General features: G+C 43.8%; 4 protein-coding genes across 12 annotated transcripts; 1 reads left to right on the forward strand and 3 right to left on the reverse strand.

The window, feature by feature from the left end:
* Positions 1-1,103: 1,103 nt before the first annotated feature.
* On the reverse strand, positions 1,104-18,959 carry THUMPD3 (THUMP domain 3 tRNA guanosine methyltransferase). Of its 5 annotated transcripts, none has more exons than XM_078610554.1 (12): positions 18,917-18,959; positions 16,326-16,401; positions 16,051-16,191; positions 14,859-14,936; positions 13,962-14,214; positions 13,080-13,357; positions 12,811-12,941; positions 12,106-12,175; positions 11,144-11,253; positions 9,699-9,803; positions 7,857-7,980; positions 1,104-7,312 (listed from the first exon to the last, which is right to left on the reverse strand). In XM_078610554.1, the coding sequence occupies exons 2-12, from the start codon at positions 16,386-16,388 to the stop codon at positions 7,076-7,078; spliced, it is 1,590 nt and encodes a 529-aa protein (XP_078466680.1). In that variant the 5' UTR covers positions 16,389-16,401; positions 18,917-18,959; the 3' UTR covers positions 1,104-7,075. The 5 variants fall into 5 exon arrangements, with proteins under 5 accessions (XP_078466680.1, XP_078466681.1, XP_078466679.1 ...); XM_078610555.1 differs by having other exon boundaries at positions 18,887-18,953; XM_078610553.1 differs by lacking the exon at positions 18,917-18,959 and adding an exon at positions 18,016-18,622.
* Positions 18,960-19,147: 188 nt separating this feature from the next.
* On the forward strand, positions 19,148-29,986 carry KICS2 (KICSTOR subunit 2). Of its 4 annotated transcripts, none has more exons than XM_078610558.1 (6): positions 19,148-20,056; positions 22,181-22,219; positions 23,993-24,302; positions 25,823-26,096; positions 27,216-27,419; positions 28,366-29,986. In XM_078610558.1, exons 1-6 carry the CDS (start codon positions 19,828-19,830, stop codon positions 28,777-28,779), a joined length of 1,470 nt encoding a protein of 489 aa, XP_078466684.1. In that variant the 5' UTR covers positions 19,148-19,827; the 3' UTR covers positions 28,780-29,986. The 4 variants fall into 4 exon arrangements, with proteins under 4 accessions (XP_078466684.1, XP_078466686.1, XP_078466685.1 ...); XM_078610560.1 differs by having other exon boundaries at positions 28,413-29,986; XM_078610559.1 differs by lacking the exon at positions 22,181-22,219.
* A 1,460-nt stretch (positions 29,987-31,446) lies between these two features.
* Positions 31,447-115,293, reverse strand: LOC144730046 (SLIT-ROBO Rho GTPase-activating protein 1-like). 2 transcript variants are annotated; one of them, XM_078610551.1, is made up of 22 exons: positions 115,115-115,293; positions 88,173-88,368; positions 82,245-82,407; positions 74,641-74,703; positions 70,213-70,407; positions 67,487-67,615; positions 63,823-64,044; positions 61,508-61,609; positions 59,859-60,059; positions 57,386-57,470; positions 57,193-57,220; positions 56,606-56,708; positions 53,143-53,203; positions 51,641-51,718; positions 46,983-47,117; positions 44,075-44,180; positions 42,230-42,454; positions 41,281-41,360; positions 38,776-38,956; positions 38,446-38,583; positions 36,568-37,000; positions 31,447-36,112 (listed from the first exon to the last, which is right to left on the reverse strand). In XM_078610551.1, the coding sequence occupies exons 1-22, from the start codon at positions 115,179-115,181 to the stop codon at positions 35,720-35,722; spliced, it is 3,384 nt and encodes a 1,127-aa protein (XP_078466677.1). In that variant the 5' UTR covers positions 115,182-115,293; the 3' UTR covers positions 31,447-35,719. The 2 variants fall into 2 exon arrangements, with proteins under 2 accessions (XP_078466677.1, XP_078466676.1); XM_078610550.1 differs by lacking the exons at positions 31,447-36,112; positions 36,568-37,000; positions 56,606-56,708 and adding an exon at positions 56,211-56,241 and having other exon boundaries at positions 38,413-38,583.
* Positions 115,294-122,634: 7,341 nt separating this feature from the next.
* Positions 122,635-159,567, reverse strand: LOC144730049 (ribitol-5-phosphate xylosyltransferase 1-like). The gene is made up of 7 exons (XM_078610563.1): positions 159,415-159,567; positions 154,213-154,485; positions 147,952-148,054; positions 142,114-142,207; positions 139,641-139,864; positions 131,906-132,076; positions 122,635-125,146 (listed from the first exon to the last, which is right to left on the reverse strand). Exons 1-7 carry the CDS (start codon positions 159,548-159,550, stop codon positions 124,711-124,713), a joined length of 1,437 nt encoding a protein of 478 aa, XP_078466689.1. The 5' UTR covers positions 159,551-159,567; the 3' UTR covers positions 122,635-124,710.
* Positions 159,568-220,068: the final 60,501 nt, after the last annotated feature.

A 220,068-nucleotide genomic window follows, 5' to 3' on the forward strand; every position in this document is an offset into this window, starting at 1 on the left:
CCATATACAAATGTGCTCCACTGAAATGCCACACCTAAGGGGCGCCGCGGTGGTGAGATGTTTAAATACCTCGCCCAGTATACACGAGGTCGTGGGTTCCATCCCGGGACCCTGACGTCTGTATATTTGGAGTTTGCGTGTTCTCCCCATGGTTGTGTGGGATTTGTCTCCGGATCCTCCAGTTTTTACCTTCATATTTAGAAACATGCGTTTAGAGTATTTGACAGCTATAAATTTGCACATGGTAAGTCACTCCCGTTGAGATATCATTTGTGGCCTGGTCGTTTCTTAAAAGGAGCGACACAGCTCAGTGTGCCTTAACTTGTAAAATAAAAGTCTAGTTTATAGTTTTCTTGCTGTTCTGACTTACATTGGAGTTTGGCCGTGTGTGTAGATATGGATCGTGTACTATGGATTACACGTGTGACACCACGCTCACATTTTTTTTAACTCCCTAAGATTGGCGAACATGTTAAGGGTCAGACCATCGTGGGGTGAGGAGGACTGACATTTGGGAAGCCCTGATACAGAGGGCACCGGACATGAAATGACCTCATCACAGAAGATGCATTTGACACAGGCTCATTGTCACATCTTCTTGTGCCGATCACTACCGTTGCACAGATTCCTGTGGTCAAATCATCCGCTTGAACCCAATAATTGTAATATTCACACACACACACACACCTGTCCCTGCAGGCGGCCTAGAGCGTGGTCCAGGTTAGACACGTGAAGGAACTTGCAAATCGCTGCACAATATTCACACGATTCAGCACTGTGACAAGTCATTGCTGGATCCTCCTGTAATCAACCATTTTTGGTAGCAGTCAATTGTGGTGTCACTCCTGTGCCCCAGTAATCCCAGGGTGCAATAATTCACCCCAGCCCCCCAGAAAATTGATGAAACGTCACAATTTAGAGTTGCAATTAAATTTAAAAAAATCGATAACAAAAAATGTGCTTAATGTACCGGCCTCTAGTCTCTATCGAAGTCATGTAAACCCACGACATACAAAACATGAGAATTGGAAGAAAAAAACATTGATAACAATCACGCACAATTCGATGAGCGATGTCAAGAATGTACTGTTGGTCACTCCGTGCACCGTTAACACCACTGCAATGGGCAATAGTTTATTCGCCGTCTCCACACATACCAAAAAATAGTCTCACCACAAAACCAGGCCGAGGGAACACAACAAAGCATGAATTGTGCAACCATGGCGGGTTTGAAATCGACCCGATCATCCATCCACTCAACTACCATTTCGGGACCCGTGGCTACGATTGAAGAGCCACGATATGGACCGCAACGTTGAGAGATGCAGGCCACTTTGGACCGTTTTGAACCAGCAATGACCGCATCAAGGAACACCTCATTCAGCTTCAAGAGGACTCACGCATTCCAGGATGTAACTCTAAGAGGGCCGCATGGCTGGGTTCATCAGCCTACTTGCTACACTGCCATCTCGTGACCACAGACCACCTGGCTTGGGAGTTTCACACAAATGTTCAACTGTGATCCACCCACCGACGTCTTTGAAAGTGCTCCGTTACAAATGTGAACCTCGCAATGAATGCAGCCAAGTAGTCTCAACAGAATCATTGTCAACATCGGCAGCAGCTCGAACATTAACAGAAGCAGCAACAGAATCATCATCAACAGCAACGGGATCATCATCATAGTAAGTAGCAACAACAGGATCATCACCATCAACAGCAACACCACAATCTTCATCAGTAGCAGCAGGATCATGATGCGTTTAACTTTTTTCGCGCCGTACGTAGCCAACCGTGCTCATCGTTAACAGGAACAGGCGCATCATCATCGGCAGTAGCAGCAATGGGATCAAGGTCACAAGGATGCTCATCATTATAATCAACAGCAACGTGATCCACAACGTTGTCATCAACAGTGGTGGCGCACAATGGCTTCAACAAAACTTCAACCACAAACTTCGGCCATCTACGAATCACTCAACTCACCCACGCACCGACCCACGCGCTCACCCACGTGCTCTCTCACCTACGCAGGCACTCACTCACTCACCGTCGCTGTCAAAGCCTCCGACGCACGACACGCTCCTCCTCAAGCCGTGCATCCCACCAGGATGGAGGCGCTGAGCTGCCGAGGGATATTTCACAGCGATAAGCGCTGAGAAATGACGGAGGGAGTAAATCCAGGAGTTCCAGACGCACACCCAACCACACCTGGCATCCAAGAGTTAGAGCCCACCCCTACATTGTTGGCTCCATGCATAGCACCTACCCTCCCTTACAAAGACAACATTGCCCCATGTAGCCTTTAACAGGCTATTGGGGACACGTGCTTTTAGCGAGTACCTCTGAAGGCCAAAACGTCACATGTCTCTCTAGCGTTGCTGTTTTAAGACACCGCACCAGGTACACATTTGAGGCTGAGTCGACCTCGGGGAGACCCAAATATTCGCCACCGATGCAGGTCGAGAGATGGAATTGAACTCTCGTTCGCTGGGTTCGCAGCGCAGTGTGCTCACCACTGCACCACCGCTCCCACCCCCAGTTATCACTACACACACGAGGCATTTGAATGCACGCTGAGCTTAACTGCACGCTGATAAAACATCACCGGTATTAGTTACGCAGAAATAAATGTAACTGCAGGTACACGGCAAAAGCAAGTACAGTCGTTATAAATTCAAACCGTACACGACTAAAGTTTATGGCTGCACAGCAAGCTGGCACGGTGACGGAAACTACCTCGCCTGGTAAATGGGATCCCGACCCTGACGCCTGCATCATTGGAGTTTGCGTGTCTCTCTCTCTCCGTGGTCAAGTGAGGACTACTGCGATCGGTGAAGACGGTTGCTTGATTGTGGCTGACTGCTGAACAGAACGCCACCATTCTCAACGATTTGTAGCCAACATCATTTTCACCACAACCTTCCCTCGGTATTCTTCAGTCCATCTAGCCGCAGTTTAGGACACGGTTTCCCAAACTCCAGTTCTTGCGACCCACCATGCAACGACTTTCCACGTTGATAAATCTTGTCTCCCCATTCAAATCAAGTCCCTCCACCGCTGCACGCGCCCTATGATTGTTAATCACGTCCCACCTGACGCGCTTAGCAATTAACGCGGTCTGCGTTCACGGCTGATAAAGGTTAATATTGATAGCTCAGTGCGCGCCTGGGCGCACGTGTTCCTCGTGACGCAGATCGGGTTCATTGTTTAGCGCGTCACGTGAAACGTATTTAACAATCATCCGGCGCGTGTAGCGTGGAAGGACTTAATTTGAACGGAGAGTAAATTGGTAAACGCGGAAAGGTGTCGCGTGGAGGGTCGCGAGGCCTGGAGTTTGGGAGACCCTGGTACTGTTTCGGCTTTTCAGACCCGTGTGTATCATCAGCATTAAGTAGGATCATTGGAGCAGTGGAAACCGATTACATCATGCTTGATCCATACCATATTGTGGCGTGTTCCTAGCACGGCACGCAAATGCTCCACTCCATGTTCCGTCAAGCATGATCCATGCCACGTTGTGGTGAGCTCTTTGCAATTATAGAATCGTTGTTTAAAAACATTGCGGTGAATAGAGGCAGCTTCTAGGAGCTACAGGGGTTTACATGAGTCCATTACAAACATCAACAAAGATATTATTCTCAGAAGCCAGATATGATATTATGAGCATACGTATACATTTTAATGCATGATCCGGATGCATATTTAGAGCCCAGGTGTTGTTTATGTAAGTCTCATGGAGCATAGAATTAGCATCGCTGCAGCACATTACATACAACAATGTGAAAGTGGTTACACGGAAAATAAATTCGGGGGGCAGCTCCGATCGATGCAAACCAAAAAACTAAAAAATTAACCCGTAAAAACAAAGTTTTTCACTATAAATCCTTTATATGCGTGGCGGCTAGAGTCCTCTCGTCCTCTGGCTTGAGATGGCTGCCACCTATGGGTCAGATGAATGCCTGCCACCATTAAGCAATTGGTAATTAAATATAATTCATTTTTTCCTAAAAAGTGTAAAATTTTGGAAAAAAATGTTCACGAAAATACATTGTCACGCACAACGAGTCTGTGTGCAAAATGTCAGGTCGATTGGATCACGGGAAGTGGGTTAAAAAACGACCGAAAGATTTGCACGGTCGTAAGCGCGCAAGCAAGCAAGTGAACTTAATATAAAGGATTTAAAAACAAGATACGTGCAAAAGTCCGCAGAACAATATTTTACTCTTCATCTGAAATGTAGCAGATAAACAATTATAACGTGATGGCAAAACGTACACTGGCAAAGCAGTGAAATCATGTAGTATGTGTTAAGCAACTTTATATATCTGTGAACGATAAAAAAAAATCCAACATGAAATGTTAAACTCTTACGTTGTCTGTTGAACAGAAAAGTAAACAAGAGATATAGAGGCTGGTCCAGATATTTTGTGACCCCCATTTAATTCTCTAAAACGTTATATTTTTTTCAAAGATTTTATTTAAAACAGAAATTATTATGCAAAGGGAAAAATGTTAAGGGTCAATAAATTGGAGGTCACAAGACATCTGCACCACCCTGTACACTGTCCTCGTAACGCCACCAAACTAATGTGCAGGGAAATGTATTCAGGACTACCACAGTCTCGTATTGACCACACAGTGCACTGCGGCTCTTGAGGTATTGAGCGATTCTTTTTTTCTTTTAGCAAATTCAAGAAAACAAATTGTTGCCAAGTCCTGTTTCAGAGTGTGACTTTCATTTTTTCAATTTCTTTTCAATGCTCAGCTCCACACCACCTACCGTAATAACCCCGCTGTGCCTCGCACCCACCGTTAAATGCTGGGCACGGCATGTCTGCCCCCCATGTTATTTTGAGGACCACTGTATCCATACTAAGTGTTGCTCGCAAGCAAAAAAACACCCGCAAGCATAAAATACAATAAAAACGAGTTTTCAATATGATTTTGAAACTTACAAAACTCTAAACCGAACATTAACTTACTTTTTTTTTTTAAATATCAGCGCAACAAATATAATTCTTCGCTGTCCCACGTCTCCGGGACAAACAGGTTGCATTCAACAAAGTCGCTGTATTATTGCATCCGCTTCATGTTGTTGGGAACAAGAGCTGAGAGCGGGGTACTGCTCATCAAAGACACACTACCCATGCGTTCCGCAGTCACGCACACCGCGATCAATACCGATGTCCTGCCATTGTGCGATAGGCCCACGAGCATCTCAATCACCGGGATTCTCTCTTCTCTGCCGTTTTACTCATTACCGAGCAGTCGCGAGCCCGGTTGAAAAAGCTCCTCTCCTGCGTGATTTTGGCTTTGCACCAGAGCGTTGGTGCATGCCGTGTTCCCGGCTACATTCGCAGTGCTATCCAAGTCAAGCAGCCTCCCTCTGCTCTTCTTCTCTTCCCTACCGCTTGTCCAAGAGTTAAACGTCTCTACAAGGTTTCCCCCATTACACTCAGCCACGTGGACTTCCAAGTAGGAAACATGAATCCAGTGAAACGCATACAGGAGGTCGTGGGTTCGATTCTGACCCTGACGCCCGTATATTTGGAGTTTGTATGTTCTCCCCGTGGACGCGTGGATTTTTCTCCAGGCCCTCCGGTTTTTCCATCCACATTTAGAAACATGCATTTAGAGTATTTGGCTGCTATAAATTTACATATTTGTGGCCAAGTTGATTCTGAAAAAGAGCTACATAGCTCAGTGAGCCGTACCTCGTAAAATAAATAACGTATGCCTTGTTATTAACGGAAATCTGAATGCATACCCTTGAAAAACTAATTAATGAGTCTAATGTGAGACATTTTAGGTAGATGTTTTGTGTTTCCCAATATTTTTTTCAATGAACGGCACTTATTCCAGAAAAAAAATAAATGGGAAACCCAGTGTACGTTTGTTAGTCTACAAAAAGAAATATTGAAACCATTGTATAAAAAAAGCAGCAAGTGTTTCCCCGTTGGACAATTTCTCCGAACGAGTACACGGCGATCTGCTCTCCAGATTTGCAATATTAATTCTGCAAGTGCAGCCGCATTGTTACAGGTTCTCGTGCACTTTTGGATAGTTAGTATCGTCAGTATTCGCAAAACAATATAACAGATGTTAAAGTAACCCTGATGGAAAAAAACTGGCATCGTTCTATCCACCGGCTCTATTCTAATTTCTGTTTAAAGCAAAATGTTAATCTCAAGTTTCCAAATGTTAACAAGATAATACGAAACGTCATACAAACTGGAGATACATTTTCGTGGTAATGGAAAAAAGCCACAGAATGCATGCCCAAATTACAAAAAAGTATCACTTCATCAATACATTTGCATTGCAAAGGATCAATTATAAATTGGCAAATCGTGGCAAAATATGGTACAAAAACACAGCCATGCTACATCCAGGCTAAGTTGTCAGCAGACAGGAGCGCAGCAAAATGTTTCTTTGCTCTACGAGATCTGATCTATGCTGTGGGCCTTCACCAACGTGCAGTGACCAGCGTGGTGCAGTATGGTCAAATAACTTGCACGACCCACACAGTGTTTGTAGCCCCTAATGGAGCAAAAAGTGCTGTACATGCGTGCGTGCATGAGATGTATCTCTACACACATTCTGTTTGTAATTCCAGTACCACGAAAGTCGAATTCCTGAACAAAACAAATAAGGCATTTCAGACACGACTGCTTAGTATTATTCACGCCTGTGCTGTATAGCTCTTCAATATGTTTTCGGGTCGTGCCGCGTGTTGTTTGGTACGATGTCCGACGTTGCGCTCCACGCGCCGGTAGCTTTTTCAGGAAGCTTTCCTTCCGGAAGCTCTGGGGCATCGTGCCCAACGACAAGTGGTACAACTCCGAAAACGCATCGGAGCGGCTAAGGCATTTCAGACATTGTAAACAGCTTGCAGAAATCATCTTGGTTCTTTCGGTAAAGTCACGTAGAAGGGAAATAATAAAATAATAAAACATAATAAAATCATTTACCGAAAGAACCAAGATGATGAATCCCTGCAGTCACGAAAGCTTTAAATCGAAAGCTTGGGGGGAGGGGGGGGACGACGACGACTGTCCACACAAATAAATAATCAAGCGTCGCCTCCCGTGGCCCCGATCCCCGCACCGTCGTCACGAGCGCCGGCTCTGTCGCTGGCGGCGGTGGCGGCGCGCTCGGCGTACGGGGCGGCACGCTCGCGGTGCCCTGGGCTGGGGCCGTCGTACGGGGCGGCCGTGCGTCTCAGCAGGAAGACTCCGGCGTGCAGGCCGCCCACATTCACCCACACCGTGTTCGCCTTCCGCCACAGGTGACCCATCTGCATCAGCACCTGTGGGACACCGGGGGGGGGGGGGGGGCGAGGGAGTTGTTCGCAGCAGTGAGAACGAGTGCTTTCTTAGACATATTCTTCGGCTGTGTGTCCGGTCCAGTACGAGGTTAGAGCTTCGTTAATGAGAAACGAGACATGAGAAACGAGACTTTAAAAAGAGGGGGAGGGAGGTGAGCAGACTGTTTTCTGTACCAAGAACCGAATAGGACTCACAACGTCAAGATTCCACGCGACGTCATTACGTCTCTTCCCGTGATACTGGCGTGGCCTGCCAGGCACATGCAAATTTTATTTCGTGGCCCACTCGAAAATTAAGTTGAACAACTCTGCTTTAAGAGTAAAGAAGAACTTTTATTATCCGGGTAAAAAGCAAGAACTTACAGACTTGATAGTCCACCACATCACTTCAAATGGGCGCCCGATGTGAATACATGTGCACATTTGACTCTGAAAAGAGCATTGGTTGGTCAGCAAAGATGGTTCACCATCCCCTTGGAAGTGTCTGTCACAGGGCATGATTTGGGTGGCGGCCCAGGCAGGTTACCTTGGACATGCACTTCTTGTCTTGCGTGAGGAGGGCGGCGCGCCCCGTGCCAGGCCTGCACACGCGAGCCAGCTCCAGTAAGCACGCCGGGTACAGGTCCCAGTTCCTCCGGCGCGATCCCATCCTACAAGCCAGGCACAGGGAGGGCGATTGTGAATTTCGCGGTGATAAAAGTACGCGATTTATTTTCATTTTGTCCAATAATAGCTACGAAAGAGTCTCAAGAAGGATTTTTTATTGGAATGTTTTGGATGGTTCCATTTCCGACAGAGTCATTCAGACTCTGTCTTGTCGACAGACCTGCTCTACACCTGAGGACGGCTGCTTGCGTTGTGGCCGAAACGTCGTGAGAATTATTATATTATGTTTTATTTCTATTATTTTATTATATCCATTCTACATGACTTTACCGAAAGAACCAAGAAGAAGGTTCCATTTAAGTTTTTTTTTATGGTCTGGAAAAAAGCAAGAGTACCCTGAGAAAATCCACGCACGCAAGGTGATAACAAACATCTGTGCATGTGGGATTACAAGCAGTTTCTACTGCGCTGTCTCCATAGCCACATTGCTGAAAGCGTGGGAGTTTCAAGTGTGCGAGTCATGCGCCAAACCCTTGCCTTCACAGCGCTGGATTAAAGGCACGGGTACCACCACATCTGGCTACAACTAAGTTGCTCCTGGTGGCTGATGAATGGCTAAGTGAGGTAACAGTCAAATTGGCCATCCTGAGCCAGCACATGTGAGATAAATGAGCCATTTTTTATACGAAAGTAAAACAACATAATTGAGTGAAACAATTTCTATATTAATAACAATGCCCTTTATTTACTTGAGCCTATTTATCAGACTTGATGAGCAATTGGATTGTGCCAGCAAACTGGATTATCCAAAGGAAAGATAACCTTCACACGAGGAGATGTTACGGTATTCAAAGGTGGATTAAACCGATTGCACCATAGCCATTGCCTGGCTACTTCGACAGCCATGAGCGCAATGAGCCTACACCACGTGGTGTGCCCTGGCGGTCTCCCATCTAAACAGTTACCAGTCTCATCGCTGCTTACCTTCAGAGATCTGACAAGACTGGGTGCTTTCAATGCGATTTGGTCATTTATATTAGACTAAAACCTTTTGCATAATATAAAAAATCTATATTTATCGAAACATTTACATTTTTAATCTACCGCAAGGTGGTAGTTAATGTCTTTATTTAAACATTTTTTGGTTAAAATAAACGGTTTATTTTCAGTGAAACGGTTTATTTTCACGTGAAACAAAGTGACCACCATCTTCATGATGAATTCGCGTAAAACCTCATCCTAAACGAGACTGCTCAAGCGCAGCGAACGAGGCCACCCAAGCGCACTCGCAAGCATGCAAAAAAACAAATCAACCAGAGTGTGCGTGTAAATCTCAAAATCAGAATATTTACACTGCTTATTTTTATTATTTATTTTTTACCTACGTGACTTTACCAAAATATGCCAGCCAAACTCTTAAGTCTTTTCGGTAAAGTCACGTAGAGAGTCTTCAATAGCTCTCTTCACACGCTACAGTAATTTTACTGGAGCAGTTACACCTGATGACGGAGGCTTGTGTTGCTTCCGAAACGTCGTGATTTAATTTAGTTATTTTCATTTTTTATTATTTTATTATTATTTACCTACGTGACTTTACCGAAAAAACCTAAGAGTATGAATCCTTGCAGTCACGAAAGCTTCAAATCTAGAAGCTACAAAGCTATTTTTCGCAGCTGTTCAGTCGGGACGGGTCAGAACGTTACAACAGCGACAACTCACTGAGGCCCCGTGGCCACTCGATCCCAACCCCTCCCCCTCGTACCTCTTTCCGAACGGCATGTCGGTGACACAAGCGTCCATGGAGGCCGTTTTGAGCGGCAGGCGGCACACGTCCCACTGCACGATGTCGACGGGAAGGCTTCTTCCCCTGAAAGGCACGTGATTTAAATGGTCGTTGCAATGTATAACACGCGTAGAAACATGGGCACTGATGGGATGACCTTGCGTCCAACCATAACCTCTCTCAGCTGACGCTCGCTCTACCTGCAAAGGAACGTCAACCAAGGCACTTGGGTCATCCCATCCCCCCCCCTCTTTCCCTTCCCCATCTTCCCTTGTATGTTAGTTATCTTCTCCCTTACCTTCCCCCCCCATAGAAAGTTTTACTTCTCGGCTAGAGGCTCCCCACCTGGGTAGGGCAGAGAGCCCAATCCCACCCCTCTTCACCAAGCCCGGCCGCGTCGATCTCGGGGCTGTGCACCATGCTTGTGGTGATTTGAAAAATAAATAAAACTACTTCTAGATTTGAAGCTTTTGTGACTGCAAGGATTCATATTCTTAGGTTTTTTTCGGTAAAGTCACGTAGGTAAATTTTTTTAATCTAAATAAATAATAAATAATTAAAAATCACGTCGTTTCGGAGGCAACACAAGCTTCCGTCTTCAGGTGGAACCGTCACAGCACGATTGCTGTTTTGATACAGCTATCGTGCTGTGACGGTTCGACTTGAAGACGGAAGCTTGTGTTGCCTCCGAAACGTCGTGATTTTTATTTTATTTTAATTTTACTTTTATTAATTTTAATTTTTTACCTACATGGTCACTTTACCGAAAAAACCTAAGAAAATAAAACTACCCCACTTGGGGTGCGTGCCTCGCCTCCCCTTGGTGGACCCTGCCCACCAGGTTATCCGTGCTAGTGCAGACGACCCGGAGCGTCACGTTCATCCTGCTCGACCAGGTGAGAGCTCGAGAGACGAGGACAGACGAATTTGAGTGACCGGAGAACCTTGTGGGTGGAGCAGCAGAGGGGCTGATGGGTCAGCCACAGGCCTGAGTGGCTGCACCAAACCGAACGTGACCGCCGGGACTCGGGGATAGGGAGGGCCTTTGCCCCGGGGCACATTGTAGCATTCCCAAAGTGCTGTAGTTGACCTTCCCCTAGAATGCAGGTAGCAAACCTGATCTTAATATCCGGCGGGAAATTTTCAATAGTGACCTCCGATTAGCATGGTTGGCTACGTACGGTGTGAAAGAAGTTCAACAGACATACAAATGCAAAGGATTGTACTGAAAAAATGCGGGGTGTTCTAGGAAACGCTGCTGTGGCCAATCAGGAGGCTGAGCCTGATCTCTGACGTCGACTCCATTCGTTCCCATTTTCCCCCCACACACGGTGAAAGCACATCCATTAACCACACGGCCATTGGCACCAAAACTCTTTGGACTGGCCAAGGCGGCGGTATTCTCCGCAGAGAAGTGAACGCACCCGCTGTTCCGCTTGCTGTTGAGGTGGTTGACGTTGTTGACGGAGCGGTTGGTGGCCATCGGAAAGCTGTCGCCGCCGATGTGGAAACTCCGGGGCCACTCCATGCCACACTGCGGCGTCACGCGCGTACACTCTCCTCGGTGACTCGCTCGCGGCCACCAACGTGAACATCATTACACAATACGGCGTGGGTTTATAGCGTGTCAAAGTGTTTGCACGCTGTATGTCGAGTGTGGACGGCACGGGCACTGGCGAAAGGAATTAAACCTCCCCCGCCACACCCACTCCATCCAACGTCCGCCCCCCCTCTCTTCGTAGCCCAGGGTCTGGGCCGCACTTGTCTGTGAACCCCGGTGCAGTTGCACTGCCTGGACACTCGATAGCTATGGCACTGGCACTAGGAGAAGGGCGATGACGTGGAGGGCAGTAAACGGGAGAAGGCGGGAGTGTAGGTAGGGAATAGAGGGGAAGGTGTTATTAGAGAAGTGACGAGTCAAAGGGAGAAGAGGACAAGGAAGGTTCTAAACCAGGGGAGGGAGTCGGAAAGATAGCACGACTCGGGGAGCTACTTCCAGACAGCAGGGCGGCACGAGAGGGGCGATCTATCACAATAGGGAAGTTGGCAGAGGGTTTTACAAAGAGGAGTCTATAAAAAACTTGAGAGAGATGAAGTGGGCGAGGTGTGTGTGTGTGTGTTGAACTTCTTTCAAACCGTACAAAGCCAAATGTGCTAATTGGAGGTGCAGAGAAGGACAACAATAGAATCCAAGACCTTGAAAATGCAAAGGGTGACCGTTGTAACTGCCCCAAGATTACATTGCGAGTCAAAGAGGAATCGGAGGATAGGAGTGATGCGATCTCGCTTGCGGGCACGAGTGGTGTTGTGTGTCACTGCACTGAATGGTTATTAAGGGGACAGATTCCAAGTCGTTGCTACGCTCGGTGATGGCGTGCGATCGTACCTCCACAGGTATGGCTCCTGTGCCGCACATCGGATCAATGATTATATCACCAGGCTGCGGGCTGCAAAGTCTGTAAAATAGCAAACGCATCAGGTAACAAGAACATTCGTTTATTCTACTGTAATAAACGACTTCCACGACACGTTGAGTCTTGCGTCCTTTCTTTATTAGTTATGACTGCTCGGCTCCGCACTCTCTTTAGATGGCCACCCTCTCTCTCTCTGTGACTTTAGCGAAAGACCCAAAGAATATTAATTCCTGCAGTCACGAAAGCTTTAAGTCAAGCAGAAAAACTGTTTCCTAAATATATTCTCAAGTTATGAAATGAAAACAAAAACTGCATTGGAACTCTTTCAGCTAGCAGAGAATGAATCAGTAAGATGGCATCACAAAACTACTTCTGATGTCACTTCAATAGGCCTCCAGATACGGGGAGGGTACAGCTTTCACATACCCTGCAAAGAGTGGCTGTTGCATGTCCACCAAAATCAAATTTAAGTCGATTTCCAAATTTAATTCCAAGTGTGCTACTGGCATCACCACATGAGATGAAGAATCTCTTTGGAACTCTGGTAATGTAGATCTTTGCCCCGTGTTAGAAAGTGGTTAGGGGGTGGGGGGTGGAGGTGCTCTGGCTCCGCGGTCAACACAGATTTACCAGCGATTTCATGAGACGCGGGACTAGGCTCGTGGTGTGTGCATTGCCTGAGCATGCCGTAGGCCAGGGTCGAGCGCAGGGTGGTGGGACCGAAGTGCGTGATGTTTCTCCGATGGAGGCTCTCCTCCGTGAGGGCGATGCCCACGCACATCTCCTGGTCGTGGATGTTCACCAGCACCTGCAGCCAACGGCCGGGTTCATCGACCAAACGGCTCACCGAGGGGTGCTCACAAACAACTGTGACTATACCACACATGGCAAACACATGGAGATGCAAAAAGATGAATTTCCGGAGAGGTGTTTAGATTCCACTTGCCTCCACGTCAAAGTTCTTCATGTCCGCCTTCCAGCCGAAGTGATCCTGCACGGCTCCACCAAACTCACGTGCCGCCTCCATGGAGGTGAAGCTGTGTCCGTCGCCCGCGCGATTGCAGGTCACGCGAAATCGCAACGTCCTCCCGCCATCCCCTCCCGGAAGCTCCTCCGGCTCCTCCGTTGCCGCAACATCTTCTCCTGAGGCAGGGCTCTCGGTGTCTCCGGCCTCCACGACGTCCTCCTCCTCTTTTGCGGTCGTGGCTGATGCTGCTGCTGCATCTAAGATGGGACGGTGAATAAGAGGGACGTTCAGCGACTAGAGCAAGAGTTCAACAAATTGCAAAAGCAGTGAAGTTACATCATGGGACCTCCTTTGCCAGTACCAAAATATACTAATAGGGGTTTTCCCCTTTTTTCTTTCTGGCAACAAAAACTGACACCTTTTGCAAGGAATCATGCTTACATTAACCACAATACTCGCAGTCAAATGCAAACAAAAAACAATACTCTGATAATTTATGCATTGTCCTTGAAACTGATTGGTCCACACCAGAGACAGCTTTCTTTAGAGCCTAGTCTCATATGGTGTTCGACCAGATGACGCCTAGTTTAGCAGTGAAGTTGTGATGGAATGAGGTGTATTTAACGGCAGCACGGCCAGTGGTCGAGACTAAAGATGGAGTAGCAGTCAAAGAAGAGAACACACCCGAGAGGAAGTCCTCGAATCGCATGACCATGAGAGATGGCATGGGGATTACTTTCCAAGCTATATAAGACACAGCGTTAAAACCGAAGGTCTACACGACAATTAAAATCGTTTCCACAAAACATCCACTCCAAATCACACTTAAGAGAGTGGATTAAATCGACAATGCCACTGCACCTTGCTCATCAAGGCCAGTGGCGTCTGAGTCGTCGTGAACTTTGAGATGATGGACGCCATCTTCCACGCTGCCCGTCGCCCCTGGTGCTGCGTTGCCCTTTGCAACGCTGCCCCGCTGCTGCCCTTGCGGTTGCCCACGTTGTTGTCCACGCGTCTTCTTGCGCTTGATGTTGTTGTTTTGCCTCCAGAGGCCCAGGGGGATGTCCCATGACAGCTTGCTCGGGAGCGCGGTAAAGTCTGCCAAGGCCTCCTCCTGCAGTGCGTGGAGACTTTTTACGAGCCCACAGAAACATCCAAGCCCCTGCAGCGCAGGCCCTCGTGATACTACAGGTGGCTTTCCGCTGACTATTTGCCGAGCTGAACCAGAATTAAACTACGAAACTCTGGCCTCACAAGAATCTGAATCCTAATCTGGCTCATGGCCTAGCTGGGCCAGGGACTGGAATAATCATAATTGCAATTTTAAAATTATTAACATCAGTGGCATAGCTCGGGTTGCGCAGTGGAAAAAAGAGCTTTACAGCTCATCAGATTCCTCCAGCATAAATAAACATTGTGATTCTGGAAATAACTTGGTGCATGCTGAGCTGCACCAGACTGGCTCAGAACAACGCCGTTACGGCTGAATTGTAGAGTGGAAAAGAGGCACTCGATTCGGATTCATACAAATACACACGGACACAAAATCCTCAATATAGCTTGCAAAGACTGTGGGAAAAAGGCTGCCATTAGCTGCTGAAATAAAAGCCTAAGATAACAAAATATCTGCACGTAAATAAAAATATAATAACACGCACACATGTATGTATGTTGGACTTCTTTCGCATCGTACGTAGCCAACCATGCTAATCGGAGGTGCGGATACACGTGACACGATTAATTAATTTTAGACCTTACCTTGTTCTCTTTAAACTGGTAGCCCTGGAACTCTTCCACCACCACGAAGAGATTGTCAACTGAGCGCAGTTGATGCACCTGCAAAGCAATCACAGGACAACTCATTAAATTCGCAGTCTGTACGCTCAACTACTTCGATAAGAACTTGCAACACTCCATAGGATTTTGCAGCATTACAGGCCTATTGCAGTGAATTATAGTGTAATATTTAGATTTGGACACGAAATATATTTAAATAAAATCATTTACAGCTCTTTTTGAATTAAATTCTGCGTGAAGGCCTCCCTACGTCATCCCGGTTATGGGCAGAAATACGATTTTCGACGTACGATTTGAGGGTCTTTAAAGATTTGGTAATCATTGATAAAACCATGAAGTTGTGTTTTACTTCGTCATAGTATGTCAAACGATTAGGAATAAATGGTCATATTTACCATGATGTTGGACGTACTTAAATGGACTTATTCATCCACGCTGGGGTGGTGATGGTGATTTCAGTTTCGTGTTTGTGCCATACCATCGAATGACTTAATCAATAACATATATTTTATAAACCTATAATTATCATCAATATGAACACCGTTTTGGAGTAAACACGTTCCGACAGTATGCCCACCATGGACATTCAGTAAAGACATCAGCTGGTGTGCAGGAGATAGATGTATCGTTGTATTACCAGACCATGGCGATGGCTTGAGAAGACCTTCATCAAGTAGTGGATAGTTCCCGGCTAATGACGGCAATATATTATTAGGACGATTTGAAAACTTTGGACCCAAGCTTTGCCCAATGCAAGGTCTTTAAGATCGGCCGATGGATGTTGTGGTACTCCTTACTTGTGACCCCCTAGTCGCGGAGCTCCCAAACGTTGGAGATCAGACTCTTGGACAGTGTTGACATCTTTCCATCCCGACTAAAGACACATCTTTAAATCGGTCATTATGTTGAATTACTTTTGCACCGTACGTGGCCAACCGTGCTAATTGGAGGTGCGGTTTTTGTTCCTCTCCGGCTCTTATACCGCCACCTGGTTCCTTCTTTATCATCTCTGTTCGCTCCATGCACGGCACCTAGAGACATTATTGTGAACGGCGCCTATACAAGTGCAAACTTATTACAATAATTATTCATTTGTGGGACTGCTCGGTGGTGACGGTCCATCCCCCCCAGGCCTGACTGGCGTGCACTCTACCTCTCGCAGCTCGGAGCTGGGCACCACGAACGTGATCCGCCCACGGTCCTTGCTGACCAGCGCCTCCACGCCGATCTTCTCGCTCACCTCGTCGGCGGCCGTCCCCTCGAACCCAGTGGGCACTGTAGCGCCGATGGTTACCTGCAGACGGCAAGAAGGAAAGGAGAGATATATAGCGGACCTCTAGCCTCCACGCCAACGCAGTCGCCTGCCTGCAAATGCAGACTACGTACACGGGACTCTGACCATCGAATAAAACGGAGAAAAGCGAGTACCTGCACAGCATCTACTGCAGGAACTTCTCCACTGGTTTCACCGCTTGACTGTTCGCCGTCCATTTTATCCTTTTCCCTGAGAAGGAAGATTACAACAATTAGCAGTGTTGAGGCAATGCTCATTAGATAGTCCACAGCACTTCAGCGTTGCTTACGTGGCAAATGGTAGACCAGAAAAACGAATCTCTCTTTATTTTGCAGATACACAGCTAAGGCTGTGCGTCCTGGGCTGGCTGACGTGTGATTGCACCATCGTTAATGAGGCAAAAGCCGTTAAACGTGGCTTTGAGGCACGCAGTCATGGCAATACATCTTTTATTAACTCACCGCGCTTCGGCAGCACTCAAGGTAACTTTAAAGTATTTTTTATCTCATTCAGCAAGCCTCAAATCTGGTGATGGTCAGTCTGGGTCATGTAGCCTTGGTGATATCAACCAAGAGCTATCGTTGTTTTTGGATTGTCCCTTCCTTTAGGCAGGAATTAAGTTGTTTTGTGAAATAATTTAATTGCCACGTCATTTAAACAAAGCTTAATTACAAAAAAACCTCATAAAAAACAATGAAAAAATGCAACACAATATTTCATTGCATTTTTGGACAGCAATGTGGACCAGGTGTAGAAATCATTACAACGCATCAGTCAGAGGTGTGGACTCGAGTCATGTGACTTGGACTCGAGTCAGACTCGAGTCATGAATTTGATGACTTGCGACTCGACTTGGACTTGCATAACAATGACTTTGTCCCACCTATGAGATGTGGACTCGAGTCATGTGACTTGGACTCGAGTCAGACTCGAGTCATGAATTTGATGACTTGCGACTCGACTTGGACTTGCATAACAATGACTTTGTCCCACCTATGAGATGTGGACTCGAGTCATGTGACTTGGACTCGAGTCAGACTCGAGTCATGAATTTGATGACTTGCGACTCGACTTGGACTTGCATAACAATGACTTTGTCCCACCTCTGGCATCAGTTAATGAAGACACATGAAGAAACAATACACAATTAAGGACAATGAGACCCTTTGTATTCATGTGAAAGCTAAATACTGCGTGGCCATAGCGTGCACTCTAAACAGTTAAATGTTCTAAACGTGGCTGATAAAAATGGAACTCATCTTCACGGAAGCACATTGACCAAAAGGTTCGACCATATCAACACGTTTTATTTTTCTACGTATAGGTGTGGATTTTTGTCAGAAAAATGTAACGTTTTTTTTCATAACGTTACAATGAAATATATTTACAAGCCTATAACCAAATACTGTAGCCCGGAATGCAGTTGATCTCATCTGACATCGGAAGCTAACCCAGTGCGGTGCCTGCCTATCGCTTAGATGTGTGATCAGGTTGTGACTCAAGACACAGCCGTCAACCCCTTATCAGTGTCGTTACCTTATCACAGACCAATTCAGAGACCTTATCGATCACTCCGTTCCATTACAAATCTCAACGTTCATCCCACAAAGTCCCATCGCAAGGGAGAAACGCAAATAGCCAATAATAAATTGGCCGGTTTTGAAACGGCCGTACGCCGTATGGACCTGCAGACTCAATTTCCCTGTACAAGAAACGTGGAGTGAACCGGACGGGTTGACAGATTTGACTCACGCTGACATCGCGGGGCAGTGGAGCAAAATTGATCGTTGTACTGTACCGAGCACTGACTTCTATGCTGCTTACTCCCTCATCAACCAGCGTGTGGTCAAACGTATACGGTGTAGCCAGCACCACGCCCCACCGTCTTTGTATCCCCCGCTGCTGATGTTATTTATACACCAGCGGGAACTCTACGAATCCACCCGCGGCAGCTGGGAGGCAGAACGAGGCCCCCAGTTCGCAGGGAAGTGCTCGCGATCGTCTGTGCCGGCAATGACTACAAATGTGTAACGTGATGAGGGGATGGCGCATTCAAGTTCAAGTTCATTTATTAGGTATAGCCCTGTGAGCCATTCGGCTCTTGAATCGGGTGCAACCGCAACAAACAAAAAACATGAACAAGAAAACATCTTAAAGTGAATATGTGACTAAGTGCAAACAGAAAATCCAAGAAAAGACAGCAAAATTTTGCAGAAAAAAAAATCACCGTACACCAACGCTGTGTGCAAAAATCCCAGCGGGATGCAAGTCAAACAACAACAACCATAACACGAGGAGGAATTTGTGGGTTGGAGCTTTTTGAAGTCCTAAAGAGGCAAACTCTCACCAGCACCACCACCACCAAACTCACGACCACCAGCACCACCACCAAACTCACCACCACCAAACTCACCACTACCAACAGCACCAACACCACCAAACTCACCACCAAACTCAGCACCACCACCACCAAACTCACCACCACCAAACTCACCACCACCACCAAACTCACCACCAGCACCACCACCAACAGCACCACCACCGCCACCAAACTCACGACCACCACCAACAGCACCACCACCAGCACCACCACCACCAGCACCACCACCAAACTCACCACCACCAGCACCACCACCATCAGCACCACCACCAAACTCACCACCAGCACCACCAAACTCACCACCACCAAACTCACCACCACCAGCAGCACCACCACCAAACTCACCACCACCGAACTCACGACCAGCACCAGCACGACCACGTGTGTGGTAACCCCTCACCCCCAACCTCTCACCCCGAGTTTGCAACATTTCACATTACCATCGCGCAAAACACACAGCCCACGTACAATCGATTACAAATAACAACAATAACAACAACCGCATGTTTGAATATAAAATTGTTGTGGTTTTATTTGTTGTTTATGAACACATTTTTGTTTATCAATATCGGAGGTCAAAGGTCGCCGCGTCACGCGCAATGCGCGTGTCGACCGGGCCGGGCGCCTTCCAACTTTTGTTTAATTTGCGAAATTAAAATTAAACAATTCACAGGCAAAATTAGATTGCCGATCGTGCGAGCTTGTCCGTATTCACCACCGATGCATGTGTTGCAGCTCAAAAATCCCGTGAATGTTATGAACTCATACTCCGCAGCGCAGGCCTCGGTTGGAGCATCGGTGCTCTCCTAGAATGCGTGCCGAGATCGGAGCGACTTTGCCCGCGGGGGAGAGACCGCCGACGTGGGGTAGGGGTCGGAGTCTGAAACCGGTTTCCGAAGTTGAGGGTTTAGAATCGGGGGGTAGAGAGATCGGATTAAAGTTGGGGTCAGAGTAAGGGTCAGGGTTAGGGTTAGAACCAGGGTTAGGGTTGATAGAGCGGCTGGGGGTATCGGCTTTAGACCGGGGACCCGGTTCAGCCAGGGCCGGAGCTCCTCTGTACACGAATCGGGTCAGGGTTGTGATTGGATTCCTAAGTAGAATCATTTCGTGGCAGGGCTTGGGTCGGCTGGGTGAGTTGAGTGAGGATCACGGGTCGAGTTCTGAACCAATAGACGCGTGAAAGGACGGTGGAGGGGGTGGGTCTTGTGCTTATAAGAATCCGTGGCCACGAAACCTGCAAGTAGGAACGCGTCGTCATGGAGGACACGTCGAACGGGCCGGAGATGCAGGTGCTGCAGGCGTTTTTCTCTCACGTCGGAGGCTTCGCGTGCGACCGTGCCAAGGACTACATCGAGAGGGAGAAGGAAAGCAGCAGCAGAGGTGGTGGCGGTGGTGTGGCGTGGGCGTCCCTGCTGTCGGCCCTGGCGCATCTTGCGGCAACCGAGAGGGCCTACCACTCCATGACCTTTCTGGGTCAGAAGCCAGGTGCAGCAGCAGCAGGAGTAGTAATACTTTAAGATCGAAACGCGAGGATGATTTCTCCACAAGACTGGGTGTCGCTTGATGAGGCTGGTTGTTGTAATTACCGGCGAAAACGTAAATGTTGTTGTGGGTTTACTCTCCAACACACCGAATTGGCTGGCATGAATTCTAGATTTGAAGCTTTCGTGACTGCAATGATTCATACTTTTAGGTTTTTTTTCGGTAAAGTCACGTAGGTAAAATAATAATAATGATGAAGTAATAATAAATGAAAATAACTTAACTAAATTAAATCACGTTTCGGAAGCAACACAAGCCTCCGTCATCAGGTGTAACTGCTCCAGTAAATATACTGTAGCGTGTGAAGAGAGCTATTCAAGACTCTCTACGTGACTTTACCGAAAAAACCTAAGAGTTTGGCTGGCATATTTTGTTTACGTGACAAACCTTGCCAATTGCCAAATAATCTGGTGCATAATTGCATGTAACAGAGCTCCCAGCCTATCCGGACCACAATCTCAGAAGGACCGAATGTGTGGGCATCATGTCGATTAAACAACCAACACAAAGAGATCAGCTGTTTGGATAATGCTGAGAGCTGTGTGCGGTGTTAATTCTATTTGTTTCCAGCCTGCATTAACGTTTCTGTTATGATGGGTTTTCTTGTCAATTACATATTTGAAGTACTGTACTTTAGTGGCAGTATCAGTAATGGTAGGGCCAGGATAAGTAGCTAATAAAATATTTAAAAATACTTTTAAAAAACACGCTTTAATGAAATGTATTCTACTCGTAATGGCAAAACTCCACGACTCCAGGAAGTGGCCCCGCAGCTTGCCATAGCGTGAGGGACCGTGGTGATTTACAGGCAACGTGAGTTGAGCGTGGACAATTAGATTGTTTAAAAAATATATATTTTTAATGATGGAATATAGTATTGTCATCAGTATGACATACCTATACCAAGTTTGTAGTCGATACGACATTGTGAAGACGGTTGAAATTGAGTTACAAGATTTGAGGATACGACAACAGACAGTGAGTTAAATAAAAGCGTGTAAAATGTTTAAAAATATATATATTTTTTTTTATATGATAGAATATAGTATTGTCATCAATATGACATAAGTATACCAAGTTTGCAGTCGATAGCACATTGGGAAGTGGGTAAAATTTGAGTTACAATCTTTTTTAAGGATACGACAACAGACGGAGTGAGTTAAATAAAAGCGTGTAAATAAATAAATAAGCAGTAGCGGTGACGGCATTATCAGTAGTTTAGTTTCCCTGACCTTTAATATGGGCGAAATGCATGGCTGTGCACGTGTGTTAAAAGCGTTTTAGGTGTTTGCTGTGTTGAATGCTGACCTTGCAATCTCTTCTGAAATATTTCAGGCGTTACACTTTATGGGATGTGCTTTGGCAGTTAAAACCTGCTTCAGTTATTCATCAACAGTAAAATGTTTATATTGGCCAACATAAGGAGATACTGCATTTGCTCAAATCAGATTTCAATGATAAGTCACGCCTGCTTTCGCATCTTAATCATTGTTAACGTGATTGAAAACTTGCATGCCCACTTTTTACTTTTTACTATTATAATACATGGTTTAAACTGCAAGGAGATGCGTCCTTAATCAAGTAGAAACAGAATAATGACTGAGTATTATTTTACTGATCAAATGAACTGGAATGCGGCCGATCTCACCAGAGCTAAGCTGGGTTGAGCCTGTGTCAAAGACTTGGATGGGCAACAATCACGCCCAAAACAGATGGCTGCAGGGCTACCCTGTGTGCTGTGGAGAAGCAAGAAATGCAGCAAAATCCATTGCTGCGATGTGCTATGGATATTCATTTACATTTGTAAGGCACATTTCGTCCGTAGATCCCATGTCTGCTCCCCGCCTTCAGCCCGCAACGACCAGCGCGGTGAAGTATGATCAAATAGTCCCCCACGACCCACGAGGTTGTGGGTGAGACCCTCATTCAGCAGTCGATTGACAAAAGGTCTGCAATTGTAATTCACTTTATAACTTAACAACCAGACTAATTGGTTAATATTCTACTCCGTAGTGGTAGTATCCCTGTTAATACCCTGTGTGTGATGACTTGTGTGACGGTGTGTAGAGGGAGATGTCCCTTTTTTGCTTCTTCGCTGGTTTGAAGGTTAGTGATCAATTCCGAAAACAAACGAATATCGGTATCTGTAAAATACCGATACTGTGATTCAAACTGACCTACTGCTTATGCTGGTGTCAACTTTCGGTGTTCGTTGCCGGAGTTTGAATTAAACTCCACCCTGGCCGAGCGGAATGAGCCAGCCACAACTTTCTTCTTTCCTTCTAGAGTTGCTGCTGAAATATTGAGCGTATTTGGATGAATATCTCATTCTCTGTTTATTATTCACTTGAGCTTCGTAAGAGTCAGGCTGGCTCTTTTTGCGACGGTCTAATTCATCCTGGGGTGCACTCAACGGGAAGAGCGCTCTGTCGTGGGCGCTACAAGGTGGAATTTAGCTTCTATTGAACGGTGCGTTAGGGATGCTGAGAGCATTGCTACGACGAGTGATGTCATGCACATGCTATGGCCACAATGAGTGCGCGCACATTGTCTTCTGCAAATTCTCCAGCGCAGGAAGGTACGGTGCCTCCGAATGGCTGATTTTTGACCCTCCTGCCTAACGATCAGAAGGGCAGGGAATCAGACATTTAGCTCCTGCTGCAATGTGCTCTGGGCTAACGGATCGTTCAATAGAAAAGCGCTTTGGAGCGATCTGCCCATTGATCGCACCCCTTTTTTTACTAATGAATTGCTATTAATAGCTTGCAATGGGTTGGACATAAGCAAATTCAATTTCTTCACTCCAGCAATGTAAACAACAATGCCTAAATGTTTTATACAAAACCACCATGGTATTAGTGATCATATTTTTAATATGGCTCATTTTGAAGCATTTAATATACTATATATTTTAATTAAAAACGATATCACGGAGAATTATATTACATCACCATCAGTTCAATATAAACAAAATAACACTTGGCATCACAAATGCACCATTGGGACTAAAGGTGGAGCCAGCTTTATTATATTATTGATCGGAGCAATAGCAAACTTAAGTATAGTTTCGAATTTTTGCTTATTACATGAAAGAGATTGGTTTAGGCAGTTTGGTCAGATAATCTCAGTGATAATAGGATAAAACACTTTAAAATAACTAGGTTTTGAAAGCACAACTAAAATCAAGGTGGAGGCTTTTGTGGTAATGCGACAATTCCTACTTAAATTGCAGAAACGACTATTTAAAATTATTTGATACTCTTACAAAATTCAAGACATCTTAGATAATGCTAATATAGCCCCTTTCCTCTTTTCAGCTTCAGTCGCAAAGCTCTTCAGAGCTATCATTTTGGGTGGCTTTTCTAGCGGTGAGCAACACAATGCTGCAACTTTTCAGCCTACATTTCAAACAATTATTATAGGTGCATTATTGTTTTCAAACAAAAGCATGAGCTACTAATCATGTGATGGTACATAGCCTTGGGAACTGGAAATATTATAATCTTTGCATTTAACTTACTGTGTAGCGTTGTGTTCATATGCCTGCCATCTGCATGAAGGATAATTAAACACCACTTGTATAAAAAAAAAAACTAAAAATGAAGACACCGATACAATTGTAAAAATTGTTTAATTTTGCTTTCCCAATGTCCTCATCAGTAATATTTGAATTAATCCATGTCGAAGACTACCTTTACCTTCAGCCACGCATTGTGATTTCCAGCGTTCCACAACTAAACCTCTTGCATTACCCCTAACATCTCGAGCCTTGTCCATCGAATCTGATCAGGCCTGCGCAAAGAAGCCGGCGGTGGTGTTTAATTAATCCCGGTTAGCACCAACCTTCTCGATGCCGGTGCCGCCTACCGCTATGTACAGGCGGACAATCTTTCTTCTCGCGCAAGGACACACTGCGCAGCATGTACGGCTCCTTGTGTTCCGAGCTGCGCCGCGTCACGGGCTCGGGCGCGCAGGCGGCTGCCGGCAGTGGCAGCGGCGGTGGCAATGCGGCCGTGCACTCGGAGGATATCCTGGGTCACCTGGCCGAGCAGCTGGGCCACCTGGTGCAATCGAGGCAGGAGATGGCCGACCTCTATGAGAAGCTGCACGGTCTGAGCCTGGGACGCCACGCTACGCCCGGCGAGCTGCTAGCCTCGCTTGGAGCCGTCACGCAGAAATTCTCCTCCAGGTGTCGTGGTCACTTTACACCCCCCCCCCCCCCGCGCTCATGTTATGTTTAATCGCAGTTGTCGAATGAAGACTCAAAATGGTAGTTGGCCAGCAGTAAAACGGCACTGTTGAAGGTGTAATGCATGGGAGTTAATATACCATACGTGTCTTGAATTGAACAAAGTCAGAAGAGTTTATGGAAAAAAGACGTTAGGAGAGAATTCCACATGTTGCAGTGCAAGGATTGAGGTCGCAAGAGAAGGGTTTTGGATACATGTCAGTATCATGGTGGTTGAACACGGTATGAATGAGATGGAACAGTCTGTTCAGGGGGTGTCCAGGAAAAACACTTGCCAACCTAAACAACCTCATTGTTCAGATAATTGTATTTTCTGCCCACTCGCAAGAAAAGATTACTTTGGATTTTGTTGACAGTTGTCAGATGAGCTGGATGGCAGGCATTTGTGGGGAGATAGATACAAAAAGTCTAGACGGAAAAGTGTTCCAAAGAAGAAAGTATGGATTATAGAAATACTTCCCATTTCAAAGAATGGAAATTACGTTTTTATGACATGAGCACATACTCTGTTGGGCAAAAGTCACATCACCATACAGCATACACTTTTGAATCGTAATGTTCTTTGAGGATGTCGCTAAAAAGTTGTGAATTAGTTATTGTCAGAGGAACAGCCTATGGTATGTTCAGGCATAGTTTGTGTTTATATTATGCGTGTTGAATACAAGTGCTACGGAGACACAGGTAGCCAGTGCTGCTCCTGGGCATACTACTTTGCTGTGTGCCATGCTGGTCCTAACCCCTTCCTGTTCGGAGACGTCTGCAAGTTGCAGGGTGTGTACCGTTCACCGCTCAATCTCGGAACACGCAAGCAGTTAGCGGAATTGTTGATGTAGAGAGGCGTAGCGCTGTTGTTTTTATAGACATTGTACTCATCCCTATTCCTGGTGACGACCGCTTGTGTTGGGATCGAAAAATCGTGGTTTTTGTTTTTATTTATATATATATTTGTATTATATTTAAATTGCTGAAAGAACCAAGAATAAGTCTACATTATAGACTGCCAGTATGCTCACTCAGGTTTAGAACCAGGCTACAGTCTACATCATAGACTGCCAGTATGCTCACCAGCTTAAGAACCAGGCTACAGTCTACATTATAGACTGCCAGTACACTCACTCTGATTAAGAACCAGGCAAAAGTCTACATTAGTATTTTTTTTATGTTTATAATTTTTTTCACTTAATTTATTAGTATTTTTCTATCTACGTGACTCTACCGAAAGAACCAAAGAATATGAATTCCTGTAGTCACGAAAGTTTTAAGTCAAAATGTAACTTTTTTCTTAGTTTTTTTTTACGTATACGTACCATTGACGTACACGTTTCCGATGACGTTCACGTACATCATTGGAACGGGAAAGGTTTAAGGCGGCGCCGACGCTCAGCGGCGAGTGGCGCCCGTAGTTGTTTGTTTCCTCCAAAAGTGACCTAACTGCCATCGGCCGTTGACTGCGCGCTCAGGGTTCACCACCCGGTGCTCAGCGCCTTGAGCAGCAGCTTCCAGCACGAGACGGAGGCGCTGGGTCACCTGCTGCGTGCCCAGCGCGACGTCTCCTCGTGGCTCTTCCTGCCGGCGCTGCTGGAGCTGCACGCGGCTCACGCCAAGCTGGCGGCGTGGGCGTCCCGCGGCTCGGAGCGAGCGCGCGATGGTGCCGCGGCGCCGCCGCAGCGCAAGCCGCTGTTCGGCGGCACTGCCCAGCGCGTTGCTCCCACGCCACACCTGCACCAGTGGATGGTGCGTGTTCTCTCGGGGTGGCCTCGTAAGAGTGTGTTGTTCTTGGTTACGTACGTATATATTTGTTAAGTGATTCGTTTACCTTGCACTCCCATCGTGTTTTCGTATTATTTGTTGTGACGTTCTGACATGCCCCCACTGGACATGTGTAAAAAAGAGCTTTGTAGATTATCAGATTCCTCCAGTATAATTATTCTGATTCTGATGTATGTTGTACTTCTTTCGCACCGTGCGTAGCCAACCGTGCTAAGTGGAGGTGCGGGGGAAGGACAACAAATTAAATTAGAAAGCCTCGCTGCATTGGGAGATTTGGCTATTTTCCTTCGTCATCGTTATTTTCAGCCATGATCAATTTGTTTCTGGATGAAGGTCTCCCCAAGATGCCACCATATCTCAAAGTCCCGTGATATACCAATACATCCAGCACCTGCACGCGAGCTGATTTTTATCGCTGCATCTCCACAGTGGAAGTTCTCTGGGGCACGTTCCCTCCTCTGGATTCCACTCTTACGGTAGTCTGGACCACTGGCCATAATCCCTTGTCTTGTGCTTTGTCCTGTCAATGCTCACAAATCATGCATGTCTGGGTATTATGAAAAAAGTCATACAAATGTCCGCTATGCTTCCTACTGCAAACACCCACTTGCTGCCCAGCATGTTAGGAGTAGAAAGCAATTATATTCGTGTGATCCAGTAACCACCCTTCAAGAAGGGCAGGTTTCGGCATCTTGTCAATACTTGCAAACAGCACTTGCCCTGCAGGTCCACCCAGACTAAAGCGGGCAATATCTGGTTGTGCTGGTGAATGCTCACAGGTCAGGGAGTTGGAGTCGAGGGATGGTGGCTCAGATTTGTTTTTAAATTTACAAACCTGCTAGATGACAAGGTCTCGAGGAGACGGTACGAGCATCAAGTGAATTTGTGAACCCATTTAAGCGTTACGCCCGCTCCTCATATGCTGATATAAATTATCCAGTGGTTTATAATTAGTCGGATAAGCCAAACACACCTTGGGACCCTTTTTGTTAAATAAGCGTCTTGAGACTCGGTGAAATGATCGTGGAAAAAAACATTTATGCCAGCGTATACGTTCTATATATTTTTTTCACCGCCGCACAGGTGAAGTACAAGACGTTCCTGCTGGCGAAGTTCAGTTTCTACTTCCACGAAGCGCTGAGTCGGCAAGCGGGCGGCGAGATGAAGTCGCTCACGGCGAAAACAAGCCCCGACTTCTTTGGCAAAGTGTCGAGCTTCATCAAGAAGACGGATGCTGCCAACGTGTCTCTCATCTTTGACACGCGCGGCCTGGAGGACAGCTTCAAGGTGATTGTGGTTTCACGATCGTCGTTTCACGACCATGATTTGTGTCAAAGGGGGCGACAATTCTCAGCTCTCTAGTTGTCGTTGAGTTCGTGGTGGGAGTAGCACCAATTTGTAGCCCATCTATTGAACAACTACTGCCTAGTTACCGCCAATTGGAGCCCATCAGATGACTCCTTATTTACATTTTTTATCCAAGAAGGATTATGAGTTCACGCTGGCTGAATTATTTTACGAGTGATCTCAATATCAGGGGCCTTGCTGTTCTGCCCAACCTAAATCAGCTGTCACGTATGAATCAGGTATTGTAAATGTGAGGAGCACAGCAAGAAAAAACTATTGGCTATAGCGTCGTACTTGGTACTGGCAAATGGACTGTTGTGATAAAAGTTAGTTTCAGACAGGCTTATAGCTGTCTTAGGGTAGAGTGTTGGTGCAGTGTTTAAGTGCTCTGTGCTCTGAACCTAGCAACCCGAGTTCTATTTCCACAGTGAACACAAGTGGTCAGTGATAGTACAACTGGTCCTATGCCCTTTCTTCACCAACCTCCATTATCCATCTTGGTGAAGTATGGTCAACTAACTCCCAAGACGACTTGGGTGAGAAACCATCCAACAAATAGCTGTACATTAATAGTTTTAAGCATCTGCCAAACTTACCTATCAACGTATGAGTGTTGTGCATGGTGCACATTCTCCCATGCATAAAAAAGCATGCAATGGCAGAGGTCACAATCAGGTACCCGATACCCGTACCCTACCCGATACCCGGCTACCCGTACCCGGCCGGGTACGGGTAGCCGTTTGCGACCCCGGTGCGGCCGGGTACGGGTAAGGAATCAAAACCCGTTTGCGACCTCTGTGCAATGGTACAAATATCCCAAAACTAGTAATCCTGTAAGAAAAACAAACGAGACAAAGCTTCTCTGTGTAAACATTCACCCGTGCAGACTTGCTACGTCGTCACCTTACCTGCCCGACTCCACGTGCTGCGCAGGGTCACGGCTACCACTACCCCGGGTCGTACCCGGAGGGGCTCAAGGTTCCGGCCGAGGGCTTCGTGCCGGTGCTGTCGCTGCCCAGCGAGCGCACGGCCATGCACTGGTCGGCGCTGTCCATGGTGCTGGCCGAGCGCTCCTCCGAGCTGGCGTGCGCGGAGCGCGTGGTGCACGCCTACGACGAGAAGGCGCAGAGCACCTACTACCTGGCGCGTCCCGAGCCGCGCTTCACCATCGCCGTCGTCTACGAGAGCCGCCGGAGCGAGAAGGACTCCGGCGTACACGCGTTCCTGCTTGAGACCGCCGCCGCGCTCAAGCAGAGCAAGCCCTTCGCCAGCCTCAAGCCGGGCTCCAAGGCGTAGGTAGTCCAGGCGTGGAGGAGAGGTGGCCCCCACGCCCACCACCTCCCACCCCGACGCTGACCTTTTAACAGAGCTCCAGTTCTTCTTTCGTATTGCCAATGTAGATGCAGAGCAACGCCTACAATTTCACGTTCAGGTGGTCAAGCCAGACAGCCGCGTCAGGACTGACCGACCTCCTCGCCAGCCTCAAGCTGCAGTAGAAGGTGTAGGCCGGCTGTGACTGAACCCTCTTTGACAGGAGCTCGACTCATCTAAGTGGCCGAGCCAGATTCAAAGTCATGATCTGGCCGTGGATTTGGGGAAAGGTGGCCCTTGCACTGGAAAAGGTGGGCCTGCCCCGACCTAAGTTGGTTGACCGAGACCAACGTTGATAGCCAAGCAGGGTGAAGACTGAGTGGTCGGTGCCTTCAAGGGAAGCTCCCTTGGAAGACTGTGTTCATGTAAGGGTTCATATCATCATTATCATTCTTCTCAGCCATGGTTTAACCGCTACTGTATGAAGACCTCCCCACGTCAGTGCCATGCGAGATAGTTCTGTAATGTTCCAATCCAGCTCACTGCCATACATCGATGAAGTTGTTCGAGTAACCGGACTTGCACGGGTGCCCTTATAAAGTAAGTCACAGCTTGGTAGTGCCCACTTGAAGAAGCTTGCACAAATAGAAACTTACCGAAAACAATGTGAATGTGCCACAGAGGGATGAAGCGTGCAATGAAAAGTGCCATACAACTGTAAATTGATGTGGTTTATGGTCTCCACGTGGCGATCTGCAAAGTTATTGTTGGGTGTGCGTTGAACTTCTCTCGCACCATAGCCAACCGTGTTAATCGAAGGTGCGCGGAAGGACAAGATAAGACAACCAAAGTAAGAGCCAATGTCAGTCTTGAGCTCGGACCAATCTGGCAACTCCATGCCTTGTGCCATTCTAATCAGACCAGCTGATTTGATTACTTCCGAGAGGAAAGCAGAGCATGCTGTCCAGCCTTAAGGGAAATCACATGGCGAACCAACTATAGCAAAGTGTGCGTGCATGCAAGGTGCTTGTGTTTAGTCGGATGCAATTTGATTTAGCAGCCCCAAATATTGTTGGCTATTAAAGCAAACCCGGGATTTGTAAAGACCGTCAAAGACGTTCAAACGTACGTGTGAAAGCTATAAAAGCTACATGCAAAAAGTGGTGCTTAATAAAATATCGGTGGCGTTTCTTGCACTCTAGAATGCACTCTCATTCATGTCTATGCAGTTCATTTTAAGGTGCACGCAAGTATTGTACGTGGTCAACCCATTTTGGATAATGTAGATATTACGTAACAATGGATTTTGTTAGGATTTGGTAGTACCTACAGATTTTGCCAACAAGTATATTCAACCAAGCCAAGTATATTCAACCAGTTTGCTCAGGATGGCCAATCATTCCCTTCTATCCCTATTGCAGTGGACAGTTCAACTGAGCTAATGTAGCAAGACAAACAATGCTTATACACACATATACAGACCTTCCCTTGTATCTACCTGAATGCTTTAAGGCAAGCAGTAGTCGAACAGAACCAGCCTATCCACTAAGGTTAGGTGCCCAGCATGCTGGACTATCGGTGTGTGCAGAGGAAACTTCCCCACACATTTTCATGCTGTTGAGATGGAGAGGTGGTAAGTATCTGTGGGTGCTGCCAAGGTCGTACAAAAATATTTTTTCGTGGAAGAATTACATTATTTTATGGCCTGGTAGCAACCAGCGGGTTGCCAGAAATTTGGGAAAACAGCAGAAAGTACCATCCTGCTGAAGGCTACGTCTGCAGCAGCCAAGCATTTTATCGATGCTTCAGTGCCAGATTAAGGTGTGCGATGTTACCCAGACAGCCATCTCGTGGCTGGTGCTTGGGGGGGGGGGGGGGGGAGGTTGGGACAGGGTGTCAGGACCCTTCTCTCCATTTCGGAGCAGGCTGATGCTCTAGCCATTCTCTTCTGGTCAGTCAAATGTCTGGGGGCAAGACCCAGAATATTCTGGCTACAACGAGGAATATTGTGAACTTCCCAAGGCTTGAGGCACCACATGTTGGTATGAGATCCAATGCTTTGCATAAGGGCAGGCCCATCCAATTGTGAAGATGAAGAAAGGAAGCTCACAATTAGAATTTTTTTTGGCTCAAGCCAGGCTCTGCACTACTGTGCAGATAAAAAGTGAGTTTGATTGTAGGCACTGAATGACGATGGGTGGTCTTGTAAAAGAGTTTTCTCATTGCATTGTTGCACACTTTGAATTGTATGCTGAAATACAAATATTGAAGTTTGAAACCGATATGTATTAACTGCATTAATTACAGGTAAAGGGTGATGCCCTGCAATGTATCGCTCGCAGAGATGGCCTCTGCACTAGCGCCCCTCTAGAGGGTGTTTTGGCCTACTTTGCCATGCTGGCCCGGCATCTTGGAAGCTGAGAGCACCCACACTTTATCCCACCACGCACAACCTGCCGATCAAGTGGCGTGACCAGTATACGCCTGGGTGGACGGAGCGGGGCGTGGGTGATTACAAACCTTACCCATCGTTTCAACTTGCCATGCCGGGTAGATTAAACCATAAATCTTTGGATCAATTCCAGTGTGCTGTCGATTACACCCACAGCAGCATCCAACTCGCTTCATACGAAATGCAAATTGAAAACAAAGCAAGTAGTATTGCATTATTTTATTTACACTGTTGCCATACGATGCAAAGGTGTGTGTTGGTGATGTTTGCACTCAGTGTATGTATCAGACAGTGCATAAACACAGTTTCTAACCCACCCATGCAGAAATAATTACACATAGCAAGCCAATTTGGCTAGCTATATCGCACGTCTAATTAGGGAATGCTGGTCACTCTGCTAATCGTCACCCGTCTCGATTTACCAAACCTCAACCACAGCACTTGCAACACCAACACAGCATCCATTATTAACAATGGAAAGGACATTTCTGCTACTGTGATTGACTGCTATCATTAATAATGAACAGACATCTCCATGAATAAAGAAAACAGAACAAAAAACCCCCAGGTTAAATGGCTAGCTGCAAAAAATCATTAGAACGTAACACTCAACACAGATTTGTGACATCTTAAGCACTGCACGTACTCTTGATGACCAACAAAGAAAATAATACTTTACAGAAACCATCTGAAGTCATGCCTTTTCACCGTAGCCAAAGGTAAACAAAGTGTAACTAAACATATATACAGGTTATACCTTATATTCAACCACATACGCTTTTACAAAGCGCATGGCTAAGAATCGTGGGGTGTTTGGGTACATCATATTGGTTTACAAAACAGTGCCCTTTGTCAGACGTTGGCGTATGTTCCAGCTACAGATGTTGATCATGTTCAACTCTTCACACACTCGAGCACCACAACAGGTATTTCGGGCGGGGGGGGGGGGGTGCATTTTCAGCCGTGAAAGTGGAAAGGGCATGGTAGAGGCATACATGACGAAAATCCTACAATGAAATCGGCTGCCTGTGGAAATGGTACATTTAACATGCCATAATGTCTGTACACACTGGCAATGCGGGGCAATCATTTTGTATGCAAGCTTGGATGCAAACGTTTTTACACCCTGCAATGCATGTTTTTTCAATGACCCCTCTGCTTCAGCCCGAGACATCGGTAATGATATTTCAATTGCAAGGAACACGTGGGCTTCCACTTGACCAAGTCTAGTTCACGCAGGTGCCATACACACAGCCACATTGCAGGCCCCTCCCCACAGCGAACAACACCTGCAGACAAGACGAGGGCTTAATATTTAACCAAGAATTCCTACAGTAGGATCGTGTTGCACCGAAACTGTTGGCTACATTGATACAATAGTAACACACCAAATGCCCGAAGTATATGCACTTAATACATCGTGATGCAAACGGAATATCTATGGGTACACCTCCATTAAATTGCTTCAGTTACGATATATGGTACATTTAGAATTATTTAACATTCGACATTCTTAAGAATCTTCGAATCATTTGCCTTACAAAGGGTAAGCAAAACCGGTGTACATTTCTATGGTCCCTCTGTTTTTCTTGTTCCTCTTGGCACGAACAATCGACTATTTCTGGTCCCATTGTGCCAACATTTAGCATCGACAGTCTCAGTGCTCAAAGGCGAGTGGTGTCGGAAGAGCAACTTCCGCCGCAGAGGTTCATAAATACCCCCCCCCACACACACTCCACCCCCTGTCGCGAAAATTAATTTTACATCTCTGTGCATAGGATGAAACATCTGTGGCTCACCGCTTGTCCCAGCGAGCCACGGACCCACGGGGGCAATGCCCTGGTGCTTTCGCTGACTACGGCTCCCGCACTCTGTTGGCGACACGCATTGCGGTGGGAATGGCTTGAAGCTTGAGCTCCAGTAATAATGATACTCTTTAAGACTTCAACACGCACAACCGCATTTGCGGGCACGCCGTGTGTCCATTGTTTTGTACGTCAAAATGATGGAGAAGCAGGTGAAACGCATTCGCCAAAACCCCCCCACAAATATAGATTACGATAATTTATTATGTGGAGCTTTGGTAGAAAGTACTAGCATTAACTACGTAAATAGTGAGGGTTTTAAAGTCAACAAGTTGGGCTCAACGGTGGAGATAGCACTGGACTTGATACTGCAGTAAACAATCAGTAGTTTAACCTATCCATCATTTCATGTCAACGTTAGAATAGGCAGTGCGGTACGTTAGTACGATTCGAAAATGTACACCATCACGCTATAATTCCATAGCCTCGCTGCATAAAGTGTAAGGTGTAGGCACGTGCGATGGAATCTTACAGCGTTTGATAGAGGCCAGTAGTCAATAATAGCATAGGGTAACGAAACAAGTTGGCAATGTGTCGGCTTTCCAAATGCTCTCGCACAAAAGCACATTTGTAACTTACAGAAAGTTTGAAATTAACGATTCAATACAAACGTACAGAGTTTGCACCCTCCATATTCTGATAAACAATACAAACATGCAAGAAAAAATTAACAAATTATATTCAAAACAAAATAGCATTTCTGTGGCTGAACACAACCGCTGTGTCCTAATGGTACTAAAACTGGTAAATCGCTCAGTTTAAACAACGTTTCAACAAAGTGTGCGATACACTATACAGTACAAACGCCATTAACTTCAACAGACAGGCTCAGGCTGTGATGTTTCTACATGGCTGTGACGTATCAGTGAGCCTAGTGGTGTTTTCCGTGGTCAACCGATGCAATTGCAAGCCGAGCCACTCGCCCAACTGGAATTGCTCGAGGTTACAGCTCTTGTCAGGAAAACGCAGACATCTGATATTGCAGTCCAGCTGCAGGTCCGCCCCACACCTTCCGACGGCACGCTTGGCTATATGCAGACGAACAACCACGTCAATCTTTAGCTTGGTCAAACGTGCCAAAGCAAGGACCTTCTGAAATCCAAGTCTTGAGAATGTACTGACTAAATAAAGAACTATTATTATAATGAACATTTGTTTTTGATGTGGCAACCTCCATAATGAAAATGTCTTTAAATAATAAAATAACTGGTATTTACCCCCCCCCCACAACCCAATCACCTTAATAATTGACAATGCTTATTTCTACCACGAAATGTGTTTATTAAATGTTAATTAAATACAAAAAACTGGTTATAATCGAACAAGAGTACTGTCGCACAAGGCAGGTTTAAACGGAGTGGATTATTAAGTGCATTTAATTTTTCCACAACAATATTGTCGGTACATTTGTCTCGATTCTCGAAATGTAAACGTGCAGGATGTGAATGGTTTTCTTTTAAGATTGTTTTCAAGATGGTAGGTTAAGTGGAGAAGCCTTCACCTGGATATTATTATTTATTCTTAAGTCAGGTGTTTGATACTATTTACTGCTATACATAAACATTAAGAGAATGAACATTTAAATACATCTATGATGGTCACAATAACGTTTTTCATAAGTGACGATAGGATAATTCTAGCAAACAATGCAATGTCTTTTATAGGTAAATATTCCGTTCTGTAAACATTTAAAATGTCTAAGAAATACTGCATTACGAGTATTTTAAGCTCCACATACAAGCCAGGTAGACGGAAAACCAACAAGCACAAGTGTGAAAAGGTAGACAAAAGCTTTAAAGAGCAACCCAATCTCTCTGTGGACGACAAGGGTCATATCCATCAAGTGCTTAACAACTTGTCGGTTCTTATCGCAAGAGAATAGGAAATTCCCGTGTGATTTTGCAAAGCTATTAAACGAAAGCACACAACTTCACTAAGGATCTTGCAAAACAAAAACTCGGACTCTGGAAAACAGCTCACAATGTGTGTCCGTCTTTTGTCGCGAGTCTCTCAATGTGTGATCTATTAGGGCCACATTACGTGGAGCGAGATTGCAAGCTGAAGCGGGGTCCATACGTGCGCAATCCACATGTGACAACGTGTGGCTCAATGCAGACCCTTTAGCAGAATTGGCAACCAGATGCAACCATGTAGTACGGGTATTTTGGCAATGTTATGCATGAATAATATTGTGCTCATTTAATCCTCGAATGTACATCCAAATTGGTGGATTGTAATTTTATGTTCCAGTGGGATATTTCACTCAAAACTAAATAGAATATTCGTAATATTATAGTTCACCTTGATTTAGTATAATATGGTCCCATGGGTGCGGTTTTTAAGGACTGACTGAAAGGAATACACTGGGATTTACGACTACGGAAAAGGCAGGAGGAGGCGTTGACAATGACAGGAAACGGAGGACGCATCAAGTGAAGCCGTACAGGAAGGAACAATGTGCTTTTCACCGGTGGTGAGCGGCACCTATATCAACAACACGGCACGTTGTTACAATAGTACATGATGCGCCGACAACTCCATGGCTATCCGCCGGCGGCGGCTGCACGTACCGATGCACCGATTAGAGGCGGGCATGAGACAATCGGCGCGCCTCACATAGTGCACGACTTGTCAGGCGTGCCAGGCGCTGCTGGCCTTGGCTGCCCTGCAGCCCCGCCTCCCTGCCTCGGCCTTGCTCCCAGCTGCTGCTGCTGTTGCTGCTGTTGAGACTTCAACTGCGAGCTCAGTTTTGCTTCCAGGAGCGGGCGGAAGGTGGTCATGATCTCGCTGGCGCTGCTAGCGCTGCGGCGTACGGATGGCCCCGGCGGGGCTGCGGGAACGCCGAGGCGGTGCGAGGGGCTGCCAGGGATGGGTGCCGCGGGACCTGACGGTGGTTTAAGAGTATCCAGCGTGTCCAGTACCACATCTGGCGTGTGCCGTGCCGAGCTCTGCCTCTGCAGCTCACGGAGGTCGCTGAGCGCCGAGTTCACAGAGTCGTCCATCTCCTGCGGCACAGGAAACGGAAAGCAAACATTGTGGGGGGTGCGGTTAACACCCGATAACGCTGTGCCACCAATGACTGAAGCTTAATCCACGTCACATCAAGTTCTACTTAAGAACTGCCTTTCACCAGGTAAACTAAGGATCGAGTGATATTGGCTTCTCAAGTTTTGGAAAACAAATTCAATAAATAGTAAATGTAGGAAATTATAGTTGCAAGTTTAATAATGGCGACAATTTATAAAGGTCAGAAATAATACACTAAACACACTGCGTTACATTTCCTAGCATTTCGCTCAATTCCCCCAATGTATAACTGTTACCCAAACTGGTCAAATAATCAGGACGGGTCAGTCAACAGCACGTGTTGGTCACCTGGGCAATGGACCTGGGCAGGTGTTGCGAGTTTCTACTGTAGTCACCGCCGACTGAGCAACAGCACGCTGCCGGCATATCTCACCTCGGCGTGAGTGATCTTGGGCTCGTCGAGGCTGCTGTGTCGACTCGATGACGTTGAACTTCGCCCTGTGGGGCTTTCGGGCGGCGCGGCCAATCTCTGCGGGAATCCGCCACCCACAACGCCACTGCCGCCGCCGCCGCCACCACCACCGCTACCCGTGCTGCCCAACCTCCTCCGCTCCGGGCTGCCTTGCGCCTGCGTGGCCGCCGCCACAGCCGCCCGCACGCTGCCCACCCTCGGCTGCTGCAGGTGGTGCTGGTGGTGGGGCAGGTGCGAGGGGTGGTGGTGAGGGCTCGCCGCGGAGGAGGGCGGCCGTGACGGGATGGCGTCCGTGGACGGAGGGGGAGGGCCACGCACGGGGCTGCGGCCGTCGCTGCTACGCCGGGCCGGGTCGCGCATGTTCAGCGCCGCGCCCTCCGCGCGCAACCGATGCCTGCAGAAAGTAGCGTACGGAAGGTAAAGGTGCAGCCCTGTAATTTCTTGACCGCGCTACTGCTGGAAGAAGGGCCTCTACTAGAGGCAGCCCTAGAGAGACTGCTCTCGGAAGGTATTTGGGTCTACTCTTAGACAGTGGCCAGACATGTTGGAAAACCTGGGGAATACCCACATTTTAACCCACCACCTGCAACCTGCCGATTGCCTGTGGTGAACCCACTTTTCACTGAATGTAGCATCTCTATAATTGTTGTAAAGCGGCTGGATCAAGGTGCTATACAACTCTAGATAACATAAGATACTGCCAGGTGGACATAAGTGGGAGGGATTTAAGAGAATTGCACCATTCCACCATTGGAACCTCATTTGCCAGTAGCAAAATATGATAATTAGGTTTTTACCCTTTTATCTTTGTTGCCAGATAAAAGGGTAATTTTAGTTTATCATTTTGCTACTGGCAAATGAGGTTCCAATGGTGTAAATGCTTACCCCGAGCTCTCATACTCTGATGGTGCATTGTCTTTGAGTTGTGCGCCTTTTGGCGTCATCTGGTTCAACACCATGTGAGACTAGGCTCTAAGGAAAGCTGTCTCGGGTGTGGACCAATCAACTTCAAGGACAGTGCAAACATTATCAGAGTTATGTTTTTTGTTTGCATTATGACTGCAGGTATTGTGGTCTATGCAAACATGACTCCTTGTAAAAAAAGGAGTCGGTTTTGTTGCCAGATAAAAGGGTAAAAAATTATAATTGCACCATTGTTTGATCTCCCACAAATTCTAGATTGCTAAATAAAAGTGCTAACCATTACATCACAGCAGCACCATGAAGCCACATTAAGAGTACTTACTGGTAATAGGCAACTGATGCTGGGGCTCTGGTGTATGTTGAGTATCTGGTGTTCATGCTTATTTGTGTTGCACATAGTGATTAAGATGTGCAGATGTATGTGCCTGTGTGTTGTGCGGACCTGTGTGATGTGTGCCGGGAGTGTGTTGTATGTGGCTGTTTATCGATGTTGTGCATACTGAGTGTGTACTGTGCACATGTGTGTGGGGAGCGGTAGTGTAGCGGTTAGCACATTGCACTACGAGCCCAGCAACCCGAGATCGTTTCCTGCTCACGGCCAACACCAGTGACGATTACCTGAACCGGTCCTGGGCCTCCCCTAGGTGGACTCGGCCTCAAATGAGTACCTGGTGCGATGTGTAAACATCGCCACTCGGGAGACAAAAGCAGCCGGACGTAGTGCTGGCCGCCCACCCCCTCGTGTGCCACGCCGGTCTTCATGGGTGCTCACTAACAGCAATTTCCCCAAGAGTTTGTTCAAACTATAGGTGGGATCTTTGTCTTCATACAGATGTGTGTGTGCTGAGAGTAAGTGTATGGTATGAGTAAGTGTATATGCTGTGCTAGTGTCGTGCCACGTCCTTTAGCACTCGCCGTTCAAACTGTGGCTCATGCAGCTGCTCGGTGGGGGAGTGAACGTCGTGCTTGGAGGACGTCTTCTCATCCAGGAGTGGGCCGCTGCTCGCCTCGCTGTCTCCCTTCTGGCTCAAGCTGTCGGACAGCGTGTCTTCACTGTGGCCAACGCGGACGAGACCACCACAGCGTTAAAACAACAGCAGCTGACAATCGTGATTTTCGTTCACGTGTGCAATATCTTATTGATTTTAGAGCAACGCGCAGGAGGGATGGGGACATTGAAATGGTTGGGCGACTTTGTCCGTGGTCGTGTTTTGCGAGCGCGCGTGCGGCACGCATCCGACTCACGTGTCCTGCACCACGATGTACTGGTGCGGGATGAGGCCGTCCACACCGTTGTGCCGCCCCTCCCACCAGTCTTCGGACGCGCGCTGGTACAGGAGCAGCGACGAGCCCTTCTTGAAGCTGAGCTCGCGCGCCGATCGCCCCACATAGTCAAACTTGGCAATAGCCTCGATCGGCTCAGACTCTGCGGGGTCGAGAAGGGCAGAGTGGGAGGTCAGCGCGGTACATACGACGCAGTTTACACAACAATCAATCATTATTATTTGTTAGTGCCTGTGAAGAAATCACATACAATGTGCCCGATCTCATTAGATCTCAGAAGCTAAGCTGGGTTGAGTGTAGAAAGTGCTTGGATGGGTAACCAAAATGACCGTATATAGATAGTCACAGGGCTTGCATAGCGAGGTTGTGGGCAGAAGATGGATGTACGGCAAAATCCATTACTGTTCTGCACTTTTATCAGTCCTACATTGATGCTCTCTGCCTCAATCAACCACACAATTTACAAGCAGCAATTTGAGCGTACAGCTCACACACAAGTTTGGTTTGTTGGTCCAAATCTCAGTTGGGGGTTGACACCAACCTTTCATATCTGAGGTTAATACATTGACTAGCGGGAAATATATTTAAAAACTTCTCAAAACTTAAAAACATAACATGTACATACACAAATACTAAGCTACTGTCCATTTGTCCGTCAACAAAATTATAAGTCAATAAAGTTATAGGAACTGGGGGGTAAATAGTTCATCGAAAAGGTTTCCGAAAATTGTCGACCCCCTCCCCGCCAAAAAATATTTTTACCCCCGCGCAGACATATATACCTACACAATCTACAAACAATAGAGTGAGTAGTATCTAGTGACTCTATAGTAGTATCTGTCTCTACGGTAATAACTACTGACTCTGCAGCAGTATCTAATGACTATAGTAGTACCTACTGAATCTATAGTGGTATCTATTGACTCAATAGTAGTATCTACTGACTATAGTAGTAACTACTAACTCCATAGTAGTATCTGCTGACTCTACTTTTAAAACTGTGTACAGTATGGAACCGCTCACTTGTGCAATATATTATATTAATTATCCCCCCCCCAGCCACGCATTTGTGCGGGATACACGGTCTAAGCGGAGGGTGGGGGGGAGGGATGCGTGACGTCAGCATGCACACTGCGTAACGCTGCCGCATGCGGGTGACATGACAGATGTCACCGCTCACTTGTCGTGCAAAATATATGCATTATTGCATCCCCCTCCTCCCCCCAAAATACTAAAGTCTATTTTAAAACTGTTTGCATTGTGTACAGTCTGGAAACTACCCACATGCCAAATTTAAAGTTTGTTGCATGTCGGGAAGTATGCTAAACATTTCGAACAGACAGACATTCACAAATTTCCCTTAAATATCTATAGAACTACCGTTTAGTGGGCAATCAGCAGCGGTTGCCCTATGTGTGGACTATCCAAACATGAAAAGTGGGGGTAGTGGGCAGGACGTGTTCAGCAATCACTCGCCACTGATTTGCAGGAAATCGAACTTTGGAAGTCAGGTTCAAAGTGCAGTGCGCGCAAAGCAATGGGCTACCGCTCCATCCATATATAACCACGTGTAAAATGTATTACAACATAATCCCCATGAGCAAAACACTCGCATGTATATGCGACATTCAATGCAGCCAGCTTAAAATTCAGTGTAATTAATAAGTTCCATATGCTGCCACCGACATAATTTAATTATTACAATGCCCTATTCAGCTGTTTTTCAATCACGTATGTTTTGGCATTCCAGAAATAAAACAATTAACAACAGCGTCGTTTATTGGCCTCCCGGCACATTCCCAGAAGCCAGGCGGACAGGCTCATGCAGCAGGAGAGAGCCGAGGGCAGTCACAACACACACCCGGAGACGGCCAGGAATGTGAATTGCCTCCAGACACTGGGGAAAAGGCAGCGAAATTAAACGGGTTGAGGAAGTAGAACATTAAGACTAAAGTTATGGGCAATCAACGTTGTGTCAAAAATTGCCCTGTGCCACAGCCAATTGAATACCAGCAGTACAGAATTTGCGCGAGACAATAAACGGGTGACTGTGAAAGATGTAGGAGGCTCACACACGCACACGCAGGAAGGTAGGTTGCGTGCGTGCGTCTGCGTGAGCGAGCGCATGCCGTGCGAAGTTAAGCAGGCGAGCGTTCTGCACACACGCCTCGTTTTTAATACCAGTTTGTGCGTGTTCTTGCGGGTTATAAATCTACAACGCACAACACTGCAGATTTATAACCCCGAAGCTTACCGTCACAAGCGCCTCGTTTGATTTTGGCACCAATCATTTATATTTAATTTATATATTTTATGTGAGACTCCTTTCATCGCCACAATTTTTTTAATGCAGGAAAGAAAAATAAATCCTCAAGAGTCCAATTTTAGTAAAAAGGTACGCTTGAGGAATGAAGCGGCGTGGTTTTTTTTTGCCGAGCTAAGTGTCCCCACGTGAGAAGTTTTTACCATCATCGCTGGAGCGAGGCTCTGTGCCAGTGTCAACGTCCACCTCCTCCGGCAGCGTGGAGCCACAGGGCAGCCCATCACTGGCACATGCACACAAGGACAACCGTTATACACATAGGTAGAGCTAGCAAGCACCCTGGTATGGCCGGAGCAGGCTTGGTTTGAGAAAGGCTGCGCTCCCCCCCCCCCCTGGTGTTACAAAGCAACTGCAAAAATCAGGATTTTGTTCCAATTTAAAATGTTGTGGTCAAATTTCGATTTAAAGCTTTCGTGACTGCAGGGATTCATCTTCTTGGTTCTTTCGGTAAAGTCACGTAGAATAGAAATAATAAAATAATAAAAATAAAAAATAAAATATTATATTATTTCCATTCTACGTGACTTTACCGAAAGAACCAAGAAAATGTTGTGGTCTTTAGCTCGATTCATGATGTGAGCTGGGAGTGGGGGGCTTTCCTGCGCGGTGGAGTAGGCGGGGTAAACGCAGCAGGTGCGACCAGCGTCAGAAAGAGCGAGGCCACTCTGTGTACGCTGGGGCGAGTGATTGAGTGAGCCTAGCTTTGTAGCAGGAGGCAGGGCTCACACAGATGGAGGGGATGCCAGCTAGCCACGTGTCTGGTTAAGCCTCCCAGAAATTTGGCAGCTTTACTATTTAAGCCGCCGCAGTACGTGGGCAGGCGGCATTGAGCAGCGGCACACAAATTCAGCCGTCGGTTTTCTTACCCCGTTCCGGCAAACTGAACGCTATTTGCAACAGCCAATTTTCTCACGTTAAAGTGTTTCCCCCCCCCCTCCCCCAATATTTCACGTTGTACATTTGAAATACAATTGACATATAATGTATAACATACATACAACTAAAAGAGCCCCGAAAAGTTTTTACCGAAAAAACCTAAGAGTATAAAAGAGCCCCAAGCAAAGAGGCTTCACACATTGCCGGCTCACCCACCAGTAATCTTCGCCCGTCATGCACTTCTCGTAGATGGGACCCGGGAGGTCGCGCTGCCCGGGGAAGATGAACTCGTGCTGCTGGATGACGCTCTTCATGACCTCGTTGACGTGCGTCTGAGACGACACCAAGTCTTGGTCGTCGGGGGCTTGCATGAGCGTGGGGCCAAAGCACACGGCCAGGTTGTAGGGATCCATCATGTTCTCGTCGCTGTAGTGGGAGAGGCTGTGGACCGCAGTGGGGGTGGGGGAAGGATAAGTGGAGGGGACTTAGCGATTCCATTAAGGCCTACAAGGTTTGCATCATGCACATCGCTGACTCGTTCAATTCAACTAACGCACGGCTGTGTGTGTGCGGTTGCTTGTGAGAATGTTATGCTGAATTTACACAGTGGGCCAAGCTTATAATGTTACTCTGTTGCATTGCTCACATGCTGTGCAACGATATCTGTTACACAGAATAAGTGTATTGCTTATATTTGGAGACAGGTGCATACTTTTGAGCCATTACAGCCAATCATACCCCACAGCTAAAATTATTAATTCACCACAGGTTAGGGAGGAAACCAGAGTACCAATGTAGTGATATGGAATAAGTCACTACGACATGTAGCGCTGGCAGCTGGCAAAAAGCTCAGCTGCCATGCCAACCCTGTCCGCCAGAGGTGAGGGCGTAGACGGGAGGAAGGGATGTGGGGAGAAGGGGACGGAGGGGGTACGGGAGAAGCCCGGGAACCTTCTAGGGGGTTCTAGAAGGGGGGCGGAGGAGCCAAGGAGGTGCGAGGCTGCGCTGGGGGGGTATAAGGGGGACCCCGGGGAGGACCTCGGGGCCGTGGTTGGAGTAGACCCCTGAAGCCCGTCAAGTCCCGTCAAGTCTTCGTCATCGGCAAGATCGTCTTTCCCTAGTCTCAGCGTTGTGGGTCAGGCAGCCGTTGCTGTCCTGAACTTACTGTAAGTATTCTCAGTGCCGGCAAAGGCTATCAATAAACAGAGTGCCTCCTAATATAGTGTCTCTCCAGTCTGTCACTACACCTGCATAAAAGAACATATTAAGATATGGAGATAACTCTTAAAAGGTCTGCACAGATAAGTGACAAACCTACTTGATATGATGTCGCCTAGAGGCACCACAACCTCACCGTCCTCGAGGCGACTACCTCGCACACAATCTCCACGCGATCCACACAAACACGACCTACAAAGAGTGACGGATAACTGGCACGCACTACTGTGCATCATTGCTTTCTCAACAGGGTGAAGAATGGGCCGGATGGCTCAGGAATTCACTGAGAATCTGAGATCGAATCCTGGCAGAGGCATGTCATTTAATCACGTTCTCAAGTGTAGCGAGTTGATGGTCTCAGCCGAATTACCAATGACTACACGAAGGTCCTCCATCACATTAAATTTGGCTCTCTTAGCTTTTCATTTCACGTGCATGATTCCAGCTGTGAGACTTACAGCTCCGAATGTAAATTTCTTGTCTCATGACGCGATGCCGATTTTACAAATAAAATGCAACTTTGGAAAAAATTACGGGGAAAATAGAAAAAAACAGGCAGGTGTGTGTGTGTGTACACAACAACGAGCGGAGCGCCGGGTGGCTAAAACACAGCAAGCTGGCACAATCGGTGGCACAGGTGGTGCATCTGCCAGTCATCCCAGTCAACCCATGGCACCTGGGGGTCTGTCCCAGGACCTCCTGCTAGCGGGCGTTCGACACTTGACGTGGCCTTAAAGTTGCGCAGAGCCTGGCACAAGCTCTGTGATGACGTCCCCGCCATTTCGTGGCGAATGGCGGTCGTTGTTGTTGTTGTGCGTGCAGTCGCAGAGCTGCTCTACTCACTGGTTGAGAAATGCGAAGAGGTATCTCATGACCACGACGACGGGAGGCGGCAGGGTCTGAATGACTTTGCGGATCCCGGCAGCTCGCTCCGACGAGCTTTCGATTTCTGCAGTCGGCAAAGCGACAACGCAATCGTCAAATTACACTGTGAAACGTGCAGCTTGGCGGAATGAGCGCTGCATCACAAGTACAATGCTGATTTATACAGCGGTTGCATACCACCGCATCTCAACACGCTGTCCAAAAACGGTTGGGCATTTTCATTTTAGAGAGAAAACAGGGGTATGTTCAACTTCTTTCGCACCGTACGTAGCCAACCATGCTAATCGGAGGTGTTGGGGGGGGGGGTCAGTTATAGGGACAGGAAAAATGGAAGGGTTTGAGCCTGGACTTGAACAGCGCAGGGAGATAGCGATGTTGGGGACAGGGGAAGGCAGTTGCAGAAAATGGGGACAGAAGCAGAATGACAAATAACTGACACACATGCCACACAAACTGGTATTGAAATTTACCTGATGCCACTGATTCAGAGTGACCTTGAACGATTTCTCTGCCTATGAGACTTCCAAAGTAAGCTATGAACATCACTGGGTAACTGTGGGAAGTCAAGCCACTAACACACATGCCAAGTGTTTCGGGAATGTCTTCTGGTTTGCATAATTATGTTAAGTTACCAAGTGATATGTATTATAAAATGCAATGGAAAAACGTTGCAGGTCACTTGTTACACACTGGAATGAGTTTGCTGTTTTTCTACACCCATTTAAATGCAGGTCTCCATAAAAAAGAGACATCTGGTGTCAATTGGCCCTTAATTGGTCACAAAAAAGGTCATCTATCACTATCCCATAACAAAAACTACGGTAAACAATTAAATAAAACTGATAAAATGATGCATTATTTCAAGGAAATAACACAAACCAGAGGAGGTTTCACTATGTGTTCCAAGTTAACGTTGTTGTTGTATGCAATGTTAGGATATAAGAGAACAAACAATCCTGTAAACAGATTTGAGAATTAAAACAAACTGGCAGTGCTTCCAAATGGCTGTCACACTGCATTACCATTGCTATTAGAAGCCAGCTTACAATGGTTAAAACTACGGCACTCTTTTGCATAAGCCAGTCAGCATCGCTTAAGGGCCAATTAATTTGCCCCCGGCAATAGAATTAATAAACTTTACAATGGAGGACCATCAATCGAGAGCGACACAGGGCTGTATGATAAGTTGGCGACGATATGTGCAGGGTGGATTTGGGTGAGGAATTGCCAACAGGGACAGAATGACACAGAGATAAGGGGGGCTTCCCTTCAACTCCACAGGGCCCATTTGCAACACCAGCCCAGCAATTTAATTCAACCCCGAATAACAGTTATAAATTGTTCATCACCGACTCTCAAGGCAAATTTCAGGAGGGTCCTGATTGGAATGTTTGGCCAATTCTGCTTTGAGCATTTAATCTAAATTGCCTGGAGAGAAAACACGTCCACAGATTGGGACAACACTCAATCTTGTCATATATGATGCAACAAACTAACTTGACGTCACGCCTCTTGCAGGCACCTCACTGCCCTGCAGGTGCCTATCTCGCACACGTAACCTAATCGCCATTCACCAACGCTGCCTCCCGGTTGCTGGATTAGGGGTGTGCACAATTGTTCTCCACGCTGCATCGTTCACTAATTCCCCCAATCAAATAATCCAGAATGCACCGGATCTCATCATATCCTAGAAGCTAAGCAGGTTTCAGCCTGGCTAAAGCTTGGAAAGGCGACCACAGTACATGTTATATGCCGCGAAGCTACGTTGTGGACAGTAGAGGGCAGTACAGCAAGATCCATAATTGTAATGTATTTCGACACTCCCATGTCTATATCTGACTGCCTTCACTAACAGGCATTGGTAATTGTGGCCAAGTATGGTGATATAACCTCCACAACCCCGCAAAACACAGACAGGCCCTCATCCAGCAGTGGATTGACAAAAATGGCTGTACACATGTACACACAGCTAAAATAGAATCGAAAAAAACCCAGCGCTGCTTCTTTATGATTGATGTAATGTACAAAACTACAGATTTATCCCAATAATAATAATCAGTGGTAAAAGCAGGTGAGTGTTTAAAAACCAAAAATAACCATCATTCAGATACTCTTTGGTTCTTTCGGTAAAGTCACGGAGGTATAAAATAAAATAATTTATTTTGAAATAAAAGAATTTATTATCAAATAAAATAATTTCTTTTAAAATAAAATAATTTATTTATGGATCCCTGCAGTCACGAAAACTTCAAATCTACATCATTCAGATGTCAGTCCTTGTGCTAGGTAATATGGATATGCCAAGCTCAGGCTCATAAAACCTCTTGTCCTTTGTGTCATTTGCCATTTATCGTTCCGTTGCACATATTACCACTATCACAACCTTACTCTAACCTTGCTGTGTTAATGGCTTCGTGTGAGAGTTATTGACTTTCTGGTGGCGTCTGCGGGAAGCAGATTGACCGATTGCAATGATGTTATGGGATTGCATGAGACGTCCATGCTCATTACGGTCTCCTGCTAAAAACAAAGCAAATTCCACCCAAAATAATTCAAGGCCACTGCTACTCTTTAGACAGATACAAAATCATATTTTTAAAGATGCTAAAAAAACTTGTGGGCCTTGTGTGCAGCCAACTTGCAGGTTTGGCGATTTTCTGTGCGGGTGACTTACTGTCCGGTTTGACGGGTTGACGGTGATTAATGCGACTCGCAGAGGCGGTTGACTCACTGTGCGGGCGACTCGCAAGAGTAGGGCGACGGGCGTGTGCGATTCGTGCGATTAACTCCGTGTGGACGAGTCACATACGTGGCCGAGTCATGGGTGGTTCATCGCGTGGGTGCGTTAATTGCCAGGGTCACGTACGGACGCAGGAGATGAGGTCGTGGAACTTCTCCTTCGGGAAAAGCGGCGTCTTCATGCCGCGGAAGTAGAGCTTGAGCACCCCGGCAACGGAGTTGATGTCGCGACTGCTCTGCTCATCCTCCAATGGATCGTCTCCTGCAAAGGCAACAGAATACGGCTCGCGGAGCTACGTACGCCGAGCCTCGGGTTCCCACCCAGCCCCTTCCCCACCCTCCCCACCCAGCCCCTCCCTCCCCACCCTCCCACTTTTGGATGCACGACGGACGGACAGAATAATCCCTGTGGGCTGGTGTAAGGAGGTTACTACCAGTATCACGTATCCCTTTGGTCCCCTTCTGGCCCCCGCCCTTATCCTATGCAGGTCACGTGCCCTATTGGGTTCACCTAGACCAGGGGTCGGCAACCTGCGGCTCCGGAGCCGCATGCGGCTCTTTTGAACCTTGACCGCGGCTCCGGGGCGGATGCTAGCGAGGGGAGGAGGCGCACTGTGACACCTGCTCTGGCGTTGCCGCTGCTGACAGGTCGCCGCTCCGCTCCACACTGCCCGCCCGGTGACAGGCAATAACGTTGCCGTTGCTTTGTCACATGTTTGGAAGAAGTAAAAACCTTCCTGGGCAGCAAAGAGCTCACCTTTGCTGAGCTGGAACAGCCAGAGTGGCTGGAAAAATTACATTTTATGGTAGACATGACAGCACATCTAAACACGCTAAATACAACCCTTCAGGGGAAAGGAGGCACAGCCCTGCACATGCTGGAGGAGGTTTTGGCATTCGAGCGCAAGTTGACAGTGTTTGTCAAAGATTTACAGAGAGGTACACTGTCTCACTTTCCCTCTTTGAGAGAGTTCAAACAAAGTCATGATACGATAAATTTGGAATATTTCAAGTCTGCAATCACCACAATGCAAAGTTCGTTTGGGAAACGATTCTGTGAGTTCAGAGGAAAAAACGACATTATCCTTCCCTGTCACTCCCCTGGCGATCGATCCATCCCTATTGAATATGACTGCATTTGCAGGTGTAAGTCAACCTGATCTTGAGATGGAACTGGCCGATATAGCCGACAAAGATATATGGGTGTCCAAGTTCAAATGCTTGACCGCTACTCTTGAGGATGTTGCCCGTCAGAAGGCCATTCTGGCTCAGAATCATAAATGGAGTGATATTGAAAACCTTCCCAAACAGGACAAACTTGTATTCGAAACATGGAATGCCATCCCCAACACTTATATAAACATGAAAAAGTATGCATTTGGAGTCCTGTCGATCTTCGGCTCCACATATGTATGTGAGCAGGTCTTCTCCAACATGAACTATATTAAAAACAAACATCGATCACGCCTCACAGATGACAGCTTGCAAGCCTGTGTGAAAATGAAGGTGACGTCTTACAGCCCTGATGTGCAGACACTGTGCACTGAGGTTCAGGAGCAAAAATCCCATTAACCAGGTAATTTAGCTATTAATTTGCAAAAATATATTTTACATTGTTAAGTGAAAAAGTCCTTTTTTTATTCAGATTGACAGCTGACTGCACGATCCTGTATATAGCAATAAGGTAAGAAACAATATATGCAGTGTTATATTTGTTTTAAATGTTGCAATGGTTTTGCGGCTCCCAGTTTATTTTTTCCTTCGGAAACGGGTCCAAGTGGCTCTTTATGTCTTAAAGGTTGCAGACCCCTGACCTAGACTGTCACGTGTGCCATACTTACTCTGGTGACAGAGAGAGGCTCTAAGACGCACAGTTACACTCTTCTCTCAGTAGCTGGCGCAACGCCATAGGGACTCAATATACGTTGCTAGAAAGGCACTGACTGCCAATAATTACGAAACTGTGAACCGGAATGCATTTATCATAACTAGAGCTAGGGCAATTGCTCATGTTAATTGACTCCAAGTAGACATTCAACTGTGGGAATTGAGGTATATGAGTAATTAATGTGTCACATCATGAGAGTGTCACGTGGGGCATACATAATTTTTTCCCATCTCTAATAATCGCCATCATCAAGTAGCAACAACAGAATAATAATCCTTGGGTTATGACCAAATCACAATGAATGTGCCCCATGACCAGATATGGGAAGTGAAGCAGAGTTCAGCCTGGTTAAGTACTTTGGAAGGAACACCAGGTTTTGTAGGGTTAAGCTGCAAAGTGGCCAAGAAATCTGTGTGAAGCTTTGAGTGTTACTCAATATTTATGCATGTATGCTGAACTTCTTTCGCACTGTATGTAGCCAACCGTGTGTGGTAAGCTTATTCTGAGCACTCAAGTTCTCCCACACATGTCTAGCACTCACGGATGAAATGGCCAAACATCCCAATCCTAGACTCTCCTAAAAAAAACATCTTGAGACTCAGTGAGGCTTTCTTGGAGAGAGGGAGAACACCAGCTTTTCCCCGACCACTTATAAATGTATGGATAACTTCTTTCGAACCGTACATAGTCAAACCGTGCTAATCGGAGGTGCGGGGGAAGGACAAACTAAACACAAAAAGCAATTCTAAAGAGATTATTTTTCAATCTAGATTTTTTTTTTAATGAGGGCACTACTATTCTCCAATCATCAAACTAAGTAACCGAACGAAGCTTCTCTCTTGGCTTGTGCAGCCACGGAGCCATTCACTTGACCTCATTTGTAACACTTTACCATCTGACCGCAAATCGTTGACTGTATGAGCGTCAGCATTTTCTGCCCTCGACTGTCCCCAGCAGCACTCTCCCCGGCCCTCCCCGCCACCCCGCGGCGGTGTGGGAGGGAGAGTCGATGGAGACAAGGACCTGGAGTGAACTCAATTTTCTCTGGACCAGTGATTCGATAGATGTGGGCTTATTTGTGACCTCGCGTTTTATGGATTTGCAAGATTGATAGACGACTACTCACATATTGTAATTTTTTTTAGAGTAACATTCACTTTTAAATTTACCACCACCATAAATCGGAATCTCTGCAATGCGGATCTCTTTTTTCCCCCCCTCTCTCTCGCTCACCCTTTTCTCTTCAAAAGCTTCAGTATATTTAACATTTGCTAACGATCGTTATTTTTGTGCACGGTAACAGCACAGGAGCCACACAAACACCACCCGTGCTGATTAAACAGGACTGTCTGACTTAAGACACCCAAGGCATGACGCTTCGTTGATTTTGTGCCAATATTTTAACACTCTGAAGGTTGTAGTGCTGAATAAGTGCTCGCGTTTATGCGATGCCGACACATTTTAACAGGTTACTGTCAACACTATCTTTATAACATTCGACCAAAATGCTAATTGTGATGGAAGTAGTACAACACAAACTGCATAATGAATTAATGATTACTTGGAATTAGTGCATGAAAAAGGCATTAGTCAATGCTGGCTGCATGCCCTTATAAACAGGACGAACCTATCAAAATAGATATTGTTTTATACACCACAGCAACGTGTCAAAGTCACATTTCCAGGATTATGTTCAACCAGAAATATTCCAAGCATTGTCTTGCAGCAGGTTGGCCCAAAGACATCCTCTCCAGTGCATAAAAGGGCTTTTTAAAATCCTTTATATTAAGTTCGCTTGCTTGCTTGCGTGCTTGCTTGCTTACGACCGTGCAAATCTTTCAGTCGTTTTTTAACACACTTCCCGTGATCCAATCGAGCTGACATTTTCCCCACAGACTTGTTGTGCGTGACAATTCATTTTCGTGAAAATATTACACTGTTTAGGGAATTTTTTTAAAATATTTAATTACCAATTGCTTAATGCTGGCAGACAATCATCTGACCCATAGGTGGCAGCCATCTCAAGCCAGAGGACGAGAGGACTCTAGCCGCCACGCATATAAAGGATTTAGAGTGAAAAACTTTGGTTTTACGGGTTAATTTTTTTAATGATAAACTATTCTGACAGCTACAGGCTTAGTGCAGCCTGGAAGCGTATTATCAAATAAATACAATTACAATTCTTTATAAGGGAAACAAATAACAATGAATAACAATTGAATGATTACCAATCTATATAATTACAATAACCTCCCCCTCCTTGCCTCGAATCACTGCACCAGATTGAATTGAATTAAATGAGACGTCACCCTGAGGCTGCTCTATTTAAGACCGGAAGCAACAGGAGAGCTTCACCATTCTTGCCCGATGAAGCTGATTGTAATTATCAGCGAAACGTAAAACGCGATCTGACCCAAAAACCTATATTATGTATTGAATTCAACTCTAAACTATTTTTATTTTACCAGGTAAGGCCCACTGAGCGATGTAGCTCTTTTTTTTGGAAGCGACCTGGCCACAAATGATAGCTCCTCAAAGTAGCTTATTACCACGTGGTAATGTATTGCAAACAAATACTCTGAACGCATGTTGATTCCAAATTTGGAGGGGAAAAAATAATCTATTTGTTTCCACATCTGTATAACCTCGTACAAGTAAAAGTCTATTATCCCATCAATAGTGTGGTTTGCTGCTGGCTGGTGAGTGGGTTGGGCCTGTGCTCAGCAACTGTGATTTAATAAAAGCTGTCGCTTAATGATTTTAGCCAGCAACAGGTGAAATCCAAAATAAAGTGCATTTATCCATTTTGCAACTATTAATGCTTAGTTACAAATGTTCTGACAAAAGCATTCACAATGGATACTCGAAGTCATTTAGGATAAAATTCACGTCTTTACCGCTTTCAAATGATGCCTTTATCTCGTTCACTTCCACTTGAGAGCCGGGTACTCTGAATATCCCTTGATGCTGTAATCCTATAGGGACAAGAAGCAGAGTTAAGTGCCAAAGTGCAACTGACATGAAGCACGCAATACAACTCTTTTCTTTGAGGATGTAATGACGCATCGATTAACATTGAATTTTAAGGCGAAGAAACGTGAATTGAATAGTGTGTGCATGTAAGAATCAATGTTTTACGATTTGTATATCCTGTAATGGGTTCATGTCACCCCTGCAGCCGCTAGAGGTGCTATGATTGACCGCAAAACAAACAGAATCAATGATCGGATCAAATCCTGACCCTGAAAAAGCGATAAGTCATCAAACTGCTGGGGGGAGAGGGCAATCATTTCACCCTTAATATGCACCTCCTACACATTCCACAAAAACAAAGATCTCCCGTTTTGCCTTAACATACTTTCGTGGCAAGTACTATTTGCGCACACCTATGAAAGCCGACACTACACACAAAGGGGTGGGTGGCCCTAGTGGTGATATTTACACCGCACCAGGTACTCATTTGAGGTTGAGTCGACCTAGGGGGAGGCCCGGGATCGGTTCAGATATGTCTCAGATGTTGGCAGTGGCCCCTATACAACTACACAATGCAAAAACAAGTAAACTCTGCACACAAACACTTAGACCACACAGACGCAAGGTGAATCGCCAGGGGAATAGAGATTTAAATGTGTTACACCCCTTCTGTGTAACGTCTCTCTTGTTGCAAAAAGGCCATACCATCTACCCACTACTTAATTTTGTACACTATTGCAGGACTGCATTGTATGCGATTCAAGGTTTTCTTTAAGAGATCGTCCCTGTAATGAGGCACACCTGCAGCACTTTTTTTCCTTAGACAACACTGATGATGAGACACAAGGTAGTCGAAATGGACGTACTTTTTACGTGTTAAAAACAAATGGTGCTGAAAAGCATTGGATTGGAACCTTCAGAACGACTGACCTATAACCCAATTTATCAGTGATTTTAAATATTATAAATTATTCAGATTTCACCAAGCGAACGCGTAATAAATGTTTGTCTCCCATGCTCTGGAATGTCGAATTGTCCTTTTTTACGCCTTAAGGTCAAAGTATATTTTATTGTGGAGTAATGCCTAACAAAATTATTTTTTAAACAACTTTTGTCTCATAATTCTTGGTACTGCAGCATTAACATATTTAAAGAATGATTGTAACAAACAAAAAAACACTCAATGCAGCTTGCCATGTGCGCACTCGTACGAAAGACTACTGCGCTGTGCGTTTTCACGCTAAACGTCTGGACAATCCAGCTCACGCTCGCACCTCCGATGCAGGAAGCAGCTGCGATTGGGGGGGGGGGGTCATTTGGCAATTCACCTCTGGTAGGTTCACCTCTGCTAGGTTCACGCGCCATGATTGAATGTGCGGTGGGAGGCTGTGGTGCACGGTTTGTTGGCGATTTGAGGCCGTCATACCGTAAAGGTTAATGAAGCGGATGCAGCTTTCCACAACGATGGGGATCGCCTGGCCTGAATCCTGTAACACAGCAGGCGAGCGCGCATCCGTGCTTGCACCATTACGTCAGTTTGTGTTTAATTGGTAAATACTATTTCGATTTAAAGCTTTCGTGACTGCAGGGATTCATCTTCTTGGTTCTTTCGGTAAAGTCACGTAGAATGGAAATAATAAAATAATAAAACATAATAAAATAATTCTCACGACGTTTCGGCCACAACGCAAGCAGCCGTCCTCAGGTGAAGAAACAGGTCTGTCGAGTAGACAGGACGGCTGCTTGCGTTGTGGCCGAAACGTCGTGAGAATTATTTTATTATGTTTTTATTTGTATTATTGTATTATTTCCATTCTACGTGACTTTACCGAAAGAACCAAGAAGATGGTAAATACTACTCGATAGAGGGTGGTGGGGCAGGGGAAGTATTGGTGCTGTGGTTAGCGTGTTGCGCTGACCCTGGCGCCCAGAGTTTCGATTATTGGCCACAGCTAAAATCAGTGGCAAGTGGATAAAAAAGTGGTCCATGGCCTTCACTTCACCAACCTGCACTGATCAGCATGGTGAAGTATGGTAAAAACAAATATCCATAAACCACATTACACAGAAAAGGGCCTTAATTCATCAGTGTATTGATGAAGGGCTATAAAGTATATTAACTACTGTTATAAAAAAAATGCTACATTATCACACGTGCAAATTGATTACATATTAAATACAAATACATTTTTTTACATTAGCTCCAAGCAAATTTTGACGTTATTAAATGTATGAATAAAAAATTATACTCCCAGAATAATTAGTTATAGCATTTTTGGTGATGTATTCATATACAGAAATTAAAATCAATGCGCTACCTTTAAATCAACGATAACGTTAAATCAAGGTTAAAAGTTTGAAACAAGCCAAAAAGCATAGCAAATAAGCGCACGCGCACACAACAATTGAACAAAGAAAGCACAGACTCAAAGGCAAAACGTCTTCGCTAAATCTCGTGGCTGTCGCTGCAGATTCAACACGGCCGTTGAGACCACAGCAGCAAGCCGGCTCTCTTAAGCGCTGGCAGCTCTCCCATGCACAAGGGAAGTGTCTTATCTGCTGCCCAAGGGCGTGGTGAAACACAGGATGGATTGCAGAAGTCCCCTCTCCATTTGAGTGAGCGTAGTGTGTCCCCCTTACACGCTATCATCCCGGCTGCGGGGGAGGGGGGGGAGATGGTTCCTCATTGCAGCCAAATGATAAACACACGTAGGAATACAAAAACATGTGCAGCTGAAATGGCCGACGCTCATCAGGACTTACATGACCACTTGATGGCATTGTTCAAATATTCAGTCATTTTAATTGTAATTCATATATACAGCATGTCCGTAGAGGTATCATCCATTACCAAAGAATTATAATTCAACTAAGAATGCTCCCGATGTGGTCAAGATGTCAAAATTTAAGTGGGTTTGAGCCTGGATAGTGCTTGGAAGGGTGATCCACCATGCACACCAGGATGTACAGGCAGATGCAGCGTTCTGCTACAGAGGCCAGTGGAGCAACATCCACTTTTGAGCTGCAATTATATGCTTCCATGCTATGCTCCCCATCTTCACCCCAACTGACCAGCTTGTTGAAGTATGGTAAAATAAACCCCAAGATCCACAGAGTGGGGAGGGGCCTTAATCCAATAGTATATTGACAAATGCAGTTTGAGCTGGGTATATAAAATTATATGGTAGAATGCAGATTCCATATGAGTCTCATTCTTCAAAAAATATACATGTCGACCATGGCATTTGCGACGCACACCTTAATGAGGTACGAGAGAGTGCCAGGTTCTTTTTTCTTTTAATTTAGATTTATTTTTTCTATCTACGTGACTTTACCGAAAAAACCAAAAATATAGAGGAATCCAATGAGCTATGAAAGCTCTTTTCAACAGATGTCAGTAGGGGCGGGTCCGCAAGTTCCAACAACAAAATAATACATGTGATTTCATTTTTCTGTTATGTCTTGTTGAAGATCATTCAAGCTTTGTTTTTGGCACTTCATCTATCACATAGCCTTAACATTCATGCAGTTAAAAATTCTGCCCAATTATCATGCTTTAATAATGGATGATATTCGTGGATATCCTGTATAGAAGGTACGATAGTTTTCCACTTTAAATTGTTGGCCATGGGGCAAATTTGCTACACTTGTGCCACATCTATTATTTAGAGATTGGTTGCGTGAGTCAACGGTTACATGGAGGTTGTGTCCATGCATCTCTGCAACCTTATAGAATGAGTACCTTGCATGGCCAGAATGGAAAATGACTGTTGTTGACCATGGCATGTTGTTAAAAGCAAACGGAACACCCACTTTGTTGTCTGGGAGAGCTGTGTAGGTTTAATGGACCGTTATCACGAGCAACCGTTCACCTTCAAATGAAGCCATGGTGGATGGATTTCTAAAAATATTTGCTTTAAATACTGGGGAAGGTCCAGCCTCATTGGGCTTGTGGACACTACCAAATTGGGCACAAAAGACACATTTCTAAAGTAGAGCTGTAAACCATTACAGGGGATTTCTGAAGCTACATTTTAGATTTAATTCACATATAAAAGTATTACATTTTGCAAACAGAAACAGTCACTGTGGCAAAATTATGGAATCTGTTGACAACAATAAAATCATTGCTTTGGAGTTATTTCCAGATAAAAGTTTACTCTTAGATAAAAAAAAGTGCTAGATCAATTAGGCTACTAGGCCTTCAGAGGATTAGAGTGGAGCATTTGTGGGAGCAACGGGGGATATGCGGACCCCATGGGAAACAGAGTAGCGAGCGCAGGAAGCGACAGATGGGCTGAGTCGTCTGGCAATTATTGAATTTGCATATACAGTAATGGACCTTGAAAAAAAAGCATTTAACAAGTCTGCTCGACAAAACAAACTGCCACCATGGCCTCGATTTGGTGTGGGTGATGGTCGCTGCGGTACGGATGCACACAGAGCGTCGCAAAAAACTCCGTGCAGATAGGGGACTGCGCGGGGCGATGGTACCTGTTGCCTGGAGCGAAAACTCCGCTTCCCGCTGCAAGCCACAGGGTTAGAGCAAGACGGCAAAGCGGGACGGAGGGGGGTGGGGGAATAAAATAGACGAAATAAAAATCACGCAAGAGCTTTGTGGAGCGGGCGGCGGCGGCAGCGCGCGACCAAAGCCCCAAACGACAAGCGGCCACCAGTGCAGAGGAACTGCGAATGCTCGTGAAGCGGCAACAGATCTCGTGAGAGGTTCGCAAGGAGAGTCGAGCAGCTCCATCATCAGCAGCAGCACAACAGCGTTCATGCAGCAGCGAGTGCAGCCCAGCCGCTAGGGTTTTTTTTTATTAAGGCATATTTTTTGCACTCGGCGCCAGAAAGGAAGCATGGCGTGACCAGCACTGTCTCGGCAGTACCTGTATGTACGTTTCCAAATCACCGTTAAACAGTTTTACGTTAAACACTGAGCGCGGCCTAGGCTTCCTGAATTTCTGCACTGTGTTGGAGGCAGAAGTTGGCCTGAAAAGGTGGACAAAGGTTCAACTGTGTTTAAAAAAATTGATTAAATACATGGTGTATATATGCACACAGAATGGATGATCTGCAAGTTGAGAAAAAAATACAAGGAACTTAAATGTATAACTATAGCAAACAAAGTAGCTGAGAAATGACAAAATCCACATTTTAAAACAATCTAAGAACTATATGCAAACTATCTCATCTTTAAAATGCTTTGACTGCACAAAATACAAGATAGCCTACTTTTAGATAACATAAACTAGAGTCTATCCTTACTTATGGATTAACTTGTTCCGACTTAAAAACACAACAAACATTACACCAACTGAACATATATTGCATTAATTCCAGTCAGTAGTACATATTTAAAAGCAAAAGCACTGACAAATATTTTAAACATTATTATTTTACCAAAATGAACATGAACTGAAATTTATATGAACCAATACTCAAAAGCTGAAACTGTAAACAAACGCCACCTTACCCAGTGTTCATACATTCTGCCTTCTCACCTACAACACACACAGACACACAGGACACACAAATAGAATCACAATCTGAGCACAAGCAATAGTTAACTGCTTTACATTGAGCCCTGGGTAAAAAAAAAACGAACAACGTTCTACACTGCAAGTTCACTGCTGTCTTTAATATTATTTTTGATAGCGTAAGCTCACTTTCATCCAGTCCTTTCTGCAGTAGGTCATGCTTCGTTTGCAGCTTGTTGATGAGGCTGCTCCTGTCCATGTACTCTTTGAATTTCTAGTGGCACAGAAGAAACGAGCGTTAACGACGCTCTGGCCGTCAACAAACATGCATTTTGATTTCAAGGCCATGTGGCTCCATCACTTAGCAGTCTTAAAAATACGTGCACCGTGTGAAACCAGACCAAGCGAACACAATGAAAACAGCTATGCTCAAGTGCACTTTCAATAACCATAAGAGTTGTGTAAAAGCAAGCATTAATAATGCAAGAGAACGATGAGACAGCTGAGGCTGTCCTTTGCCGGGTGTCTAACATTTAACACAGCTATAAGAGACCATTATCGTTACAATGATGTTTAAGTAATTAAGACAGAACTTAATGCTAAAAGGGTTGGTTGACTTGCTAACAATTGAGGGCCAATTCTGCAGCGGCAATTCAGCTGCTGTAAAGTAAAGCAGCTATCAGCAACAATGTAATTATGCTTGGTTAAGTGGCCAGTAATCTGTGTTATGCTCTGGACTGAAGATAATACATTTCACAATCACTTAGGGAAACTTGAGTAAAACCAAACAGTGATGATCAGTGACGATGTATAGATGTCCTTAAGATGCCAGGGTGGTACAAAGGTCAGAGCACGAAGCTGGGTTTGACTATACATTTCAGCCACCTGCAAATGAACTTGGTTTTCAAGTGTACCACGAATGACTGCACATATAAAAAGCTATCAAATTAAATCTAGAATTGAAGTTTTGATGACTGCAGAGATCCTTATCAAATTAAGTTTGGTTCTGCACTTATTGACAAAATTCCAGCAGTGGGAATGAAAAATATTAGTTTCATAAATGTTACTCTCTCTACTATTTATCAATATACAGAAAGTCTCTCATGGTCATATCTGTGATATTATGTTCCATGAGCCATTCTAACAAAGGGTTGCAATTATCTGAGAGATCCAAATAGATGCTTTATATCGAGCAGCCCAACACTAAACGATATAACATGTTATTTTACACCTACTTTTGATGATGGTGAATGTAATAAAAGATATATATCCAGCCTTTTTTACATGTAAAAAACTGTTAATTAGGTTATTTAGCCTCTCATTACCATATTTTCCTCGGGGCATTTCATCAATTAAACCTTTAGGAAGAAATGACACAGGGAAGACGTTGGAAAAAAATACACGTGCAACGATGGTGACAGATGATGGAGCTACTGCCCGCACAATTCGCTATCCCAGGAATTCTGGGTCAAAGGTTAGACAGGTTGTGAAGTGCACAGACTACAGTTGCAGCCACGTGTGGCACAATGGCTTCGAGCGGAAATGCAATCACAATAAGGGGGTAAAGCTTCACATATACAGCAGCGAAATATGGCTGATGATATTAAATGAAACAAGCGTTGGACGGTGACATTGTATCAAGGTAGCACATTGCATTTGCTGTGTCTTAACCACATCACTCACTTTTATAGGTCAAAAACATAAAGGTGTAGCCCTGGAATTGCTCACTCATGCCACTGCTGGCCTAAGGGCCTCCACTAAATGGAGCTGTAGAGCCTCTCTCTAGAGGGTATTTTGGCCTATTCTTCTACGCTGGCCAGACATCTTGGAAGGCAGGGGATTACCCACAGTTTTACCCCACCCCACACGACCTGCCGATCTATGAAGAGAAACGATCACTCTCTTTAACAAAGGTCCATGAATGCACTGAAAGGCAGAAGGAGTAAATCTTGGAAAAGAGAATAAAACTCAAATTAGAGACATCATTTAACGTGGGAAAAATGGTATTGCTAGAACCAAAGAAGGATGAGACTGGTGATGCAATGTCAGCTCAAGGAAGTAACATGCCCGGACAGGGAAATCACCATGGAGATGGATCAATGAGGTCAGCTTGTGTGCAGGAGTGAGATGGATTGTGGCATGGAGGGATCTTGAGGGGAGGCGATGTCGTAGGTAGGCTTCCATTCAGCAGCGAAATATGGCCGATGCTACTCTTTGGTTCTTTCGGTAAAGCCACGTAGGTATAAAATAAATTAAATCACGACGTTTCGGGCGCAACACAAGCGTCCGTCATCAGGTGGGACAACCACAGCAAGAAACAAATGCTGAAGTGGGCAAAATATTTTTTGTATTTAATTTTATACCTACGTGAATTTACCGAAAGAACCGAAGAGTATGGATCCCTGCGGTCACGAAAACTTCTAATCTAGATGGCTGATGATATTAAATTAAACAAGAGTTGGACGGCGACATTGTCTCAAGGTAGCACATTCGCCACTTGTTGCAGAGGTTCACGGTTCGAATCCAGCAGCCGCCCCGATTAACAATGCAAGTGTATTACCATGTTACGACACTGTGGAAGTTGTAATTTGTATCATTATCATTACTTTTAATCATCATGCTTCACTTTTGGCCATTAACTACGCCTGCCCCTATCGCTCACAGAGAAGTAGAAGGACTCCGTCTCCTGCTGGTTGGCGCGACGCTTGGCCACGTTGTACTTGCACATGTAGGCCTCGGAGGGCGCGGGGGCGCGCAGCGACTCTGTCGACTGGCCGTGCTTGAAGGCCTCCGATACGTCGTAGTCCTCGGCCGTGAGCATGTCCATCAAGGCCTGCAGCGTGGCCTCCTGCGTCTTCTTGATCTGAGCCGATTCACACGCACAACGAGACCCAATCAATAACAAAAACAGGCACATTCTTTAGATCCAGGCAGTGGTGATCACGCCTTTTCTGGGACTTCCGGCTATAAGCGCAGCTATAGGAGGTGGCAGATTTTCTAAATCGTTGGAGTTAGCACCACTGTTGGACTTGGCACCACTGAAATGTTGGGTTACAATCCAAGGAGCACCATACGATTAGCGACAGTTTTTAAGTGTGGTGAGTTAATGGTCTCACAATGAGTCCAACAACAAAAAAACACACACACCACATACATTTTCAATCTGCATTTAATTTTGATAAATTCCAGCTATGAAGAATAAAAAAAGATGCATTTAAATGTCATTTGACAGACATTACTCTCATATAGCAAAGTGGGTGGGAAAATTGTGCCTCCAACTCTGTGGACCATGTTGTCACAAAGGGATCTCAGAGGTAGCTCTGTGAGATCTGCTTCCGTGGGCAACACTCCTCTGGAGGAATCTGAATGGATAGCAGAATCAGGATAAAATTGGAGAAAAATATATTCATTAAACCATAGGTGGGGATCGTAGATGATGCTCTATGCCACGAGTGCCGATGTACACGTGGAATACAATGACTTGGATGTGGGGTTGATGGATCACACAGAGATGCAGCCTGTGTAAAACACACAGATCTGCAGGTGAACAATGTGAAAGTAGGAAGCAGTACAAAAAGCAGGTTGCGGATCTGCTTGTGTGGTGGAGTATACGTGTTTCCTTCTTCATGTGTCCACGTACATTTTAAAACTGGCCAAATCTACCAGTCTGAAAAACTATTAGTGAAACGCTTTTTAAGACGAGCGGTCCAATTTTTTTCTCTGCAGAGCAAACAAAATTTGGACTCAAGAAGTAAAACTATATTTTTTTACTGTAGGAAACGTAATTCGTAGGGAGGGAATTCTGCTTGTGTGAGATGAACCGACAAATCATCAAAGCGTCTCGCACACAAATTAACGAGACACGCCCCCCCCCCCCCGCGTCTTAAAGTTGAGATAGACCAGGGGACGCAGACGCTTGCAGTGCTGTTCCACGTTCCACAAAGACAAAGATTTTCCGTATAGCCATAACAGACTGTAGGGGCAAGTACTGTTAGTGAGCACCTATGAAGAACGGCACCGGCACCGGTACACGAGGGGGATGGGTGGCCAGCACCATGCCCGACCGCCTTTGTCTCCCCAGTGGCGATGTTTACACACCACACCAGGAACTCATTTGAGGCCGAGTCGGCCTAGGGGAGGCCCAGGACCGGTTTAAATAATCGTCACTGGTGTTGGCCGTGAGCGGGAGTTGAACTCGGGTCACTGGGTTCGTAGCGCAGTGCGCTAACCGCTACACCACCACTCCTCACACACACACAGACACACACGTGAGAACTTGACTAAGCGCAGCTCTCCCAGATAAACGCTCACCTCCTCCTTCTCGATCTGGAGCGTCGCCAGGCGGCACTTGAGCTGCTGACACCGCTGCAGGAGCTCAAACTGCAGAGGCGACTGAGCGCAGATCTGACTCGTCTGCACAACGTAACACACACATTCATATATTCACATTATTTTTATTTGTATTATTATTAATAATAAGAGCCTACGATCAAATTACCTGCCCAATCCTGTCAGATCTCGGAAGCTAAGCAGAGGTTTGAGCCTACAGTGTGCACAGCAGGGCTGTGTGGTGGAGCTGTGTGGTAGGTAGTCGAGGGAAAATGCAGCAAAAACTCATTGCCGTACTGTATTGTTTCCACATCTATGTTACCTGCTTTCACCAATCTGCATTCATTGATATGCGTGGCATGGAAAGGTCACGCAACTCCCATGACCCAAAAAAGTGTAATGACAAAAAAATGCCGTACATGTACATTGTGACGTGCAAGAGCTAAAGGTTGAATAGGCTGTACCGTGTGATACACACAACTACAAATAGTAATTCTTGACTTTACCGGAAAAAACCTAAGACTACAAATAGTAGTTTATTAAATCAATACTCTAACAAGTGTTTTTCTCTGTAAATAAAACAAACCTATGAAGCTATGGGCCTGGAGGTGGCCAGGCGATTCATACATCAGAGCACAGAGAGCTGGCAACGCTGAGACCTGGGTACAGTATCAAGACGCACAGAGATGTTCTTGGATAAATACATGACGAGTTTTTATTGCAAGGAAGCATTCATAGCAAAGGTTACGAGTTTATTGCGTCCTTGCACATCGTGTGTAATGTTTTAACTTGAATATGCCTTGTGACCAAAAAAATTATCAGGCAATGAACACATTTTGTTGTGTGTAAGCGATAGTGCAGCGGTTACAAACCCAGAGACCTGGGTTCCATTCCTGCTCACGGCCAACACCAGTGCCTATTATCTCTACCAGTCCTGGGCCTCTGCTAGGTCAACTCAGCCTCAAATGAGTACCTGGTGTGGTATAAACATCGCTACTAGGGAGACAAAGGCGGTCGGGCGTGGTGCTGGCCACCCACCCTGTCATGTGCCGTGCCGGCCTTCATAGGTGCTCGCGAACAGTACTTGCCCCAAAAGTCTGTTACAGCTATATGGGGAAGCTGTCTTATATGTGTAAAACACCAGTTAAATAACTGCTAGATGGAACAGAGTAAGGAGTTTAAAACAAAAATTCACATTGCCAAGATTGCAGATTGAATGTTGAGGGTATGCGGAGGAGTGAACTTGGAGGGAAATCGAGCAGGACTGGTACCAATTGTCCAATAAAATGTTATTTTACGAATTTGGTTTTACATCAAAAACGAGATTGCTTCACACTGTCTGAACCCCAGCCGATCACACAATTAGCACCATATGTGGATTGTCTTGGGTTCTGAAGCTCGGGGCGAGAACACGGCGATAATAGCGGCAACGGCCGTGATGAGTGCGACAATAAAGATAAGAATGAAAACGAAGAATAAACCATAAAACGTTGTATATGGTTGAAGGCTTGCCGAATCAGCGAGTATCATTGGCAAATGAGACCCTGAGAAACAACTACAAGGTACAAGTCCACGGTGAACCAAATGATAATATACATGGATATCTGCGTGCACGTGCGATGCATGTACAGGCACAACCCTCCTGTCAATCCACTGGTAGAGGGCTGCCCCACGCCGCGTGGGTCATGGGGGTTATTTGACCGTACTTAACCATTCTGGTCTGCGTCGGTTTGTGAAGGCGGGCAGCACTGATGTGGGAGCACAGACGTACAGTACAACAACACTTTTTTTTTCGATTTAAAGCTTTCATGACTGTAGGGATTCATATTCTTGGTTCTTTCGGTAAAGTCACGTAGAAGGGAAATAATAAAATAAAACAATACAAATTCTCACGAAGTTTCGATAGCAACACAAGCAAATCATCATCAGGTGTGAAAACTACAGCAAGAAAATTTTAGCTAAAATTAGCTACAGCAAGAAATTTTTAGGTAAAATTAGCTACAGCAAGAAAATTTTAGCTAAAATTAGCAAAAAAATTCTTGCTGTAGTTTTCACACTTCATGATGATTGCTTGTGTTGCAATCGAAACGTGGTGAGAATTTCTATGTCTGATTTTTATCATTTCATTATTTCCCTTCTACGTGACTTTACCGAAAGAACCAAGAATGACAACAACACTACTGAACAAATCACAACGCAACAATGCGAGCAGAAACAAATAAAGAAATCAAATAAAACTAAACACCCCCTCCCCGCCCCCGAAACGATACGATGCCGGCGATTTCCGCTGGCCTCACCTCGTCCCCCATGTGTGGCTGGAAGTCGAAACGCAGCGGGCGGCAGAAGAGGGTGTCGTAGCTCTCCATGAGGCGAGCCTTGTCGCTGCGCGGATCGAGGGCCTCTACCGCGCGCTCCACGGCGCCCAGGCCCACGTGTCGCGATGCCTCCAGGCCCAGCTCGGCCGAAACGTACGTCTTGAGGGCGCGGGCGAGGCACGCGTGGTAGCCCAGGTCACAGCACTGCAAAGACAAAGAACCCCCACCGGTGTAGCCTTAGCAGACTGTTGGGGCAAGTGCTGTTAGCGATTATTACCGATGAAGGCTGGCACGGCACACGAGGGGGTGGGTGGCTAGTACCACGCCCGGCCGTCTTTGTCTCCTCAGTAGCGATGCTTACACACTGCATCAAGTAGTCATTTGAGGCTGAGTCGCATAGGACTGGTTCAGAGTCGTCACTGAAGTTGGCCGTGGGCTGGAATCAAACTCTGGTCGCCGGGTTCATAGCGCAGCGCGCTAACCGCTACACCACTGATCCACACAGCACCGCACACTCACACAGGGAGCGCATCAGTCACGCTCGCGCACACTCACACACACCCAGGGGTAATTTCCCACAGAATATTTTTTAGGTCACCAGTAGAGCGAGAAGTGACAGGTGAATAGTAGCCCACAGCGAGAGGTATCCTATATTTGGTGTGTCAGGTCAGGAAATATGTTCAGGGTCATTAATCTGGACAGACCTGGCTGAAAATAAGCCCTGAACCCACAAACCCACCAAGCAACCCAACCAGTGACCCAGCTGCACCCCACAACCCTGCCACCCAGCCACACAAGGTCACAGCCAAATTCTTCCCAATGACATCTCTGTGGTGGTCAGAATGCAGCCTAGCAAACCACCTTACTCATTCACAACATTTTGACCTGCAGTCTTGCTGTGCAAGGACTCTCCTGATCCGTTTAAGCACTGGACAAGATCATCAGTGGCGAGTGACATCAGAACTGGTCTTGAACCACTCCACGACAATTCAAGTTTTAAAAGAGTTTCTAGTGGTGTGTGTAACCATAGGCAAAGGAGTCACATTTACACATAGATTGTAAATGTCGTGGATTGGCTTTCCAACACACCGGTGTGCTGTACTAGTAACGAATTGGCAACGTTCTGTTTACGTGACAAACCTTACTAATTGGCTGTGTCGGGTGGCGGCGGGTTTAACAACATTAATATGAACGTGATCGAACCCAAAAATATTAATATTATGGAGACACAAAGGCATGGTGCTGGCTATCCCACTTCTCTGTAGACAGTGTGGGCGTTAATTGATAGTCATTAACAGCAGTCGTATCGACCGTCCATGCGGGCGACGTGTAAAACCTTTGTACATGCGCAAACAGAACTGGGAGATTGGTTGCAAGGTCCAAGGAAATGTGTTCAGCATGCGCAGTGCCAATCTTCTTCGTGCTAAATCTCCTATTTTTGGTTCTCGGAAGGCCACGCTCACCGAGAAGGGTTAAACCCTTTCGCCTCCAGCCTAATTCCCTGGCTGTCTGCTCTAAGAAATACCCTTAATTATGAGTAGAGCAGACAGGCAACGGTCCCCGTCTGAAAGCTACTGTGCGCAATCATCAGCTCAAATGAATCGACATGCACTGTGGCCCCTGATAAAAAAAAAACTACCAGTTAAAAATAGAAGAATATTTTTCTTTCCCCAAGGAATATCTCAACAGTGTTATTTTTTCAAGGAGCCAATAGGTTACTAATTGCTATACTCAGGGAAATATCATGTCTGCCCATCCATCCAAGGATACTTCTGTTTTCATGAAAATTACAAAACCAATCATTATACAGCTTACCAAACAGCTTATTAATACTAGTGACCAGATATCTACATGTTTTTGTATGACTGGTCATAATTTAAATTCTGCATAGGAGAATGATTGGCATGTGTGCATGATTGTGAGCTTGTGTGGGTAATGTGTACATTAATTTGCATGTGCGTGTTTCTGTGCGCGTATTTTTCCAAAGTCGAACCCCCGAGCATAATGGGGCTCCCTTAATCAACTTGCTTGCGAGCTTGTTAATTTTTCTTGTCACACAGAGGGTCATGGTGGGTGGTACATTGGTTAGCGTACTACACTATAAAATCGGTAACATATATTGAAATCCCGACCATGGCTAACATCGGTTTAGAGTCATATCTAAACTGAACCAGGTCACCCAGTGGTGAGTGATATCTCAACTGTTCTTGAGTCACCCACTTCACCAACCCACACTGAGCAGCACAACAACAACAACCTCCATTTGCCGATAAGTGGCGGTGACATCACCATAGCACATGTGCCAGGCTGTGCACTTTAAGGCCATGTGATGTGTCGAACGCCCGCTGGCAGGTCACGGGACAGACCCAGGTGCCATGGGTTGACTGACTGAGATGACAGGCAGATGAACCACCTACTGTGCCAACTTGCTGTATTTTAGCAGCCTGGTGCTCCGCTCATTGTTGAGCAGCACGGTGAAGTATGGCCAAACGACCCCGTTGACCGACACCGTGTGGGGAGGCCTTCATCCTGCAGCTGACAGGTAATGGGCTGTAAATGTATTTAATTTAATTTGGCAGGCAGAGGTAATAATGTTCCAATGAAAAGGATATACTAGTTCTTACTAAATTGTAGGGGATATTATTGAATAAAGTACAAGTTGGTTGAGGTTTTCATCGCACTCACAGCACAAGCCAAGTTGCATGTTCAATAATCAAGTAATACAAAGCCTCAAGAGCTTTGGAAAGAGGCTATTTCTGGCAATGATGTGCCAATATCATTAGTCATCAACAGTTGTCAGTATCTATTCACCGTTGTATCAAGCTTTCCCCGGGGATGAAAGAAAATGCCTTAGATTTTGTACAACGAATACAACTGTAAAAAGAGTTCTTAACAAAGGATAAATTAGCCTAATGCTCAACCTAGATATGTATTTAATTATTTCCATACTCTTTAAAAGCTCCAATCTGTTCAACAAATGTGAGCCTTGCTGAAGCTTGTATATCACATTAGTAAGAAATTAAATAACAACTTGATGGTAGGACATCGTTAAAATGAATCACAGAGGCATCCCACTACCCACACAGACAGTGCGGACGTGCAACAGAAAATATGAAGCCTTGTTCAATTAGGAAATTCATTGTAGCGTCAACTAACTAATTTCTCCAAGGAACATTCTCTGGGTAAACAGACTGCATCATTAGCAATGAACAGAACACGACTTACTCAAAGAATGTTGAGACTATGTAAATAATATGGCGTGCACAGACAAAACTTTCTGAACTTAAGACCCTTGGCTTTGTAGCACAAATCTATGCAATATGTGTGCATCGAGCTAAGTGAGGGAAGAGACTCACAAAAGCAGCACTTGAATCAGGAACACAGGCCAAGGACACATTGTATCGGCCTTTCTTTTTAATCACTCAAGCCACGAGTAACAAGATTGCCATGAGCCGCATGAAGCTTCAGTGGATGGTACACCGTCAGAGACGTTGATGCAACCAACAAAAAAACCAAGGCTGGCAGCGTGAATATTCCCGACAAAGAAGAGCGCTTGCCAATCATTTAACTACGCATCGCAGACAAAGACAACGAGGCATTCAACGATAGGCCTTCCAGAGCCAGGACTTGGTCCAGCACCACTCACGTCGATTAGGTCGGAGAGGTCGTACACGTAGTACTTGTGCAGAGCCGAGTTGGTGGCCTCCAGGTGGAGGAGGTACTCGTTCCGTGCCTTGGTGGCCTTCAGCTTACACTCGGCGTACTTCTGCTGACGCTGGAAAAGGACAGAAGACACGTGGAGTGAGATGTTAATCCCCCCCCCCGCCGCTACCCCACACCACGGCTCAACCAGATGCAAATTGTAGCGTTGAAAACTACAGCGGTGCAAACCCTTCGTTTTAAAAAGTGGCCCATAGAAAGTGAATGTCAGATAACTTTTTGAGATCCCTCCAAGTGACCTCCTATCCACATACTTTAGGCCTCTGCACTTTCCTACACACCCTGCCGTCAAAAGAGTAATGATCATCGCATGGCAGTCAAACCGATATTTTGCCTTCTCAAGACATATTTGGAATTTATATAAATCAAGCGCAGAGCCAAATTCAACGTGATATTTTGTGCAGTCATTGACGGCTGTGCTAAGGCCATAAACGCATTACACTTGAGAACCCGTGCTTGATTTGACCCGAGGAACTCAGCAGTTGCCTGCTCAGTGCCCTGACCTCCAGAGCCACTGCTCTGCAAGAGTTCCGAATGGATTCTTCTTCACCTGAGGACATGCCACTGAGAGCAGTATCAGGATAAAATTGGGGTTAAAGGGAAGAAGAAATATATAATGGGGGAAAAAGTAAATGACCATTAGCCATAATATGATATACTTTGATTAAACATGTGTTGTTTTGCTCACAATACATGCATCAAAGTTCGTGTTAGAATCCATAATTTTGGTTTCATGAAAATATGCATTGAATTTGGTTGGGGATTATGGAGTGACTTTGAATAGGGTATATACAAGTGAAACACTGTATTTGAAAATAACTTCCTGCCAGGTCATTAAACAATTTCAATCGACTTCCTGCCTGTTTATGACGAACTGTAAACACAACTCATGCCTGTTTATTATGTATTACCAAATCTTAAAAAACGTACACATGTTACATATCCACAGAATATATTTTCTGTGTAAAAGATAAATTGAAGACACAAACAGGGTAATCTTTTCAAAAAATTAAGACATGTTAAATGAGCCTTTACATTGAACTTTGGGTTTCCCAATAACATCTGGTAACCCAGAAGCATATGTTCAACAAGCCTGAGACCCAGAGGGTCAAAACTGGTACAGAGTTCGCTTGCTTAAACAAATTCTGCTCAATAATATTCATCCGGAAAGTCCAAGCGTGATCGATTAAAACACATGTTTAGTTCTATGTGGAGATATAGGACAGTTTTGCTTATAAATGCTTTTACCCATAGCGCTTCATAACACTTATTAATACTGGTCAACAATTGCCTAGACATCGCATTTGGACAAAATATGACATTTTCTACTAATAAAGTATGTAGATAAATACAATACTCTGGCTCAAGCTGGCTACTAAGCATGACCTCAAACAGCCAGCCAGCCAACCACCCACATGGCTACACACTGAGCACTGCAATCAGTAGGTTGGTCAATTACTGCATGGTGGAAATTAGACGTTAAGGTAGGCACAGCCATAAAAAAGTGGAAGCAACTCAGACCCTATAAACACACAAACACCTATCGTTTACATCAACTTCTCACAAACCTCAGGGTTGTGGTGCCCTATAAACGTGCTGGGAAAATGATTATCACCATGTGAAATGCCTCGGCTCCATATGTTATCAGTAAAGTCAGGAACAGCTTGGCACTATTTTCTCCCAAGCCAGGAAATGCCATAATGACGTCACTTGTGACCACACCATCGTGTGAAGTCTCCTTTCAATGCAAAAATGTGTATTGTTGTGTTGATAAGATTATCCAGACATCACAACAAGCCATGATTAACTGCAGTTATGCATGGCTGGGTAGTTGGATAAATGGATGGCTGGGTGACGAGTCAATTATGTGTTTGGTGATGGATGATTAAGTGGTAAAATGGCTATATGACTGAGTGACAAGGCAACTAAGTGACAGGGTGACTGATTAACTGGACTGGCTGATGAAATAGAATGGATGCTGAGTGGCTGAGTGGCTTGATAGCTAGGTGGCTGGATTGAATACTAGTAGGGTAGTTGGGCGACTGTGTTGATTGGATAATGGGTAGTCGGGTAGCTGTCTGTATGTATGGCAGAGTAGCTGTGTAGATGGGATGCTGGGTAGGTGGGGCAATGTATAGGCTTATGCACAAGCATTGATAACAATGCTCAGATACCATGGCAAGTCACAATTAAGAGTAGTTATACATGACTGGTTTGGTGTATTGGGTGGCTGTGTGCCTGGGAGGCTAGTTGATTGAGTGACCAGTGTGCTGGGTGGGACATTGTTTGTGTAGCTGGGTGGCTGAGTGGAATGGATGCTGGCTGGCTGGTGCCTGGGAAAAGAAGCAAAATGGAATACTGGGTGGCTCCGTGGCTGAGTGCCTCAGTATTTGGATGGCTGGGTGGCTGCTAATCGCCTTTGTGCCTGGGTATGTGGGTGACTGATTGACTATGTGGAAAACTGGTAGGCTAATTGGGCAGCTGTGTTGACTAGATGCTGGGCAGCTGGATAGCTGTCTGTATGGGCAGCCAGGTAGCTGTCTGTATGGGCAGCTAGGTAGCTGTCTGTCTGGATGGCAGAGTATCTGTGCGGACAAGATTCTTGGCTGGGTAAGTGGGAGCATGTGCAGGTTCGAGCATGAAGCGAGGCACCTTCTCCTTGAGCTTCTCAATCTTGCGCACGGAGCTGCGCCGTGCCCCACGCTCATCGGGCCGTGCCAGCCCCAGGCCGACGGCTCCGGTGTCGCCCGTCTTCCCCATCTGCTTCTCTTCCTGGCGCTCAGCCTCGCGAAGCTTCCCCGCCGCGCTCATGCTCTCCGTGTTGTACATGTGGTACGTCTTCATTGCCTGCACGAGCCAAGTCGAAACCTTGTTAATTCATCACCGCTGGGACGCTAGGCCAGCCGGTCACATTTTACGATTGGCACTTATTCATTAAACCAGGCGAGGGCCCATCGACACAGCACTGCTGTGGGAAAATATTATTTTTTTCATCCTACTTGCACGAAAGTGTGCATGACACAGTGAGTAATAACGATTGTTGAATAACTAGGCCAGAGCCCCAATGAGATGAAATTACTCTTTAACAAGACACGCATTAGAAAGGAGCAATGTTACATCCTGAAAAATGTATGTTATGTAGTCTGTATTTAGATTTTATGTTATATACTATCTATTTTTCATATTGAGGGTGGAGCCACAGTGCAGTGATGAGAGCACTGTGCTTTGCACCCAGCCACAGCTCGCATCAGTGGAACCAGTCCCCTATCTCCCCCCTTCCCCCCACACCTTCACCACCCCACACTAACCAGTATGGTGAGGTAAAGTACAACTACTCCCATGACCAGATGCAGTGTGGAACGGTATAGATCAAGCAGTATCTTCACAAAGGGATGTTTTTAAATTATCATTATCACAGCATGTACCTCACCTACAGGAGAAGTCTGCTTGAACAATTCATACTTCTTCATTTTATTTCCTTATTTTAAGTGGCATGGCCCTACCATGCAATATAAACAGGCCAAAAACTATTCGGGCACAATAAAAAGTGTTGCAAGATAGACCTACATATAATCAGCAATCAGCAATCATCATCAGCCAAGATCATTCAACTGCTGGTTGCAGGCCTCCCTCACACGCTATAATAATTAATTCTTGTACCTGCATACAAGTTTGTGTTCTTTCTCCAATATTCTTTGGGTCTTTCGGTAAAGTCATGTATATAGGTTTAAAGAAAATAACAAAAAAAAACTCAAGACGTTTCGATCGCAACACAAGCGGTCATCACCTGATGACGACCCGCTTGTGTTGAACCTGTCTACGTGACTTTACCGAAAGACCCAAAGAATATGAATTCCTGCAGTAACGAAAGCTTTAAGTCAAGATTTTCTTTCGCCAACTCCACGATAGATGTACCCTCTGGCATTTTCCCTCCTTTAGCTGCCATTGGTCATCATCCCTTCTAGTGACATTTCCTGCCCAAGCTTACTTACTATTTGAATAGCCAAGAAAAGGTTTTTAACTCGTGTCTGTCCCAAATCCATGTGTTGCTCTCTCCATGCATACTGGTGCATTTTCAGCGTTCTATTCCCCATTTCCTTTGTTCATTGTCCATGTTACCAATCCATATGTCATAACATGTAATATTACACTGATTAACATCTTTCTTATTTCGGCAAATAACTCGATTTCAAATCATGAAGTCTTCATTTATAATTAACAATCATCCTCTTACTTTAAATCTGATCAAAGGCCATCTGTTTAAAAGAAAGACCTGGCTTTAAATGACAGGTTATACATGCAGGCATGGAATGACAAACTCAAACATGAACCTCTCGTACCCACTTCCACCTCAAAGTGAAGTCACATGCAAGCATTCAGTCGTGGCTTTTGGCACATGACTCTGCCTGCAGCTTTGTGTTTGAATCAGATTAGACGGCACATATAAACAGGACAGAAGTTTGTTAAGCTGGCAACGCCCTATCCCTCCACCGTGCCCGACTTAACTGCAGTTTAAGTGGAGCTTTGTGAGCCGAAACTCACAAACGTGAAAGGAATTTCTAAACTCAACGATGATCTTTATTTATTTTATTTGTATGTTTTCCAAAAATTAAATTTTCGAGTGTACTATACTGATAGTACAATCGAAAAATAACTCTCAGAGCGGTGCATTACTCTGCACAGATCAACAACCTCTGAGATTCCTTCAAATGACTCCTGTTTGACACAATCAAGGTTGACGCTTTCCCATCCATTCTACCACTGATATGAATGTTCGTCACATGACAGCAAACCCCAACATATTTAATAGTCATAGATAGAATTTATCCAAATTGAGCACAAAGCCTCATTTAACATTATGGATTTCCAATGTTGTCATTGGTGACTGGGCTGAGATGCAATTCTGTCAAAAAAATTTGCAAGTTTAGCTTTAGCATCCACAACATGCACATTAGTTGAAGCCAACCAGTGATTTAAATAGCGGAAAGGTGAATAACATTGTCAGGTTTTCTGGCCGCATACAGGGACACGATCGGCGCATGTCTACGTGTGCGAGACTAAGAGGCTGCCCCGTCATTCCGACAGTCACGTAGCTGCGCGTTCCGTGGAAAACTAGTACTACACACACAACACTCTGTACCTTGCGGGACCAATCATACAACCCAGAGGGGACTCCACACTCCGCTTAGGCTGGCGTGCCAACAAATCGCCCCAGGCTGGCGTGACCACCATTCAGAAAAATTAGGGCAAAGGTGCATTTGCTTTTTTTTGTGTGTGTTTCGTTTGTTGTCCTTCCCAATGAGCACGGTCGGAAATACATCGAGCTCTATGGTGTAGAGTTTTGATGAGGGAATTCTTCTGGGATGGATGGTGGTGTTTCCATCCTACCTTCCGATGTTAGTAATTATTTTCGACTCTCTGGTTTTACATGAACAGGTTAAATGTCTCACTAACGTAGCCACCGTTGCTCGTTTTCTTCAATGTGGCGGTGGCTCTGCGATCTTACATTGACATGCTAATCTCTCACAAGACAATGGCCACCTCCGCAGCTTCGTCGTCGTGGAGGTAGCTCTCCGATCTTACATTGACATGCTAATCTCTCACTTTAACATCACTAGCCCCACCCACTTCATTTATGACCCTTGGGCTACACACATTTAAAACCTTTAAAACATCCTGCCTCAGCAACTTCCCCGCTATATTTTTTATCCTGATGACGATTGCTTGTGTTGCGATCGAAAAGTGGTAGTTTTTGTTATTTTTTGATATTTTCTTTGAACCTATCTACGTGACTTTACCCAAAGACCCAAGAAAATGATTCCTGCAGTCACGAAAGCTTTAAGTCTAAATTTGTAAGAGTATTTCAAAGTGAATTTTTTTTACAACATTTATCGTGAATACTCATAACTTCAAGGTAATGTTGCATCTTATCCCCTGGAAATACATTTGACTAACATTGAGTTAAAATTGGCAGGGTAATTTACTCCAAAACACTATCTGGAGTACTGTATATAGTACATGCACATTATTTAACCACCGTTGTTATTTGCCAATCCATGTTTTCTGGGGTCAAACTCGGCCTCAAAGAAAACATTTGAAGATCCCTTCAATCTTGAATTTAATAACAAGTTGTAATAAGGCTGCTTTGTGTTTGCTTTTCTCAGAGGAGCTAAATATATAGACATGCAAATGGAATTTCTGTACATCACTCGCTAGAATTTCCTCAAAAAGGTCCCAGGTGCAGCCGCTACTATAGTAAATATCACAGGTGGAAAGCACAATGTGGCTTCTGGAATTGGCATCGAGCCAACCACATTTTCTCGTACAAGTGACATATCTTTATTTGCTTTTGCGGAACAGCCAACTTAAGTCAGTTTTTTGGAATGCAGTGAAGTCACTTCCCATTTTAAAGGATTAATTTGATAGACAAGGGATATCTTCCCAGAATTTTCCCAAGGGCATCGAGGTGCTATACCCTGGCGTGCCAGAAGGCGGCAGAGCAAAATGTGGACTAATATTTTTTCACTTTTGTATGAAATTAAAATCAAACTCTTTATTCAGACCAGAAGAATCCAATGAGATTTGAAGTTCTTTTTCACAGACGTCCAATTGGGGGAAAATCAGAAAGTATGGGATAGAGTGTTTCCCCCTTGCACCTGTGAGTTTTCGCTGGATGCTCCGGTTTCCTCCCACATGCAGACATTAACTGGTTGAAAATATCTTAATATATAGAGGATAGTGGCGCTTGGGCAATCGTTAGTGTTGGCTCAACGCCTGGCTGCCTTTCCCTATCATGTGATTCCTCCCGCCTCTGGAGCCGTTCCCTTTCGTCGAGAGTGAATGAAAGCAGTGCGGTCTGTTACAAGTTAAATTTATAATTATTGTTGTTTATCTTGGTACACTCAACCACAAAACAAATGCCCGATTCTCTCCTGTAGGACCCCTTGCCCATGAATGCAGAGCTTTCCAAAGCACCGCAAAACTCGAGACAGAAGCAGCAATGAAGGGGTTAACCTCACCGCCGCTGATAAATGGTGTGTTGGCAGGTGTCGTGGCGCAGTGCGTTGGAGGAACATTTACCGTGCTGACATCTGTGAACACTTTCAGGACCTCTTCTTGCACTTGCTGGCCAATCTCCCGGCTCTTTTGCACAAAATACACACGGGCACGTGCACACACACGCACGCACGCAAACAAGCATTAGTGCATGCTGGCTATTTGTCACTCAGAGATTTGCATGATAGGAATATCTCGATTCCGTGCCAGAGACTTCAACAATGGTGATAAATATAGGAGTGAAAGTGTCATCTATTTCAGATTTGACTTCCTATAAATGTTATCTTCATAACACAACATGCAATGCAAACAAAATTAAGCTAATTTAGATTTATATAATTGAACAGAAACAAAATATGTGCACATGCACATTCTACAGCCCTTTGTTAATCCACTGCTGGATGAGGGCCCTCCCCACACCACGCAAGTCACGGGGCTTATTTAACCATACTGCACCATGATGGTCATTGTGGATTGAAGGTGGCGAGCATAGATGTTAGCACATAGCAGTACAGAACAATGAACATTTCCGCACTGCCCTCTGCTCCTCGCCACGTAGCTCCACAGGATATAAAAACTTGCCGGTCACCATCCACTATTCATGTTGAACTATGCTTAGCTTCTAAGATCTGACAAGAACGGGCAACTTTGAGGTGATGTAGTCATTGGAGATTAATAATGGTAGAGTATGTAGTAAGGTGAATATAATTGGTCAAGCTGATTTAATTAAAATACAATTTTTTGCCATTTACAACCATAAGGTTGTTCACAACAAAGTATTGCTGCATGCATGTGTCAGTGTGTCAGCGTGCACACATTTAAAATATAAACACACTGCAGAGCGAAAAGTGCATTCCAACATGACGAATAGTAATTACGCCTTTGCTTAAAAAACCACGTAAAACTTTAGATTATAGCTTGTGAGGAATAATTAACTGCACTGTAAAAATAAATAAGCATGCGTGAAAAAGAAAACAAATAACGGGTTACAATCCCATAATTGGAACGCTAAAATTTAGATTCTTCACGGATTGATTGCGATACTCAGAGATTTTTCCAATCGTGCGAATTGAGCCCTGTGCAATGATTATGACAGTAATGAACATGATAATGACCTTTTAAGCAGCACAGCCTATTGGCTCTAAACCAGCTAACATTTACAATTACACCGTAATGGATATACTTAAAACGTACTTGACTTTCAAATCAGCATGCATCGCTGTATTCTAGCCTGCATCGCCGTAATAACCGTAGCCAACTTGATAGCGTGTTACGATCATTACTGAAGAAGAGTGTGAATATGAGCTTGCAATGCAGATGTTGTTGGCCTTTGAAACCTGAAAACAAAAGTGTAACCAACCAGATTATTCCAGAAAGAAGTTTTTGCAGCTGTGAGCCACACTCTCACCAGGTGCGTGCAATGTAGTGGAATTGTTCAATCCCAAATATTTTTCTTAAGTGCCTCGACATTACAAAGTTTGCTTAGTGTTTTCTAAGGTTTCTGATTACTGTAATATTGAGTGTGCTCACCAGCTGCTGTTTAATAATACACGTGCCATTAGTGCCTGCTCCATTAACAAGAGCCTCCTGCCAGTGCAATAATTGCTTTGTCAACATACAGCTGTGCCACTTGCAGCCTTCAGTGGTGCATTCCTAGCGTTGCGTTGGGTCACACCGAGCCTCTCAGCAATGCTATGCTTCCCCCTCCAGAATGTGATGTATGCATTCCTGGCATTAATAAAGAAAGGCGGGTTAGTCGTAACAGCATTTTTATTATTATTATTAACAAAAAAATGAGGCCCATTGTTGACATGCACGAGTCTGCATATTTGTTTTTCGATGCCCAGCCCATCACTCAATGGTTAAAGCTATGTCTGCCCTGTGTGTGGTGAGTGTAGTGTAGAGGAGCACCTAAATCTTGTGCATGCACACAACAGGGCCAAATAGGCCAGAAAACAAATTACCCTGAATGTGTCCAATTTAACCCAGTTCTCAGAAGGCAAGCAGCCTTGAGCCTGGTTAACACTGTTATTGCATGAGAAATGGACTGGAAATACCAAATACTGTCATATTGGCTTAAGGTAACCAGATGATGGCAGTAGAGCAATGGATCCTTGAATCTGTGTGGAGCTTTGAGTGCGATTCAAGTGTATGCATGACATTTCGCCAGGTAATCAGGTTTAGCACTCCCATTGTGAAACCATGAATGTAGTTGGCCAATGTAGCAATGCAGGACCTTTATATATAAAAAAAAAACCTCAAGAATCAATGAGGCTTAAGACACCATGATATTCCCTAAAGATTGTCACTCATCGGAGCACGCTTGGCTACGTACAGTTCGAAAGAAGTCCAACATATATACATGTTCAACATAGGAAAACAACAAGGCATGCAAAGAACCCCCATTAAGCCAGAAATGCGTGACAAAGCAATGCTGAGCCTTCACAACACGTGGTGCAGATGCTACTCCATTCCCTTCAGTGATATTTGTCTAAATTGCTTGATCGTTCCAAAGCTCAATTGCAGCCAACACGTAAGATGAACTGCTCACTCACCTAAGGCTCAGAAACGGTGTAGTCTCTCTTGCATTTGCTTTCTGCGTTGGGGCGATCGCGTTTTCAACTCCATGAACGCTGGCTTAATGGTGAGCAAACTGGCCCATGATATTACCCGGCCATCTACAACGTTATCCAAATTAGAAGGGACAGCTACACAATGGCAGCATCAACCGCACGAGTTCTTAGTAAAAAAAAAACAGCAGCCCCATATAAGCCCCTGTACTTCTGACCCAATGACAAATTGTTGAGAAGCAGAGCGGCGGTGCCCTGGGCGGAGACGGAGAGATATACATGCTGAAAGGCCCGGCATGAAGCTCTCACGTTCATAATGCTAGGGCATCACAATGGACAAGGATGATATGTGATAAGCTTGAAGGTCATTTCCGCTTTATCAAATAACCCACAAAGACAACCCCCGAGTGAAAAGGATGGTGAGAATCAGCGGTCACAAAAGCAACGACACTTTAGAACTCAATAAATTACGTGAAATCTCCCCAAAAATTGTATCCTAATTCGTGCTTCATTGGTGTCGTATCACGGGACGAAAGTATGCGTTCAGATCTCTCAATGGGCAGCAAAGCCCTCCGTGTCACAGAAAGGCATTTGGAAAGCAGATATCACAAATACACCTCTTGATATCCCTTCGAATGAGCTTGGTTACTCCACACAGTAGTGGGCACCATTTTGTCACCCACTCTGCCACACATGATATTCAAACGAAAATTTAATTCTCAAACCCTGGGATTTAGGTTAATCTCAGTAATGCCAGTTTAGTACTCAGGCCTCTACAAACCACTCGGTCACCTCGTACACCTCAATACTTAATCGGTGAAGCTAGCATTTTACACCAACGTGCTTGTAATTGCATATTCTTTCCTTGATGGCAGAACAAGAATGCTTCACCTAAAAAAATTATTTTCGTAAAATAAATCTGCTGTTTGCAAGATGTTTCTCCCATCCTCGAAAGCAGATAGAAATCTGGATGCTAACGGTTTCGCTACAGATTTGAAGCTTTCGTGACTGCAAGGAATCATATTCTTAGGTTTTTTCGGTAAAGTCACGTATGAGCCCCCCCCCTCTCCTCCCCCCTTCAACTTGCTTATAAGGGATTACATCTTGAATCATTGCCTCACTTGATGCAGCTAATTCGGCTGTGACGGTCCCACCTGATGACGGAGACTTGTGTTGCCTCCGAAACGTCGTGATTTTTGTTTTATTTTATTTTATTTTCATTAATTTTGATGTTTTACCTACGTGACTTTACCGAAAAAACCTAAGAATAGGTTTCGCTACATTTTACACAGTGCAGGTGGCTCACAGCCTCACGCATTAACGCCGCCTCCTCAGTGGCAAAACATTCTCAGGTGCACCTGACGACAATCTCTAATTGATCACTAATGACTGCAAAAAAAACCTCAGAATTAAACAGCCAGTTATAAAACAATTAGCAATGCCAATCATTCAATTACCCAGGAAAGCCTCACTGAATCTTAAAGATGGCTCTTTCGGGAAGGACTTGGCACCAGGGTGTTTGGCCATTTCCATTGATGAGTGTTTGGCTTTATGTGCTAAGAGACAGGAATAGTCGAAGAAAACCCACACATAAGGAGGTGACACGCAACACTGCCATCTCCTCGTCACCTCGCCGCCCCAGACTTACAACACCCGGTAAACCCTGGTTGGTCATCCCATTTTGTAACCAACCTGGCTAAAACACGCTTTAGTTTATGAGATGTGTCTAGAATGTGTACCTTTATGGTGATTTAGTTGCAGCGATAGACATTGCATGCACTAGCAGCGGACCTCACTCATCCCCTCTGGGGGAAGCATGCAAATACATATACGCTGCTCCTGGTACAATTAAGCAGTTGGTATAATTGTTAGGATTAAAGGGTAGAGCACATATGTAAAATGCCAGAACAATTGATACAGTCCTTAGCCTGTCCCGAGCTGTAGAATTGTATTCTACTGTGATGATCAGAACTGAACGTAACACAGCTGCTCACAAGCCGAATTAATGATTATCATGGCAATTAATTAACTCAGCATCTTAATAGAAAAGATTTGTTTTTGGCAGCAAAGAAATCATTTAAATACCAGGATTTGTTTATTTCGCATAGCAGCAAAATACAATTTGTATTTATAAATGTGAAATTGCAATTTCATTTGTATTTATATAGCTTGCAAGTAAAAATGTAAGCTATTATACTGTATAAATGTAGTGACCACCATCGCATACATTCATATGGGGTGCAGTGAGGGAGTATTTGCCTATAATTCAGCTTGACACTATTTTAAAATGTGCGACTTGGGCGAGCCGCGTTTAGGTTTTGCGTTCGATTGGCTTAATGTTGAGATGCTATAGATGTGGATTTTGATTAACCTAGAATTGTTATTACATTTCCATTAGACTTGACGTAAATTGGAGCACAAATGCCATTCACAGTACGTGACTAGGGCGATCAGGAAATGGAATACGAAAAAGCAAAAAGGGCATAATAACATCGGTTTTGTTTATAATTTTTTTTTATATTTAAACTGCTATGGAAAGCAACCAGATAAGAGCACTTAACCCAAGCTGGGATTTTTCTTATTTTGTTTGGATAAAATGAAAGGGATAACACACCCTAAGTGGAGAGGTCATAAGAATTGTTTACAGTCGCCTTAAATGTTGGACGACGCACACTACAAACAAAAGTCAAGTTTTCATAGCGAAAAGGTCAAGAGGAAAGGATGCACCCTTCAATGCAAGATGGGATGCAGCTGTATTTCAATGCTTTACTCAAAATTCTTACAACGTTTCACAGCACCAAGGCGGCTCAGCCGTTCCGTGTCTTGGCATCCAAAAAAAGCAAAGGTAACGATGGCGGCTACCTCACAATATGTCGCGTTCAAACGCTGCCTCGTATTTACCCTTAGCTGTGCAGATGTCCTGGCCATGCATGCATGCCAACTCTGTGAACGCGCCCAGGCAGAAAATGTTTCCAGATTCGTATGCAGCCAAAAACCCCCCAAGCAAAACAAAGCCCGAGTAGCATTCTGCTTCTGACAGCACATCGTGTGGTCCCTATCGTAATTATTTTCCCCTTGTGGACTTGGTTTGCATTATTTCCATCTTCCAGAGAGCAGAACTCAACAAAAAAGGCACCTTCACCAAAATGCATGAACTTGAAGTCCTGTTGCAAACATGAAGGTAGAACTCATTATTCGTGTATTATTGTCATCATTGCTGTCGCTGCCAAATAATTATTGGATGTTAACAACGTTGCAGGACAGGGCAACCTTAAACAGTACTCCTGGGTCAAAATGTCCCAAAGCATCAGATCGCAATCTATCAAGCCTCTGACCCATTTCGCTGGGCTATAATAAAGGTGAAAAGTAGATGTGTGTGTGTGTGTGCGGATGACCGATCTTATTGTTCTGGTCACAATCACTGAAAAGAATAAATCAGGAGTACAATTTTTACTCAAAAGTGAGCTCACAAAAGGTAAAGTAGTTTGCCCTTGGGGAGAGCTGGAGGCAGTAGAAGCCTAGCCAGGTTCACTTCGTGCTTTTCTATCCGCATGGCGTGACCCAAAATTATCTGGGACATCAGCGAGTGACATTGTTCCCATTGGCCTTCCTAAAAATTACGTACAGTAGCAGTATATAATTTTTTGCTAAATCCCTGTGAGCATGACTGGAGTAGCCAGCTGCGTCCATAAGATTTGTTTTAATGAAAAACACCTAGGGAATAAAGATAATGGAATAGTAAATTTAGGAAAAGAATGAAGCCCTCTGAAGTGTTCATAAAATTAGTGGTATGGACAAGAGGGTGTCGTCTCAGTCTGCGAGAATGCAAACTTGGCAGATGCACATTACTGCAGCGAGCCATCAGCTACGTGGAACATATTTAAGAATGCAACGACAAAGCAAAGAACATCAATCCTATTCTTGGTTCTTTCGGTAAAGTCACGTAGAAAGGAAATAATAAAATAATATTTATATTCATATTTATATTGATATTATTTCACTTCTACGTGACTTTACCGAAAGAACCAAGAATATGAATCCCTGCAGTCACGAAAGCTTTAAATCGACATCAATCCTATTGCAAGACGCAAATGCTTGAAAAAATAAGGACACTTGGCATGTATAATTAGTATCTCATGCTTAGAATAAGAAAACTCATGTTATTTTATTAGCCCTTGTAACGAGAAAAATAAACAGTTTAATGCAAACAGTTTGACAAAACAATTCATGCAAATCCACGTTAAGTTATTTCTCAAAACATTGCAAATAAAAATGAACCTTGGCAGCATAGTTAATGTTTTTAAAACAGGTGTTGGTCACAGCGTTTGTATCAATCTGACCCACGTTTTTTCATGTCTAAAGTGATACGGTTGAGGCAATGCTTGAACAATGAATGGAATTCTAAGGACAAATGGACTAAATGCAATGGGAAATACAATTGTGCTCATAGAAAAATAGGACAAATAAAAGGGAGGACCAATAACCGAGTGGTGCATGATCACCTGATAAATTTAACCAGAGAAGATTATACTTTTCCTAAATTTTGCCACATCAGGAGATAAGTCTCAATTCGGACCTCTTTCAGAGCAGAAACAGCACCCTCCAAGTTAGATAGCAGCCTAAAAAAGGTGATATCACAAAACTTCTTCTGTGATCTCGTGACCTTTTTACCAACACTAGTGGGCAGTTTCCTACTTACCTTACTGCCAAAGTGCATGTTCACCACATGGCAGTCAAACCAATATTTTTGCTTAATTCTCAGAGCTGAAATTTTAACAAATTACGAAGGCAGGCTGAGACCATTATCTCTTCATGTATGTATGTATGTTGAACTTTGGCACTCTGCGTAGCCAACCGTGCTAATCGGAGGTGCGGACGAAGGACAACAAACTAAACAGAAACAGTAGTTCACACTTGAGAAGCCATTTTAATCACAGGCTGCCGAATCCCAGAATAAAAACCCAGGATCAGTGGTGCCAGCTCAGTCATCTGACCCCTGACCCACCCAGCCACTCGGCAGGAACTTTAGCAGCTGGAATTATGGGATGAGCACAGTACCTTCTTGAGCAGCCGCGTGGAATCTTCCCCTATCTGGCTGAAGCGCAGGACCAGGTTGTTGAGGTAGATGTCGCTGATGGCCGAGTGGTCTCGGCTCTCACGCCGCGTCTGGTTCAGCAGCAGGTACCAGCAGTTGACGGGTGACAGCACGCTCTGCTCGCGCCTGTCCAGCACAAATACAAAAGTGTTACGGCGTAAAGTACACACACTCAGTGCTCGCCGCTCCAAGGGATGTACATGTATAGACAGCCCTTTGTCAATCCCCTGCAGGATGGGGGCCATCGGGAGTTTAATTGACCATACTTCACCACGCTGGTCAAAATGGGTTGGTGGAGGGCGGGGGAGGCGTAGATGTGGGTGGAATTCTGGATGTTGCTCTACACATTTTTATTTCTGTGTTGTATAGATTCATATTAAGCCCATTCTAATTTGTAATTTATTTTCTGTAAAGTTGGCTAAATGGTGAAAGGCGGGAAAATGTACCATTTGCAGACTTTAATAAAGGACAATGTACACCACTCACGATGAGCATAACAATTTACACCAAATTAAAATCAACATGATAATCTGTACTGGCGATTCATTTTCATAGAAAATTGCCAGCCAAGGCATGGAGAGAAAAAGGCAATGTGACAGTATTTTCATGGTCCACGTGGATTTTGAAATTAAACTCCACAGATGACTCCTTTGTGTGTCTGGTTTGCAAGATATGAAATAATTATAGTATATAGACAAATAAACTTTAACATGCACACTGGACCTATCTGCTTTCAGCTGTGAAATGCTGCATTTAACATAAGTTAAAGCCGCTGCTAGACCAGACATTACTAACAATCACAGTAATATTAAACTTCAATATTACTTGCTATTAAGCATATTATGCTTTCACCATTAAATGAGAAAGGAAAAAAAAATGCAGCAGTACATAATAGTGAGTAATGACGGGTCTAGTGTTTAGAAATTCACGATTAAAGAGAAATGCTTTGGAGAGCTGTTTTTACGCAGTAGGAGTCAACGCTCATCATAGCGAGGTGAAGCGACGCTCCTGTGGTTTGTCAATTATATTGTCAGCTTGGGAGTAATTCACAATTGACCATGGGCACACAGTTTAATTCCCAAAGTTCCGCCTTTGCTGCAAACCAGGCTGTGATATGTGGAATCCAAGCAAGACAGCAAAGGCACCACATAACTCCCCCCAGCACGTGCCCAACATTGCTTTCGCGGTGTTAATGCAAATGTCAAATGCACTTCTTATTAAAACCATATTAGGAGAATTGGCTAAATTATAATAGTGCTCTGTACGTAGTAAGTTGAGTCAGATGTGTTAGCTTCATAGGTGAGCATGGTTGGCTATACACGGTGTGCGAAATAAGTTCAACATACATACATAGTTAGCATGTCGCACTATGAACCTGGAGACCTGAGTTTGATTCCCAGCCATGGCTAACATCAGAGTGTGATTTACACCGGTTTTGGCCTCATCCTTCAACAACACGCTTTGACCAGCATGGTGAAGTATGGTCAAACAACTCCTATGACCAACGCAGTGAAACCTTAATCCTACGATGGATTGATGTGATGTAAATATAGTAGCCATTTCGCAATAGGTCGTTCCATCGATTTAAATTAAATCCTCTGCTTAAAATATAGGGGAATGAAGGGAGTGTACAGTCAATAATATTTTTGTTGTGATTAATGTTACATCCTGGATAAAGGAGCAGACAAAACTGTACAAACTCTTAGGTTTTTTCGGTAAAGTCACGTAAGTAAAAACAATTAATAGAAATAATAGAAATTAAATTATTTCTATTATTTTTGTTTTTATTATTTACTTTTACCTACGTGACTTTACCGAAAAAACCTAAGAGTATGAATCCTTGCAGTCACGAAAGCTTCAAATCTAAAACTGTACAAACACCGTGAATAGAAACAGGTAAAATAAACGGGACAGTAAAAATGTAACAATATCTACTCAATTAATGAATCGGATGTTCATCTAATTCACAACAATTTCCTCAACTGCTAGAGGATTAAATATTCAAAGCCATTGTATCGCATTACTTGTTCTTATACTTTTATATTAGAATGTATTATACAGCTGAAAAATCAACTACAATTACATCCAAATAACCTGAGCACAACTTCAAGTACAGTGATTGCATCAATTCATTAAATGTTTTTTTCTTACATGTGCCCGGCGGCCCAGGATGGCCCTATTAAGTGTTTCAGGATCAGAAGTACAGATCCTGCGAGGGCTCTTTCCCTCTCCAGACTTCTTTGCGGCTGGAAGGAAGTGATCTTAAAAAAAAAAACACTTAACCCAGGTTTAGGTTACATTGTGCTTATTACACCAAGTGAAAATCTCCTATTCATCCGTAGAGTTCCGCTAAGTGAGGAGCACCATTGACTGTGCATCCTGTTTCCACATTGACCCCTTAACGTCACGACCAGCTCCGAATGTAATCGGTGGTAAACGTGTGCAGCTCCGTGACGTCTGAAGAGAGATGCACTCTCTCTCAGCTATGAAAGTTACGCGAGCGAGCTCTTAAGATCGTTCACCGAGTATCCTTGGGCACTGCGTCGGTACAGTCGAATTGCCAAGAGCACCTGGGCCGAGTCGGCGAGCCTAGCTTAGTTAATGAACCGCGCTGGAACCCTTCTCAATGAGTCATGGGAAGGCAGCAAGATAGAAATGTATGCACATAAAGCCAACAACAGAAAGGTAAAACAATATCGTTCAATAATACTGTATAATAGGTGGTGCCTCGTGTTATCTAAGCCCATGCATGCCCTAATGTATACGATGTTAGTCCAGAGGGCATGTTACACTTGGCTCAACATGCCATGCAACAAACACCTGGCTCACGCATATTCCAGGTTCTCATTTGCCCCAACTTGCATTCTCCAGAGATCCCTCCAACATCAGACCAAGGGCCTCTTAATGTATGCAGTTTGCCAAGAGTGCTTGATGACATTGCTGTAGGTTTTATAATCTTAAGGACTTGCGAACATGAGCGGATGGAGCTCATGATGGTGTTTAGAATATGGTTCCGCAGGCCCTTTTCAAAACAAAGTTGTTTGTACCATTGGAACCTCATTTGCCAGAAGAAAAAATATGATAATTGTTTTTTTACCCTTTTATCTGGCAACAAAACTGACACTTTTTTTTACAAGGAGTCATGTTTTGCATAGACCACAATACCTGCAGTCATAATGCAAAAAAAAACATAACTCTGATAATGTATGCACTGTCCTTGAAGTTGATTGGTCCACACCCGAGCCTTTTGGCATAATCTGGTCCAACACCATGTGAGACTAGGCTCTAAGGAAAGCTGTCTCGGGTGTGGACCAATCAACTTCAAGGACAGTGCAAACATTATCAGAGTTATGTTTTTTGTTTGCATTATGACTGCAGGTATTGTGGTCTATGCAAACATGACTGCTTGTAAAAAAAAAGGTGTCAGTTTTGTTGCCAGATAAAAGGGTAAAAAAAACAATTATCAAAGTTGTTTGTGTGCGATGTAAGGCAGAGGGCATTGTTGCACAATCTTGTACTCAGGAGTGTATTTTCTTCTGCATTTATAACTGGGGTGAAGCACCCAGGGCCCTACCTCACTGTACTTAATATAATTCGATGTAAAGCAGTAAGATCGATTGATGATCCAGCACTCCTAATTCACTCCAATCACTCACTCACTGCTGCGCAGTAGCCTCCTTATCGCTACTAAAATGGTAACTGTTTCCACAACATTCACTCATTGATTCCTCATTGATTCCTGACTGTTTCTTCTCATTCATTCAGTGTTCAACCACCATACATACGGTAGGTCACAACGCTTCTCTCTTTGCCTTTTCCCATATTCTGCTCGATTTAAGGAATTCCTTCCCATTGTCAACTTTTCCCGAGATTGTATAACCTTGCTCAATTTAATATGTATTCACTCGTAAACCCTCAAGAGTGCCGCTTGTTGCTGGCCACTTGGCATTTTAGGCCTCTGGGCTTGTGTTCAGTAACCGTGGTTTAAAGAAAACTGTTAAATTTGGTAACATGTGTGGCACATTCTTGACACAAAGCAGGTTTAGATATGCACTTAAATAAAGGTCAAAGATTTAAAAGAAAATGGTATCTTATTTATTTAGATGCAATAGTATACATTTACATTACATACATTTACATGAACATTTACATTCATGAAAATGATGGAATATTCAATTTCAAATAAAGACTGGCCCAACAGAATTCATGCACCGTGAACAAATAGTGCACGGAACAAACATCCTACACATGTACACAAACATACCCAGAGATACAATTTTACAAGACGGCAAGACAACTTCAAAAATGAAGACGATACGCGTTTTCAAAATCCTTAAAGGGAGAGATAATATCAACAGAAAAAAGCTTTTGACGCTACAACTCACAAGGAAATCTCAGGAGGGGGGCCCATCCACAATAATTAAAGCCAGAAACCGGCAAAAATTTTGAGCACTATTTATTTTCACTAAGGGCAGGCAGCGCATGGAACCGGTAACCACAATGCAAGCGCTGTGAAGTAACACACGTGGAAAACTTAACTCAAGAGTTCCATGATTTAAATTATGGCTTTAGGCAACTTACTACAGTGTCTCACTGTAACTATAAAAAATCTTTCTGAGCCCACATAATTACGCACTGTATGTTGTTTTTTTATGCCAAAGGCTGTAAATTGTAATACTCATTGCACAACAAGGAAAATGTTTACATTTCCTGTAATGCAGTACCATAAAGGGCTGTCAATCCGGTTTCCAATGGCAGTGAAAATAGTTCTGCGTTGATAGCTTTTTAAAAAAAGTTTAAAATGGCGATAGTAAGGCACACGTGTATTTTGTTTTTTTCAAAAAGAAATACGATTTGTTATTCTAAAGAACACCAACTTAATGACCAATGGAAGAAATTCATTTGGCTGCAGTAACGACACTCCATGTTCTTTGCTTAACCGGTTTAACCGGGCAGCTCTTATAGTAAACAATGCGCTTCTTCGGCACAACCAGTTCTGCTAAGCAATGTCATGGAGGATCTTCACCGAGTACCGGAGCAAGCAGAGTGACTTTCTGATGCCGTGCCAAAGAACAAGCGCGGGGGAAGGGGGATCTAAATGAGGGCTGAGTGCTTGGCAGCAGGGAACTCGGGCCAAGCGGTGTGGTTGTCAATGTCACACCAGGGTAGCTCTACAAATGCAAGCCCTGCTCCCATGATTATAATTTCTCAGTCTGGCCATGGCCTTGCACTAGAGAGATAGATTGAATATTTAGCTAAAATACTTGGCTAAACGGTGCATAAGCTATAATATATACTCTAAGTCCCACCTGATGACGGACGCTTGTGTTGCGCCCGAAACGTCGTGATTTATTATTTGATTTCTATTAGGAAAAAGGGCATTTTATTATTTATTTATTGCTTTTACCTACGTGACTTTACCGAAAAAACCTAAGAGTATGGATCCTTGCAGTCACGAAAGCTTCAAATCTAGATATAATATACACACGGAATATATTTTGGGTGGAATGTTTAGCATGATGATTAGTGTACTGCACAATGAATCCAGGGCCCCGAGATCAAACTCAGGTCGCCGGATTTCCAACTCTCTACAGACCACTGCGCCACCTTGGTCCAAAGGTGCCAAATTTGAAAAATTACTCTCAAATGACTCAACTGGGTAAAGCCACATAACAACATCGTCTCCGACTGGTAAACCACTGCAGATGATACTCGCCTACGAAACACAGCCCATTTGCAACACCCTTTTGCTCTAAAAAAGGTGTGAATGCCAAGTGTGCTAACGACCTGATTATTTCACTTTGTCTAGCAGCTTAGCAACGAGTGCGATGACACGAGTAGTCACGGAGGTCACGAGGCGAGGGCACTGGGGGACGGGGTGGAGGCTTCACCTGAGTTGGGGATGATCGCGAGCGGCGCGGGCGCGGCCAAGGAAGCGTTCGGCCAGGCGGTCCAGGCCCCGCGCGTACTCCAACTCCAGCTCCGAGCGGCGGCGGAAGAAGTCCTGGAAGTCCTGCAGCAGCTGCTGCCGCAGCTCTGTCTGCTGCTCCAGGCACTTGAGCTGCTCGACCAGCTGCAGGCGGATCTCTGTAAGCCACAATCAAAGGCTCTGCGTCATGCACCAATGAATAACCATCTTCTACATACACAGCGCCTTCTTCTGGATAACATTGGTCCAAAGATGACATTGTCTATGTTGATTAATTTCATTTTGATGACGAGATCTATGACATAACTTCTTCTACTAGGTGATGGAGTGGTGGTGGTGCAGTGGTTAGCATACTGTACTAAGAATGTGGCAACCCGAGTTAGATTCCTGGCCATCTTTTGCCAGTGATATCTGAACTAGTGCTAACCCATCTCCCCCCCCCACCCAACTGCCAACTCTTCCCCTTCACCAAGCCACACTGACCCGAATGGCTAAGTATGGTTAAACAACCCCCATGATCCAACACTGCATAGGGGACACGTATATCTAATGAGAACATTGAAAAAAGGGCTGTACATTTACTTGTTATTACTCGCAAAAATCACTAAGGCATTGCATCATCTGTAAAACGTTGCTGCACTACACTGAACAGCCTCCACAGTATTCGTAGAGGGCTCTTGCCTCTTGCATTCGGCAACCCAGCAGCATTTGTATTTATAAAGGACGCATCCCTGCAGATGAGACTCGGGGAAGTAAAAACTAGTTGATTTTGTTTTGCCTAACTTAAAACAACACTGCTGGAAAAGAATGGAGAAAAAAAACGCATTGGTCGTTTAACACGAGCGTTATTTCATTTCGGGAGAAACACATTATTGCACGTTTATAATTATTTTATTGTCCACAACCTTCCAAAGGCGAGACACAATGGCGCAGTCGTAATTATTTTTAATTGAATCCTCCAAGACACTGTACAGTATAATGAAAAAGTTAGAGCTTGCATTTTTAAAATATCAATTTCTTCCAACTTTTGTTAATTATCAGACAGTGGCATCTCATGAAAGCACTCCCATTTGCTGCATGCAAATGACACTTTTTCAATAGTGCTTGAAAAATTGCTTTTGAAGCAATGTATTATTTTTCCAAATAAATCAAAGCAAGTGCTTACAGAGCACCTCACACTGTCAACTGTTAGAGGGTAATGACAATAGTCTGACATCGGCTGTAAATTATTAGAAGCCTTGCAGCGAACAGAGTTGGCAAGGAAATAACATGGCGAAATTCCTGTAATCCGTGGCGATGTGGGGGATGATGCTAGTGGCAGATACAATTATCTGCTGAAGTAACATCTGTTATCCATGCAGATCTTCATCAGTAGCCATGATCTATCCACTGTTGAATTAAGGCTTTCCCAAATCGCCTCCATGCTTCATGGTCTCGCAATGCAACACTCCATCTATCTCCGGCAAACGAGTTAAACGCTCCACACCCTTTGTACAAGTCCTTGAGGGGACATTCCACAGCGACCAGGCATTAACTCCCTGACCTGGTATGCAGGAGGCCGTGGGTTCGTTCGCGAGCCTAACGCCTGTATATTTGGAGTTTGTGTGTTCTCCCCGTGGTCGTGTGGATTTTTCTCCGGGTACTCTGGTTTTCCCCTCGACATTTAGAAACATGCGTTTAGAGTATTTGGCTGCTATGAATGTCCACCTAAGCGACTTCGTTGAGCTATCATTTGTTGCCAGGTCACGTCCGAAAAAGGGCTAGATAACTCAGTGGGCTTCACCTGGTTAAATAAAAAGTCCCCTACTTTGGTGCCACTGTCATTAATCTCGAACACCGGCCATCATTCCTTTCAGCGACATATGTTGCTCAAGCCATTTAAATTGTCTCAACGGTCATAATGCTGTTTTTATAACTCGCGTATGTTCTCCAATCCTGTATCTCAGTGTAGTTCCAAGCTGGCACCTATCTATACGTCTTTGTTCATTTATAAGCTTTTGTTCTATATCCCCTTGTCAGTGTCCATATTATGTCAAAGCAGTTATGTCAAAGCAGGTGCAAAAGCTCAGATAATGGGATGACTTGAGTAGTTTCGGGAGACCACTTGCAGGCGATTCCCATCTGTGTATAGTCGCAAATAACAGGATTTTTTTCAATCTCCCGGTGCCTAAGCGAAGCTTGGGATAAGCACTGATTACCGCGTGTAAAATGCCTACGGAATAAATGTACCCGATCTCATCAGGTCTCAGAAGCTAAACAGGTTTGAGCGTGGATAGTGAGTGAATGGGTGACCACCGTGCAACGAAAACGTTGTGATAGGCTGCAGAGATATGTGGCGGACAGGGCAGTACAACAAGATCGACAGCTGCACTGCTCTTCTCTGCTCCCCGCATTGACCAGCGGGGTGATATATGGTCAAATAACTCCTCCCCACGACCCGTATGGTGTGGGGAAGCCTTCATCTAGCAGTGAAGTGACAAAAAGGGCTGTACATGCACATGTTTTGGTTTGCATATTACTGCATGCAAGGGGAAATCAAAGTTCCCGGGGGGAAAAAACACATATGGAAAAAGCCACACAAGCTGCACAAATTGGTCAATAACTTCATACACCATCTGCTGTATACAAAAACTGCATTGGACCGTGTACAATACTTTCTAAAATACCTAAACGTGCACAACAATAACAGCGCTGTCACACGGTGGACAAACCACATGATTAAAGAGCAAATATCGCATCGGCTGCTCCTGCAAGTGCACTACAGGAGCCTTCGTTTTCATTACGGAGTGGGGATCAAGGCTACTCATTAATCAGAGGAAAAGACCAATTAGGTCACGGTTAGCACATAATTGGATCTCATTCTGTCACATAGTCGTAGATAATATCACGTGGTCGTGCTGGTCAGAGAACAAGCTTTGCACTCAAGAATCCAACAATTCAAATATTTAGATTTAATATAAATGCAACTTGAATGTACTGTATTCATAATGCATGTGCAAATCCTTTTCTGTCCATGGGCTCTGTATCATTAAGGACGCTCAGCATGCCATGACACATACCAAGTACAGCATGCATTTGCTGTGCATTTACCAGCCAAATCTGCCGTGAATTAATCATCAGCTGTACTAAGTAAGTCCGGCTCTCAGAGCAAGACATTTCTAAATTAGATGGAGCCATGGAAACACAAATTATTCACGCTTCCTTAGAGCGCGTATGGAATAAAGCCAGACCTTTGGACGCAGGATGGGTTTGGATAAAGGAATTTCTTTTTTCAACAATGACGAAACCAGGGTGTTATGGAAACACTTTACTCTGCTACTTTTTCAAGTTCAGAAGGGAAAAAAACCACTAAGACTGGGCAAGAACAACACTAGCAATGCCACCGTTAACAAGTTACAAAACTAGTATGTTAAAACTAGTCCTAATCTTAAAAGGTCATTGAAATACAAGGCCTCAACCATGTACTCGGCAACAGGAGGTGTTAAAACTCACCCCGGTCATTCATAGATTGGTACAATTCAAGGTTGAAATTTGATTACAGGATCAATCCTTTTTTTTCATCATGTGAGACGGGACTCCACTCTCCCCACTTTTAGAGTTAAATAATAAATTAAGTTCTCAAGATGTGGCCCCGGCACATGAACGGTGCTTATTTGTGTGCAGCGAGCGTGCTGTAAGACAACGTAGAACATTGCAGTGGCTGTAGCGGTCTATAGTGGTTGTAGTGCTGACGTGAACCCATTACTTACAATATATACGCATTGAAAAGCATCGATTCCTACAACGCATGATTTGATGCACGCTTTTTGAGCTTACAGAATCGATATTAACCCTGTGAATTAATGCAAAATTACTCCCTTACTAAGCAGGTTATCACGCTGCTCATCTCACAGGAGAAGCAGTGTTGAGCTTGGATGGCGCTTGGATAGGTGACCAATATGCACTCTACGTGCAGAAATACGTGGAAGGCAGTGCAGGGAAATCCATTGTTGTACTTAAATGTGCGCTCCCACGTCTATGCTCCCTGCCTTCACCAACCCGCATTGATTGACCAGCGAGGCGACATATGGTCAAACTATTCCCACGACTAACAAAGCATTGGGAGGCCTTCATCCGGCAATGAAATGAGAAAAGTCTTTTACGTGTTCACACAATGAGATTGAACACATAACTCAAGGGCTGCTCCCCTATCAGCTGCTAGATGTAAGCAACCCGTTGGCCGGGTGCGCCACCACCGTTAACACGCACCACACACACTTTAATTCGCAAATCGCCAAGCATGTAATTAAAATAATCCTATTACTATAGTTGGCCAAAGAAACCTCCACAATTCAAGGGGCCATGGCTTAAAATAGCGAACCAGCGGTTTCATCTATACAGTTATGTCAACACGGCGTTTTTTTTTACAGGGCCGGCAAGGACCGTAGTTCACATTTCAACAGCATGGATGGCCAGCTTCAACGTTTGCCCATGGGCACCTGCCAAGCTCTATAAACATTTGTACAAAAAGCCCCTTCAATTAAAGCGGCGCAGCACAGCGAAACGAATGTCTGCGGGAACAATGTGTTTGCTGTATACTGTGTTGGTCAATGTTCTTGTTAGGTACTCCAGGCTGAATGTATGAAAATATCAAATTACGTGGCCCTTTGCCAGCACGGAATGCCAATAGCTACAGTCTTATTTGGCAAACAAAATCAAGGGACATTTCCTCTTCGCTTTGGCTTCTTGGTGAAAGAGCTCTCTGTTTTAGCGTATGGTGCTCGGTTACAGAACTCGGTGTATTCAGCAGATAGATAAAGGGGATGTCGCGTGAAGCACTTGGAGACGTTTCTTCAAGCTGCAAATTATGTTAAGGGCGGCGATTGAATTGCATAAACCAGGCACTGTAATGCACAAACTTCCATCTTAATACAAACCCCCCTTAACCTACCACTCTCTCAAGCCCCTCGTCTAGTGTGTATCATCTTAAGAATGTACAGTATAGTGAAGGTTGGAGCACCGAAGTTAATTGCTCATGCCACTCCGTGAAAGGGCTCCATGAGAGGTAGCTCTAGACAACCCCTACAGGGATTTTTCACATACTCTTCCAAAAATATACAGCATCGGTACACACTCATTCACAAATCAAAGTTGTAATATAACTCAAGACGTAGATGCTCATAATCTGGATATCTTTGAAAAAGAGCTTTATAGCTCATCGGATTTCTCCAGTATAAATAAATATTCTGATAACGAATAATAAATCATAGGCATTTGTCGGTCCACTGCAAGGTGAAGGCATCCCCACATTCCGTGCCAGACATGGGGGTTTGTTCATCATACTTCTCCACGCTGGTCACTGGTAGGATGGTGAAGCAGAGGGGAACAAAGACATGTTCATATATCACTCGCCACGTGACGAGAGCTGTGGCCACGCAGAGCAGTGCCCTAAACCACGATTGCCTCTGTGTGAATATATTACGTAAGAGAGAGCAGGTTTGCTTATTAGCCTTTTACGAGTCCAAACTGGTTGTTCAAGTTGGCTACCTGACCCTTGAAAGTAAAAGTGCAGTAAACGTATATGACTGCACGGTGTGAGACAAAGCATAAGGCAAGCGAGCCAGTCCATAACATTACGTGGTGTGTAGATGTAGTCAAACGCTTATTTACTATTTACATTAAACCCACTCCGATTTGTTATCCTCTCTCGATCCATTTAACAATTTTCAGTCGTGCAATGATTTTTAACACGTACAAACAAAACAATTCACATTCTCTGCAAGAGTGAGTACCAGCGGGCATCATTTTCGATCATCACCATCATCAGCCATTGCTGAATGAAAGCCTCCCCAATCCGCATCGATCTCCTGAGGTCGAGCGGTACGCACAACAATCCACCACCTCGCTCAGGAACACGAGCCGATATCATCTCCTCCGTCCCTCCGCGGCGGTACGCTCCTTACAAAATACACATTGCAGTTTTCATAACGTTATTTCCTCAGGTATAAATACTACTTATTTATTTCCCACTTTAAACATGTGTGGTGGTCATGATTGACACACGTGCCACAACCAGGGGGAGGGGTAGAACCGGTCGGGCCAACGGCGGTTGGAACCCCTCTGAGGGGAGGGGGCTGGGGGAAGCTACGATCCCCCAGAGCCCCGCCCCTCAGGGAGGAAGAGAGCGCGAGGCAGTCCGTCTCAAGCCGAATCAAGAAGCCGCCTGAAGAAGAAGACCCTGGACCCCAAGCCGCCGACGTCCTTCTAAGGGCCGGGGCTCAGTGCGGTGCCAGTGGTCGTGGGGTTAGGACCCTGCGGTTCCCTCGTCCTGATGCCCTTGTGAGGGCCAGGTCCGGACGGGCCAGAGGTCAGGGACCCACTGGGCCAGTGGTGGGTCAGCCTCCCCTAGGTTTAGCTAGCCGGAGGGCTGAAGTAAGGAGAGTTGTAGGTACGATAGCCCAGAGGCTGTACCTCCCCAGGTTGTGGGTGAAAGGGGCCGTTACCCCTTTGTGTAAGGGATTAGTGTAACTGTTTGGTGAAATAAAGCATGTTGCCTCTACGAAGACTCCGTCTCCCTCCAAGAACATTACACATGCACTGGGAACCCGTGCTGCGATGATGCCACGGCTGCACTACAGGCGTGCGGGGTTAACTGCTATTCCTTACAGATAAGACCCGAGCAGTAAATGGCCAAGGTGTGCGAGGCGAATAAGACGCGTCGTCATAAATAGCATGCATTTGAAAAAAGGACCGGCTGTCAATGACGCAGAGAATTTAAATGTGATGAGAAGGTACAGTGTGCGGCAGGATCAGCAGCAGCCCACTCTCGGGGTTGAATGCCTTTCTTGGGCCCCGGGTGGAAAAAGTTACTTTTAAAAAATGTATAATCAGCACAGCACAGCACATGGTTTGCTAAGATAAGGGGTACAGAAAGCACTCGCAGATATCAAGGTGTCATTTCCACGGCATATTGTACAACGTTGCAGATAAAAAACCGGAAAGACACGCATTATATACATCTGCCTACTCTGATTCAGGCACATGACCGACTGTGTTATCTGTTCAATATTAAAGCAAAATATGCATTATGCATTTGCTTGTAGAGTACAGACCTTTGTCAATCCACGGCTGGATGAGGACATTCCCACGCCATGCATGTCGGGGGGTAATTTGACCATAAGGTGGTCAACTACGAGATTATGAAGGCAGGGAGCACAGACATGGGGTACAATAATGGAATTTGCTGCACTACCCTCCGTTGCTCACCCCGTAAGCTCCATTTATTTGTATCCACGCATAAATTCAACGCATTCATCATCAAGATGACGTAACCATGAGGTGTAAAAATATCTCGCCCTTGCAATTCAATGAATTGTCACGATTCATGGTTGCAATTCGATGCATTAATAGGTATTTTCTTTAGTACTGCAGTGAATACAAACATGCTCTCGTGGTAGGAGGGATCACACATTAAATGCAACATACAAATTGATAAAAAATCGACTAACACGCAACTTTATACATTTATTATGAGCTTATGAATGTTATGTTCATCGACAAATTCCTTGTCAAGGCATCATCTATGCACTGCTAAATTAAGGCATCCCCAAGCCATCGTCTCTTCTGACTACGTGTTGCAACGATCCGCCTGGCACCTGCACACAAGGTAGATTCACCACTCCATCTCGACGGTGGACGCCCCCCCCCACAGGCGCTTTTCCCTCCTTTGACTGCGATTCCGTTGCGAGTTTCGACCACCAGCCACCATCATCCCGATTACATCACAACACGCCTCAATAACGACAGCCCTTGAGGTTGTTGACGTGTTTGTACTGAACTAACCTCCCCATAGAGGTTAGTCAGTTTAACACGTAGGCTTTCGAGACCAAAATTATTTATAAGCATTCATGAACCCCCCCCCCCCTTTGGGTTTGGCACCTGAAGGGCTCACAAGTGACGACATCACATTTATCCCTCTATTTAAGAACGAAAATGGAGGATTTCTCCACAAATCTGGCTGTCGCCTGATGTTGCTAGATGTATTTACTGGCGAAACGTCGTACTCAAATTGTAAATGTTGTGGATTTACTCTGCAACACACCGGTGTGCTGTACTAGTAACGAATTGGATTGTTCTGTTTACGTGACAAACCTTCCTAATTGGCTGTCTGGTGGCGGCGGGTTTAATGACACGTTATTATTTACGCGATCTCACCCAAAAAAACCTCTATTATGAACGAACCTGCTTGTCAATTACACACTGTTAATGCAGGCGTATTGAAAGTGATTTACACTTTGTGGGGGTGTATCTTTTGTTCTATGATCACAAATGGCTCCCAAGCTCTGACCAGTTGCTTTATAGATTCCTGCACTGTACTTCAAGCCATAACCACTGCACATGTAGCTGGGTGTGGCTCAAGGCCGACAGCACACGCGGTGTAGCGGGGAACGCGCGCTCCTCGCCGTGTCGAGCGGCATGGGCCTGGGGAAGAACCAATGGTGCCACAGCCCCGTGCTGTGCACAGTTATGTGGGTGGCGGCAGTGTGCGGCGTGTAGACCATTCAATCATCATCATCGGCCATGGTCTATCCACTGCATGACGAAGATCTCCGCAAGCCATCGCCAACACTCCGCGGTCTTGCAAAGCGACAAACCGTCTGGCTGCTGCTGCACGCTGAACAGATTTCATTCCTCCGTTCCAATGTGGACACGGTCCTGGGCGTGTTCCCTCCTTTTGCTGTGGCCTCCTTCATTCGCTTTAAACATCAGCCATCATCCTTTCCAGCAATATGTTCCGGCCAAGCCCACTTCTCTCAATGGTCAATATGATGTCTATAACATACATAGGTTCTCTTTAATCCATGTGACATGGATCCATGTGACGTGGATTTAAAAAAACATGCCATTCAATGGCAAGGACATTTTGTACACATTTCATAAGTAGATCCTGTGAAGATGGACAGACTGCGTATATGGGAAAAAAAAATCAGTGTCCATGATCAATTCAACTTTGGGGTCGATTCATCTTAGCCGACAGTTCAGAACCAATATCAGAAATTCCACACAGCCATGCTGAAAAGCCAGTATCTCCAGACAGTCAGTGTAGAAATATATACCTTATAAATTGTGTGTAGAGACAGAAAGGGAGAATAAAAACAATAAATATTGCCGAAAATCTAACTTACTCAACAAAAGACACTTCTGCTCCATCTCAATTCATAACAGAAAAATTAAATCTCTTAGGCGTTTTCTTAGAATGAGGTGCACGCACATCTGCGTCAAGCCCTGGTGGATGGGGAGGATTTATGGATTTCTGTGCACAAACCAGACACAGATGTTGGAAGTAACTGATAAAGCATTGTGCAAAGATATATTTTTTTCCTGAAGTTCTGCCAGCCTAAAGAACAAACTCTAAAATATAAACACATGTGCCAACGACCCACATACATAGAGTTGGATACAGCGTGGCACGAAAAAGATACCTCCAAAGGAAACAAAAACTATTACGTTCCACCAGTGCAGTTTAGTGCTTTGTTATATATTTTTTACTGTAATATTTATTACACTTGTTTACCACGGAAAAGCCAATGACTCTTTTTTCAGGAGGTTCCTGCCAGGATTTTACAGGAGGGAACAATGCTTTCCATGTAATATATGTGGGTATTTTTTTTCAAATTTGGGAAATTTGGATCATGATGCTGGCACACAATGGCCTACTCTTGCGAATGACATCACAGCACCACAGACCATCCAGTGTGAAGCAGTATTATTATAATAGCCATGAATAAACCACAATTACTGATCAGGGTGGTCGATAAAATTCGAGCAAGGAACCTCATGCGGCATGCAATGAACACACCTAGGCCATGTGACACCCCCCTTAAAGGAGCATGGGGCAATGCTGATCTTCTGTGTATAGCTGTGAATCATTACCTGAGTTCCACTATCCTATGGTGGGGGCAAGTCAATCGACAAGACAATTACTGTTGACATCCCACAAAGTGGTAGTCATTTTGACCTCTGAGATAGAATGGCAGGTCAACCTCAACCGATTATTGAACTCGCAACAATATATTGTGAGATGCTCACTAACCACTGGTCATTATGACTGTAACAATATTTTTTGACAAAATATATGACATGTAAATGTAAAATATATTACATATGTTAAAACGTGGACTGTCGTGGATACAAATAGACTGTACTGTTAAGGAATAGACCAGGTATCAGTTGACAAAAAGCATATTGTTAAAGTCTGTTGAAAGAAAAGGATTAAGGGCGTTGGCCAGACTTTGCGCTGCGTGTGCTTTATGCTGCAATGTGTGCATTAAGATAGCTGCCGCTGTGGGCTATTAACTGTTTTCCAGCAGGCAAGCAGGCCCAATAAACACCAGTGTACTGAAGCAGAGGTTCATCTTGAGCGTAAGACACATGCATTAAGGTTCCTGTTTAATACCATTGTCAACGTCACAGTCAGTCAATTTTAGATCATGTGCACACATGCGCTCTTTGAGGGAACAGTAGTCAATTCCCCTCCCTTGTGTCGAAATCACAAGGGAATTTTAGCAGCTGTTACTTTACGTCCAGCAACGATGCAATTGTACCAATCGTAGTTGCTTGCACTGCTCCCTTATGCAATGCTGGGGTGGTATGTTGACTGTAACGTAGAGCGGAAGCTGCATTTGCACCCTGTCCACAAGGTCTTTTTGTTGGGAGGCCAAAAATAACCAGTGTTGACATTTCAGCCGATAGGCTTTCAATAGCCTTCAATAGCCAACATCTACACAATCCGCAGCATTTCATTGCTTGGCGTGTTTTAAATTCCCTTTTATTCCTGTTAACCGCCGAAAACGCTGATGAAAACTGCACCACACAAGAGCCAAATGTTACTGTAAAGCACCAGTGCATCATGCCATTGTTATTGTCCAAAGCAATATCTTGACTCAATAAAGAAGCCAACATCAACAATAAAATAAAAATCTGCAGACGTACAAAATTAAATATACTCCGGATAAAGGGGAACAAAAACCGTGCCACGCACATACGAGAGAATGTATGATTACACGCACTATTTTCATAGACGTCTGGCTTGTTCACCGTGCATCAGTTGACGTTTCATTGTGATTCAAGGGTCAAAATTGTCCCCGAACAGAGGGTGGGAGTAGTGGTGGAGGTAGGGGAGGTGGTGGGGGAGACGGGGACACGAGAGCAAGCGGAATGCTAAGAGCAAAATGCTTGCCAGGGACTGTCTGCTCGTATTAGAAGCTTGGGGTTGACGAGTGGCAGGCAAGATAAATTATATATCAAGAGTGGCCCGATAGAGGAATCGTGGGGGGGGGTGTGTGCCCCAGCAGGAAAAAGATTTCACTTGGCAGGATTTGTATTGCTAACCTTTGCAGCACTGGGATGCGGCACAAACGAAAATCTATTTTAAAAAGTAGACGTTGATAAATTAAAGGCATTGCAGGTACTAAACTGAAGTTACGTCTTAAATTATGTTAAATAATAAAAATGCTTAAATCATTATTTATGCCTTCAGGCAGATTACACGAGATTGTAATTGCTCGACAAAAATCTTAACCTTTTGAAACAATTTTGCTCTATTATTTTAAAAAATCCCTCCTGATTTTCACTTTTAAACAACAATCCTAACTTAAACCTCTTATAATTTACACAGGCTCAAAATAAGAAGAGCTTCTTACTGTAGAAACTTGGGAGGAAAGCTGCGGAGAATAATGCCTTTGCCTTCTCACAATTAACTTTGATTGGCGGCACCCAGCAGTACGAGGTTGTTCAGCTCAAATTCACACAGGCAAACAGATAAATTTTTTTCAAGAAAGGATAACGACACTTTTGATTTAAAGCTTTCGTGACTGCAGGGATTCATATTCTTGGTTCTTTCGGTAAAGTCACGTAGAAGGGAAACAATAAAATAATAAAAATATAAAACAATAAAAATGCTCACGACGTTTCGACTGCAACACAAGCAATCATCATCAGGTGAGAAATATACACCTGATGATGATTGCTTGTGTTGAAATCCACACCTGATGATGATTGCTTGTGTTGCAGTCGAAAAGTCGTGAGAATTTTATTGTTTTATATTTTTATTATTTGATTGTTTGCCTTCTACGTGACTTTACCGAAAGAACCAAGAATATGATAACGCCACTGTTCAGCATGCCACTCACTTCATTTGCTGGGAAACCCATGTGCCCTGGCTACTAAAAGTCTTTACCCAAAGCACATTATCTTCCAGATTAATTTGGCAGGAACACTGGAACATAATGGCTAGCTCTTTATGCCAACAAAGGTGACAAAGGCCGCATTCCTGACATACCCAATGAAACACGAACCTTACAGACACGTTCACATTCAGGGAATTACGCTCATGCTCTACAGTTTCGTGTGGATTCTCTAATCCCCATATGCGCACATTGTGACGGTTAACTTTACCGCTTAGATGAAATGTTGCTTCATCACTAACAAGTATAACCAGTAAAAACAAAGTTTTTCACTATAAATCCTTTATATGCGTGGCGGCTAGAGTCCTCTCGTCCTCTGGCTTGAGATGGCTGCCACCTATGGGTCAGATGATTGCATTGCACCATTAAGCAATTGGTAATTAAATATAATATTTTTGTCCTAAAAAGTGTAAAATTTTGGAAAAAACCTTTCACGAACATTAATTGTCACGCACAACGAGTCTGTGTGGAAAATGTCAGCTCGATTGGATCACGGGAAGTGGGTTAAAAAACGACCGAAAGATTTGCACGGTCGTAAGCAAGCAAGCGAACTTAATATAAAGGATTTAAAAATGAAACGCGGTAAGAAGCTGTCGTCCTCCATGTTCTGTAACATTGCATCACAAAATACTACACGCTTTCCTTTGTCACCTGCACGAAGAGCCTGTACCATTTGCAACTGGTATGGCCTCATGATTAAACGTCGCCTTAACACACGCCAGGCAGTCTTATGAGGGATCGCAAGTTCTCGGTTGGCACGAGTGGACTTGCGTGGTCGCCCTGTGCTCTTCCCCTTACATAAACAGCCTGTTTCCTCAAATTGTCGATACCAACAACGAATGCTCTTTGACATTGGCGGATCAATGCCAAAACGCTGTTGAAACGCACGCTGCACCGCAATTACGGATTCAGTCTTGCTGAACTGCAGAACGCAAAATGCCTTGTGTTGCGGGGTCGCCATCTTGCGAATGACTGAAGCTAGGGGCTGTTTGTGCGCTGGGAGAGGCATCTAGCGGTAATCATTTGAAACTCTATGCCCCGACCTTTCAAGTGGTAAGAGTTTCATTCATGGGCAGTTCGTGGTTGCAGAGATATAGTGATTTCAAATCAGGTCCATCTTTTTGAAACACCCTGTATAAAAAAAAAGATAAACTTTTTATTTCACCAGATAAGGCCTACTAAACTACATAGCTATTTTTCATTCGCGACCTGGCCACAAACTATAGTTCAACAAAGTGGCTTATCAGGTGCAAATTTATAGCAGCCAAATACTCTAAACGTATGTTTCTAAATGTCCACGTGGCCACGGGGAGAAAATGCTCCAAAAATACAGGCGTTAGGGTCAGGATCGCACCCAAACCTCCTGTATACCAGGAGAAGCAGTTAACATCTCGTCACCGTTGCACTCCATGACCCACATAGCATGGGGAGACCCTTATCCAGCATTGGATTGACCAAAGGGCTGCTTGCACATGTACACAAGTGAATGTCTCCTCATTCATGATCTTTTCCACTGTTCAAATGACACTATCGTTACGTAACCCCCTACCTATCTTTTTAGTTGCCTTTTTCCACAACATGGGTCTCTCCCCCACTCCTATACAGCATCTTCAGATGGAATTGCATTCATAATTAATATTAATTACTATTGTTTTGGACTATATTTGTGTATTCCGTATCTTCCGAGATCATCTCATCAGCAGTCCTCATAAGCTAAGCGGTCTTGAGCCTGGTGAGTGCTCGACCGGGTGAGTCACCATGAGTGTCACAGGCTGTTGCAGAGCTATGCTGCAGGCAGCACAAGAAAAGTGCAGCAGCCTCAATCGTTGAACTGTATGTCTATGGATCCACGTGTCTTCAAAACCAGTATTTACCAACGTGAAGTAAAGAAAAAACCTCCATGACCCACGTGGCATGGAGAGACCCTTACAAAAGGGCTGCACATGTCCAAAAATTTGTCATCTCCATATATATAAGAGGCAAAGTTGTGATTATGTGTGTCTGTTCAAAATGTTTAGCGTACTTCCCGACATGCAACAAACTTGAAATTTGCCATGTGGGTACTTTCCAGACTGTACACCATACAAAAATTATTAAAATACACTTTTTGGGGGGGGGGGGGGGCGGAGCCCAATAATGCATATATTTTTTTCACGGCAAGTGAGCTGTGACGTCAAATCTGGCATGTGACCCACGCATGTGGAAGTGTAACGCATTGTAGTGTAGCGGTTAGCGCGCTACGCTACGAACCCAGCGACCAGAGTTCGATTCCCGCTCACGGCCACCACCGGTGACGATTATTTGAACCAGTCTCAAACGAGTAACTGTTGTGGTGTGAACATCGCCACTGGGGAGACAAAGGCGGCCGGGTGTGGTGAATCCCAAGTCCCGGGCGAAGCCGGGTAGTACAGCTAGTACATTTATAAACCACAAAGCCATTATATAATGCACCTGCTACACCACATCATAGAATGTTTGTTTCTTTGGAGAAGCAGCCACTTGAAAGCTATCAAACTCCCTGCGGGAGCGGACCAATGAGCTTAGTGGTCATTGCTGCTACCCTCATCCACTCTCTCAAACTCCCCACCTACAGGACCGACGTTCCCAGGGTGTTAATTTCCCATACTGTGAACAATAGCAGCTGACTTTGCGCTTGAATGTGCCAGGCATGAGGCATGAGATAACATTAATGTGCCTTCCTTCACACTGCATTCTCCATCACGCTTATCTACACACGTCAGTGGTATTCCACTACAAAACATTACATGTAGGGAAACCCACTGAATATTTAATCATGTTGATTATTAAACTTATGATACATGCACAAAATGGTATGCGTAAGAATGTACTTGATTTTATTCGTACGTGTTGTAGTGGGGGTGGAAGGTGCCGCAGTGGTAAAAATACTGGCCTATAAACCCACCCATCAACATAAGTTTGCATCTGAGCCATGGCTAACAACGGGCCGGGAATTGCTCATCTTTAAGATGTAAAGAAGAGTCCTGTGGATAGCGGGATTGACAAAGAAACAACAGCAGTTGGTGAATAAATGACCCAGTCATGGGCACTTCCCCTTCGCTCAACTGCGCTGATAAGCATGGTGACTGACGTGGCATAGGAAGGAATTATTTTAACAGTGAAGAAACAAAGGATTACCAAACTATTCTTTTCATTGGTGCATTGTCTGTTAAAACATGGATGTGTGTGTGTCCATCTGTACGTCTTGCTGAATGTTGATGGCTCTCACCGGATTAAGTCAGTGATGTCAGTTAAATATATTTAAAAAAGACGATCAATTTTAAATTATTGTAATGTTCTGACCTGCCCCTACTGGACATTTGTAAAAAAAAAACAGCGTTATATCTTATCAGATTCCTCCAGTATAAATACATATTCTGATTCTGGACTTCAAACAAAGAAACAGACAAAGACAATGGAAGAAAGGCTAAAGGGTGCACAAAAGAGCATGGAGAGAGATACATGCTTGAAATTACAGCGCTGGTTTCCATACATTTATGCAGGTTTGGATTGTACGATTTCTTGTATATGTGGCTGGCTAACCTATTTCTACCCAATGATCACTAAATGCGGTTTGAATCCACTCATATGCGGTCGAACATGGGGTAACATTGCGTGTACTGTATCCGCGACTCGGCAGGCAGCCGTCTTGTGCGGAGCATTGTGGGTTTTGACGACTGTGCAGTCGATGCTACGCGATTTCGCTTTGTGCCCCCCTTTATTTTTGGAATGCACCTACCGCATAAAGCAAGGCAAACCTATAGTGGGACAGAAAAAAAGAACACGGCTTATCATGAGAATATTAAAAAAATCCAATTTTTTATAATTATTAACGTCTAATAAGCCAACATGGAGCAGTCAATACACATACTGCCCGTGGGTCAATACGCATGCTGAATGGGATGGAAGCTTCGTCTTAAGCACTTGATTAGCCTGGCTGTACCACCACGGTGGGCCCCACACCGCTATCTGTAGGAGACAGCGCTGTCAATCTACATCAGCCTGAAAATTGACATCTAAAGCCCCGACCGGCTGATGTACCGATCACGGAGGTGTGTAGCCTAGCAACAACGGTGGTGTGCGGCAGGCATAGCTGTGTGTGCCGGGCGGCTCAGCCGGTTCAACACACGCTGGAGATAAAAAAAGAAAAACAGGAGCCGTCTCCTGGTGCGCAGTGAGAATCTATGGGATAAAGCATGCATAGTTTTCTTTTCCAAGTGGGGGTTCAACGGCATTTACATTTCAAAAAAAGATAGAAAATGAGTGAAAATCCTGTTCAATAAATATTCTGAGTGTTGCGTCCCTTTTGTCAATACGCTACTGGATCCCGCGTGCAGCAATAGCCACACACAAACCCCACCTATTGCTTCCCATAATTGTGCCTGCGCACAAGCTATGGTGAACATGCTTTACAGAATTAAGGCATTACACACATCTTCTTGGTTCTTTCGGTAAAGTCACGTAGAAGGGAAATAATAAAATAATAAAAATAAAACATAATAAAATACAATTCTCACGACGTTTCAGCCACAACGCAAGCAGCCGTCCTCAGGTGAAGAATAGCGCTTAGCTTAGACAGGGTCTTTCCGATAGCCCTTCTACGTGACTTTACCGAAAGAACCAAGAAGATGAATCCCTGCAGTCACGAAAGCTTTAAATCGAAATTTAGCATTACACACACTTGCAGTTTATATTTATGAGAATGCACGTGCAATTCCATAGTCAGTCCACTGCTGGAAGGCAGATCCTCCCCATGCCATGCAAGTCACGGGGGTCTTTTGAGCATGCTGATGAGGAGTGCAGATTGGTAATGGTGGGGATCAAACACGTGGGAGCATAGACGTACAGTACAATCATTTATTTTGCTCAACTACTCTCTGCTACCTACCAGGTAGCCCCACTGCTCTATGGAAGGCAACCTGTGTTGTGCATGGTGGTTACTTATCCAAGCATTGTACAGGCTCGCAACTGCTTAGCTTCTGGGGTCTGACGAGTTCAGGTGCATTCTGGATAATCGGGTCATTTCAAATGAATACCAGCACGTGACCAATTGCATTTCATTACACATTACTCATCACAAACTTATGCCATTGATCCAAACCTATGGATGTGCACGAAACCTCGTGTTACACGTGGTCAACAGCTGTGGCATGGCGATACACCTTTGGACGTACATTCCAACCCTGCTTTTTGTTAAGCCATGCTGCTGTCTGCCTCGCGACACTTAATACATGCAACCTTTAAATTTCGATTATTTTATTACTTCCCTTCTACGTGACTTTACCGAAAGAACCAAGAAGATGAACCTTTAAATTTTAAAGAAGCGGCACTTAACGGCAGCGGAACTACAAGCTCAGCACTGCCTTAATGCCATGAGTTCTAAGCCGATTATTTAGCACTGTGAAATAATGACTCACATCTAACCCCTCGTGTTAACTCTCTCGTTGCTAAACAACCTTGGAAATGTATGCATTTTGATTGCAACATATCATATCCATACACCCAGCTATTCATAATTATCAGCCATAAACTATCCACTGCTGCATGGAGGCCTCCCCCCTCCAAGCCGTCGCCATCTCTCATGGTCACGTGATTCGCCAATTAATTTAGCACCTGCACTTGAACTAATTTCAACACGCCATTCTCCATGCTGGATATCCTCCTGGGCTCGTTCGCTCCTTTGGCTGCCATTGTGGCATTAATCTCAATCACCGGCCACCATCCCTTCCAATCATGTGTCCTGCCCAAGCCGAGTTGCTTTCATAAGCAGGCAAGATGATGTCTCTAACTTGTATATATCCTCTAATCCATGTATTCCTACTTCTGTCAGTGAAATATCCAAGTATACATCTCTCCATGTTTATTTGTGCATTCTCGACCTTCTATTCAATTTTTACAATATCAGCATGCTACTGAAATATAAATGGCATAGATGCTATAAAAGCAATTATCATGCACCTTAATACAATTATTATTGCACTTGGTAACCTAAAAATGTCTCCCCAAATCTCAAACATTTTTGGGAGGTCCTGTCAAGGTTTTGCAGTAGGTGCAATGCTGTTACGTGTAATAACAATTGAATAATCTGCAGGTAATCTGAGCATTGGGACATTTTGCCAACATTGGTTAAACCGCATGTTTTGTGATGTGCAAGAATCAACTTAACTGATGTATTAGAGGCATTGTTACATGCCCAATATTCTGGCATTTTGAACAAGTATTTATTGCATTGTATTAACACATACATGTGTGAATAAACAGCACTATTTGCAGCCAATTTCTAAGTGCCATGTATTTAACCCTTCTGGTGAATATCACCTTTTCTAAGATGCAACCTCAGTCAGTTATCTTGAATGTATTATTGTGAAATGAGTCCCAAAAAACGAAACCTTAGACTGTGCCAAATGTAAGAAACCACCATTACTCCTGGCCTCAGTCAAATATGATTTAACAAAGGTTTAGAAGCTAGAGAGAACATCAAAGGGCCTGGTGCGTATATCCTGAAACCTAAGGCTACACAACACGCATGTTTCTCCTACGACGCAGACAAATGGCGCTATTCATGGTGTGCATCACAAACCAGGCTCATCGCTATGTTCCCCCGAATGGACAAAAACCCCATAGTCCTCGTGATCAATTTAATTTGCCTTCCGTCATGAGCCACCAACCCCATGTTGCAGCTTTGTTTATATAATGAAAGAAATACTGAAAATGAACCTCCACAAGGAGATTAACTATGCCAGTGAAAAATACAAGCCAGTTAATGTTCAAGAAGAGCTCTTCAAGGTGACAAAAGCCTCAATAATAATTATTGACCAGAAAAATCATTCATAAAATTTCTTTATCAACCATTACAATAAAAAATAGACAATGTATATTGAAAGCTCTAAATTTATTTAATCGTTTCAAGCAAGTTAACTATAAATTAAACTTTTATTTCACTAGGTAAGGCCCACTGATGAGATATGTTGCGTTTTCAGAAGTGACCTGGCCACAAATGATAGCTCCACGAAGTGGCTTATCATGTGCAAATTTATTGCAGCCAAATACTCGAAAGGCATGTTTCTAAACATGTGTCTAAAACATTTAGTGATACTAAATACATCAGCTCGAAGTACGCTGAAACCACCTCCATGACTGAAAATTGTGGCAAGATCTTTTAAAAGAACCAATAAGTATTTTGGTGGGCAGTGTTGTTTTTACTTAATGTTTTTTTCATACATTTATCTTAAAGTAAATCTTGCTTATCTGCAATGTATTCAGATTCATGTTTCTCAGTAGCATCTGTTTACTCTACAAAACACTTCTACAAAGTCTCATCAGCAAGGTGAAGTCTGTAAAACCAATGCCACTGGGTGTCACGTCATCAGGGGCAGATATCCCACAAATGAATTTTGCCCAAAGATGAAAAAAAAATTGTTCTCTAGGTTCATTTTTCAAAACATTTTTTCCCCCAGCACATTTAGCCCGGTGTATGGCCAAATCACCCAGGCCTCTTACCAAAGCATTCAATCTTATCAGATTTCAGAAGCCAAGCGGGCTTGAGTGTCAATATTGCCTGAACGGGTGACCCCACCATACACACAATAGGCTGCTGAGGGGTTATGTGTTGTGGGAAACAAGAGGGCAGCGTAGCAAAAGTGATGCTGTACTGTACTACACTCTCACATCTATGCTCCCCACCTTGGCCTCCCCACCTTGTTGGGAGGCTAACATCCAGCAGTGCCTTGACAAAAAAGGGGCTGCAGATACATTCTTAAACAATTAAACTGCAAGCATGTAACACCTCAACCCAGTACAATACGAACTTTGAGCACGGCTTATGTGCAGGCAATGCAATTCTGGGAAGCGGTCTGTGGCTCTTGCCACACACATGGCACTGCGGAAACAACACAGCCCGCTGTATTTCACCACGTGGGCTGGCATAAAGCGCACGGCTGCCTGCTGTTCGGAAGTAGTCGCGTGGATGCCACAGTCAGTAATGCTGGAAGTTCTGGCGGCAGGAGACCGGCCAAATTTGTGCACAGTGTGTCACTTGACTCATACTGTACATATAACTTACATGATTTACTAACAAAATTCGAATACACAAAGAGGGCTTTTGGTCTCGAGACAGCATGTTTGTTCCAAGGTTTTTTTTTGTAGCCCATGGCTAGCATCTAAATAGTTCCCAAGAACTGCTAAAAAAAACTAATGGTAATTGGATTTGCGTGTCAATTCAATGGAGGTGTACAGCTCTTTTGTCAACTCGCAGCTGTATAAGGACCTCACGACAACGTGCAGGTCGTGGGGGTTATTTGACCACAATTTTCCAATTTGATTGGTGTGTATTAGCTAAGTCGAGGAGCATAAATATTGGGGGCAAAGTACGGTACAACAATGTAATTTGTTGCACTGCCCTCTGCTGACAATGTAGCTACGCAGCAGATTACAACACTTATTGTATGGATGGTGGTTTCCCATTCAAACAGTGCCGGCTCATTCGTGGTTTTCTTCCAAAATCTGACGAAATCGGGTGCATTATGGGTGATTTGGTCACAGAAAACCATTCCAAATAAGCATATATCATATGTTTTTTTTTAAAATGACCATATCGACTTATCTATTCACCACTAAATCAGTAATGTTACAGAAATGTTTAAGCACATGCTGTTTTTCTACAAAATTAATGTTTGCTAATAATTAGTGAGGATTGATGATGTGGCATGGGAAAATGTATTTATTTTAAATGGTTGTACGAGTACAGCTGCGATAGTACGTTTTTGAGACTTCATTATTTTTGGGCATCCTATGGCTGCTGTGTCACATGGGACAGGCGTGTCCCATCATTGAAGCTGGAAACACATTTTTTCAGCACTCTGCACAGAGTTTAAAGTGCACCAGTTCTCAGAGCACAGAAAGGTCACCGCAACGATTATTTTTCCAACCGCCAACAGTAAACGTGGCACCCATAAATGGCCATTCTTCAAATTGGCACACTGAATTCAGGCTCCTGACCCACAGGTGTTGCGGACATTTTCCATTTATTAACTTCGGAAGGATGCTGTTAGCTGGAAACACTGACCAGAGCACGCGTCCTGGTGAATTAGAACAGCAGCATCCTCTTGTCCAAATCAGCAACTGCTGGTTCATATTTTGGCGTCACAAAGGGTGCATTTAGACATGGATTTAAGTATTGTTGTATATAACTTTTGGGGTAATTTCTTGCCGTGTTTACACAGGAGCAAATCATAGGTTGAGTGTTGATGGGAAAGACCAACTGCTTGCACTTATTTCATCAGTTCCCTAGCAGTGATGCACTACACTGTACTAGTAGAATGCTATTTTTTATAATGCATACACAAGTCATATTTGACTTACATAAACATTCAGAAAATTAGAGCATAGTTCTTGGTTCTTTCGGTAAAGTCACGTAGAAGGGAAATAATAAAATAAAATAAATATAAAACAAGAAAAAAAATCCTTACGACGTTTTGACTGCAACACAAGCAATCATTATCAGGTGTGAAATTCACAGCAAGAATTAATTTTTTTCAAATTTTCTTGCTGTGTATTTTACACCTGATGACGATTGCTTGTGTTGCAGTCGAAACGTCGTGAGAATTTTTATTGTTTTATATTTATATTATTTTATTATTTCCCTTCTACGTGACTTTACCTAAAGAACCAAGAATATGAATCCCTGCAGTCACGAAAGCTTTAAATCAAAATTTTGAGCATACTTCTTAAGGAAAAATAACATTTTATTTCCATTCAAAAGTGATACTTATTCTGCAGTACGTTGCCACAATATGTATAGCAATGTGCACAAAAATGTAAAATATGTACGGGCCCCACGGTGATGAGATGCTAACTCCCTTGCCTGGTATGCAGGAGGTCGTGGGTTCAATCCCAACCCTGATGCTTGTATATTTGGAGTTTGTATGTTCTCCCTGTGGTCATGTTGCTTATTATATCAGGGTCCTTCGGTTTTTCCCTCCATATTTAAAAAAATGCGTTTAGAGTATTTGGCTACTATAAATTTCCACATAAGCTAGGTCATTGAGTGATCATTTATGCCCAGGTCGCATCTGAAAAAGAGCTATATAGCTCAGGCGGTCTTACCTGGTAAAATAAAAATAGCATAGTTTTTTTCACAGTCGTCAAATAAAATGCAGGCCTTGGGGATGTGATTGTATTTGTTCAGAATATCACATCTCACAAAGTTTTCCAGGGACTTTAAGAAACATTGGAAACATACATAATTATAAATGCGTATGCATAACTGTAGCGCATCAGAAATTTCTGCAAAACAGCAAACAGTGTGAGCGCTGTACACCAATTAATAGAAAGAACTATTCAGGAAGAAATTACGATGGTATTTCTGAAAATGTTTTCGATTGCAGACCTTACTTTCCATGAAAAGGTCCTTTATATTTACTTAAATCTTGGAAATTAAAACAAGGCCTTCAGTTGTTAGGCACTTATTTTTCTAAATGTCTGCCAAATTGGTATCTAAATGAAAATAAAAACCTCAAATTAGGGTGTGCCTTTCTAACAACAACAAAACAAATCCAACATGCCAAATAAACAACCGACCAGCATCCGTTAATTTATCATCTTGCTGTATATAATGTTCGGTGCCTTTCAAGTCACCACTTCTGCATGCACTGGAACTCCACACTGAATGTCCCCCAGTGGATGTTCTAAAGACCTGGGCTGCATTTTCTGAAATTCTGACGGTTACTCGCCAACTTGAGGGCATGCACGGAAACAACAGCATATAGGTAGGACCCCACCACTTTGCCAAATCAGTTTGTTCGTCCAGTCTAAGAGCTGACCACACGTCTGGGCACAGAGTCTGTGGGTGACCAACTGTGGTATACGAAGTGCTGAGGTGCAATGACATTGTAAACCAAAACTGAGCTTAAGTGGAAAATATCGTACAATATTACAGGAAGGAATAAGAAACTGCTGAGTTCCCAATAGTTCTTTGCACAAACTTGCGGAAAAAAACATTACCAGGTTTTATTTTCCACTCAATTTTTTCACGCCCAAAACTTTAGTGATAGTGTTGATATGGTATCTGTTATGCGCTTTTCCAAACAACCGATTATCCAAACCAAGAGGGCATATCTCCTGACAAACTTACATAAAATTAAGGGTCAAACGTAAGTCAATACTGCAATTACCAGCAGCAGTGAGTAAATACATCATTCTGAGCTGGCCCGGAGTTAGATGGCTCTCCTTTATCAGTGTCAAAGCAACCTTTTCATGCCAAGATGCAGCCTATTAGGCAGTAACTACGATGCCCACACACACAATCACAAGCCACTCCGTGCCACATCTCAGAAGCACCTCCTCACCTATACAACTCGTTCTTCATCTTTACCACTAAGGTCTTAATTGATTAGATACATAAACATATTGTCATAGGTATTACTGTAGGTTATGACTACGGTATTAACAATCTGATGAATTGTGTTTGAAATATGGTTAGAGGGCAGTTGAGGTCGTCAATAAGTGTCATGGTAGCCATGTGGTTATTACACTGTACTACAAACCCTGATATTTGATTCCAGGCCACGACTAACATCAGTTATGAGTGATATGTAAATTGGTTCTGGACATCACCATAACTTCACCAACCACCTGTGATGAGTGTGGTGAAGTATGGTCACAGTATGCCCATGACGACGATGCATCAGGTCTCCATCCATGAAGACAAATCGCTGTAACTTCAATAAACAATTCCTAATTCTTTGAGTTACAAGATGAATGACATTTTTGACAATTCCTGTATTGCAAAGTATTATGCACATATTTCAAAATTGAAATGTCACGTGAAGTAATGCTACATATCTTATATGCAACAATGCATATGCAAAACAGTATAAATGCAGTAGAAGCATTTCCCTATAAATATTCCACTTGTAATTAAAGGCATTCCACCATTTTCTGTATCACTGTAAGTGGAGTGCAAGCTTGGAATTACATTGAGAGACAGAAAGAAGAACACGTGGATTAGAGAACACAAGCAAATCGGAAACATCATATTGGCAATTAAAAAAGTATACGTTTAGGCTGGACACGCCGCCAAAAAGAATGACGATTAAACTAACGTTGAAGTTTCAGCCAAAGGGTGGAACGCACCCAAAAGGATATCAATCACAGGAGGTGGAGAGATTAAATCAGTTCATGTGGAAACAACTCGATGGACTGTCATCAACCCATACGGTTTACCCGTATTCTTGTACAGCGAAATTGAGTTCGGGTCTATACGGCGTACAGCCGTTTCAATACGGGCAACATTTTGTCAATTTGTTTGTGTTGAGATTTACAAGGGCACGGAGTGACCAATAAGGTCTGAATTGGTCTGTAATAAAGGAGGCACTGATAAGGGGTTGACAGATATGCAAGACTGAGAGATGGCAACGGTTCAGCAGTGGATAGAACATGTCTGATGATGATGATGGGGAATGCATTGAACAAATGTCTGTTTATAGCGTATGCTCTCCACTATACTGGATTGAACTGCGAATTTTGAAACACGAGCTTAAAACACTGAAATCTACAGATGCTCCCTCTTACTTATTTGCTTAACTCCTCTTCTTAAAGAATAATAAACCCGGCTGTGTGTTTTTTTTTGTAAACGTCCGTCAGCAAGCAATGGCACGCATAGTGGGTCCCATTCATACCAGATCTGCATTATGGCAGACAACACTCTGCACCCATACATTAGCATTCCGCACACAATTGCTTTAACAAACCAAATGTTTCTACGCATGAGGGATAAATGCGTGGCATGTTGATCGCCAGCACAACGCCAAAATCAAAATGTATTAATCTCCGTACCTTGCACGCACCAAAATTCAATTAGCAACATAAATGTGTAAATTAAAGTCTTTTGTTTGGTAAGAGAGAATCTTCACATTTTCTGCAGTTTTATGAGGATATTCGGCCACATCTTGCGTTTAAAGCCCTCTTAGGAGGTTACAAATACAGTGAACACTTGCCCATTGTTAAGTGACCAGGTAAATGCAATAAAGGTTCCATTTAAATCCCACGCATTGTCAATGGCCTCTACCAAGGACATAAATGCTTTCAAATGTTGACCCAATGAATGGATTACGACACATTTTATAGATTTCTAAAACACAAAAGACCGCGGATACAAACGGTCTATATAGGTAAAGTGAGTGTACATTTAACCCTGTTATGTGTTTAATAACTGTTACTTAAGCAGGAAAGCACTCTTTCGACGTGACCTAATAGCCCTTATCAAAGGATGCAAAAGGCATTCACTAGACTACCGGGGGACCACACACACAGGCATTATATTGCATGGAAACATAAACAGTATATCCATGCAAATACATACTTACAACAGATCGCGGTTGAAGGCAGTGCGCACAGACATGTAAGTTGAGTACAACAATGGATTTGTGTTGGAGTATCCATCTCCCCTGCTGTCTTCACTACTTTGTCCAAAAGTGTGGCCACGTCGTAAGCGTTTCAACACTGTAGATGCTTTGTGGATATGAACTAATATTGAGCTTAGACTAAACCGTAGCATCTTCCCTAACCCCATCTCTGTCAAGTTTCACTTCACATATTGAATCATTTATTGGAAAATCATGGCTGTAAACGCTTCGTGAGATCATATGGTATGACACACGCTTTAGAGCAACCACTCTAAATGTATGGATTCCTTGACTTGTAAATACGAAGCTGGTTTAGCTCGAGGGTTAATGTTATAGAGCTGTGACCTTGTGCAATCTGTGAAAAGTAAAAACTTTAAAGTTTAGCTTTTGCAGTTTGGTCTTGCAGATACTATCTACGTCATGGACAGATCACAGATACCGTGGTTAACACTTATTATACACTTATTATACATAAAACCTTGATATTTACGATTGTGTTATACATTTTTTATCTTAAGAGATATCTCAAACTTTAATATGTAGTTAAAACTTGATTTAAAGCTTTCGTGACTGCAGGGATTCATATTTTTGTTTTTTTTGGTAAAGTCACATAGAAGCGAAATAATACAATAATATTAATGAAACAATTTTTATTGTTTTTATTGCTTTATATTACTATTATTTTATTATTTCCCTTCTACGGGACTTTACCGAAATAACCAATAATATGTAGTTAAAACTTATTTGTTAACATCTGGTCGTCATGCCTTACCTAACGTCTCTATCTTGCTTAAAGCGACATCCTATCAATGAGGTCTCACATGCTAATAAAGTTCACGATTTACACACACAAAGATCCCTGTATAACCTTGACAGACTGTAGGGGAAAGTGTTGTTAGCGAGCACCTATTAAGGCCGGCAGGGCACACGAACGGCAGCGTGGGCAGCACCACGCCCGGCCGCGTTTGTCTCCCCACGTGGCGATGGTTTACACACCGTACCACGTACTCATTTAACGCTGAGTCGACCTAGTGTGAGGCCCAGGACCGGTTCAGATAATCGTCACTGGGACTGGTATTGGTGGCCGTGAGCAGGAATCGAACCCGTGTCGCCGGGTTCGTAACACATTACACTAACCACTACTACACATTACACACAGATGCACAAACAGTTAAGAGCACAAAACATTGCAACGTGGATATCAAAGCTTAACAACAAACGTGCGTGTATGGAGTCCGAACTGTGTGTGGGTGGGTTACCTTTGACTTGCATCTCAAAGTCTGCCATGATGTCCTTTTCCTTCTTAAATTTCGGCGCCGAAGTCATCGTTGCTGTGTGGGTGGTGGTGGTGATGGTGGTGGTGTGGGCCCTATCTTGGCTTCTCCTCCTATTCAACGAAACTTCTCCGGGCACCTTTCGCGAAACGTCGCCCTTCTTTCTCCTATTCTTCTACATGTAAGATTGTACGTGTGTGTGTTGTGTGGCTTCCCAAGTGTGCTATTGAAGTGTCCTCCACAGACTTTTTGCCGAGCTCGTTCGCGATCCCTTTTTGTGTGTTGCAAAGTCTGCCCTGCTTGCTAAGCCTGCCTGCCGCCCCCTTTCGTCCCGGGGAAACGGAGTAAGAAATAAAGAAATAACTCAAAATCAAATAAACACAAAAGGAAGGAGGGGGAGGAGGGTGACGAGGAGGAGCTTTCAATGTGGAGGTTCCCAGCCCCCCCTAGAGCTCGAACAGGGATTACTCAGGAATCGAGTCCTTGAACCAAGCGACGATGATGACGATGCTGTTGATGATGATCGTGGACATTATTACGTGATTAATGTGCCTCCATCGAGAACGTGTCTCTCCTTTAATGTGGTTCTTATGTGCCCTGTGTAGTTGCCGTCGACTGTAGTATATTTATATTCGTGGTGGCTGCGTGTTTATTGTGGGCTAGTGGTGGTTCTAAGCGTGGATCGTATCGTGTCTCGTGTGTATCTAGCACATACGTATTGGCATCATTGTCTGTGTATTATATATAGCCAGTGTATGTAAACGAGTCCGTATAGCTTGAATAATGTAGTTACTATAGATTGTATGTAGTTACTACAGACTGTTAGTGCGTGAATAAACGAGTGCGCAATTGTCTGTGTACTACCACTATATTCTGTGTATACTGCAGTCTATTTATATTATAGAGTATAGAGCACTATAGTATCTAGGTGTAATGTGAACGACGTATTGTATCTCTGGCAATGCTTATATCATGTGGGTTAGGTCTGCTATAGTATGAATACAGGATGTGTGTATACTGTAGTGTCGTGTAGGTTCTCTACACTATTGTGAGTATTGTAGCTTATAATGTACTTGTATATGTGGACTATCGGGTGTGTAGAATATATATTATGGGTGTAGAATGTTCGTGTTGTGTTTGGAAGTTGTATAGCATGCGTGTGTAATGTGGATGCTGAAATGTGTAGAAGTAATTAGCATGTGCGTATTCTGTGTAATGTTTGCTGTGTACGTGAATACCAGCGTTTAATTGTGAACAGTGTGTATAATGCCCTGCAGTGTACTTTATTAAATGTCCTAGAGTCCACGTGTAATGGGTGTGCTATGTGCGCAAGCTATTTTTCAGTATGCGTGCACGTGTGTATATTTGTATATTATAGTAGTGGGTATAGCGTGTATAGCATGTACTATAGTAGTGGGTATAGTGAGTGTGTTGTATGTTGTATTACAGTGCAGACATGTGTTGTATGTTGTACTACAGTGTAGACGTGTTGTACTACAGTGTAGACGTGTGTTGTACTATAGTGTAGACGTGTGTTGTATGTTCTACTACAGTGTAGACGTGTGTTCTACTACAGTGTAGACGTGTTGTATGTTCTACTACAGTGTAGACGTGTGTTGTATGTTCTACTACAGTGTAGACGTGTTGTATGTTCTACTACAGTGTAGACGTATGTTCTACTACAATGTAGACGTGTGTTGTATGTTCTACTACAGTGTTGACGTGTGTTCTAATACAGTGTAGACATGCGTTGTATGTTGTACTACAGTGTAGACATGCGTGTATCGTGGGTGACTGTGGAGGCCGCCTTTTCTGCGCTCAACCCCGGACCCCGCATCTCGTCCCACCTCCTCCTCCCCCTCCTCCTCTACCGCCGCCGCCGAGGGCTCTCGCTTATCCCGCTGCCTGTGCCGCCTCGCAGGGAGACGACGACGAAGCGGAGGATGGAAGAAGGAAGAGGAGAGACGAGTGAGAGATGAGAGAGAGAGATGAGTGAGAGGAGAAAGATGAGTGAGAGGAGAGAAACACAGAGGACAGAGGAGGCGGCTGCTGAGCCGCAGAGGAGCTCCCGTCAGTGTCGCCAGGCGGACATCGCAGCCCTGCCCCGCGTGGCATGCCGGGACACGGGGCCGTTGGGGGGGTTGTGGGGGCGGTGGGGGGGGCGGTGGGGGGGGGAGTGGGGGGGCGGTGGGGGGGGGGGGGGCGGTGGGGGGGGGGGGAGTGGGGGGGGCGGTGGGGGGGGGAGTGGGGGGGAGTGGGGGGGGGTGTTGGGGAGGGTTGAGGGGGGTGGGGGGTGTTGGGGGTTTGGGGGGGTGAGGGGGGTGTTGGGGGGGGGGGTTGGGGGGTGATGGGGGGGGGAGGTTGGGGGGAGTGGGGGGTTGTTGGGGGAGGTTGAGGGGGGTTGGGGGGTGGTGGGGGTTGGGGGGGGTGATTGAACGACTGAAATTAAAGTGAATGAAATTAATTAATAACGACTCGAATGAATGGAAGTGATGAATGGTGCTATTATTTGCGATAGAATTAGCGTTGTTGACTAGAGGAGGGTTTGGGGAGGGGGGTATGACTGCGAAGGATGTAGATGAAAGAGAATGAGTTGGTGAGGGAATGAGTTGATGTGAGGGAATGAGTTGGTGTGAGGGAATTGATGAGGGAATGAGTTGATGAGAGGGAATGGATGAGGGAATGAGTTGGTGTGAGGGAATGAGTTGGTGTGAGGGAATGAGTGGATGAGAGGGAATGAGTTGATGAGAGGGAATGAGTTGAGGGAATGGATGAGGGAATGAGTTGGTGTGAGGGAATGAGTTGATGAGAGGGAATTGATGAGGGAATTCTGAATGGATGAAAGGTGTTTGAAGGAGGCATTCGCGAGGGAATTAATTAGAAGGAATTAACGGACGAGGGAATGAATGCGTATGAGAAAATGCATTGACGGGGGATTTACACAACGTGAATTAATGATTGAGGGAATGATTAATTGTTATAAAGGAATGTATGGCAGGGACTTTATACGGATTTAATAATACATGGGGTAATTACAAAAATAACGAAACGAATGAATTGCGAATGAGATCATTAATTAGGGCACTGATGAATGGGGGAACTCATGGATGTGAGAATGTATAAACAACACAAACTAGAGGAAATGAATTATTCAAATGAAATGAGGGAATCAAGGAAATGTAAACATCAAATGGAGAGATCAGCTAATCAGGGGATGAGTGGCTGTAAGGAAAGTAAAGAGAGATGGAATTTGGTGGCAATGTATGAGATTAAAACGTGAGGGATTTAATTGGTGCAGCATTGCATTGAAAGTGATGAATACGGTGATTGTGGGGATGCGGGTGACGTCATCACGCAGACGTGCGCGGTGACGTCACAGCGCAATTACCCGCCCCTTCCGGGCGCCAGCCAGCCAGCAAAACGTTTTTAAAAATAGTTTTCTAATCAAGTATGAGAACCATCGACTGTCTAGCTATATTTTTTTCACCTGAGGACGATTGCTTGTGTTGCGATCGAAACGTGATTTTTTTAAAATTATTTTTCTATCTACGTGACTTTACCGAAAGACTTTCTCAAAGGAAGTTGTTGCAGGGTCAACACTCAACACAGGATGCTGTATAAACATTCGTAACAAATTATGGAAAGAAATACGGTGGCACAACCCAGTCAACATGGAACGTTGGGCCCAACTTTGGTCCAACGGTTCCAACCACATGCCAATATTGGCCCTAAGTTTACTGAAAGGGCTGTTACAGGGTCAACACTCAACCCACAGTGAATTTACATATACTGTCCAGTTATTTTTTTCCCCTCCACGAAAAAGCTTACCTTTTAGGTGACCCAACGATTTAAAAGAAATCTCGCGTACATCGGCATCGTTTTTGGCACGAAAAACACATTAAAAGCCACAACATCAATGTGTCGATATTTATTGGTGGGCTCGACATCGATATCAGAAGCATTTATATACCGAAAAGAAACATTGCCCATTCATTCCTTAGATGCGTAATCATCGCTACAGGAGGCAGTGGATGTGGGTGGGGAATTTATGAATTCTCAAGATGTGGGCAGAGGCATTACGGGATATGTTACAACGGCGATGATAAATTGGATTATGATTATTGATATTTAGATATGAGATTTAGATGTGACGATTATGATATGAACTGGAAATTATAAACGGTGATAAGTTCATGGTCTAGTACTTGCTATTATTATATACTGTATTACACAATTTATTCTATATATAACGAATTGCATCAAATATACCTACATGCACATACAGTTTTGATTTGCATAATCCATAACAATACGAGGTTAGAGCCACATTTTTGTATAAATGCCCATGGCAATCAGGATTATTTATAAACACATGTTTGCTTCCTGGAAACAAAGTCCATTATTGGACCGCACATCTCGGCTCCCCTCCACAAACCCGCACTGACCAGCGTGGTGAAGTATGGTTAATTAACCTCCACGATCTGCATGGCACGGGTAGGCCCTCATCCAGCAGTGTAAAATCAAAACCCCTTTCTCCTCGGCTCACGTAATATACACACATTGTGCCTCTCATACCCATTTCCGTGCGCGTGTATTGTTTGCAATAGATCACACACATAAAAAATTACTGTATTTAACAGAGTCCAGTAATTTCAAGAAACCAAGAGGGCCGTCACCAGACCACCACAAGCACGTGTTGCCGGGGCCAACATTGCGGCTCTGGCCTGCCTTAGAGATCCGCCCTAAGGGGATTCCACAGCGTGGAAGGCTTCCCAACCCTGCCACAAGGTCAAGCCGGCAGCGCCTTGATCTTCCTCTAACCTTACAGCAGCAACAGCAGGGCCACTCATGAGAGTTGGCTCAGGGAAAGAAAACAAATCGGTGGCGATTGGTGCTGAAGCCCTAAACCGAATTCCATTTGGATGGTACGATCGCAGCTAGGCCATTTTGCATTGAAACACCATCATCTACATTTACAAGCTAATAAAATGTTGCATGTTGAATGTATGTTGAACTTATTTGGCACCGTACGTAGCCAATCGTGCTAATCGGAGGTGCGAAATGTTGCACCGTGCAGTGCTTTATCAGTGACATTTTTGAAAGCATGGTTGGCTATGTATGGTGCGAGAGAAGTTCAATGTACGTGGGGGTTGGCTGACCATGTCTCATCAGTCTGCTCAATGCAGGTTTGTGAAAGGGATCCACAGTACTGGTTCACGTTGACACTGGCCCAGAATCGAACTCGGGTCGCGAGGTTAATCCTGCTATGCACTAACCGCTCAATTTAAAAATTGTATGCGGGGGAAAAAAGTCATTTCAGGTATTTCATGCAACCAATCTATAGGCTTAATTTCAGCCAGGTCTGTTTTAGCCAGTAACCCAGACAATATTTACCCACATCTGCATACCACATCCAGTATACCTCTCGTAGTTATTAGTCACACACCTACCCAGTTGACGAGCGACCTGGAACATATCTAGTAAGAATGTCCTGGGTATAAGTCAAGATACAGTATGTGGAATTAAGGGAATTTAAGATCCTAAAAGTCCTCAACCTTTACACAAATGATAACATTAGTTTTTTAAAAATTTGACAGCCCATGTAAATTTTTTGGAAGAAAAATGGCCTTAAAGTAATTTTATTGACTAAATATTTCACTCTCGAGATGATTAAATTGTAATCAATAACTGACATTCATCAACCATAACCAACCCACTCCTGGAAGCCCTCTCCACACCTCTCATGGTCCAGAAATTAAATACTTGACACGGCGAATTGAAGAGCAGTTCCAGTATGTATTTGTGTTTTACGAATTGGTAAACACATTTGAATATACAGTATGCTTCTGATATGATGCACTGGATTGTGCTAGAGATAGAGAGATCTAAATGAACATAATACGTAATTCAGCTGTTAGGACTGTGCTAAATTCTACAATTAAAATATGCAGCCGTTTTTCTCCCCCTCTGAAATTAGGTCACATTCAACTCACTATATCAATGAAATGGGACGCGAACGAAAAAACGAACTAGAATTATCCGTCACATTCGTAAGGACTTGATAGCTATGTGACAAAGCCATTGAGATTATGGGGTGTTTTGGGTATCCCATGGGAGGCTTTTTCTGATAAAAAAAGGGAATTTCTACATTTCAAATTGGAAATAAAAGCCTGCGCCAGGGTATCGAATGGGGCAGATTGACATCCCCGCAGAGAGATCAAAGTCCTTCAGTATTTTTTATCCTTCCAGTTGTATTATATATTCTACTGTACATTGCTTTTCAAAGGCAGACTGAACGCGAGCGCTAAATGGGGGCTGCTGTAGAAATGACAGGTGGGGAAAACAGGGGGATTTGCCTTCACAGGAATTTGGGGAGACGCGTTGGATTTAAATGCAAAGGCGGCTCAGCCTTGGGATGAAAACCATCTTGCAGAAATATGCAGAAAAAAATTCCATTCGGAAATGTAGGTGCGACTATCATCATGCTCCAGGCCACCGACAAAATGTGTAACGGATGTGCAATGTCGCCGCCTTCGTGTGCACAATAAAACTGGAATGATTATACAGATTTCAGTATGGTGCAATGATTCACATAGCAGAAACAATAAACTCGGCCCTTTTTCTACAACTACATTACATAAACATAAGCTATAAATCACAACTCTTAGAACACAAATTACTCATGCTGACATGTTAATGTCATGTCATTGGCTCACAGCATAAACATTCCATGGGCTAATACATTGGCTTTTCAGGTGGTGTCAATCTTAATAAAAAAAATGCAGATTTTCACAGGCCTGTTTATATTATCTAAATGTTGATCAATTAGAGGCTTCTGTTTAAATGAGATGTGAAGCACAAAGGAACAACCATCTCCCGCCCTCTCCCTTTGTAGTTGACTCGAATTTCACCGCCGCTTTTCAGAGCAGCTTCAACTCTCATCGCAGACGATATTGAAGGCATCGTTGAAATAAAAAGTAGCTCTTACAAAGTAATTGATCGTTAAAGTAGCGACGTAACTTGCTGACGAAAGTAATAATACAAATTCCTCATGCTGTTTTTATATATTCTAATGGAAATGGCAACAGCAATGTAGTTTCAATCACTCGGCCTAGGAAAGTAGTTTACAAAAGTACATTTAATAAAAGAGAAATAGCCATCTGTATAGGCTTCTACAATACAAATCACTCAAGTTGTATGTAAACTTAGAGAAAACGCTTTCAAACCAGCGATGTCCAAACGAGTGATGTAACACGTAAAATTGGGGAATTATAATTATCAGTGCGCCACATCACTTGACGCTCTAATCTTTGTGAATGCTGAACATTCATATGAATGTTTACATTCATACAGTGAAATGTGGAACGTATTGAGCGTGTGATGATAATAGTCTATGTAGTACAAGTCTCAAGATATTTGAAAGATCCTCTTGGGATGTAGTGCAAGGACAAGTAGAGGACGTGGAACGTACACTCGATTCACAGAACACGACTCAATACACCGTATATCAGAACACAGGATATCTTTATACGTATCGGTAAAACAATACTTGCAGCATCAGTAGTAAGAAAAGGGCTGACAGACCTTCATGACACAAATATTCCATTAACGTTGTTACAGCCACGCGCACTTTGGTAAAAACAAAAAACAGACAGATTTATGCATTATCCACTGTAACGTAATCTTATAAAGCTTATATTTCATAAACTCCAAAATATACCGTATTATACAACTCAATTGCCAACTATTGATTGTCTTAATGAAATCCAAATTGAATCAGTCTTACAACTACCCATTTAATTTGAGGCTTGGCAGCAGTTTGCTATGTCAAAGCAATTTTAATGTAGCAATCATTTCAACAAGTTCTCAATTAAGCAATTGCAGTATAAAAAACTGCTGTTCACTCCTCCAGAATTTTTAAGTAGCACGAACTTACAGATTTAACACGCAACATGAATGAATTATTCTTGCAATTTCTATTGCAATTATAATATATATTATCATAATTTGGCTAAACATTTCCCAACATTCTCGTAAATGTTTCTACTCATGAAAAAGTACCATTTATAATGTTTCTATTTGATATATCTACTTTCAGTAGGCAAACAATTACACGAAACATTTCCGACTTAATTTAATAAAAATGTATTTGAATTTGTAATGGAGACAAGACAATACGTTAAGATTAGTTCAATAATAGCTGCCCTTTATCACAGATATTTGAAAACTGCAATCCATGGTTACGAGGAAAATGGTAACTTTTAATTGCTATTGAATTTAAAACACTTGATGGCAACAGATCCAACCTTTCACTTTCAGAATTCACATCTCACAAACCAACATCGCACCGATCTTCACAAAAGGTTCATCAGGCATTCCATGAAGAAAACAGCTTCACAAATATCTTCAAGTAGACAGGAACCATGTTCAGTAGTAGACAATTAACAATCACACAGTGGTTCGTGTTTAACAGTTGGTGTCTTCACTCTTAAGTCCAATAGTCCACGCACGTAGCTATATAAACCAAGTTAATCAAGTAAAATCTGAAGCTTTTAACATTTTTCTTAAATATATGATTTAAAATGTTCCCCACCAACTAAGTTACTAACTATAAACAACCCGAAATGGTGATGCTCGTCTGTGCTCAACTACTTTGAAGGGGCAAGGGGTTGTGGATCACACCTGTTTGTGAAACTAACTAGCTGGGCACTCCTCAAACAATCTTGAGTACTGTACCATGAATCAAACTCAAAATAATTGTTTAGTCTTTCTATTGATATGCTTATGATCCGTTTGTTGCATAGTCCATTCCATTAAACCCAATTGATTATAAAATCGGCATTTGCTGATATAAGAAAGCACATGATTTAACAAACCATTTAAATAATGAACTTCATTCAGAGCGGGGTGTCTCGAAAGCGCTCATTTGTTGAATTGAATCCATATAAAGCAATCATTCTAATGTGTTATATAACTTCAACATCACATGCAATTTCGTTCTACTTTCTCCACTGTCAACGAATCTAGTCTGAAGACAGATTATCGCAACTTCAATACGGCTGTGTGGTGTGGTTGGCATGGGCCCCGGTGCGAGGAATGCTATCAGGTCTTTGTTCAATTCCCTCCCCTCCGGCTCTTTGTAGCATGATGCTTGTTTGGCCCCTGATGGCACATGAGCTACGGTGCAGTTGCACCGCCTACACAGTTGATAGCTAAGCCACGAGGTGCGCGCGTGTGTGTGTGTGGGCAACTCCACTTTGGGGATACAAGGTTGACCATGCAAAGCATGAGCTTTAGACAACCGCACCTATACACACATTGTACTTCAACAATTTGGTTTTGGCAGATCAATTAGAGGTTGTATATAATAATTCCAAACACAGCATTACACACACAAATTCTATTTCTACTTCACAAAAAAACTTGACTCCAAAAATATTCTCTGCTATGTATTGTTACACTTCCATTTTAAAAATGTAAAAAATTTATATTCAATTTTTCAATAACTATTTGCTTTCTCTTAAGCGCTTTAAAACCGCACACAACCCACCCTGCACCCCCACAAAGTGCAGAACCAAATGTCACGACATCCTGTCACCAAAGTAGGACTTGCGGACTGCGCCGACAAAGGAGTCCCGCATCTCCGCCCGGAAGCTCTCGTACCAACGTACGAGCCGCGCTCGCCTCTCCGCTTTGTCCCGTGCGCTCATGGCGGCCTCTCGCCTCAGCACGCCCGGCAGCTCGCTCCAGTTCCGTACAAAGACGAACGGCGCGCCGGCAGCCTTGAGCAGGCGGAGAGGCGCCGCGTGCCGCGTCCACCTCCCGCCGTTCGCCGTGGAGTTTCCGCAATGGCCCGGGGTGAGGACGTCCTCAACAACGGGCACGGAGCCCAGCGCGCTCGCCTCGTAGATGCGGTAGCACTCCGTGTTGACGCCGACGGGGCAAAGTGTAAGGTCGCTCTGCCGCAGCGCATCCATGTAGCGCCCGCGGCTCTCGGAAGTCTCCATCGGCTGCCACCTGTGGGAATAGGCACGCGCACACGATTGCGTGCATTTGTCAACTAATGTTTTTTGGTGTGTTTTAGCACAAGCATGTGTGGTTAATGCAGACTTGATACCTTGCAATTTGGTGTTTCAAAATCTTAACATGTGTTTTATCTATTCTTACTATCTCACCCGTAGACACATGCACGATATTCGTTGGTTTGTTCTATTAGCTAAAACCAGGAATGCCGCCGTAGTGTCATGGTTAACACACTGGACTTGCAATTCATAGGTCGGCAGGTTGAGTTCTGTGGAGTAAATTGTTGTTGTGGTTACTCCCACCTCCTCCAAATCGTCTGACCAGTGTAGATGAGTAGGCCAAATATCCTCAAGAAACTCTATAGAGGTCCCTCTAGTGCAGGGGTCGGCAACCTACGGCTCCGGAGCCGCATGCGGCTCTTTACGGGCTGCTTCTTGACAATATGTACGTATGTACAGTATGTACTCAGATGCATTGCGGCTCTTGAAATACTGAATTTTGTACCGAATTGGAAAGAAATGGCTCTTCTTGTTATTTTGGTTGCCGACCCCTGCTCTAGTGGAATCCTTTGTGCCAGCGGTGATGTTATTATAAAGCCATTGCAGGACCTTTGACCTTTACTATTCTAAGCAATGTTAATAAATTAATGGCTTGAGTTCTCAGGCTATGGTGTCGATTATGGGGTTTGTTCGACTATACTTCACCATTTTGATTTAAAGCTTTCGTGACTGCAGGGATTCATATTCTTGGTTCTTTCGGTAAAGTCACGTAGAAGGGAAATAATAAAATAATACAAATATAAAACAATAAAAATTCTCACGACGTTTCGAATGCAACACAAGCAATCATCTTCAGGTGTGGAGTCCACAGAAAGGAAATTATTATTTTATTATTTCCTTTCTACGTGACTTTACCGAAAGAACCAAGAATATACTTCACCATATTTGTCAGTGCAGGCTGGTGAAGAGGGGGTGGTGGGGGGGGGGTCCTAGGACCAGCCGGAATATCACTCAGCCCTGGAGTTAGCTGCAGCCAGGAATTGCACCCGGATCGCCGGGTTTATTCTACAGTATACTAACCAGTGCCACCAGTCTATGATGTGATAAATCGCACGGTCATAAATGTGTGCTTTCCCATTGCTGGTGGTCCTCAAAGTCTATGAGGAGCAACAGGATCATCACTTGCCTTCAACCAAATATCCCCAAATTCACAGAATTCAGCAGATCTTAGAAGCTAGGCAGATTTTAAGCCTGGTTGTTATTGGATGGACGACCACCAGGGCTTTCTTGCCTGGTGTCAGAGGTATTGGGTTGCAAGTTGGACAGGAGATGCCAGAAAGTCATGAAAGGATTTGGGAAAACATTCCATTTGCAAATAAATGATATATTTACTACCTTTCTCCAGTTTGGAAAACATGCATATGCTCAGTCACCCACATTGTGATGCTTCACATTTATCCAAATTGTGACCATGAGCCACCTCAGTGACTTTCCAGAGCCAGCTACTCATCATTGTGCATTATACCGGAAGTATCTTAATCAAAATATGGCCATTACCGCTTGTAAACAAAGACAACTGCATCTTGTAGAAATCTAAAGTTATTAATAATGACCCACATATTTAATCACGGCATATTTACAAATGTGTAGCCACATGGAAGCTGCTTTTTTTTTTCATCAAGACAATTCATATAACAGAGTGTTGTCAGAAAATGTGGAATTCATTATCAATGTTGTCTTGAAATAGAACTCTTCCCTTTGCAGTTCATGTGTTATTTTAAGTCCCCGAAGGACCTTGCAACCCAGAAAAACAAATGTGAACTCGATTTCAAACAAGCCACGGGGCTACTGAAAAAAGCCCAATATGGAACCTTTAAATGACCTGCTTGAAGGCTACCCCAAAGACCTCCACAACCTCGTTAGAAGCATCACAGCTCACTCACACGACAGCAGACACTCACACACTGGTTGGGTGCCCACAGGCTGACAGACCGACGCGCTCGAACGTAAAAAGCACATCGCGGCATGCGCACTCACGCGCACGGGGGCACCAAAAGGCGCACACACACGAGCGAGCGGGACAGTCGATGTTAACTGCCGCTACCTTGTCATCAATAACGGTAACGTTCAATAGCCAATGTGTGACCACCAGTTTATGATCATTAATCACAGGCAATGTCACTTTTGTTTGCGTGTGTGTCCACATAAAAATGGATTGATACATATTATACTGTATATCCTAATGTACTTTTTCATACATCCATTCATTGATCTAAAGTCTTTTGCCAAGATGGGCATGTTAAATTAAATATTTTGTTCATACTGAAGCATACACTCAAGACTATCATGCTAATGATGGCCAGTAGTTATGATGCGATTAAATGGAAATAATTCACAATATATTTTTAAAAAACTCATAACACACAATTATCGTTTAACATAAACCAATATCTTGTTTGAGACTTTAAATCATAGTTACAAATAATACCCGAACTGGGTACCCAAGGAAAACAGCTTCAATTTATACCTTGGCTGGTAAATCAACATGGTTTTCACGTGGCTGAGACTTTTAAATGATGAAATGTGAGAATTGCTGCCAAGGAAATTGGCAGCAGCTGAACCACAAATTGGTAACCAAATATGAACGGCATGTGACATTGGTTGGAGAAGCACGCTTCCTTAGACTGTTCACGATTTCTCGGACACCAGTAAGAGAAACTGGCTACGCTCCGAGTTTACATTCCAGTCTGCGGCTTCGTGTGATGGCGACGTTAACCTATGGGAAGGGGGCCGCCGTATCATCCTGTGGCCTCACACTGGACATTTGCTCGTAACTATCGAGTAGGCAGGCATTGCAACAGCACTGGGTGTAAGAGCCATACGACAAAAAGTGAATGTATTATTTCTGTGTATACATTTGATGTACATCTGTCATACATTTGTTGACAGACTGGTTATAGTTGATTTGGAATATTCCAACAGTTTAGAAACCCCACTTTGGTTAGACGCTCTTCCGGTTTTGCGGTATAAATGGGAAGCTATGAGAAGTGCCGAGCGGGGAGCGAGTGGATACAGTCTTTTACCGTGCGACAGGGTGATGCAGTACGTGAACAGGCGAAGATATAACTTTAGAAAACGCTCGTTTTTGTGCAACTAAGAAATAAAGAAACACTTTGAGTTAAGACACCTCAAACACGCGTCAGACTTATTGCGCCCACAAGTTAAGGCGTAGCTTATTTTCTGGTACAAAAAAGCTGCGCCTACAGTGGGGACTAGGTGCTGGGCAAAGAAGAGGGGGGGAAATTGGTGGAGGGGAGGGGGAACTATGCCAACCACACTACACTACTTCTCTTACAACGGAATACAGTTAAACAAAAAAATTACTATAAACTATTTTTCTTTTACCAGATCAGGTCCACTGAGATATATAGCTCTTTTTCATAAGCAACCTAGCCACAAATGATGGCTCAACAAAGTGGATAATCACGTGGAACTTTTTCGTGGTCAAATACTCTAAGCGCATGATTCTAATTCTGGAGGAAATTACAGAGGACCCCGTAGAAAAATTCACGTGACCGCGGGGTGAACATGCAAACTCCAAATATACAGGTGTCAGGGTCGGGATCAAACCCATGACCTCAAGTATACCATGCGAGGTATTTAACATCACACCACCGTGGTGGCTCCAAGTTAGGTGAAGCAGGCAACCTGAACCCACAGTCATGTGGCCAGTATGGTAAGATAACATTACATTGTGTATCGTTTTTGTTTGGCTACAAGCATGCTCAACAATCGTAAAAAAAAAACTGAAAGCTAGTCATGCATATGTAGGGGGCTTTGTGAATTGCAGATAAGTGGCAGGTGGGTCCTTTCAACTGATGCAGCTGCAAGAGTCATCAAAGTCCACGAGTTGAGACATCCACTTTAAAACCGTCTGCTTCCTCAGGCCTGCCAAACACTATCACGACGTGTCACAGAGCAACACACGATGCTGCCTACCACTGTTAATTAGGCATATAACGATTAATCGATTTCAATAGACTACCACGCTCACAATACGATTATCAATTCTGCAGGTACAAATACATTATTTTTAGATTTGTATGCTGTGTATGTTCGGCCCTTTCTGCCAATCTACCTGGCTGGGTGAAGGACTCCCCACGCCATAGAGGTCACGGGGGTTAGTCGATCAAACTTCACAATGCTGGCCTGTGTGGGCTGATGAAGGTGAAAAGTATATATATTATAGTACAACAATGTATTGCTGAATTTCCCTGTCGCGTTTACCATGTAGCCACAACCTTTTTTGTGCACGGTGGTCACCCATCAATGCACCAGTCAGGCTCAAACCTGCTTATCTTCCGAAATCTGACGAGATCGGGCACATTCTCTGCGATTTGGTCGTTGGGGCTCATACGCCGTATCTAACCTATAAATTGGGATTGCTTCATGGAAACATGATGGCTGCCATAGATTATGCATGCTAGGCCCTGAATTGTGACAATTCATAAAATTATTGAGGGGGGAATGAAGGGAATCATTACACATCTCGTTTTAGGATTTAATAAAATAAAATGCGCTATTTATTTATTCTACGTCCTATAAATTCCCGTCAGGTACATGGATTCTTAGTACATATCCCCAGTATTATAATTTGAAATTTAATTCACATTCAGCAAAGGCTATTTTCTACCAAAGCTTGTTTTTCCTCTGTAGTCAAATAATTTTTGGTGCCATCGTAAATGTACTTGCAGGAATTTAAAGCACAATATTCATTCTTGATTAATTTCCAAAGCACTGTGGTTTAAATGCTTGCCAGGAACGTGAATTAATCTATGGGAATTAACGATGACTGCGAGGGGGTTCATGAGGCATTCCAGGTTCTTCAGGCATTCCTTTACCTACTTGACAAATTGGGAAGAATTCACTTTCATTGCATTGCTCTTAATGAATGGCAAGAGGCAGTTGGTGTTGTTGTCTAAAGCTGCAAAAAAAAGTTCCCAAAAGATAAACAAAGGAGGCTTTTTCAGCCCCAATAGGACCATGGAGGCATGTCCACAAAGGAGACGAGACTGTCAAAGCGTGGTACCAAGCGATGGTGAAACTGAACAACGAATGTTCCATTTGCCAATGCAAAGCCGCTGTTTTTACAGGCAGCACAGGTGTTGGAAAATTAAGCGTGAAGCATGCCACATCATATCTTTGCAAGCGTCCCCTAAATCCTCCCTCCTGGCAGCCGACCACTCGGGCGATTGTGGATTGTTGCAAAATGGACCAGATGGCCACGCACTTTCCACGTGTGGAATATTTTTTGGTTTGCCGAGATATGATGGAAGAAGCAACTGGAAGTTTAGATCAGTAAAAGGTTTTGTGGGATTGTGCCCCATAAACAAATGAGAAATTGGGCCTAAAACTGTTCACCACATGCAGACATTGCTATTATGTTGCTATCATCCTTAATTAAAGACATGAAAACCATGGTCGCATTGAAATGTTGTTTAGGCGAGTATGATATATTAATACTATTCATGATTTTGCTGATCAACAAATAAAGTCAGTGGCAATTTATTAAATATATATGATTAAAAGTGCAAGCAATATTCACAACTTCTAGCATGTGCAATTAAGTACACACAACATGGAGTGTATGAAAATACAATCCCCAAAAAATATCTAAAATTATTTCAGATATGCAAAAACTATTTGCTTTTCTGCTGTTAAACGTTTTAATTAGCATTATTTTTTCAAGACCATTATGAGACCATTTACCAAGCATTTCCATAATTTGTATGGTAAATGGTGTGCTCCTGTACTTGCAAACCTATCTGGACAAGAGAAGCATGTTCGTGCTAGAATTGCCATGGAAGCATCCATGAAAGAGTTGGAGTTGTCCCTTGGAAGGAAAGCAATAAAATGCATTCACTTCAAATTTGAATCAACAACTTTGAGAACAAATGTAAATTTCATCCACTTGCCAAGTGGCAATGAAAGAAAATTTAAAAGCAAATACAAAATCCAGAATGAAATTTTTCAAAATGTTCCTCGAACTGACTGAAAGGCTAACATACTCTGCAACAGGAATAATATCTGCCTCGGGTCTGCGTTGACATTTTACGGACAAATATGTACTTTTTTTACTGATCATGGAGGGAATGTCAACTTGGAAACCAAGTCAACCTTAAATCAGAAACACACTGCTCAAAGTAATCTAATTTCTTCATCTGTTCGTTTTCAAAAGGCATTTCTGTCTGAATGACTCGTCAAACAAATCACATGCGATGCTATCCAAACGAAGTTACTATGAGACTGTCATGTGGATGATGGGATAACCGTGCTGCCTAAAATAAATAGAAAATCTAACATGTTTAGCACTAGCAATGTAAAAACAAGATCAAACTCACACCTTCCTCCGAAGAGTATGTGAGGTTGGTCTTCACACCCAAAGGTGAATTGCATCTGTAGTCACACTGGAAAGGTGCTATCCAATGGATCCTTTCTACCATGCAAGAATTCCATACCAATACTGCATTATAAAACGCCTGACAATTGGAATAAAATTGGGAAAACTGCCAACAATTCAAAGAGTGGACAATAATGACAATGAGGGTGCATGATGCAAGCATGTATACTGAACTTCTTTCACACCGCACTCAGCTAACCGTGCTAATCGGAGGTACTGGGGGAAGGATGTCGCTGTCCACGCACCGAGGGATTGTGTGTCCGTGCGTGCGTGTGTCCCCACGTCGGCACTCACTGCTCGCGTTCCACAACGAGGCAGGAGTCCCCGAAGCCCGACTCGTGAAGTGCGCGCAGCATGGCCACGCGGGATGAGCCCGGGTACACGGTGCCCAGGAAATTGCAGGTGTAGCGACGCGGCTCATCCAGGGATACCTCGGACGGCTTCACGACGGGGAAGCCTCTGTACCTGCAGGGGACCAGCGATTAGCAGTTTTTAGGAATGGCGCGCACTTACGCTTGCTCCGTGGTGTCATGAATTGTTACGATGCAGTCACAATTCTAGTTTTGAAACCGTTTAAAGCCACAACATTTTCGGTAGGCTCAGCCAAGGTACATGGGGTGAGAGCTGGCAGATCCAGGCCCATCCTGGATTAGCCCAACCTACTTTTACAACACTTTCCCCACCCTCACAATGAATGTCCTTGCTTGTAGTTGCATTGGCCCCAAGCTGACTGCTCATAGACACTGCCCTCTCATTTGACAATCCTGCAGACTACTTTATCCTGGCCAAAGCAGGGCATTTGGTAGCTCTAATAATGTTGTGCATTTTGAATCAACAGCTGTACGAATTTTTTAAGTTATCAAATAGAAATCAAAATAAAATCTTGCAGACACCATGCAATGCATGTGTCATCGGTGAAAGTACATACTTTAATAGACATAAATAGTTTGCTACATATCTATTACATGTATGATGTAATTCTAACAAAGTTAGGCATGTTAGGTGCTGGCTCATTTGGTGAACATGCTCATGTATTTCAAATATATATGATTACAATTTGCTCATGGAATTTCAGCATGAATCCGCCATAATCGTTTCAGCAAATTACTGTGCGCGTTGCGCAGTGATATTTCCGGGAGGAGTTATACAATGTATTCTTATTAGCAAAGATGTTCTGCAATTAAAAAGGAGGCACAGTGTCTATGCACTCTACATAGCTGAGCATCATACACTAAAAATCATACCGAAATGCTCCCTTACAGTCCTGAAGCAGCAACAGTGCTATTATTGACTGGGTGGAGACACACGCTTCAATGGCTTTAAGTGAAGCCTGGCCCTTGGAGATAGCTCGTGCCGTCTCTCCTATGGGCACAGAAAGCATTTCAAACAAACTAAAGATAGAAAAATCGTGGGGCGGTGTTATTCCAAAATTAGAATCTAAAGTGCCACTCCGAAAGCAAAGTTGTACGTTTAAGTTCATTTCAGATCTCCGTCTGCAACGAAAAGATTTACGCACTGGTGTAGAATTCCATTTGACGCTTTGCTGCTCCTGTGCGTGTTTACCTTGAGACTAAAAATCAATGGGCAACTGTAAAAATCTACCCACCCGCCCTGTCTGTTTAAAGGCAAATACTGTGATCAGCAGGGATAAATAACCGCATTGGTGGTTAAGTAATCAATAGCAGAGTGCATCCAGCAGGCCTCATTGGCTCCTATTGCTGTATATAGGCTATTTTAGTTCTGTATTCTGCTCAGTCCGGCATGGCCACGAAACTGGGTTAAATTTGATCTCAAATGAAATGTTTACAAAATAGCCCTGTTTTGTCAACAAAATTTCATTAAAAATTACAATGAATAAATATAATAAATAGTTGTTTATGTATGTATATTTTGTATGGGATTTGAATATACAATGTAATGTAAACTATACTATTTCAGAACAAAACTAGTTCACAGGAGGGGGGTGATGTTGCAATGCGCAATCCCAGAACAATTTTCAGCATTGGGACATTTGGACAATACGAGTTACATAGTACGATTTTTTTTCTTTAGCTCTGAGAAAAACCCGACAACCCGAAGGAAGCCCCATACACAACAGCGGGAGAACATACGGCAAGTCCTCGCTTAACACGTGGGCGCCATGGGATGACTGCAAGTTAATTTTATCGTGCAAATTGTTACTCCCTGCAATGTACTTCCCTCGCTTAACGTGTTTTCGTTTAACGCTTCACTTGTCAGGAATGCATCTACCACGTTAAAATTAGGTATTTCTGTACAAACTGGGGAACCGAACCCAAGCACTTCTTACTGTGATGCGCAAGTGTCACCACTGCTGCCGACAGCCAAATTAAATGACATGCAACACGTCAGATCCAGTTCACATGGCCACCCTGGAAGTGGGATAAGGCAAGGAAATGGTGAGTGCAAAGCTGCAGTGCATATGCATCAAGAAAATCCACTCGAGGCACATGTATGTATGCTAATACAGGTAGGAACAACAGGTTCCACACTGCCCACCAGGGATTATTTGTCTGTCTGTCGTGCATAGCCACGCCCTCGATTTGTATTTCATAGAGGGCTTCGGGCGGGCTCAGCACCACGTGACGCGCCGCCCCACGCAGCTTGCGCCGCGTGACACGGATCGCACGAATGCACTGTCCAACCAAGTTCCTACCTGCCCACTCCGAAGGAACGTGTTATCGGAGGTGCGGTGGATGGAGAACAAACTAAACATACGGCATCAACAGTCGCGGAATTTTGTGGCTTTAAGAGTCATTGGAGAAAGCAGCGTTCAAATTGGAATCCAAAAGTGCTTATAATCTGCCACTGGAATCTCAATTGCAAAAAACGAAGCATATTGTTGGAAATGATAATTAACCACCTGCAGATTTTTGCCCTATATGTGGGTATCTGGAGTCTTTATATCCGACTGGGCAATAACTGCCATGAGCAGTTAAAGAAGCTTCCAGGGTGGCTTTAAACGTCCACACAAAAAGAGATGCGCACAATCATCCACTAGGCTCATAGTCTCAAAGCAATGTAAAATGTAATTTACTTTTTATGGTGGTTGTATCTCCGACCGCATCGCGAACGTGTTGGTGCATTCATGAATTCAGTAGCTCAAATCTTTGGCTCATTACAGTGCAATGCGTACCACCAGGAATTTACATTTCAACATAATGTCAAAATTTACATCTTCCATTCATTAGGAAGTAATTAGTCACTTGGCTCTACAATAAAATTATAATTCAATATAATTATTCAATTGTAATTTTAGGTATGGCATTGAGGTTTTTTTTTCAGTACATGGAATTAGACGCAGCATCTGTACGTATAACTCAGGTGCAAGATAGATTCAGAATTGCAATGCACAACTCGGCATCATGACTCAAGATTGCTATAGTACAGTTCTTCAAGGCACCATTTCAATCTTGGGAAACGTCAACCTTGTTGACTGTCTAGCTGTGGTTCACATGCAGCAATTAAAGTGCAATTTCTCCTCACTACCTGACACCCAGGCCAGCAAGCAGGGTGTTTACATTGGGCTCAGCACCTTACACATTGCTAAACAATTGGCTCGTAATGATGCATCAGCCCATGGGGTATAAATGTTTATTTCAATCACAGAACTTACCTCGAATTGTGTGAGAAGAGAAAATTATTTGTGACTTGTAAAATATAAAAATCTGGTTGCAAAAATATTCTTGCTTTGAATCATTGCCTCGAATATTAGACAATTCCTGTATCACTGGAAAATGAATCGTCGTATCTCAGGAAACAAGATACGTACATGCACACTGTACGTCAATATCTCGGCATTTATGTGTTCCGACCACCGTTTTCATACCTCAGGGGGATATTGCAATGTGGAAGGGGCATTTCCTCCTCAATCCAAAAAAATGCGCGTGTAAAAATCACCTCAATGAAGCAAAATTAATCCCTTCAACATATTAGATCACCCCAAACGAATGAAAGACAACCATTACTGCTACATGGCAAAAGCACGCACACATTCCTTAAACCAAGACCGAAATTTTGGACACCAGATGATCATTATTTTTAAACAGTACAGTATAAATACAATATCACCAGCGAGCACTTTTGAGGCTTGCTTGTTACACTGCAGTTTTGGAGAAATTCCAGCGACAGAATGCATTAATTTCGAAAACTTGATACAGTACTGACATTTTAAGGCAATTTACGGCCTTCCATCTGCTCATCTCAAGAAACTCGTGCTCATCTAAGGCATAACGATCAGGAGGAACCCATCTCTCCTTCCTTGGTCGTGCCACAATCCCGTGTGGCTGATGATGGCGAAATAACTTTTTTTTATATTAAATTATCACAAACATTACTGGAACCATCTTTGATTACAACGTCAGTCATGCCCTTCTCTGCGAGACCTTTAAGCATGGTTGTATTGTAAGGAATAAAAAAAACGTCCATGCTTAGTCGAAGTTCATTTGTATGGTAAATGGATGAGTTCTGCATTTTTTAATGTTGAGTGTGACATTGGCTTCTTGTAAGGCTTATGAAAAAAAGAAGGGGTAAGTTGTTACATGTAATTATTTTTTTTATATTTTGTATGCAGTATGATTAATACTTGAGTGTGGTAGGATTATATGCGACAATAATGTTTGTTGTGATGCACCTTTGAGTAGTTCAATTAAAGGTGACATATAAATGTGACTTTTTATTATTATGATGGTTGGGCGTTGAAAACTACGATCGTGAAAATTCCTTCATCCATGCTCCTATTGGCTCCAGATCGATTGGCAGACCTTCCTATTATTTGCACATCCGTTCTCTCTACTATCTATGCATTTGCATGGGTCAGAGTAATAACCCAGAGGTTGAGATAATCATCCTATTATCAGCTCTAATGCACGAGTTTGACCCAACCTGGATTGACCTGGAAGCAGTCTTCCAGTATTAGTACATTATTCAGCATATTTAAGCATGGCTGAGAAGAATAACTTAGGAGTCCAAGCATTTCTGTTTTACAGATGAACTGGGTGGACTTCATTATTATTCGAATGTATTTTTACATGTGGTAAGCCTCTCATTTTAACCCATGAGAAATCTATTTTTGTGTAGTGATAGCAACATATATAATGGTGAATAACACGCAATAATGCAGCTTACCACCTTGCGTGCGTTACAAGGGACTGCAAGATAACATTTTTAAAATGTAATAATGCATGCGCCTTAGCCGTTATCTGCTAAAATGCTGAACACAAAACGTGACATACAAGCACATATGGAGGGTTGTAATGTTGAAAATAAGCTCATCTCGAATGATAAAAAAGCATTTTGGTCAAACAGTTCCTCCTCTCAGCGATAGATGTTTACATCCGCTAACAATGTACAGTATATTGCACAGTTCCTCAAAAATAACCCCCGAAATGTTAACTCTCGGCAGCAGCGTTAAGGAAGGAAATTTTTGGTGTCGCAGTTCCACAAAGACAGCCATTTAGACCTACCAACTTGCACGTGTCCCAGAGTGAATGTCATAATCTACCAATGTTTGCCATTAAAGAATTTAAAATAACATTTCTATGAAACAAGGCTGAATTAGCGAGAGGACTGTGTTTAACAAACACTAATAGTTTGACCAGGCACCACTGCAGATAATAGACGATGTTATGTTAGACTGGCAATTTAAAGTCATAAATACCTGCCTATTGGGCGATAAGATGAGCATTGCCATGGCAGAAAATCAGCTTCAGGCTCAGATCACTTCGAGGAATTGAGATTCTGTATACACATTTCCTTACAACTTTAATATGGAAATGTAGTTTAATTGGTTTATAAACTGAGAATAGCGAATTAAATAGAAAATAAAAATGGCAAAAAGCAAAATAACATTTAAAAAATGAATAATTAGTTTTATTCCATCGCTGGAAAATAATTACCGTCATTCCACATTGTACCCAGCCTATAATTAACAGCTGGGTGCAGGGAGAAACATAATAAAGTGGAAGTGAGATGTTAAGTTATTATTAAAACATGGTAGAAAAATGTCATGGCGTGCCACAAACCGCAAAACGCACACTCGGCATGCACCAAGCACAGCGCTGTGTCCCAGACACGCATTGACGGAGCAACCTTCCAGAATTCATGCGGAAGTTTGATCGTTCTACAAACACAACGGTCAACTGAAACTTGCGCGGAATTCCCCGAAGTGGCATCTTGGGGGGGGGGGGGTGTTTCGGAATGAGTGGTGGTGTAACAAAACAGTATGTCAATTCGTGGATTAATATCGATTCCTAACCCTCACGAGGCATGCGTTGAATTGCGTGCTTCAGATTGAAGCGTCACAGAGGCTTTATGATTAAATAAAAATATTAATATACTGGATAATAAAAATGTCATGCACAAACTGATTTTTATTCCAAGAGACCGTGCACATGACACGGTAATTATCTGGCCATTCAGAAGGAAAGCAGAGGGAGTAAATACACTTGGTTGAAATGCAATACTTGGAAGTCACACTTGGTTCAGCATTTCCCATGCTTCGATGAATTGTCACAATTCTGAATCATCATTTGACCCAATGTATTTTACCCTTGTGGAGGTTAACAAACAAACAGAAAATGTCTGGGCCGCATGGCATAGTGATCAGAGAGAACTTATCTCGCGTAACAAAAAAATCCACGAGTTGACTCCAGTGTCAACCGAATTAGTACCACTGTAGGACGTCAACAATAATTAAGCCATGGCAAGACTTGCCCCTGCCATAGTAATGTGTGGTTTTGATCATAGACTTAGGGCTGCAAAACAGAGATGAGACACACACCCCACACCCATTTGGACAGAAAACCACTTTGACTATTAGAACTACAAACACATGAATGGGCAATTATTCTGCATGTATCTTGAGCACAAGAATCCACTTCTAGTCTATTGCCATAACCCTATGTTGTGGGCAGCAGAGCAGCAGTGCAGGAAAATTCATAGTTGTACTATACTATGCTCTCAGATCGACACTCCACTAACACTGAATCCGCACTTGCCAATGCCGGATTCACAAATACGAAGGAGGCATTACAGAAATATGCTCAGCTACTCCAGATGGAATTATCTGGCTCAACCACCTCAAAGTAAAATTATAGTTGTCGCTTTACATCAACATCAACCATACGAAGAAGAATAACAAGTCTCGTTGAGACCTTTTTGCCAGTATAAAGACAATGAAAAAATATAATAGGCTTTACCTTTTCTGGTAATAAAAAGGTCTAGTTTAGGCTAATCAGTTTCAAAGACAATGCATATACAGTAATCCCTCGCCACTTCGCGGTTCAAGTTTCGCGACCTCAGTGCATCGCGGATTTTTCGAACTGATTTAAAGGCCTCATTATACCTGTGCAGTAACACCATCATCATCATCCATCATCACATTCATCGAACTGCAAAGGTCTGTCATCGTCGTCATTGTCATCGTCGTCGTCATTACTGGAGTCAAGTCTCAAGATACTACTGTCATTGGTGAGTGTAGAACACCATAATACGTATGAGAGAGAGTGAATGTATAATATTAAGGTTTTATAATTAAATAGATTTAAGTAAAATATATATATATATATAAAGTATAAATATACATATTTTAAACATTCTGGTACCCACACACACATATATGGAAATTCCTAGGGGGCCAATCCTACTTCAAGGATTTTCACCTATCGCGAGGGGTTCCAGTCCCCATTAACCGCGATAAACGAGGGATCACTGTATTATCAGAGCATGTTTGTTTGCATGTTTTGCCACAAGTATGTGTGGTTAATGCAGACCTAATACCTTAAAATTGTTATCCATTTGGGGTTTGAATACCTTGACACCTGTTTTCTTGCCAGAAAGGGTAAAGCCTATTCTTATTTTTACAAGAATAAGAGGGCTGACCTAGCGTGGTAAAGCGTTGCCAAGCATCGCCCACGGCATCAGAGGGGGTGCAAGCCATCATCCAGCAGTGGACCACGGTATGGGGGAGTGGGTGGGGGGTACCGAGTGCATGGGGCCCAGCTGGACTCACGTCGCAACACCCAGTGGCCACTGCAGCACAGAGGAGCCGTCCACCAAGGGGCTGTCGTACACGAGGAACGTGGGCTCCAGGAAGCCGCCAGCGCCGCGCAGTAGCGGCACCAGCCAATCGTTGTCGCAACGCTCGTTCCCCAGCAGCACGAGGCCGGCGCCGCGGATCCTGCCCTGCTCCACCAGCTGCTGTGCCCACTTCAGCCAGGGCCTGGCAAACGCCACCTTAAAGACAGCCACAGAAAAACAGCATTGGCGGTGATGTGACGTTATATATATTAAACAAACCTACAAACTATTTCAAATTACTAAGGGCTCACTGAGCTATAGAGCTCTTTTTATAACCTTTTATTTAACTCACTCTGTCTGTTGTTGTTGTCATGGTTGTATCCTCAAATCTTGTAACTCAATTTTAACCCACTTCCCAATGTGGTATCGACTGCAAACTTTGTATACTTATGTCATACTGATGACAATACTATATTCTATCATGAAAAATAGAAAACATATTTTAAAACATTATATTTTATATGTTATGTTTCGGCTTGGGTCTAATTGTCCACGTTCAACTGACGTTGGCTGTAATTGGCCACGGTCCCTTACGTTATGGCAAGCTTCGGGGCCACTTCTTGGAGTCGTGGAGTTCTCCCATTACTAGTACGGTACATTTCATTAAAGCGCGTTTTTTAAAAGTTTTTTTTATATTACTTATTCATAAGCGACCTGGCCACAATTGATAGCTCAAACGAAGTGGCTTATCATGGAGCGATTTATTGCAACCAAATATCCTAAACGCAGGTTGATTCTCAATATGGAGGGAAACACCAGAGAACCCAAGAGAAAAATCTACGCGACCACGGGAGAAACATGCAAACCCCAAATATACAGGCGTCAGGGTCGGGATCGAACCCATGCCCTCCAGTGTACTAGGAGAGGTAGTTAACATCTCGCCACCATGGTGACTCTGAAAAGTGAAGCGACTCCCGAGTGGTGTTTCTCAACTACAGTCCTCAGAGCCCCCCAACCCTAAGATAAGGATTTCCGTGAATACCAATACCAATCGCTAGGTATGTGCAGTGTAGTGGCTTGGTTTGCATTGGAATAGCAAAGAATCCAGCCAGGTTGCTTAGCGATAGACGAAGTGGCTTCACAATTGCGAGTTCAAATCCTGGTTGTGGGGTTGTGACTCAGGCCATCATCCCTGTGGGGCCATTCTCTTGGGTGAGCAAATACTATGGCGCATTACCGGTTGAAATCATTAAGTGGGGGTGCAACAGTTACAAAAGGGAGGCACAAACTGGCCAACTTCGTAAGTGATTTGGATCGATTTTGGCCAGGTCTGGCTGCTGTGCTCTCCAGCCCGGTTTCTGTGCCAGTGGTCATGGAAACAAGGCACAAGGCTAGCTTTGCAACGTATTCTCGAATTGTACCATGTATTCTTGAGTACGGCAACCGCCGTTCCACCCCACCACGTGCTGTTGGGAGCTTCTCTCAGAACAGAAGCGCAGAGAAACGCGAGGACCATCGTGCCAAACAACATGCAGTAACCAGCCAGAAACACATCAGAGCTAAGATAGCACAACCATGAAAACATTGGGTACCACGGTGGCGAGATGTTAACTACCTCGCCTTGTATACAGGAGGTTGTGAGTTCAATCCCAACCCTCACGCTTGTATATTTGGAGGTTGCATGTTCTCCCCGTGGTCACATGGATTTTTCTCCGGGTCCTCCGGTTTTCCCTGGATATTTAGACACATGCCTTTCGAGTATTTGGCTGCTATAAATTTCCACACGATAAGCCATTTCGTTGAGCTATCAATGTGTGATAGCTAGGCTACTTCTGAAAAAGAGATACACAACTCAGTGGGCCTTACCTGGTAAAATAAGTTTAGTTTTACAGTAATCCCTCGCCACTTTGCGGTTCAAGTTTCGCGGCCTCAGTGCATCGCGGATTTTTCGAACTGATTTAAAGGCCTCATTATACCTGTGCAGTAACACCATCATCATCATCATGCATCATCACATTCATCGAACTAAACAGGTCTGTCATCGTTGTCATTGTCATTGTTGTCGTCATTACTGGAGTCAAGTCTCAAGATACTACTGTCATTGGCGAGTGTAGAACACCATAATACGTATCGTATGAGAGAAAGAGTGAATGTATAATATTAAGGTTTTATAATTAAATAGATTTAAGTAAAAAAAATATATATATATATAAAGTATAAATATACATATTTTAAACATTCTGGTACCCACACACACATATACGGAAATTCTTAGGGGGCCAATCCTACTTCGCTGATTTTCACCTATCGCGAGGGGTTCCGGTCCCCATTAACCGCGATAGACGAGGGATCACTGTATTCTGTCATATGCAGTACCAATGCGCAAGTCAGCATGCGCTCCTCTAATCATCTTGGCTGCCGCGGATGAGAGTGAGATGTGTGGGGGAGGGGGGGTGTTCGTTCACCTTGTTCTCCTCGCGGCCATTCAGAACGAGCATCACCGCTTCCGCACCCTCCAGTGGCACCTGCTCAGGCACCAACATGGGGCCTGTACGGAACCTAGGCACAGTGACAAACACATTCCTCCATATTCAAATGTGGGAATCCAGTAAAACGCGGGAAAGTTGGCCCAACGGTGCAACCACATGGCAACAACGTTGGACCAACGTTGCACGTTTACTGGCGATACAGTGCTCGTGTAAATCCGACTGCTGCGTAATCATTGGGGACTGTGTGGCTATACTTCACCGTGCTGGTTAGTGCGCGTTGGTGAAAGGGGTACACCCCAGATTAGTTCAGATGCTACTCGCCACCGATTATAGCTGTGGCCAGAAATCTAATTCAAGAACGTCAGGTTCGTAACGCAGTGCAATAACCACTGTCCCACCCTTCACGTGACGGGTTGTGTGTAAATAAACACCAATATTTTGTTTATAGGCAAAACTAGAGCCCAGTTAGGTGCATTATATCTGCAAAGGTGTATGCTCACCCACAACTAACATATTTAAAATATCTAATTTAAAGGCACAACCCAAGAAACAGCTACTATATTCTAGATATGTACCTATGTTGATTGTCCCAGCCTTCCAACAACCTTCATTATAAGTTGTTGAACCTTCATTATCGACAATAAAGAGCCTTTAAAATCAGTCAGAGGTACTCTGGTGACATCACGAGGAGCATCACATTTCTAAATAAGATGAATACATCGTAGCGCATCGCTGCAATGTCACACGAGCGCTCCTGCTAGTGATTAACAATTTTTCTCATGAACGAAGTTCCCGACTCGCGGCAGGCAGCACGGAAGAGTCTTAGGTGTGCATCTACAAAATAATGGGGACATGTGATTGTCGTTCCCTTTACAAGGTTCCACAGAGAACAATCTTTTATAAAAATGTAAAAAAAACCTCACACACTCATGTGTCATCTCCTCTGGCAAGAAAACCAGCGGATAATCATCATTAAGCACTCTCATATTAAAGACTTCATAAGTGGACATTGATGCACACTGTAAGGAATCAAGTCTGCATTAACCACACGTACTTGTGGAGAACATGCATACAAACAAACATGCTGATAATATATGCATTTTCTTGGTTCTTTCGGTAAAGTCATGAAGAAGGGAAATAATAAAATAATAAAAATAAAACATAATAAAATAATTATCACGACGTTTCGGCCTGGTCTTCACCTGAGGATGGCTGCTTACGTTGTGGCCGAAACATCGTGAGAATTATTTTATCATGTTTTATTTTTATTATTTTATTATTATTTTATTACTTCCCTTCTACGTGACTTTACCGAAAGAACCAAGAAGATGAATCCCTGCAGTCACGAAAGCTTTAAATCGAAATATATGCATTGTCTTTGAAACCGATTTGCCTACACCAGAGACAGCCTTCTTTGTGGCCTAGTCTCACCGGTGTCAGACCAGCGAACGCCAAAAGGCAAGCGGTACAAAGAGGATGCACGTATGAGAGCATGAATAGCTCTGGTCGAGCAGCTATATGATCAAAAGGTATCCATTTGGTGTTTGAATATCTAAACACCAGTTTTATTGCCAGAAAAGGAAGAACCTATTCTTATCCTTCATACTTTGATGCTGGCAAAAAAGGTCCCATGATAAGAACAACAATCTCAACAATTACTTTGAATGCAAAACACGTTTCCCATTACCAGACCAGTGACGAGTAATCCCATCCTCATTTCCCTTCTGGATATCCTTTCATCTGTGCTTCAGCCTGTGTGGATGTGTCATGACCTAAATGACTCGGGAATGTCCAAAGCAATGTTGGTAACATTTTAAAACAATCTCAGCTACGGGGATGAGGCTGGAAAGATTTTAAACTGGCAAGAATTTAAATGAAAAATACGCGAATGCCTTATTTTCAAAGTTTGTAAAAAATGATCCATAAAATTAAATAATAATCGAATTCAAATAACAGTAAACTATATATTAACCAAAAATGGAAGTAAAAGCCATTAGGTATAAAATAATGTCATACATTTTGCATTAACACTTAATTTCAAAGCAAGCCCCATCACTGAAACAACATCTGATTACTGTAGCATTATAGAATGCTTTAAGACACTTTATATGCTAGCAGGGATGGCCAGGATTCAAATCTGTTTGTTTTGTTTTCTTTGTTTAACCACAACGCTTAGATATATTTAACAATATTAATCTGCTCCACCAAAGCAAACTGTAGAGGAAATGGTCATCCAAAATTGTTTTTCAAAATACTGGAACATTCCAGAGTATGAAAAATAAAATAAATCACGACTTTTCGATAAGGGGGGAAGGGAAGGGGGAGATTTATTTTATACCTACGCGACTTTACCGAAAGAACCAAAGAATATGGATTCCAGCAGTCACGAAAGCTTCAAATCTAGATATCAAAAATAACATTTACCCAATTTTAGATGAAATGATTAAGACAGATATAAAAGCACCCGATTGTCACATCATTATGAATGCATTTTTCGCCAAATCGTTAAATATCATCACTCTTTCACTCATGTAGACAATGCCGTTGACAAAACAAAAAAATAATCTACAAATTAAAATTATAAATTAAATGTCAATGTACTGGTCGGAGAAAGGCCTCCCCCATCTGGTCATCATATTCAGGCATATGCTCTCCTGGATGCCACTGTCACCACTCCATCTACCAGCCATCATTTATTGTTGCAATGCGCCCCATGTGCACTCACCATTCACATATTGTCAATACGATGTCTCTGCTTTGCATTTGTGCTCACCCGCAATTCTTTCGGCGTTACTTAAGAGTGTTGCAGCCGGTTTCACCTTCTGTTCGTCAGTATGCACGTTTCCAATACATTATATTCGTGTAAATTCTTAAGAATGTGCTTTGTGAACATGTTTTTAAACGTTATATATAGCAAAGCGGAGCATCTTCTGCTTCCTGACATATGAACCTTATGGTGCTACCCCGGGGTACCATCGTACCCCGGCTCTCGCAAAATGTCCACGATGCAGTCATTTTTAGTCTGTTGATGGTCGGCGATGCGGCAATCGACTCATCTCGACAAGCTGTACACGATGCACCACTACGGTGCGTACAAGCGTTCCGGGTTTCAGCGCAATCGTGCTCGCTGCGTTTCGACATCGGAGTGGCACCGATTTCGGAATGATTACCCCAGTCGCATCGTTAAGTACATCCCTGGAAAAAGAAGTGTCTCAGAAATTAAATATTTAAATGCCTCGGTCATTTTGTATATTTGGTACCCCGAGGTACCGCCATAAGGATCATATTTCCCACTCATGTGTGGACTGCCTTCCTGGCCCTCTTTCTCCACACAGCTCTGTCCTGGTCCATCTCAACGTCCACTCTGGTCCTTCAAATCCCAGTTCACCACTTCAAAGCAGTTCTTTCTATAACGCCCTCCCCATCTCTGCCCTGGTGTATCTAGTCCATGTATATATCACCTGAAAGTTTTCCTTTGGGCCATGTTGTCGTAGCTATCAGGGCAAAAAAAAATAGCATGTTTGTACAAAGTAATTTTTGCCTGTGTTGTGTCTGCACGTTTTTGGCAGTGCTTTGATCAATTTGTCCAGGTTTCAATGTGCAATTCTCAAATAGCTACACAACTTTATATGACAGGCTTGTTCATACTGGATCTTCACTAATATTATAGTGCCTTCTCAGTGTTATGAACAGATCCACAAACAGTACCAATACACAACGGCTTAAAACCTTCGTTTACATTCTGATTGGCAAAATAATTAGACTAGTTCAGTTATCAGCTTAACACAAACAAAAAAAACATCCAACAGTAACTGTCCTACAATAAAAAGCATAAAACAGATATTTTAGGCAATGGTCCTTATTTTTATCAACGCAGAGAGGCCAGAGAAGTAGAACTAAGATATCCACATTACACCAAAAGCTTAATTTTGTTTATCAGCCTCAAGTTGTGCAAGATGTGTTTCTTGGAAAAGGGCGATGTCCGTGTTTTTTTAAAAAGGTTAAGAGCCCCACGTCTTTTGATGGGGTGTTTACGGCCATTTACATTTAACGAGACAATGTTCAATTTAATGGCCACTGGGTCGTCTATTATCGCTGCAGGGGGCCGGCCGGGTGAAGGGATCTGGACTCGCACGCCCAAACGCCATTTGACGGAGCGGTAGAGCTTTTTTTTGTAACTAAAAGTATTCTAATAGGGTACAGCCATTTTGATATTTGTATTGTTGTGGACCTTGCAATTTAATTTTACAATGTGACAGCGGACAACGTTACACGCAAAAATCAGATTTATATTCTTACTGGGGTTGCTGCTGGTCAGCCCCAAGAGAGATACAATCTGACATGAATGTATGGTTTGTATGTGTTGTACATTAAATGCCTTTGAATTAGCATTTAAAATGGACTTAAAAAAAGAGCCAAATCCCATTACATAGGCTGTTCAGGTTTCATTTACTCAGATCTATATACATGATAATATAAATAGTACACATCTGTCCTTCGTCAATACACAGCAGTAGGCTTCCCTCCCCCATGCGTGCAAATGATTGGGGTTATTTAACCATACTTCACCATGTTGGCCAGTGCGGGTTGAGGGTAGGGAGCATAGACGTGGCAACGTAGAAGCACAGTATGACAATAATTTGTCTGCACTATCCTCTGCTGCTCACAACGTAGCCTGCAAATAACTTGGCGTGCGTGTGCTGGCCCATCCAAGAATTATCGAAGCTAAACCCGAGCTTCGGAGATTTGACAACCACTTTAGTAACAATTTTTTTTTTATTCAATGCTCTAGCAGAACCAGATAGTTCCATTCATCTCATCTATTTTACAGAACAAATATGAATTAAGTACACAATGACGCCGGGAGATGTACTGAGGCCTGGTGATAAAACCATAACGCTTCAACCCGCGCTTCAGGGTTTGTTTCCTTATCCTCTAGCACCCTCATGTGGTGCTGTTTCATAGTGCATAATACGGTCAGACGTCCTCCAACGGTTTAACAAATTCATTGTTTTAGAATTTAGACCCATATTTTCGATGTACATTAACAAAAAAACGAACACATACGTACATTAAAGTGTGTTTTATACAAAACGAATTTAAAATACTTTCAGATGGATTTCATTTGAGGACTGATGCGACTCCATTACCTTTGGATTCACATTGTGCCGCAGCTTTACACATGGACCAGTCAAAAGAAGAAGTACACAACACACATTAGCAAAGTTGCAAAGGATTACAGTAGTTAAGAATTGTGTAAGCTCTGATGCATGACATTCCTCGGTGGTTATAGCTTTTGCCAACCCCTCGGAATGGACAAAGGCCTCGTCATACCATGTTGGTAAAGTGAGTTGTTAGATCATCCTTCTCTAACCTGGTCATTAGAAGTTGGTGAAGTGGGGCCTAGGACTGGGTGGAGTTATAAACTATAAAAAAAACTATTTTTTATTTTACCAGATAAGGCGGACTGAGCTGTATAGCTATTTTTGAGAAGCGACCTGGCCACAAATGATCGCTCAACGAAGTGGCTAATCACGTGGACATTTATAACATTCTAATAATACCCGAAACGCACATTTCTAAATGTGGAGCGATAACCCGGGAGGATCACGGGGAGAGACATGCAAACTCCAATTATACCGGTGTCAGGGTGGGGATCAAACCCACGACCTCCTACATACCAGGCGAGGAAGTTTACATCTCGCCACCGTGGCGCACCATCACACGTCACTGGTGTTAGCCGTGTCCCGGAATCACTGCGTTTAATAGTGCTGTGCAATAGTGATAACCACTACCCACCCCTTTAGCCCATACCTGAAATACATGTCCTTAATGGTCATGGCTCCCTCTTGCCACTGCCCAGAAGAATCCATGGTCACCAGCTCTCCTCCAAACACATGCTCCCACAAGTACATCCCTAAGAAGAACACACACAGACCATCAGTACAACATGGTACAAATACATTCTTATGCACACCATGGCGCCTGAGAATAACACATTTCATTGTTATGGTTGCAGAGAAATTATTTCTTTTTTTAAATATTTTTTTCAATGCCATATCAATCCAATGCTGTATGAAGGCCTTCCCGCGACACATAGGTCGTGAGGGTCTATTGACCATACTTCACCAGGCTGGTCAATGGTCCAGAACTGATTCAGATATCTTTTAACACCGATGTTAACCGCCACTGGGAATTTCACTAACCACGACACAACCAATCCCCCTTTTCTTTAAAATACACAATTCTACATTTATAACAAAAACATAAACCACGTCCACACACAAAAAACCCACGTAATAAAACACAAAACAAGTAAATAGGCCTCATCAGCGGACAATGCTAATTGACATTGCACCTCATTAGCCGTGCGACTCCCACGTCATCTTTATTCCCTTTTCATTTGTGGTAGCCAAGGGCATTCTTGCCCCAGCACACACACCGCAGGTCAAAGCGGATTAGTTTACTCCACTCCATCCGCCAGTAAATCCTTGCCTAAAAACCTAGAAACCTAATCCGCACTTTGAACCGAAAGCCTTCACCAACCCCGGCCCATTGACTGTAAATGTTCAAAAAAAGCACACGACGTCTAAACTTACGCCGCAGCAGAATACCACTACAGTGCTCGAATGAGTCCAAAAATGTGTTCACGTAAGAATTATTGTATCGCGTTCTACCAAGTCAATTGAGAGTAACATTTTTGAAGCTTGTTAACATTTAAACACAGCTAAAAAAAATGTTCTGCGCATGTAACCAAAGCACCAGGAATGTACCCGGTCTCATCAGATGTCGGTGGTATGGAGGGTGCTTGGAGGGGTGACCGCCATGCATAACAGTTGTCATAGGCTGCAAGGGCTATGTAGTGGACAAGAGCCAGTGCAGAAAAATCCATCGTCATGTTTTTAGCACCTCTGCTCCCCACCTTAACTAGCAAGGCACGGTATGGTCATGTAACCCCTACAAGTCGCAAAGCGTAAGGAGGCCCTCATTCAGCAGTGGATTTACAAGAGGATACATTATATGCAATCTGTCAATCAATAGTAATACACAGGTGACATATATGTTACGAGGCCTGTAATGAAATCCACAAGCAGAAAACCCCAAAGTGTGTTTTTTATCTGAAGGATCTTCAGATGCGAAAAGGTCTTACGGTGCCAGGAATGGGTTAACTATAAGGCCGGCAAGTATACCCATTGATTTAAAAAGTCAACTTTGCAACAACAAAAGATTAGGGCCAAACCAATCCCTTGCTAAATCATCCTGCCCAACAGGCATCCCTTTGTGAGTGAACCATTGCAACTGAACAAAGTTCCCCCTACATACATACAAAAACATAATCTGTATTATATCCCAGATTAGCAATTGCATTTTATTAGGTCAGATTTTAAAATATATTGGATTAATGAAGTGGAAACAAACAGCTACTCAGCCAAGGCTAATTCTGTGGTTAAAGTTATTTGCAAATGATTGACATGTTTTCACTATATAAAAGTAACATTGAGAAAATTAAGGGCATGAATTAAAAATTGACGAGCGCCGAACTTGACGGGAACTCAGAGGTTATTGTTGGGGAGGGCACTTACACCGTTAATCCTCACATTACAATGAAACACAATTAAGTAATGCAGCTTGAATAAAGCCATATCAGGCTGGACCCTCCTATGGAACTCAGCAAAAGCTCCGAAAGGTCATTATGAAAAATAGAAAAATAATACAACATCCCGATAGACTTTTCTTTCCCCATTTCGAGTCAACATCATTCTTTAGGAGGCAGAATAGATAAAGAGGTCATGGCAATGGTATAACATTGTTATTTTAATCAGTATTCTTTTAACTTAATACGTTGTTTTTAAATGTGCAGGTGCATTAATTAGCAAACCATTAACCCCCCCTGGTATGGCAGCAAGAGCAGTTTATGCGAAAGCTGTTGCAAGAGGTCACACGTTTGGCGCAATGGTCCTTCGCCGACTATGCGAGATGAATTAATGAATAACCCCACACTAAATGAGCCATGATGCTCTGTGGACCTAGATCCCTGGTCACTTGCTTCATTAACCGGAATCATTCCCTTCCCTTACCCTGTGGCCAGGGGGAGATGGGTCAAGATATGCTAAAGTGAAAGGTGCTCATGTTGTCACTGGTGAGGTCAGACATTTAAACTGAAAACTATTATCTTTGTCAACCTTACTCCGAAAACAAGGCGCACGCATCTCTTTTGACGCCAGAAAGGAACTCCACAACGGGATAAGGGATGAGTGTGTGGGATAGGTTGAGAAGATAGTCCAGAGGCCGGGGATTTCTAATCGGTTCGGCTATGTCAGGCTGCTATGGGAAACCAGGCTGTCTGCTGCATTGCCAGCTATGTGCCAGCACCCAGTCAGCAAAGTTCCAACTGGCTGTGGATATGAGATGCCAGACAAGCCAATGGGCCAACTCTGGACGGATTCCTGCCCATGTTTTGTTCTTAGTTAAGACATCAGGCAATGGTGGCAAGATGTTAACTCAATCTTAATTTTAACTACGTGACTTTACCGAAAGAACCAAAGAGTAAATATGTTAACTCGTTCGTCTGGTATGCAGGTCGTGAGATTGATCCCAACCCTGATGCCTGCATATTTAGAGTTTGAATGTTCTCCCTGTGGTCACGTAGATTATTCTCAGGGTCCTCCAGTTTTTTCCTCCACATTTAGAAACATGTGTTGAGTATTTGGCTGCAATAAATTTCCACGTGACAGGCCACTTTGTTGAGCTATCATTTTGTGGCCAGGTCGCTTCCGAAAAAGAGCTAGTAGTGGGCCTTACCTGGTAAAAAGAAATACACATAATACAGTATAAAAAGAAAAATGTTGGCAACTACAATTCTTACTAGGAGGTATCAGACTACTTGCAGAAACATTAATATTACTATGTTAATTTTTTGGGTGGAAGAGGTGGCACAGTGGTCAACACGATGCGAAATGAACCCAGCAAAGTGAGTTTGATTCCTGACCATGACTAACATCAGTGATGAGTTATCTTAACCAGTCCTGAGGGCCACCCTTCACCAAGCCACACGGCGCAGCATGGTTGGTTAGGCATGGTCAAACTACCCCTGTTAGCGACACAGAGTGGAGAGGCCTTCTTCCAGAGTGGAATGACAAAGGGCTGGAAATATATGTATTGCAACTGCTGAACTAATTTATTAGCGGAATGCATATTATGTGGTTTGTTGTCCTTCCCCTGCACCTCCGATTAGCACGATTGGCTACGTAGGGTATGAAAGTTCAACATCCATACATACGGTATATGGAACAGTTAATTTAATTATCTTGCACTTAATTTGGACACCATAAAGCCATTATTTCCACAAGCTAATGCAGTTAGTACAGACTTCCGATTGGCTTCGGATTATTAAAGCTCACTCTTAGCGGATACATCTGCTATGTGAGCTAAAGCGTTACACACTAATAAGTGACACTTATGAGAACGTGTATAATTTTTACTGTGAATGCACAGGAGCCGGCAGCCCTTTAGTAACTGCACAAGAAACCCACTACACAATTTATCTACAAAACACATTCCAAAAAAATCGGAGGTAAAATTGTCAGAGCAGAAAGCTGTCATAGTTTAGGGGATGGAACCAAAATGAGTACTACTTTAGGTGGCAAACCGTTCAGTAAAAGGCAAAGGTGCATGCAGCCCTACAATTGCTTGCTCATACCACTGCTGTTCAAAGGCTTTCCACTAGAGCAGTCGTTCTTAACCTGGGGTACACGCACCCCCTGGGGGTGTGAGAATTCCTGAGAAGCAAAGGGGTGCAAGGCTGCAGTAAAGGTAAAGAACCACTGCACTCGAGGGTATTTGGCACACCTTTGCTGTCTAGACATAAAAAAGGTGGAAGTACCCTCATCTTACACAACCACACGCGACCGGCGAGTGTAAAAATGCTGCCCCCAATTGTAGGGATCGGAGGTAACTTCAAGGGATGCGAGGAGTAGTTTTGTGATATCTGCTTCTGGGAGCAATTCTCTAACACATATGGTTCCATTGCTCTGCGAGAGACCGAAATAGTTTGTTTGGCTCTTGACATGACATCGATTGCACATTGGAGATAAAATTGCGGAACATTCCGAAAATGATGGAATACATATAGATATTATAATTTGTGAATGCATATTTTCTACTATTTGGTAGCCTTGGGATGTGGCCATACGCACACGTCATATACATTAATACGTGATTGTATTCTAAAAACTATATATTTTGTGCCTGGACTGTTTGAACAAATGTTAGCCTTTACTAATCCAAACGATGCCAATGTTGGTAGAGAGACTGACACCAGCATGTGCAAATGTAAATCATTGTTATTTGGGAAAGTGCACAGATATGGTATCTTAATGGCTACTACACGCCAATATTAACTGTTTGTGCTTCAACCAACACGCTTCAAAATAACCTCAACTTCGCATCGAGACATAGACCGATTCATACCTGTGCCCTTAGTGAAAATGTCACATACTGATAAACATCACAAGTTGTTACACTTTGATAAAATATGCATTCAAGTTAATCCAAATTAATATAAACTAATAACATGCTTTGTTAACCCAAGAAAGTCTTACAGAGTCTCAATAATACATTTTCGGTGGCTCAAGCTTTAAGATGTTTGACCAATTCCCTTAATTGTGAATGTGTTTTTGCCATTTGTAAAGCGATAACACGGAGGAGATAACAGATATATTTAACACTGCCAGAGTGGCGTATTTAAAAGTAAACTAAACTTTGTATTTTAGCAGGCAAGGCCGACTGAGCTATATAGCTCCTTTTCAAAAGCATCCTGGCCACAATTTATAGCTCAACCGAGTGGCTTATCATGTGGAAATGTACAGCAGCCAAAACCTCTAAACACATGTTCATAAACATGGAGGGAAAAACCGGAGGACCCAGAGAAAAATCCACTCGACCACAGGGAGAAAATGCAAACTCCGAATATACAGCAGGTGTCACAGGGTCTCAGGATCGAACCCACGGCCTCCTGTATACCAGGCAAGGTAGCTAACATCACGCCAATTCACAGCCCAAGCCAATGACAAATGGCTTTCCCTGTTATGATCCCATTCAAGTGCTTTGGCCATTCAGCATTAATCCTCCAATCATGTGCATCAATTTAAAGCACCACTTTCAACGACCACTGTGAACAGGGTCCAAAGGGGCAAACTGTCCTCACAATATACAGCTGTCCAACTTTAAGGTTTAAAATGTTTAAAGGTTTTATTTTAAATGTAATATCAGCCCCACTCAAAAGGGTATCAAAACATTGCACAAACAAATGCAAAAAATACAATCGGGAAAAATATGGAATGATAAAATGAACTTCAGAGAAAGCAATGAGGAAGTAGTGAGTTTTGTATTCTCTCCTGAAAACTCAGGTGACTGAGCACACCAGACCACAGCTAGCAAGGCATTCCAGGTCTAAGGAATATGAAAGAGCTTCATCGCTCATCAGATTTCTCCAGGATAAAGATTCTGACTCAAGAAGGCCTGACCATCCAGCGTCGGGTGCAAGATCCGAGGCTGGGAGCCGGTCCTTCTCTGATGATCACAGCACACAGGCCCCAGTCACATCAGGGACCAAACGAGCACGCAGGTGCGAAGGTCCAACTTTTGTAACAATGTCACGACCATATTCTTTTGGTCTGTGTCGCTCTATTTATTGTGAGCTGCAACACTGGGAAAATAAAGGCAGGGTCTGCAACACGAAACTTTGTTGAACTAACCTCGATATATAGGTTGTCTGTTGCACACTCATAGGTGCTTTGATTTTCTAAATACCTTTATATAGGTAAATCATTTGCCAAACGCACAAAAAACATAACATGGCGATTTTTGGGGGGGGAATCTTTATATCCATAGCTTAAGCATTCCCTTGACTAGATTCCCCATTTGGTCAGTGACTCGTTGGTCACAGCCATACAGGCAAAAGGCAGGGAATCGGGAATTGGGCCTTCCCATCGTTTGAAGAGTACAATTGAAAGTGCAAGAAAGTTGACTTGTTTAAGTTCACCTTAAGAGCTTTCAATAAGTTTAACCACATACCAATGGCAGCTTTTCCCCAGATGTGCACCCTGCGCAGGCCTGGGGGCAGGATGATGGTGGCTTGCGGTGCCCCTGGTGCAGCCCCGGGCACCTTTACAATCCACGTGGAGTCATCCTCTGGGCCAGGGCGAGGCCTCGGTTTGTACGGAGGTTCTTTCTCAAACTCCTGGCCCCATGGATTCCACTCCGTCCCGTCATCTTCCTCCTCCACCTCGTCCACTCCTTTTCCAACCATGGCATCCACTTGTCCAGCTCTGCCCGCTATATGCCGGTCTGTTGAACAGCACGCCAAATGCAAAGAAAGCAAGGTATCAGATTGCTGCAACTGGCATTTTCACATTAATACGAGTTAATGAAAGAAAGCCTTTGCACCGTTTCATCTGCTGCCAATCCATGATAAAGAAAAACAAATCCACTGACGGATGAAGGCCTCCCCACCCGGTGTTGGTCATGGATGTTGATTGACGATACTTCCCCATGCTGGTCTATACAGGTTGGCGAAGGGGCAGGCCCAGGACTGGGTGAAGATATCACTTGCCACCAAAGTTAGCTATAGCCAGGAATCGAAACCAGGTCATCGGGTTCATACTAGAATGTGCTAAACGCTGCGCCACTGCTCCACCGCCTCACCAAGAGACTTATTCTACAACACGAGTTGTACATGAAAATTGTGCTTCAGAAAAATTAGGCTGTTGGGCTTTTATCACTCTTTCAAAAAACCCTGCAAATTCTGCTCATAAGAATATTGCACACTCTGGCGCATGCGCTACACTTTGTCATTCAAAATGCCAAGGTTCTTTCCACCACGTTCCAAGAATGACAACTTGTGACATATTTATTAGTTACCTGGCAAATTGCAGCCGGTGAAAACTAATTTTGAAAAAAAACTCGCAGTGCATGCTTAAGTATGGGTTGATAGGCAGCAGAATGATTTGTGCCCATCATGAAGGGAACATTTCAGCATTGCAACAACTCAAAGTGAACACCTGGGTCACAGAGACATGGGCTGCCTGTTATAAAGAATAGATATCTTGCATCCATCTTCAGGGGCAATCCGTGCCAACATTCCTGTGGGAAACAGGCAGGTATTTTGTGCAATTTCCGATGATGGATCTCAGCTCAGTCTTGATGGTATCGGATTTATGTCGAAATTCTACACTTGTGGAATTCCGCAGTAAAGAACGTTTGACATGTTTATACAGCAGATGCCTGCATATCTACCATTGCACTGAAAAAGCAGACGAGGTCATCGGTCTGTTACTTGAGAAAAGCATGTTTAATGTATAAGAGGTTTTTTTTTGGGTTAGATCGCGTAAAAAGATGTGTCGTTAAAACCCGTCACAGCCAACTAGTAAGGGTTGTCACGTAAACAGAACGTGCCAATTTGTCACTAGAACAGCACACCGGTGTGTTGGACAGCCAAGCCACAACATTTACAATCCGAGCACGACGTTTTGCCAGTAATTAAAACTAGCTTCATCAGGCGACAGCCAGATTTGTGGAGAAGTCTAACTGTTTCGTTCCTTAGAGGCGGGGGAATTTATGAGTCAACGTACATTATGCATGTGCATTATGCGAGCCCTTTGATCTTGACATGTTTTGTTTACATGACAACGCCGTGTCGGGTGGTAGCGGGTGTTAACGACACATTTATATATTTACACGATCTAACCCCCAAAAAAACCTCTATTATGGATATTGGTCGCGAAAGCGTGTGTTAAAATGTTTAATGTATATTATACAATGTTGGAAACACCTTTCTCAAGTTAAAGTATCCTGTAAGTATTGACTCACTTTCCCAATACTGTGACATGTCCAGCCATTCTATTGAATGGCTGGACAAACTTGTGACCCCTAAAAATCTTTAATCCCATTTCAAATTGGAGACAAAGCATGAATTTTCCTAATTTGATGGGAAATATAAAAGCTCACTGCAATATACTGTGAATTAAATCACAAGAAATATTTTTGGGCAGTGCATAACTTTTAAAAGCTGGCAGGTCGTTCACACATTACGAGGTAGGTGTCCAGATCGTAGCACACGGTTGGAGCCTAGGGGAGAAAGATTTCATTTCATCCTCAATCAGGAGCCAAAAAGTACCCATGGGATAATTTTGTGGTGGAGGCTGAAATGTGGGGAAACCTGCTTTCTTATCCCTGTTCAAAGGACTTGCGGCTTTCCACACAGAAGACCATTCACACTCGTGAATCGGTGTAGCACAGGTCAACCTTTATGAACGTTTAAAAAAGCAGCAGAGATGAGAGGCAAAAAGATTTGTAAGATCACGCCACCTTTTAGTAAACTTTATCCATGACACAACACACATGTTGCGAACCGACACATAGCATAATACTCCGATGCTTCAACATACATCCACAACAGCCACCTCAAAAATAGCAGATGCCTCACTGGTAAAATGTAAACAATCTCAGAAGCACATTACTTACAGCTGTCACCGCAGAGCAAATGTCCTTAAAATGTGAAGAGGGAGTAGGCGTGTTACAAAGCAGACACTGTACGAACTTTTGCTTAGACAAACACCAGCCCATTTCTTGTGCATGCATTCATTACAGCCCACACGTGTTAATCAGTCAAATGTTCTAAACCTTCCTTACAAAACAATGTCGATAAAAGTCAGCCTTTATATTGTAAACAAGTTTTTCAAGGTTAAAAACGCATGTGCCGTGCAAACTATGTCCAAGTTCTTTGGACACGTTCACCATGCGTGGGCAACTTAGCCCTTGTTACTCATTACGAAAATATATATGTTGAAAATGCAGTCTCAAAATGGGCTTCTGGAAATTTACCTGCAAATGCAAACGCGTGCGTGTGTGTGTATGAATGCTGATAAAACTTCACATGCTCCTCGTCTATGAAACACAGCCGAACGAAATGTCCTTTGTAAGTAAGTAAAATCACGTGTGTTTTAGCCGGTGGAGGACGTGGCACTCCATTGCCAGGCCACACAAGTGGGCTTCGGTAAATCTAGAGAATCTCAGCCCACAGTGATGTGTACACACAGACCCCTGTCTCTTGCTCACAACCATCTTCTGTGCAGTAAACCTTCTGGACTGCAGGAAACAAGGGACATTTGAAAAGCAACCTTTTCAAATGCTGCACAAACACATGGGGACTGTTCATGAGAAAAGGCAACACTTAGATTTGCCTATATTTGACCAATTTCTCAAAAGGTCTCGATACAGTTACTACAACTTAATTAGCAAAGCAAACGGTACAACAAGATGATTGAAATACATGTTATTGCCGAGTTACAAAACATAGGCATCGTGAGTAAAGTTTAGATTTGTTTCTTATCCGATATGCACCTGCAAATGTATTGTAACACATCAACACGTACAAACATATCAATTCATTACATGTCAGATTACCGTAAAGTTTTAGAAGTGTTTGCAGCCTGCCAACCAACCTCTCTGCAGGCAAACGGTGTCTAACTTTTGTACAGCTCCCATTATTATGAACACGATTCCAACGTAGAATGTCCTATCAGCACCAACATTATACAATACAGACTTTGACCTCATGGTAGCAGCAATGTGCCTTTGCAATCCGTGTGCAATATCTAAAGCCGAATTTTGTTTAACTTACATATTAGTTAACAAACAGTCTCTGTATGGCCGTGTTGATAGTCTTAATGAATTCGTGTGTACCAACATTTACATTGAATGCCCCGTGTTGATAGTCTTAACTCTTAATTAATTTGTGTGTACCAACATTTACATTGAATGCCTGACTCGTAATAAAAGCCTTTTTCCGCAATGTATTATCACCGGTTATATATAAATCGTGTGCGTGTGTGTCTATACTGTGTAGGGCTGTATTGGTACAAAGCGTGGTTGACAGCTGCTTTTAAATCTTAAGATAGAAAATAATTTATTTAGAACTGCTTATGTTTAGTTTGTTGTCCTTACCCCCCGCGCCCCGGCACCTCTGATAAGCACAGTCGGCTACGTACGGCGCGAAAGAAGCTCAACACGCATTCAACATACACGTTTCGTAGACTTGAAAATAGTTTTTTTACCCTTTTATCTGGCAACAAAACTGACACCTTATTTACAAGGAGTCATATTTGCATTGACCACAATACCTGCGGTCGGAATGCAGACAAAAAACACAACTCTGTTAATGTATGCACTGTCCTTGAAATTGATTGATCCACACACGAGACAGCTTTTCTTAGAGCCTAGTCTCACATGGTGTTGGACCAGATGACACCAAAAGGCGCACAACTCAAAGACAATGTTTCGTAAACTTGTTGAGTTTTTGCTCTGGTGTTGTGTGTGGGGGGCTGTGGGGAAGAGGCATTCTTTGGCGTTGTTGTGCGGTCGTGTTGTGTTCCACGAGGATGCCACCACCACCACCACCAACAGCTGCTGTTGTTGTTTGCTGTCCCTCTTCGCAACAGGAGGCCCCGATGTGTGCTCACTTTGTGCGTGTTGGCTATTAAAATCATAAGCGGTGGAGACCGTTACGTTGCTTTAAAAAGCACGCTGTCATACGCGGACACAGTTGCATAGTTTTTTTAAAGCTGTCGTGTACGCGGTAATCTCTGCGTAAGGCTGACAATGGTAATAAGACGCATTAATAACACACCACACTGTACAGTACGCATACTGTACGTAATTAAAACACATTATTTGGTAATGCTGCTGCCCCGTTTTTTTGCAACGGGACAAACAACACAAAATAAAACCAAACCCCCAATACGTTCAATAACGCCGTGGATTTAAAAAAAGTAAAAAACATTAACAAGCGACGTTTCGGGCAATGACCCTCGTCAATAAGCACATCGTCCAGCGTGGCAGCCGTTACACACGTGACAAGCCGTTAAACGTATAACTTTGTCCGCGTTGCAATGAACCGTGCGTTGCTACTTTGAGCCATCTCGTAATGCACACGCGTTAACGTAAAATGAAAAACTAAACCGCGTCAACTTAACGTAACACAGTAAAAACGCAACACGCCGGGGATTCAATTTCGTAGAGAGCATTAGCAGCCCTGGCGCTCTGCCGCACGCTCATTGGCCCAGCGGGTCAACGTGCCCTCCGCGATCGCGAATCCCATTGGCCGAGCCGCGAGACCCTCGGCCGCACGCGCGTATCCGAGCTAGAAAATACAAAACGAGCGATACCTTCAAATAGTACTATGATATAAAATACCAAAAAAATAAAATCTACACTCACCTCCAGGGCTCGCATGTGGCCGCAGCGTGGAGGCGGACTGTCTGGCGCCGTAGAACACCACGTAGGCAGCGTAGAGCGAGAAGACGCAGTAGACGCCGCCCGCCGCATAACAGAACCGCCGCCTGCTCAGCCGCATCGTATGCCGCGTCTGAGCTTGCTCGCCCCAACCTCCCGGGCTTTTTATATGTGCGGTGACGTCACCACGTTGTTTGCGGCGTGACGTCATCGCGTTGTTTGCGGTGTGACGCCATCGCGCGAGCCAACGTCATGACGTCGTTACGCCAAGTCCATGTTTTTTTGTTCTATCACGTTAATCAGATTTAGATTTAAAGCTTTGGTGACTGCAGGGATTCATATTCTTGGTTCTTTCGGTAGAGTCACGTAGAAGGGAAATAATAAAATGATAAAAAATTAAACAATTAAATTATCACGACGTTTCGATTGCAACACAAGCAATCATCAGGTGTGAAAATCACAGCAATAATAAAAAAACGCCACTAAAAAAAACATTCTAACTGTGGTTTTCACACCAGATGGATGATTGATTGTATTGTATTCGAAATGTCGTGAGAATTTGATTGTTTTATTTTTTATTATTTTATTATTTCCCTTTTACGTGACTTTACCGAAAGAACCAAGAATATGAATCCCTGCAGTCACGAAAGCTTTAAATCAAAACCAACAATACGTTAATCAGAAATTATAATGTATATTTATCGTGGAGAAATCCGATGAGGTGTGAAGCTCTTTTTCACAGATGTCCAGTAGGGGCGGGTCAGAAAGTTACAACAGCAAGCAATGCAAAAAAAACCCGATATGAGTGCAAAGAATAGGAAAGGGTAAGCGAATCACTAAAAGTAAATTAGCAAAAACTATCTCCAGATTTTAACTTCATTAACTTTGACATTGACAAAGCCTTAAATACAGTCCAGGGATTGGAAGCAGCCATTATTGCAAAAGCATAGGTTGTCGGCCAATGTTTCAAAGATATACATTTCAACAAAATACAAACAGAATATGTTCTTGAAAATGCATGCAGCCTTAACTATCCGCTATATTTCGATTTAAAGCTTTCGCGACTGCAGGGATTCATCTTCTTGGTTTCTTTGGTAAAGTCCCGTAGAAGGGAAATAATAAAATAATGAAAATAAAACATAATACATTTTTATTTAACATAATAACATTTTATTTTATTATGTTTTATTTTAATTATTTTTATAATTTTTACTATTTTATTATTTCCCTTCTTATTTCCCTTCTACGTGACTTGAATAAAATACAATTGTATTTTATTACGTTGTATATTTATTACTTTATTATTTCCCTTCTACGTGACTTTACCGAAAGAACCAAGAAGATATCCTCTATATTCCAAAAGATTTTCAGGGCTATTCTACAATGTGGTGGCATTGTGACGGTCTTGAGCAGCGGCTGAACGGTAATTGGCAATTTGACAGCGGTTACACCTTTCACTTAACCGTGGCCAAAGACAAAACATTATAAGAGCATATTCTTTGGGTCTTTCGGTAAAGTCATATTTTCTTTAAACCTATCTACGTGACTTTGCCGAAAGACCCAAAGAATATGAATTCCTGCAGTCACGAAAGCTTTAAGTCAAGATTATAAGAGCGGAAGACGAACAAGGTTGAGTTTTTTTGTAGAGAAAATTACGAGTTGCAAAAAATGCTTTGATTGAATCGCTCCAGTCGCTATTGTGGCTCCGTGTAGTACATGTTCTTTGTCGTTTATTGTGAAAATTCCGTCACAGTTCCTATGATCACTGTTTCATTGCTTTATCTTGGTGATTTCGAAAAGTTTACTGGTTTGGCCACGTTTGTTTGTTGTAGTACGGAGTAAGACTGATGGCCTTAATCTAAGTTGTCTTGTGGTTGTTGTTGTTTGACTTGCATCCCACTGGGATTTTTGCACACAGCGTTGGTGTACGGTGTTTTTTCTGCAATATTTTGCTGTCTTTTCTTGAATTTTCTGTTTGCACTTCGTCACATATTCACTTTAAGATGTTTTCTTGTTCAGGTTTTAGTTTTTTGTTTATTGCGGTTGCACCCGATTCAAGAGCCAAATGGCTCACAGGGCTATACCTAATAAATTAACTTGAAACTTGATGTAAATGGTGACATGTGGTGGTCATGTTCGCATCATGGGCAACACGTGCAGTTGCTCATTTTAATGGTTGAGCTCTTTTAGAGTCTATGGATGAAGGAAATGCATCTGCCCACCTTCTTGTTGGATCAATATACAGGTAGTCCCCGACTTACGACGGTCCGACTTACGATATTTCGATTTTACGATGACGATACGACAAAATTGCCATTAACAACCTAACATCGTTCAAGTATGCAGACGACGGACAGAATCTTGGTGAGTACAGTACAATATGATACGTTACGATACGTTCAATGCATGTATGATACATAGCTTTAGCGATTTCATTTTAACGTTACCACGATACGATAAGTTCAATGCATGTTAAATTTTTTTTTTTTATAGCAGATAGGATTGTTTCCTGAAAAACTTTCTATTAAATTGCAGTTCATATAGGTGGGCTAAGAATCTAACTTGTTTTTTTTACTTTACATTTTACTGTGCAATACAGTATTGTAATTAATAAATACATACAGTATATAGTTTATACAGTACGGTACCGTAAATTGCTCTGTTTTGCTAAATTATCACCATTCTTTAAGACTCCTGGGTAGGCTAGGCCATCTTCGACTTACGATATTTTCGACTTACAATGGGGTCGTCGTCACGCATCTCCATCGTAAGTAGAGGACTACCTGTACACGATGGCCCAAAAGGCAGGGGGGCACGTATGTTTATTTTGTTTATTTTAACACCGGCATTATTTTTTTGTTTGTTTCGAAAGTTAATATTTATTTATATTATCATTATTAATATCTATTATTTCCTCTTCCTTTTCAAATGGCACTTAAACATTGAAAGAAAATTGACAACATTGACCAAACGTAATTGATGAAGGTTCAAATATTACACCTGTACACCTGTATTTAATCTCTTTAAGTCATACATTAATTTCAAAAGATAAATCATGCATGCGTTAATGAAAATCAGTTTGTACGTGTGTTAAAATAAAACATTCCTGCAGAGGGAGCTGGGAGTAACGTTGGGTTGCTCGGTCAATGGCCAGGGTCAACGGCGGCGTGGTGTATTCCGCAAATATGCCCGACTGTGAGGGCGGGCACAAGCCGGCGTGAGTAGGTTAAACGTTGAGTTTTATAAGGGCACCACGGGGTGACCAGCCCCTCCCCACCCAGCCCCACCCATCCCACCCCCCACCCAGCCCCACCCTCCCCACCCAGCCCCACCCTCCCCACCCAGCCCCACCCTCCCCACCCAGATACTCACCACCCAGCCCCTCCTCACCCTCCCCTCCCCACCCAGCCCCACCCTCTCCACCCATCCCTCCCCACCCTCCCCACCCAGCCCCTCCCTCCCCACCCAGCCCCTCTCTACCCTTTCCTCTCCATCCAGCCCCACCCCTCCCATTTTTGGATGCACGACGGACGGACGGACAGAATTATCCCCTGTGGGCTGGTGTAACCAGGAGGTTCCTACCAGTATGAAATCACCTGGTGTCCTCACTTTGGCCCACCCTGTATTTGTCAGACTGCTCCAGTAGGCGGCAGCAGAGGCACGCTCATTGCGTCTTTTGTTAAAATCCCTTGACTGTCAATCCCGTACTCAGAAAAGAACAACTATTTAACGAATGTAAACAAATATTTGGCTTGTGGACATATGAGATTGGTGCAAGAAAGATGTTGCACTACTTGAGCATATTGGCACAAGACAGAGGAAAGTGGAAACAAATTACGAAATGTACAGTGGACACCTACGGGCGATCTGCCCGTTGATCGTGATGATGTTGATGATGAAAGAAACGAGAATAACCTGCGACAACGGAATGCAGAGCAGCTTTGCTGTAGCTCTGGGTTCACATTAGGGGCCGTCCATAAATGACGTCACGCGATTTTGGACGATTTTTTTACCCCCCCCCCTCGTCACACGGAGTCACAAAAAGTCAGACCCCCCCCCCCTCAAATATGACGTCACAAAGCTCTGCCGCCCCCCCCCTCCCCAAATAAAACATGCTTCAAATCTCTTTAAACTATTGTCATTGTAGTGCGTATTTAATGTGGCGTTGCACTCTGATGTTGTAGGAGAAAACATGTATTAAAAAGTCTATTTAATTAAGTAGAACGTGTTGTCTATATGTATTTAAAGTTGCGCATTTTGATGTGACGTCACATTTCTCAAGCACCCCCCCCCTCGGTGCGTGACGTCATTTATGGACGGCCCCTTAGCCGCTCACAGGAAACACGCACATTCATCGGCCGTCTATTGTTTTCACTGTCACGCGGGCATATTTGGGGAATACACCACGCCGCCGTTGACCCTGGCCATTGGCCGAGCAACCCAACGTTACTACCAGCTCCCTCCGCAGGAATGTGTTTTTCTCGCTTGTTTTGTTAATTACTCTGAAAGTGTGCTCCACCACACACACCTCTTGCCACTGATTGGGGCAGTGACATAATCGCCGCTTATGCCAGACGGGGAGCACATTGAGACCACATTGAATGGTAACTTATTGGCAGCACGGGACAAGGGACAGAGACCCAAGTGTTACATGGTAAAATTTCGATTTAAAGCTTTCGTGACTGCAGGGATTCATCTTCTTGGTTCTTTCGGTAAAGTCACGTAGAAGGGACATAATAAAATAATAAATAATAAAACATAATAAAATAATTCTCACGACGTTTCGGCCACAGCGCAAGCAGCCGTCCTCAGGTGAAGAACAGATCTGTCGGAAAGACAGCGTCTTTATTTTAAGCAGGGATTTGTGTCCCTGCTTTTATGGTAATCAGTAATTAGTCACAATATGACAACCTCAATCGTGAACGTATTTAAAATCGCAATTAGGAGATTCTGGCGGGGAACAACTTGTGCTTATATGGGGTGTGGGGGTAGACGGAATCATGAAAAACGTTGGCACTCAGCAATAATGTTTGTGCAGTGATGGAGCACTCATGTGCCCAGCAAACAGTTTTATTTCATAATCAGATGAACGCTCATTATGAAAAATTAATAATCAAGTGGGAGACCTTGTACGCACAAATGACTCACTGGTCTATAAATGAAAAGTGATAAATTATATAATTTAAAGACCTCGTTAATCTGGGCAACATCTGAGCCAACATGGAAAACATTTATCAAAGACGTTCAACATGCATACATGCATTGGGCCATCGACTAACATTGGGCAACTCACGCATGTTTGGGAGGTAACACTCAATTTCCGTACAGATGGAACTCAATCGGCTTCGCTGGACTGCCATCATACCCTGGTTAAGCCATTCATTGGCAAGTTTGAGTTCCATGTAAAATGCAGTCTCTTCACATTTTTCATTGAATTAGATTCCTTTTCCGCCAGGAACAACCTACGACTTAGGTGTTCCAGGTACTGGGTGACCTTTTACAAAAGTGGAAAAAAGGACTGACATCTTTATATGACTGCATCGAGGAAAAGGGACCAGCAGCTATGTTCGTGAGACATTTAGTCTGTTAATGTATAGACATTAAAGAAGGTAATGTAACGCAGAGAGTCAGAAATAACTGCTAACATAGGCAGGTAGAATGGAAGCATCACAGCCAGTTATGATATTCATATTTTTAGGTTTTTTCGGTAAAGTCACGTAGGTATAAAACATTAAAAAGTAAAATAAAATGAAATAAAAATCACGACGTTTCGGAGGCAACACAAGCTTCCGTCTTCAGGTGGTACCGTCACAGCCACGAAAGCTGTATCAAGTAAATGAGAGATTGGTAGCTTCTGCAATCTCTCATTTACTTGATACAGCTTTCGTGGCTGTGACGGTACCACCTGAAGACGGAAGCTTGTGTTGTATAATATAAACGGAGTGGTAGCTCCTGCAATCTCTCATTTACTTGATACAGCTTTCGTGGCTGTGACGGTACCACCTGAAGACGGAAGCTTGTGTTGTATAATATAAACGGAGTGGTAGCTCCTGCAATCTCTCATTTACTTGATACAGCTTTCGTGGCTGTGACGGTACCACCTGAAGACGGAAGCTTGTGTTGCCTCTGAAACGTCGTGATTTTTATTTCATTTTATTTTACTTTTTAATGTTTTTTACCTACGTGACTTTACCGAAAAAACCTAAGAATATGAATCCTTCCAGTCACGAAAGCTTCAAATCTAGAGCCAGTTATGACTTTACCTGGTTAATAACGTCCTTCCAATGATTACTCAGTTTGTACCCATCCTCTCGGTTGAAATTGTGTCTGTGTTATATATCTGGATGGCTTCATGAACAAATCTTCGTTGATAGCCTTATTTTTGCACAGTCTTGAAAGAGATGTGTTTTTTGGTGTTGTTATATGGTTTTTTGTGTGGTTAAATTTGTTATAAATGAAATGTAACAGCACACATACACTGTAAATGACATGTACAAGGTAACTGAAAGTCTGAGTGAGAATTCCAAAGAAGGTGAAGATGATAAATAATTAAATAAGACTGCCCTCTATATTTGTGTAGATTTGTCACACAACACCCTTTACTACATGCATATGTTGTGTCTATGGAAGTCTATATACAATTATTATGACAATATAACATTAATATCCTTTCTCTTGGCTTCAATAATATGCGTATATCATACAATTGACGATATTGTATATTGCAACATTTGAAAACAATCTCACCGTGCTTTTCTTTTCAATTGAGCATGAGGCAATTGCTCATCTGTTTACAGCCCTGGGTCCAGTAGTGGTAATTCCACATTCCTATGGTTGGGTGATTATTTCCATGCCACTACCACACTGTTGACTTTCTCCAACAAAAGTGGCCTCGCTCTCGTTTTACGGACCCCAGCAGAATGCAGCCGATTCGACACTCGACTAGGATTAGAACTAAAACAAACTTATTTTGTTCATTCCCCTGTCGAAATTGAATATGTTAGGGAGATTTTAAAGGTTAAGCATTAGGTCTAGGAGCCCTAGGTTCAGAATGGCTGTCCTAGTGTCCCAAAGCACTTGTGAAAATCGCGATTTTTTGTCTCTGGCTTCATTCTCGACTCACGATATGGGGCAAAAATAGTGAGGGGCTACCTGAGTAGTGGGTGGGGTTGACAGTAGGTGGTGGGTGGGCAACATCAGGGCTAGCGACTGGGTGTGGGTATTGTTATGTAAGAATGGGCGAGGCTGATCGGTCGATCGAGGCAGGGGCTGTCAGCATCACCATCCGTTGCCAAGAAACACATTCTTGCGGAGGGAGCTGGTAGGAGCGTTGGGTTGCTCGGTCAATGGCCAGGGTCAACGGCGGCGTGGTGTATTCCGCAAATATGGGCGACTGTGAGGGCGGGCACAAGCCGGCGTGAGTAGGTTAAACATTGAGTTTTATAAGAGCACCACGGGGTGACCAGCCCCTTCCCACCCAGCCCCACCCCTCTCACCCCCCACCCAGCCCCACCCAGCCCCTCCCCACCCAGCCCCTCCCTACCCTCCCCACCCAGCCCCTCCTCACCCTCCCCTACCCACCAAGCCCCTCCCCACCCTCCCCTCCCCACCCAGCCCCTCCCTCCCAACCCAGCCCCTCCCTGCACGACAGACGGACGGACACAATAATCCCCTGTGAGCTGGTGTAACCAGGAGGTTCCTACCAGTAATATTGGAAGCTTTAGACAAAATGGCATCTTGAGTGATAATTCAAGAAAATAAAAACGAAATACTAACACTCTCGTCTAGGTATTGTATGCTTTGGAATAATTCCATTCGTGTAATAAATGCGAATTAGTCGACTTCAGGTTTGGTCCAGTCTCAAGAATGTCTGCGAAGAGAGAATCCAGTGTCAAACACCAGTAAACCAAATGAAATGAAGACCAGGTTGGACTGCTTAATATATAGTACGAAAAAAGCCTTAATGTAAGTTTCTTTACTTCAAAAGGTTTCCAAAACACATTCATTAAGTGATCATCTTGGCAAGACACTATTTCATATTTGCTATTTTTCTACAGTTCGGATTCCAATCGATCTTTATTCTAATTCATAAGCAGGGCCGGCCCGAGGCATAAGCGAACTAAGCGGCTGCTTGGGGCCCCCTGGCCACCAGGGGGCCCCCGAATCGTTTTTTTTTTTTTTTACAATTAAATAACTTAAACAAGTGATATAAATGAATTAATGAATGAATGAATAAATGATTCAAGACAAGAAAATTCTGTCGACAACTGCTGCTTTGTCACGGCTCACGGATGTCACGGCTCATTGACAATTCGCGTGGGCGCGGGCGCGGGCGCGGGCAGGTGCGCGCAATTGTACGTCACGATAATAAATACGCCTAAGCCATGTCACAAAAAAGGACGTATCCCTCTGGTGCCGAAAAAAGAAAAAAGAAAAGGACCGAGGAGGAGAAAAAAGAGCGAGATAAAGGTATGTTTGCATTATTATTTACAGTATGTTTTGTGCAGCAGCAGCACAAATTGTGCTCACGTCACTTGAGGAAGCAGCTAGCTAGTCATGACTCATGATATTTTTTTTAAGCTTCTACAGTCAACCAACATGCAGCTTGATGTAGCGGTTAACCTTGTAAAAAAGAACAAAGGCGAACTTATCAGTTACCGAAAAACAGGCTTCTGTGATGCACAGACATCTGCTAAAGAAATTTGTGAGCGGATGAACACAGAAGCAGTGCTGAAAGAGAAGCGATTGCGTTCTACAAAAAGGCACTTTGCCTATGAGGCTGCAGATGAGCCGATAGTGGACGCTATGAAGAGGCTGGAAGTGTCATTTTTTAATGCTGTAGTGGACCGTAGTATTCTGTCATTGGAGGATAGATTTAAGTCTCTAAGTGAGGTTAAAGAGAACTTTGGAGTGCTGCTCAATTTTAGGGAGCTAGATCAAAAGGTCCGGAGGGAACAATGTGAGCTTCTTGGGGAAAAACTCTCTTGTGGAGAGGAGGCTGATATTGATGGTAGCGCACTGGCAGTAGAGATAGAGAGTCTTCCTGAACTTCCCCAAACTATGATGACTGCCTTTGAGCTTCTCACATACCTCTCACAAAATGAGATGTGTGAGCTTTACCCAAATCTTTGGGTAGCTCTCAGGATAGCCTGCACTCTGCCTGTGTCAGTTGCCTCAGCAGAGAGGAGCTTTTCCAAGCTCAAATTGATAAAAACATATTTGAGATCATCAATGGCCCAGGAAAGACTAAGTGGACTTGCAGTCATTAGTATTAATAACAAAGTTGGCCAAGCAATACCATACAATGATGTCATTAGTGACTTTGCCTCCAGAAAAGCTAGGAAGGAACGATTTTGAGGTCATTGTTGTACAGTTGACATTGTTGAACCCTTGCTGTTCTTATGTTTGCTTTCATTATTTAAGTATCTTTTTTTTTGTAACATTCTATTTTTGATTAGATTAATGTTTGTCTATTTTGGTTTTATTTAAAAGATTGCACATTTAATGCACATTTGCAAATAATTTATTTAATATGTTTTTTGTGACCGTTTGTATTCAGAAGTTTTAATAAAAGAGTGAAGTATTTTAAGTGTTGTTTTTATTTTTTATTAATACATAACCTCACTGTATTCGTTTATAATATTCGCTATAACATTATAGTGTGACATTTGTGTCAATAATCTTCTAGCACAGATGAGTCTGCGTGGTGGGAGGGGGGCCCCCAAATCAAATTCTGCTTAGGGCCCCCAAGAGGCTCGGGCCGGCACTGTTCATAAGTTGGACATTTCTCCATCGAACAAATGGTGTTTGTATTGGCGTGACCCAGCCAGAATGTGTAAAGTATTTGCTGTTATGTATTAGGCCTTCTTATTGTACTTAACTTACATGGCCCAGATGCTGCGACTGCATTGGATGAAGATCAATCTAATACTCATACTTATGTAGAGGAGTAGAGGAGAGTAGTGTCGTTGTGTGCGCTGTCCTGTGCGATGACGTCACGGGACGTGGGGTCACGCGCGCTGGACAGTGCACATGACGTCACGTCTCCTAGGGTACTTAAGGGATACCCCGTGACGTAAGCGAGGTCACTGTGGGAACGGGTAAAGTAAACAGGGTGAAGAGGGAACCAGGGGTAGAGAGAGGGATCGAATAGGGAGTCTGGGGAGAAGCTGGTGATAGCCGTAGAGGTGCTTCTCTCTCCGGTCGGTGGAGTCGGCAGAGTCCACGATCCGACACGAGAGAGAGAGACCAGAGCTAGCCGGCAGGGACCAGGACTCAGAGTAGGACCCCTAGCCCCTGGGAGTTGTGTACTCTTGTGCGTAATATTGATAAGCTTTAATAAACCCTGGCGGAAGCCCTTAACTTACCTCCGTCTACGAGTACGTCCGTCGGGACTACTCAACACTTATGCTGAATTCTAGATTTGAAGCTTTCGTGACTGCAAGGAATCATCTTCTTAGGTTTTTTCGGTAAAGTCACGTAGAAAGTAAAATAAATAAAATGTTTTTATTTTATTTTACTTTCTACGTGACTTTACCGAAAAAACCTAAGAAGACTTATGCTGAATGTCACGTGGCAGTTAAATATAATGAAAAACGACAATAATCTAACCGTACTAGAATATTTTATGATAGGCCAGATGCCCCTCACGCTATTTAAGTGGCATTCAATTGCAACCAATGTTTAAGCCGTGCAAAGACGTTCAAGGCAGATTGCTGTTCACAATGCATGAACAGCACTTTGGTGGCATAGCAAATAACTCCGTGACACACTCTTGTTTGTGTGCTGCCATCACCAATAACCAATGTCATATATCTGTTAGGTAATATTGCTATTTAAAGAAAAAAAGTAGTTTGTTTTATAATTTTTCATGCTGGTTTAATGCATATCTTGTACATTGTAATCACAATGATAACAATAGGCTTGTGTGTCTCGACAAACATTTCTTTTGTGCCTTACGAGGTCAGCTGTAGGTTTTGCAGCACCTAGAATGACTTAATAGGCCAAACCTTGAGTGGCAATCCTTGCCACAGCAATTGCAAGTGAATGCGGTTGCAGCTCCAGAGGTATTTGTTGCTTTTTCTTTAAGTCGCTCCCTCTTGGTCTGCCAAGCAGTGTGTCTTTTCTCCTCGCCTCTCCTGAGGCCTGTTTTCACGGCCTGCTGCCAGCCGAGTCAGTCGCCGGCAGTTTGCTCCCAGTCACCTGGGTTGATGTCGCAGCTCTTCACGTCCCGTTTGCTGACATCTTTGAAGCGCAGGATTTTGTGCGACCAGTGGCCCGTGTGCTTGATGCCAGCTCGCCATACAAGACATCCTTGGGCATTCTGCCATCCTGCATGCGGCGCACGTGTCCAATCCATCTCAGGTGCCTATGACTGAGTAGAGAGTACATGCTGGGAATGTTGGCCAAGTTGAGGACTGACGTGTTGGGAATGCGATCTTGCCATCTGATACCGAGGATGCGCCTGAGACAGCGGAGGTGGAATGTATTTGATCGATGTTCTTGATGGGCATATGTTGCCCGGGACTCAGACCCATAGAGGAGGGTGCGAAAGGACGCAGGCCCGGTACACCTGCATTTTGGTGTTGAGCGTTAGGGATTTGTTCTCCCACACTCTTTTGGTCAAACAGAACATCGCTGCGGACGCCTTCCCAATGTGCTTGTCAATCTCTATGACAAGGGATGGATTGCAGGTGATGGTGGAACCCAAGTTGGTGAAGTCCTGAACGGCTTCCAAGGTGTAGCTGCCAACGTTTATGGAAGGGGTGTCTCTGACATCCTGGCCCATGACATTGGTCTTTTTCAGGACTGATCGTCAGGCCAAAGTTGTTACAGGCATTGGCAAGGTGGTCAATGAGTTTCTGCAGACCTTGTTCAGTGTGAGCTGTCAGCACGGCATCATCAGCGACTAGGAGTTCTCTGATGAGGACTTTGCGGACTTTGGTTTTGTATCTGAAAGAGCCAAGGTTGAAGAGTTTGCCATCAGATATTGTATGGAGAAAGACTCCATTTTCTGCTGTCCCAAAGGCATGTGTGAGTATAAGTGAGAAAAAAATTCCAAACAGTGTTGGGGCAAGCACGCACCCCTGCTTTACACCGCTGATTATAGGAAATGCCTCTGAGGTGGTGCCACTGTGCTGTATTGTTCCTTTCATGTTGTCATGGAAAGAGGAGATGACTGCCAGCAGCTTCGGTGGGCAGCCGGTCACTTTGAGTAGTTTGAAGAGGCCTCCCCTACTGATTAGGTCAAAGGCCTTTGTAAGATCATTGAATGCCAAGTAGAGGGGCATTCTCTGTTCTCGACATTTCTCCTGTAGCTGACGCAAGGAGAAGAGCATGCCAATCGTGGACCTTCCTGCTCTGAAGCCACACTGAGCCTCAGGATACGTCCTCCCAGTTAGTATCTGTAACCTGCTGAGGACCACACGGGCAAAGGTTTCCCCCACAATGCTCAGCAGGCAGCTGCCACGGAAGTTATTGCAGTCCCCACGGTCACTCTTGTTTTTATATAGGGTGATTATGTTGGAGTCTCTCATGTCTTGAGGCACTGCTCCTTCTTCCCAGCACTGGCAGAGGAGTTTATGGAGTTTTGTGAGGACGGCGGGTTACGCACATTTCAATACCTCAGGTGTGATGCCGTCCTGTCCCGGGGACTTGCCGCTGGCTAATGAGTTGACAGCATTGTCAAGTTCCTTCAAGGCTGGCACATTGTCCAGTGCGTGTATCGTTGGTAGGGGCTTTACAGCAGAAAGGGCAGCTTCTGACACACCGATGTCTTGTGAGTAGAGCTCTGAGTAGTGTTCTACCCACCTGGCCATTTGCTCTTGTTTATCAGTGATGATGGCCCCTGTGCTGAATTTTAGGGGCCAGTCCTCTTGATGTTTGGACCAAAGGCTGTCTTGATGCCTTCATACATGGCACGGATATTACCATTGTCAGAAGCGAGTTGGATCCTACTGCTGAGGTTCAGCCAGTAGTTGTTCGCGCAGCGTCTGGCGGTCGTTTGAGCTGCACTGCGGGCAGCTTTCAGAGCCCTTCATGATCCTGTACTTGGGACTTGCTTGTACTTCAGCAGGGCCATGTGCTTGGCTTGGAGGATGGGTTCCAATATAGCCAAGTATTCCTCAAACCAGTCTGTGTTCTGCCTTGTCTGCTAGCCGAAGGCATTGATGGTTGCATTGAAGATGGCGTCTCTGATGTACGCCCACTGTCTCCACGCTTCCATCTGGTGTGTCATGTAGAGACTGCTCAAGGCCGTGTTGGAATGATTAAGTGAACTCTGGGAGGGAGGTCTTGGCAGAGGTGATGCGTAGATAGCGCTTGAGTTTGAGGCAGTGTAACTTTTTGGGGCTTAGTCTGACTTTGCTGGATACCAGTGAGAGATCGGTGTCACAGACTGCACTGTGGTAGCTGCGTGTGATGAGTACAGAGTTGAGGAGGGCTCGTCGGGTGATGATGAGGTCCAGTTGGTGTCAATTAAGAGACCTTGGATGTCTCCATGATACTTTATGGCAATGTTTTGTGAGAAAGAATGAGTTTGTGATACAGAGATTGTGGTATGAGCAGAGCTCCAGTAGTCTTTGGCCACTGGCATTCATCTTTCCGATGCCATGATAGCCAAGGCATGCGGGCCACGTGTCGTGTTCAGCCCCAAAAATTGCATTGAAGTCTCCCAACAGAAACACGTGCTCAGAGCTGGGGATTTTGCCAATAATATTGTGAAGCTCTTCATAGAACTGGTCATGAATCTCCGGAGGTGGGTAGAGTGTTGGGGCGTAGACACTCAGGATGTTTACATGGCTAGAAGCAGTGAGCAGTCTCATGGGCAGAATCCGCTCGGAGCCTGCGGTTGGTGGTTCTATCATGCCAAGGAGTGTGTTTTTGATGGCGAACCCAAGACCATGTTGCCTTGGTTCGTTCTGCTGTTTGCCTTGCCAGTAGAAAGTGTGGTCACTCTCTCGTAGTGATCCACTGCCAGCAAGCCGGGTTTCCTGCGGTGCTGCAATATCCACATGGAGTCTCGCCAGCTCCCTGTCGATAACTGCAGTCTTGCGGATGTCCTCAATCTGCAATAGATCTTCGGAGAGTCCAGAACACATTGTACGTACATTCTAGCTTGCAAAATGAAGGGCTGGTACAATATTTCCTTTTGTTTTGCTTTTGTCTGGTGCAGGTGTTGCAGCCCACTCGTCTGGTGATGAACCATACGCTCCAAGCACCCAATGGAGCAGGTGAGCCGTGGAGGGAAAGCACCTGATTGGCCGAGGGCTGCCCAGCTTGAGGCGGGCGCTATCCATTGGAGTGCAATGACCCCTCCCCACGACGATGGCAACCCGTGGTACCCATTTTTTATGCAAATCCAAAATGAGCTTATAACCCATGACTGCTGCTATCTATGTTTCTTGGCCACGATTAGGTGGCCGAGAAGTGTCCTCTCCCCATTTTTGCACCTCTTGTTGGTACATAGCCCGGGCAGGTTACTCTGGAAATCCTGGGTTGCCCATGTGTCAGGATCCCCTCCTCGGCCTTGCTGGTGAGGTCCAAAGGAGTGCGTAGCACGACGTTTTGTACCAGTTTGGCTGCAGGGGCTGCCGGGAATGTGCCGCTGTGCGTCACGAAACCGCCTGAGGGGCCCCACTCCTGATTTTCTGTCGGGGTTTACTCCCTTAGCCAGTGACTCTCTCGAAACACTCACAAGGCAGTGAAAAAACCGCGTAACCCTGGGAGGGGCCCTTACCAGGTAATGACAGCCAGGCTAGCTGTGCGTGGGACTCGTGTAAGGCAGGGTCGTCACACCCTGAGATAGTTTATCACAAACTCTCCGCTATAATACAGTACAGTTAAACGTATCTAATCCATCATCCTATTGTGTTATGTTTTTATTAACTCCAAATAAATCTGCGGAAACTCTTAAAATAACTTAATATTATCCGAGTCTGCGTGCAATTAAGAGGACATCTTTATCAGCAGCAACGGCAACCAGCAGCCATCATTATTGACATCGTTTTTATCTTTATAAGTAATGTATGCTGTTATCGAGCGCTTTGGATGTAAGGCTTTGTGGTTCTCAGAGGTTTTTTGTGTGATAATGCCAAACCCACGAGGCTATGGCAGTGGTGGTTCGCCAACCTCAACACCGCCACCCCCCCACCTCCGCCGTACCTCCCCAAGACCCATAAACTTGTATCTTGTTGATATCGTCAGAAAAAATGTAAAATATTCGAAAAAACAGAAATATTTTAAAATGAATATTGTTACTAATGTTGGGCCCTTTTTAAAAAGCTTCACATTTTTCGACCGTCCCCGCTACTTGGGAAGTTTATTGTGCCTCTTCTGGGCTGTGGGATGGTGAGGACGTGCCAGTACGACAAGCGAGTACGTGATCGTTGTCTGTGTGGACCCTTGTCTACAGGTCACTTGAAGAAAATCCGGAATTATTTCTGTGATATCTGTTTCGCTCAGGCTGTTTCCCAACACGGAAACGTGTAGCACTGCCATTGCAAGACGTCTGAATGGACCCTTCATCTCGTGACGCCTGGTATAAAGAGGCAGCGGGTTCGATCCCAAACCCTGAAACCTGTACATTTGGAGTTTGCGTGTTCTCCCCTTGGTTGCGTGGATTTTTTTTCCGGGTCCTTCGATTTTTCCCTCCACATTTAGACTCAACGTGCACTGATAGTATTTGGCTGCTATACATTTTCCACGTGGTGAGCTATCATTTCTGGCCAGGTCACTGTGTGAAAAGGAGCTATTTTGCTCAGTGGGCCTTTACCTGGTAAAATAAAAATAATCATTTAGTTTTACGTTGTTCATTACTTCCTACACATTTCTAATTGACGCCAGTGTCTGTTTTGAAGCACCAAGCGCACACACTGACCTCTCGAGTAAACTGCTCCTCTGATGTGCTGCTTCACTTACAGAGCGACACAATTACGTCTATTTAGCCTCTCATTCTCTCCCCACGTTATTGCCCTGACGACGTTTTTGTATTCCTGCGAAATTTTGCAAGAGGCGCTTTTGAGATGCCGCGTCATTTTAACCGCCTATATAAATGTAAACGATTATCCTTTTTTGAGGAGGTCTTTAAAAGTGTTCACCTCGTTCACTTACCGAGACGGGAACATGCGTTTGAGTGAAAGCTTTTATCAGAACGCCTTCTCCAGAGGTCGCTCTTGAGTTAACCGCAGCATGAGTAACACGGGGTAGTAAGAACAAAGACAAAGATCCCCCGTATAGCCTGCAACAGGCTGTTGGGGAAAGTGCTGTTAGCGACCAGCACCTATGAAGGCCGGCACGGCACGCGAAGGGGGCGGGTGACCAACACCACGCCCGGCCGCCTTTGCCTCCCCTGTGGCGATGTTTACACGCCACACCTGGTACTCATTTGAGGCTGAGTCGACCTAGGGGAGGCGCACGAGCGGTTCAGATAATCGTCACTGGTGTTGGCCGTGAGTCGGAATCGAACTCGGGCCGCCAGGTTCGTAGCTCAGCGCGCTAAACAACTGCGCCACCGCTCCCCAGAAGAGTCACGAACATTCTCAGCTGCACCGACCGTAGCGCAAAGCGAAGGATCAGCAGCATTGCCGGATAACACTGGTCAACAAAAAAAATCATTTTTTTCTGTCCTGGACTTTTGCAGCTGTTTTAGACTAATTTCAGGGTGCCGATTTCAAATCTGATCTCAGATTTGCTCTATCACATTTTTATGCTATCGGCATACACCATTTTCATTGATTTTACCCGAAATTTACTCTGTCACTTATGATTGCAAGTTGTTGCGAGTCAGTGGCTGCTTTAGTGTCAAAATATGGTGCTGTATTTTTAGGATAGTGTGTTTATAATAGCATTTTATGTAGATATCCACATTTATTTAATATTTTTCTTCTGCAGTTTTTATTGAAAATGCAATATTTGATATCTTAAAAACCTGATGTGATAGACAAAAACTGATGCCAGATTTGGAATCAGCACCCCAAAATTACCTTACAACCGTTGGAATACTTTATGCCAGAAAAAGTGTGTTGACCAGTGTAATCCTCGTGGCTACAGTAGCTTCACATGTAGCTACGGGCCCTGCACTTTCAAGGGCCCCGCGCTAAATGCTTTCAAGCTATCAATTCCAGTTCAGTGATTCTGCACTTGCTCTATTGCTATAGTACTATACCGCCTTCAACTTTTATGAACGACTGGGTGTTTAAGGTGAGCGATTTGTCGTATTATCTGGCTGTATAGCAAATGAAAAAATCCAATTACTTTACTATGTAAGTAAAAAAAGTTATGTTTAAGTGACAAACCTTACTAATTGCCTGTTTAATGACGCAATTATATATTTTACGCGATCTAACCCCCCAAAAAAAAATCTGTATTATGGATATTGGTCACGAAATCCTACGTGTTAAACAGTCATTTATGAGTCAACCTAAAGGAGGCCCATGACCATGTCGGATATCACTGACTGCTGATGTTAGCCATGGCCAGGAATATAACTCGGGTCACCTGATTCCAAATGCAATGAGCTAAGCACCGTGCCATCGTTCCCCCTGGAATATGGGCTGAAGGAAATGTAACTTGCTCTCAGCAACCGTGTTCTTAAAACAGTTTGTTTTATATCACTTCAACCAACCTAAAAGTACTTTGCGAATGACTGCAGGTGTCCGGGACCTTTGGCGAGTAGATACTAAAAACACACAGTTCCTATCGAACACTAGTAACTCCTTTTACGTGGCAAGTATACGTATTGTTGCCTGGTAACTTGCCGAGGACGCAATGCCCATTATATCTACACTAGACAATATGCAGCTCTGGTAATTCCACTTAACTTTGTCAATCATAACATCCCGCATTAAATCCATCCATTCCCGTGGCAAACACACAGTTCTACCTCATTCAAATATAGCAGTTTGTAAGAATACTCACAGTTACGCTCTCAACAGCATTTCATGTCAATTTGACGGTGAATGCTCGACTGCTCACATGCAGAGGTCGCAAACGGGTTTTGATTCCTTACCCGTACCCGGCCGCACCAGGGTCGCAAACGGGTACCCATACCCGGCCGTACCCGTACCCTACCCCTACCCGGCCGGGTACGGGTAGGGTACGGGTATCGGGTACCTGATTGCGACCTCTGGGATGAAGCTATGTTGCAGGCGCGGGTGGGTTGATTCTAGGAACATGAATTGTGAGAAGAGACAAGACGTTGGGAAATGAGTGACAAACGGTTACTCACCAGTGACTCACGGCCTACCCGTACCCGTACCCGGCCGCACCAGGGTCGCAAACAGGTACCCGTACCCGTATCCGGCCGGGTACGGGTAGCCGGGTATCGGGTAGGGTACGGGTATCGGGTACCCGGTTGCGACCTCTGCTCCCATGTCGATTCGAAAACAGTTAATTTGTCAACTTTTAAAAAACTTTACAAGTTTCTTCTTAAAAGCCCCATGTAGTTTAAAGTCCCCTGTCGAATTAAGTTAGTCAACTTCTCTGCCTCTCTTTGCTGTGTGTGCTCAGCAGAAGTGCCACTGCCAAAACTGTCCGACACCACTCTGTCTCTGTCTGTCGTAAGGCAGTGCGCTAATGATGAATCCCAAAGCAGGACTCGAGGCTTAAAGAGCTAGTGAGGCTTTCCTGGATAAATAGAGAATTGCAATTATTAGAAATGGTGATACCAAAACTATTGACGCTCAGATTGGTCCCAGGAGACACCCGAGACTGGTATGATTAAAGCCCCCCTCTCTTCTCAGGTACCAAGCACTTTTTTTTATTGGAACATTTAATTGGGAAATGTCTGCGGTGAGAACGTTTCATGGAGGGAATAAAACACGCACCTATTCGGATTTGTGGCAGATGTTTCTCGTCGGCGCCGGCGGGTTTGCCAGCATAAGCAGCGCGCACTTGAACAAACGTGGGCATTCACGGTGCTCAAATGTGGCACGAGAGTGTTTAAAATCCACGGCGCTCATGGGGCTTATGTGACTTGTTGCATGTTCAGCATATTTTGAACGAAAGTGTTTTCAAAATAATGGCAAAAATTCTGCGAAGTTTTTTTTGCATTTTTGGGGGCCATTTCAATGTAGCATTGCCATATTTCTTGAAAGCTAAAAGAAACAGTTGGCTGCCAACCTATCAATGAAAATACATGAATGATTTTTGAAAAATGTATTTTCATCAGTATTTTCCCACCCATAATTAATAGTGACTTCAGGATACAGCGGCAGTGCGTACGTGTTATTATTCAGAAACGAACTGATGATAATATTAAAAAATGTGCCAATTCAGTATATGAAAGGCAGCAGTTGCAATTCCGTTGAAAGCTCATTAGAGGGAGATGTTGAAAAGACAATAATGTGGCACTGGGGTGTTGTCCAAGTCACGGAATTATAAACTGAGTGAACATTCGCTTTGATGAGAAAAATGTGACCGAATGTAAATAAATAAACATCCGATGTTGATAATGGACCACATTTGATTAAATGTAAGATACGCAATTTTAAAAATTGAAATAAAATATGTATTTGGTTGACTGTAATCAAATGTTTGATGATGCGTAGTTAATTGAAGATTTGTTTTACTCGAGTTTAAAATTGGAAGTACTTTTCCCACGATTTCTTGTAACATCTTTCATAAATTCCTTAAATGTTTTTTTTTATTTTAGTGAATAAGATTTCATAGCAAGACATATACCATGGGACCATTTTCTTTTCGAGACAGTTTCTAGGCTGACATTAATCTGTAAAATCACTAACTTCCTGTAATATTTTGTTCCTTCTCTAAATATACACGCTTCAGTATATTCAAACTGCAAAACAGACCGATTTTAATTTAGACAAAATTCTGCCATGTTATCTTCATAAACATAAATGATTTATTGCATCAAGTTATTTTTTCTCTCGAAAGTTCTGTTTCAATGAAGGAATACGTATCCTGTACATTATTTATACAGTCTCTATATAATCTAAATATATATGCTGTATATATTGCGAATATTACAACTAGGATTTGGTCCTTATATTTAATTAATGTACAGCTTTGTGGGATGCTGTTGGCATGAAGGATGTTATATGGAATGAAAGTATTATTATTAATAACCGTCTCCTTTATGGCCTCACCAAATCCATCGTCTGCAAACACCAGACGATCCAACGACGTCGCTGTCAGACTTCTCATGCGCACTCCGTAAACAGACCCCATGCGGCCCCAGACTTTGATCTCTATTCTTAGGTTTTTTTGGTAAAGTCACGTAGGTAAAATTGATCCAATCTCGGATCAATTTTAAGATCACACTCACCGCCTATCCCTCATGGCCTCGTAATCACCATACGCTGCGCTTTCCAGTATTTGGACGCGTTGAGTTATTTTGCAAACAGGGAAAGTATTATTCATATATAGGTTTTTGGGTCAGATCGCGTTATTTATAAATGTGTCGTAACCCTCCACCACCCGACACGGCCAAACAGTAAAACATGTGTCACGTTTTCAAAGGACAAATTAATTGACATCTTTAGTCCACCGGTGTGCTGAAGAGAGAATCAACAGGCTTAGTGCGGCCTGGAAGCACTAACACTTTAACTCTAACCTATAACCCTAACCCAGAGGTACAAATAAGTGCGTGGGAACACATTTTCTGCTCACGGAGAATATCATTTAGCACTTCCAGGGTGCAATTATTTGGGGGGAACTAATATTTATTTACGGTAATATTCCTGAATATCATGTAACTGGTTTTTCATTACCCTTTTTTATATTAATCCAAGCTTTGAATGCATGTTAGATAGACAGCCCGGGACACCAACGTGTGTACGTATCTACAAATAAGAGCTATTTGTGTGTTGGAATGTGTCTACTTCTCAAGTAGGGTAGAGAAAAATAAAATAAAAAATGGACGAGTACACCTATTTACATGCTTTGAATTGTAAAAGACTAATAGTATATTCTGTCAATATTTAAAATTACTTGCGTTTTCGACAAATGCAGTAATATATATTTTTAAATAACAAGAATACGAGCGCACTGCACATTGTAAATCCACTGGTGGATGAAGGCCTCCCCACTACCACAGATGGTTATTGGGGTCCAATTGATGATACCATGCTGACGAAACTGTGCTGGTCAGTGCAGACAGGGGAAGCAGCAGGGTTCAAAACCCGTTCAGATTCCACTCGCCAGTGATGTTGGCCGTGGCTGGAAATGTAACTCGAGTAGTTGAATGCCTTAACCAATGTGTTCACCACGGTGAGCCGTGTATACACTACGCACGACATTTAATTTACCGTGGTGGAATTGATTCACAATGGCTTGCACCTTATCTCAGTTAAAGTATTTTTTTTGGGCCATCCTCTATGCGTAGAGTTGCAAACATCAAAATGTGCTTCAATTTTATCAAGCACATCTTAAACCAATGTACAGTGTGATGTTCGATACTTTGAGAAATTATTGTTTTTGCACATTGGTGAGGCATTTTAACAAGAGGTTCAACATTTGTATTTTCACGTGTGCCAAATATTTCTCAACAAAGCACCACTGTCAGGAGACAAAAAAATGAGAATAAGAGTAATTTCTGTAAAGTTGTTAAAGACTACCATGGTATTTCAGGATGACATGAACAGTGCTCTTGCCATCCAGTGTGGTTACCTTTTTCTCATTTGGCCGTTTTATTGAAGACATCTCTCATACGACACAATATGGCGTATGACCAAACCAACTGGATAATGCCCTCTCTCGTCACATCGCGGAAGCTAAGCTTGATTGAGTCTGTATACTATGAGATCTCTTTTACCAGTGGCAAAATATAGTAGTAGGTTTTTACCCTTTTAAACTGGTACAAAACTGGCACCTTTATTCAAGGCATCATGTTTGCAATAACCACAACACAAGTAGTCAAAAGAGCAAACAAAAAGAAGCAACTCTGATGATGATAATGATATGCACTGTCCTTGAAGTTGATTGGTCCACACCCGAGACGGCTTTCTTTAGAGCCTAGTCCCCATTGGTGTTGGACCAGATGACACCAGAAGGCGTACAACTCAAACACAGTGCAATATCAGAGTCTTGAGAGCTCGGGGTAAGCATTTACACTATGAGATCTCTTTTACCAGTTCTTGAATGGGCGACCGCTATGCATAACGGGTATTATAGGCTGTGTGGATATAGGCAGCAGTTGGCAGAGCAGCAAACTCTATTTCTCGCACCTCTGATTAGCACGGTGCGAAAGAAGTTCAACATAAATGCATACATTCATTGCTGAACTCTAAATAATGTTCTACCGTGTTTATATTTATTGCCATCACCAACCCACCCTGATCAGCATGGTGACGTATGGTAAACAAAAACTCCCCCATGACCCACACAGCGTGGGTAGGCCCTCACTGACAAAAGAGATGAACGCAGTGAAATGAATAGAGACTATTATTTTAATTCATCTTTAGAGATTTTTAATCTGCTATTGGAAGACCAGATTTCAGTAAATTGTTTATCTAATAAGAGTGTTTTTTCGTGGCTCATTATGTTTATTTATTTTCTAAACCATGAGACAATTGTCCAGATGGATACTTATGCGACCGACCACGTATATTCCTGCAGGCATGCAATTATCTTCATCACTATTATTAGGGGCGCTGTAGCGGTAGCATTTGCATTAATTATCCCTTTCCGAGCAAAGCTTCGCGCAGGATGCCTCAACATGACCAGAGGCAGTTTAAAAATAAAATAAATTAAACAAATTACCCACCAGAACCTTTTGATATGATTCACACAGAGACGCTAATTTTTGCCCAAATCATACACACACAGTGGCAAGCGTTTCAGAAAAGTACCACCGGATCTTAATTTTACTCCGGCTGGAACATTTGCTCCACACGAAGCTGCGGGGAATTGTTATGCCCTGATCGCCATGTGGACCAGGGCTATGGTCACTGGCTCTTGCCCTCCCGCTGCTCCTGCTCTACCCACTGGCTCTGGAAAACAACAACACAAACAGGTGTGCATTGCATGTACAGTACAGCAACTCTCAGCTTCATCTAGACAAGCAGCTGAAAAAGTAGTAAATGCGTGCACATTTTTCCATTTAGAACACCGGCTCTAAAGAGTGTGGCCTTCCTAAGTGGCAGCAACGAAACAAAGACACAACTTCATGGGACCTTTATTGTCAGTATGAAAATACAATAATTGGTTTTAACCTTTTTGGCAATGAAACAGGTGTGTTCAGAAGTTAAAACACCAAAACAGAAACCTTTTGCAAGGAATCATGTCTGCATTATCCACACACGCGTGTGGTGCACATGCAAACGAAAACATGTCTTTGAAAGTGATTAGTCCACACCAGAGACAGCTTTCTTTAGAGCCTAGTCTCAATCAGTGTTAGACCAGAGAACGTCAAAAGGCGAACATCACGAAGACAATGCCACTATCAGGGCATTTAAAGCTCGGGGTGAGCAGCTACATCATGGGACCATTCTTGCCAGTTTCAAAATATAAGAATTGGTTTACCCTTTCTGGCAATATAAACAGTTGTGTTAAGATGTCAAAACACCAAACAGAAACCTTTTGCAAGGAATCATGTGCTTGTGGTGATCATGCAAACAAAAACAACGTGTACAAACGAAACCTGTTTGTACATATTGTTGCAAAGGGTGAAAGTTATACTGAATTATTTTCATATTCCATCTGATGTTTATTCTGCGTGTTCCAATGTTGTGCGTGCTCTTGCTTAATCTCTTATTGTAAATACGGATCGTGTTGCAAACAAAAACAAGCAATTTCAGCAAATCAAAGAAGTCTGGAAAAATTCCAGGAATTACGATGAAACTCTTTTTGTTTGCCGATGTTTGTACTTTTCAAAACTTCAGGCTGTAACATGTTGTTCGTGGTACTGTACGACTGAAATTACAAAAACAGCGATATTCAACGTCGCTCAAAAAAACGCATCAATGACGATTAGAAAAATAATCCTAACCCCGGAATGACCAATGTTTTGTAATAATATTAATATAATTTGCTGTCATAGGCACAGCCGCAGCTGGTTATGATCAGAAAATTAAATGACACGATGTTTTCAACAGATGAGCAATTAAAGTATGTACTCTGACATTGCAAGCACATGGCCTTGTCATTTATGACAGTGACCTCCTCTACTGCATGACATTGGTTTTCTCATGTTTGCTCTTTCCTGCATATAATTGCACAGCATGGCAAAGGGAGGTGTGGAACGCCACTTCTCAACACTTCTCGCCGCCGCGACCCTCACCAGGACAAGCGGACCAAGAACCGAAACAACGAACAATAATGTGCCTTTGCCATATCTGAAGTGGTGGCAGACGATAAAAACTGTATTGGTGACGTGAGAAGCAGCATTTGCGAACCAACAGTCCCCTCAACAGCTCTCCTGTGACTGTATCCCATCGCAAGAGGCTGGCACGTTTCAGGTCTTAAACATACAGCATCATCAAACGCCATGGGCAGAAAGCCCGTGGGTGTCCACTGCAATTTTTGTTCACTTCATAATAAAGGTTTATGGGTTAGATCGCGTTATTTATAAATGTGTCGTAACCCTCCACCACCCGACACGGCCAAGCAGTAAAAAAAAAGTCACGTTTACAAAGGACAAGTAGTTCACTGCTTTAGCCCACCGGTGTGTTGAAGAGTGAGTCAACATCATTTAAAAATTAGAGTAGTACGACCTTTCGCTGGTAATTACATCAACCAGCATCATCGGGCAATTCGCCAGAATGGTGAAGACCTCCACTTGCTCCCGGTCTTAAATAGAGCAGCACGGTGACGTCATCTTTTAATTCAATTTGGGTTACATCGCGTTATTTATAACCCAAAAACCTTTATTATGAATAATATTGGTCGCGAAAGCCTTTTGTTCACGTGTTCCCACTCCCCTCTACCCTGTGCCAACATGCTGAGACTATGCCACATCTCTCTGGCACTAATCTCTCGTGTCATCCAGCCATTCTCTGCAGGGTCTCTCTTTTCTACCACTTCCCTCTATAATTCCCATCATTACAGTTTATTGATTTATTTTCATGTTGTTCTCCATACTCCATATGTGCCCAAACAAGTTCAGTTTCCTTCTCATTACCACTTTCATCAAGTGTTCTGTTATGGCCACAGCAAAATCACTGTAGCGTGTTGACCTGTAGTGACGTACTTTGGGGAGTGAATAATTATTCACTACAGTGATTTTACTGTGGCTGTTCCACCTGATGACAGAAGCTTGTGTTACATCCGAAACGTCGTGATTTAATGTAGTTATTTTCATTTTATTTTTTATCTACGTGACTTTACCGAACTAACCAAAGAGTATGTTCCGTTATGTTCACACGTTTTTCCTACTTCTCCGTTGGTCACTCTTTGTGTCCAACTAAGATGCAGCATCTTCCTAAAGCAGTAACATTTAAAATGCCAGTATTTTGTCCCTGTCCGCCTTTTTTTAGTGTCCAAGTTTCGCAGGCATGCAACGCAGTGCTGAAAACGCGTGTTCTTAAGATGCCCAGCTTGGTTTTGTAGCTCATTTTCTTGCTTCTGGATATGTTGTTAAATCCTGCAATGACTCCTTTTTCTGTCCTTGTTTTTAAGTCCTTCGTACAGTCATCATCTCAGGTCAACATGCTTCCCATATTGACCTGGGACAATGTATGTATGTATGAATCTATATATATAAAATCGCAAATCTGTTTGTCTGTGTGTGTGTCTGTGTGTCGCCGGACCATACGCAGTTTCATTGGACGGCGGTTGCCCCTGGCAACGGGTAGCGACGCATTCGCTGCGGGGTGGACGCCATTTTTAATTCCCGTTAAAAATATGCGCACGCATTAACACGCGACTCTGAGGTAAATTCATCAAAGTTTCACGTCCTCTTCACTCCCCCCCCACCACAATGTGTGCAATTACTATTATAGGGTCGGTAGATAATAAAATTATAGCGATTAGACAGTATTATTGTAGCACGGGGGGGGGGGGGGGGGTACCGGACCCAGTACCCAGCCTCAGCCGGGTGGGCAATTTAGGCGAGGCCGGAGGCTCTGCACGGTACTAGGCCTCGACACCCACCACGCGACTCTGAGGTAAATTCATCAAAGTTTCACGTCCTCTTCACTCCCCCCCCACCCCAATGTGTGCAATTACTATTTTAGGGTCGGTAGATAATAAAATTATAGCGATTAGACAGTATCATTGTAGCGCGGGGGGGGGGGGGGGCGGGGAATGGCACCCATACCCAGCCTCAGCCGGGTGGGCAATTTAGGCGAGGCCGGAGGCTCTGCACGGTACTAGGCCTCGACACCCCACCACACTATAGGCCGTACATATTACTGCACAGCGGCCGAGGAGATCGTGGCTGGGGGGGGGGGGGGTAGCAGCCCATCTGTGTATATATGTAAGGTTATTAAGAAATATATTTTTCACCCGGGCAACGCCGGGTACTTATGCTAGTGTATGTATGAAACAGGAGGATTTATCCACAGCTCTGGCTGTCACCTGATGATGCTGGTTGTAATTACCCATGAAACATCTTACCCAAATGGTAAATGTTGTGGGTTTTCTCTCCAACATACCGGTGTGCTGAACTGTTAACGAATTGGCATGTTTTGTTTACGTGGCAAACTTTGCTGTGTCGGGTGGTGGCAGATTTAACGACACATTTATATTATGGATAATATTGGTCGCGAAAGCCTACGTGTTAAAATGTATGCATGTGGAACTTCTTTCGCACCATACGCAGCCAACCGTGCTAATCGCAGGTGTGCACGTTAAGCCAGTAACACTGAGCCCATGGCTTGAAGCACATCATCCTCAGCCTCATCATGACTCACGGTCGATCCCCCCGCTGAAGGCCTCCACGAGCCATAGCCATCGCTCATGGTGCTGCGATGCCACGACGCATCTGTCACCGGCACGAGAGATGAGTTCGCTGCTGCACTTTCGTAGTGGATGTACTTGGGGGAGCATTGCCTCCTTCCACACTGTTGTTGTAGTTGTTGTTGTTATTGTTCCCATAGGCCATCATCCCTCCATTATCCTGACCAGATTAGCACGGTTGGGCTACGTGCAGTGCGAGAGAAGTTCAACATACATACATCCACCATCCCTTCTACTGCCCTACCAGAGCCAACTTACTTTTTTGTTTGTTAAAATCAATGTCTTTTACTTGTTTGTGCCACAATAAATGTGCTGCTCTTTCTGTGTCCCAGTGTAATTGCTCGCATGCATCTTTTCACAATAAATCTGGACTACCCTAAACCAGGGGCGGTTTCTTCATTAGGGCGATTGGGCGACGCACCACCAATGTCATTCAACCACAGAGTCACGCTAGCCGTCACTGTGCCTCTGGATATAGTCCAATCAGCGTCATGCTACGTTCTGTGGAGTACCGCCTCTTTTTGGGCGATTTCCCTCCAGCTGAGAATCGCCCCGAGTGGTCCCATAGACTTACATTCAAAGATGTTTTTTTTCGAACGGGGGCGCTGCAATGCATTCTCTATGGCTTCCGGGAGGGCTCGCCCAAACGTGCTTACGTCATCATACGTGCTTACGTCATCATACGTAAGCACGTTTCATCCAACAATATAATTTGTCGCCACCTAGTGGAATCTTTAATAAAAGAAACTTGAGTGGTTTGTTTTAATAGTCAGTATAGAAACAAACAAGATGTATTGTAAGAGTCACTTTATTTTTCATTAATATTAAAGAAGTGAAGTTGCCTTTACATGCTTAAGCTGGTAATTTATCCATTGCATGGGTGGACCTTATCCTTATCAATCATCCAGACATTTCCCCCCCTGAGAGATTTTGCAGGAGCCGCCACTGCCCTAAACTGTGATTCAAAACAACTTTCGACATGAGGCACATGGGCACGATCAATTGTCACAATTAAAGTTTCTGTTTTTCAAACGCGCCCCCTCCAACCTTTGTTCGTCGCCTTCCCTCTTTATTTTAACTTTGATCCCAGAGGGCGGCGAGTGGCGTTCGTATCCCTCTGACGGATATTCTTCAACTGTGTTGTGATCTCGTTGTGCGTGACTTTGTTTTGTTTAGCGCACATTTTATTTTCTTGAAGTCCCAACTGTGCATCCTTAGAGTTGCGTTCTTTCTTGCGGTTCATTCTGCGTAATTCGTGTCATTCGAGTTCAAGTTCATTTATTTGGCAAAGCCCTGTGAGCCATTCGGCTATTGAATCGGGTGAAATCACAACAAACAAAAAACAAAAACATGAACAAGAAAACATCTTCAAGTGAATATGTGACTAAGTACAAACAGAAAATCCAAGAAAAGACAGCAAAATATTGCAGAAAAAAACACCGTACACCGACGCTGTGTGCAACAATCCCAGTGGGATGCAAGTCAAACAACAACAACAACAACCACAACACAAGGAGGAATTTGTGGGTTGGAGCTTTTTGAAGTCCTAAAGAGGCAAACTCTCACCAGCATGACCACCACCAGCACCACCACCAAACTCACGACCACCACTAGCACCACCACCAGCACCATCAGCACCACCAAACTCACGACCACCACCACCAGCACCACCACCATCAAACTCACCACCACCAAACTCACCACCAAACTCACGACCACCACCACCAGCACCACCACCAAACTCACCACCACCAAACTCACCACCACCACCAAACTCACCACTACCAAACTCACCACTACCAAACTCACCACCACCACCAAACTCACCACCACCAGCACCACCACCAAACTTCTTGCGGTTGATTCTCCGTAATTTGTGTCATCACATTGAGTTGAAATGGTCTTGGATTCTGTAACTTTTAATTGCACAGAACATATTTTAAACCACTGCTAGTTGGAATTTTATATTTGTCAAGAAAAAAAGGCACCTTCCTGATGTAGGTTATAGAGGTCGATTTCAAGATGCAGTGCAAACACCTACATTGTACACATCTGTGACTGTGCCCTTTCGGTGATAACGTGTTGCGGTTGTGTGCAGATGGCTGTGAAAATTAGTGGGACAAAAATGTTCACTCGGATTAAGGATGGTAGCAAATCAACCATGGGAAGAAAAAAAAACGCTCCTTTAAAATTACCATAAATCAAGGGATAATCATTATATTTCACGAGCAATTGGGGTGCGGAAGGAATGGTGAACATTTTAACCGCTGTGTTTTTTATAAAACCCGCAGAGCTTATAAATCACAATCTTTTTAATCGCTTTGCCAACTGGTAGACGTGAATGAATACATTCGTTATTTTATTAAGATCTCAATATTATACCACTGACACAATAGCTCCCTTGAAAATGGTGTAATGTCTGTTATGTACAAAATGAGCACCTTATGTGAATATTCTTAGGTTTTTTCGGTAAAGTCACGTAGATAAAAAAAACCTGAAGACGGAAGCTTGTGTTGCCTCCGATACGTCGTGATTTTTATTTTATTCTTATTTAACTTTTCTTAATTAAAACATTTTTTTTACCTACGTGACTTTACCGAAAAAAACCTAAAAATATGAATCCTTGCAGTCACGAAAGCTTCAAATCTAGAAACCTTATGTGAACCCACTGCCGGACGAGGTCCTCGATATGTCGGTGCAGGTCTTGGAAGGTTATTTGACCCACACTGCACCACGCTGGCCAGCGCGCGTTGGTGAAGGCAGGGAGCACACATGGGAGCATAGAAGTCTAGCACAACAATTGATTTTGCTGCACTGCTCCATACTGCCCACATCGTACCGATAAAGAAGCTTATAAGACGGGGTTTTGTGCATGGTGGTCGCCCTTCTAAACACTAACCAGTCTAAAAACTGCTGAGCATCTGGGATTAGAAAAAGTGCACCGAGTACGTGGGTACATCATGCAGTTTTATGTTTTTGTTTTGTCTCATTCAGGGGGAAAGGCAGATAAGCAAAGTGGCGTGACTGCAGTACTCCACTAATTGTAGCATCTGGCTCCATTAGCTACTGTTAAAAGCCCTCCAGACGCAATAAACACAACGTCTGTGTGTCTTTGCAGCAGGCGAATGTGCTGGCAGTATATCTGATAACAAAACACAGAGCCAGACACATCCAGCGTCGTGACTTTTAAAGTGAGTTTACCAACTTTTATTTTATAATGTAAAATTCCGTATTGCTCCAATTATAATAATGCTTTCGCATTTTCGCCAGTCAGTTAAATGGGTTGAATTTTTATATTTTTATTTTCAAGCGGAGTGCAGTTTCAGTTTGGGCTCCTTTGTCAGACTTGCACAGCAGGAACACAAACAAACAACACCACGAACAACAACAACAACAACACGTTTCGGCATCGACGGCAACAATGCTCCGCTGACAACGGTATCAGACGATGATACGTGGACCATAATGTTGCAATGAACTCGAATGACCTGCTGATGAACAGCGATCCTCCCCCAATTTTTGTCTGCTCGTGAGAAATGTGACAAACGACCACTGGCCACTGGCGTCAATGGTGGGTGCGCGTGGCACGCGGGGTTGGCTCTGCTGCTCCGCTGGTGTGGAAGCTTCGCGTTGGGTGTCTGTCTGTATGCACGTGCGCGCGCGGTTTTTTGTGTTGTTGTCCTTCCTGTAAATGCATTATAGCGGAGGGCCTGGTGTTCTGGTCGCCTCTATGTGCACAGAAGCGATGCTATCACCGCTTAGCATGGGACAAGACCACAATTGCACTACCTGCTGAAACTTGCTTTCAGCTAAGGCCGTCTGTGTTATTACCATCTTTGTAGGGGATTGGGTTTTTTTTTATCGTGTCCATGGAACTTATTTAAATCCAGCAACATGTGGTAAAGGTGGAGCGGAGAGAAGCACTCTCGATTGCATTAAAACCGATGGGCCCCGTGACGCGAGCGGTCACCTTTCGTAGACCAGGAGCGCCACTTAAATGCGTCTCGTTGTCACGCAGGGACGCGAAAATTTAAATAAAAAAAGAACACATGGACACTCTCGTGCCCCCATTTCCCGTTCGCGGCCACATTCGATAACGCGGCGCTGCTTTAGCAAATCAGTGGAAAGTAAAGAATAAAAAAAGTAATCATTTTGACCTCTATAAAGTGCATTGACAAATGTATATGCAGCAAAGACAACGACCCTCCGTTTAGCCTGGACAGACTGTTGGGGCAAGTGCTGTTAGCGAGCACCTATGAAGGCCGGAACGGTACACGAGGGGGTGGGTGGCCAGCACCACGCCCGACCGCCTTTGTATCTCCAGTTGCGATGTTTACACACCGCACCAGGTACTCATTTGAGGCTGAGTCGACCTAGGGGAGGACCAGGACCGGTTCAGATCATCTTCACCGGTGTTGGCCGTGAACGGGAATCGAACTCGGGTGGCCAGTTTCGTAGTGCAGCGAGCGTAGCGCTAAACCACTACACTACCGCTCACACACGAAGGACAAATAAATTCTGTGTGGGTTTTTTTTCAGAACACCTAAATTGTTGTTACGTAGAAAACACTCAAAGAATAGTGACGCAGTGCCTGGAATGCTCTTTTTATTTCCGATATTAGGACGCCACTGGTGCTATGCACTTTTAAATCTAGATTGAAAACTAATTTATTTACAATTGCTGTCTGTGCTTAGTTGCCATGCCAGCGCATCTCCGATTAGCACGATTGGTTACATACCGTGCGAAAGAAGCTAAACATACAATATTCCATTGAACAACAGGAGACACTGCGAAGCTGTTTTAAATCTCATAGTTTATTTCATTTACATTACAGATCACCGAATCACTGGGAATGCGCCCGATCTTGTCTGATCTCGGGTGCTAAGCAGGTTTCATGGTTGGCTAGCGCTTAGTTTGTGTGGCCACCGTGTATACAACAGGCTGCTATGCGGATTAAACTCAGGATCTCAGTGAGACCAGTTCAGTGCTCTGACCTTTGAGCCACCCCCATTCCTCATCGCTCATTTGTTTTAATAGAATGTCAATGCAGTGATGTCATCAGGTATTTTGAATTAATACATAAACCGTGGTTTTAAAGTCTAGTTTTACGCAAAAAAAGTTGTAAACTCCGGTGTTGAAACATGGTGCGCACCACATCGTAGATAGGTATCTATAAGATCTATGTTGTTTTGCGATTGTGTGTTCCTTTAAGTGGCGTACAGCATGTGTTAGTTGGTAAACATGATAGGTTGAACTGTTTGTTCGAAATGTGGTATAACGGGAGATGAAATATGAGCATCGTGTTCAACGGAAGGACACTTTTAAAAGATTATCAGCAATGATCCGCGCAAGCTGCCCCCGTGACATTTTACAAACACGAATTATATTTCATAGAGCAGAACATTTATCTCCGTGGAAAGCCAACAGCAGGACCTGTGATAGGGACTCTCGGTTGGCAGGTGCGCACAGCTTAGCGTTGAGTACAAACCGTGGCCCCAACTGAGCACGCGAACACCTGCGCGGTTGATAGAAAGGACGCGCACGCGGGATACGAACGTAATGATAGTGGAGTCAACCTGGGGTGTGAGTGGACTAGTGGCCACGGTGGGTAATGACAGGGGAGTCAGCCTGCGGTGCGAAGGAACTGGTGGCTACGGGAGGTAATGACAGGGGAGTCAGCCTGCAGTGCGAATGGACTGGTGGCTACGGGAGGTACTGACAGGGGAGTCAGCCTGCAGTGCGAATGGACTGGTGGCTACGGGAGGTAATGACAGGGGAGTCAGCCTGCAGTGCGAAGGAACTGGTGGCTACGGGAGGTAATGACAGGGGAGTCAGCCTGCAGTGCGAATGGACTGGTGGCTACGGGAATGATCGAGAAGGGAGCGTGGCCAGGTGACGGAAGAGGGACGGTGGAGTCTGCTGGTGAAGAGGCTTCTTCTTCCTGATGACGAACGCTTGTGTTGCGATCGAAACGTCGTCGTTTTTTGTTATTTTATTTGAACCTATCTATTTGACTTTACCGAAAGACCCAAAGAATATGAATTCCTGCAGTCACGAAAGCTTTAAGTTAAGATTTAAACATCTTTACGTTTATAAACACACCCACAAATAAGCCTAGGAAAGGATATACAAGTTGGATTAACACCAGGAGGAAACTGGCATCGGCGTTGCATTCACCATTACTGATGTAGTCGGAAAGAAAAAATAACTAATTCGTCAATAGCACTGCCCTAAAAAGATGTTTTTACGTGAGGTTTTGGTGCAATGACCGCTTCATAGCAGTCATTGCTATGAAGAAGAGCCATGCCCGAAATTGTGTTTATTATATTGTACATGCTATTTTGTATTATTTAGCGCAGTTTAATTACCGTGTTGGGTTTTCTCACGTGTGCACTTGCACCACTTCCACTGCAGTATCATTAAAAAAACCTCATGTTTAATGTATTTTGAGCCTATGGATTAGCCTTCTGTTATCGGGCGTGACATTAAAACAGAATGTTTTAATTTTAAAATACAGCGCTCACATTTGTTCGGCATTAATTAGATGCTCTGTACAGATGTGGAATGTGGCATACATTGCAGCAAAAAAAACAATGTAACCTTGGCAAGTCGTCTTCAGGGATCTGGCAGTGTACAGGCATGGGCTGATATCCAGAAATGTTAATGACCAATCATCATCTAATCAGCGTCAGATGCAATTAGGTGGTGAAAGAATGGCATGTGTGTGTTCCTTCCCCGGGCATGCTTTGGATAGAAAACAGATAGTGGACCGTGACAAGGGGAATATATTTTTACTTAGAACTTTCGTGACTGCAGGAATTCATATTTTTTTATTCTTTCGGTAAAGTCACGTAGATAGAAAAATAATAATACACATTAAATAAAAATAATACTGTAGCCTGTTTCTTAATCGGAGTGTACTGGCAGTCTATAATGTAGACTGTAGCCCGGTTATTAAGTTTGGTGAGTGTACTGGCAGTCTATAATGTCGACTGTAGCAATGGTTATTAAGCTGGTTGAGTGTACTGGCAGTCTACAATGTAGACTGTAGCCTGGTTCTTAACCTCGGTGAGTGGTTTTTTTCAGGCTACAGTCTACATTATAGACTGCCAGTACACTCACTCTGATTAAGAACCAGGCTACAGTGTTATTTTTTTATTTCACTTTATTTTTATTATTGTTTTTCTATCTACGTGACTTTACCGAAAGAACCAACGAATAATGGGAATAAATATATGAGGCCATGAACGCCGCAACTCCCCAATGCTCCCACGCACGCAAGCTGCATCCCTGCCGCATCGGGGAGGAGGAGGGGGGCTCTTTTTTCATAGTTTTAATTTATTTGGCTGATGCTACCTTGGCGCGCTGGTGCACAGGCACTAGTAACCCACCCCCCCCCCCCAAAAAAAATCTGAACGTTAATAAAAAAAAACATTGCCTGTGCGCGCAGTGTAGCGACGGTCACATCGATCTTAAACGTCAATTTTTTTCTCTCGAAATAAAATCTCGCGGCTATCCAGAAGGGAAGGCATGGCTCAAACAATACATTCTCCGAAGCATTACTAAACATCTGCACATCGGCGTGGGCCCTTCTGCATTTCACTGTGAATTGAAGAAGAGCCATTGTCCAATAACGTGGCAGATTATATATATTTTTTTACTAATTTATTGACGAATGTTTCAGTTATTTTTTTTTAAAGACTGCTCCACAGGGGTAGGGACACGGATTTTTTTTGCATGTGCACGAAGGCCGCAATGCTGCTTTGTTTTTTTTTAATCTTCACATATCTGTGCGTCGTCTGCAACCTTGTTGGAGAAGTCCGTTGAGCTGTATTCTTAGGTTTTTTCGGTAAAGTCACCAGGTTTAGCTTTCTTTTTTCACACTTTTGTTATGTAGGCCAGGCGTAGTCACAAACCGAACCTCTCCATAATAAAGGCACAGTCTTTTGTTATGCAGTCTATTCATAGTCTCAAGCCGCACCTTTAATCATTGGAAATATGTGATTAACCATGCAAAAAAATATTTAACTACACTTATTTGGACCATCTTCTTTGACAGAAAACTATTACAGGTTACTGATGGACAGCCAGTTTTGTTTTACCAGGTTTAGCTTTCTACCAGGTTTAGCTTTCTTTTTTCACACTTTTGTTATGTAGGCCAGGCGTAGTCACAAACCGAACCTCTCCATAATAAAGGCTCAGTCTTTTGTTATGCAGTCTATTCATAGTCTCAAACCGCACCTTACCATAATAATAAAAAGTGGGCCATTCCTGGCCCTTCTCCCCCCCCCTCAACCATTATATATACGGAGTGGTATCTCCTGTAATCTCTCATTTACTTGATACAGCTGTCGGGCTGTGACGGTTCCACCTGAAGACGGAAGCTTGTGTTGCCTCCGAAACGTCGTGCTTTTTATTTTATTTTACTTTTATTAATTTAAATTTTTTATCTACGTGACTTTACCGAAAAAACCTAAGAATATGAATCCTTGCAGTCACGAAAGCTTCAAATCTAGAATCCGTTGAGCTGATTTATCTTGACCAGCACAAAAACGTTGCTGCAAGTGGGAGCGTGCTCCTTCTCAGGGGAGGTCACCGTATGCTGCATCAAGGCAAGATCGTGCAACTATAATATCACCGCCAAAGAACACCGGGACCATTTAGAAACTGGGCCAGTGCCAAACGGCAGAGCTGCTACCAACAAAGGGTCTGATTAGATGACTTATTCTTATGGTCGTATCATATTCGATCGTGTTTCCATAAGGAGGCGGATGTTATTTCGCAGAGAACATTTGTTCGTATAAGCACGACAGGCTATTTCTGTGCACAGTCACCACATAGGAAAGTATACTTGTTCCAAATGGTTACCACCTGTCCCAGTTTTTCAAGGAGCGTTCTCTTTCAAAGGTAGCTGTCCTGGCATGGGCGGAGTTTGGGGTGGGGGCAAGTGGGCGGGTGGTAATACCCCAAAGTGGATATCTTTATAAATTTATTTTCAGTAGTTTACAATTAACATTAAAACATTACATGCACACGCCATTACTGTTAGGGACAAAGCGAATCCCCACTTTTCCCCAAATACAGAAGTCAAACTCCGCCAATATATCCTGACATATCTGTAAGTCTTCCCAGGGCAATTATTAAAATGTGCTTCTAAAGACAATGGATCGACTTGCTGTTATTCTCTCTTCTGCAGTTCTGAGATATTCTGCCCATAATGCATCCCTGTTTTGTTTTTGGTACCTTAAAGGTTTTCCCAAGGATCGTCCACTTTTGGAGGTAGCTGTCATGGGAAATCCGTGAGTTTTCCTGAGAGACGCCAACGGTCCAAGCGGCGGACAAACTTCCCAATGCCACCAAGGCACAGCGTTCTCTCGTCTTTGGTCTTTACAGCGGTAACTTCCCCAACTCGTCCGCTGTCAAAACAACGTCCCTACGCGGAGCCTCTTTCAGAGGTCAACACAGACGGAAGCCCAAAAGCACGATGCCTGAACCGTCCAGAACATTTCTGTGAAAGATTTCCCAAACATTTCCTCCTTCGGTGCACCTGCAGTTTATTGTGCTGAAAATCACCACTCCCCAATTTTTCGACAGTTCACAGCCTTTGCAAAGAACGTTGATCGTCAAAATGTGTTTGGCTCAAGCAAGTCACAAATACAAAGGCACTGCTCTTAAAAAAGAAAATCTCACGAATACGTATCTGTTGTTGGATTCCTGCACGCACCAAAATATGTCATCGTTAGTTTTCTGGGGGGGAAAAAAATCTGTAATGAAATATTTACCGGAGCCCTGAGGAGTTTCCAGTCATTGCTCTGGCATCTAATTTTCAGCTCATAGAGATGGATGCAAGTTTTATTGGCAATAATTATGCGGAATAAAAATAAGTCTCCTTCATGTAGGAATGTGGCTGATAGAGTCTGACGAACGCAAGATGTTTGTTGCGTTTTGGACTTCTGCTCGCATTTTCTGCCACCCTGTGGGCACGCACTTTAGATAAATTCTACTTATCATGGATTATTGAACAACATGGGCTCACACTCATCCTCATTACCACTGATCCGTGCTGAATTTTTACTCATCTTTTTTCTAAAATCAATCTGTCGACGCGAGAAATATTGCCTGGAGCGGAAGCAGCAGTTTGTCCCCATCGCTGTCAACATCACAGATAAGTTCACTTTCAAATTACAGCCGTTCCACACATTTGTAAATGTTGCCATGATTCCTACGGCACTTACTATAATGCAGCATCATTCCACTATTGGTTTCACTTATTTTTGTTTGTGATACCTTCATAGGAATATAAAAAAGCCCATAAAGTAGCTCGTTCAGTTTTGCTTCACATGTGCGGTTGTGCAAGGTTGTCAACATCTTTGGTCACGTGAGAATTTGATCATGCCATTTAGTGACAACGTATGGAGAAAAAGAAAGTAAACTTTTTATTTTACCAGCTAAGGCCCACTGAGTTATATAGCTCTATTTTAGAAGCGACCTGGCCACAAATGATAGCTCAACGAAGTGGCTTATCATGTGGAAATTTATAGCAGCCAAATACTCGAAACGCACGTTTCTAAATATAGAGGGAAAACCCGGAGGACCCAGAGAAAAATCCACGCGACCACGGGGAGAGAGACACGCAAACTCAAATTATACAGCAGGCGTCAGGGTCGGGATTGAAGCTACGAACTCCTGTATACCAGGCGAGGAAGTTAACATCTCCTCGCCAACGTGATGATGATGAGAGAGACATCCATACTACAAATATACAGTAGCAGGCGTCATGGTCGGGATCGAGCCCACGACCTCCTGTATACCAGGCGAGGTATTTACATCTCCTAGCCAACGTGATGATGATGAGAGAGAGACATCCATACTACAAATATACAGTAGCAGGCGTCATGGTCGGGATCGAGCCCACGATCTCCTGTATACCAGGCGAGGTATTTACATCTCTTAGCCAACGTGGTGCCCGAAAACCACGGGAATTCCAGGTATTACGCATGATTTCTTACTTAAAATCACAAAGACGTTGGCTTTGGAATAAAAAAAGTAACTCTTCTCGTTGCTGACACCCTTTCGTAAAACATGTTACGGCCAGCTGAGAAAGGTGCTGTCGAATGAGGCTGGCAGTGGGGTGTTTATATGGTCCCTCCCCCCCGTGTCATACCGTACCGTACTGTGTTTAGACAGTTGGCTAGGTAGACAGACATTTATTGTAACTGGGTGGGAGGTCACTAAAGAAGGCTAAGTAACTCATCTGTGTTTCGATGAATATTTATATCCTTTCTTTGGCTGTTATTCCATTGTTTGTCTAATTCCACCCACCGTCATTCGTTATAGCGACCATGGCCTGCCTTAGCTCACTTATCTAAACAGTTTTGAATTATGCATTTAACCGGCATGTGTTCTCTAATGCACGTGCTCTGCTTTCTGTCTCTGAATGTAATTCCAAGCAAGGGATGGACACAAGGAGGGAAATCAATTCCCCGTGTACACAACACACATACGATACGTAACATACTTTACCATATTCTAGATCTAGAAAATAAATCCACAATATTAATCCCTTTGGTGATCCTTTGCTTGCCGAATGTCCCTCTTCCACATGGGTTATGGGAGTTGTTTAGTCATGCTTCACCATGCTGGCCAGTGCAGGTTTATAAAAGGGGACCCACGAATAGTTTTGATATCATTCGCCATTGATGTGAGCTTTGGCCGAGAATTCAACTCAGATAATGCGTTACCAAGTATGTAAAGGGTATACACCACTGCACCACTAACATTCATTCAAGTATAACATAAACAATGTAACATTAAATTCCAGACATTCTCATTCAACCCATGGATGAAGGCTTTCTCGCGTCCTGTCGGTCAGTGGTTTATTTTTAAACATACTTTAATAAAAAAAATTCAGCGCACGTAAAATATAGCGAATGAAGGCACCATTAACTCATCCTAACCCTTGTGAGTAAGAGATGAAAGTAATTAACAGCTGCCGGTAGTATCCACTGAGAGAGGGTACACAGCAAGCCTAGACAAACAAAATATTGATTTTAAGAGGATCAAACTTTCGTTCACTGACTTGTGCGAAAAAATAACATACCCCCCCCTACCACCTAGATCGATTATTTGAAAGCAATTTCACACCAATCTTGCCACCTGATGTACAAAGAGTTACACGGGAACAATCACGTCTGGGATATTTCAGCTTCGTTTTGTGAGTCTCTAGCCGGCCGGTGCGTGATCATTGGAAATGCAGGACGGCTGGAAGTGATTTGTCATCGAGTTTCAGTTCCTTGGGTATTAGTCCCGAGGGGATGAGAGAGTATGTATTTCCACGGCACAGTCAGAATAACAGGTGAAGCCGTGGTCCTATTTGAGTAATGTGGTCATAACTCACGCGAGCATAGGAACACATTACACCAAGCACAACCAAAGACAAAGATCTCCCGTACAGCCTTCACAGACTTTGCTGTTAGCGAGCACCTAGGGAGATCGGCACGGACACACGAGGGGGTAGTGTGACCAGCACCATGTCCGGCCGCCTTCGTTTCCCTCGTGGTGATGTTTACACATTGCACCAGGTACGCATTTGAGGCTGAGTTGACCTAGGGGTGGCCTAGGACCGGGTTTAAGCTTTTTTTTTATTTTACCAGGTAAGGCCCACTAAACTAAGTGGCTCTTTCTCGGAAGCGACCACAAATGATAGCTCAACGAAGTGGCTTGTCGCATGGACATTTATGGCAGCCAATTATTCTAAACGCGTGCTGATTTAAAATATGGAGGGAAAAACCGGAGGACCCAGAGAAAAATCCACGCGACCACGGGCAGAGAGAGAGAGAGAACATGCACACTCGAAATGTACAGGCATCGCCAGGGTCGGGATCGAACCCAGGCGAGAGAGTAAACATCTCCTAGCCACCGTGGCGCCCCCTTCGAATTAGAATTCCCGTCAGCCAAGATCAGGTCTCCTCCCCCCCTGGGTCGTGGGGGTTGTTTTGACGCAAGCTTCAACGCTGCGTATCGGTACTTGTTTTGTGCAAACTTCGTCTGTGCCAAAGCGAGGGTGGCAGTTCACAGGACGAGGATAAAGATGCTGCAAAGGCGACAGTCTTCAGGGGCCTGCTCGAGACGGGGCTCCGGTAGGGGCACGCTTACCACTCCGATGTCTGTGACGCGTGCGTTCTTCTTATTCGTACGATGAAGGGGGCGGGCAGATCAAGCCCTCTACACCAGCGCCAACGGCGTTCTGTATTCGTTTTTGTTTGTGACGTATTTTTCCCACGCGGTTTTGTATCGAAATCGGCTCCAGTGCCATTGCTGCTGGCAGCGATCAAAGTGGTTTGAAAGTCAAAGTCTGCTGTATGCGTGACGGTTGCCTATCCCAGCACTGCTACGAGCCTACTTGCACTAACTGCATTTTTTTAGCAATCACTTTGGATCCTGGTTCAGTATTGTCGACATTCCAATGATGGAAAGCAAGTCACGTGAGCTGAGGATCCGTAATGCTACGAGAATGTGAAATAAAGTTCAAAATAATTATTTCGAATATTAGCTGTGGTATTGATTCCAACACTCTCCATTACAATAGTTCTCATAACCATCTATTGGTATGTAAAATCCTATACTTTATATAGGATCTATAAACTAGTGGCCACTTCCTTTCCATAGTTATTAAACCTTTCCACGGTACACCTATAAAATTATTATTTGTTTCTTTCGGTTAAGTCACGTCTAAAGATAAAATAATAAATTAAATTAAATAATAGAATACGACGTTTCGATTGCAACACAAGCAATCATCATGATGATTGCTTGTGTTGCAATCGAAACGTCGTATTTAATTTAATTAATTATTTTATCTTTAGACGTGACTTAACCGAAAGAAACAAATAATAATTCCTGCAGTCACGAAAGTTCTTTTTTTTAATTTATTTTACCAGGTAAGACCCACTTAGCTATATATCTCTAGTTCAGAAGCGACCTGGCCACAAACAATCGCTCAACGGCATGGCTTATGATCGTGTGGATATTTATAGCAGCCAAATACTCAAAACGCGTGTTTCTAAATGTGGAAGGAAAAACCGGAAGACCCGGAGAAAAAAATCCACACGATCACGGGGAGAGAGAGACTCGCAAACTACAAATATACAGGCGTCAGGGTCGGGATTGAACCCACGATCTTCCATAGACCAGGCGAGGTAGTTAACATCTCGCCACCGCGTTACACCTGAATGGACCAGCAGTGATCTGCGGACCCGAGTTTTGAGAACTGCTGCAGTGCAGCATGCATTGCAGTTTACATGACGCGCGTGTCACACTGCACGTGTGCAGCGTCCTTAAATAGTTAATTGTCAACAGGTGATAATTGGTTTTTTACCCTTCTATCTGGCAACAAAAACTGACACCTTTTTACAAGGAGTCATGTTTGCATAGACCGCAATACCTGCAGTCATAATACAAACAAAAGAACATAACTCTGATAATGTTATGTTCTTTTGTTTGTATTATGACTGCAGGTATTGCGGTCTATGCAAACATGACTCCTTGTAAAAAGGTGTCAGTTTTGTTGCCAGATAGAAGGGTAAAAAACCAATTATCATATTTTTACTGGCAAATGAGGTTCCCATAGTGTAGATGTCAACAGGTGCTTTATAAATACAAACTGCATTGCATACTGTGTTGTTGTTCTGCACTTCCTTGCAATGCGCACAATTGTTATTCTCTCTGCGAATTTCATCAACCGTGCCGCTTAATAATACTATTTGAAATTACGTCTTTGATGTGTCAGTATAGTTGCAAGGCAGTCTTGCCACCAAAACGTCGAAAACTTTCCCACCATCACTTAAGATGTTTCCGATTTTTAAAGAAGTTTTTGTATGTAAATTCGATTTTTTTTAATGTGTGGAACATTGGGCGCAGTTTCTCGTGATTACTCATGATTATTCAGCAGCGGTGACTCCTCTGTCCCTCGAAAGTAAAACGGAATGGCATGAGTGATAATTTGCCTTTCCCCTTGGATTCGTAAAAGCATCACTTTTAAATAATTTAGGTAATTTCATCGTTTTAGAGAGATTAACACTCATTTTTCTTGTTAATCCTCTGGTGTCTCTACGCATGTTGCCAGCGATATTTTGTAAATTAACTTTTAATCGAAATTACCGTAGTCTATTTACTGACACTTTGTTGATTCACCAAGGATCTGTCTGTTTTTCACTCGGTACTATTTGGTAACTATTCATGTCCTAAATAAAATATAGTGAAAAATCTCACCAGGCTCTATTGTGTAAAGTGCTGTTTCCAACTCTTATTATACACTCTAGTTCTTTGTCTCTATGTTTACATGCTATGAAGTAGGGCCATTTCCTTTTTTAATTGTAAACATTTTATTGATCAATGTGTAGCAGCTTATTTATTTATTAATTGTGCTTGTACGCCACTGTCAAGGCGGTATTACTAAATAATTTGTCTTCATATCGATTTGCCTTCCACTCTTGTCAGAATCAGAACATGAATACTGGAGGAATCTGATTATTATTTAACTATAAAGCTCCTTTTCACTGAAGCCCAGTAGGGGCGGGTTACAATGTTACAACAATAATGGCAGGATAGATTACAGCCTGTAGCTGATGCTAATGAATACATTACTAGCCTTTTGCCCATTCAAGGACGGATGTATTGCAGTAAATCTGAAACTTGCAAGCGAAACGCAGAACGCGACGTGATATTCGTTGCATCAATTCGTGTGCAATTTGCAAGGGCGCGGTGACACAGACCTATTTCATGTTAAGGTTATAATCCCTTGTTCATCATGACGTCCTTTTTACTTTGATGTCTCAACAGCGTGACGGAGATCACGTGACGTGAGGGTTCTGCCCTTGTAGTGAGGGTTGTGAGTTGACGCCCAGGAGGGGGCGCCTCGACCCCCCATGTGGAGTGACGTCAGCCGCTAATTATTATTAATGGGGGGGGGTGTCCATTTGGAGGACGTCACCTTATAATGATTATTGAGGGGGGCTGTTCGATGTGGAGTGACGTCACCTGCTCATGATTATTAATGAGGGGGGGGGGGGGTGCTCCATGTGGAGTGATGTCACCTGTTCATGATTATTAATGAGGGGGGCTGGTCGATGTGGAGTGACGTCACGAGCGTTAAGGACAGACATTCCTGGGTGATTATAGTAGGTATGATAACGACATTCGACATAGCGACAAAGCTACTCTCAGAGCCTGCGGCTGTAAAAAAATGCTTCATCCGCACCTTGCATACAGATAATTTATTGGAGGAGGAACTACTGCTGTTATATGGTCACATTTTGCTAATATTTATTGTCATGGCCTCAGACAAGAGGAACCACAATTCACTTCTCCAGGAAACGCTGATTATCGGAGCTCCCTCAAGATATTTCCTCTCGAGGAATCTTCCCGCGTCCCATGAATGAATGAATGAAAACGAAGGAAAAACAATCAACGACAAAGAGGACAACCTACGTCAACTTTGGCTCAATATTTTGAAAACGCACGTGATTTGTGGGGTCCTCCTTCCAGAGACCTCTGTGTATATGGAAAGGACGACTCTAAACCTTTGCTCTTGACTAAATGTATATTGTTTGTATGATTACACGTTGAGTGCAATTGGATTATTTGCTTACAAAGACAAAGACCCCCCTCCCCCCCGTATAGCCTTAACAGACTGTTGGGACAAGTGCTGTTAGCGAGCACATATGAAGGCCGGCACAGCACACGAGGGGGTGGGTGGCCAGCACCACGCCCGGCCTCCTTTGTCTCCTTAGTAGCGATGTTTACTACACACCACACTATATACTCATTTGACGCTGAGTCGCCCTAGGGGAGGACCCAGGACCGGTTCAGATAATCGTCACTTGTGTCGGCCGTGAGCGGGAATCGAACTCGGGGTCGCTGGGTTCGAAGCGCAGCGGTGCTAACCTCTACACCACCGCTCCCCACTCTGCTTACACACCCACACAGAGACATGAGCCCTGGCAGTGCGCTAGTAAATATGCACGTGGGACCACGTGCATCACTAAGAATTCTTGCCAAGCTTGCCTTCACTTTCGAGTGCCGTGTGCCAAAAATTCCGCGGACGTTAATAGAACCGAGATGGCTTAAAATTACAAAAGTCACCAGGGGACGGATGTTGTGACGATTATAATTGAGAGTTCACGACAAAGCCGGTTGTAACGCGTAGCAAGGCCGTGGCCATGGAGTCAACATTGGGGGAGACCAAATCTTTCAGGGGGTCTGGGGTCCCCCCCCCAGAAAAAAAATTCGAAATTTGAAAACTAATTTCCTGCCTAAAATATTAAAAAATTAACTAACATGAGATGGACTTTTTTTTACAATAATGTCTAATAGTGTATCGTGTTACATTTCTCTGTTTTTTTCTTTTTTTTACCTTCTCTTGTTTCATTGTATGTAATGGCAGAGATTAGGGATTAATAAAGTACAACCATAACCACAATCATATAAACAGAAATTTATGCATTGTTACATGAAGACAAGTCAAGATATTGTGGCCAAGGTTTAGCAAATAGTTTGTATTTACATTTCGATTTAAAGCTTTCGTGACTGCAGGGATTCATCTTCTTGGTTCTTTCGGTAAAGTCACGTAGAAGGGAAGTAATAAAATAATAAAAATAAAACATAATAAAACAATTCTCACGACGTTTCGGCCACAACGCAAGCAGCCGTCCTCAGGCGAAGAATGAAGCACCTCCAAGCTTGGAGCGTATATTTAAGCTGGGTTAGAGGGGGGGAGGTGGGAAGAAGAGTGCCTAAACAAAATAATTTGCATATCAAGAGGAATTCAGCATATGGAAAATGCGTAGGAGGTGGGCGGGGGGGGTTCCAAATCAATACTATGCCCGTGCATTATGCAGGATTAGCAGCATCAAAGGGGGGGGGGAGGGGGGTAGCATTAACAATGCATTAACAATGCTACCCCCCTCCCCCCCCCCTTTGATGCTGCTAATCCTGCATAATGCACGGGCATAGTATTGATTTGGAACCCCCCCCCGCCCACCTCCTACGCATTTTCCATATGCTGAATTCCTCTTGATATGCAAATTATTTTGTTTAGGCACTCTTCTTCCCACCTCCCCCCCTCTAACCCAGCTTAAATATACGCTCCAAGCTTGGAGGTGCTTCATTCTTCGCCTGAGGACGGCTGCTTGCGTTGTGGCCGAAACGTCGTGAGAATTGTTTTATTATGTTTTATTTTTATTATTTTATTACTTCCCTTCTACGTGACTTTACCGAAAGAACCAAGAAGTTGTATTTACATATTTACAAGTGAACTTGGGTGGGCAGCAGGGGCGTTTGCTCTGCTCTCTTATCTTCTCCTTTCCAGCCCTCTTCACTCCTCTCCTCTGGTCCGATATTCTCCTCTCTTCTCCAGTCATCTCTTTTCCTCTCCCCTGCATGGTAGTCATTTCTGCTCCTTTCCTGTGCTCTCCTCTCCTCTCAAGGCAATGACAAGTGGTTTGACTTGCCATTCTTCAAGCAAAAGATCCAAAGGCCTTAATGTGCTTATCGTTAACACCGATAATTAATATTCCTTAAAGGTCCAGTCTGTCCAGTTTCTCCTGGTGCACGTGACACTTGGCCACATTATTCAGCCTTGTTTCACTCATCGAAGATATAAGTCACGTCTTAAACCTCCTCAGGGCACTAAAATTCATCTCGGCCTCTAGAAAGGAGGCAGGGACGACCAGCAGAAGCTTTCCTAAACCTTACACCTGACTGAAGAGACCTCTCACCTCTGGCACCATTTCCCTAATAATGCTAGCAACATCTGAGCTCATTTGATGTTTAATTAGCCCCAAACATGGCCAGCTGCACCTGCAGAAATCTTGAATTAAATTCAGGAGACTAGTCTACCACTTCGTCCATGTCTCCGTGTAGCAGCACATTCTCAAGCTGCTGCAGCTTGTGGAAGCCAGCTTGATCAAACCTCTCTATGAATTGAGTATTCACTGTGTCCAAGGCGTTGTAGAAGTGGGCTCTGTACAAAGACTGGGCATCCGGATAGATATGGGCTGCAGCCTGACCGGTGTAACGCTTTATAGGTTTTCGGATATGAGGCATCTGAATAGGTTGTAGGTCCAACTTTGTTGACACAGCAGTTGCTTTTGCGAAAATGACATCAAAGTGCCCCTACGTTCGCTTGTCCTGCATGCTTGTTTTGACATGGTCCACAGCCTCCAACATGCCTGAAACAGTCTGTTTTCTAAGCTGCAGGGAGGTGTTCAGGCACTCCAAATCCCTCATCAGGTCTTCAGCCATTACAAGGACGAGCACAGTGTTCTCTTTTAGAAATGTCCCATGAAGACCATTGGCCTTGGTTGAAGTGTCAGATGAGCTGCATGATGCCATTTCTTCAAGGGCTGTCAGCACCGACTCATACTGGCTGAGAACTGAGCGGATGGCAGGGGTTCAAACAGTCCACCTGGTGGGACAGAGAGGTTTCAACGAGGTGAAACCATGCTCTGATTTAGCGATTTCCTCGAAAATAACTTTGAACTTTTCAGATTAATTAAAGGAGCCCCCCAATTCATGCACCAGACCCATTGATTATCTTACTAGTGGAGAGGCTACACAGAGAGCCTGCGTAACTAAGTTCACGCCGTGTGGACCACAGTGACAATACATCGTCATGCGGTTGTTCTTTCCTTAAAAATGTCTTGCACCCCCTGCAATCGTCCAGCCATATTTGCGGCACCGTCATAGGTTTGTCCTCGAAGTTGGGACAGAGGAAGACCGAGCGTTCGTAAATCGAGGGATACCTGTATTTAATGGTGGAAATAATTAAAATTGATCCATCTCTTTTCCCATCCTCTTTCTAAGACAATATATATGTGTGTACACGTACTCTATGCATATTCATTTGTAAGAGTCAGTTATAAGAAATCAAGAATAGGAAGGTCTTGAGCCTGCACTTGAAAAGGAACAGAGCCAAGACCACCTGTTTGCTGTGGTGTCAATGCATCCGGTGAGGCTAAGATTACCCAGCATCCCGAATTTATCGTGCAATATATGTATGTTGAACTTCTTTCACACCGTACGTAGCCAACCGTGCTAATCGGAGGTGTGTGAAAGGACAACAAACTAAACACAAAAAGCAGTTCTAAAGAAATCCGTTTTCATTCTGGATGATTTAATAGTGCACAGCTCCAGTGGCTTTCTAATATCGGAAGAAAGAGCGTCCCAGACGGCCACAGAAGCGCACTTGGAAGCGCGCGATGCAGTGATCGTCTGTGTTCGATTGGCTAGCAGCCAAACGCCTCGTGCTTAATTCTAAATGTGGAGGGAAATCCACGTCGACCACGGGGAGAGAGACATGCAAACTCGAAATGTCCAGGAGGTTGTGGGTTCGATCCCGACCCTGACATTAGGAGTCCCACAATCCGAAATCAGAGCCCCTTTTTTGGGCACCACTTTGAAATAACTTCGTGTCATAACGAAGGCCGGGGAGCGGGGTGGAGGAGGGGGAGTTGTATTTTATGAAATGATTCGTTGAAAATTGTTAATTTAAGTAAATTACCCGTGTCGGTGTTCAATGTTAATGAAGTGCACCACTATTTTAAAAAAGCAAACACTGAATGATAATCGTGCAAGAATTATTAACCCGCAAAGATGCTAATTTCCAATTATCTATAGGCTTTCACAAATCGTCGTCATCCGTATAAAATGTGCAAACTAAAATCACCGGATGCTAAGATGTTGTTGGATTTAGATGCCTGCGTGAATTTAAGATTGTTACTTTTGAAAAAAAAAATATATATACAGTAATTGCGCGCAGCCAGAAACATTGACTCTCATCACTTAGCACTTCCACCCAATCCAATATTCCCTCTGAGCTACTGTCGCTATGAATACGTTTTCGAATTCTTGAGGCGAATGTTTACACACAAAGTGGCGAGTCCAATTACACGGAGGCCATTGGCCACTAACTGAAGCGTGCAAACTCTTTGCGCACCCTCCATTGCTGTGAATTAAAGTCAAAGTGACGAAGCTACGAAAAGTGCTTTCAAATCACTCGCTTCCCACGCTGACTGTAGGCGTGAGCCAGGAACTAAAAAATTAACCCGTAAAAACAAAGTTTTTCACTATAAATCCTTTATATGCGTGTTCAATGGGCCACAACCCAGCCCACATTGGTCTTTGAAACGGGCGGCTAGAGTCCTCTCGACCTCTGGCTTGAGATGGCTGCCACCTATGGGTCAGATGATTGTCTGCCACCATTAAGCAATTGGTAATTAAATATAAAAAAATGTTCCTAAAAGGTGAAAATTTGTGAAAATGTTTTTTCACGAAAATACATTGTCACGCACAACGAGTCTGTGTGCAAAATGTCAGCTCGATTGGATCACGGGAAGTGGGTTAAAAAACGACCGAAAGATTTGCACGGTCGTAAGCACGCAAGCACGCAAGCACGCAAGCAAGCAAGCAAGTGAACTTAATATAAAGGATTTAATAAAGGATTTAAAAAACAGTGGATATCATGAATACTGCCGTAGGGAGAAGCAGTGGGAGTTTAACACGTAGTAGGCTGTCGCGACCAATATCATCCATAATATAAGTTTGTAGGGTTAGATCGCGTTAATATATAAATAAAAAATATATAAATATAAAATTTTTATATAAATGTGTCGTTAAACCCGCCACCACCCGACACAGCGAATTTAGTAAGGTTTGTCGCGTAAACAGAACGTGCCAAGTCTTGATTTGAAGCTTTCGTGACTGCAGGAATCCATACTCTTTGGTTCTTTCGGTAAAGTCACGTAGGTAAAAAAATAAAATAAATCCCACCTGATGACGGACGCTTGTGTTGTGCCCGAAACGTCGTGATTTATTTTATTTTATACCTACGTGACTTTACCGAAAGAACCAAAGAGTTACTAGTACAGTGCACCGGTGTGTTGGAGAGCAAATCCGCGACATTTTCAACGACGGAAAGGGCCTTGGGTGAAGAGTTAACAGATTGGCGGTCAATAGAGAGATGTGAATTGAGTGAGATAGGGCTTAATAATAAGCATGGAAATTAATCGGTAAAACTTGTTTGCATTGTCTACTCCACACACTTTGTTCAACCGCCACATTGCAGCAAACGCTTGAACGCAGTGGCGAGATGTTAACTACCTCACCTGGTCTACGGAAGATTGTGGGTTCGATCTCGACCTTGACGCCTGCTGTATATTTGGAGTTTGCGTGTTTTTCTCTCTCCGTGGTCGCGTGGATTTTTCTCCGTGTCCCCCGGTTTCCCCCTCCACATTTAGAATCAACGTCACGCGTTCGTAGTATTTGGCTGCTATAAATTTCCAACATGATGAAAAGCCACTTCGTTGAGCTATCATTTGCGGCCATGTTGCTTCTGTGGGCCTAACCTGCTAAAATACAAAACTAGTTTACAGTAAATAGTTTACTTCTGCTAATTTCCTAGCACTGCTCCATCCCTTGCGCCTCTCTTTCAAGTTCTTATAATAGTTTTGCTCACGCACGCCTTTCAACGATGCTCCAGGTCACTGGCCGCCGTTGGGCTTGTGCTCACTCACCAACCGCGACAGACGAGGACGCGGCCTCTGCCAGCAAAGAGAACCGCAGCCTGACCAAAAGGAGTTCGACCGCTGCCCACTGACGTCTCACGGTCAACTTACGAATCCGCAAACGCCCGAGACCTCCCTGTCGGGCGAGACGGGAAAATCGAGCGGCACCTTCGGAGATGCCCTTGCGAATGTTGAGATGGAGGAGGGAGTCTCTGCGTGCGTGACATCAGCCTGGGATGAGCCGCCGCCCACCGAGCGTTTGTTGTTTTTGGTGCCAACACGAGCGGACCGATCAACCCGCTCGAGATAAATGGAAACTTTGCCCGATATAACCTTAACGCATGCGGAAAGCATTCCCAGCTGTTCTAGGGCACGGCCAATGCAGACAGGTTTTGATGCTCGTTGCCATCAATTGTTTTTTTATAATATAACCCGCCGGCGGACATGCCTGCCTTTGGCGATGCACGCCATGGCACCAGCCACTCTTCTCTAATATGTCCACCCTGCGGCATAGATGGGTGCACCGCAGTGAGACGACCAGTCAGTCACTCGTGGTGTGGTGATGGACGCCTGTAGATTTGGAATTTGCACGTATCTCTCTCTCCCCGTGGTCGCGTGGGTTTTTCTCCGGGTCCTCCGGGTTTTCCCTCCGCATTTAGAAACATGTCATTTAGAGTATTTGGCTGCTGCTAAACATTTTCACGTGAGAAGCCACTTCGTTGAGCGATCATTTGTGGCCAAGTCGCTTTTGAAAATGAGCTATATAGCTCAATGGGCCTTACCTGGTAAAATAAAAAATAGTTTAGTTTAACAAATTTCCACTATGTGACAAGGTGTATCTTTCCATCAGATGTAAATGTTAACAAGGGCAGGCAGATGGTCATGACCTTATTGAAAGGTCACTGAAACACGGCCCCTAAAAGACACCCTCCAGAGACACGAAACAAAAACAAAACGTTGAACCCCATTAGCATCATTGACCATGTTCCATCCACTGTTGGATGAAGGCTTCCTTGAGCTGTCTGCCACCCCTCACGATCCAGTGATGGAATAAACCACCTGGCTGATTTGACAAGAGCCAAATGGGCTAGAGAAAACGGCCTAGGCTTATGCTTAATGCGTTTTAAAAGTATCCTTGCCAGTTGCTAATATTACAAAGTCCGCATTCGCAAATTATCTTTTGTCTAACAAATATGGTTGTTTCTCAAGAACAATCCCCACCTCATAAAATAATGGCTATTACGTACGTTTTGGTTTTCTGGTTTGTCATGGTCAGCAGTAATATCTCTTCGGTAGATTGTTTTTGTATGATAGAGATAGCAATGGGAGTTTTGGTGTCATAGAGATATTATGCGTAAAAGACGTTCAAGGGTTAGATTGCGTAAATATAAATGCGTCATGTTAACAAAACATGGCAATTCGTTATTCGTTCAGCTCACCGGTGTGTTAGTGAGTGAACCCGCAACAGCTACATTTGTATTAGAATTCTTACTAGTACTAGAATTTTTAATGTTGTGGGTTTGCTCTCCAACACACCGGTGTGCTGAACTAGTAACATCGGCATGTTTCGTTTACATGACAAACTTTACTAATTGGCTGCGTCGAGTGGTGGCGTGTTTGACGATACATTTATATTTGCGCAATCTAACCCAAAAAATGTTAAACAGACATGTTATGATTGCAAAGTAGTTCCTGTCATTGGTAAAAATGGGAAGATTAATACACAATTTGTATCTCTGGATGAGGATGCACAGGGGATTATGCCTTCAACAATAATATCCGTTGATACAAAACGTGTTCTCCATTCTCAACGAATTAAAATTTGTTTTGGTATGACAGTTAAGAGACAACCAAATTGATTGTAATGAGAATTAATCATTAATAATCTAGATTGAATTAAAAGTAATTAGTAAAAATGTAAATCGGATTCAATACTTAATTAAGTGTCATTTCTAGACATTTTTATTGAATTAAAATAATTGTAATTAATTGAATTAATTAATTTGAATTAAATTTAATTCAGATGAATAAACCAGATTGAAAATTAATTTCTTCATAACGACAGTGATGATGGCCAATGGCTTTATGAGCCATGAATCTCCAAGAGCTTTAATTAGTACCCGACACATTTTCGTTCAACTCTCCAAACACCGTGCTTCCTGGAACAAAGGACTTCTTAGGCACCATTTATTATAAGCGTAGCTTCTATCTTTTTTTTTTAAAGCACTTAAGGTAACGTACACGTTAACCAGGGACAGATTGGTTACTCCTCCAGCATTGCAAAAAAAAATGGGATTGTATCGTACCGACGTGGGAGTGTCCACGAATGGACAGGAGACTAAGCTGGATCTGCCCTACGAGCAAAAAAAAAATGCCTCTGTCCCCATGTGAACGAAACAAGCGATCGTTCACAAGCAGCACTGTGGGTTACGCATGTGCTGACGAGGCAATCACCGAGGAGAAAGAACTGGCTTCCACCCTCGGTGGTATTTTCTTACAAAGCTTCATTAACGCTCAGCGGTGTAGCGTGAGTGGCATGGGCGCTGGTCAAAGGAAATTCAACGTCTGTGAAAAAGTGCTCTGTAGCTCCTCATCGGATTCCTCCGGTATAAATAAATATCTTGATTCTGAATTTTAAAAAAATGCGGCCTCCTAAACCACCTTCTCCCCCCGCTCCTCTCCTCCTTTGCTGGCCTGTAGACCCTGACGCAGTTGCACCGCCTACACACTCGATAAGCTGTGGCAAAGCCAGTGTTCTAGCCATGGAAGTTTGGCCGGGACAGTCCTGGAGGTTTCAGACAGCCGCTTCTGATGTCCCGAACAATTTGCAAAAATGTGACTTTCTTCCAGTTTGAACTCTTCTGGCCTCACGCTTAACTCACGATGGGGGTCGAACGGTGGGGCGACCTGATGATGAGTTTGTGGGCAGGGTTAGGAGGTTGGGAGGCCGGGCCTATGAGCAGTGGGCAGGGTCTACGTCAGAAAGAGATGTCTGAGGCACTCTGTGCGGTGCTAGTGGCTAAGTGGGTGTGGCTATTTAAAAGTGGGCGGAACTGACAGAGCTCCAAATATTGGGGTCAATGTCTTGAGCTGAAACCCAAACGCAGCCTGCTTACGTGCTGCATTCAAAAATGTTACCATCACTTCTGAGGTTCGCAGCAGCTAAGGAGGCAGTAGAGCTGCCACGTTTTCAATCCGAATTGCAACCTTTATTTATACCGGAGGGATCCGATGAGCTCTTAATATATTTTTCACGGCTGTGACTATTGAGCCACTCAGATATTCGGTAGCTTATAGTATATAAATACGCTGGCAAAAGATGTCCCACTCAGGCAGATTTCATTTGGCTCGGGGATTCACTTTGAACGAAGACACGTGCCCACGGCTTTGCAGGCAAACACACACACACATTTATACTGGTAGGAACCACCTGCTTGCACCAGCCCACATGGGATTATTGTGTCCGTCCGTCCGTCGTGCATCCAAAAATGGGAGGGGTGGGGCTGGGTGGAGAGGGGAGGGTGGGAGGAGCTGGGTGGGGAGGGTGGAGCTGGGTAAGGGGTGGAAGGGGTGGGGCTGGGTGGGGAGGGGCTGGTCACCCCGTGGTGTCCTTATAAAACTCAACGTTTAACCTACTCACGCCGGCTTATGCCCGCCCTCACAGTCGGCCATATTTGCGGAATACACCACGCCGCCGTTGACCCTGGCCATTGACCGAGCAACCCAACGTTACTACCAGCTCCCTCCGCAGGAATGTGTTACAGGGTGCTTAAAAAAAATATGAACACTTGTGAGAATTTGTAACAACGCCACGAGAAATGTGCGTCCGGGCTTTGGAGACCACCTGGAGAAGATTCCAGGCACGTGTTGACAATGATGGCAAACAAGTGGAGACTTTTGAAGCTATTAACATACATTTGTTATCATGTTACAATATATTATCCGTCCTTTTTACATTACAAACGATAGTCCCATATAAGTGTTAAACAATTTCCAAGCACCCTGTATATAAATAGAAACACGTAAACATGCGGTCCGTGCAGTTATCCCCGCGCGCACGTGTTATAAACACATGTGTGCTAATCGCTCTGGCACGCAGCATATGGTTGACATTGTTTGGAGAATAAGTGTTGTATTTCATTGGCAATTTTGCCCCAAATCTGTACGGATGTGTACGTCCTAATGGGTGGTTTCTCCCCATGACCAATCGCCCTCAATGCCCCAAACATAAGATCTCAAAGGCTAAGCATTGCTCAAGCCTGCACGATTGTTGGATTCTATATCTTGCGCGTGGCGATATGTTTACGAGCTCGATGCTAATGTCAGAGGTCCGCTGGCCACGAGAGGGCTTCAGGGAAGAGTTTGTGCGATTTTGCTGTTCCTCGATGAAAAGCAGCGCAGACTACAGCGGGTAACTCCATGGTCCATAGGTTTGGATTGCATGACCACAATCGCGCTGTTTCCTGTCGTTAAGCTTCCATTCATGAAGAAAATGTTTCACAACGGCCTGTTGATGTTCTCACGCGGTTGACGGTTCCGTCAGTACTTTCGAGGAGGAATGTCAAAGCCAGGAGGTGCAATTTTTTTAGAGTTTCGATTGAGGAGTTTATTCTGGACGTCTGCGTTGTTCCACTCCGTTAGTGATTGGATGGGTGACCAACGCACGTTTAGTGACTGCAGGCCAACAGAGTGAACAGTGCAGAAGAATATGTATTATTGTACTTCCTATTGCTATCACATCTATGATCCTTACCTTGACCAACACGGACTCACCAGCGCTGGGAAGTATGGTCAAATACACTATAAAAAAACGAGTGGCTTATGTTGGAGGGAAAAACCGGAGGACCCGGAGTAAAATCGACGTGACCACGGGGAGAAAATGAAAGCTTCAAATATACAGGCACCAGGGTTGGGATCAAACCACCATCTCTTGTATACCAGGCAAGGTAGTTAACATCTCGCTCGCATGGCATAGGGAGGCCCTCATCCACCAGTTGATGGACAAAGGTAATATACATGTCAACAACAGCTGTCACAATTGGATTGTCAACATGGTAACGGATTCGTGCAATTCGTTGATGCATACAGGTTGGTATTCAAAAGTGTGTGGCACGTTTCACAGCGATTGGGGTTTCTTGCAGCATTCGTCACAACATGTGACAAGTTCTAGAACAGATGGAAGGGCGACGGACTTAATATTTGCTGGGCACAAAAAGCTGGGTTAATGCAAAGGCAATCAATTTTGCATGCAAAAGGCATGTGGATCAAATAGTTAACGTGGCTGTTGCATATCTATATTCATGACGGTCATCACGTAACATTGAGAATGAGATTCCAAGAAATGTCCCGTCAATGTTACATTTGTATACTTAGCGCACATCTAATTTGGAGCTGTGAATAAACATTAAATAGAAGTTACCCTTACAATGGAATAATGTAAAATGTGCAATTTATCAAAACGTTTAAAATATAATTTAAAAAAAAAAACTTCATTTTGATATCAACGTATACAAATTGTGTGTTATGTATATGTATAAAACAAAACTAAAAAAAAATAAACAACCTCTACAAGTCAATATTGCATCAGGCGTTGAAAGAAAAAAAATCTAGTTCTTAGCTCAATTATGTTGTCCAAAAGTATGAAAACTGGTGGCAGTGCGTGCACGAAGTGTTACCACAAAAGGCAGGATTAACGCGCAGAATGCATAGCAGGTCTAAAAGAGGCGGCGCTACTCACGACCACCAAGGCGGTCGATCGGGTGTCCATTTCAGCTTGAACAGTCCGGACCTAAACGTCTCAATAAAGCCAACCTGGGGGTGTCACCACAGCCTCCCCCCCCATCCCCATCATCGTACGACTTGAAATGTTGTATATTGATGTAAAGCGTTTCCTTTTAACATCCCACTCCGGACTGCTTCATTTTGTTGTCACCCTGAAGAGGGAGGGAAGTTTCTGTGCCGGAGCTGAGTGCCCTTGCTGCGTGAGCTACGGGTGGTGGTGGTTGGCTATACACGTTGGCCTGGACTCAAGCTCTGCGGAGGCAAGCGAGTCGTTGGTGGAATGGGGACACGCAGAGCGACGTGTTCGAGAGACGTCGAGGTGCAATACTCCGGCGTCGCCAGCAGAATGCGGCAAAGCAGAGGGGTGGGCTGATATCATCTGTTCCTTCTTGTATGGGATAGAGAAAGGGGAGAGGGCGGGTTGACAACCCGTGGCTTCGTGACGTTATTTTAGTAAGGCCCACCATCGTCTCGTATTCACCACACAGCCCATTGCGGCTCTTTGAGTGTTATGTTTTTTTTTTAAACTGTCTCTTCTTGTTATTTTTGGTTGCCGCCCCCTGGGATGGAGCCGTTGCCCCTCTCTCATGAGTGGGGTTTGCTCCAGTTTAGTGCCACATGTACAGGGTAGCCCATAAGTTTGGAATCATAGAGGGGAAAATTACGAATTTATATTTTACTTTTTGTTTCTGCAGGCCAAAGATGTCTCTGAGTATTAAGGAAGAACGAGTCCAGATGATTATACGCGTAGGAAAACGGAGTCAGAGAGAGGTCGCTGTTGAATTTAACAGACTGCATCCAGAACGCGAGCCAATAACACAGAGTTGTGTTTTTCCTATGATTGCAGACTTAGGGGGCACCCTCTATAAACCCCTTTACTTGGATGAAAAATAACATATATAGAGGACTGCAGAGCAATTCTTTGCCCACCAACTCACCACTTGGCAGCCTTCCAGCTTCTCCTATGGCTCCTCAGCCATTTGCGATACGCAATTTGCATGAACGACAATATCAAAAATGTATACTATGGCTCTTTATTTATTACATATTACACCAACTGTCTCAAACGCGACTTCTTTAGTTGCGTTTGGCAACGCAGGAAGCATGCTTATTGCCACACACATTGATTAAGAGGAAGCATAACTTTGAGTGGTGATTGAAAAATACTCTGTAGAATAAAGTATTCTCTCTGTCGTTAAGGCTCAGAGGGGTCAATGATTTGCACGTGCATACGAAAGTACTGTAGTTTGTACATTTAGGGCACTCGATGTTTCTGACCCAAACTTGGTTTTCCCCGTGATCCTGAGGAATGCAATCTAGCGGTCTGGATAATTGTCGGAAGACTTCCTTGCCCCTGAACGCTGAAGAGTTGAATTCTCAGTTCCATGTTTTGAGACTCGTATGTTTATTTACATTTGAATCTTCGAGTTTTTTTTGTGACAACAAACATTAGCATACTACTTGTGTGTTTTTTTCCTTTGACTGCTTCATAAATGTCATCTTCAAATGAGTTTAATATGTTGTGTAGCATGTCAACAATGTATTGCTACCGTAATGACTTTATATCTACCATTCGTGTCAAGGCAGGCAATGAATGTCACGTGAATACAATAATATAAATGGTTATCACGACAACACAATTATATTCAGTTCCCACACTACGCATTCGCAACACCTGATTTTTTAATTGTGAAGCGATGTAAAAAAAAATATCTAAAAGCTGTCAGATAATTGCTAATTTCCTGAGTCTCCCCGACAGATGCAGAATGCCACAACACCGGATTGGAGAAACATAAAGCGCAGCAATCATTACGGCGCAACCTCACCTTTGGCAGAGGTTAACATGCTATAAACTTTATGGGAACCTCATTTGCCAGTAAAAATATGATAATTGGTTTTTTACCCTTCTATCTGGCAACAAAACTGACACCTTTTTACAAGGAGTCATGTTTGCATAGACCGCAATACCTTCAGCCATAATACAAACAAAAGAACATAACTCTGATAATGTATGAACTGTCCTTGAAGTTGATTGGTCCACACCCGAGACAGCTTTCCTTAGAGCCTAGTCTCACATGGGTTGGACCAGATGTTTGTATTATAACTGCAGGTATTGCGGTCTATGCAAATGTAATGTAGTAACTCGGCGGGAGACGACTTCACGGGTAACACACTCTTTATTTTACCAAACTCGTTCACAGGTGACTAACACCTACTTTGTATCTCGGGTGACAAACACCCACTTAGTATCGCGGGTGACAAACACCCACTTAGTATCTCGGGTGACAAACACCCACTTAGTATCTCGGGTGACAAACACCCACTTAGCTACCCTGGCGACTAACGCCCACTGAGCTACTCGGGTGACCAACACCCACTTAGCTACTCGGCGACTAACGCCCACTGAGCTACTCGGGTGACCAACACCCACTTAGCTACTCGGCGACTAACGCCCCTGAGCTACTCGGGTGACCAACACCCACTTAGCTACCCTGGCGACTAACGCCCACTGAGCTACTCGGGACACTCCCTGCCCGGGGTATCCGTCTTGACTGTGGGTCCCCAGCCCGACCCACGTGGGCGTCGGACCCCGGGTCCCACAGTCTCGCCTCCGAGCCACACAGGGCCCCGGTCCCTACAAGGACGGCGGGACTAGGGGTCTCGGGGCACTAGGTCTTCAGCTCCGTCTTCTGGTCTTCAACTGGATAACTCTTCCCGAGTGCTCTCGCGCGTCCCCCTTTATACCCCACCTGCAGACGTCGCTGCGAGCACCCATCCTATTCGACCAATCACTGGGCGCTGGCTACGATCCTCTTTTCCCACATCTCAGCGTGCCTCAGCACCCACGCCGCGCCGCCCCGTCATCTGTCACTCCCGGCGCGCGCGTCCACACCACGCCCACAACGCGTGCCCAACCCCGCACCTCGCGCCGCCCCGTGATCCATCACTGTCACAGTCGGCGCACGTCAACACCGCCACTACACAAACATGACTCTTTGTAAAAGGTGTCAGTTTTGTTGCCAGATAGAAGGGTAAAAAACCAATTATCATGCTATAAACGTATGTACTACCTGCGCGCACTGATATGTTAGATTCGGTTCGTCTATAGAGCGGGAGCAGCGCATTCGGAATATATTTAACACAGAAAATGTTGATCTTAATCGCTAAATTTGGTTTTGAGAATTGAGTTCATTAAACGTACCGGTGAGTGAGCCGTAACAATAATTCGAATCTTAATAACTGGGGCGTTAAAAGTCTGTACACCACGTGGCGATTTAATTTGTTTGGCTATGTCAGGTGGTGGAGGAAGCTAATGGCACACGCTTGGCCAAATCATTACGTGGTCTATCCCAAAAAACAATTTAGGAATCACATTTAACCCTATTTAAACGGAGAACAGTGAGACGCCAATGTGATACGGGATCAAATCAAGGGTCATCTTTAAAGCAACGGTTAAAAAGTTGCGTCGATCTATTTAAACAAATTCTTTGAGCTTTTAAACTCCCTTCTATGTACATCATTTTACAACCATTTATCCCATTAAAAAAGTGTAATATTACATCTTAATACTTCATTTCATTATTTATGTACTGTGTGTGTATGTAGCCATTGTCCAAAATGATATACAGTACGACTTTGGTGTTCTTAATTGATTGGTTGTCTGATAATTTCGTAGCTGTGCGCAACCGATGTACTCCTGCCAGCTTGCTAGGGACCCCTTGAAGATGAGATGCGAATCCGAATGATGTATCCTGGTTAAATAAATATTGATAAACGAATTATTTATATACCTCATTAACTTAGAGAGGGAAGCAATTATAGAAACCCAATGGTGACCTGACATTTTTCTCTTTAAAAAGAGCTGTTCATAAGGGCCAGGAATGTAAGATTATGCAATGCAAATATATTTGTAAATGTAGAAAACAATTAAGAAATGGAGCTTAATCATACAAATGTTTTTGTAAATTAATGGATGTAATAATATATTTAATTCCATGGCTGTGAAATATAAGTTATCCATCTATCCGTCTGCCCATTGCTCTAAATACATTTCACACGTTTTCATGAAGACCACAAAACTACAATTGTCAAAACCTATCGATACGATGGGCAACAAAACACTCTATAAACATTGTGCAGTTGAGGCACACGAACAATCTAACTCACCCAGAATACGCCCGAATCTTGGAAGCCAAGCTTGGGTCGATCCTGCACACTGGTTACCTGTGTTATATGCGGCTGCTGTGAGGCTACGTTGTGGGCAGTAGAGGACATTGCTACAAACAAGGCAACCACAGCACCTGATGACGATTGCTTGTGTTGCGATCGAAACGTCGTGATCTATTATTTTTCTACCTACGTGACTTTACCTAAATAAGCAAAGAGTATGGATTCCTGCAGTCACGAAAGCTTCAAATCAAGATTATCTAGAATAGTTAACATTGAATATACGAACGAAACACGTGATGGATTATATTGAGGTAGGGGGTTCCATCATGATCCTGACGCCTGTATATAATTGGAGTTTGTATCTTATCCCCGTGGTCGCGTGGATTTTTCTCTCCACGTCCTCCGGTTTTTCATTCCACATTTAGAAACAAGGGTTTAGATTATTTAGAATATTTGGCTGCTATAATTTTCCGTCGTGACAAGCCACTTTGTTGAGCTACCATTTGTGATAGCCAGTTCGCTTCTGGAAAAGAAGCTAATAGCTTAGTGGGCTTTATCTGCTAGGGCAAAAACTTGGTTTATATATATTTTTTATTTACTTACCTTTCCCATACTTTGCACTCCGATCGTGTTTTATATTCTTTGTTGCTGTAATTTTCTAAGCTGCCCCTACATGGACATCCGTGAATTTGAACTTTAAATCTCATCGGATTCTTCCAGCATAAGTAAAGATTTTGATTATGTTAAACTGCATTCCCACTCCACTTGTCTTCCCCCATTCGTTCATCCATTACGCTGGCACGCCTGGCATCAACAAATATATTGCTGCCCCTCTGGTTGCTCTCACAGCGCGGGCATTTAGTGAATATTGGAAGATGCCCTGGTGAGCCCAGGTGTGTGTTCAATTGGCATTATGTGTCAAGAGCGAATAAAGATCGATAATTGGAGGCACGTGGAAGTGACAGCAGTTTGGAATGCGCGCGTGCTAATTCACCCCCCCCCCACCAGTATAGAATCGATTTGATGTAATGGTGTAATGGCCATGAGGGCTTCAGGGGTGTGCATCACTGACGTTAAACAAAGGGGGCTGTAAAAAAAAGAGAGTCGGTTATTGAGTAGCTTACATCTCGTTATAACCAGGTGAGAGAAGCCCATTAACGCACCAAACGAGGGTGATTTTCAAAGGCTCTCTAGAGGAACCCGCAGTCGAGGATGATGCCCATAATATAGTTTTTGTGGGGAGGTTAGATCGCGTAAATATCAATGCCAA

The sequence above is a fragment of the Lampetra planeri genome, chromosome 34, assembly GCF_965212315.1.
Source record: "Lampetra planeri chromosome 34, kcLamPlan1.2.h2, whole genome shotgun sequence".
Classification (NCBI taxonomy): domain Eukaryota; kingdom Metazoa; phylum Chordata; class Hyperoartia; order Petromyzontiformes; family Petromyzontidae; genus Lampetra; species Lampetra planeri.

What these genes read in the sequence shown, in the direction of transcription:
- LOC144730049 (XM_078610563.1), bottom strand. Translation starts at nt 159,550, where the DNA reads ATGCGGCTGAGCAGGCGGCGGTTCTGTTATGCGGCGGGCGGCGTCTAC. An exon ending in GCCACATGCGAGCCCTGGAG is followed by an intron (nt 154,486 to 159,414) that starts GTGAGTGTAGAT and finishes GCTGTTCAACAG; the next exon opens with ACCGGCATATAGCGGGCAGA. An exon ending in CTGGGGAAAAGCTGCCATTG is followed by an intron (nt 148,055 to 154,212) that starts GTATGTGGTTAA and finishes TGTTCTTCTTAG; the next exon opens with GGATGTACTTGTGGGAGCAT.
- THUMPD3 (XM_078610553.1), bottom strand. An exon ending in CCAGCTCCGAGCTGCGAGAG is followed by an intron (nt 14,937 to 16,050) that starts GTAGAGTGCACG and finishes ATTGCTTTGCAG; the next exon opens with GTGCATCAACTGCGCTCAGT. An exon ending in CAGGAGCCATACCTGTGGAG is followed by an intron (nt 11,254 to 12,105) that starts GTACGATCGCAC and finishes GTGACGCCGCAG; the next exon opens with TGTGGCATGGAGTGGCCCCG.
- KICS2 (XM_078610558.1), top strand. Translation starts at nt 19,828, where the DNA reads ATGGAGGACACGTCGAACGGGCCGGAGATGCAGGTGCTGCAGGCGTTT. An exon ending in ACGCAGAAATTCTCCTCCAG is followed by an intron (nt 24,303 to 25,822) that starts GTGTCGTGGTCA and finishes CTGCGCGCTCAG; the next exon opens with GGTTCACCACCCGGTGCTCA. An exon ending in CACACCTGCACCAGTGGATG is followed by an intron (nt 26,097 to 27,215) that starts GTGCGTGTTCTC and finishes ACCGCCGCACAG; the next exon opens with GTGAAGTACAAGACGTTCCT.
- LOC144730046 (XM_078610551.1), bottom strand. Translation starts at nt 115,181, where the DNA reads ATGACTTCGGCGCCGAAATTTAAGAAGGAAAAGGACATCATGGCAGAC. An exon ending in CCGCTTCATTAACCTTTACG is followed by an intron (nt 51,719 to 53,142) that starts GTATGACGGCCT and finishes TTGTCCCTATAG; the next exon opens with GATTACAGCATCAAGGGATA. An exon ending in ATGACGGGCGAAGATTACTG is followed by an intron (nt 41,361 to 42,229) that starts GTGGGTGAGCCG and finishes TGCATGTGCCAG; the next exon opens with TGATGGGCTGCCCTGTGGCT.